This window comes from Pseudorasbora parva, chromosome 9, assembly GCF_024679245.1.
Source record: "Pseudorasbora parva isolate DD20220531a chromosome 9, ASM2467924v1, whole genome shotgun sequence".
In the NCBI taxonomy this organism is placed as follows: domain Eukaryota; kingdom Metazoa; phylum Chordata; class Actinopteri; order Cypriniformes; family Gobionidae; genus Pseudorasbora; species Pseudorasbora parva.
The window spans coordinates 42081763-42358313 of NC_090180.1; the positions used below are offsets into that span (position 1 = coordinate 42081763).

The 276551-nt window shown below is 37.6% G+C and overlaps 15 protein-coding genes and 1 long non-coding RNA gene across 31 annotated transcripts in view; 7 read left to right on the plus strand and 9 right to left on the minus strand.

The window, feature by feature from the left end:
- The first annotated feature begins 4665 nt into the window (after positions 1–4665).
- Positions 4666–7741, plus strand: scg2b (secretogranin II b). 2 transcript variants are annotated; one of them, XM_067452668.1, is made up of 2 exons: positions 4666–4826; positions 5396–7741. In XM_067452668.1, exon 2 carries the CDS (start codon positions 5401–5403, stop codon positions 7162–7164), a length of 1764 nt encoding a protein of 587 aa, XP_067308769.1. In that variant the 5' UTR covers positions 4666–4826; positions 5396–5400; the 3' UTR covers positions 7165–7741. The 2 variants fall into 2 exon arrangements, with proteins under 2 accessions (XP_067308769.1, XP_067308770.1); XM_067452669.1 differs by lacking the exon at positions 4666–4826 and adding an exon at positions 5176–5292.
- A 273-nt stretch (positions 7742–8014) lies between these two features.
- On the minus strand, positions 8015–19950 carry ap1s3b (adaptor related protein complex 1 subunit sigma 3b). The gene is made up of 5 exons (XM_067452670.1): positions 19750–19950; positions 13216–13394; positions 11303–11411; positions 9270–9407; positions 8015–8547 (listed from the first exon to the last, which is right to left on the minus strand). The coding sequence occupies exons 1-5, from the start codon at positions 19750–19752 to the stop codon at positions 8512–8514; spliced, it is 465 nt and encodes a 154-aa protein (XP_067308771.1). The 5' UTR covers positions 19753–19950; the 3' UTR covers positions 8015–8511.
- A 1097-nt stretch (positions 19951–21047) lies between these two features.
- Positions 21048–41278, plus strand: dhrs12lb (dehydrogenase/reductase (SDR family) member 12-like b). The gene is made up of 10 exons (XM_067452671.1): positions 21048–21284; positions 21867–22000; positions 31191–31273; positions 31634–31729; positions 31874–31955; positions 33193–33254; positions 33506–33610; positions 34799–34889; positions 37959–38096; positions 38194–41278. The coding sequence occupies exons 1-10, from the start codon at positions 21229–21231 to the stop codon at positions 38310–38312; spliced, it is 966 nt and encodes a 321-aa protein (XP_067308772.1). The 5' UTR covers positions 21048–21228; the 3' UTR covers positions 38313–41278.
- A 2974-nt stretch (positions 41279–44252) lies between these two features.
- On the minus strand, positions 44253–65250 carry cul3a (cullin 3a). The gene is made up of 16 exons (XM_067452685.1): positions 65035–65250; positions 55803–56000; positions 55194–55307; positions 54286–54446; positions 54051–54165; positions 52249–52477; positions 52007–52152; positions 51606–51782; positions 50947–51117; positions 50761–50868; positions 50425–50549; positions 50117–50213; positions 47848–47982; positions 47562–47748; positions 44958–45103; positions 44253–44868 (listed from the first exon to the last, which is right to left on the minus strand). The coding sequence occupies exons 1-16, from the start codon at positions 65116–65118 to the stop codon at positions 44737–44739; spliced, it is 2325 nt and encodes a 774-aa protein (XP_067308786.1). The 5' UTR covers positions 65119–65250; the 3' UTR covers positions 44253–44736.
- A 916-nt stretch (positions 65251–66166) lies between these two features.
- mbnl1 (muscleblind-like splicing regulator 1) lies at positions 66167–146283 on the plus strand. Of its 11 annotated transcripts, XM_067452692.1 has the most exons (13): positions 66167–66228; positions 82511–82655; positions 106293–106918; positions 130492–130662; positions 131798–132049; positions 133679–133918; positions 134854–134907; positions 135775–135925; positions 137363–137398; positions 140290–140381; positions 140839–140883; positions 141462–141533; positions 143005–146283. In XM_067452692.1, the coding sequence occupies exons 3-12, from the start codon at positions 106745–106747 to the stop codon at positions 141516–141518; spliced, it is 1272 nt and encodes a 423-aa protein (XP_067308793.1). In that variant the 5' UTR covers positions 66167–66228; positions 82511–82655; positions 106293–106744; the 3' UTR covers positions 141519–141533; positions 143005–146283. The 11 variants fall into 11 exon arrangements, with proteins under 11 accessions (XP_067308793.1, XP_067308792.1, XP_067308801.1 ...); XM_067452691.1 differs by lacking the exons at positions 66167–66228; positions 82511–82655 and adding an exon at positions 85594–85744; XM_067452690.1 differs by lacking the exons at positions 66167–66228; positions 82511–82655 and adding an exon at positions 96236–96466.
- Positions 146284–146713: 430 nt separating this feature from the next.
- On the minus strand, positions 146714–154440 carry LOC137089188 (delta-like protein C). Its single transcript, XM_067452706.1, has 6 exons — positions 154389–154440; positions 154213–154298; positions 153862–154110; positions 151143–151203; positions 150808–151065; positions 146714–150596 (listed from the first exon to the last, which is right to left on the minus strand). The coding sequence occupies exons 2-6, from the start codon at positions 154261–154263 to the stop codon at positions 150388–150390; spliced, it is 828 nt and encodes a 275-aa protein (XP_067308807.1). The 5' UTR covers positions 154264–154298; positions 154389–154440; the 3' UTR covers positions 146714–150387.
- Positions 154441–156662: 2222 nt separating this feature from the next.
- On the minus strand, positions 156663–161288 carry LOC137089181 (tripartite motif-containing protein 16-like). The gene is made up of 6 exons (XM_067452689.1): positions 160260–161288; positions 160024–160119; positions 159667–159900; positions 158808–158961; positions 158630–158689; positions 156663–157739 (listed from the first exon to the last, which is right to left on the minus strand). Exons 1-6 carry the CDS (start codon positions 160848–160850, stop codon positions 157291–157293), a joined length of 1584 nt encoding a protein of 527 aa, XP_067308790.1. The 5' UTR covers positions 160851–161288; the 3' UTR covers positions 156663–157290.
- A 3076-nt stretch (positions 161289–164364) lies between these two features.
- On the plus strand, positions 164365–170656 carry LOC137089178 (tripartite motif-containing protein 16-like). Its single transcript, XM_067452686.1, has 7 exons — positions 164365–164957; positions 165055–165669; positions 166403–166501; positions 166584–166817; positions 167174–167324; positions 167525–167581; positions 167966–170656. The coding sequence occupies exons 1-7, from the start codon at positions 164898–164900 to the stop codon at positions 168499–168501; spliced, it is 1752 nt and encodes a 583-aa protein (XP_067308787.1). The 5' UTR covers positions 164365–164897; the 3' UTR covers positions 168502–170656.
- LOC137089185 (E3 ubiquitin-protein ligase TRIM47-like) lies at positions 167151–177023 on the minus strand. 5 transcript variants are annotated; one of them, XR_010907644.1, is made up of 7 exons: positions 176132–177023; positions 175868–175963; positions 175529–175762; positions 174766–174925; positions 174476–174523; positions 171926–172068; positions 167157–167292 (listed from the first exon to the last, which is right to left on the minus strand). XR_010907644.1 is itself a non-coding variant. In XM_067452702.1 (7 exons), exons 2-7 carry the CDS (start codon positions 176714–176716, stop codon positions 172025–172027), a joined length of 1167 nt encoding a protein of 388 aa, XP_067308803.1. In that variant the 5' UTR covers positions 176717–176724; positions 176878–177023; the 3' UTR covers positions 171742–172024. The 5 variants fall into 5 exon arrangements, 3 of the variants coding, with proteins under 3 accessions (XP_067308804.1, XP_067308803.1, XP_067308802.1); XR_010907645.1 differs by lacking the exon at positions 167157–167292 and adding an exon at positions 171498–171634; XM_067452702.1 differs by lacking the exon at positions 167157–167292 and having other exon boundaries at positions 171742–172068; positions 176132–176724; positions 176878–177023.
- Positions 177024–177624: 601 nt separating this feature from the next.
- On the plus strand, positions 177625–183778 carry LOC137089180 (tripartite motif-containing protein 16-like). Its single transcript, XM_067452688.1, has 8 exons — positions 177625–177745; positions 178033–178129; positions 178227–178821; positions 179947–180042; positions 180125–180358; positions 180527–180677; positions 182770–182829; positions 182966–183778. Exons 3-8 carry the CDS (start codon positions 178231–178233, stop codon positions 183481–183483), a joined length of 1650 nt encoding a protein of 549 aa, XP_067308789.1. The 5' UTR covers positions 177625–177745; positions 178033–178129; positions 178227–178230; the 3' UTR covers positions 183484–183778.
- A 184-nt stretch (positions 183779–183962) lies between these two features.
- On the minus strand, positions 183963–186159 carry fzd8b (frizzled class receptor 8b). Its single transcript, XM_067452687.1, has one exon. The coding sequence runs from the start codon at positions 185984–185986 to the stop codon at positions 184271–184273; it is 1716 nt and encodes a 571-aa protein (XP_067308788.1). The 5' UTR covers positions 185987–186159; the 3' UTR covers positions 183963–184270.
- A 21504-nt stretch (positions 186160–207663) lies between these two features.
- Positions 207664–211707, minus strand: LOC137089871 (uncharacterized). The gene is made up of 2 exons (XM_067453436.1): positions 211614–211707; positions 207664–211478 (listed from the first exon to the last, which is right to left on the minus strand). The coding sequence occupies exons 1-2, from the start codon at positions 211705–211707 to the stop codon at positions 207664–207666; spliced, it is 3909 nt and encodes a 1302-aa protein (XP_067309537.1).
- Positions 211708–228275: 16568 nt separating this feature from the next.
- On the minus strand, positions 228276–240602 carry LOC137089173 (uncharacterized). The gene is made up of 4 exons (XM_067452679.1): positions 240579–240602; positions 240005–240039; positions 234508–234601; positions 228276–234405 (listed from the first exon to the last, which is right to left on the minus strand). The coding sequence occupies exons 3-4, from the start codon at positions 234599–234601 to the stop codon at positions 230591–230593; spliced, it is 3909 nt and encodes a 1302-aa protein (XP_067308780.1). The 5' UTR covers positions 240005–240039; positions 240579–240602; the 3' UTR covers positions 228276–230590.
- An 8459-nt stretch (positions 240603–249061) lies between these two features.
- On the minus strand, positions 249062–251527 carry LOC137089194 (uncharacterized). The gene is made up of 3 exons (XR_010907648.1): positions 251452–251527; positions 251099–251153; positions 249062–249769 (listed from the first exon to the last, which is right to left on the minus strand). It is a non-coding gene; the product is annotated as an uncharacterized lncRNA (long non-coding RNA).
- Positions 251528–262937: 11410 nt separating this feature from the next.
- klf6b (Kruppel like factor 6b) lies at positions 262938–268567 on the plus strand. Its single transcript, XM_067452707.1, has 4 exons — positions 262938–263245; positions 264044–264491; positions 267372–267495; positions 267578–268567. The coding sequence occupies exons 1-4, from the start codon at positions 263144–263146 to the stop codon at positions 267627–267629; spliced, it is 726 nt and encodes a 241-aa protein (XP_067308808.1). The 5' UTR covers positions 262938–263143; the 3' UTR covers positions 267630–268567.
- A 2948-nt stretch (positions 268568–271515) lies between these two features.
- The window catches only part of pitrm1 (pitrilysin metallopeptidase 1), a 20108-nt gene continuing 15072 nt past the window's right edge, over positions 271516–276551 (plus strand). The window contains exons 1-9 of the mRNA XM_067452680.1: positions 271516–271727; positions 271964–272060; positions 272632–272738; positions 272860–273011; positions 273983–274097; positions 274178–274274; positions 274741–274901; positions 274989–275115; positions 275213–275301. Of these exons, the coding sequence (XP_067308781.1) occupies positions 271681–271727; positions 271964–272060; positions 272632–272738; positions 272860–273011; positions 273983–274097; positions 274178–274274; positions 274741–274901; positions 274989–275115; positions 275213–275301 (992 nt within the window). The 5' untranslated portion in view covers positions 271516–271680. The remainder of the gene's footprint in view (positions 271728–271963; positions 272061–272631; positions 272739–272859; positions 273012–273982; positions 274098–274177; positions 274275–274740; positions 274902–274988; positions 275116–275212; positions 275302–276551) is intronic.

Sequence of the window (276551 nt, forward strand, 5' to 3'; positions counted from 1 at the left end):
TATTCAAGATACGTTCTCTTTTTGTTCTCAAGGTTTAAAGATGAACCACTAGCAGCAATTGGTTTGAGGACAAAACAACATTCTAAAACAATACTATGAGTTTAATGTTTGTATGAACAATGCAAGATGGTAAAGTGTTTTAAATGATCAATATTAAAGAAATATACCTTGCATGCATTTTTGTTTCTCAGAATAATATATCTTATTTTTTAGCATGGTTAGATATGTTTGTACTAGAAAAAAGACACCGATGCTGATTAAGAATATGATTTCTGAAGCCTATATCACACAACAGGTAAAGAACTACAGTAAACAAGCGGATTCATCTGAAAATAGGAAAGCATTCATTCTTGCATATCATTAGTTGTGATTAATGTGCAGAAACTTGCTTATACCAAGAGAATCCCTCGTCAACCCGCCTACACGTCTTTCAGCCTATCAGATCATCCGTCACAGTCCACGCACACATGACTGTAACCTCCTGCTCACACCTCCACAACGCCTATTTATAGCCAATTCCAGCAAGATGCGTTTCAGAGTCATCTCTTCAGCGTTATTTTCCCAATCCACTCTCTAGGTTTCTGCTAGAATGATCGTCACACCAACAGAAGAAAGCACTAATATGATTAAGGGGAGAAAATAAAGAAATTCAATGAGTTGTGGATTGATTTTCTTGTAATCTTAATGAGAAAGCAGGGAGGAGTTTAGACAGCTTTTCAGGAGAACAGCTCAGCTGAAATCCAGCACTCCTCCTAATGGAAGTCAGTAGATATGTATTTTTTATGAATCAAGAAGCAGAAATAGAATGGATTGTTTGGTGTTACAGCCATAGAAACATCCCCTAACTAACATGCACGCACACACACACAGGCTTATGACTCATCTGATCATGTGACTGCTCCATTAACGTCAGGAGGGCCCGTCTCAACCCTCTTTCCCCAGAGAGCAGTCAGCTGACTGTGGCTTACGAGCCCAGAATCAGTATGTGCTAAAAACAAACTGCGGAGTGCTTTAATGAAGAAATATATGCACCATTCTGATTCTGTGCTGTCAGGGACTAATATGACTTTTTATTGTATATCGTTCTCTGGAGATTAATAAAGATCTTGATGTTAAATTACAGGTTATTCAGGTCAGCACACTCTTAAAAATAAAGGTTCCAAAACATATAATATATGTCAGTCATGTGACATTATATTATTAACCGAATGGAGTTATGAGCAAGGTTTTTGACTGGCGAATGTCAGACATATACTGTAACGGCAGAAAGTGCATTGCATTATGTTTTAATCAACCTTTTAAATTATTACGTGTATTGTAGTGGACGCTCAGTGTTTTCTGTCATTTGATCAAAATCTCATGTTATTACAGGGTTAGTTCACTTAAAAATTGTAATGCTGTCACTAATTACCAACCGTCATGTCGTTCCAAACCAATAAGAGCTTCTTCAGAATACAAATGAAGAAATTTTAAATGAAACCTGAGAGCTCTCTGACCGCTCCATAGACATCTATTTACCACTTTCAAGGCCCAGAAAGGTAGTAAAGACATTGTTAAAACAGTCCATGTGACAGTGGTTCAACCTTCATTTTATAAAGTGACGAGAATTATTTTTTTGTAAGCAACAAACAAACTAAATAAGACTTTTATTCAATAATTTCTTCTAGCCTGTGTCAGATTCTTATGTAATGTAAACAGTGCAGCCAGAACTTACCACATGGTCAATACTGTTCACCTGAGCACCATGCCTTCCACAGAGAACCGCTGCACAGGCTAGAAGAAATGGTTGAATAAAGTCGTTATTTTGTTTATTTTTTGAGCACAAAAAGTAATATTGTCGCCTTTCATAAAATTAAGGTTGAACCAATGGAGTCAAATGGATTATTTGAATGACGTCTTTCCTACCTCTCTGGGACCTCTCAGATTTCATCAAACATTTCTTAATTTGTGCTTTCGAGGATGAACGAAGGTCTTACGGGTTTGAAACGACATGAGGGTGAGTAATTAATGACAAAAAATTCATTTTTAGTTGAAATAACCTTTCAAAGATGAAGTGCGTCACACAGGCTATGTAAGATCGACGACTCAACGAAATGCTAGACAGGCTTTTCCACTCCTCAAATACATAAAACATTAGCCTTTATTTATACGTGTGTCTTGAGTTAAGAAAACACAGTATTTATTCAAATAACATATTATTTATTATTTACCTTTTGCACTGCAAACAAGAAGAGACGCTCGAAACTGCACATGGCACTTCATGCACGAAAAAAGAGGGGCGGAGTTATGAGGTTTGACTGACAGTTTAAGGAGCCAATTGAGTTACGAGGTTTAGTCACAAGCTGTTTTTTAATACGTTTCATTGGTTAATTTTTTTTTTACAGTCTATGGGTTAAATGTTTCCAAAACCCACAGACAGACAAGTATGGCTAAAAGTAATGATTTATAATTTAAAAAAATACAAGAGGACAGCGTAAAAATATCTAAATTGTATTCATATATAAGGCAAGTGTCTTAGAATTTTAGCATTAGAATGAAATGATAAAATATATGATTTATTAAAAAATATTATTTCTCCTCGTTGTAATTGCGAATATAGGCGCGTGAGTAGAATTAAATGCAAGTTCTTATACTTGATTATATGAATAACTAAACAGCATTCATTAATTTAATAACTGAAATATTTTGACATTTAACAGAATATAGGGTGCAAATGTGTGTATAAACGCTTATGTTGTGCTATAACTGACTGGGCCGTATATTTAATTTTTATGTATAATGGTTTCTAGGCTCTTTAAAGCAGCATAAAATAGATGAATACAAAGTGGGAAAAATAGAATAAAAGTTCTTGTGAAGCTCTTTAAAGTTTCTCATGCAGCATTATCTTTTTGGTTCCAAATAGGGTATTTATTTTTAAGACTGCAGGACAATGCAAGGCTGTCTGAGCATGCCAAAAATAAACTCTTTTCTTTCCTTTTTGTACTTGGAAACTGCAGCTAAAAATACAAAACATAATGTGACTGGAAGGGAAAAAAGGACAAAGCTTTCTCTGCAGAGACTTCTGTCTGTGTTCCAGGAAAAGTGATCAAGTACAAATGAGTGTCATCTTGGCACTAATGTCACTGGGGCACCTAATTCAGCTGCTGACAGGCCCCACCGCAGGATCTAATAGATGCTCGGGACTGTAGGTGTCCAGGGACAGTGGGAGAGATCCACAACCGGCAGCTGTATATTTATCAGAGGCCTTCCTCTCCCCAATGAGTCCCACAGTGTGCGTTTGTGCGTGTGTGTGACTCATCGGCTGACGGTTTAACTCTGTGATGCCTGTTTGTAAAAAAGACAACGAAGAAACCATTTTTTACATTGCACGCCTATGCATATCCTCGTTCTCACTCAATACAACTAATAAGATGAAAATAAAAAGTCACTGATGTATAACAGAAATGTATAATTTTCTTGAGGTATTCGATGCACAGTGCATTCATAGCCAAAGACCCCTGTTAAAGCCACATGCAGTTATTAGCAATGGAGTATAATCTGTTTTCACATATCATTTATTTAATGCTAACGTTTGCCTAAAGTTTTATTAGACGACAATAGTCAGGATAATGAACTTTATATCTCTTTTTGTATTGTACACAATCATTGCTACAATTGTCATTCTTATGAGTCATAAGGGTAATACATATTTTATCTTAATATATATCCAGAGGATTAAGTGACTCTACAACATTTATGAATTTGTATCCTGTTTAACCATTACCTGTCCAGTCAAAGGATAATTTTTCTCTGCAAGCATTTGTGACCCTGGACCACAAAACCAGTCAATAAGTCACACGGGTATATTTGTGGCAATAGCCAACAATACATATGGATCCAAATGATCATTTTTTGCTTTTATGACAATAATCATTAGGGTATTAAATAAAGATCATGCTCCATGAAGATATTTTGTAAAACTGTAAATGTATCAAAAATGTATTAGTATTATTAGTATGTGTTGCTAATGACTTCATTTGCATAACTTTAAAGGTGACTTTCTCAATACTTAGATTTTTTTTGCACCCTCAGATTCCAGATTTTCAAATAGTTGTATCTCGAACGAATATTGTCCTATCCTTACAAACAAAACATCAATGGAAAGCTTTTTTATTCAGCTTGTATCAAACTAAACGTTAAAAAAATATTATAAAAAAATCAATCCTTATGACTGGTTCTTTTGTCCAGTGCACATTTGTTTCTGTAATGTTCTGTTGTTTTTCTATTTTATTTAATCTATATTTTCCCCTCATTGTTGTTGCTGTTGTGTTTGATCTGTGAAAAACAAAAACAATAAAATAAATATATTAAAAAAGAGAGAAATTAGATTTTTCAAATTCCTTTGCCATAGTTTCACTCAAATACCAATGTTATATTTAACAGCTGATAGCAGTTTTTTTTTTTTTTTTTTTGCATTACATTATTACTTAGTCTTAGTGTATTGTTTTTGGCAGAAACTATGGTAATCCTGTAAGGATGTTTGGTTTTCTTATTCGTTATTTTAAAAAAGGACTACCTTCTTTATTGACAAAAAACACACAGACCAAGCGGGTAATATAAGAGGTTAGTTCAGTTTCGCACTAGAGATAAACGGTGTGAATGGTTACCGTCGGTACGGATGCATGCACAGTCTCGGTATTGCGTGAGCACCGGTGACGCATTGGTCAGGTGCCGCCTCATATAGCGCGAGGAGCTGTCCGGTGCTGAAACACAACCGAAGCGCATTGAGACAACACGGAGGACATGCTGTTCACGCTCATTCACATTCTCTGAGCTCTACACAAAAGGTACGACGGATCGTTTTCATTTTTTCTAATCACGAAATGACGCTGTGTGAAGACACTTCACGTGTGCTTTAGTCTGCTTTGCGAGGGTTATTGAGTAGTAGAGCTTTTTTTTTCTTTATGGCTTTGCCTGATTAGATACTATCACTCATCATCAGCATCTCTCATCTCGAGCTTATCATCGCGGAAAGATCAGTGAAATATATTCCGTTTGTTTCTTTCTTTAAATCTAGATTTGTTCTTAGTATGTGCATATCAATAGATCTGTTCTTAAAGAATCATATAGCCACAAGTGAAAGGTTACCTTGACAACAGGCGGTGACTCATCCTGGGCTGTTGTGGTTTAAAAACATGTTGTGTTCTGACTGAGCTCATTGCCGCTCTGGCGCTCTGAGCCGCGCGTCTCTTCTGTTTGGTCTTGGAAACAATTTTGGGTGGTAAAACAACTCCAAGTAGTTTGCCCACATAGGTAGTTTAAACTTAAACAAGATTGTATCTACATTGCAGTAATTTTTGCAACATTAATAAAATGATTGCATGGGTTAATTAGTTTTATGCTTGTTTATCCCTAGGTGGTATGATGTTGTCACTACCGAAGCTGTCCGCCAGAGGGGTGGCGGTCCTGCTCGCTACCCTCCTCCACACACTAACTGTGCAGGGCGCCTCAGTGCGCCACCATCGCCTGCGAGGCGGAGACCAGGGTGGCTTCCTTGCTCCCAGCTCTGATATGATCAAAGCCCTGGAGTACATTGAAAGCTTGAAGCAGAGAGCCGATGGACCAGAGAGCCCGACCGGGGACTATGACGAGGTGGACAAATTCCGATTTCTAGTTCAGCTCGCCTCCCTTCAGGACGAGAACGCGCCCACGCGTGAGGATGCCACCCATTGGCCTGATAACAAGGTGCCACAGTGGGTTCGATCTTTGTTGCGGATGCTCGAACAGACCGGAGAGAGCCCGGAAAGCCAGCCGGCGCCTGGGAACGAGCGCCGTCTTCACAAGAGCAGACGCCCAGAAACAGAGAGCCCTGTTGGAGACTACGGGGGTTTTGTGAAGCCACACAAGAAGTACCCATTGATGTTTGAGGATGAGGAGAACCGCAGGGACAACAAGCGGGCTACTGAGGATTTGGATGAGCAGTACACTCCTCAGAGCCTCGCCAACATGCGCTCTATCTTCGAAGAGCTTGGTAAACTGTCGGCCGCACAGAACCAGAAGCGAGAGAACCAGGATGATGAAGACGGCGAAGACGATGATGACCTCTACAGGGTTAGGAGCCTGGCATACGAGGATGTGACTGGAGGGGAGGAATGGGTGCCATTAGAGGAGCAGCTCGAGACGGAGGAAGTAGTAAAAGGAAGCCATGAAGTATATGAACGAGGGCTGGGAGACAACGCAGAGCAGGGCGAGGCCATGGAAAGACGAGGTGGCCCCACAGAAGAGGACGATGAGAACCCAGAAGATGACACAAAACTCGTGGATTACTACCTGTTAAAGGTGTTGGAGATGACAGACCAAGCACAAAAACGGGACCTGATGGAAGGAAGGAGGCGGCTACTCTCCCGACCCTCTCTAATCGACCCTAAGGCAATTAAACAACTTCTGTCGGCCATTTCAATGAAGCTCCAGGTGCCTCCAGAGGACCTGGTTGGAATGCTCTTCATGGAGGAAACCAGAAAACAACAGCAACGCCTTCCTGAGAGCCAGCTGGTTAGGAAGCCCAGCCAACCTCGGTACAAGAGCCGGGTCATCAAGTATTACAACGGTCGTCAGCCTGAAGTCACAGTGAGCGATATCCATCCTGATGTCAAGACTGAGGATATCCTGAAAGTGCTCGGGTTAGGGAATCTGGCCAACAAGAATGCAAAATTTTCTTTGCTGAAGCAAAGACCCTACAAAACAGCAATGGCAAAGTACTTCAACCCAAGTGGAAGACGGGGAGGCTTGTTCCTGTCCGAGTTAAACAAAGCTCCGAGCAAAAGAAAAGACGATTACGATGATGATGCAGTAGATGAGGACGAAGAGTCAACCTTCCTCGCAGCCAAACTCCTGACTGAGTACCCCGATACCAGCTCGAGCGATCGCAAGAGAGCTATTGATTCCGCCGCAAATGGACAGTTGCCTTATGACATGTATGAGGAGGCCATGAAGGATTTCTTTGATCAGGTTGATAATGGGAAAAGCACGCTCACCAAAAGAGACACCCAAGGGAAAGAGGAGGCAGAGGTGCCCCAAAAGCCCCCCACTCAAGATTCAGTACAGGAGACCGTAGACCAAACCCCACCAGTGTCTGGAACAGAAGAGGGTAAAGAGTATCATGGGAAAATGGTTGCAGGAATGTGAAGACCCTGAGCGTGCATTATTTTCCCCCCTGCTCATATTCTGACAAGTCCCACCCCTTGACCTTTTGATATGGTTGCTATGGCTACCTGAACGACTCCTGAACTGTCCAAATTGCAAACTGCTAGTAAGAAGCTTCAACTAGCCAGTCGTGCCACAGAAGGGACTTGTATGAGTATGAACAGGGAGGGAAAAAACGGTTACCTTTGGGACATGCCTATATCTCCTCAAAAGATATTAAAAAAAAAAACTAAAAAAAAGGTAAACAGTTTAAAGTGCTTTAGTTTTCATGGAATTCTATATGATGTAAATATATATATGGTATATCAATGTGCGGGAGTTCAAGTGTATTTTATCTGTCGTTTATGAATTGGTGGTCCTTCGAAATGTTTTCTTGTTCCTTTTGTTGGCATCAAGAGAATGTTCCTGTAGTCGTAGGACTCCGCTTGCTGCAATCTTTACATGCTATTTCATTATCAAACCAATAAAGATGGATGTGATTCCCATTTATAAATCATTTTGTACGTGTTCCAAAGTGTGAGAAGAGAAACATGAATAAAGCATTACCGTATTATTTTTCCTCTCGCTGTATTGTGCTGCCTTATTACAGTAAGTTATGCATGATTCAACACAAAAACAACCCAATTATGGCTGGATTATGAAAAAGAAGAAAAATAAATTATGAAAAATCACATTAATATTTGCATTTCATGAAAAAGCCAAGGGTGTCCACTTGAAAACACAGGGGCGAGTTTACCTAAAATAGTGGGAAGTTTAGTTTCATATTAAGAGACATTGATAAAATGATACATTTCATTATAATAAATCAAGGCAAACACTTGATAAGACGGAATCATATCAAAAAGACAATTTTAATAAAGACAATATCAACAAAGTGTGCTCACAAAGCAGCGTTAATATTCCTTCAAAAGAGTTTTTTCTTCATGAGCTAAATGTCTCCTGAGACATGCAACATGTTCAATAACATGAAAAGGCACTTCAAATAAACCATGCTTTAAGGTTATTGCTAATATATGATTATTATATAAAATGATTTTTGTATAAAAGTTGAAATTTAGTGCATCATTATTGAAATCCTGCATTAAGTTGACAAAACATAATCCTACTCAAAAATACCACATGAACCTTGATTCAGTTATATTAAAATTGAGTGGAATGGATAAGGATGTTTATATCAGCATTGAAAACAATAAATAAGAAAATTCATATGCAGCCCTCATGAATAAAGTCTTCTCGCAATGAAAAATTGTTCTCTGAGTGGAGGACACAACCTACACTGCGGAGGCATTTTTCTTTCCCTTTTGTCACCTTGGATCACATCTGCTGCTGTCAGAAGGCTGGTTTGCTCATGTATTCTTCCATCGTCTGAAGAGAAGAAAACAGGCACATAACTGATTACCCTTTTGTGTAATGTGAAGTGACATTTTCAGCTTCCCTTGTCGTGCAGAGGTTAACTCTCCTTCAGATTTATGGACCATGCTTATCAGAATGACACATTGACAGCAAATGATTAGATGCTATATGGGTTTTAAAGGAACAGTTAATTCAAAAATTAATTCTAATATAAAAAAATGAAAATATAAATGTCATTATAACCACTAGGCTCTACTGTGCACAATTTGAGAGAGAGAGAGAGTAAATAATGATATAATTTTCATTTATGGGTGAACTATTCTTTTAATATGGTCTCATTTATTTGAGGCATGCTGGGAAAGCTGGCATTTGAGAGCTGAGATCTGCTCTGTAAAACCACTCTTACATTGGCCATCAGTTTATTTCTCACTCTCTCTCTTGTTGTCAAATCAATAATGTTTTATGAAGGTGATGGCTAAAGCAGAGCTCTATAACTGGGCATCACCTTTAAAACAGCTGTAGCTTATCTAATCTGAAATGTTGGGCTCAGAAACAACGAGTGAGATTGAATTACCTGATGTACTAACTAACATACCTTAAATAATGTTTTAAAAATATGAAACATTTTCAGGGAATTCAGCTATTTTTATCCCATTTCAATACCATTAAGCTTCTTTTTCGGCTTTATTTTTCAAATTAATTAAACTGAATGCAGATTAAATTTAGCATCTCACCTCCTGCAGCATATCTGATGCCTCTACAGACTTCGCAATAGACTGTTTTGACGTCTCCTGGATCTCTCCACCCATCAGAAACTCATCCAGGATGAAATAAGCCTTCTCAAAGTTAAAGATGATGTCCAGCTCACACACCTGCAAGTCAATATTACACAGACAGAAATCGGTAAAAAGAAATAAGAGAGTTAATATACATTTCTGTGGTCTAAGCAAAAATAAATGAATAAAAGAAGTCTCTTATGCTCACCAAGACTGCATTTATTTAAGCAAAAATACAGTAAAAACAGTAATATTGTGAAATATTACTATAAATTAAAATAACTTAGTAAACAAATAAAATTTTCAAACTCGTCCTAGACCGTAAATCCGATTTACACGAAAATTTAACCAGATTGAACCAAACAAAAATTCAATCAGAAAATTGAACCAAACAAAAAGTTATGGAATTCAAGTTTATTCGTCAAATCGTTTTTGATTAATGCGCGAACAAATTTTACGTAGAGCTTGCAAAAACACACTAAAGGCTATATCTCCGCAACGCTTTGTCGTATTCAAACCAAACTTGGTACGTGTCATCACAAGCATGACCTGAGGCAACATGCAGCATTTCGACGCAGCGCCACCTACTGGTCAGGAGATAGCAAAAATGGCTATTTTGGCTTATAACTTCTGAACCGTTTATCCAAAAACCATAAAATTGGTCTCATTAGATTCAGGGCATCATGTTGAGTCGAATGATATCAGATTTTACCATGTCGGCCATTTTGGGCGTCGGCCATTTTGAATTATGTGCTAAAATGCTGTATTTTACGAATGCATGAACGGATCGTTACGAAACTTAGTATGGGTCATCACCACGATGCCTTGAAGTAGCCTGAGAAGTTTCAAAACAGCGCCACCTAGTGGAGCATTTTTTTTTTAAACGCTTATAACTTTGGGTGTGGTTGACATATTTTGATAGGAGTAACTTTTTTGGACTCCTGAATCCTTGCTGAGTCCAACGATACCAAACGTGTCAGGTTTCGATGTACGGTTTGTGCAGCGTGGTAATTAAGTGCTTATAAAACATTAGCTGATATCTTCGAAACCGCTAGTGCGATCGAGACGAAACCAGCGTCAGAAAATCGGAAACATAGGTCGATAGCTATTTATTAAAGCCTTGTTTTTTCACATAAATGTCTATAACTCCAAAACACAATGAGATATTTCCACCAAAATTGACACTTCTATGGGCTCACTCCGAGGACACACAAAAAAATTGGTATGATTGTGCTACTTGGTGGTGCTATAAATAAACAAAACATGTAATTATCTCTTTTTTTGCTTATAAATTGTCTCCAAATGTCTTTACTTATTTTTGCAGTTGGTCTGCTGCTGGCTTCCTTGTTTGCTTTTCTTGCGCTTGGCCCCGATAATGGCTGCTTGCAGCTATATTTATTATTATTATTATTATTATCATCATCATTATCACTGAAAACAGTTGGAAATTGTGATACTTTTTTTTCAGGATTCTTTGATGAATAGAAAGTTCAATGAACAACATTTATTAAATATAAATTATCTGTAACATTAAAAATGTCTTCACTGTCCCTTTTGATAAATTTAATGCAGCGTTGATGAATAAAAGTATAATTTTTCTCTTCCTTTTTTTATCCTACCACAAATGTTTGAATGGTAATCTTTATTTCCACAAAAATGGTAAGCAGCAAAAACATTTTCAACATTGATAATAATAACAATCAGAAAGGTTTCTTGAACAGAAAAGTCAGCACATTAGTATGATTTCTGAAGGATCATGTGACTCTGAAGACTAAAGTAATGATGCTTTGCTATCACAAATAACATCTCACAAAATAATTGTTTTTATTGTATTTTTGGTCAAATAAATACAGCCTTGATGAGCATATAAAATACTTTTTTCAAAAAACATAAAAATGGTCATGTTCCCAAATGTATTATATAGTGTCTGTTATAAAATACATCAAATATTTGCTCTAAAGATGAGAAATAAGGAAACTGGATATATTTACATTTCCAAAATATTTGTCGAGTAGCTCCACATAACGGTGCAGAATCTCTAAAGCCAGAAGTTCATTGTCTTGGTTCTCCAAACCACAGCAGAAATACAGACTGGCGTACCTACAAACAAGTGAGGAAAAACATGGATGAACATTTATTAATATTTATACAAAGGGTAAACCCAACAAAACATGGACAGCAGCAGTTGCGTTTAGAGTTAATTTGAAAATAGTAAACACTATCCTCACAATTGCCATCTACAGTCCCTGTTATACAAGTGCAGGCATAGAAAATCTCTATATTTATAGAGGTCACACTGGGAAAACAACAGGAATGAACAGAGACAGGTTAAAAAAGATGTGAAAAACAGATCTGAAACAGGCGAGTGCGAGTAACAGGCTCTCAGGAACACAAGTGTAAAGACTCGCTCTCAGAAACGACAGTTTTAGTGCCTGACAGAAGGATTTGATGCAGCAGAAAAATCCAGGCTGTGACCAAGAATATAGCCAGGTTCTGGAGCATGCGAGTTTAGAAGCAAAATTAAACATTTTCTCAAAAATAGTTTCAAATACATCCTGAAAAAAGTTCTTCAATTTTTTTTCTTTTTTTTTCTTCAATCTTATATTCAGAAAATACTTTAAGACATTTTCTATAGGGTTGATAGTTCTTTATAGGTTCAACATGTTTTTATATTATAACTTTATTCAAGAACGTAACACTCACTTTTTATGATCAAAGCAACTCCCTGTCCTAAGTTTTACTTAGAATGTCACAGTAGCGAAATGGATTGTAAATTGAATTTTATATACACTTTAAGAGTTTATAATGTTCAGAAGTGGCATTCAAAAATGTATTACAGCTTCTAAGTCAAGTCATTTGTCTTTATAAAGAACTTTATACAATACAGATTGTTTCAATGCAGTTTTAAAGTTATAATAATTCAATGATGCAAACATTGTTTATTTCATACAGAGTTTATTTCAGCTCTACAGCAGCTCTAAAAGAAAATATTATTATATTATCTGACTAATTTATTATAATAAATTAAAGCAAAGTACTAAAATGTCCATGTTTGAGTATATTTGGTCCACTTTCAGACACCATTGTGTGGTAATAGTGGGCCATTGTGTAGGAAGCAGACACTAGTTTTCACTGGAAAACAAGGAGGACTTAGATAGTGGCATGTCATCAGTAAATGACATCAGTAATAGCTTGAGAACTGGACTAAACTGGTTTAAAAACTACAAGACAGGATGGGGTAACAAACCATACCAGCGTGATACAAAAATCTTCAAGCAAAAGGAAATGGATGAATATTTGAATGCTACCGATCCTGATCTGAATTCTGACTTGTGATGCAGTCTGAAATCATCAATCATACCGTGTTCGTACATTGGCCGGAGGAGAACTGACAGCCCGACTAAGCCTGGTTTCTCCCAAGGGTTTGTGTCTCAATTCTTTCACCTGATGGAGTTTGGGTTCCTTGCCCCGTCGCCTCTGGGTTGCTTAGTTAGGGAGACTTAATATTCAACATTATTATTGATCTGACTGTACTGACACTGTTATATGAGAACTGAACTGAGCTTGACAGCTACGTAATTTTTTGCAGAACTGCTTTATAGATGAAATTAACTAATTTAATAAGTGATTATCTTTACAATGGAACTGAATGAACACTGAACTGACATCCGCTGAATATAAATAAAGGTTACTTGACTTTAGTTCTCTGCTCACACCTAGTGATGACTGACCAAACATGAGAGCCTAGCAGCTGGCATTTTAATTAATGCTGAATCTAAAGCATTCATTTAATCATTAACTAAAGCATTGTGTTTGAAACTAGCATGTTCTTTTACAACACACATGCGAGGAACATGTGTTTCCCAGAATGTATTCAAACCTTTGGCCTGCATTGAATGCTCACCTCTTATAGACAATTTTCAGGTCCCTCCAGTGCATGAAGTTGCATGTGCGTGGTTTCCGTGCCAACACCATAGTAGTCATGTCCTTCACAATCTTCTTCCTCTCTCTCTCCGGAAGGGGAAGGAACCATTTTTGCAGACGTAACTTCCCCTGACGACTGAACAGCAACAGGAAATGCATCTGTTGGAAAACCAGCCAATTAAAATGCATATTCGGTTAATGGTGGTTTCATTCTTCCTTTATTTAGAATGGGTTTGGCTTAGTGGTTAATGATCCAGGTTGGTTATCTAAAGGTTGTAGGTTCAAACCCCAGAGGTTAATGAGTTACCAGCACTGTGCCTTTGCGCACACCCATGAGAATGTGCCTGCAGTGAAAATACCAAACCACTGTGGAAACATGTAATTGCTAAATTAAACATGAATAATCCTTTTAATGTTGCTTTTTTGTATTGGTCTGATTTGATTTGATTAAATATATGATTGAAACACCAATCAGGCATAATTGTATAACCACTGACAGGTGAAGGGAATAATTTACAATAGAGAATAGACAACTGGGTCAAAGCACCTTGTGGGGTGTTTCCAGTCTGGAGTGTGCAGTATCTAAGTGGTCCAAGGAAGGAATAGTGGTGAACCCGCGAAAGGGTCATGGGCGGCCAAGGCTCATTGACACACGTGGGGTCTAATGAATCACGTTTTCCTTTGCATTACGTGGATGCCCAGGTGGGTGTGCATCGTTTAACTGGGGAACACATGGCACCAGGATGCACTTTGGGAAAAAGGCAATCCGGCGAAGGCAGTGTGATGCTTTGGGCGATGTTCTGCTAGGAAATCATGGGTCCTGCCATCCATGTGGATGTTACTTTGACCTGTACCACTTACCTAAGCATTGTTGCAAACCATACACCCTTTCATGGAAACGTTATTCCCTGGTGGCTGTGGCCTCTCTCAGCAGGATAATGTGCCCTGCCACAAAGCAAACTGTTTCAGGAATGGTTTGAGGATCTTATTCAGGGGTTTTCTGCAGATGCTCCTTGGAAGCAGATGGTAGACAGAAATTCGGCAACACTGCAGTGAACTAAGGGCTTTTACACCAAAGTCAAATAAAAAAATAGTGAGTGGACTTCATTCCTTGCCTACTCTGTAAATTTATAGTGAATATTACAAAGTGTATCGGTTTCTTTAGTCTTTACATGCTATCAGCCAATTGTACCAGATCTACTATTTCACACATGTACCAAAACTCTGCTGGCAATTACATTTGAACAGCCGTGCAGTAAATACAGCAGAATCTTAAAAGAATCTTTTACAGCAATCTGTCGACTAATTTCATCATCGTCTGGGATTGAGAGAAGCTCTTTAATTTCAGCATCTGCATCAGCATCAATGACATAGATAGTCACAGGTTTTGACTGCCACATCTCAGGATTACAACTGCACGGAATAATTGCCACAGCTTCTTCAGAACTCGTGGCTGGACTTCATGCTTAAGACTCAAAGCTTATTAAACTTTTTTAAATCTTCAATCGCTGAATCAAAACCTGTCTGGCAAACTTTGAGTCAAGTTAAATGACAATTTTCATCGCTTGATTTCACTACTGCACTTGAAAGTTGAGAGTGTTGAAAGTTGTTATAATCCTACTCTGTGCATTTGCTCAGCGGCTACTATGAGACACTTATTGCACACTGCAGTGAGCTAGATCGATATTAGGCATGGTAAAACATGGTACTCACAGTAAATCAATAAAAGGAGATTTAAAAACACAAGACTATCTGTGTTGAGCTATATAACAATGATTAGTTTACTTTTCTGTCAAAGAATGTATCCAAAAAGTTACTCATCTGTCTAATAAAACACAATATGTATTAAGTGTCTTTGCTGTTTCCATGGTTTCTACAAAATAAAACGGAGAAATTGAGGGTAACGCGGGTATGATGTCATTAAAGGGGGGGTGAAACACTCAGTTTCAGTCAATCTCATGTCAGTCTTGAGTACCTATAGAGTAGTATTGCATCCTTCATATCTCCGAAAAGTCTTTAGTTTTATTATATTTATAAAAGAAATATGGGCTGTACCGAGTCTTTCCGGGAAAAACTGAGCGCCTGGAGGAGTATCGTGTGGGTGGAGCTAAAGAATGACGATCGCGAACAAAGCGATGACGTCCTCAAGCGTGGAGAAATCCATGGCTATCCATCTCAGCTAATAGATATATGATCCAGAATCATTCGGAGGCTGAAATAAATTGAACAGGAGAAACAGCAACAGCAGGACGTCCGTCTCTGTGGAATGTACTGTATTCAGTGGCCTGTCAACATTTGCGTTTGTTTACTCAGTTTATGAGGAGATGATTCGGTTTATGGACTATTGTATGCGACTAAACCTAGCAGTAGCAAGCAAAACGGTTTTGCACGTCAGATAGTTTAACATTATACATAGAACAACAATGGAGTCCGTTAGCGCATTTGAATGAACTTTTAACACAGAAATACTCCATCAAAAGTCCAACATTAGTTTTTGAAGGATGGGAATCCAAGTCTTTAACAGTGTAAAAAGCTCAGTATGCATGAAACAGCATTTCACCTCCTCTTTTAATGGATGATGTAGTGACCTGGTCGTGTCCTGGTTAAAACTGCTTATTATTTCTCTAGATTTATACATTCTTGGAAACATTTGGAATAATGTAGGTACACAAATCCACAAAATTATGTTCTAGTGGGTTTTGGATATTTTAATAAAAAAAATCTTACATATTGTGCCTTTAAAATATTTTAGCTAGTGTGTATGCATGTTGAGATGTGGTGCTCATGTGAGAGACGCAGGTTCACATCTGGCCTGCATTGTGTTCTGATCGCATTTCCACAATTTCCTGTCTCCTGTTTTGCTTTGTCAGAAATAACAGTTGCAAAAAGCCCACCGACACAATTGTAGGAACCATGAAATAGAAAGTAAGAGACAAACTACATTTCAGACAGAGAATTATGGCTATCCTCTCCCGTCACACAAACCAAATCGATGTGAGGCTCAATATCCGTGAGACAAAGAGCTACTGTCAACCACTGGATTGACTTTTACATCAATCTTTTCCACACAAGAACTAATCAGCTCAATCATGCAATGATACTGAGTACAAAATCTCAGGGAACACATCCTAATTTGAACTCCCTCCTCTCATTTTGCACACAAATCTGGCAAAGCTTGAAAAAGCCTTGTCTTCTCAAATAGACAAACGTCACAACTGGGCAGAGATTATGTGAGTCTCTCATTGTGAGTCACACAAAAATGCAATAAGCTGCTTTTTTCACTGACACCGAAAACTATTAAATGAAACTATTACACAGAAACCTGAGTCACACCTCTGAAACAAGACTTTTACTTTTATTGCTGGAAAATGATAATTCACAAGAGAAGCTTCACATAAATGAGCAATGCCATATAATAAAGCAGCATGCAACACACAGACCTTCAAAACAATTGGGTTAAATCTGAAATATTATTAGTTCTTTAGATGACAGCTGTGCAACAGCAATTAAATATACACCGATCAAGCATATCATTATGACTGATATAGTGTATAGTAATAAAACTGATTATCTTTTCATCACAGCACCTGTTAGTGGGTGTGATATATCAGGCAGCAAGTGAAAAAAAAAATCCTCAAAGTTGATGTGTTAGAAGCAGGAAAAATGGGCATAAGAATTTGAGCGAGTTTGACAAGGGCCAAATTGTGATGGCTAGACAACTGGGTCAAAGCATCTCCAAAACTGCAGCTCTTGTGGGGTGTTCCCGGTCTGCAGTGGTCATTATCGATCAGAAGTGGCCCAAGGAAGGAACAGTGGTGAACCGGCGACAGAGTCATTGATGCACGTGGGGAGCGAAGGCTGGCCCGTGTAGTCCGATCAAAAAGACGAGCTACTGTAGCTCAAATTGCTAAAGAAGTTAATGCTGCTTCTGATAGAATGCTGTCGGAATACACAAGGATATACAATTTGTTGTGTATGGGGCTGCAATGCCACAGACCAGTCAGGGTGCCCATGCTGACCCCTGTCCACTGCCGAAAGCGCCAACAGTGGTTACGTGAGCATCAAAACTGGACCACGGAGCAATGGAAGGTGGCCTGGTCTGATGAATCACGTTTTCTTTTACATCACGTGGATGGCCGGGTACGTATGCAGCGCTTACCTGGGGAACACATGGCACCAGGATGCATTAAGGAAAGAGGGCATGCCGGCTGAGGTAGTGTGATGCTTTGGGCAATGTTCTGCTGGGAAATCTTGGGTCCTGACATCCATGTGGATGTTATTTTGAAACATACCACCTACCATGTACATCCATTCATGGAAACGGTATTCCCTGCTGGCTGTGGCATCTTTTAAAAGGATAATGTGCCCTGCCACAAAGCAAAAGTGGTTCAGAAATGGTTTGAGGAGCACAACAATGAGTTCCCCAAATCTCAATCTAATCGAGCATCTGTGGGATGTGCTGAAAGGCCCAACCTCGCAACTTACAGGACTCAAAGGGGTCATGAATTGAAAACTTCAACTTCAATTGATCAACTTTCCCTTAAGCTTTTGATAAAAGGTCATGGTAATATAAAAATATCCTGTATTTTATTGACACCAGGCCCCGCAACAATCGATCTGCGAATGTGCTTGTCCTAGGGCAGAAAAACGCTTCCTTAACCGAAGAGGATGAACGCCTAATTCTGCCCTCATGTCAGTAAACATCATCAGATAAGAGATGTCGCTGCAAGAAGGAGGCAACGTTATTTAGATTAAAGATTGTTAGGACACACAAATTTTAAATAATAATGCTGTACACGGATAAATTATAACATAGTAATGGTCCATTTTGATCAGCTCGAACCTTCAAGAGCCAACCAGTCCTAAGATCTGGCCATAAAGTCGACCACAATGTTTAAAAAGAGAATTAATGAATCTGATGCTGCAAGCAACTCAAACACATATGCAAACAGATGCAGAAACACCAGGTGGGGAAATTGAACTGTCAGCTTCTTCATTGTTATGACCGAGGCATACTGGGAAAGAGTATGTTTACTTCCTCAGAAAATCCTTATGAGGGACGAAAGATGAAAACACAAGGAAAAAACAAGGAAACAGAAGTATGCACTTCATCATGTCTACTATTGTGCTCCAGAGGAAAACGATTCTCTGAAGCTTTTCTTCAGCGTGGCACACCCATCACACGACAACAGGAAAATAAATGAGAAAGGAAATAGTGCTACAGCTATTAAGTTACACACATCTTTATTACTACATTCCACACACACACCCGTCCCTATCTCTCCCACACACAAATTTACACAGGGGGAAGTTTTGAATGAAGCGCTGAGCTTCCTCTTGACATCCTGCTTTGATTTCAGTTCTCTGATGCTCTGATTTCATTTTCCTTCTATTGTTGGTGTCAATGTAGCTGCGAGCGGCTACAGTGCCAGGAAAACATGCTTAGAAACACACTCGCAAACTTTACTGCTGAGGTTTAAATTCTGCAGTGTTATCACTTTGAAATTAAAAGGGCCACTTCTGCATCACTTGTAATTACTCTGATGCATACAGACAGTATAAGACATTGTGCATTGTCAGAGGAGCTGTATAGTATTAATCCAAAGAGTCCAAAAGATCCAAACACTTCCCAGATTTAAACAAAAATAAACTAAAAGATAAAAAAGTGTAAATAAAAATCTTTTTTAAAATTTTAAATGTATATGAGAGAGAGAGAGAGAGAGAGAGAGAGAGAGAGAGAGAGAGAGAGTGAGGATACTTATTTTTTAAATGTTTATTAATATTAAAATGTATTATAATAATATTAAAAGTTATAAAACGTTGAATAATATTAATATATAGTGTATTATTGCTCAATTATTAAAAAAAAATACTTTAGGAATAACAAAAATACTATTACATATGTAGTACAACATTGTAATTGGTTTGTACAGCACTCTTTACTCATTCTTCTTCATTTTTGCACACATTAACCAGAAAGTTTACTTTACACTTACAGAGGAACAGTTCCTCGGTCACTCAGCAGAAGTCAAACGTCAAACAGACAGTGGCCCTATTTGAACAACTGATAAACGTTTTTATAACCACTTAAACCAGGACTTGGTATAGGCTACAAGTTTTCTACACACAAAAGGATTCTTCAGGGTGTCAAAATCCGACCGTTTGATATCAAGGAAAACAAACCAACCGGTTTATCCAGACAGATGAGATGACATCACAGAAAAGACACCATTATACCCCTCAGCATTTAAATGACATTCGAATCAATTGCTCAGACTTTGAATAAAACAACTTTAGGTGCATTACAGTAGCTTTAAATGACACCGTTTTAATTAGTCAGTAATAAACAAACAGCTCACGAAGGACGGAAGTTTTAAAGTCGGCAGGTGCACTCGCGTATACGTCCGGACAGGTGCACAAGCACAACCTGTGGAATAAATTACCTGTCACCCAACACATATGGGATCTAAAATAGTGCTTTTAGCGAGTCAAAGGAATGCACTGTCTAACTTACCATCTTGAAGTAAGAAATAAGGTAGGTGTGTCGAAATCCACTAAATTCCAACTCACTTCCCGGCTGGTCAAGGCCGGAATCATCGCTGCCCTTCCCAAACTGTGGGGAGAGGAAAGCTGCGCATGCGCGGATACGTAGACGAGCTCACGGCTCCGTTTTCGCCTCCTCTACCTGAGCTCTGATTGGTCGAAGGACTGCACCTGGCTTGAAAAGGGGCGGGACAACACCCTTACTTACATATTTTTCTCAACGCCCTGACTGAGTAAAATCGTAAAATGCGGACTTGACATTTATGAACAAAGACATTACTTGAATTACTATGTTGTTAGATAAACCACTTAAAAACACAAATAAGAACAAAATAATGAAATATTTATTAATATAAATAATAGCCTATATAAATAATATTAAATAATAAAGTAGCCTAGCCTACTTGTGTTATAAACAATACTATTAGCTATATTATATTATCCCTTAGAGCAGCCGTTTTTAAAAGAGTTTCAGGGACCCCGAGAGGGCCTCAAGAGAGTGACAGGGGGTTCGTGGAAAATTCTAGAAAAAAAAGTATAATAATAATAATAATAATAATAATAATAATAATAATAATAATAATAATAATAATAATAATAATAATAATCTAAATATTGTGAATAAATAAAAATATCAGTTCGTTATTAATATATTAAATTAATTAAATTAAAATAAAATAAAAACACTATTAATATAGGCCTACTAAATAAAAATGTGATTAAAATTAAATAAATAAGCAATAAATTAATAATACATAACCTATAACAAAACATTACTACACTGAATGCAACTATAATAATGTAACAAACTAATTTAGATTTATAATATTTTTTTCTGTGTATAAATAGTGTTTATAAAAGAAATATGCCTTATAGATTTTAGGATGGGGATCCCTCACACATGGGTGATCATATCCCTGGCATCTACAAGATTGAAAACCCCTACCTTAGAGACTGAAGAATTGGCATTAATGATACATCTTGCTTTTTTTTTTTTTTTTCATGAACGTGTTTTAAGGGTCAGACTTTTTTAAAATTTTCAAAAATTAAATTAAATAAAACCTCTGACTCAAAATGTATGTAGGTTGTCAGGTGACATTTGGGAGGGAATTAAAAACAAACTTACAGTATACATTTGTTCCAAAGTTTTTGCAAGCTACAGTGGGCCTTGGAGTTTTCTTTTCTTTTTCTTTTTTTTTTTTTTTTGGGGGGGGGGGGGGGGGGGTAAGGTCATTATGAAGGCACTTTTTGTGTGTGCATAAAAAGCTAAATAATAGAAAATGCAATCTATAGGCCTAGCAAAAACCTGATTTGCATGACCCTGTTGGTGTGTAATTGATTACCCATCACCTGACACTAGAGGGAGCCCTCTGGAACTACAGTAGTCACATGAAACTGTCAGCTGTCATATCACTTCAGTCCAGTTGAGAGGAAGCAACAGTGCAACAAAATGTCTCTCTACAGGAATATAGTGTGGTTTATCAAAGGAATGAGGGAGTATACAAGGTAAAGTTTTTTTTTTTCTGTATTCATTGCTGTATTCTTCAGTTTATTGCTGTGGTCACTGGGTTGCTTTGTTGCTGATAACTTTTGTGTCTCTGAAAATCTCTGCTTTTAATTAATGTGTTATTATTTTTCATATGAATAAGATGTGATTTCACCATTTGATTCAATGATTTTACACAAAATTATTCTGGCCTGTGCATTTAGTTATTGCTACCAAACACAGCCGTAAACTGTCCTGACAAGCCAAATGTTGTTAGATTGATGCACAAATGTTGTTTTTGTAGTTCCCCAAGTCATCTCCTCTGACATGCATTCATCCAATCTCTCAGTTTAAGGTCAGTCATCATTGCATCACAATGGGCCCTATTGAGCCCTTGCCGTTCTCTCTCAAGTGCCCTGTCATCACACACAGAAGCTCCTTTGGCCCCTGATCTTAGGAGCACTGTCTCAGATGACTAGAGGTCACATAACAATTCAAGAATTGTGTTGAAAACACACTTTTAGGGATAATGCCGCAGCTCCTGAGGTTTCATGTTGGTCATGTTTCTGATTTGCTTCGTTTGTTTGAACTGTCGTCAGCAGGTCTGGATTTGAGTATGCGTCTAAGAGCTTTGTAGAAAAGGATCTGGATGTGTCTATGGTGGGGCGTTCCTTCATGATCACTGGAGCCAACAGCGGAATAGGGAAGGCCTCAGCCATGGCCATTGCAAAAAAAGGTTCATTTCACAGTTACATAAACAATTTTTTTAGGTTTTAGTATTATTTTTCCAAACATTAATCTAATTGTGGGGTACAGCAGTACAACAGTGGAACAGTCATGTTGGAACAGGAAGGGGCTATCACTGAACTGTTCCCACAAAGTTGGGAGCATAAAATTGTCCAAAATTTTTCGGTATGTTAAAGCATTAAGAATTCCTTTCACTGGAACTAAGGAGCCAAGCCCAACCCCTGAAAAACAACCCCACACCATAATCTACCCTCCACCAAACATTACACTCTGCACAATGCAGTCAGGCAAGTACCGTTCGCCTAGCAACCGCCAAACCCAGACTCATCCATCGGATTGCTAGACTGGGAAATGTGATTGGCCACTCCAGAGAACACGTCTCCACTGCTCTAGAGTCCAGTGGCGGCGAGCTTTACACCACTGCAACTGGTGCTTTACATTGCACCTTGGTGATGTAAAGTTTGGATTCAGCTGCTCGGCCATGGAAACCCATTCCATGAAGCTCTCTACACACTGTTCTTGAGCCAATCTGAAGTTCACACTAAGTTTGGAGGTCTGTAGCTATTGACTCTGAAGAAAGTTCTGCGCACTGTGTGCCTCAGCATGCGCTGACACTGCTCTGTGATTTTACGTGGCCTACCAATTTGTGGCAGAGTTGCTTTTGTACTTATTGCACAGGGGGCAACCTATCACGGTATCATGCTTGAATTCACTGAGCTCCTGAAAGTGGCCCATTTTTTCACAAATGTTTGTAGAAGCGTCAGCATGTCTAGGTGCTTGATTATATACACTATGGAAGTGATTGGAACACCTGAATTCAATAATTTGGAGGGGTGTCTCAATACTTTTGGCAATATAGTGTGTATATTGTACCAATACTGTACACTACCGTTCAGCAAGGATGTGTTAAATTGATACAAAGTGATAGTAAAGATTTATACCATTAGAAATTATTTATATTTTGAATAAATGCTGTTATTTTTATCTTTTTATTCATCAATTAATCCTGAATAAAGTATCACAGTTTCCCTGTGATATTAAGCACCACAAACAATGTTTCCAACATTGCTAATAAATCAGCATATTAGAATGATTTCTGAAGGACCATGTGACACTAAAGACTGGAGGTTTAATGAACATGAGAGACTTCTTTCAAAAACATTAAAAATAGTTTTCCAAATGTTGTCAAACATTCTGAATAAATGTTTAAAAAATCATATGGACCCAAAACTTTTAAACAATATAATAAGCATTTTAGCCCACTTGGAGTACACTGTTAAGTAATCTTCTTTGCATAGTTTACCCATTGCCAAGTTGAGCAATTTGCATTCCTCTGTGGTGTTAGGGGTTAACAGCTTATGACCCAGGACCAGTAGTGAAGAAATGAAGACAGAGTCAGGATTGCAATTAAATAAAAGAAAAATTTACTTAAGAATAGTTTGCAGTTTCAAAAGCAGAAGCCAGCTTCAAGTCTCACAAGGAGTTCGTAGGCCGCGCTCCCTCTCTCACCGTCTCGTTGCCTCGCCCTATCGTACATACAATTGTCCCAACAGTTATACCGTTTTCAAGGTCTTATCCACGTCATTACTGCAATGTGGATGATTCTGATTGGCTCAGAGACAATGCACAGTCATGGTAAATTTCCACTCGAGTCAGTTAATCTGATGCACGTTTCCACTGACGTGTCACTTGTTGATGCTTTCACCCCAGAATTAGGCCCGTAGTGACCTTCCAGATCTGGAGCAGGCGCCAGCTTGCCCAGAACAACAAGTCCACCCATCTCTTAGGGTGCCCATTGTACACCATTCTGATCTGGAGCATAGAATATTGCGCACATACACAGATACACAGTCTCTCCAAGGTTGGAGCTGATTAAGCTCCAGTTCTTACCAAAACATACTGATAACATGTGCTTTCTTTCAGTGAGAGGAACACACAATAGTACAGGCAATATTCATCATGAGTCTTTAGTGTTTCAGTAAAAGGAAATATAAAAGGAATAAAACAATAAATTAAATGAAAGACAAATCTATATTTCATCTCTGGAAGCCGGGCTAAGTGAGTAAACCCTGTTACTGCACTCCTGACATGTTAGGGGTGTGTGATACCTCAAATCCAAACACACGACCTTGTTGCCAGTGTTTAGTGACACATCACACATCTCTAGGCCAGACCCTCAGTCACTCCTCAGAGACCAAATACACACTTTAGAAAACAAGGAACTAAAACAAAATCATAACTGGATAGAATCATTATAATAATATAGGATAAATATTGATTAAAGTTTTGATTATGAAGTTAATTAGGATATAAATATATACAGGTATATTGAAGCGGCAGTGGATTTCAAAATCCCCCCTTCACTCCCTCCTAAAGGCCAATTTTGGGGTCCCAATGACCCCCTAAAGTTGGTCTACCAATTTTAGGCCGCTTCATAATGTTCAATGCCCTCCCCTTTTTAGTTTATAATCTTTGAGAAAAAGAAAAAAAAGAAAATCTCTTCTCCCCTCGGGGATTTAACGTCAACCATTATTAATCTTATCCAATTTGTTTTTATCAATGGCTTGATTGATTACAATAAGCACATATTCATCCTCAAGAGGACATACTACATTAGCACCCCATGTTAAATACCACCCCATTATAAATACCAAGATATCTCATCTAAAAAGAGGGATTTTAAATACATTTCTTTCATCTTCAAAACAATAGTGGTCTGAAATAAAAATAAACAAAATAAATAGGCATCATAATCCATCCAAGTACATTCAGTCTCTGCATAAAACATCCTTCAGTTTACAGTCTACATACATGTACCATCTTAATTACACATCCTATTCATTTCTTTCCCAAACATGTTCATAACATCCATTTCAATCGCTTTTCCCTGATTTTACTCAAGAACCTTCTTGTTAAACCCATTTTCATAACTCATCTTTTTCTTTTCCACATAGATTTCCACATACTCAAACCTTTTTGTTACACTTGCTTTTTCCATCAAATCTAGTTTTCACTCATGATAGCCCACATCATTTTTTTAACTTAAAATGAACATAACCATAAAATTGTTAATGTTGAAAACTTCATCAAAGTGACATATTTATCCATTTGTATTACATTCATTCAGCTTGTTCACATCTTTATCTTGTGACATTGTGCTTAATCATACTCAATACAAATTATTTTTCAAAATATATTTCCAAACCCATGTTATTTAGTAAACCATTCAAAATCCATTCATTAGGGTTTCCTTTAAAGTAACATTTTTCTTTCAATGCCTTGTCCATTAAAACTCTTTAGGCGTAAGCTCCAAATGACCAACATCTTAACCCTGTTGATTTGTCATCTGGCAGTGATACTTCTCATCAAATCCTCACTAGCCTTCCTTTGCCTCTTACACCAAAATTGTTATAATTTTACCAAGAACTTACAAATTTTCATAATCTCCCATATTACTTTATAAAGTATTCAAATTTGTACTGTCATCATCAATTTATTTAAAACTGTTTTAAAACAATCTGTATTTTGAAAAGCATTCATAGTTCAATTTATATTAACTTAATTTGACTTAAAGTGTTCATAAATTCTGTCAGAAGTTTTATTTTCACAACATTAATCTTTAGGGCTATGTCTCTCTCGTTTTAACTTGTCAGATTATTCTTTATCAAAATAGTAAGTCTCCAGTGCAGATGCACCATGTGATCGTTATTGTTTCAGTCTCATCTCTACTGCTCTACAGAAACCAAAATATTATTTTATTCATCTTTCAATCCCAGTCACACCGAAAAACGTAAAGTCACTTGCTCCTTTAACATTAATTAGACATTATTACTAGACATCTAATGTCCTGCATCCATTTAAGGGATAAACAATAAAAATAAAAATCAAACTTTTTCTTTTAGAAATTATCTTTTTGGCCGCCCTTCTGCCTTCAGAAATATGAGGGAATCTCTGGATAATTTAGATAGTGACTTCAGCCAATTTGTCACTTTGTCTCTGCCGTCAAGTTTCTAACATTTATGTTTACCATTTCTAATCAATTGACATTATTTCAATTTAAACCCTCAGTTAAATTTGGAGATGGGTGTTTAACCCATTAAGAAACGGCAATCTTTAACTTTATAATTCCACTTCAACTAATCCAGAGATTAATTCAAATCAGCATCATAAATGACAAAATTAGTCATAATTACCAGTAACAGACAGAGCTGGATACCAGTCCATTTAAAGCTCGTCCCGTGTTCTGGATCAACTTTTCCAGATTCCTTCAGAATTAGCAGTTCCTTTAAAGGTTGTCGTTTGCCTTAACCCATCTGTAATGATAAACACTCATTCCAGAGGTTAATGACCTCACACACACTATCAGGACAGAACAGTTTCACAAACCAACACATACAAAACATAAAGTGCAGTCATCAACAAACATACGCACATTAAACATATAACTATGAATTGCTCATTCTCAAAATTTGCTTTTAGTGTTTAACCAAAAAATATCTAAACTCAGTTCTTACATGGTTTCTTAACCAATTTTCAAATCATGTCTGTTCATTATTCCTTCATTTTTAGTGAAGTCAGCTGGTTGTTTTGGTTCTGATATCATTGCTTTTGTTTAGTTTCAGCTTTAGCACGACGATAACAGACAGAGCACCATTCCTCCTTCTCAAGCAGTCTCTCTCTCTCTTACACGGATAGTCTCTTATATTCAATTCATTAACCTTTAACCTTCACAAAGTTTATCCTTAAAGAATAAATTTGTGTCAGAAATTTAAATGTTTAACTTTCCAATTAGAGATATATAATCATCTCAAAATAAGTTATGCTATGAATTATTTTCTTCAAGTTACTTAAGTTAAATACCTTTTGTTATCCAGACCTCCTCTTTAAACTTCAACAGCTGTCCTCATCTTTAGGCACCACCATGCCTTCAAATTCTCCGCTGCCATATCTAATGACCTGCAGGATTAAACTCATGATATGGAAATATTAGTTCAATATCACACAGTTTTACTGATCTAATTAATACATTTTTGTTCTGGTCTCCACAAAAGTTATTGACAATCACCTCATGGTCTCAGCTGGCTCTTGAATGACCTTTACCATCATAACTTTCACTCAGGGTCTTCCCTGGCATTCACAAACAATGCGGTACTTGAGTGAGCGGTATAGAGGAACCATTATTAGGGCAGGCTCTGCTGCGTCCTGTCTGGACTCTCGGCCCCTACAACCACAGCGTCCCCCCTTACTGATGCTGCTGGCCTCACAGTCATCGGTTCAACTCTCATACACACCTCACATAAAACACCTCCCTTCTTGGAAGTGCCCAATGGCGGTGACCCCCATGTCTTAGGTTGTCCCCCGCTGGCCAAAAGAGGATCTTACCCGTCTTCGGCGAATCACCCTCATTCACATTGGTCATCGCTTGAGATCTTTGACCCTTAAAATGGATCAGATGTTTTTCTGGAGCCTTGGGGAAAGTGCATTCAAGAGTCACCAGAGCCATTTAGTCTGCTTACTATAGGTAGAACATGGAGACAGGTTAATCATAACACTACTTAATCACTGATACCAATTACATCTTCCAAACCGCAACATAGTGCGTAGATTATACTCAGTGAATTTAGCCATAACCACTGTCCATTCAATTTAATGTCCTGCATGTCGACTCTGACCTGATCCATTGGTCCTGTGCATGGTGGCGGCTAAGATTAGACAAAGATGTCACTGGTCATGGGATAATTTATTTAAAAAAATTCAGTTCATTAAACTTCTGTATTTAAAAACATTTGATACCTTTATTATTGCCCTCCTAATGGCACTTTCACTCTTTTTAACAAATCACTGTCTCTATGATTTTCAACTGATGCACTGTGCTTTTACTAGAAATATCTTATCACCTATGACACAGGCTCAGATAACAGCATTGAGCTGGTTTTGAATGAGAGAGAGAGACTCTGAGTTATTCAGGATGGTACACTGTGTTTTCATAAACTTTATACTACTCACACTAGCTCAGCATAAGGTCTGGCTAGAAATTAAAATTGTTTTCAAATAAGACATCAAACATTTCCTTTAAACTCTATCCTTAGACAGAGATCACATTTTCCATTAATCATAAGTTTATATTTGTCTTTTTTTTCTCCATACAATTAATTTAGAAACTACAAATTTCTCAGATTAAGTCTCTGTTACTCTTGCAAGTTTGGCCATAGCACCAGAAATGGTGGGGCCAGATTCAGATAAGCGAATTGTTTTATTACAGCTCTGCACCAGCTTATCTTTTTGAAACCAAAACACCAGCATCTAGGGTTTTTAACATATTAACGCCAATTTATCTTACAAACAGTGTTTTTACCAACATTCAGACAAATTAACTTTATCAGAAAAGAGTTAGAGTAACAGGAACCACTTTTTTTTCATAAATTTGTCATTTAAACCTCTACATTACTATTTATACATTTTCTTGCCTCACGTTTTTCAGTCAATGTCTTTAATTTTACCTCATAATTTTAATTAATTTTCATAGATCTTTCCTTCAAAAATACTTAAGATGTTAAAATCATTAACATTATTATTTCTTATTTTCTTAGAGTGTAAATCTTTGTTTCTTTTTACTTTGTTTTATCTACAAAATTTAATCTGATGGGCTGATTTGCCACCATTTCTACACCTTATGGGTGGGTGGTTACAGTTACATACAAAATGGCCCTGCTGACCACAATTAAAACACTCTGTCATTTAGCAACTGGCATGTTTCAGTCTAGTTCCCAGTCTGTAAGGCGGTGCCTAAAGCGGCACTCGCTCGGACAGTCAGAGAAGAGCGCGCGAGAGAGGAGGGGGCAGATAAGACTGGCTGCTCACACATCTTGGTGTTTTCGCTTTTTCAAAAACAATCTCAAGCCCTTTTTTCAGACTACAACTCAATTCCAGTAATTTCAGACGATTTATTACGTTTGGCAATCAGACTATACCATCCCTCAGTAATCTTCTGGGATTTTTCGTTCAGGGGTTAAACCCCACCCATTCTACAAATTCATTAATACTCTTTGTTTGTAGCCAGTCAAGTTGCTATTTAACTTTTCAGTCTGAATTAAAACCTTGCTGCCATGTTTTAATTTTTTTTATATAAATATGCTCTGCAAATTTCTTTTAAGTGAGGGCTTCAGAGCAAAGCTAGTTACAGCGTTTTCTCTTTCGTTTCAACATATTATCAAGACTGATCAAGTTACTGATCGTCACAATTTATCAGTCATATGTTGGTCAAAGTTCATACTCACCGAGACAGCAAGAGATGGAGGCAGCGATCTTTACCCAACACAGCTGTGGCTTCTGCGTGATGAAACTGCAAAGGACACTTGTACAAAAACGTCACATACTGGTCCGTGCCAATTTGGGTCACAATTTTTTATTTTACTCGGGATCGTTCCAGATGCATCCCTGGCAAAAACAACCCTGTATCTTTTTTTATTTTGTTTAACTAATTACTAAATTTCTCACTACCTAATTCTCTAACCTCGGGGCGCCCCTGTCTGAATGGAAGAGTCAGAGAGCTTTGTTCGGAGACACACACTAGTAGCAACTTTAAGCCTGGCTTACTAGTGACCTCATACCCTTCCATAGGTATGAGTAGGAGTTATTCTGACACCTTCTGCCAGTGATGGCTTCCAGTGTCCCTCCGACCCTTCAATGGGTGGAGTCCTCCGACCCCTAATGGAGTGGAGTTATCACCCACCGTCTGCCTCTGAAGGCTTTCGGCGTTACACCAGCCTGCCAAGGATCTGGTGTTCCACACTCACGTCTGAGTGTGTACGTATACTCACAGTCTCACTTCCCAATTCTCCAAACTCTTCCAACCAGACAGCCCTAACCAAAAATAATTCAAATCTGCCTACCTTGTTTTTAGCCAGGGATGTCACCTAAGAATGATTGCTCGCGCATCCTCCACCAAAACTGTTAGGGGTTAACAGCTTATGACCCAGGACCAGTAGTGAAGAAATGAAGACAGAGTCAGGATTGCAATTAAATAAAAGAAAAATTTACTTAAGAATAGTTTGCAGTTTCAAAAGCAGAAGCCAGCTTCAAGTCTCACAAGGAGTTCGTAGGCCGCGCTCCCTCTCTCACCGTCTCGTTGCCTCGCCCTATCGTACATACAATTGTCCCAACAGTTATACCGTTTTCAAGGTCTTATCCACGTCATTACTGCAATGTGGATGATTCTGATTGGCTCAGAGACAATGCACAGTCATGGTAAATTTCCACTCGAGTCAGTTAATCTGATGCACGTTTCCACTGACGTGTCACTTGTTGATGCTTTCACCCCAGAATTAGGCCCGTAGTGACCTTCCAGATCTGGAGCAGGCGCCAGCTTGCCCAGAACAACAAGTCCACCCATCTCTTAGGGTGCCCATTGTACACCATTCTGATCTGGAGCATAGAATATTGCGCACATACACAGATACACAGTCTCTCCAAGGTTGGAGCTGATTAAGCTCCAGTTCTTACCAAAACATACTGATAACATGTGCTTTCTTTCAGTGAGAGGAACACACAATAGTACAGGCAATATTCATCATGAGTCTTTAGTGTTTCAGTAAAAGGAAATATAAAAGGAATAAAACAATAAATTAAATGAAAGACAAATCTATATTTCATCTCTGGAAGCCGGGCTAAGTGAGTAAACCCTGTTACTGCACTCCTGACATGTTAGGGGTGTGTGATACCTCAAATCCAAACACATGACCTTGTTGCCAGTGTTTAGTGACACATCACACATCTCTAGGCCAGACCCTCAGTCACTCCTCAGAGACCAAATACACACTTTAGAAAACAAGGAACTAAAACAAAATCATAACTGGATAGAATCATTATAATAATATAGGATAAATATTGATTAAAGTTTTGATTATGAAGTTAATTAGGATATAAATATATACAGGTATATTGAAGCGGCAGTGGATTTCAAAATCCCCCCTTCAGTGGTGTTTGCCATGTTTTAGAAAGAAGTGTTCAGATAGTTGCTATGGAACTGTTAACGGGGCCAAATCCTTATATAATTATTTATCAGAATGCATGTAAAAATACTGTAAAATCAGACCTCTCTTCAACAAGCCACGGCATTTAACATTGAAAAATATGTTATCTTCATTCATTAATTTTGTATTGTTTTCCTCCTACCCAAGGTGGCACTGTCCATATTGTCTGCAGAAACAAAGAGCGAGCAGAGAAAGCCAGAGAAGAAATCATCTCAGCGAGTGGAAATACCGTGAGTGTCATTAAAGTGATAAATCACCCACAAATGAAAGATTTTCCATCATTTACTCACCCTCAGGTTGTTCCAAACTGGTTTAAGCTTCTTTTTTCTGCTGAACACGAAAGAATATATTTTAAAGAATGTTGGTAACCAGACACTTGATGATAGCCATTGACTTACATAGTAAGAAAAAAAAATACCTCAGCTGTCTGGTTACCAAGATTCTTTAAAATATATTCTTTCGTGTTCAGCAAAAGAAAGAAACTGATGATGCATCAGTGTTTAACTTAAACCGAGATACTATTAATAATATTATATTGTTTTGAATGATTTGTATTGTTTCATGCACTGTGTGATGTGTATCTACCTTAGGAGGTTTATGTCCACGTGTTGGACCTCTCCGAGACGAGAAAGGTGTGGGAGTTTGCAGAGGCCTTTAAGAAGGAGCACTCGTCTCTCAATGTTTTGGTATGAGTGTCAGAGAGCTCCTTTTGGAGATTCCCATCATACCTCAGTATATTAAAGAAAATACCAGCATTCAGCTGAAGGTTACAGGTGCAGGAAAGATGAAGAAATATCCTCTTCTCTGTCTCCAACACTTATCCCTATCAGATCAATAATGCCGGATGTATGGTGAGCCAGAGGGAAGTTAACTCTGATGGACTGGAGAAAAACTTTGCAACCAATACTCTTGGTAAGACACAATACATTATTTTATGTTAAAATCTCTTGTGTATATATATATATTTACTAAACCGTTCTCCTAAATTTAGTAAACTGATGTTTACCGATTTATTAATTAATTTACATGTATGGCAAGCCGTTTTACTATTTAATCCTTAAAACATACTAGTAACGATTTTCATGCTACTACTTATTTTATAAAAGCTAGTCTCTATTCTATTAGGTACTAATACGTATTCATTGCTACTAGTGTTTTTAGGTACTAGTGCTTATTCTTTAGGTACTAGTACCTTTTTTAATATACTAGTACTTATTATTTAGATACCAGATTATTATTTATTAGAAACTAGTACTTTTTCCAATAGTGTCTAGTATTTAATTATACTTTAGAAAAAATAGAACTAGTTCTTATTTTAAGTTACTAGTTATTTAGACCAAAGATATCCTGAACATGAACATATAGCTTGAAAATAGATACTAATACTAGTACGTAGGATTCAATTAAAATTGCTTGCCATACACTTGTTTTAGTTAAATCGTGGCCATGATTTAAGAATTAATTTCCACTATTTCTTAATTTGTTGTCTTATTTTTGTAAATCGCAAAACACTTTGAACTTTAGTTTTGATATAACTAAAATAACATGGCCGTAATTTAGTAAATTGAGAAAACAAATTATTATATTGCGCACAATTTACTAAAAAGGAAGGAACAAATTAGTAAAACGTGCTGATGTGTTAAGAACTTGTGGGAACGAATTGTTAGTTCAGGGCCACGATAAACATATGTATTTATATATATCATGCAGGGCGCCGCAATAAACAGTAATATTTTGAAACATTATTACAATTTAAAATAACAGTTTTCTTAGATTTTAAAGATTTTAAAATGCAAAGCTGAAGTTTCAGCATCATAACTCAAGTCTACAGTGTCACATGATCCTTTAGAAATCATTCTAATATGCTCATTTGCTGCTCAAGAAACATTTATTATTATTATCAATTCTAAAAAATGTTGTGCTGCTTAACATATTTGCAGAAGCCATGATACTTTTCTTTCAGGATTCTTTGTATATAATACAAATTATTAAAAGAACAGCTTGTACACTTTTGATTAATTTATTGCTCAATTTAAATATTCTTAAAATAAATCCTAATGATATATATATATATATATATAGCAGAATATAATACGTTGCATGTAATATTAAAATATCTAATAAAATTGAATTTTGTTGTCCTCTGCAGGTGTTTATATTCTCACTAAATGTCTGATCCCATTGCTGGAGAAGAGCAGGGACCCCCGAGTTGTGAGTAAAAAACAACACTGATCTCAAAGTCTTGATTTATTAAAAACGAGTCTGTCTGAGACTGCATTCTTTCACAATGCAAATGTGAAGGCATAAACAGTTATTGTGATTTGACAAAGCCTATGATAAATGTGTTCATATTTTCATAACAGTAATGTGTGCAGATCCACAGAGGCTCCTGTTCCTCTCTCATAATGTGCCATATTTGTCAGTTCATTTTGTCATGATGATGATAATAATGTCTATGTTAGATCACAGTGTCATCGGGAGGAATGCTGGTACAGAAACTAAACACAGACGATCTGCAGACAGAGAGAGCTCAGTTTGATGCTACCATGGTATATGCACAGAACAAGGTATTTAGAGAATTTAGCCTTTACATTTTTTAATATTTCTTCATGATTGCTATTTTTATTGCTCATAATTTACATTTGCATTTATTAATTTTGCAGACCTTAGGGTTAACAACACCCACATATGTTTGTTGTCTGTGCTGACTCGCGCATATGATCCGCGCTGTGCTCTCGTGTCTGTAGTCTAAATTTAGACCAGAGCCGTTGGGGTGTGTGCGCTGCTGCGGTGCGTGAAACTAACATTAAAACAGACTGTATTCGCCTCAAATGAAAGCATATTTACACTGAATCAATCACATACATAGTGCACTATGTGCCTTTCAACATGTAGAAATTAGTAAATGTGGGTTAACAACTGACCGATTTTAGTCTGTGATGATGTCATCAAAATCTGAGATTCGTTTTAACGGAAGTGAGAGACGGAAAATTTTGAATGCTTATATCTCCTAAATGCAAATTTTGTCATAGTTTTGGAACATACCAGCTTATTCATAACTTTAAGGCTAACACAGTCATACTAAAATTTGATTTCAGTGGGTCTTTAAAATATTTTTTTTAAAATGTAAGCTTTTATTGTAAAATGTAAGCATTTGCTTTTTACAGTTTCCTGACTGAAATGTGCTAGTACCACAAAAGTACCATATTCAAAATGATGGTAATACCATGGTTTTGGCCACTACCAGGGTGGTAATAATGTTTTTGAAGTACCATAGCATATAAATACAGTAATCAGACAGTACAGTCAGTGTAATGTATCAAAGTATTACCATCTGAGACTGAACCATGAGAATTATTTCAGTCAAGTGTTGGCAGACGTTTCCTTATGAAATTAATTTACAAGGATAACATGTAGAAAGGATTATTGATTAAATCATTTTATTCATGAAAAGGGACTAAAAGTCATGAACAGTTTCTATTAAACTGAGACGAGCGGGGTTACCTTTCTCTCAGCTGTTGCCAAGCAACAGGTGACACAGAGTGCCAGCAGCGGCATCTCCATTAAACAATATCGGATGCAGTAATGATGATGACCTTTTACTAATCACTCATTATGTGCACCTTTGTGTGTGTGTGTGTGTGTGTGTGTGTGTGTGTGTGTGTGTGTGTGTGTGTGTGTGTGTGTGTGTGTGTGTGTGTGTGTGTGTGTGTGTGTGTGTGTGTGTGTGTGTGTGTGTGTGTGTGTGTCCACAGAGGCAGCAGGTAGTGATGACAGAGGTCTGGGCAAAATCAAATCCCAAAATTCATTTCTCTGTGATGCACCCTGGGTGGGCTGACACACCAGGTATTGTTCATTTTATAAGTCAACAAGCAAAATGTGCTTAAATGTCGTTTGGCACCATGGTTATGCTAGCTTGACATGTTGATCTTGCTTGCTTACACTTTTTAAGTTTAATTTTCTCCCCCAGAGTGTTGACTTTTAACCTCTCTCAACTGTAAAAGAGCAACATGTTTTCAGTGTACCCTTAAACTGACCCACACCACCACACCTGTCCTTAACACTACCCTTAAACTGACCCACACCACCACACCTGTCCCTAACTCTACCCTTAAACTGACCCACACCACCACACCTGACCCTATCTCTACCCTTAAACTAACCCACACCACCACACCTGTCCCTAACTCTACCCTTAAACTGACCCACACCACCACACCTGTCCCTAACTCTACCCTTAAACTGACCCACACCACCACACCTGACCCTAACTCTACCGTTAAACTGACCCACACCACCACACCTGTCCCTAACTCTACCCTTAAACTGACCCACACCACCACACCTGTCCCTAACTCTACCCTTAAACTGACCCACTCCACCACACCTGTCCCTAACTCTACCCTTAAACTGACCCACACCACCACACCTGTCCCTAACTCTACCCTTAAACTGACCCACACCACCACACCTGTCCTTAACACTACCCTTAAACTGACCCACACCACCACACCTGTCCCTAACTCTACCCTTAAACTGACCCACACCACACCTGACCCTAACTCTACCCTTAAACTGACCCACACCACCACACCTGTCCCTAACTCTACCCTTAAACTGACCCACACCACCACACCTGACCCTAACTCTACCCTTAAACTGACCCACACCACCACACCTGTCCCTAACACTACCCTTAAACTGACCCACACCACCACACCTGACCCTAACTCTACCCTTAAACTGACCCACACCACCACACCTGTCCCTAACTCTACCCTTAAACTGACCTACACCACCACACCTGTCCCTAACCCTACCCTTAAACTGACCTACACCACCACACCTGTCCCTAACCCTACCCTTAAACTGACCCACACCACCACACCTGTCCCTAACCCTACCCTTAAACTGACCCACACCACCACACCTGTCCCTAACTCTACCCTTAAACTGACCCACACCACCACACCTGACCCTAACTCTACCCTTAAACTGACCCACACCACCACACCTGTCCCTAACCCTACCCTTAAACTGACCCACACCACCACACCTGTCCCTAACTCTACCCTTAAACTGACCCACACCACCACACCTGTCCCTAACTCTACCCCTAAACTGACCCACACCACCACACCTGTCCCTAACTCTACCCTTAAACTGGCCCACACCACCACACCTGACCCTAACTCTACCCTTAAACTGACCCACCCCACCACACCTGTCCCTAACTCTACCCTTAAACTGACCCACACCACCACACCTGTCCCTAACTCTACCCTTATACTGACCCACACCACCACACCTGTCCCTAACTCTACCCTTAAACTGACCCACACCACCACACCTGTCCCTAACCCTACCCTTAAACTGACCCACACCACCACACCTGTCCCTAACTCTACCCTTAAACTGACCTACACCACCACACCTGTCCCTAACCCTACCCTTAAACTGACCTACACCACCACACCTGTCCCTAACCCTACCCTTAAACTGACCCACACCACCACACCTGTCCCTAACCCTACCCTTAAACTGACCCACACCACCACACCTGTCCCTAACTCTACCCTTAAACTGACCCACACCACCACACCTGACCCTAACTCTACCCTTAAACTGACCCACACCACCACACCTGTCCCTAACCCTACCCTTAAACTGACCCACACCACCACACCTGTCCCTAACTCTACCCTTAAACTGACCCACACCACCACACCTGTCCCTAACTCTACCCCTAAACTGACCCACACCACCACACCTGTCCCTAACTCTACCCTTAAACTGGCCCACACCACCACACCTGACCCTAACTCTACCCTTAAACTGACCCACCCCACCACACCTGTCCCTAACTCTACCCTTAAACTGACCCACACCACCACACCTGTCCCTAACTCTACCCTTATACTGACCCACACCACCACACCTGTCCCTAACTCTACCCTTAAACGGACCCACACCACCACACCTGTCCCTAACCCTACCCTTAAACTGACCCACACCACCACACCTGACCCTAACTCTACCCTTAAACTGACCCACACCACCACACCTGTCCCTAACTCTACCCTTAAACTGACCCACACCACCACACCTGTCCCTAACTCTACCCTTAAACTGACCCACACCACCACACCTGTCCCTAACTCTACCCTTAAACTGACCCACACCACCACACCTGACCCTAACTCTACCCTTAAACTGACCCACCCCACCACACCCGTCCCTAACTCTACCCGTATCCACCTCAATATCAGTGTTTTGCAATACAATTTGAACACAGTAAGTACATTGTACTTATTTTTTGATGTAAGTACATAGTAGTTAAGGTCACCTAATATAAAGATTTTTATTGGTGACGTCAAACCGTTATCCAGTATAGCAGTACAGCTGAAAGGTTTGTTTGAGCTGCGCACTGTAGCTGCGCATTTGCCCCAAAACAGAACTTTTTTGTTATAAAAACAAAAAATAAGCAAGCTCAGCCCAGGTGAGAAAAAAGTAACCCAAAAGTAACGTTATGCATTAGCCTACTTCTCTTAAAAAGTAGCTATGCCATTAGTTTCTTTTTGAGAGTAACTTTCCTCAACACTGACGGAATGCACTTTCTCTCTCTCTCAATCTCTCTCTCTCTCTCTCTCTCTCTCTCTCTCTCTCTCTCTCTCTCTCTCTCTCTCTCTCTCTCTCTCACACACACACACACACACTCGCACAGAAATGTGTTGTCAGCGCTTCTCTATTAGTCAATGGATGCATTAATTAACGCTAACTAATTGGTAACTATTCTAAAATAATGCATAGTGTATATATGCTTCATAACCATTTCAGTTTCCATTATAGCACTTTTTTTTACCAGCTCATCTGTCCAGCTCATTAATTGTAATCTCTGGCTCTGGTTGTGCTCAGCGGTTGCCAAGGCGATGCCTCAGTTCCATCAGATGATGCGCGATCGTCTGCGTACGGCGGAGCAGGGAGCCGACACGGTCATCTGGCTCGCTGTGTCACGCGCCTCCGCTGCATTTCCCAGCGGCCTTTTCTTCCAAGGTGCGCATGTTGGTTAAAAATGATCACATTTGCATTCATGAGTCTAGATTTGTTTAATAGCACTCAGAAAACCTCATAATAGGTTTGTTGTTTTTAGATCGACAGTCGGTTTCGGCCCACTTGCCCCTCGCGTGGACGCACAGCTCTCGACAGGAAGTCAAAGCATTCATGGGCCGTTTGGAGGCTTTGTCGATGGCTGTCAAACCCTCAGAGTGAGAATTTAAACAACTTGCTAGATATTATACACGTCAGATAACTGAGTTTTACAGTATAGAACTCAAGTGACACTCGTGCTATGTGGAACGGATAACCATGATATTAAGTTTTTTCTCTGTTACAACTAACTACAGAATGATCACAGAGACTAAAGAAAGTCTTAAATTAACATGAAACGTGATATATTTATGGGTAAAAATGTAATGCTGTAAAACATAACATATGCAATAATTTATTTGGTAAATGGAACAGTTTATTGAACCTTTAGACAAAATCTAAAATGAAAATCTAAAAGAAAGCTATGTTAAATACCATATTTGATACATCAGGGTTTTATGGCTAAAATAGTATGATATATGATGACAATATGGAGACTACCAGAATACCTGCACAAAATGTGTGTTGTCATTCTATATCTCCCAATAATATTTAAATTCTTGCAATGCAATGCGATATAATGATTGAGAGATGTACAAGTAAACATTCCTCTAAAGCCTGATTATATTTGATACATTTCAATATGAAATATATATCATAAGTTGCTTCAGTCTAGTAAGTGTTCATCTTGAAATATTACTAACAATATAAAGGTTTCTTACATTAACTTAATAATAATCGGTGGAGATTTCACAGCAAAAAGACACTTGTACTGTACAATGACCTAAATGGGGATGGAATCAAATTAAACTAAAAGGTCTTCAGACCACAGAAGGCATGTAGTAGATTATGTTCAACAGGTTTATCATTAAAGTTTTGTTTATGTTTATAATAGGCTTTATATGGTTAACATGAAACAAAAGTAGGTTGGGGTATGATTTTATCCACCCACAACTGATTGGAGGGTGATAAGCGGTCTCCATTAAAGGGACAGTTCACCTAAAAATGAAAATTGGCTGTTTATTTACTCACCCTCAGGGCTTACAAGATGTAGGTTTTTGTTTTTTCAGTTTTCATTTTTAGCTGAAGATGTGATCCTTGGTGATTCAGCCTAAAGCTACAGTCACTTTGAGAGTCAGCAAAACATACAATAGAGCTGTGGTGGAATGTAACGAAGTAGGCTACAAATACTTCGTTACTTTACTTAAGTACTTTTTTCACGTATCTTAACTTAAGTCTTAAGTAGAATCAATAGTGCTTACTTTTACTTTTACTTCGGTACATTTTGCAGCAAATATTTTTCTTTCTACTCCACTACATTTCTACAACGTTGCGTTACATTTTCTGATCAGTTTCAGGGCTCAAGATTATGGTTTGTTCTGATAATTAATAAATAAAAATAGGCTATGTGTAAACTGACGGTTGCACTGTTGACAATCGCGCAGCCTCTCGAGGAGAAATGGAAACAAACCAACGCCGCCTGTAGGCTACTAACATACTGCAGTAAATATTCAAAACGTGAAGGTTTTTATATTTTATAACGTATAATACAGTTAAAAAACATCACATGACACGACCAAGAGTGCTGTTTTCCTGAATACCATTACGACTGAAAATGTGACAGTGATTTCATGACAGTTCCATAAATAATTAATTAAAATTAGTCACTTACATTTTAGATGCAATATAAACTGCTTTTGTTCTATTACAGCAGCGAAAATATTTCCAAGATCAGATCATATTTCTACATCAGAACCACAGCGCATCTCACAGCATAGTGTGTTAAAATGAATGATTCAGCGTTTCAATGAATCGGTTGAATCAAAGATTCAATGACCTGTTCGTAAACGACTTCCTCATTCATGAACGAATCAGCCGTTTGAACGAACCGACTCAATGACTCACTCATTAAGACCTGCCGCCACCTACTGGTAGTTTAGTTTAATGTTTAAACATTTCCAACGTTTCTTATTGAATTAAAAATATAGTTAAAACAATCTCATAACATTATTTAATGCAGTTGTAATTTGTCAGTGTAAATTTTTTAATTTAACAACCATATAGCGTTATTCTAATATAATTTAAATTCTGTGTAAGGTACACAGAAGTCACGGTTCGGTACATATCTTGGTTTCTGGGTCACGGTTTGATACAAGTTCAGTAAACAGGAAAAAGGAACAAATCCCCATCGCTAGGTTTCATTGACTGTATACGTCACAAGCGACCTTTCCAATGTGATTATGTAATACGCGGCGCATTGCAGATAGAGCAAGAGCATTTGTGGTTAAAAAGTATATACATTTTTATATTTTTTTGAAAATGACAATCACTAGGTAAGACCCAATTCCTTGTGAAAAAGATGTACTATTAAATGTATTAAAAATGCATATTTTTCACTTGGAGAGCCCTTTGAAACTGCAGTTTGGACCTTCAAACCATTGATGACCACAGAGAAAAATCCTGGAACATTTTCCTCAAAAAACGTATTTTCTTTTCGACTGAAGAAAGAAAAACATGAAGATCTTGAATGACGTGGGGGTGAGTAAATTATCAGGAAATTTTAAATCTAAATGAAGCTAGTCCTTTAAGAACTCCATGGTCTCAGCATCAGCCATAAAGGAGTCATTTCCGAGAGGGAAGAAGTAATATTTTGATCAAAGATTCTGAAAACAAACATCTTTTTCTCGAGAATAACATACATCAGTGAAATATGCACAATTAAACCAGACATATTTAAAATAGGATCTGTTTTGATTTTATATTTAGCCTATGCTGATTTAAACCCATCTGGATGAGAAAACTCGAACACAAATGGTGCTTACAAAGTATGCAACCCGTGTCATTTCCTGTCTCTTTCCTTTGTCTACTCCAATACTTTCTACTAAAGGCAAAATACTCATAAATAATAAAACAAAAACAAGTGGGCTTTTGGCCTTGTCATGCTGAAAACATCCTGTGTGGTGATGCGATATGTGACATAACATTCAGATATACTTCAGTTATGTAAAAATGAAATTAGCACAACACTAACAAGCTGCACATACAACTGTGGTGTTGCCTGTTTGATTAATAATAAACCATATCCATGACCATGTGCATCATCATTTCTCCATGAGTATGTTTCTCCCAGCGGTCGCTGTGACAGGATGAAACGGATGTAAATCCTTAATTTCCCGTGCTGGTAAATGATTAATCATCATGCTCACTGTATGACGCATATGATGCTCTCACATTGCCAAACATCAAAATCATATTCAAAAAGCACTCCTGGGCCAAAAGAGCACTGAAAGGGACACACACCATTTTCTTCTCTCAGAACATCTGACTGCAACCGTAAGTGTTTTGGTAAACATCAGATGGTTGCTGTCTTGTGTGTCTCTGTTATAAATCCTAAGCAAACCCATGCAGAACAAAAAAACTGTGATTAAAGGTCTTCATAGGTTTTTATCTGCTCAAATATGAATCACAATCATGCATGCCCAAGTTTTACAGACAAGGCTTATGCATAGTTCCAGAATAAAATGCATGTCTGAGCAGTTTTAACTGAAAGCAACTTGCCTTGGCATCTCTTAAAATGCTAGTGCCATTGTTTTGTCTCAAGATACACACCAGTAATGTGTTTTTCTATCTGGCATATTTATAAAAGCTATTAAATGTCCTATTTGAACTAAAGCCTAATCCTTCCTGCATGGCTTAATCTAAGCCTGTGAAACCAGATTTAAGCCATTTTTTCAATTATTTTTAATCAGCTGCTCTGCTCGTAATGATTTTAAGCATATGTATGAAGCAGAGTAAGCACAGTTCAGCATATTATGAACAAACATGTTTGATAGATCTTCATCTTGAACAGTAGTTTTAAGACTTTAAAACCTAAGAAAATGCGGGAAAATCCTGTTTTTGAAAGAGATCGTGTATGCTTAACAAGACTGCTACAGCGCTTATGCATCAGAGAAACGAGCGCAGTCATCTTTAGAATTGTCTATGAACTTCCGTTTTTGCATGCGACAATTGTCGAAGAACAATTAGCTGGTGAAGTGGATTTACTTACTGCAGTTTACAAAAGTTATTATGAGCATTGTAATGTTAAAAGATGATGTCTTAAAGGGTTAGTTCACCCAAAAATAATATTGATGTCATTAATGACTCACCCTAATGTCGTTCAACACCCGTTAGACCTCAGTTCATCTTCAGAACACAGTTTAGATATTTTATAATTAGTCAGAGAGCGTATCTAAGTGTATGCACACTATACAGTCCAGAAAGGGAATAAAAACATCATCAAAGTAGTCCATATGTGACATCAGTTAGTTAATATGATTCGGATCGCCAATGTCACGTGATTTCAGCAGTTTGGCAGTTTGACACGCGATCCGAATCATTGATCAATTCAGATTGATAACCGTTTGAATCTATATTTGAGGTTTGAAAACAAACGCGGAAGAGAAGACAGTGCTGAATAAAGTCGTAGTTTTTGTTATTTTTGGACCAAAATGTATTTTCGATGCTTCAAGAGATTCTAATTAACTAACTGATGTCACATATGGACTACTGTGATGATGTTTTTATTCCCTTTCTGGACATGGAGAGCATAGTGTGCATACACTTAGATACGCTGTCGGACTAAATAAAAAATATCTTAAACTGTGTTCTGAAGATGATCGGAGGTCTTACGGGTGTGGAACGACATTAGGGTGAGCCATTAATGACATCAATTTCCTTTTCGGGTGAACAAACCCTTTAAGAAAAGTCACCGGGAAGATATTAAAACGAGAAGTTTGTCGAAACACGTAAGATCGCTGTGGAAATAAAAACCGAAAGTCAAAAGAGAACGAGCTCCACAAATTAAGAGGGGCTACATAAGAGCAACAGTAAAAACAGTAATGTCGTGCAATATTATTACAATTTAAAATGGAACATTCGTGTGATGCAAAGCTGCATTTTATCATCATTTCTCCAGTATACATTCTAATGTGACGATTTTGCTGCTCAAACGTTTCTTGTTAGATGACAACAGCTGTGCTGCACACATACAGTACTGGTCAAAAGTTTGAAAACATTACTATTATTAATGTTTTTGAAAAGTCTCTTCTGAAGAATATCCAAATATACGCAAGGCTGAATTGTCATCAGCTCCAGTATTCAGTGTTGAGAATTAAATATAATATGATGATTTATCATCAATGTTGGAAACAGTGCTGCTTAATTTTTTTTTTTAATTACATGTAATACTTTTTTTCCAGATTGTGTTAAATTGATAGTAAAGATTTCTGTTTCGAATAAATGCTGTTTTTGAACATCAGTGAATCCTGAAAAAAAAGTATCACAGGTTTCAAAAAATATTAAGCAACTCTTTTCAACATTGATAACTGTGACTGACTTAAAAAGTTAGTAATCAATTTGTTTTCTTTAAAATCTGTTCTTTACTTTTTAAAGTCAGTTACATAAACCAGATAGATACATAGATTGGCCTAATTTGATACGGAAAAGTAATCCAAATACCCGAACTAACTGCTAGTTGGTCATACCAGTTCTTTAGACACAGTCTGAACATAATGGCTATGTTTATGCAACTGGCCTCTAATTAGTTGGTCTATCGCTACATGTATGGTTAACAGAAGGAAATCAAAGCTGTGGATTTTGCTCCCTGCTGCTTTTATTTATTTATTTTTGGCAAACCTTTATTTCATCAGCGAGTCTCAGTGCCGTTGTAACTCTTTCTTCAAACCTGTTACCCGCTGTGCAGCACTCACATCTGCTTTGCCCATTTCTGAAAACAATTTGATTCAGTTTGGGCTACACATAACTCAAGCTCGGCAGTAATGGCATTTTAGAGGTTTAATAGCAGGAAATTGGAGATAGTGATGTACTGTCTAATTCTCTGAGTCATTTGGCTGCTTTTTATTTCACGTGTCTCATGAGGCAAGGCCACCTGGGACAGTGTGGAACGTTTGTATTAGTTTAATAAACCAATTAGAATGAAATTACATCGACACGATCAGCATCCGTTTCATCTTGATGTTACCATGGAAACCTCAATGGCATCTGCAAGAAAGTGGCAAGCGGTTCAATATCCACATTTTTATTGAACTTTGTTGAACTTATTTCCGTAGCCACATTTTGGCTGTTTTGTTAGGGTGTTTAATAATTCTGCCTTTTATACAGTATTGAAAAAAAAAAAAACATCAACATGTGCAGTGCATTCACATTTTCCCAAGGGATTCTTTTGATTTTGATCTCTACGAGGGTAAAACGGTGAAGAGACTGAAGCTGGATCCATTCATAGCTGAGATTCTCATAAGAGTGGGATTGATCTAATTAAAAATAACCTACAACACAATTATGGATTTCTTATTTTGCTTCCCGATTATTTTCCAGATTGTAAGGTTTATGATTTCTTGGTTTGCTTTTCTTTTAAATGAAGTCCGCTACCCAGAGGTCATCTTTTGTTTAAAAGAAACGTCCCAGTCCATGCGAAGAGCAGTCCAGAATCTTTAATTTTCCTGTCTTTGTGTTGCTCACTCGTCTCCTTGTGCAGACATGTGATCCACTACGCGACATACGTGTAGACTTTACGATCCTCCGGCGTCCGGGCCAAATATTCTCTTTCTATTAGTCCTTCAATGCGCTTTTTAATTACCACAGGGCTCGGCAGGAACCGTGCCCTAAGCTGCTGGGTCACCTGACAGGAGATAACCAATCAGATGTTTAGAAATTGGGAGTCATTTTTGAAATGATAAACAAAATAAACATACGCAATCACGCGCTCACCTCTGCTACCAGTACGTTGTGCTGCATCTTCTTCCTGGACTTCATGATGCGTACGATGGCAGCCTCGATTTCATGTTTCCTGTCATCGTCTACTTTCTGCCGCGTCTCCTTGCGCTCTGGGTCTGACTCGCCTTGCTTAGCAGCAACTGCAGCAGAGATTCAAAGCGTTTGTGAAGCAGACTTTGATATTAAAGACATCTAAATTCAGATCACTCGAGATGTCACAAGTAAAAAGGTACAATATTTCAATATCCAGCCTAATTTAAATGTTATCTACACCAAATATTTTATAAAATCAGAGTATGCCTCCTAATTAGAGATTTTAATATTAAAATGCCTTGACAAGAGCATTGTTGGTGTATTTCCTATTAAAAAAAAGAAGTTGGAGCAAGAAATGAAATGAACAGCTCATTCTAAAAAATAAAAAATGCCAAAAGTGTAAGTATTGGGTGTGTTCACAACTGGTAGTTTGGTTTGCTTGGTTTGTTATGGATCAAAAGGAAAAATGTTTTAGTCCCTGTCCGCTTAGGGTTCACATTGACATTTTTAACACCGAACCTAAAGTCATAGAGGGACTGGACTAAACGTGCTCGTTATATGTGTGTAGCCTTTATATGATGTTATTTTGACCAGCTGAGAACTCGTGAAAAGCTTCAAAACACCGTCAAGAATCCCTCTGTCACATCCACAAATGAAGACCTGCTGTGAGGAGGCGCAGTTCTGATGCCTGTACGAAACTGTGACGGGCAACATCGCAACTATGACAACAAAAAACAGGTATGCTTGAGCATTCTGTCCTTTTAAGGGTCGCATCTCGTGACATCATGTCCCTTTTTGGTTTGTTTACATGACTTTGGTCCGTGTTGCTTTCATATTTCAGTCGGACCGCACCAGAGTTTTTTTTTTTTGAAAGCGGATCAAAAGCCATCTTTTCAGCGGTTTGGTGCACACCAGGTTGAGATGGCAGCATTCACACTTATTCATATAAACCACACTGACAGATAAATCGCACCAGGGGTCATTTTAATCGTACCAAACATGCCAAGTGTGAAAACGCCCTAATTTTGTTAATTGAAGAAAAGCTGAAATAAATTTTTTTTAAGATTGCACAACAGCCTTGCTTTTTTTTACTTTGAAATGTGCTGCACTCACATTTAAACCACAGCCTTTTGAAATGTAATAATCACAGTAAGCCATATCGTGATTGCTGTTTTTCTGTCCCTATTTAAGAAATCTTGAAATGAGAATTAAGACTATTCTTATAACATTTGAGATATAGAAGACTTTTTATGGCCTTTAATTTGATCAAACTGAATTTAAGACTTTTTAATACTTTAAGGACCCACAGGGACCTTAGAAATATAGATGAAAAACTTAAACTACCTTAAAAATGAGATGTTGCCTCAGCTGAAATAAAATAAGTTAAAGTTGTACTACAATTACTAAATTAAAAAAGCTAAATAGAAATATAAAACACAAATATGAATAAATAACTAATTGTAAAGCGCATAAAATTCAAAATGGCAAAACACCAATGGGCAGGTGGTGTTTATAATTAAGAGGGAGGGGACATTCTAGAGAGCACTAAGGCTTACACTCACTAAAAGATTTTTAAAATCAAAATACGAGAGTCCACAACCATGATAAAATGCTGCGGTGTTAACAGGACAGCACAACATACACAAACAGATTCAAGTCACAAAGAACCTGAGTCCCGACTGTGAAGATGTTCACTCTAAATTCAAACGTGAATTTAGAGTGAACAAACATGGAGGACGATGGGCAAGAGGAAAGGCAATCGAGTTTGTATGGCTTTTTACAAAAAAAATTCAATAAAATTTTTGGGGTCCCACCTCAAACAATAGGACTTCAGATTTGTGACCCTGGACCACAAAACCATAAGAGGTATTTTTATTTATTTATTGAGATTTATACCTGAATAAATAAGCTGAATACATTTATATCTGAATAAAGATTTGATGTATGTTTTTTGGCCGAGATACAACTATTGGAATCTGAGGGTGCAAAAAAAAGTCTTTAGCTATGCATATTACTACTAATAATATTTTTTTATATATATTTACTGTAGGTAATATCTTCATGGAACATCTTTACTTAATTCCCTAATTATCTTTGGCATAAAAGAAAAATAAATAATTGATCCATACAATATATTATTTACTATATTCCTACAAATAGCCGTGCGACTTATGACTGGTTTCGTGGTCCAGGGTCACATTTGAGATCAGTGTGACCTGACGTTCTTCCGAGCAGATGTAATCACCGTTAACACACCTCACACCAATCAGAAAAAAATATCTGTAGAACCATCAAGATAATCTGGACTTTACCTAGGATTGTCAGAAGAATTGACTATCTTGTGTGGATGCGTTAAGATGAATCATTAATATATTTGGTCAATTTTTAACGCATGAACCTGTTCAAAATATACATTATTTTCTTTACTTTTAGGAGATCACTAGCATATAGATCACATACAAAAATGAACAGTCAAATTTAGAATTCTGATTTTTTTTTCAGATAAGAACTCTACATTGTCCCTTCTTTCTGAGTCAACAGCGCCCCCATGTGGCAGCACAATACCTGTTTGTATTTTGACTCTGTGCAGTTTGGAGGTGAACTGGTCGTTGACTGTAAACACGTGGCCGCTTTCGATCTCTTTACTCTTGGGCTCTTTCGTGAGAACTCTCTGGGTGGGTTTCCCGCAGGCTAGAGACTGCAGGGCCCGGACCAGTTCGCGCTCTGGGATGTCAGTCTCCTGTTGGATCTCCTGAGGGGGTTAAAGGTCAACAAGGGTGAAAGTTAAACCAATCATGCAGGCATGGCTTCATGGAGTTCAGATCTGGAACATGTGGATGGGAAGTTTTACCTCAAAGGTAAACTTGTCTCTGTTGTTGAAGAGCATGAGGATGGTCATCTGGAAGGTTGACACCTGCAGAATGTGCTTCCGTGTGTTTGAGCCTGTTAGCAAAGCCCCACCCACACCTACATCTGAGCCATCCTCCTAAAGAGAGGAAAAAGTCAATTAACATAGGCGTTTGAACATTTTATAAATATTACTTTAAATAGCACAAAAGCAACAAAATAACCAATCAGAATATATAAGAATATACTTGGGGGTATAGTTTAATATGGATTTTGGACCAGTGAGATTTCACTGTGTGTGGAGCTAATTAGCACAACATAATAGAAAGGGAAAAAAAAAAAACTGGTGAAAGTTTTTTGAAAAGTGACTGATAAAACATCACATCATCCGTCTTCTCATGGTCATGGCTGGTTAGGACAACAACACAGATTAGATGGAACACTTTTTCATTTTATTAAGCCATGCTTTCTGCTGTCATAGGGTACGCATCAAAGTTTACAATTAAATCACTAATAGGGCTGTCAATCTTCCTCCATATCCCATTCAAATTTCATTCATGAGTTTTTTTAATATTCACATTATATTTGAATATTAAATGCTCAAATTTGACTTATTAATATTTACTATGTATCTGTCTAGGTAGTCTAAGTGTAAACCTATTTGACAACATCATTACTTACACAAAAACAAGTAAATCAACTAACTAATGGCCAAGACCACAGACCTCACTCGCCCTCAGCTCACGCTCCCTGCGCATAACGGTTCAAATGAACAAACTTTGAGTGCTGATCAAGAGGTTTTTTTGCAAGCAATTTAAGGTCACGACTTAATATTTTCCTCGTATCGAATGCTCTGAGCGAGCTCTGCTGTGCTAAACATGGAACTTTTCCTTGACATGAAACGGTAAATAATCAAACCAGTGGAAGCATTGCATTTATCCTTTATTCATGCAATATCTCTTCAGTCAGTACAGTAGCCTACACTTTAGTAATGTTTCTGTTTAAAGTTAAATAAAATGAGGCATAGTATGCTAACTGTATCTCACATAGCTTGCATACAACTTTATCTTGCGGCTCAACAATTTTACCTCCTACTGACCAAAATCCAAAATCCTTCCAGACATGGCTTTTTAGATTTTGGAGGGTTAAAATCGCGGTCGAGTTGAGCTCTGCACTTTCTGCGATCTTCCGTGCAAGACACCTCAACAGAGACACTGAGCCTGACAGTGCGACTCCAGTGATCTGTCCCTGAACTCTCAGGCGCATGAGTGCGCTCACTCGCAAAGCAGACAGCCATGCCTCTACTACCGCGGGCGTTTTTTTCCCCTTTTTTCCCCCCGAATATTAATTTTCACCTACGAAATTCTGTTTTTTTTACTATTTAAATATATATTCGAACTTAGAATATTCGTTGACAGCCCTAATCACTATTAAGCTGGCTGAGAACACCAGCAAATTAACAAAACCTCTGATTAACCTCACCTCTGACTAAGTTATTTTGACAGCCCTGATGAGTGTATATATATATTTATGATATTTTACTTGGGTACTATATAGGACTTCCCCCTAAATGCTCAACTAATCACTAGTTGACTAGAATAGGCTTAGTCGACCAAAAATTGTATTAGTCAGTTAGTCGCAGAAAATAAAAACTCCACAGAGAGTGGTGAAGTCACGCAGTCCATGAGGGACAGATCATTAACAGCGGGTTGTTGTAGTAATTACAGTATTTCACGTAGGAAATCCAAATGTTCGCCTTTCATCCATCAACCTCAAACATGGCTTATTATTTGAAACGGGCAAATACATTTTTGGCTCTCTCAAACATCAACCTAGATAAATGTGCGTTTGTTTTAGACGGATATTTAAGTTTTAGGGGAAAGTGGAAGCTAAATTATAGCACGCTTACTGTAAGACATGGGGGTGTTGGCACGATCACTTGCATTTGTTCCTGATAATCGTGTAAACAACCTAAAATACCCTTATCTGTCATTTCATTTGAAACTAAAGGGTCTACTTTTATTTGTGTAAACTGATAATAACAAGATAACGTTGTGCTATTGTAAAATCAAGAAAACAAAATGGAATGCACTTTCTGCCGTATCGCCATGGCATGTGAGCGCTGATTAGGCTATCATATAGGAAAATTAAAGGCTAACTATTATGATTTATATGGTTTATTAATATACAAGTGCAATTAGAGAATGAATGACTAATAGTCGACTAGAAAAATCTTTAGTTGAGGGCAGCCCTAGTATTAAAGGTGTCTGTACCTTCTTAATGGCACCATAGAAGGTGGCGTTGAGGTCTGCAGAACCCATGTGGTGCTGGAGTGTGAGTTGCCTGCCGCTGTGCTTAGCCAAATAAAATCTGCACAGAGTTAAAAATCACATAAAACCAAGCTGCAAGTGGTGAAAAAAAGACATGACAGATTCCAGCCTTGACAGATTCAGTCATATACTTACAAAAACAATATTGTTTGATTATAGTCAACAGACCTAAAAATGCAGATAATTGTTCAACTTAAAAGAAAATGTACATATAATTACATAATTTATGAGGGTGTAGAGGGGAGTCATACCTTCTGAAGACCTCAAAGGCGTGGCGTGGGGAGGGCGGGATGTTGCATTTGGGTGTGGCTGACTGTGTGGGCCAGTAACCTGTAGTTAGTACTCTCACTGTAAGATCAACACCACAGAGAGACACCTGCGACACAAAGACGAACCACATATTTTTGCATTTAATGTGAAAGGACACAAAGGGTTCCATCTCTTCAATTAACAGTGTTCTTTTTCAGAAAATGTGGATGTGGTGTGAATAGGCCCTCAGGGCGCAGCAATTACAATTAGCTTATTTTAAGAACAACAGAATGTGTGTCTGTGTGTGTGTGTGTGTGTGTGTGTGTGTGCATATGCACCTGTGATGTCTGCAGATGGTGGCGAAATTCATCCATAGTGGTATTAGAGATGCTCATGTCTCTAAACATGCCCTCCAGTTTAGAGGTGAACTGACAACCGCACTCCGTCTGTGAGGGAAAGCATGAGTATCACATTAGTAACAGAGGAATACAGTGAAAGAGCGTAAAGGAGGATATGATGTGCACCTTTAGTTTGGAGATCATATTTTTCTCTGAGTCATCTGAAACGCTTTTATTGGTTAAGAGTCTTCTGGCCAGGTGCTGTTTGTAGTAACGCTCAAACACGTCCTTTTCCTGCATGAACCTGAACAACACCATGGCCTTATCCAGGATGGACTCCACTTCCTGTTCCGTCAGCTGAACACAAACACAATTATTAGGAATCAATTAGAGATCAGAAATAACTTTGCTTCTGTTATTTTAAAATGATTTAAAATACTATAATGGATGATTAAAGATGATTAAATACTATAATGCTATTATAGTATTTATTTATTAAATAGGCTAGTTTTTATATATAATTTTGTTAAGTGCTTGACATTTTATGATCATTTAACTTTTTAATATTAATACATTTCCATTTTTTGTAGTGTTTTTTAATAATTCGGGTTGTTATTTTACCTTTTTCTCTTTTTAGTTTTAGTAGTAATAAAAACAATTTTGTTTGTGTATGTAGGTGTACATTCATCCATCAGTCTATATTTATAATATGCAATATAACAACTCATTCATAATATTTTCACTTTCAATGGACAAAAGTGTGGAAATCTTGAAGAGAGAATTTAACCAATTTGTAGGACGTTTTCATCTTAAAAACTTAAGATGGCCTAAAGCTATTCTCTTACCCCCTTCACTCCTTTTTTGAGTTTGTCGTCGATGAAGAGCGAGAGGTACTCGGGCGATCTGGAGTTGAGGTTGAGGAAATACTCGAAATCTCCAGCGATAGTCTGTTTGAAGAGCCTGTCGTTGTTGAAGGACTCCTGCAGGAACCGGTCAAAGCGCGACTTCAAGTCCAACAAACCCTGAATGACCCACAAAAAAAACATTATTACTACTCATTACAAACTTAAAGTTTGTTGAGGTTGTTGTATTTACACATTCTCACTAGTCTGAACTCTTAAACCTTGGCAGATTTGTTCTTTGTTTATTCAGGATCTGACTCAGCCGGTCGGTTTTGAGTTAACTCAACAAGCCTCTATTGTCTGTGCAGTTCTTTTTTTGCTACTTCATGCTGGTGAATGTGTACCTGAATGTAGTCGACGGGGTTCTTGCCCTCTACTTCCTCTGACACCAGCGCTTTACCCTGTTCTCTGAGGTACCAGCTCATACACTCGCACATTGTTTTCAGTCCATTAGGAACCCGACCGAACAACTTATACATGCATGCCAGGTCTGAGAGAGAAAGAAAGAAAAGATGAAAGAAACTGAGTTAAATACAAAGAAAGAGGAAATAATAAAAGCCTAATTAATTCTTAATTCTTTTTTCACCTTCGGTCTTTCCATTCTTGAGCATGTGAACCAGTCCCGAGTTCTCCATCTCTACGATGGTCTTCATGTGTTTGGAGATGAGCTCTCTCTCCACCACCTTCACGATAGGCTCCTCTGTTGATTTATCCAGGCAGTGCATCACTCGCTCAATCTCTTCGTTTATCCGAGCCTCCACTTTCTTGATGTAGACGCTGGCACTGTTCTCCGCAAGGAACTTCTGACTTTCCATCTGCACAGATACACACAAAAATGGAGATGATATACTTAACAACAGTCACAGAAAGCCAGTCAAAAATTATTTATTTAATTATGCCATGTCAGCAACAAGGCTATTTTCATGACAAAAACAGAATAAACAAAAATTCATACAATTAACAAAAAACTACATAAGACTACAGCATGACCGATATGGGTTTGTGAGGGCGGATACCAATATTAGGGAATAAAAAAAAGTCTGATATTGATATATCGGCCGATATTCTTTGTGTATTATAATACAGTACCAGTCAAATGTTTAGACACTCTTTCCCAGTGGTGAGTCCAAACATAGAATGCAGTATATACATACATTATAAATAAATACAAATAGTTATTTTCATGTTTTACATGTTGGTCTAAACTAGATTTTCAGGTACAGAAATACTAATCAAATGTAAAATATCACTTGATAATCTTCAGTGTATAAATATAGATTCAAATGTATTAAAGTTATTCAGTTAAGTGATTTTTTTTCTGTCTTTTATCACATTTTTCTGTGTTTTCACTGTTATATGGTAGGGGGAGCTACTACACATCTTCTGAACGAGTACAGAATCTCCAGAACAAAACACAGGCGAAGAAGCCGCAGAAACAAGCGATTTCTTAAAAGCAGATCAATATGTAAAATAAGGTATATACGCCGATGCTGATATATATGTAACAAGCTCATATCGAACCATAAAAAAATCAGCAGACAGATTAAATCAGTCGGGCTCTACATAAGACATTTCAGGTTAAAGGTGCACTATGCAACTTTCCGTCCACTGGAGGGCGCCTATTCAAAACAAATGCGTAGTTTGATGACACAAAGTGTGAGCGCAGCATCTTGGGAGATGTGGTCTTCACATCACAGCCGGTGGAAAATAGGACTGGGGCAGAAATCACGTTCATGCATGCGGTTATTAACGTTACTGTAGTGTAAAGCAGAGCAGGACCGAGTGTTGTGGACCTGAGCAGAGCTGCTGGAGCGATTGTTAAACAAATACCCGCCTCGTGAATACCGGGTATATTCTGTACTGATCCGCTCTTCCGGTTATGATTTTGAGGTAATGCAGCTCTGTTTATCATATCAGATACATTTAAGTGTGTTTAAAATGATGTTATGACGTTACTCCGTGCGTTCACTTGTTCACACTGCTAAGAGTAAAGCGCTCCTGCCAAATAAAAGCCGAAAACCGAGGGTAGCGCAGATATGACGCAATTGACAGGCGACTCCCTCAGACGCCATGCTGAAACGTCCCTGTCCTTAGTTAAAATAGCAATTTTCTCACAATTTACAAATAGTCTGAAACATCTGGGATATTGTAGGTACTCAGCTGAACAATATATATAACACCGGCCTAGTGGTTTTTGGATATTTTACTGCAAAAATACTACATAGTGCACCTTTAATACAAGATAGAAATTCTAAAATACATTCAGGTGATAACTTTTTTTGCAAGTCAAGAATAAATGAGCAAATTTAGCAATTCAGGTTTTAACAATGATCAAAAATGGCAAGCAAGCAGAGTTAAGCAAGCAAGCAGTATTACAGCAGCACCCACCTGGAAAAACTCAGCAGACATGTCTAAGAAGGGGATTTCAAAATCCTCCTCATAGACGGACCGACCTTCTAACCCCAAAACCATAAGCATCTGACAGGCATTCCTGATGGCCCCCCTGCCACAAAACATGACACAACAAATGTCATAAAACTGCATTTCTCTACTACTCACAGCCAGAAGTTTTCACTCTTTTACTGAAACACTGTAAAGAGACAGAACAACAGAAGTCGCTCACCTGTCGACCACTTCTCCTCTGCGTTCTCGAGCGATCATGTCCAGCAGAGTTTGTCTGAGATGGTCTCTGATGCAGCCATACCGCACAACCTGATCTCTGAAGATGATCAAGCCGAGATTGTAGACATTTTCCACATTATTCTGTTGAACATACACACGGTCCTAGACACAGAGAGAAAGAAAAATGTTCCTACAGGTTTAAAACACAAGGTTCAAATATAGACTCTGTTGCATCCCAATCCCCCATTTTCTCCTTTTCATAAATAATGATGTGTCTTTTGTTACATTAACAACATTTTGAAAAAGAGTGTTGCAGGGATGACTAATTTCTGCCGGACAAAAGCCAGAAACAAGTTAGCATTTTAGCACGTCCTGTTCCATTATCCCGAAGTCAATGGGACATTGGTTAACTCCCTGATATAAGGTCTGTGGTGAACACAAGTTCAAGTTATTTGCACGTTTTATTCTACAATGTAAAATACATAAATTCTGCACACTGCGAACTTTGCAAAAATAGCGAGGAACAACTTGACAAATACCCTGAACACAGCGCACCAAACGTGTGTGTGTGTGTATCTTTCTGGGGACTCACTATAGATGTATTGGTTTTTATACTGTACAAACCCTATATTCTATCCCCCTACACTGCCCCTACCCATCACAGGAAACTTTCTGCATTTTCACATTTTCAAAAGAACTTTGAAAAACTTTTGCCTCAATTTAGGTCCCCACAGTGACACAAGTCCCCATGAGTCTGTGTGTATTCAGGTTGAAATCCCCCACCAGGCTAGAAAAACATGTACGCATGCACGCACGCACGCACGCACGCGCGCGCGCGCACACACACACACACACACACACACACACACACACACACACCAAAAGAAAAGTAAATCTGAAATAACTTACCATGTACATCAAGATATCTCTAATCATGACCATAGCAGTCTGGTGATCATTCCACGCCTGATTTAACGTCTGCAGGAAATTGTTATTTAACGAGTGAAGCACGTCTTCTCGCACCTAAAGACAGGAGAAAAAAAAAGAATCAAAGCTGTTATGAGACCAGCTCAAGCACATGGGTTTCATCCACCTGTGTGTACAGTGACATCATCCTATGAACCAACTCCACTGGGACGGGTAGGTTTCCACCATCTGCTTCATCTCCAGAACTGACAACATTAACCAGCACCAGAGATAAAACCCCAGAGTCTTCATTAAGCCACATAAATATATATATATATATATGTAGGGAAGATGTGAGACAGTGTCCTTCAGATCTGTTTAAATCAATCTGTTCAATTTAAATTCACATCACTCACACCATCAAATTAGTTAAGGCGTTCTTTTTAAAGCAATATCCCTGTAACACACCATCTCTTGTGACTAACTGCTTATTAAACCACATTTAACTTCTGCAACTCCTTGCTAAAGCCAGTGAGAACTTTACTCTCTAGAACCTTACAGGTTCTCTCTAACATATTTCAAGAAAGATCTCAGAGCAAGAGGAGCACATACTTTGTTGATGAGGTGTTCGGTGACCACCTCTCTGAGGCCCGTGTAGAGCTTCTCCCCATGTTTGTGAAGCACCATGGTGTAGGCGTTCCTGTAGAGCTCCTCAAAGCTCAGCCCACTGTTGTTCTTCCGCTGGATCTCCTGAATGGCGTTCTTCAGAAGATCCCAGATGTTATTCACATACTTCTCATCCATGGTCATCTGCAAAAACAAACAAATCAACAAATTAATAAAACCCTCATGATAAATTGATACAAAACGTTTTAGGAGGGATGCATCGTCTGGCTGGTATACTTTGTAAACAAAGAAAAGCTGGGCACCATACACTAAAGGATTGAGGATCATACACTAGCAGACTTTAAAGTCGTTCCGAACACAAACAGAAGCGTCGTTGCTAGGAGACGCATGACAGATTAAAAAAAATGCAGGAGATTACAGTGGAAGAGTTAGAATCTCTTGAAGTATCGAAAATACATTTTGGTATTTGATTCATGATTCGGACCACACGTCAAACTGCTGAAATCACGTGACATTGGTGATCCGAATCATGAATCGATACGCTGATTCATGACCGTTTGAATCTTTATTTCAGGTGCGCGGAAAAGAAAACACTGCTGAATAAAGTCGTAGTTTTTGTTATTTTAAGACCAAAATGTATTTTTGATGCTTGAAGAGATTCTAATTAACTAACTGATGTCACATATAGACTACTGTGATGATGTTTTGTATTCCCGTTCCCTTTGGAACAACATTAGGGTGAGTCATTAATAATCTGTGATCCGTGAACTAGATGGTATGTTTTTTCCTTCTTTTTTTGTTTTAACCTGATTGTCTCCATTGTTCCTGGATCTTTGCGACTTTGCACCCTTGATTTCCATTGTCTGGTCAGCATTTTTAAAGTCCTGTTAAAGCTACACTATGTAACTTTCCATTCGCTAGAGGGCGCCTTTTCAAAACAAAGACGTAGTTTGATGACGGCGGGTTTGAGCTCAGAATCTTGGGACATGTGGTCTTCACCTCACAGCCGGTGGAAAAGAATCGGGATAGGTCTCGGGCAGAAATCATGTTCATGAATGCAGTTATTAAAGGGATAGTTCGCCCAAAAATGCTTTTATAATGCATGTCAATGGGGTCTAATTCTAATTAGACCCTATTGACATGCATTATACGAGCAACGATTTGAGTTAAAAATCTTAATTTGTGTTCTACTGAAGAAACAAAAACACCTACATCTTGAATGCCCTGGGGGTAGGCAGATAAACATAATTTTTATTTTTGGGTGAACTATCCCTTTAACGTTACTGTAGTATGAAGCAGAGCAGGACCGAGTGTTGAGGGAGCCGAGCAGGGTTGCTGGAGCGATTGTTGAGTAACACATCGCTCGCGAGCAGTGGGACTTTTATTATGACGGGATACAGTAACTGGCGCCATTTCTGCTTTTCCAGTCATGAGTATGAGGTAACGCAGCTCTGTTTATCATATCAATTTTTATTTAAGTATATTTAAAATTATGTTATGACGTTACTCTGTGCATTCGCTCAGCGGCTGCTGTGACACTTGTTCACACTGCTAAGAGTAAAGCGTTTCTGCAGAATAAAACCAAGAAACCGGACAACCAAGGGTAACGGAGATATGACGCAATTCACACGTGACTCCCTCAGACTTCCTAGGTTAAAATAGCAATTTTATCACAATTTACAAATAGTTCAAAAAATGTGGGATATTATAAGAAAGAACTCAACTGAACAAAATATATAACACTGACCTGGTGGTTTTTGGATATTTTACTAAAAAAAATATGCTGCATAGTGCACCTTTAAATCATCGAGGAAACATCAAATGCTCCAAAACTGTTTACAACGCTTACAATTAAATTCCATATTTGAAATCACCTCATAAATGTTGTTTTTAAAAGCTTGAATCATGATTTTTTTTTTTTTTTTTTACCTGGAAAAAGCTAATGCGCATGTACAATCCTAAATATGTTTCTGAGAATACTGCCCGTTTCTACATCAATTGGAGGTGACGTGATGAATTTAGTAATCAACGATTGGCTCTTTCATTTAGAAAACTTATTGGGCATTACACTTTCTCAACATTCATAAGTAATCGGAGTGTACCATCTTCCTATATACAAGTATTTGGTGTATTATTACTGTATTATATACAGTATTTTGTTAGCGATACATGCGTTCTAAAATCAGCTCAAAATATCAAACATGTTTTAATATTCTCCAACTAGATGGAGTCATAGTCTGAAGTGTGTGTCCATCATATACTACGTGATTTTCTGTGAATTCAGTGAATGCCGAACATGCCTTTAGGTGTTGCTTTGAATTGATCCTTGCTGAATAAAACAAAATCATACTGACCCCAAACTTATGACTGGTAGTGTATATCGATCGACTGAGGCTTTTAGACTCTTTGATCTCTGCATACATAACCTTGGAATAACATGAGAGGAGACTTTATTGACCTTAACTGACTTAAACATTCTAATGTGCGGCTTAATGTGCCAACGGGATGTACTCATATGCTCAACCTTTGGCAGATACTGGACCAAGGAAATCAATTCCTTTTACAACCAAACCAACAGTCCAACAACTTTAGAGCTCTTGACAGCTCCAAATGACTCAGCAGAGCTAATCTCACAAAAGAACAGGTCTAATGGCTAATAATCATATGTGTGAATTACATTTTTAAACTGCTGTGACTAATTATGCATGTCAAAACAACACTTCACATAGCTCATGTTAATTATAATGCTTGTCAGGGTGTTAGTAACACAGCTCTTGCTGTGATAAATCAACAAACATTGTAAATTCAGACGCAGAGACCTTCTGCTCTCACCTGTCTGTCTCTCTCTGTCTACTTAGCCTACAGACAGACAGGTCGATACTCATGGACCTGTGCAGACTAGTCTGTGGATTAAAGTCATTTAGGTGAGTAAAATCTGACTTAAGCTCAAGCAGAAATGGGTGTGAGTGTGAACGTCCACTTCTCAAAACATTTCGCTAAAAGACTACTTGAATCACACCTGCTTTGGCGATCATTGGATCCTGCAGAAGGCGTTTCATTTTTGAAAAAGTTCAACTAACACGAAGAGGAACCAGTTTTTCCATGAACAGGAATCCCTGAAGCAAAACGTGCATGTGTGTCAAGCAAGTAGGTTTCCTAACTGGGTTTCTGTAGGCTTAGGTCATGTCGATGCAAAGAAAAAGATGAAGGACGAGAGCAGAGAGACATACATTTAACCCACAACAGTAAACCCTAAACATATTGGTATTGACACATTTAACATCTATGAATTGGCTAGATGCTTTTATCCAAAGCAACTAAGTACACATTCAAAGTACACATTTTATCAGCTTAGGGCTGGGCGATATGGAGCAAAAAAAGTTTTGGGAAAATAAATTCATGGAAAGTACGCATTTGAGCACCAGCAAATCTGAAGAGAATGTCCGTACACAAAAGAAGATATATTTATTGAAATTTGATGGCTCCAGAAAGGCCTCCATTGGCAGCAATGACATTTCCTCTCTCAAGACCCATAAAGGCTAATTTTCTCTAAAGTCCTTCGGATGAGACGTTAAACCGAGGTCCTGACTCTCTGTGGTCATTAAAAATCCTTCTTGTAAAGAGTAGGGGTGTAACCCCTGTGTCCTGGCCAAATTCCCTCGATTGGCCCTTACCAATCATGGCCTCCTAATAATCCCCATCCACTGAATTGACTCTCACCCTCTCTCCTCTCCACCTATCGCTGGTGTGTGGTGAGCACACTGGCGTCGTTGTACTGTGGCTGCTGTCGCATGTGTGTCAAGCTATGCTCGACTATGTGATACTTGACAAGACAGGTATTTTGACAATTTTGAGTGAATATTCGTGCACTGAGAGACGCGTGGCGTGTGTGTGTGTGTAAGCTAGAGTTACTGCGCGAGATCCAAACTGAGAAACACTTTGTCGTCTATGAATATTTAAACAGGCAAAGCTTACAAATGCACAAATTATCAACTTCAGTGAAGATGCATTACTGGCCTAAGCGGGCAAGTGACCGTTCCGTCAACTGGCCCGAGTGTCTTTCACACTGGCCCAGAGCCACTAGGCAGTCCTTATTGTAGAGCCCTGTAAGTCGTTATTTAGAAAAAAAAATTCTGCACAAAATTACTCATCGCTTCATAAAATTATTGTAGAACCACTGTAGTGAGATTTTTTAACAATGTCTTTAGTGCCTTTTATGGGTTTTGAGAGAGGAAATGGGTCTGGAAAGGCATGAGGGTGAGTAATTAATGACAGAATTTTCATTTTTGGGTGAACTAACCCTTTAAGTTAAAATACTCCCCAAAGAGGGTTTGTGTGCGCTGACTGCGCTCAAATCATTTTGAGGACAAAATGCCACAAACTTCATCCCGATAAGGGGCTGCATTTAGGATATTTGCGCTCAAAATATTTTCAGTGCAGGCAGCAGCTAACTTGTGTAATCTACGCACTTATTAAACTTTAATGAGTGAGGCACTGACAAAAGACATTGTGCTTTTTAAACCATTCTTATAGGTTTAACAATATGTGATCAGCTCGGAAAAATAAGCCAATTTTAGGGATGCATCGGCCGCCGATATTTATTGGCCAATATTTGATCAATTTACAACCATCAGCATATAGCATGAAAAAGGCAGATATAACAAACCGATGGTTTAGTAATGAACTGTGTAAAGGCACTGCATATATAAGGCTTACATATATATTTATATAAGTGCTGGCTAATGATTAAAATGTTTAATCGTGATTAATCGCATGATTTTCTGTGATTCATCGCGATTAATCACAGTATGCGCAAAATTCAAAAATGATTACAAAAGTGCTGCTAAAAGAAAAGTGCAATAACATATGGTTTGCAAACACTTTAAACAAATAAGGTGCTTTTTACAGCAGTTAAAAGTTAGTAACAGTGACAATATTTCTTGTAAATATCAACTTAAACATTAATTTAATCAAATTAAATTGGTGGTATACATATATTGATTCTGTAGTAATACTCATATCAGTGTTCTGTCAGCTTTTACATAGGCCTACTTAAATCTGCATATTTGTGATATTCACCCCAGGGCGTTATTTAATTTTATAAAGGCCATTACTTAAAATCTTATTAAATGTATGCATCATCTTCCCTGTTAAATTCTTACATTTGATTAATAAATTATAATAGTAAAGACACTATAGGCTGTTACCAATCAAATTAAATAATTTAAACTGCAAAAAATACAGCTGCAATAATTAATGTTATAAGATTGATGTTCTAAATAAAACATTCAATCATACTTTTAAACATAACCGCCAATAGGGGGCAGCAAGTGATCGTCTTCATGAGCGAGTCATTGAGTCGTTTATTCAAATGATTCATTCAAATCGCTGAATCATTTAGTTACAAAACACAGCGCTGAGTGTTGCTTTCCTCTGGAACTATTTTCGTCGGTGAAATCATGGGTGAAATGGAACAAAAAAAGGTTGTTTGGATCTAAAATGTAAGTAACTTAATATTAATTAGGCTCCTTGTTTATTGAACTAGGCTACACCATTCATGCTACACAATTCATGATTGCAAAGTCGACTTGTGTTATTAACAATATCATAAACCATAAATATCAACAACTACAAAAAACTCAGTTGTACCCCAGTATGTTTCTTCTGTGAGTTTATATTGCTGCTCAATTGTTTTGATTTCTCCACGAATGTCTCTCACAAAGAGACAGGCAGCGCGAGCCTCAACGCGGCTTGTTAACGTACCAGAGGCAGAGATACACTCATCAATCGCTGTTTACATTGAATATAATAAAAACAAAATCTGAATCACTCACGTTTCTGGTTATTTTTATATTTAGTTTGTCCCGTTTATCCCAGACAAAGAATGTCAAGCCCTTGGCTTACAGACAGCACTGTATTCTCCTGTGACCAATGGTTTGTCTGTATGTGTATTCAGAGGCAGTGAGCAACGGCCTTTCAACATAATAATAAATAACTACGTTAATAACGCGTTAACTTGCCCAGCCCTAATACATTTATATTTATATATATATATATATATATATATATATATATATATATATTTTTTTTTTCTCTCGAATATTTAGGATCATAAAAATCAAATATTCGTTTATTTAAATTAGGTATTTTGGAAAATGAGAGAGATGTTTTTGTTTTGTTTTATCAACATGTCGTCACCATTTCTGAACAAGCTTATGATTAGGCAATGTACACAACAGGCTTATGTTATATCTTAAGGTTTTAAAACATTAATTAATCAGTATGTGTAAAAAAATATATACGCCTAAAGAACAAAAGCATTATAAGCTCAAGCAGCTCGAGCAGAAAAAAACTAATAAATCAGAGCGCGCCATGTTATTGTGCAAAACGTAACGTTACATACACACACACACACACACAAATCGGTATACGGTTGTCGTGTTTGTATTGTTTCTCATTTTCATGTTGAGAGAAACGATAATATTATTGGATGATGATGACAAAGTAATTTGGGACAAATTCAGGTGTTCTAATTGCTTCCATTGCCACAGGTATATAAAATCAAGCACCTTAGCATGCAGACGCTTCTTCAAACATTTGTGAAAGAATGGGTCGCTCTCAAGAGCTCAGTGAATTCAAGCGTGGTACTGTGATAGGTTGCCACCTGTGCAAAGTCGATTTATGAAATGTCCTCACTAAATATTCCATAGTCTACTGTTAGTGGTATTATAACAGTAATACCACTGGTTTGGAAGCAATTGGGAACAACAGCAACTCATCCACGAAGTGGTAGGGCACATAAAAATCACAGAGAAGGCAAGCGCATGCTGAGGCATACAGCTACAGACCTCCAAACTTAGGCCTTCAGATTAGCTCAAGAACAGTGCGTAGAGAGCTTAATGGAATGGGTTTCCATGGCCGAAGCTGCATTGCAAAGCGTTGGATGCAGTGGTGTAAAGCATGCTGCCACTGGACTTGAGAGCAGCGGAGATGTGTTATCTGGAGTGTCCAATCAGGCTTCTCTGTCGGGCAATCTGATGGATGAGTCTGGGTTTGGCAGTTGCAAAGAGAAAGTTGCTTGCCTGACTGTATTTTGCGAGGTGTCAAGTTTGGTGGAGGGGGGATTATGGTGTGGGTTGTTTTTCAGGGGTTGAGCTTGGTCCCTTAGCTCCAGATAAAGGAACTCTTAATGCTTTTGTACAAGACATTTTGAACAAATTCATTCTCCCAACTTTGTGGGAACAGTTTGGGGATGACCCCTTCCTGTTCCAATATGACTGCCCACCAGTGCACAAAGCAAGAACCTTAAAGACATGGATGAGCCAGTTTGGTGTGGAGGAACTTGACTGGCCTGCACAGAGTCCTGACCTCAACCCAGTAGAACACCTTTGGGATGAAATAGAGCAGAGACTGTGAGCCAGGCCTTCTCGTCCAACATCAGTGCCTGACCTCACAAATGCGCTTCTAGAAGAATGGTCAAAAATTCCCATTAACACACTCCTGAACATTGTGGAAAGCCTAGCTGTTTTAGCTGCAAAGGGTGGGCCAACTTCATATTAAACCCTACGTATTAAGAATGGGATGTCAATAAAGTGCATGTGCATGTAAAGGCAGGCGTCCCAAAACTTTTGCTAATATAGTGCATGTCTGTGTCAGTCTGATCTTTAATAATGAAATGGAATGATTTTCAACAATAGCAAAACGGACACTATGAAAATCTGAAGAGAAACTTGTTGAGAGCATGTGGACTGTAACAGGTGAGAATATGGGCCACATACTGAGAAGGAAATACTATGATGAAAGAAGTAAAGGCAGCTGTGAAATTTCTGATGAACTCGTCTGACAGGGTGAAACATTTTAGATCGCAAAAGCAAACGCAGCTTCAGCACGAGAGCATTGCCTTATCTTATTGCCACTTATCTGAACCAAAACGACATTTGTTTAGTCCTGTGAACTTGCTGATAGGTGTCAGACTCTGAGAAGACTAAGGAGTATCCCAGGCCTTCAAGAGAGGAAAATAACCACATGCAAAACATTTTCACTTTACTGTATATTATCAAATTATTCAGATATAATTCATTCCATCAGAGCATCACCAACAATACTGTGATGCACATAATTTGATCTGAGTGGAGCTAATAAAAGAACAGAAAATTGCAGAAAATTGCAGAGATGCACGTCATGCTGCTGCAGTGACTGTGAAACAAAAGCAGAGCTGCCAAGGACATCTATCATCAGTGTGACAATATAGATAACGACACCTATAATATTTGATTATATATATATATATATATATATATATATAAATATATATATATATATAGCAGGGAGCGCTAGAGAAAACCAGTGTGAAAAATGTAAAATGAAAAAATTGACATGAAGAAGAAAAAAATCTAAATAACAATAAATACATTCACAGTATAAGTTGCCTTTACACATGAAAATATGTAGGCCAAATATGTAGGCATAGGTGCATTTGTAATTTTAGAATGGGATCCCTCAAACAAGGCTGATCATTACTGGGTCCCTGGCATCTAAAAGATTGAACCCCCCTTTTTTACACCGTGTGACAATAATATATCAGAGCCATTTGGTGTAACAGCACTAACCATCATTCCAACAAACTACACACACATCTACCAGTGTGTCAAAACACACAAAACCAAATCATGACAAGAAACTAAAATAACCAGGCAACACAGCCATAACAGTCAGTCTGGCAATATATCCCGCACCAATAACAACACCAGAGACAACAACCAGTTACAACAAAACACACACCATCAACGGCCAGTCTGACAACACACAAGACTCAAAATCTGATTAAAACACTAAAAGAAAACAAGCAATTCAGTAGGAAAGACTCCATGTTCTAAACCAAATCTACTCTTACTGTACATATTTACAGCTTTATGGTCAACAAATGGACTGGACGGGGGTGAAAAAAAATCACTGAGTTTTGATCACTTTCTACATGGGCTGTTTTAATAATTCAAATCGCTCATCTCTTTATTAACCAAGCCATATAAACATATTCAAAACGCTGGAGGTAACATTATCATGATTACAAGTGTTTTCTATTCCATAGTCACTGTTAATCTCTCAAACGCAGCCTCAAAACATCTAAACCCGATGTGGCCTACTGCTCTACACGATCCACGGCTCTTGAGTTCTCCTCGCGGCCGCATGAGCCGAGTGAAACCCGGCTTATACTCACGGGAAAGGCGCGGATCCGCATCTTGGTGTCCTTCTTGGTGCCGGGTTTAAGGTTGGACATGTTTGGGTTAGGGAGCGATGCCATCAATAGATGTTAGGGTGGGTGTTTTGAGGGGAAACACGGACAAATCTCGCCCTCTTTCCCCCCCAGGTTTCAGTCCCTGTAGCTTACTCTTTTTCCTCTGTCTCTACAGCGATGGCGGATGACTGTCTGAGATCTCGCGACACTGTGATTATGCTAACAGGAATGCATCCAATATCGCGAGAACGGGGGCCAGCTTGGGCTGACATGTGGTAAACAGCAGTTTGGCGCTGAGGAAAGAACAACCTTCATGGATTCACCGGTATCGTAGTTTAAAATGTCATGAAGTTTGGTCATGACACCTGATAGTATTGGAGTATTTCTGTAATATTGTTTCCTAATATTACTCTAATTTGTATTATTTGCATTTTATCTTTATGTTTATTCATTTATCAGACGCTTTTATCCAGCGTCTTACAAATGAGGAACATTACGAGCAATGTAACTTACTGGTCATTTACGGAAGATTCCTTGTTTTGAATCAGATATAGTTGAAAAGTAACATGTAAATAATAATTAAGTGGACCAAAACGTTTTGGACACTTATATATAATATATTAATACAGTAGCATTGTTTTAATTGAATAAAATATAGTGACCTTTATTATATATAGCAAAAACGCAAAACATTTTCAAGCAAAGCCTTGTACAAACAAAAGAAAAAGAAATAAAAAAATGACACCCTCACACATATATTATTTGTTAAATAACTAATTTGTTAGTACAATAAAGATAAGTGTTTATTAGAAGTTCAGTCATTAAATTGGCTAAGAATAGTGGTTAGTTTTGAGAAAAGTTACTGTATTCATGTTCACATATGTTCTTAGGTTTGATATTTGGATAATGCAATTTAAGTTATGTGCCAGAGCTTGAGAACACTTTTGACTTGAGACTTGACTTTTGACAACTTAATCATCATGTAACACAATTTAGGCATTGAAAACTGTATACAGTTACAGTATTCTTGAGAAATGTTATATAGAATATGATTAATATAAAACAAACTTCTAATGTATACTACTAAGTAAAATAAACACCCTTCACCCTGCAGGTTCTGCCCACACCATCTGCATCTGATGATTGGACATGGACACAGACGTAGGACGCTGGATTGTGAGTACTGAATCTAAACAATACCTGACAAAATACATTTGTTCTGGGTCCTTTTGGATTCAATAGTTCAGTCGATGTGTGGGAAACGATACGCTATTTCTTAAACCCTGTTGATTTACATTGATTGTAGCGATACCCTTGTTGTTTTTGTCTGGTTTCCCATTATAGCTACAAATGTTGTTTCTGGGTGAGGTGTTAGTGAGGCCAGCAGGGGGTGTTCAGCCTGTGATCTTCACAGGATTTCATGCCCTAGTATAGTAATAAGAACACTTTACTGTAAGAAAGCACCATCCTTTCGTCAGTAAAAATCCCAAGTACTCTCTTGATAAGAGTAGCCAAATTTGCCTGTCTGTTGGGCGTACTTGATTTGATTGTTGATGTTTTGGCATGGTCTTGAACTGTTTGGTTCTTGGATGCTCATCCAGTGGCCTGTTGCACAAAGCTGGTTTCACTTGCTACCCATGTAAGTTCGAGATTAGTTTGAGCAAATCAGATTTTTCAGGCTCAAGAAGGTGTATTGGTTTTTAGCAGTGTTCATCACCATGGTAACTTACACTACACGGCTAACCTGCTCTAGAGCAGGTTCTATTCTGGGTTAGCCATTGCAAACCCAAACTGGACCAATCAGCTGCAAGTAAAGATGTAATAAAACCACACTACCTGTTTATCTCATTATAAATTAAAGCAGTTTATAGTTTAAAAAAACTCTAGAGACAAAATTGCTTGTTATTAATCAGAACTATTTATTATATTTATATTATATAAATTATAATTACTTTTAATTCATATAATATATTCATATAATTGTTATATTTATTGACAAGCATCCTAATATTAATATAAATATAATACATGCATTCATAATTCTTTTAAACAACGTGTATTCATTTGAGCTCTTTGTGACCCTATAATTATTAGGCATATTTCTTTGTAATGAATTGATATAGTCAGATATTATTTCTGCTGCCTTCTCAAACCTTCGCTGCAGCAGCAGTGTTTATTCCTGCTTTGTAAACGCATTAAATTTCACGATAATTTTCTATACAATCTCTTCATCTTCAGAGGAGAAGTGAATTGTGCCGTCTCTCTTGCGAGAGCTGAATCAAACGTACACTGTGATTGGCTGTTTGCCACGTCACACTTTCAAGTGCATGCGCTGCAAACTCTGGATGGATTTATCTAGATTTAACTCTAAACCTACTCTGAAACTCTGAGCAACAGGCCTCTGGACTTGGTGTCATAGCAGCAGGTTCATAAATTCAAACCTGATCGGGAGCAGGCTTATTTAATGTAAACAGGATTAGATTGCATATTTTTAAGCGGTGTTGATACTCAGCCACTGCTACTTTATGACAAGAGTTCCTTACTGAACTACGTGGGCAATAATAATACAAATAATAATAACAATAATATAAAAATGTATGTAAAAATAATATTATAATGTTGTGTATAATACTAATACTATACACACAGGCAAGTGTTTGCCAGGTAGCTTTTTTAATTATATGATGTCATTACATTGCTGTCTCTCCCCAGCCAATCGCTGCATTGCTGATTGTGGTTCCGAGTATCCATGTATCGGCCCTCTTCAGCGAACACGAGAACGTGCAGTAATCTTAGACAATTTAATCCAGATTAGTCGTTTGAAGAACCAAATTAGCCAGAGATCAGTTATCACGATTTAAAATATCTGGGATCTGTCAAATCATCTTAGATGTATTAAGCAAGGGACGAAGAACCTACACCTGATCTTAGGTTACTTATGCTACACTGATGTTTAGGAAATAAAGATGACGTTTATCTTAGTGCCAGTTTGAGTGCTAAATCTGAAGACTTGCTTGTATTAAAGGTAGGGTAGGCAATTTGTTTCAACACTTTTTGTTATAGACTCTCTTCACATAGCAATAACTAATAGAAGTAGTCTAAATAATTAAAGGGATAGTTCACCCAAAAATGAAAACTTGATGTTTATCTCCTTACCTCCAGGGCTTTCAAGATGTAGGTGTGTTTGTTTCTTCGGTAGAACACAAATTAAGATTTTTTACTCATATAATTCATGTCAATGGGGTCTAATTTTAATTAGACCCCATTGATATTGATTATATGAGCAGCGGTTGGAGTTAAAAATCGTAATTTGTGTTCTACTGAAGAAACAAGCAGATAAACATCAAATTTTATCCTTTAAGTTATTTTGCTTGTTTATAATGATCTTTGTGCACGCACTAAGCAACAAATATTAGATGCATTTCTTTAGTATAGTAGTTAATAAAAACTTCTGTATTTCTGTGCCATGATTGCAAGTCTATAAATAATGCAATATGCAAATACAAATCATGTGAATAGTCAATGATGCAAGACATACCGGTATGCATAAATAGACTTGATAAGATACATAGAAAAGGCATGCTTCTAAAATGAAATGTGGTGTTCAACAAAAAAATTAATTTCTGTCATCATTTAGTCACTGTCATGCCATTCCAAACCTGTGTGACTTTCTCTCTTCTGTGAAATGTACAAGAAAATACTTTATTGTCCATACAATAGAAATCCATAACCAAAACTTGCTAGCAAGTTTCTCCGAATACCTTCTATGTGTTCAGCACATTTATTTTTGGGTGAAGTGTTGCTTTAAGGGTTTAAAAGATCATGTTTTAATATATAGCGGCACAAACCTGCAAAATGAAAATAAACGAAGGAATAAATGACTTGATAAAACAAATACATTCATTTCTAATTACTAAAATAATGTGGTCACACTTTACAATAAGGTCTCATTTGTTAACATTAGTTAATGTAATAACTAACATACATTTGTTACAATATTTATTAATCTTTGTTAATGTTAGTTAATAAAAATCCAGCTCTTCTTTGTTTGTTTATGTTAGTTCACACAATGCGTTAACTAATGTTAACAATACAACATTTGATTTTAATAATGTATTAGTAAATGTTGAAATTAATTAACTAAGATTAATAAATGCTGTGGAAGTATTGTTCATTCTTAGTTCATGTTAACTAAAGTAGTTTTGTAAAGTGTTACCAATACTTTTTGTATTACTTTATTAATTAACACCTTTATTTTCTGTATTTATTTTTTATTCTTTCATTTATTCTTATATTTATTTATTTATTTTTGCAGGGCCTTCATGATGATATTCAGTTCACTTATAATAGCTAATCTTGTGATTGCTAAATTATTTTTCAATGTAAAATAAAACTTTTAGCATTGACTACATGGATGTTACTTCCGAGTATAATGCTAAAGACAAAGGTGCATTTTAGGACAGAGAAACCGGTATCGTTTTGTGAATGCTGATCCCAACCAGCAGGTGGCAGTGTAGCAGTTTTATCATATGCTGACAAGTATGCAGTGTTGTTGCCAAATGGTTGGATACCTTAAATACTAGGTAGCTATTTGATATAATTAAATATATATATTACTTCTTTGGTATGTGTTGGCGCAAAAAGAGTTTCTCCACCAACACATGCACAAACAGTTGATTTTTTTCAGGTAAAACTGAGCATCTCTCTCGGCACTTCCTTGCACTCAGACAAGTTTTTTCTTACTGCAGCATTCGAAAATGAAACCGAGTTCAAATTAAACATCTTGTATCAGTATTAGTAACTTGTATCAGTTCAGTAGATCATTGTAGGCCTCCTTGCTGTGCTGCCATGCATTGAACCCAACAAACATTTCCAGGAAGCATTTTGGAGTGATGATGTTGGCAAACTCACACACCTAGGTGTAAAAACTGTGTGTTGCTCAAGAGTTAAGACGCAAATGAAACAGAGACAAGACAAGGCAGGAAAGTGATGGGGTGTGGCTGCATGGGCGTCTGTACTGTCTGATAAATGTGTCAGCAGAAGGGGATTTTTATGCGGTCATGTCTAGATATTCAAATGCACGTTGGTCAGCTACATATATTTTTGGAGTTGGTCGTGGTGCTTGGCTTGCTGCGTAACTCATGACACTGGAGTCTTACATTTCTGGATGGAAGATCACCTCAGTTTCCTTCATAAAATGCTCAAAAAGAAGAGGAAAACTGACTTGGGGGACGATTATGAACAGTTATGAGCAATTTGTCGGTTTAAAAACACAGTTTTGTCAGTTTTACCACCTCAGGCCAGATTAACACTGGTGGGACAAAAGATAAACCTGTCCAAAGGCTTAGACTACAACTTAAAGAAATATCATTTATTGCTTGACAGTCCATTCAGGCTGTCATTGTTCACAGCTCTGTTATTGTTTCACTTTAACATCATGGGAAAAAGTAAGCTGACGTAGTGTAGTGATCTTATTCACAATGCATTATTTATCACATCAGTTATGACTTTACATATAGTAATCCTGACAGTTTACATTGCTACTTGGGATGTCAGTATAAAGATAAAAACTTGCCTCTGAAAGTGCATTTATGCAAGAAATCATCAACAAAAGTAGAAAAGGTCTGTGCACATATATTCAGTTCACTGATTTATTCATTACGTCTTATTTATAATTCATATTTTATAATGATTTCTGAGTCATTTTAAATGACTTCGTCAATTACGGCCTGCCTTGGAGAAATCAGTTATTTATCTGTTTTATGCACATGACTGTGACACTAATAGTGTCTGTGAACTATTTCCAAACGTTGTCGTAAAAGCATCTGAGGTGGAATTTAATATTGCTAATAAAGTCTAAATATAGGACTTTTGAGTGCATCAGCGTTTCTGTGCAGGGGTCAGCAGCAAACAGCATGGGCCGCTAATGAAGGTATGAAGGCAATTTCTTTTCTTACGAATGCTCCTAAGTGCTATAATGTGATTTGTAATGTGTTTTTCATTTTAAATGTCACCAAATTTGCACTAGCATGGCAGATATGTTTGTAAGCAAGGTCTCAGATGTCCATGCAATGAAAGGACTTAATATTTATCCAATTTAATTTAATGTATTTTCACAAAATAAAATACAAATTTTATCTTAACTTCTTGGTATAAGTAAAAATTGTTGTTTTACATAATGTTGGCAGAAAGAAAAGAAAAAAACATTTTGATAAAACATTACTTGATTGATTGAGATATTTTGTCTTACAATCTGGTCAGCTTCTTTGAGTCAAGAACCAACAACAAAGAGAGATTTGATCATTCATGCCTGAAAGTGTTAAAATAGCCAAAAGCCCCTATTAGGGGCAGTTGTGGCCTAATGGTTGTAGAGTCAGACTGGCAATCAGATTGGTTGCGGGTTTGATTCTTATTGCTGGCAGGAAATGACTGAGGCCCCCTTTGAGCAAAGCACTTAACCCTTGATTGCTCCCTATAGGCACCACAGCAAAAATGGCTGCAATGTCCGCAGTTTGCAGTTTGTTTGTGCTTGTTGTTTGCTTGATACCCAACCCTAAATGGGGGGGGATCCCAATACTTTGCCAATATAGTGTACATGGCAGCATCTATTCGTTTATTAAAGAGTCTGAAAATGTTCAAACGTCCCTCTTAAAGCCCTTCTTTTCTGAGAGCCACTCTGATTGGTCTGCCGCTTACAGTGTGTGTCGGAAACACTCATTACCATGATCTGAATTTACCAGTTACAATAGTCTCGTTGGTTACACTTTATTTCGATAGTCCACTAAACCTTTTGCTAACTATAAGTAACTTTGCAACTACATGTCAATTAACTTTCATTAGACTATTAGTAGACTGTTTGTAGACTGGTAGGTTATGGTTAGGTGTTAGGGTTCGGGTTAGTAGAATAAGTTGAATTGTAGTTGCCAAGTTACTTATAGTCAGTAGAATGTCTGTTGGGGAACCGGCAAAATAAAGTTTTGTAAATATTAATCAGACAGTCTGCAAATACTCTAATGACAGTTAGTTGACATGTAGTTGCAACGTTACTTATAGTTAGTAGAATGTCTAAAGTGTACTATCAAAATAAAGTGTTACGTGTTGTTGTTTTCCCTATTAATTCCAGTGCAAGACCTTTTGAAGTGCATGTAAATTGGATTTGCAGGGCTGGAAACAGCATTCTTGTTGACAACATGACTCTTCCAGGCCTCAGCTACATCTAGGGCCAGTCAAAATTGACATTGTTCACAGCTAGGCAATAAAGACCATAGGCTGATGTTATGTGAATTTTTTACATTGTTATGTAGATTTGTAACAGAAAGTAAGAATCGTTTTGGTGTTTACTTTAGACAGTAACTTCTTTTTTGTGCACTTTGATCTTTAACTTTAGTTGTTGTGCATTCACATACAGCTATATATGCATGTAACAAATTCGAAAAAGCATAATAGAGGCACTTTCAAATGTAGTCACATTACCTAAAAAGAAAATGAGCTGTTGTTTAAAAGTACTACAAAGAGACTTGGATAAATAGGTTGAGAGAGAGAGAGAATGTTATTTGAATTTTACTTTATTTTGTCAGTAGCAGTCAAATTCATGGCTCTGGGAATAAGAAACAAAGGCAATTTGGGATCCAGGCAGCTATCCCAGTTTGCTTGAACTCAAAGACCATCTGTGAATTTCCACAGCACTTTCCACAAATAATCAATCATCCATCAGGCGAAATCAAAGAGAGAGCAGTCACGCACCGGACTGCATCTTTCCCCCACACCTCATTCTCACTCTCTCAAATCCCTCTTCTGCTGAGCCTGTGGCCTTCGATCCACGTGTAATGGTTCTCCTTGCAGAAACACAGAATCCTGATTTTATTTCTGTGAAGCTTGTTCATTTGTCTGCTTTATCAATAGTGAGGCTGTCCGTGTGACTGACGGGCCGTCCTGGTGCATCACTCGACTTGATTCTGCAAGTAAGCAATAATATCAGACAGAATACACAGCTAAAACCCAACCAAGCATTCATTTGAGCGTGGATTTGATTTGCACCAGAATTGCTAGAGATCTTTTATTTCTATAATAATTATATAACATTTAAACTTTTGCATAATTGTTTGCATACTAAACAAAAAGAACAGTAGTTGTTGGTCTACTAAAACAATGAGCATCAAGAATAATTAAAAAAGGAAAGATATATTCTTTGATATGCCAGATCAGCAAAGGTGCAGGGCCTGTTTGATAAGAGATCACAGAAAATATGTTACATGCTCTAAAAAGTATCTGGACAATAAAGCTACACTTAAAAAAAAAAAAAAAAAAAAAAAAAAAAAATGATAATCCAGTACATTCATTTTTCAAGCCAAACATTTCACAAAAATATGTTTTAAATGATAAAGCTACATAGAACATTGAAATATAAGCACTTAGGGCTTTTCTACTTGGTTTACCTTGGGTCGTTCTAAACCCGGGTAAACGTAATCCTGGGTCATTTTGCCTCACGTTTTACATTTCTCATAATTTACCTGGGTTAACAATCTATCCTGGGTATTTACACTGTACATTTCTAAAATCTGGGTTTAGGCATGTCATGATAACTACTTTTTGTTTTGCGATATATCGTCTGAGAAATAATTGCGCCAAATGATATTATTGTCATTTTAAAGGGGGGGTGAAATGCTGTTTCATGCATACTGAGCTTTTTACACTGTTAAAGACTTGGATTCCCATCCTAAACATAGACAAAGTTTCAAACACTAAATTGGACGTTTGATGGAGTATTTCTGTGTCAAAATACTCCTTCCGGTTTCTCAGAAGTTTCGGAGAGATTTTTTTTGAGTATGGGTCGGCTTGACGTCAACAGTGGGATAAATTTACTACCTCAACAGCGTAGGAGACTGATACAGATTAAAAGAAATTGTTGAATAAAGTCGTTATTTTGAGGAGGTTTTGTGCACAAAAAGTTTTCTAGTCGCAAAAGAGTAAGGTTGAACCACTGGAGTCACATTGACTATATTAACGATGTCTTTACTACCTTTGGGCCTTGAAAGCTTTGCAATGACGTTGCTGACGTTCCTATGGATGATTCAGAGAGCTCTATCCGATTTCATCAAATATATCTTAATTCGTGTTCCTTACGGTCTTACAGTTTTGTAAAGACATGATGTTGTGTAGTGACAATTTTCAGTTTTGGGTCAACTCAAAGGCTACTATCACAATTTATCCTATTTAAAATATAATACGTAGTGTATTTCAATTACTTTATTAAGAAGGTTTTCAACTGTTAATCATTTAATTTATCATTTAAACCAGGCAGGGTTAAGCTTACAGTAGTACTCAACACTGATTACTCTCAGACTTTCAAAATCCTTTAACACTTGAATTAAGATTCAAATTTAATTTTAAAGCATGGCCACTACAAAATCAGACTTTAGCACCTTTTTTACTTTGAGATCGTATAATATATCGTATATGAGATCGAGGTTAAATATATATTCAGAGGCAGAGAGTTGTGAAGTATTTGTAATTTATACTTAAGTAAATTTTGATGTATTTACTTTATCAGTGTTTTTCTTTAGAAAACCTTTACTTCACTGCATTCCAAAGCATAATATATAATGTCATACATTTTACTCCACTACATTTCATTAATAAAAGTTTTGTTTTCTTACCTTTAATACCTAATTACATAAAAAATGTAGTACTTCTTTCTTGTACTCAAGTAAAACTTTGAATACATTTACTTGAGTAAAAGTATACAGTACTGCATTTTTAATGTAATTAAGTATTAAATTATATTAAATTTGAAATGTATTGCTGTAAAAAGTACAATATTATGTTTTGGAATGTTGTGCAGTAAAAGTTTTCCAAAGAAGAACACTGATAAAGTACATATACTTGAAAAACAAAATGACTAGGAAAGTAAAAATACATAAATACTGTCCACCTCTGTACATATAAAAAAAGTAGTGTCTAGCACTGGAAGCCATATCGTTCACCATGGTGGCAATTCTCAGGCAGGTTGTAGCCTAAAGCTTTCAGTGGCAATGGGGATTGATTTAATTTGGCAGACATGGATGCTGCAAATTTAAACAAGAGAACCAATCAAAAGTATCAGAATAGCATCACTTATTTTTAGCACTGAACACTAGCTCAAAAACGCTCAATCTAGACCTGGGTTTCATAACCCCAGGTGAAATGCTATGCTAAACCCAAATTTTAAATTGCATGAAAAATGAACCCTGGTTTTAGAACTACCATATGATGATTTAGGGTGAAGTTATAAAACAAAGTGTTTTTTTATTTTTCTCGTGCAATGATATTCAGGCATTTTAAGTTTGACCTACAGTAAGTGTCCAAATACATTTAAGGGCTACAGTGCATGCTTGTCAAATTGTATTATATATATAAGCAATTCTAAATAAAAACATGACTTGAGGTAAGCATATTATTTAAGGAGGAACTGTAATTTGTCACCCACAGTTTACACATTAATTTGCCAAAAATAACTATTTCAGTATAAAAATACATTTTCTTCTCTGAGAGAACACAACAGCTAGGCCTATCTATTTTAATCAGTTTATTCTTTTAAAATTACACTTTATGATCAGCCCATCAGATCAGGACATGGCTGATCCTGCACTGTTTGCTGTATGATGTTGTTGAGTGATGGTTTGAATAGTATGTTGCAGATCATATAGGTTCACGAATATCTGGTATATCTGGGTTCTTTATATCAATCAAATATTTAGATATTCGATTTTTTTAGAAGTAGAGAAACATGTCTTAGTGAAACTGTAAAAGGTGTTACTATGATATCAGGCTGTCGGATTGTAGCATTAAATCTAGATGTAACTTTATCCTGGACTTTTGTAAAGATCTGTATAGACCTCATTTCCCTCGGGCATAGATGATAACAGCAGAAATTTCACACATTGCATCATCTGATCACACAGGTGATGTCACTGCATTATTAAACCCTCAGAGTGTTTGGACAGAGTGTGATGAAGGCCTCTGTGTCTCAGTGTGTGGGTTACGCAAATGACTGTCTTTAGCTCAGCTATTTTGTGGGCTGTTGTTTTCCTGTTGTTTTCACTTCTTTTCGTCTCTCATCCCCTCTACACAGAGAGCGAGTGATGTGATAAAACTGCTAGATCGCTCCAATTGTAATCAGCAAAGCTGTTTGTAGGTAACATCATTTGGATGTTTCAATAGTGTTTTGGAAAGACAATTAAATTATCTCATTCCATTTGCATTCATAAAGCTCAGGCATTCAACCCTTGTACCTTAGTATCTTAAGAAAATTTAAGCAAACAAATGCTTTTCTTTAATTAATGGGAAATATACATTTATCAATAACTATAACATTTGGTTTCAAACTACATTCTTATTGACAGATAATTTAGCTAAATGTACAACCATGTTATCTATTATTATATAATACAATTTTGTTCTATTTCATTTATTTAATGTTTATTGGTAGAAAATAAAATCACACTAATTAGGGTTTTGTAAAAAAAAGTATGAGAAAAAACTTAAATATAATAAAACTTTAGTAATTTATGCGAACCTATAAAATAAATGATATACACTGTATGTAAATGTGTTTCATATAAATGAGATAATTCAACACTATACCACAAAATATACCACATTAAAAATATTCATGAGTATAATAATACAATTGCATAATATTATTAATATTATGTCAGTTAATAATTTATATATATATATATATATATATATATATATATATATATATATATATATATATATATATATATATATATATATATATATATATAATATACGGTACATACAGTGTATACAATTTATTTTATAGGTTTGCATTTATTACTAAAGTTTTATTATACTTAAGTTTTGTCTTATAGATACAAAACATATAATATATATATTATAATATATTTAAATATATATATATATATATATTTTTTTTTTTTTTTTTTTAATCATGGTGTGGTCTGAGAAAATGAGGAGAATGATTCAATTGCAGCACTTTTATTAGGCAAAAACAGAAGAATTCATGACGAATATGATCAGAAGAATACATCTGGCTGCATAGACAACAAAAGATATACTATATATGTGCATATAATTCTAAAATTGTGATGGTCCACCTTTTACTGCCAAAACAGCCCTGACCTGTCGAGGCATGGACTCCATTGGACCCCTGCAGGTGTGTTGTGGTATCTGGCACCAAGATGTTAGCAGCAGATCCTTTAAGTCCTGTAAGCTGCAAGGTAGTGCCTCCATGAATCTTGTTACTTGTTTGTCCAGCACATCCCACAGATGATTGATTGGATTGAGATCTGGGGAATTTGGAGGCCAAGTCAACACCACAACTCGTGGTCCTTAAACCAATCCTGAACCTTTATTGCTTTGTGGCAGGGCACATTATCCTGCTGAAAGAAGCCACAGCCGCCAAGGTATACCGTTTCCATGAAAGGGTGTACATGTTCTGCAACAATGCTAAGGTAGGTGGTACGTGTCAAAGTGACATCCACACAGATGTCAGGACCCAAGGTTTCCCAGCAGAACATTGTCTAAAGCATCACACTGCCTCCGCCTATTTGCCTTATTCCCATAGTGCATCCTGGTGCCATGTGTTCCCCGGGTAGGCAACGCACGCGCACCTGGCTACTCACATTATGTAATAGAAAACATGATTCATCAGATCGGGCCACCTTCCATTGCTCTGTGGTCCAGTTCCACTGCTGGGAACCCTGACTGGTCTGCGGCTATGCAGCCCCATACCCAACAAACTGATGCTCTGTGTATTCTGACCCCTTTCTGTCAGAACCAGCATTAACTTCTTGAGCAATTTGAGCTACAGTAGTGACATCAAAATGATCACTTTCTGACCAATATATCCCACCCACTAACAGATGCCTGTCATAATGTCATACATGATTGGTGTATAACCATTTTAATTAAAAAAATCACTGATCAGGAAATTAGCAAGAATTGCACAAATACTGTAGATAACGTAGAACATAGCCTTCTCCAACTTGCAGACAGCTTTTTACAGGAAGAAGAGTCAGCGTTCTTCCACTCAGTGGTAATGGCTTCAAACAGTTCATGAGCAGTTGAAAAATATTTCCCAGTTTGTTTGAATTTAATGTGAGACCAAAATATTCACTATAGGGTTCAAATCTGGCTAAAACATGAGCTTGAAGCAATTCTTGGTTGTCTTTGAAATTTGGGCAGTAACATTGTCTTGTTGAAACATTATATCTGATCATTCTTTAGATAACAACTTTTCATTTGTGGGACGCAAGCTATTCTGCAGTAGTATTCTCCTACTGTACTCCAGAGCACCCCCAATACCAGCAGCTGAACAGGCCCCACACAAACACACTCTTCCTCAATGCTTCACTGTGTAGAGATGCATTTATTGTTATATTTCTCAGCACCGCTCTGTATCATCACCATGCAACTTCCCATATTATGCCAAAAACTTAATTCTGTCTTTAATGTTTTTCTGAGAGTAGTTCATCTGCTTAAATGTAGCTAATTTCCTAAGCAATAGTTCGCGCTTAAAGTGTTCAGCAATTTTGAGCGTGGCCCATTTTTTGTGTGTGTATAGTAAAGTATAGTAATTTTAAATGTTAAAATAAACAAGAGAAGTATTTTGCTCTCTCGTTGTCTTTCTTCATCCTTCCTTCCTTCTACTACTCCGTCTCCTCCTTCAGTGGATGACTCAGGTCTGTGGAGTTTGTTTTTCCCTTTTTCTTTCTCCTAACCCTCCCTTTTCTCTCCCTCGTATTTTAGCGCGTGAATCCTATAAGCAGATAATGACATCCCAATAGAAGGCGTTTGTTGCTCGGTCTGGGCGTGGTCCTCTGCTATTTTCAGGCGCTGTCATGTGATTGGCTCAATAAGGGTATAATTATGTCCAGTGCCTGAGAGAATGCACCCCCCCACACACACCCCCCCCCCTCCCCCCTCTCTGTCTCATTTTAGTCGGGTGATGTTGTATCGTTTGGTTGTTAGGCTACAAATCCAACTCCCCTGGTATATAATGAATAATGTAACCTTGTACCTTGTTTGTTTACTTTGATTGAAAAGGGTGATCTGCAGTTCGCAACACATGAGGGGAAATCTAAACATGCACGAGCAGGCTATTCCTCATGCTGGGGTTTTTGTAAGCAAAAAGTTATCTTCTGTAAACATGTAGCATGGCTGCCGTGTGTTGATTCGATTGGCACTCAGTGATGGCAGCCTTGTGCCAAGCATTTGGGGTAAAATGGAAGAAAGTCCCTTTTTCTATCCTTCCATTCGTCATTTTGTCTGTCTGTCCATTCATCCATTGTTCTATCTGTTGTTCTATCTATCTATCTATTAGAGGTGTAATGGTGCACAGAGAATTCACTGTGTTTTGGGGTCACAGTTTGATATGAGTTTGGTATGTTTACATTAAAACACTGAAAAAGACTGCATGTGTAACAGTACATTGGGTCCGTGCAGCTCTATCTATCTGTCTGTCTGTCTGTCCGTCCGTCCGTCCACCCACCCATCCTTTTGCCTTTTGTTCTATCGTTCTGTCTATCATTCTATCTATCGTTCTGTCATTCTGTATATATTAACTTTGGGTGGATTAACACTTACTTTCCTAGAATGCATCACTTGTGTTGAATTTCTTTGCGTGGCAGTCCAGTAAATTTCTCTTCCTGTCATTCCAACGCAACCTCCTTTGTGTGGCCAATTCAATTTACATTCTCACTTCCAAAAATCTCAAAAAATAAAATCAAACGCAATGTGTTTGTTATTAGTGTATGAATAGTTATGTATTTAAAGACCTCATTTATTTGAAGAACACTAAATTGTTCTGACCAGTCACCGGTCACAACAGCCCATCAGTGTATTTATCGTTCAGTGTGTTTGTCCTTAATCTTATTGGCCAAGCAAAAATGACATCATGGGCTGAGACCGTCAAGATTTTAAGAATGAAGCGAGCTCAGCTTTAACAGACGTGTAATACATACGACTGCACCATTCATTAACTTGCTAGGAGTGATCGTCTGGGAGCAAGAGAGCGCGAACAATACGATTATGTCAGAATGAAAAAATGTGTATCCTCGAGACAGCTTAGTCTTGTCTGGTATCTATCTTTCTCTCATTCTGCGTCTCACTCAGTTTCTCTCCCCCTCAGAGTCTAATCCTTTTTTCTATTTACACAGGATTAAATTCATAATCAAACGCATCCTATCAGCTGAGATGAGTCAGACAGCCATCTGGAGCTTTGAGGTTTTGTGTGTTATGATAATTAGCGCATTTCTCAAAACTATTTGGAAAGAAACATCCTTTTTATGCAATTGTTTTATTTATTGCCACTGGTAGGATTTCATTCATTCATTGTTGTTTATCAACATTGTATTGGATAGACCTACAACCAATCAGAGTAATGGAGAGACGCATAACGTTAGTTGTCAAATTTCAACAGAACTCAACTGCATTGTGTTGCCAAGTCTGCGGTTTTCCTGAGGGTTGTTTTCTATGTCCGCGGGTTGAAGTGAAGCAACGTCAATTATGTGATATGTAGACCCATGAATGCGAATTTTAGCAGGCAACCCTGTCAAAATAACACACATTTTATCCCCCAAATGCCTTTTTTTTTCTCAGAGTTGATGTATTAAATAATTTAAATTAGTCATTTTAATTATGACATTTTAATATGAAATTATGTAAAATGTTGAACTTTGGTTTATATAAATGTGAAGTGGGGTGAAGTAAATAACACTGATTATCTCTTCATCACGGCACCTGTTAGAGGGTGGGATATATTTGTCAGCAAGTGGGCGTTTGCCTCAACGTCCTCAAAGTTGATGTGCTAGTAGCAGGAAAAATGGGCAAATGTAAGGATTTGAGCGAGATCAACATCCATGTTGATGTATAGGTACCACCTAGCTAAGCATTTTTGCAGACCATGTACATGGTCTGAAATGGTTCAGGAATGGTTTGAGGAGCACAACGGGAGTTTGTGGTGTTGACTTGGCCTCCGAATTCCCCAGATCTCAATCCAATCAAGCATCTGTGGGATGTGCTGGACAAACAAGTCCGATCAATGGAGGCAAACCCCACCTCGCAAATTACAGGACTTAAAGGTTTTGCTGCTAACATATTGATGCCAAATACAGGCATATAATGTTATGCCTGATCGTTATATTGGTATATATATATATATATATATATATATATATATATATATATATATATATATATATATATATATATATTATTGGTTAATAGATTTAATAGATTGTTCCCCTTTTATTTCTATATAAAGAAATAAAAGGGGAAAAATCTATTAAATTATTGGACTGGAATATGTTTATTTCTTTTTTTACAGCTTTTCATTTGTCATTTACCATTGCTCCCAATTTTGTGACTGTTTTGTGAAGTTTTATCTTCAACTCTTTATGAATGTTAATACAGCTAAATGACCATAATTATCTCTACTCATAGGTACCTATTTTGGCATTGCTATAGAAAGTAATATTTTCTGGTTCAGACTTTTCATAGAAGAATCTGAGTTGTCATCCTATAATTATAATAATTCCAAATGTAATATCACAATGTGGGCAACCCTGATATGCTTCTTAGTTACAGTCACTAGTCTAGGTGGTAATTATAAATGGGAGGGTCAAGAAAGCAATTTATCATAGTCAAGACAAGAAAGTATTTGTCAAATTTTGCATACTTTGAGCAAAATGAGTCATCAATATATTGGGCCATTCTCCTAAAAGTGAAAGATGGTTCATTTTAAATGCACATATTATACTAAATGTTTACTCTATGTTGTTCAAAGATTTGTGATCACTACCTTTTTTAATGTTTTTGAAAGAAGCCTCTTATGCTCACCAAGGCTGCATTTACTTGATCATAAATACAGAAAAAAAGTTATATTGTCACATTTTAAAATATATTATTACAATTTAAAATAACAGATTTTTATATATTATTTATTCCTGTGTTGCAAACAGACAATGCATATCCATCATCCATACGCTAGCATATCCATGATCTCAAAAACTCACAGACATGGACTAAATGGACCATAAAACTCCAATTATGAAGTCATCTGGTCTTTAACTGCATTTTAATTGCATTTGACTGATGTCTAACCAACATGAGGACAAGAAAATGGCCTTGTTACTTGATAGTCGTCGCTCTAGGTATCATCAGCGAGACGTCAATAACTGCTGATGTCTCTGCTTCGAATCAGTGCTTCTGTTCATGCATTAAACGGATGAAATAATAAGAAATACATTACGCAGTTACCTCAAGTTGTTATAGATCAAGACTCTGATTGGCTGATCAGCATCTGCTGACCTCACATTCGCAGTAGATGATTTGTACAGCGTGTTCATACTGCGTTCTGACTCTCTCCTTTCCTTTCCCTCTTACCCTGCCTGCCGTGTCTGCTCTCCTCTATCTCTCCTCTCTCCATCAGCTGAGGCAGAGCGGAGCAGGAATGCACCAGCTGTGAGCCGTACTGCAGTGCCAGGGGACTGTAAATAGGGACGGACTGAATGTGCTTCCTGTCGGCAGACAGCAGAGAGGACATACGGGACTGGATCTGAGCGCCTCAGAGTCAGGTAAGACCGCAGACTGTGTCTGTGTGCCATTACTCAGAGGGCTAGACGAGGTCTTCCTGTCCACCGGTGGCTTGGGAAAGCTATTGGAATGGGTATTTCACAAGCTAAGGATACTTGGCGTCCTGATATTCAGCGACGTGCCAGGTTAGAAGTGAGCACGGAGAGGTTTGAAATGAGGCATTGTATGTTGAGCACGCTTTCTTACTCTCTGTGGTTCATTTCTTCATGTGTGCCTTTCCTTACCATGCTCTCGTTTTTCATTCCTCTTCTCCTGTCTTTCTCTGCATCACTTTATAGGTTCTTATAAGCACCTTTGGCTCAGCAAAGAAAACTCTTTTATCCACACAAATCATTTTTTGCTGTACATAATTTATATGGTTGGCTGTATGGTTATTTTGAGATTAATGCGTTTTTGATTTCACATCATTGGTTCAGAACAGTGTATTGGTTTGGTTTTAAGTACCATCCATCTGTTTTACCTGCAGACGAATGGTTCTTTGGGAAGCCATCTTTGTACTGCTGCCACAGATCGCTTCTCTTTGGAAGTTCATTGGAATCATTTGAACATAAAAAGTGAATATATTCCATAACAAGTACTTACAAAGAATCTCTTATGGGACTATAGGCACTCAACCAAAAAGTACAATTTCCCCATGATTTACTCATCCTCAAGCCATCCTAGGTGGATATGACATTCTGTCTAATTCAAGCTTTATAATGGGAGTGAATGGAAGCCCAAAAGTTGAAGCCCAAAAAATGTATCCAAATATATTCCACACAGCTCCGGAGGGGTTAATAAAGGCCTTCTGAAGCAAAATATATGTATTTTTGTAAGAAAAATTACATATTTAAAACTTTGTCGAATATCCAGCTTTCACAAGACCGCCTTCCGTATTCAAACGTTGTGTGTCATTTGCACTTTTTTGTAAATTGAATATGGGAGGTCTTCCGACGGAAGCTTGATATTTTTCTTTTAAAAACCCATCTCTTTGCTCTTCGCTTCAGAAGCCCTGTATTAACCCCCGGAGCCATGTGGAACACTTTTATAACGGATGGATGCACTTTTTGGGCTTCAAATTTTTGGCTGACATTTACTGCCATTATAAAGCTTGGTTTAGCCAGGACATTTTTAATATAACTCTGATTGTGTTTGTCTGAAAGGAGAATGTCATATACACCTAGGATGACTCGAGGGTGAGTAAATCATGGGGTAATTTTCATTTTTGGGTGAACTATCCTTTTAAGTTTCTCTTTCAGTAGGTTCTCCAATGTCAATAGTTCTCAACCACGGGGCCGGGGCCCATATTAACTAGTTGCTTATTAGCATGCATATTACTAGAATATTAGTGCTTTATTATCCTTATAAACCACATATTAATGCCTTATTCTGCATGACAATATATATATCCCTTAATCGTACCCAATACATAAACTTAACAACTATCTTACAAACTATTAATAAGCAGTGATTAGGAGTTTATTGAGGCAAAAGTCGTAGTTAATAGTAAGAATTTAACCCTAATCTGAAGTGTGACCACAAAAAAAAAAAATTTGTTTTAGTTAATATTAATAACAACACTTCACTGAAGAAATAAAATTCATGGCTATAACAGAAATACATTGATTAGCATAACCTTAACCATTGGATAACCATGTCCAAGTTTAAAATTAAGAAGTGAAGAAGCCCTCCTCAAACTATGGCAAACTCGCATTTAGCTCTGGTATGAAATGCCCTTTTTGGTTTTATGTGGTTTAAACTAAGTCCTGCCCTACAAATATTGTTTTCCTTATTGAATAATCTGTTTCACTTAGAATGTGTCAGATTATAGAAGAAAACTGGGTTGGGAATGCTGTTTCATACTGACCTGAAAACTTCTTTTTTTTGCTTTTTTTTTCTCTCTATGGCACAATAATAACAGCATTAGGATGTCGTTTCTATTTTGTATTAATATACTTGATTTGAATCTGTTTCTCTCTCTCTTTCTCACTGTCATTAGTGTAAATAACACCCGAGGGGTTGCATTAGTGAGACGTGTGAGTGTTTTTGGACCAGGTAAATGAGTTTAGAAGAGGAACTCTACCATTGGCTCAGTCATGTGGAACTTCTGAGATAACACACCTGGCATGAGTGAACTGCAGACCTCAAGTAACCTCACACACACACACACACACACACACACAGAGAGTGCATGCATGCACACCAATTCACATGCAAACACAAGTACATGCTCACACATACTAAAACAATGTAAGCATTTGTTTTGCATTTTAAAATAAAATCAAACCAAATGACATTTATTTTAAAGTTTGTCACAGTAGGTTTCAAATCATGTTCCACTTCGTTTAATGTTTTGTAATGAGATGATATGAAACTTTTAAGTGTGACTCTCGGTCAAATCGTTTTTCGTGGCTTCTGTATAAAGCGAACATAAGCCTCATCCTGTGCATGGCATAGTACTTTGCTATCTTTAGCAGTGTAGGAGAGTTGTTTCCTCTTTTTTGAAGCTTTAACTTTTAGGGCGTGTATATCAGTATGATATTCCGATCAGGTCCAGGATTATAGTTGGGTTTTCTCTACGCTCAGGGAAAGTGTTTAAGCGTGTGAAACAAGTGTGGATTTGATGGCAATCTTTTCAATTCTCTGAGGGCGGCAGTGGTGTTTTCTGGGTGAAAATGACACAGCTCTCTCTCTCTCTCTCTCTCTCTCTCTCTCTCTCTCTCTCTCTCTCTCTCTCTCTCTCTCTCTCTCTCTCTCTCTCTGCGGCTGGTACACCCAGATGCAAATAAGATAAAAGCAGGTTTCCATGGCGATAGAGAGAACGATCACTGAACACACACACACAGTTCCTTCAGTCTGTGCTTTATCATGTGATCACACATTGAAGCCATAAACACACACACACACACTTGAACATCTTAATGCTGCGTTTTGCATGCATGCTACTCTGCTTGGTCGTGCACTGTGACACACCAGGGCATACGTTAGTGTCTGGCCCAGAATGCATTGCGGTAAGCCACATTGGCTGGTGACCCATGTGTGAGTTCCTGTCTTGCTCTCAGTGGAGATACAGCTCTCGCACCACACACGGGTAAGAACTAACCAAATGCAAATTCGATCAAATATACAAGTTTACCGGATAAGCTTTGTTTGCATCTATTGCTGTAAAATTGCTTATGACTGAGAGGAAATATCTGGAAAAATGTGTTTGTTTCATAATTAATTTATATGTATTTTATATAAATATTTTAGAAATGGTAACAATTACACACTGCGATGTAGATATTCTACTTTTTTTATTGTGAGTCTGATGTAAACTTTTTAAATTATCTTACTTTGTTGAAATGTTTAATGTTGTTCCAGCAATATACTCTTTATAATATACTGTATACTGTAAAATATATAGTTTTAGTTTATAAAATGTTTAGTTTTTTGACCATAAAGTAAGATATTTTTTAGGGATTTTGGACACTTTATATTTTACAGGTCAAATAAACATAACCATAAAAATATTATAACAAATACTAAACATTTAATAGTTATTTAATAATGTTATGATGCATTTAGTGTAATTATTCATATTTTTAAATATATTAATACAGTATTTTTCACTGTGCATGGTGAGGTTACATATTGTGCACTTTTAAATGTACTTTTTTGGCCAAATTTTCTATCACTTATACAGTGTGTATTCTAACATGTTTGACCGCTTCCTGTTGTGTCTCTTTGTCTTGTGAAAGTGCATGTTCTGGTATGCAAACTATTTACATCGCCTTTTCGTACATTTCTTTGGCAATTTGTAAATTTCCATTTTATGGAAAAGTATAAGTTGTTGGACTTTGTTAAAGTAGCTACCAATGTTCTCTGATGTTGCTCCACAACTTATTTGATTATATTTAAAGTTCATTTGAAGAATAAGGGATGTGCATCAGCTGCCAAACGCCATTGGCTGTGTTAAACACTCTGGCGATTTTGCCTTTGAATGTATACAAGCTTCAAAAGACAGTTTCTTTCTGAACATCTTGCATTATAAGTGCATTCAGCTGTCTTTTCTTCTTCTTTGGGACACTCTTCAGAGGTGTTTATGTAAGGTGTGACGTGAGATGGAGCTTTTTGTTTAGTGCGATACATCTGTAGCTGCTGATAATAATTGGCGGGAGGAGATGAACAGCCGTTCTGTTTAGTCATTGAGAGCTGTTGTCATTTTTTCCTGTTTCTCTCAGTCTCAACACATCTCTCAAAGTAAATGAAATGCTTCTTTCTCAACACAATTTGGGACAAACAGTGTTAAGCTTTGTTAGGTTTTGTAAGAATGTTCCAAAAGAGGACGTTTGCAAACTGAGAACTTCTCTCACAGTTACTCATAAACTTCCTGTTTTCTCGCTGCTTTAACTGTTTGAGCGAGTGAAACTAGTTTAATTTCCTAATTTAGCAACTGTGAAGTTTCTTTGTAAGTATAGAGTCTCTGAACTAACTTATTTCAAACAGTTGAAGTACTGAGAATAATATATTTAATAAATTAAGTGTAACTTAATGAAGGCATGACATTTTATATATTTATTTCTTTATATATGACATTAACATATTTTTTGTAAACTTTTTATATAGTTTTTATAAGCACTGTATAAGTTTAAAGAATTATATATTTAAAAAAAGAAATGCAACTTGAAGGCATGCCATTTAAATTGTTGAAGAACCTTATTGCCTCAATTAGTGCTGGGGGATATGGGCAAAAGTATTATCACAATATTTGTTTCATATATGTATTACAATATTAATTTACCATTAATGGGGAAGGAAATTCTTTCCACTTATTTGTTAGACCCTGAGAATAAATACAAACATGTAAACTTGTTTGTTCACAATTAAACTCCACAAAGTAGCTACCTTTTAAGTTATGAAATCCTTTTTATTTTTCCCTAAATTCTGTGTTTTATGATTTAATACAAACTTATATAAACGTTAATAATTTTAACGTCACAGTAGGTAAGATTTTTGGAGGAAAATATCTAAAAACTACTAGATCAGTGTTATATATTTTGTTGACTTTATCCCAAATGTTTCCAAGAATGTTTAAATCCAGAGAAATAAACTAATTTAACCAAGGACACGGACCATGTCTGTACATCTATCAATGACATCATACCCGCGTTACCCTCGATTTCGGGTTTTATTTTTATTTGAATGAATGAATGAATGAATACATTGTGTTTTATTAGAAAGATCAACTGTTTGGATACATTCATCGACAGAAATCGAATCATTTTTATTCTCATTGTTCCAATCTTGTTTTCTTGTGAGTACCATGTTTTACCATGCCTGATATTGATCAAGCTTACTGCAGTGTGCAGCAAGTGTCTCATAGCAAACGAACATACAGTAGCATTATAACATAACTTTCAACACACTCAAATGTATCTAATATGATAAAACAGTGCAGCGTTACCCCACATATGCATGATCGTCTGCGGCATAATAAAAGATCCGCAAAAATCAAGGCATCGTCGAACTACACCTTTGTTTTTAATAAGGGACCCCTAGTCCCTTATTAAGTTTTTAAAATGTAATCAAATCAACTGTATACATTTTAAACATGAAATATCTTGGTTTTATGATATTCCTTAGAAATATTATTATCATTACTTTGAGAAGTACAGTTTAGTATACAGTAGTGAAATATTTCTGTCATAATTTCTTGAAGTTAAACCAAATTTTTGTGGTGTAGATCTTTCAGCGTTAGTTTCAGTGTGTATTTGACGGTAGCTTTTCTCAGATGAAATGGTGAAAAACTTGTGAAGTGTCTGTCAAAGCAGCTCTGGAGATAAAGTTCATGTGTTGATGTCCTCATACATTGAGACGGCAGATGCGCAGAAATCACTTATTTTCACTTATAATACACATGCACTGACTGGCTGCTGTAGCAGTCTGTTTGATAGACTGGTAGATTCATCTATATCGAGTAAAAAATTCTAGAGCTTGTCATTGTTATTGATATATGAATATGACATTGCCCAGCTACATAAATGAATGGCTTTATTTGGCGAGATTTGCTATTACTTTTCTAAAATAAATCAGTTGGCTGATACGTTAAAAATGTATAAATATAGTATTCCCAGAATGCCTCAGTGAATCACACAGCCACGAAAAAAAGTGTCAGTGCTGCTACAAATGATTAGATAGGCCCCCTGAGATCAGTAAACCTGGAAAACACCTTAAGTTTTGCTGTCTTAGCATTTCAGTTTGCCACAGCTTTAGATTATTTAGAGCTAACTAATGAACCGGCTGCTTGAGTAACAGTGTTTGCAAACCGATTATTGTATCATCAAAGGTAATTCTGCTAGAAAAGTGGTTCTAGCATTGTGATGTAGGGCACTGCTTTAGTTTGGGTGCTGTAGTAACTCTCAAGGCCTGAATGCCTTCGATAAATCAGTAAAGTAGGCCAGCACAATGCTGCTTTTATCAAGGGCATGTGAAACACCACCGGTGACTTTCAGCAATGCAGCTAGACGACGATGCCCAACTCTGAACCCTGAGTCACAGTTACGTTATTCAGATGTCTGTGAGCTTCATCTGGTGAAATGTGCTGAGAAACGGCATAATATTCCGAAAAGCAGGGATATTACTGAATAATTTAAAAGATCATTTAGCTTTGAGTAGCTCTGCGCAGATAATGTAATAAAATATAAAAGATGTGAGGGACCGTGCAAGAGAAAGGGTGTGGTTTGCAGGGTTTAAATGAGGTTATTCGATGGCGAGATGAGCTGTACAGAGGTGTCCAGACTTACTGAGTAACGAGAATATTCTCTAACCCAGCAAGAGTTCACATCCACCAGCCAGCACAATTTACAGTGTCCTGACACATACCAGTGCTGAGACGAGAGAAAGAGAGAAAGAGAGAAGAGAGAGAGAGAGAGAGAGAGAGAGAGAGAGAGAGAGAGAGAGAGAGAGAGAGAGAGAGAGAGAGAGAGAGAGAGAGAGGCATCACTTTAAAACACTGAGGTTTTTTGTTCACAGTACATTTCTGCCAGTGTGTACAGTCTTGTACAGTCTGTGTATCTGTACTTTGTTGGCACGTATTAGGGAGCTACAGTAGAAAATGAGGCAAACGGAGGCGTCATGCAATGATTTGCCTCATGAAGGTTGATAAAGATGGTGCTGAGAGTTGTCTTTGTCACCTCATGGTTTTCATTTCCTGTTCAGAAAGCGAACTTCCTGTCTCTGCACCATGCACAGGTGTGAATTTCATATTTTTTAAATAGCTGCATAAGTAACTGTGTGATTTCCAAAACAAAAAGTAACATTATGAGGGACTTTTTCTCCACACCATCATGCCTAATGTGGTGGCCTGAACGAAGCCAGACCCAGTGGATGTGGTGTAAAGGCCTTGATTTACTCCTTGAATAACAAAATAAACACAGAACAAAATGACAGTGGTGAGAAAACAGCAGTTAAGAAAGTATCTTGTCATGTTTATTTATATAGCACTGTAGCACAATATATTGCTTTAAAGCAAGCAGCTTTAAGGTTTTAACATAAAGCTTTTCCAAGCTTTATAATGGCAGTGAATGGCAATCCAAAATTTGAAGCCCAATAAAGTGTATACGTCCATTATGAAAGTAATCCACACTGCTCCGAGGAGATAATAAAGACTTTCTGAAGCGAATTGATGGGTTTTTGTTTGAAAAATTACCATATTATAAATCACACGTTATAAAGTAAAATGGTGGACCACCTTCCGAATTCAACTTCAGTCCAACAGAAGCTAGATATTTTACTTTATAAAGTTTTAAATATGGATATTTTTCTTCCACAAACACACCAATTCTCTTCAGAAGGCCTTTTTTAAGCCTCCAGAGCCGTGTGGATTACTTTTATAATGGATGGATGCACTTTTTGGGCTTCAAATTTTGGGCTCCCATTCACCGCCATTATAAAGATTTGAAGTGCCAGGACATTTTTTATATAACTCTGATTGTATTTGCCTGAAAGAAAAATGTCATATACACCTAGGATGACTTGAGGGTGAGTAAATTATGGGACAATTATGGGACTTATTTTTGGTAAGGCATAATAAGCCATGGCTTCAGCCTACACCTTTTCAGTAACCCTCTTTGTTTGTAATGAATTTGCTGAAAATAAAAAAATAACCTGAGATTGTCCAAGTCAAAGAAAGCAGAGCCTCAGAAGGCATGAAAAGTTCATGAAAATGATCAAAAATGCTGCCAGTGGTTGGCAATTTTTTTTTTTTTTAAAACACTGATGGGGGAAGAGTTAAATAGAAGACAATTTTAAATGTTCTAATATTTTACAATATTTAAGTTTTACTGTATTTTCATCAAATGAAAGCGGCTTTAGTGAGCATAAGAGACTTAAAATCTTACCACCCCTAAACTTTTAAACGTTAGTGAAGGTCAGCCAATCTCTTCTTGTCTTAAATTTGTGATTTTGCCAGAATGTACTGCGTTGAGTATCAGACTTTGTCAGTAGTTAGACATCTGACTAGGTGTGAGCCTACCTTATACTTCACACCAACATATTTTCTTTTGGTTAACTATAAACTACACTAAATTGCTGTGTAAACAGCCACGCCCAATCACTTTCGCTCCTTTCTTTTTTAACTTTTTCAACCAGACATGTTTAAGCTGTAAATCGTGACGTATTAAAGAGAAACCTCTGAGAGATGGTATAAGGGGTTGAGAAATCGGTGGGATCGCAGTGATAAGATTTCTTCTGGATGCTTGTTTGACGATCATGTGTGTGTCTAGATGTCTATTTGGTGAGTCAGTGTATTTGGCTCAACTGAATGTTCTGATTTCATGAAGCCAGACCATCATAAATCAGGTCACCCCAGTCAGCTCTTTTTTTTTTTACTCGCCTTTCTATCCATTAATATACATTGTTAAATACATAGCACATACAAACACACCATCCACATAAATATGCATTCATTGTGCACGTTACTAGCATCTTTACTTTGTTATTTTTCAACATTGGTGCTTCCCCATACACAGTCATTTAGAGAGATGCACAACTTGAGAGTGTTTGGCCATTTTAACAGTCTGCTAATAGAGTTACATTTGTCATACAAATTGAGAGTGAGCGAGAGTCATTTCAGTGGAAAGTATGACAATATTCTCTTACCGTTGACTATTTTTGCCACTATCGTCACTCCTAATACTTAAACAACCTTTTAGAAGAATGAGGACAAAGTATGACCGGAAAGGAAGAAGAAAGGAATTAGTGGATAAGACATATTTTCCCCTATGTGTAATATCTGAATGAATCGGTCGGTTGAGGGAAATGGGGAAAGAGGTAGGCAAAGAGAGAAGAGAGTTTATGTGAGTGTCTGGTTGTTAATTTGAACCAGAGTTGGACTGTTCCCTTGTTCTTGGCATCAACGGCATAAATTATCGTATATTTATCGCTAATGCCAGCCAAAGGGTACCTAAACATTTTGCCATCGGGCCTAGTGTAATTCACATGACTGTTTTAAATTAATAGGAAACTAGTAACATTGCTGTGGTTGGTAAGTGTGAATGACCAAAATTGCATTTATTAGGTGAACCACCCCATGTCTAGACATGTGGAAATCAACTTTACAATTTTATACTTTTTACAAGAATTTAAAAAAGTTATTTCCATTTATATTCAAGTAAGGATTTTTTTTTTTATTATCATTACTATTATTTATACATAAGGTTCAAGCACAAAGCTGAAACAACAGTAGGTTGTTTATGGTATAAATGTACATGACAAATGTTACAGAATATACATTTACAATTCAACCAGTGCAGGTTACAAGATTTAATATAAGTATTAGGTGTTCCAGAATGTGTCTGTGAATTCTCAGTTCAAAATATCACACAAATAATTTATTATACCATTTTGTAAATGCCTATTTTTGAGTGGAAGGAAAAGCATGCTGTTTTTCTCAAGCGGCAACCTCCTGCAGTTTCTCTTGAAGCCAGTACGGAAGTGACTTAAACTGTAATTCATCAACTGGCCACTAGGGACAGGCTCCAGAAGGGAGCAGAATCTCATTGAGCCCCATGTTAAAATGCCCAACTTTACAGCAGGAAAAAACATGTTTACAGCCTGATACAAATTGTGGTTTTGGTCTGTATGGCTAATTTTAACCTTCATGAAAACTGTGAGGTGAATTTTTTTATAACTCATTTGTTTACATTATATAAACCCTTAAAGTTCTGCATAATTAATGGAGTGGCAACTTTGATGGACAGGTGGATAGCCATTTATTAGCTGTCTGTTAGTCATCGCATCACCTTAGCTCCGTCCAGGTCCCACCTCTTTGCTCATCTTTTGCACCAAGATGGCAACGGCCAGCTCCTCTTTACTTTGTGCTTCAAAACTCACTTCAGAATCCTATGGGTGACATCACGGACACTACGTCCATATTTTTTTACAGTCTATGGCTTTTGTGCATGTATCTTTAAATGAAAATGAGCTGCTGTTCCCCACCCCTCTTTCCAGAAGAGGGCAGAGCCTGTACAGCTTGTCGTGCCTCTTGATATTCTGCAAAAAAATAACACATCTGTTTGGTTTTGATTATCATCTCTATTGCAGTGATGATCATGTGACATTGCAGGTCTTCATCATCATGAAAGATTATTATCTGCATGTGTTTTAAAGCCATATCAGTCTAAATTTCTGATATATGGTTTTCTGAGAGCACACATCCAAAGCATGCAGACAAAAGCTGGATGTCAGATGGCGTGTCCCTTGAGTATTGGATTAAGTTCTCTATTTTACGATTTACTGTACTTAATAAACTGTTAAATACACACAAGGTTATGTCAAAAAGACACAAAGTTCACTTAAACACTGTCATTTATGGCTGTGAACTTAAACAGTAAGTTAAGAAATTGCATGTGTATATTAGATCTGTGTATTAAAGTGAAAGAAGTGTAATGTACAGTAGTACCTACTGCTATATATGCAATTAATATGAATTAAACAAAAACAACAACAAAAACGCTGAAAATATCTCATTGCTTTGGATTGAATAACTTTAGTAACTTATAATCAAAATCTAGATACTTTATAAAGATTTAAATGACAAAACACACTCCCTTACATGTATTTGAGAATCGTAATTCAGAAAAGCAAGTTTGTAAATATTTGGAATAAAAAAGTTTGAAAAAGGTCATACAGTGTTGTGGCTGCAGTGTGTCACGTGACAAGCATGATGTGTCGCCATGGAAACAAGGGAAAGCGTTCTTAAGGGAAAAAAATCACTCTGGGGGGTCAGTTCGAATCTTTTAAACTCACGCATGAATGGGTTTAATAAGAATACATTTCTTACTTGAATGCCACTGTTAAATGCTCTAGTGAGGCGATAAACATGGCAGACTGTGTACAGCTAACTCAGGGCGGGGTCTTTGCTAATAGGGCGGAGTCAGTCAGCATTCATGGGCGGGGCCTGTGCAATGTGACGTCTTATTCTGAGACACTGCTAATGATTTATGGGGATTTAAAAAAAGGAGTGGGTGGATTTTTACCATTAGGGTGGTTGTGTTCACACACTGCCAACACCAAATAATGTTAACCACCATGTAAAAGTAAATTTGGCATAATAGGTTTTGGTAAAAGACCAAAATAGGTAATAGGTAATACCAAATAGGTATTTGGTAAAAGTTACCAAAGTTTTCTGGATTATTAATGTCAAATCTTTGCATGATACTTATGGATTTTTTTTAAGATACTATGTATCGGTATATTATACTTTGTTTTATCTGTAAAATAATTTCCTTCTAATCAGTTACTTGTATTATAAATATACATTTCTTTTGGAAATAAATACATTTTGACTGACACTTAGTTTTGACTTTATTGCTTCTTTGGCTAATGTTTTGGTTGTGTTTTGTTTCTCTGCAATTATTTGAGTTTTGTAACACTAGTATATAAGCTATCACAGATAAACAATCTGCTGCAAAATGCACCGGACTTGTTGACAGTCAATAATAATTTAAAAGGGGTACTCCACCACTGGCAAAATGGAATTTACATAAAACTTGGCTGCCTTTATAGTAGAAAAAAGTTTTTTGAAATGCACTGGCAATGTTGCTTTCCAAGGCCACTGCCAACAATCTGCAATGGATAGATAAACTTATCAGAGACAAATACCCTGCTTTAGTAGGAAATACTACTTAGCAAACTTGTACTTGTATTGTTCCCAGGTGCATGAATTCATAAAGTAAACAGTTAGAGGGAGTGAGTATATTTTGGTTTCCAATGAAGGATCCAGTTGTAAGCAGTAGCAAAAGTCTGCAAAAAAATAAATAAATATGGAGAGAATGTGGCAATGAAAAATCTGAAAATGCAATTTTTTTTACAAAATCACTGGACCTGTCAAAAGGACTCGCTTTAGTCCAGGTAACACGGCAAATTAATACAACTGTTCATTTCCTATTGATATTGTAGAAAGCTATAATCAGCAATGTTTAAGTAGAAGTACTAGAATTACTAAAAAGGAAATAAAAAAACACTAAAAACATAAACAAACAAAAAATACAAAAGCAAATAACATTACTAAAACTTTAATTAAATTTGAAATATTAATAAATGCTATAATACTATATAAATAATACTAAAGTAACAATGGCATATAGTTCTTTTTAGCAGTTTCCTGCTATGCACATGTCATTGACATTTTCGGCCCTCAAGCTGTAAACCTAAAAGATCCCAAGACACACTTGAAACTTTCACACATCCTTGAACCGATTGCGTAATGAATCTCTAATCACTTCTCATGAAGACAAAATTCCTTGTGTTTAGTGCGTGTGAACATCAGCCAGGTTTCCTTTTTCTATTAACTTTTGCTAAATAACCTGATTGTCTTTTATCTTTATGATTTTGCCATTGTGAGCTGAGTGTCATTTTTCCAGTAGTCGGATGGAGTCAGCCGCAGTCGTTGCTGGGCAAGGCTCAAGTATGCAAATAATGCAATAAAGCATTTTTTTCTCCAGAAGATAATGAATTAATGCCCCAGTTTCAACGCTTTATGGCCCTCCAGGAAAATATTGTTTAGCTTAAAGGGACTCTAAATTCCCGGCCATGTGGGAGTTTGTTAGTATTAACAGCAGTGAAATAAATTAAAGCAACCCAGTTCTCCTCTGTCATATAATAAATAGCTTATGGTGTGAATATATCATGCTTTTCAAAGGAGATTATAGGGGAAACGCATCATGCAGAGCAAGTGCGATGATCTGTTTCTCTCCTGAAATGGCCGTAACCCATATTCGCAGTCGAATTAAAACCCAATCCTGCCTTTCCTATCAGCAGATAACTTTGCCGCGCAATGCACCAGGTGTGCAGCTGTGTGTGTGTGTCCCACTGCAGCCTGGTGTCGAACGCAGACAGACTCCTGGGAAAGAGCGATGTAATCTCAAAAGCACACTCGTTTTCTTTTCTTTACCTCCCTTTCCTTCCTTTTGTCCCCTCCCCTTCTCATTTTCTTCTCTCTTCGGTGAGGAACTCAAAGCATTAGCAGCAGCAGCACTTCCTGGTTATGTGGGTGGGCGGTTCCTGTGAGCGTGATTGGCGCTCGAGTTCAGTGCTCTGCGCAGTGCTGCTGTTTCTCGCAGGCTCTCGGCTCTCACACACACACACAGTGGCGCAACCAGCAGCCACACGCGCTCCGTCTCTCTCTCTATCTGCCTCTCTCTCTCTCTCTCTTTCTCCTCCTCTCTGAGAATGGTCCACCCGGTGCCTGAGGCTCTGCTGTCGCGGCCTGCCGCCCGTGTCTGATCTCTCACACACATACGCGCACTCAGTAGTAATCATGATGTGAGAGGTAAGAACTGCTTTTTTGCATCGTCTCGCTCTCTCACGTTCCTCTCTGTCTTCTCTTTCGCAGCTCTAACAGCCGAGGCTTGAAGCATTGCACCACTTTAGCAGGCTTGCTGTGTGAGGACGGGGGTTGTTCAGCGTGTGTGGGCTGTCTTTGACTTTATAGGGCGCTTTTGTGGTGAACTGCAGTTTGTTATGTCTCAGGGACTGCAAACCAATCTCAGCAGTGTTTTTCCCGGTTCTAAAAAAGTTGCGGTTGCATCTGTGCGTGTGCGTTTGGCAGGAAACGTCCCTCTCGCAGGTACTCCCCCACCCCTCCGCGACCGGCTACTTGTTTAGACAGTGGCAACCGTGCGATTGGTTAACTGTTGAGCCCGAGAGCGCTTCTCCTTTTTTAAGCCCCCCTCTCGGGTCTCACTTCCCCTCTGTTTGTTTTATGCGCGTACCAGCGCGTGCATGGTTTTTTCTTTTCTTTTTCTTTTTTTGCATACGCTCTCGGCCTCTGTCGTAAGAGCCCGAGAGCTTCTTTCCACTCCCCCCACATGTAAATTACGTGTGACATGTTTAACTGCTGTTTCCTAATATGGCTCGTGCTAGATTTCAGAGCGGTAGGACCCAGTCAGGCACCCTGGGACTGCACAGGGGCGTGTGTGTGAGAGCGTTACTGTCTGCGAGAGGGAAAAGAGAGGGGAGAGAGATGTTGACGCAGGTTTTCACTACTGTCTGAGTGCGTCACTCTTCCATGCAGTCATGTAAGTAAACGCTGAACACGCTCTCACTGCAGAGAGAAACATATGGATTTGAGCACTCGCAAGTCTGCTCGCCTCGCGGTTTTCCTGTGCTAAAGGGAAACGTAAACATGTAAGAAAAGATTGCTTAAGAACAGGTTTTGCTGACTTTTAGGGCACTTCATAGGCGGGTTATCGCTTCACCGTGCTGCAGACTGTTAAACATCAGAAAATGAGAAAAGCATATCGTCGCTGAGAAGGTTGTGTGTGATTAAAGCAATTGTTTCAGTTGTTTGAAGATAGTGTTTTTTGGAGGGGGAGGAAGTAAAATAAACAATCTGCCTGGCGCCAAGTCTTCGGGTTTTGTCGACGGCACGCTGTAGTTGAGAAAGTGAAAGTGTCGAGAAAAAAGCACATGGAGACTTCATAGGGAAGCACACTTCGCTTCGATTCGATTCTGTTCAGACTAGCTCTAAATCTTTTTGGGCAGAATTTTGCATTAGCAATGTAAACAGTGAATTATCACAAATTTTAATGTTGATGCAAAAAGATTGGCAACACTTTATTTTAAGGTGACGTTGTTACACGTTACTACATGTAATTACTATAGTAATAACAATAAATGATGCATAATTACAAGTAACTAACCCTAATTCTAACCGTGTATCTATAGTACATGTATATTACTCTGTACTTATTTGAGTAGTGCAAAAGAGTAACTAAACATTCTTGTCTGTGGTTTAATCCCATATGCTAGTTATTATAAGAATGTTGCGATGATAAATGCGTTGCACCTGCGTTAGGTATCGTAGAACAGCTGGTTGTTCGCGCCATCTTGCATCTTATCCTAGGTTTTTCTCGCTTTTTTATCTCGGTGGCATTCTTGCCTTCCTGTCGTCTTCAGATGCTAGAGTTTCATTTGCCAAGTAATGTTTTGTGTTTTTGCATGCAAATGATGCCTTCTGTCTTTAATGGCACTAATGAAATATGTCTGATGACGACTGCATGTTCAAAGTGCCAAGATGTTTATGTGCTTAACATCTAGAGGGCGTTGTAGAAAAAAAATACTTGTTCTATTCAAATTCTAACTCTTATCATACTAAACTATTATCATTACTATGTTGAAAATCATTAACATTTGCTATGACCTTTTCGATTTGCTCACAGCTTTGCAGAACGTTTGTGGATTTATCAACTGTGCATGTTTCTGAGTTACTGGGTAGAAGGGCTTTGTGCTGTGTAACCATGGTGATGATACTATTTTCAACCCTTTCCAACATGGCAATCATCACCTACACACATCTGAGTCAAACGATGTAATGCTGTGGTTTAGATAACCATCTCCGCTGCCCGCACACCTTTCTGATCAAGATCTCGGGCCAGTTTCTTCATGCATGGAAAAAATGCTAATATGGGTTCTGCTGAAATAAAATCAGTATTTTAGAGCGTTCACATCTAGCCTGATTCCAAATCAGAAGCGTTTTGGTTTTGAATTGCAGAGCGACATCATAAAGACCCATTCAGTATCTCAGATTGTGGTTATAGGTTCTGAAAAATTAGCTGTAATTTAAGGTTGTAGATATGTGTTTTGGGAATTTTTTTCTTAAATAAACTTTCAGGTTTGTTCTTGTTCATGTTTATTTTGATGTTTTGGTCATAAAAATATAGATGTGCATCACATTAGGTTCAGCACTTTAGGCCCTGTTATACACCCGACGCAATGCGACGCCCAATGCCACGCAAGTGTTTTTTGCTAGTTTCAGCCCTGATGCAGTTATCATTTTCACGTCCAGCGCCACATTGTTTAAATAGCAAATGGACTCGTGCCCATCTGTTCGCCCACGGGTGTGTTCAGGCACATTGTTGGCGCGTTGCTATTTTGAGGCAAGTGAAAACGACTGCGCCATTGACCAACAAAAACCTGGTCTAAAGTCAATAGTGCAGTATTTTTGTGTTTAAAGGATGAGTTAGTAATATGCGCCTCAGGTTATTACACACACAGTGATACGTAGCAGCACACAAACATTTTTAAATATTACAAATAAAAGGATTCCTCTCTGGAGAAGCGTTCAGTCTTATTCTCGCAAATTCCACCATGAAAAATGGCGAACCTGCCATGGTGCAAGCACAACTGGCTTTTAATGGGATACTTTACCTCTTTTTCAGATTAAACTATGTTATTCCCTTAAAGCAGCACTAGGTAACTTTTCAACCTTCATAATATATTTTTTAAGACTCTTGTGATGATAAATCGACTTACAATAGGTTGAATGACACGTCTGCCATAGCCTGATGGTGTCTGTATCGTTTTTAATCGTACTTTTAAACTTCGGGTTTCGGGTAGTAACCCGAGAAAAAGAAAAGAACTACAAAATTCGACTGCTTTACGGCATATACGTCACTTCCACCAACACACACACTTCCTTACATTCGGACGTGCGAGCCCAACTTTGTTCGTCGGATAATATAGTCATGTCCGAAGCAGCAGAGACAAATAAGAAAGAAAAGGTTTTGTTGGAGGAAAGCAATAAGAGGAAATGAAAAAATGATGGGATTAAAGGCAGGACGAGGATCAAAATGTGACAGGGTTTGCTCGTCGGCGTGAGCTGAAGGAGGCGTGGCCGACCGATGCTGTCCTGCTTGTTACGGTGAGCTACCACTCAAACATTGAACTGAAGTATCATATAGATTCTGTAAAACGGTAACCAATAGACTACTATAATGACGCTGGCTTGTAAACGTGAGCATCGTGATTATTTGGCGTTTGAAAAAAATAAAACCCATGAAATTATATTCATATGACATGCTGAAGCATATGCCACTGACTGTAACGTTACCTGGGATGAAGACATTTCACACGCGCCGCCAGAAGAACTGTTCAGGGGAACTGTTAGTGCTGCACCGACCCGCGGGGACGCTTTTATGAAGTTATTTGGCCCGCACCGCATCACTGTATATATTTTTACAACACGCCGGGCACCCGCGACCATTAAATAGACATACGGGGTCCGCGGGTTACGAGACGACCCGCGCATCACTAGTTCAGGGCTATCAGGGTTGTCATGTCAACAAATGCACGCGCGATGGCATCCCCTGTTGTATGATGACTGAGCTTACGACAGTAGTTGAGGACATTATTTTTTCCAAACTGTAGGGGGACCCCGAGAGCAAAAGTAGCCAAGTGGGGCTTTAACTAAAACGATTTGATACATACCTCTCTCGTCTGAGTGCACTTAATCTCTCTGACGCGCGGTGACGATCTGATAGCATTTAGCTTAGCCTGCTAAGCCCAGTTCATTCACTATGGTACCAAACAGAGATCAAGTTTGAAGCGACCAAACACCTCCACGTTTTCCCTTTTTAAATACAGTAACACGAATAGCTGAACAATCAAGTATGGTGACATAAAATTAAACGTGACGCTTTTCTAGGTGGATTAAAAAGGAGAACTATAATGTATGGCGGTATAGCATTTCTGAGAGTACTTTGACTCGGCGCAGTAAAAAAGTCCCGGCTGAAACCTCCTCCTCCTCCCCTCTATTGACAGAAATGATGCGAGGTGAGGGAGGATTTTTAATGTGCAGAGTCGAAGTACTCTAACATTTCTCCTAAATGCTATCAGATCACCACCGTGCATCAGAGCAATTAAGTGCACGCACTGAGATGAGAGATTTATGTATCAATTCGTTTTAGTAAAGGCAATAACATAGTTTAATATGAAAAAGCGGTGAAGTATACATTTAAAGGGAATGGGAGATGAGACTTTGACTGTTTTTTGTTAGTTTTTTCACGTTACCCCTAAAACACATCCATGACTCATTAAAATAATAATTACAACCCTTTTGGACCATGCACCTGACACATGGTCGTTTAACTAACAAAAGTGGATTTGGACACGCCCTGGATGCACCTGGGCCATGTGCTCAGATCGTTAAAAGGGCCTTATACCTAATTTTCAGAAAAACACTAATTTGGGCTGAATATTTGGTGTATTAGTATTTTGGTTATATTTGGTTCTTTAAAGATTTGTTCTTGATGTTATATTAATAAAGTTCATTAGATTAGCTGATTGGTTTTTTTGTGGTTTCTTCAACTTTATATATGTTTTTTTTTTTTTGGTTATGGTTTATATATGGTTTATTTTTGGCATTTTTAGTTGTAAATGATTTGTAGAAGTTCTTGATGTTATAATCATCAAGTTCTTTAGATCAGCTGATTGGTTTTTCTGGGTTCTTCATGTTCATATAAGGTTTTCTAAAGACCTAGAGAATTTAAAGTCATTTGTGGAACTTTCAAGTTCTATGACATCATACTGTAAAAAACCCTTCTGGTTCCTACAGTATATGGTTCTGTTTATAAAAGTGTTGGTGCAGGACATCATACTTTTAGAGCCTTAAACGGTAACAGTTTCCCATATTCTTAGGTATTAGCTATTATGTTTACAAATGTGACTTAATATCTCCAGTCTCAAACTAAACATAGCTGTTTAAGTATTAATATACTGCATATTTGAAGAGAATAGTTTGTTTTTTGTTTCTTTAACAGACTAAACTCAGACCTTTAATTATAATTCCTCCATTTAAAATATTGCATTGCTGCCAAATAACAAACAGAACCACAGGAAATCAAATGTTCAATCAGGCATTTTCACCAGCAGGAGCATATTAGACATCAGTACAGACGTAAATAAAGCCAAAGTGCAAAAAGTATGAAACATTTAATATCTCATTCATGTAAATCATTGAAATAGTTTCCACTTCTTAAAAGAGAACATAACATCCAGTTCTCGTCCCAGTGGCAAAAATGTTTGACTTTTTAATGGGCTTTGATTGGCATACTTCCAGATCATTCTTTCTCTTTCTCTCTCTCTCTCTCTCTCTCTCTCTCTCTCTCTCTCTCTCTCTCTCTCTCTCTCTCTCTCTCTCTCTCTCTCTCTCTCTCTCTCTCTCTCTCTCTCTCCCTCGTTCTTCTTTTCTCTCCTTGTTTGACCTTGCAGCAACTTCTAAGAATTCTGTTATTTCACCGCAAGGGATTGTGGGAGATATACGGTGACTTAATAGCCAAATCATTTAACCAAAAAAAGAGGGACCAAAGAAACAGCATCTTTATGATCAAGTGAAGATGAGGATTTTAATGTAGGATCCAAGTCTGAGCATGAATTTTCTTTAATTGTCACAGCGATTATTCCTCTTCTCAGTAAACACAGATAACGCAGGCATGAGCCTGTTTAATGCAAGATCAAAATCACACTGCAAGACAATCCGCAATCACTTACTTTTTCATTTCACAAAATCATTTAGCCTGTTTTGAGTATTCAGTGTTCCCCAGATCCAGTTTGCTTCCACACTGAAAGTCTTATCGGATTAAAATATGTCACTCCATAAACAGGGCTGTGTATGTGTGTGTGTGTGCGTGTTTATAATGTACTTGGCCAAGGAAGCATACCAGTACTCTTACAAAAATGTACCATGGTAACCGTTTTTCTGCCAAAATCCCTAGTGAAAAAGTACACCAAAATGTATTTAAAATACATTTATTGTATGTTAAGCATGCTATAAATAAATGTGCGTATTTATGAACTTAATATAAATACCCTGCAATTGTGCTTTTGATATACTAAATTAGTGTACTTAACGTCTGCTAAATTGGAAGAACTAATTTAGTACTTAATTCACTTTAGTTATCTGGAAACAGTGGAAGGTCTAATTAAAGACACTAAAATATATTTGATTGTGCTAAAATGGAGCTATTGCAAGTATACTTTAGGTAAATATCTTGGATTGAAAGACTGATATTATACACAGATCATATTATCTGTACTAAGTGATATTATTAAGAAATGTGCAGTGTGCAATATCAGTCTCAAGTCTCAAGCGATATGTCAGTAGAAATGTTAATGGATCTATACTATTCTTAGTATGAAATAAATGTAGATAAATATGATTTGTGGAACCATGTTTGTTTGTTTATAATATATTGTTGAATTATAAATAGATTTAATTTATTTTTTATGTGTTTATTATAATATAGAATTACAGAATTAAATTCATTGTATTGTTTTTCATTTGTTTATAATACAGAATAAAAAATGATATATTGTATATATAAAATATTGGTTTACCTTTTGTATATAATAAATTATAGACTTATAAATATTTATTGTTTGGTTTTTATTTATTTATAATATAGAGTTATAAATATGGATTTATTTATTGGTTTGCTTTTTACTACAGAAAAAAAACTAATACTAATAAACGAATATATTTTTGCATTTTCTAAAGACTGTGGATGGTGCTTGCACATGCAGACCCTATTCAGAGAGGTTTTCAGCCCTTTGTTGTGGATGGTTGCTAAGGTATTCTGATTGGTTGCTAGGTGGTTACTTACTGGCCCAAGTTAAAAGAGGCCACTCTCAAGTCTGTTATTCTGCTCTCTACATATGACTCAGTGTGTAAAAAACTTTAGAGATTTAGTCATTTTCTTTTTTTGTTTTTCTGGAACTGGTAGCTAATAACAATATTACATACTGTAGTTTGTACCAAGCTTACATAGTACCAATTATTGCATTAACTGGAATAATAACTAATGTCATTCATGTTAAAATGATGGTAAATGTATGTAAAGGTGTTGTTTAAACTGCTGCTCTTAACTGGCATGTGGTCGGATTATTGCTACATCTCTGCCTATGATTGGCTCACTCCTAGTCGCGCAATACTTTAGAGAAACAGGAAATGACCTTGTTGTTCACTTACCACCTTCTCTGTCTCTGTTAAATGATATGTCATCATGGCTCTTAGCGGTAGCTGTGATATGCTATTTGGTTCAGTTTTCCTCAACCTGGAATGAAACTTAAAATTATGAAGGGTTGCTTTGTATATGTTCCGTGTGTGTGTGTGTGTGTGTTTGTATAAGACAGAGACCAGTGTGTGTATTTGTGTCAATGGGGTGTGTGTTAGTCCAGGAATGTGTGTGACAATGTTTTATTTGCTCTGACTGACAATATTCTGCAGACTTCAGTGCATTTCTGGCATTTTTAGGGATGTGAAGGATTTATGCAGCTGGTGAGATAATAGAGAACGAGTGAGAAACACAGAGAGGTAGTAGAATAAAGTAGAAGATGGGCCGCGTCCCAATTCTACTCATGCTGTCTGTCCTAATTAGCACAATTCCATGCAGTGACTTTTCAGGATGTGCGTTTTATGTGTGCATGCATGGAATATAATCTACTACATCTGCGAAAATATGCAGTAATATAATGCACCCAATTTGACATTCCATGAATTCTTGATCTATTTTTTCATGAAACTGGATCAAAAAAGCAAAATAAGTTTATTTTCTGAGAGGATAAAGAGACAGAGGAAATAAAGGTCATGTGAAGGCCTCATGATGTTGAGCTCATGTGATGATAATGTAGCATGCTATAGTTTGAAATGGTTATTGTTGCATAATGGATTCCATATCACATGCTGTTTTGAAAAGTAGTAAGTATTATACAAGATACGGTGATTCTTCAGTAAGAGGAACTTTTTGTAGGATTAGCCCCAGATAATACAAAAATCTTTCTAGTTTTAAAGGATAAATTATATTAGCCTTCATTTTTATTCGCTATATATTTTATATATATGTGTGTGGGGTGGGGGGGCATGTTTTTGTGAAATATGGCAGGGGCTGAGTGTGTGTTGTGGGGGGTGCTGGCAATCCCTATGTTATGGGGACAAAATGTCCCCACAAAGATGGCAATATTCGAAATCCTTGTCCTTGTGGGGAAATGTTTTGGTCCCCATGAGGAAAACATCTTATGAAGGAGTTTTTTTGAGAAAGTAAAAATGCAGAATGTTTCCTGTGATGGGTAGGTTTAGGGGCAGGGGCAGTGTAAGGGGATAGAAACACGGTTTGTACAGTATAAAATCCATTACGCCTATGGAAAGTCCCCATAAAACATGGAAACACTATTTGCGTGTGTGTGTGTGTGTGTGTAAAAAAAAAAGAAGAAAAGTTGATGCCTTAATTTTTAAGTACAATCAACTTGGATGTTTAAGTCATTTAAGTCAAAAATTTTTGTTGAATCTTATAACTTATTTAAAAAAATGATAATTGTTATTGTTACTTATAAGCGCGAACCGCATGCAAACACACGCACGCATGCACACGCCTCCCTTCGGATGTCAACTTGAGAGACAGAATAGCAGAACAAGAAAGGAATATAATGAGATTCATCGGCCTGCCAGGCTTTGCGAGCCCATGCCTATGCGTGCCTATGCGAGTCCATGACAATGACCCGAAGCACAGCCAGGATAACCAAGGAGTGGCTCTGCAAGAATCATATCAAGGTCCTGGTGTGGCCTAGCCAGTCTCCAGACCTAAACCCAATAGAGAACTTTTGAAGGGAGCTCAAACTCGACAGGCCAGAAACCTGACTGATCTAGAGAAGATCTGTGTGGAGGAGTGGGCCAAAATCCCTCCTGCAGTGTGTGCAAACCTGGTGAAAAACTACAGGAAACGTTTGACCTCTGTAATTGCAAACAAAGGCTACTGTACCAAATATTAACATTGATTTTCTCAGGTGTTCAAATACTTATTTTCAGCTGCATCATTCAAATAAATAGTAAAAAAAAAGCATAAATTGTGATTTCTGGATTTTTTTTTTTTTTAGATTATGTCTCTCACAGTGGACATGCACCTACGATGACAATTTCAGACCCCTCCATGATTTCTAAGTGGAAGAACTTGCAAAATAGCAGGGTGTTCAAATACTTATTTTCCTCACTGTATATATATAAATATATAAAAATAACTTCCCGTAGTTTGAGTATTTACCTCCATTCTAAAAAAAGTGCACCTTTATTTGTTGCACCTTTTCCTGAGAATGTAAAATTCGTTAGATATGTATTTGTATGCATGAGTTCAATTTGTAACTTTATTAGATTTTTCAAGGTTTCAGGTAGTCAAACGTGCCTATTCGGATCATTTAAGTTTCGTGCACATCTTTTTCCACAGTGAAATGACCTAATCACAGACAGAAATGATTGTTGATGATGTTTGCTGATGAGCGCTTGAGGAAGGTCCTATAAAGCTGTTTTCCCCTCTTTTTCTCTGTTGCAGGTGGGTACTGAGTATCGTGCCCTCTCTTGCGTCTGCCGCTGCTTGGAGCTGCTTGTAGTACCAGCCTCAGCTTTCCTGCCTGCTTGCTGCCCACATCAGTGAAAGGACTGCCCGCACAACCTCACAATCTCTGTGACCACGAACGACCCCTACGTTTTTTGCTTTTACTCAAACAGACAGAGCTGAAGTGGGCACTATTGAATCAGCCAATCAGAATCAAGGATTTTTGCTTTGGGATCCATTACTGCAGTTTAGTTTTTCCTTGCAGCAACATTTTTTTTTTGGTGTTGTTCTTTTCGCTTTGGCCTGGTGTGTATCCACGAGGAAAGAGGAGCTTAATGATCTAAGAAAGAAACGTTTTTAAAAGGCTAAACTTCCTTTGGACAAACACAAGCACACCCAAAGCACTTTGGGATTTTAAGGAATCGAAGTTTGCTTGCCGCTATAGCGAGATGGCGATGAATATGGCTCACATGCGGGACACGAAATGGCTGACGCTGGAGGTGTGTCGAGAGTTTCAGCGGGGAACGTGCTCACGCTCCGATGCTGAGTGCAAGTTTGCGCATCCTGCCAAGAGCTGCCAGGTGGAGAACGGGCGAGTCATTGCGTGCTTTGATTCACTGAAGGTAAGAAAGTTACCTTTTTTTTATTTATATATATATATATATATATATATATATATATATATATATATATATATATATATATATATATATATATATATATATATATATATATATATATATATATACATACACACACACACTTATTATTACAATTTTTTTTTTTTTATACCTTTGGATGCATCTTTTTTGACCATTATAGAGTAATGACAGGAAAAGAAGAGCAGGAAGAGAAAATGTTGCAAACTGGACTAGAACTCTCACCATTAGTAAATTAGAATTGCTAGTTTAGCTGTTTTTAAAGATTCAAATATTAAACGTTATGCATTCATTGATTATAAACTATTACTAGTTTATTCATGTTACAAGTCAAATAGCCCTTTTATGAGCATGAAAATAAGCTAGATTAGTTTCCATATTATCTAGCTGCATAAATGGGCCAGTGTTTTAGCTTAGAATGACACGGCTGAGGCTTTAGTCATAAATTCCTTCTTCCTACTTACTTTGGATGCTAACATGAGCATTCCACACAGTATATAAAAATGCAAATCAGCTGCACTGTAAAGCACAGGGAATTTTATATAGGAATTATTTTACAGGTGTAGTAGTCTAGACGAGTGTTTTTCCAACTGGTGCTGGCGACCGAAGACCACTTTGAGTGGGTCACGGAGTGTGTAGTCTCAAAAAAACAACATGCAATTATTTCAGATTTTTTTGTGTGTATTTTCGCTGTGGGTGTGAATTATTTATGCTGTAGAGCTAAAGAATAGTTCAGTTCTGTTTACCACAGGATCTATTGTACACATCATTTAAAAAAATAATAATATTTATAAAACCCCATTGGAAAATCGGGAAGGGACCAGCGGTGATGACTTACAGGTTCGGACGTCACACCTGCACCACTCAATAGTTTTTCTATGTAAACGCACTTATGTTAAGTAAAGTTAGACAGTACTCTTTTGAAAAATAAATTACCTTGGTTCAAATTCCTAGTTGAGAACCACTGGTCTAGACCACAAGACTTATGGGAGGAGTTACTTGTGTGATTGAAACTGTGATGATCATTGTCACATGAACACAAGTGTAGAGTAAGAGCCTTTTCTTGACTGGAATCCTCAGCATTTTGCGTAGAGATGTTCCTGCAAACTCTCAAAGTTACAAAACATTTCTACAAATGTCCAAATCCAGATCTCTGCGAGGAGAAGACTGAACATAAACTGATTAATCTGTGGTTTGCTGCCTAGTAATGACACACTGAATGTCTTATGTTTGCACAAGACTAAGGCTGAGGTCTGATGGTGAGATGGTGTGTGAGCGTTTCTGTCCGCTGAGAGTCCATCACTGCTCTTTTCTGCAGTTGTTCAGTTCAATTCCTCATTTGGTCAGAGTCAAAGAGATACTCACTCACATAAGCACAGCTTATGTACTCTAAAACCACCAGAACCCGAGCCTGGATGAGCAAGACAACATTAAGCTCCCAAAACTGGAGGTTTTGGAGATCTGGTGTTCACGATAATGGTTTTCATTTAATTTTAATAATTATATGGCTATATTGTATTTTTAAACCCTTTGACTATTCAGCAAAAAGCCACTGGTATTAGGACAAATCCCAAAAATATGAGAAATATATAGAGAGAGGCTGCTCACAGAAGCTGATGCATGGGTTTCCGTCATTCCCATTTCCTGTCCTGTCCCAAGTTCTGAACGCAGTACTTGCTCTATCCAGATCAAAATCCTCTATGATGAACAGGCTGATGCCAACCGCTAACTCCACGGGGATCTGATCCTCATCCATGAGCCCTCTGCTTTTCCCTCTAATAACAGCAAAAATCACATCCATCAGTGCGGACCCAAAGATTGGCCCTCTCCGAAAGTCAACAGAGACAGAAAAGTCTATAATGCCTAGCAGAGGAAACTTGAGTTCTCACAACTTTCTGCCTTTTAGATTGTTTGGTGTTTAAAGATGAAAGACATAATTGCGTTATGATGACAAGATGTTTGTTTGAAGTGGTGGACAAGTGATATTTTACAGAAGTTACAAAATTTGGGCAAAAAAACGAAACATATACTTAAGTTTTATTTTAAGTAACTGAAAAAAAAAGAATTAATTTTAAATTAATCTTAATTAGTTAAGTGTTTTTTATGCATACATAAATAATCAATATACATATTTTTAAATATATATATATATATATATTTAATCACACACACACACTAAATTGATTTCTTTTAAATACCATTTTTACTTTTTCCTTGATGCTACAGTATTGTGGATGGTTTCCAGGGCATTCCTATTGTTGCTAAGCTACTCAATGTTTTTAGATCATTGCCATAGGGCTGTTAGGGTGTGCTGGGTGGTTGCTAAGGAATATGGTAGTTGGTTTCTAAGGTGTAATGGGTGGTTCTTTATGATGGTGATTGTGATATGATTTGACCCAGGCCTGTATCTCAAATTAAATCTTTTTTATATTTTAGTTTTGAAAAGTAAATGAATTTCATTCTCAACATATTAGCAGTAAAACATCCTATAAAATATATCTAAAAGTTGTTTCCAGTAATGTTTAGACCTTAAGCTTTGATATATTAATTATGTCCTATGTTACAGCTGTCCAGAATGCACTTCTGTGAAGTTCCACCAATCCGTTACTCTGGTTCATGTCGTCCAGTGTTTGGCATAGTGTGGAGATACTGAATTATTGATGTAACTAAATATATTTAAATATTAAAAAGACCACATGTGCTAAATTATTAAAATGTCTAAATATGCTGAAATATTAAAAACATAAGTTATGAGTTTATTAGCTGTTCATTTGTATCGCCTGGACCTTTCTAACAACTCCACGTACTGTGTGTGTGTGTGTGTGTGTGTGTGTGTGTGTGTGTGTGTGTGTGTGTGTGTGTGTGTGTGTGTGTGTGTGTGTGTGTGTGTGTGTGTGTGTGTGTGTGTGTGTGTGTGTGTGTGTGTGTGTGTGTGTGTGTGTGTGTGTGTGTGTGTGTGTGTGTGTGTGTGTGTGTGTGTGTGTGTAACCACTTCCTTCCAGAGCAGTAGGGAATGCCACTTTGTAATTTTCCATCTATTTTTACACGGCAGGAGAAAAGCTAATACACACACAGACACACACTGGCAGGGGGGGTTCAAGCTAAATCTCAGGTCTGCTGGGAAACCTTGGCAATGTTTCAGGTGTTCTCCTCCACAGACACACACACAAACACACACACACATGCGCGCAAAGACAGTTGTTTATATTAGACACAGTCAGTAGTATAGACACTTTCAATAAATATACAGCATTTGCAAAAAAGTACTAGGGTATTACTATAGCTTTTTTGAACATTACTATGAAAGTAATACTATTTATTTTATGTTGTTTTTTAAAGACCTGTTTTAATACATTTTTTAATTGAATTATAAAATAATTTATTCCTGTGATGGCAAAGCTGAATTTTCAGCATCATAAATATAAGCATAATAGTCTTGATCCTCAAGAATTTATTCTGATTTACTGCTCAAGAAACATTTCTTATTATAATCAATGTTAAAAACAGATTTTTTTTTTTTTTTTTATTAATCGCTGATCCCAAACTTTGGGGCGTTACTTTTTTAATATAGATCTCATACAGAATTATTATTATATTCTTATACAGTAGTTATAGTATTTAGTGATATATGTATTATTACTGTAAATATTTAATATCACAGTAATTGTGTACATAATGATTTTTCTGGATGAAGTAAAAATGGTTTATATATTAAAAACATTTACATTTGCCAGTGTTTGTTTTTAGTAATTCATTAAATCAATCTCAAATGAAAACTTAAGAACCAGATAATGTGTTAGAATTAAAAACATATATCGTCATACCTCACAGCTCTGGTAGAGCTGTACCGCAGTACTGTTTTCTAAAGGAGGTAGAGTAAAAACAGATGAGAAGATCTACTGTGAATAAAGGTCAGTGAGAGTCGTGAATCTAGCGCTGGCCTTGTGTGTTTGAGAGAGAAAGAGAGGTAAAGATCTAAAGAAATTGTTTCAGTGCAGATGTGGACAGAAGAACATTGTCTAGTGTGTGTGTGTGTGTGTGTGTGTGTGTGTGTGTGTGTGTGTGTGTGTGTGTGTGTGTGTGTGTGTGTGTGTGTGTGTGTGTGTGTGTTACAGCTCTGTTGGCCATGTTGGATCATGCTGGCTGGATGAAAAGCACACTGTGATGCTGCTGACGCTGACTGCCATGGGCCAAAGTCCAGGCACACACACACACACACACTGCTCAGCTTTATCTATCATCTTTCTATCTGACAGAATGATAAATCTGTTATCTCAGCCTGTATAAATATCTCCAGACTGACAGAGAGATAGAATGTGACGCAAATTAAGTAAATAAAACTGACAGAAAAGGAGATCTTTAATACGAAGAAGAAGTAACAAAATAACGAGTTTTCAGAGAGAAAGCGAGAGAGGAACCGCTTTGAATTTGGTGTTGTTTTACACTTTTGCTTCAAGCGAAATGGAAGGTCGTAGAGTGGAAAAGTGGCTTTTGAGGGAAGCTGACGTGGGTGAGAGATGTTTGAGCCGACTGGCCAGTTTCCTCCTCACTAACACGAAACAGGCAGCCATATGGTCCACAGAGCCAAGATGGCCACTGAACTACTTTTGGCGGGAACAGAGAAACAGGAAGATCTAAGCGTGTCAAAACAGACCAAATATGTGCAAACTCATCCATGAAAAACTTATCCTTCATGAGACCAAAGAGCATTTATCCCAATGTAAATATCCCTGGCTTGGTTACAACTTATCAGTGTTTGTAACGTATGATATATTTAATGTCATAATTATCACTGAGAGCTCTTTTTTAGACCTACTTTTCAACTTTCCAAGTCCCAGGATTCTCGGCTAAATTAGCTGTTTAAACCCCTAATGCAAATTTTTGCTTTGCATTTTGCTGAACTATACTGCTTAAAATCATCATGTTTTTGAAATTGAAAAGAATAGAGAAATCAAATCTGAAATTGCCAAACACATACGGTACTACGGGGCCAAAAGTTTGGGAACATTACTAGTTTTAATGTTTTTGAAAGAAGTCTCTTCTGCTCATCAAGCTTGCATTTATTTGATGAAAAATGCAGAAACATTTTTAATATTGTGAAATATTTTTACAATTTAAAATAATGGATGTCTATTTTAATATATTTTAAAGGCCCACTGAAGTGCCTTGAAAGGCGCCGCATTATTCAATGTGTTGATGTGATTTCCCCAGAAACGGCTCCAGCTGTTAGCAGCTCCTCCCCTTTTTTGAAACAGCCAATAGCGATTTGTTAATAATATCAGTTTGACTAGAGCCTTTCTGTTTGGTAAAGCCAGTTTCCTCTAACACTGTTTATCATCATAATCTCCTCCGTATCGCTTTGAATCAACCTTTTCAAATTGGTCCGATACTGGGACACTGTACGTTTTGTATGCTTATATCTCCTAAATGCGAATTTTGTCATTGTTTTCTGAATATTCTGATTTTATATATATATTGAATCGTGTAAGCACAACTGTTTCCAACATTGATAATAAATCAGCATATTTCTGAAGGATCATGTGACATTGAAGACTGGAGTAATGGCTAATGATAATTCAGCTTTGCATCACAGAAATAAATTATATTTTAAAGTATATTCAAATAAAAAGCCATTATTTTAAATTGTAATTATATTTTACTGTTTATTCTATATTTTTTGATCAAGTAAATGCATGCTTGATGAGCAAAAGAGACTTCTTTAAAAAAACATTAAAAATAGTAATGTTTCCAAACTTTTGACCGCCCGATATCACAATATTACTGGGTTGTTGTTGTTGTTGTTTTATTTGTAATAAATAAATGCAGCCTTGGTCAGTATAAGAGATTTCTTTCAGAAACATTAAAACATCTTACACACCCCAAACTTTTTAACGGTAGTGTATGTTGCATTATGGAAGTTAAAACGTTTTGTGTAAGGAGTGTTTTTATGCATGTCACTGCATTATGAGGGCAGCTCGCAGCTTAATGATTATAGCAGACTGTGGATGGCCTTCTTTCAGATGATAAAATTAGAACAGGTATCACATGACCAGGCATCTAAAACACACTTATGCGGGGACACACACGTACTCATCCAGAAACACAACACAAACAAGTATCTATGCTCTCAACAAGGTGTATTTGCATATCATGCAAATCACTTGCCTGAATATAGTCAAATATGCTTTCCCTTCCCAGCAGCCCTCACAAGCTCCAATCCGACAAGTCGGAGGTGAAGTTGAGATCAACCAGTAGTAGAGAAGACCAGCACTCCCCCTTAACGCTTATCTCTCCATTTTGGCTCGAGTTGTGCAATTACGTGATGTACCAGAGGGCTCTTCCCATTTTAATGACGCTGTTTGCTGGTAACGAACAATCCTCTCACCTTGTTCAGCCAAACAGAACAAATCTGAATGATAAACAGGATGTTCAAAGCCGATGTTAAATATTTGTACACCTGCTGAATTCTGTTTTATACATTTTGTTTGTACACTCTACATTCAGTCTAATGAACTGAATTACACAGTAGCATGTTTATTTATTGTTATAATAATTTTTAATAATTAGAAACTTGGGGCTAGTAGATTAAACAAGGCAAATTAGCTTGAGCACAATTCCAAAAAAGCGTCCATGGGAGTGGAAAGTTATTTGCTTAATCTACTGAGGGCACACGCACGTGAAAGAACATTTGTATAATGACCAACGTAATCTACCAAGTGTGGGGTCTGGTTTATGCTTTTTTGGGTGTTATATAATGGCATAAAACCATCAAACTGACTAGCGCAAACCTTAGTAAATCACCTTGTTCCATACATTTAGCATCTGAAAGGGAAACTCCTACAAATGCATATGCAAATAAGCCACAAAAAATAACCCTGTCCATGCCTTCTTAGCGCACATTTTTCACTGCTTTTCTTTAGACAACAGTTTATTAACGCCAAAAGAGGGTTTGTTCTGGAGCAAACTGTTAGTAAATCTGGCTCTTAGATCGTGGATTCTGGTCTGCAGAAGACATTTTCTTACATTTTAATTATAATTTCAGCTATTTGAATAAACATTAACCCTTATATATCAACATGTAATATTATTGATTTAAGTTCAAATTACTCGGCCAGATTTAGTAAAAAATACTATCTAGTCTATGGTTTTAGAGTTATTTTGTGTACCAGAAGTCATCGTGTAACTACTGTGAATTTTAAGGATGAAGTGTGCTAGCATCACAAAACTTGCTAAGATATTGATTGTTTTCAAACAGGTTTCTAGTGCACTCCCTCCATCTGCTAGCCTAGTAATCTAGACGCACCCTAGCGGCAGCAAATCTAATCTGCCCGTGAGTGTCGTCTAGCAACTCTCAATACCCTTCTGAGCTGTAAACGCCAAACTCTTGTCATACCAATCACATCGTGTATATAAAACCATAGACTAATTTGGGCGGGGGCCATAATGACGACGGCCGAGTTGTGTTTGCGTGCTTCTAGTAAACACAGAAACTGGCGAACGGCGGCGGTCTTTCGAATCGAAGCTTTGACCGCGACTCTGGAAGACTTGGAGTGAAGCTTCTCTCTGAGAAAAGAACAAAGAACGGCACTGAAGTCATTCTTAAAAAGGGAAGATGTGTTTGGATTTTAGCCGACCGGATACGGCGAATGTTTAATCTATCAACAAGCTCTGTTTCACCTTCGTTGCTCTGGTTGGTGTAGCACTATCCTATCGCATGCAGAGGGAGTTTGAAAGACAGCCGTTTATCCCGCCCCTCGGATTGAGCCCTGTCTATGGTGAGTTTCCAGACCAAACATCTTGATGTGGGTCTGGCTTGTCAGGCTACCCATCTGCCATTGTTCAGACAAACATATAGCCCCGCCCCAAACTCACAGCATTGGTTGAGCTCATGTTGCTCTGTGGTTCTGCAAAAAATGACACACTTCAGTTTTAAAACTGACCTGATTTAGCTGTAAGGACCTTTCAGATTTACCTCAGAATTCATCCATCCATCAACCACGAACCTGCCCTGCCCTTACATACTGATCCATGTCCAAAGAAAAATCGAATAGATCAAGACATAGCATGAGGGCAACATAAGAATGCATTGGCAAACTTTGGGGCACCCGCGTGGGCCAGTGATTGGCCATTCAACTAGCCCGACATACTCTTTTACTGGCCCCGGGCCATCGGGCCATTGCTTATGTCGAGCCCTGGGCAAAGGCTAGATGCTGAGAAGAGATGTTGTTAATGGGATTTGTTTTCAATAGCGAGGTGTGGAAGCCTAAATCTCCAACAAATGCTACTTTAGTGATGTTGCATAACAGTACCAAGGATTCTTGATCAATGTGACTTAATGTGATTACATATATTTTTTGACATTATCCTGATGTTAATTGCCTTTTAAGAGCTTTGCATTGTTATGTATGACTTTACCAGCTTCAAGACTGACGTCGGCAAATCCATTAGCAAAGTCTTCTTACAACTAATGGACTCTGCCTTGGCAGCAAATGATTTAATCTGGATTTTCTTGACTAGGGATGCCAAATGGCAACTAATTCAGAGAGGGTTTTTTCTCTTAGATGACTTTACACTATTTATATATATATATGTTCTCTCCCACATGCTTGATACTCTTAGGCAAGAAAAATGCAAACAGCATGCCTTTAATATCGTGATTTTTTTCCCTAGACAACAATGGGGACCTTTTTTCCTGAAGAAAATGTGACATTTTGCAAAAATGGTTGCTATATACACTGTAAAACAATTGATAAACATGTTTCTCCATTGCTATAACTCATCAAAATAAGTTAAGGAATTTTCTACTTTTTTATGTTATTCAAGATTCAAGTTGATTGTACTTAAAACAAAAAAGTTAAAAAAGTTAAAAAAAAAAATGTTTGTTGATTTAAGGTATAATCGGTTTGGTTATTGTAAAACTAAAAACAAACTATTTGAAAAAGATTCGTTTGAAATAACGCAGACATTTATTTGTATAGTGCTTTTCACAATACATTTCAAATAAAATAAAATCTAAATATTAGATATAAAATTATAAATGCCTTTGCAACTAACTGAAATAAGTTGAAGTACTAATACAAAAATTGAAATACAAATAAAGGAAATATTTTAAAAAATAAACCTGACAAAAGCACATCAAATTACTTAAACAATTGAGTGCTATTGTATTCTATAAATAATATTAAAATAACACTATATATCATTTATATACTTCCTTGACCAAATTATCTGAGCTATGTTTTTGACATTTTCTTCATTCATTTTTAAATCCTTGTGCTAAATTATTTGTTAGCCGTAGGAACTTTGGGGAAAATATCTGAGGTGTTGATGCTGAAACATATTTCAGATATCATGATCATCTGAGCTAAGAACAAGCAACCTCTGGGCTTTTCTTGCAGAACAACATTCAATATAGATTGTTGTCCTTGTCTTATTTTGGACTGTTTAGTTAAGCTTGCAAGTTTCTTAAGGGAGTTTGTAGCCTGGGATCTGAATACCATCAGCCTCCTGTTTATAGGAGCTGATCTTCTACGCCTGAAGACCTCAGCGCTTTGGAATACGGCCCCAGCGCTCGGCCAAACTACAGAAGCCATCATGGCGATCGAGTCAATCTCATGTTGCACACACTCACGGATTTTAAAGCTCACGTCATCTCTGACCCCGTATCAACTCTAGTGTGTGTGTCTGTGTGTGTGTGTGTGTGTGTGTGTGCACTCACTCTCTCTGTATATGGCTATTTTTGACACCAAGCTTACATTCCAAAGTCTGAGTCTGAAGTGTGAGAGTCTTTTAAGTTGTGTGTGACTTGCTCTGTTTACATTTCGTTAAGTAATGGCAAACACAGCACACTTGTCAGGATTTTTACTTCACTAAACACTGATTAAAAATCACTTTATTCAGCTACTGAACTCTAAAGTCAGTTTAGTGCTCTGAGACACTTGTCTGGCTATCACAGATATTGGTCTGGGGAGTCTGCTCTGTATTTTCTACTGCACAAGAGGCGTGATAAACGAGCATTATTCAAATGACTGTACACAATTGGTACTTCAACCAATCAGACCACGAGAGGTGTGATCAACTGGCAATGACCCATCACTTCTCTATCTGTCATCATGTTAAACCCACTAATAGCACACCAGGTGGATAAGCCAGTCTGTGATTGGTTCCCGCAAAAGTGTAACAGAAGCAATAGAAATTAATTTATAGGGTGAAATTGAATCTATCTATCGATCTGTCTGTCTGTCCGTCCGTCCGTCCATTCGTCTGTCATTCTATGGTTCTAGCTATCGTTCTATAGTTCTATAATTCTATCTGTCTGTCTATTTAACTATCATTCTATAGTTTTGTCATTCTATCTGTCTGTCTGTCTGTCTGTCTGATCTTTTGCTCAGTGGTCTTGTGTGAGTAATGTGTGATTACAGTAACGTTCAGCAAATGCAATCCACCTCAGCACATTGAGCAGCCGCTAGAGAAGGGGACTGTATTAGTCTCACCATGTATGGAGACAGAACACCGAATGCCCTACCGCGGCCGGACCACTGTTAGTCGCACGCTCATGGAATGTACACTCACAGAAAACACAGACACACTGGGCATTCATCAGAGAATAAATGACTGTTTGAAAGCATAAACATGAGCGCAGTAAATCCACAGAGGACGTTTTCATTCCTGGATCACGCCATAGTAACAACCAGCACTGAGATCTAACACACACACACACACACACACACACACACACAGCGAGAACCCAACCAGTAGACAGAGAAAATTGTTTATCTGACATACTGTCCTAATGTGTCATAACAAATCATCTTAATTCCTGTCTCCCCCTACAATCTTTTGCTCTTTTCATTTTTTTTGTATATTTAAATATTTATAAAAGTTTTAGACATGTACTATGGTAGTATTGTTTGAATCACCCAGATTATAATGTAAATAACATGCTACATGAATGTGTTAATCATTCAGTACTATGGTAGATATCAAAGGAAGCATGGTATTACGCAGTATAAAATGATAAAGGCCTAAATAGTGGGCCCCCCTTTGTCATAGGGTTGTCCAATATCAGTGACTGCATCCTTTGCTATTCATAGCTTTCAGTCACTTGTGGAGACCTGGAGGACACAGGCCTGTCAATTTTAAAAGTTTCAACCCAGGAATATTTAGATCACTTCTGAAACAAAGATATGTGAACAAACTGCAATAGGCATATACAGCTACGATATTTTAATCACTAAAACATCAGGAAATTCTAAAACGATTAATGTGAAAAATAGGCTAAAAATCTAATTAAAAGATCAAATTAAATATAAATCTTATTGATGATGCATACTAAATATATAGAGGAAAGCAGATACGCCCAGAATATAAACTCAGAATATAAACTAACAAAAAAGTTTTTTTCTAGGGAAATTCTGAACATGAAACTTTGCATGTTGTGTTCTTATACTGGGCGCATCTGTTGGCTTGCGCTGAAAGAATATATATATATATATATATATATATATATATATATATATATATATATATATATATATATATATATATATATATATATATATATATATATATATATATATATATGCATTCTGAATTTGGTATATTAGTACAAACTTACTGTTGGGAAATATAGAAAGTCATGTTTATCCCTCCTAATTACGAATTACCATCTGATACTACACAGAGAGAAAAAGGGTGTCGAAATCAGGGGTACAACAGCTTGTAACTGAGGCAGTACCCTTAAAATGACATATTTGTACCCTTTTTTTACAACAAAAAGGTTCATAATTCATAGTAGTACCTTAAGGTATGTATTTGTACATTTAAAACAGTACAAAGACTGTCCGTGCCAAGCTGTTTGTATCCCTAAAGGAACCATTTTGACACCCTTTTTCTCTGTATAGTACTTTTTGTAAGGGAAATACTGTTAACAATTGACTTTCGAAAGAAATCAACACCAAAATTTCCTGCCCCACTGAAAAAAAAGAGTTTGCTCAAGTGCAAAACACTCTGGAACTGGAGGACATGCTTATTTGTTTTTAAAAAAAAACTGAATTGGCTCCTGAAAGCATTAGATAGACAGCTTATCAGGAACACCCTGACCCTGACCTACTTCTGTGTGTGTGTGTGTGTGTGTGTGTGTGTGTGTGTGTGTGTGTGTGTGTGTGTGTGTGTGTGTGTGTGTGTGTGTGTGTGTGTGTGTGTGCGTGCGTGTGCGCGTGCGCGTGTGCGTGTGTGTGCGCACGTTTTTTCTATCCCAGTGGGGACTTCATGTTGAAAGCTCACCCACTCATGGGGAAGCTAATAAATCATTCAGAATTCGTTATTTTGAAAATGCTGAAAGTTGTTTGTGATGGGAAGGTTTAGGGGTATGGTTAGTGTACGGGTAGAGAATATACAGTTTGTACAGAATAAAAACCATTACGTCTATGGAGAATCCCCACAAATATAGTGAACCAGACGTGTGTGTTTGTGTTGCTGTGAAAGAGAGATTTCATTGCTGCGTGACTCAGCTTCTAGTGAACTCTGGGAGTGGACACTGCACTTCCTGTAGAGCTAAACTGGCTGAGTCATCAAAGCTCTGACCGACAGGAAATGCATCATCAACCCCGATGCATCAAATTAAGAGGGAGGGGTCACCGAAATGCATTATTCATTAGCGCGGTGACTGTAACACACAGACAGTACACAGAATGCCCTCCTTTTTTGGGGGGATAAAATTCTTCATATCACATAAGCAAACAGAATTATCTTTGTAGTGCCATAATAAGCAAATCATGTGCAGTTTGTGTTTGTGAACCAGCATATTTTAAGTGAAATGCATATAATTACAGACATTTTTGAGGTTGTGCGTGTGGGTTTCTTTAAAATACACACACAAGCAGTGGTACAGATGTGACCAGCCCTCCACAGACTGTTTGCTCAAACCTTGTGTCTGTCGTGGTCATGGTATCCTAGCAACAGAGCCCTCCATCTAAGCCCAGCTCATTCTGATGTGTATTTATGAAAAAGGATTGAAAACACACTGAATTCAATTATCAAAGCCCTTGAATAATGAAGAAAGAGAGGAAAGGTTCTGTTTTTAATGCTTTTATCTTTGTAAATGAATCTGCTGTTTATTTATGTTCACAAATTCTGATAATGTATGTATATTACAGAGTATATAGTTATTGATTATTATACATGCTTGATTTAATTGGTCATTCACTACATTCTGCAGTAAATAATTTTTTATAATATCTGTAAAACTTTACGTCTGAGGGTTTTTATTAATAACTGTGCTAGTTTTATGTCACTTGTATCACGTGACTGTACGAAATAATTTCAAAATGCTAGTTAATCCATTCAGTTCTTTATTTGCTAAGAAGACACCAGTTAATTTACAGTCAGCTGGACATTATCCCAAAGTAAACTCCTTCAGGATGAAACAAGATCCCTCGGCTCTCTGATCATCCTGTGGATGTTTATTTTGTGGTAATGACCGGCGGTCTGTACATTGTCTAATAAGAGCTATGTTTGAAATGCAATATTAGCAGTGTTTACTTTATTCTTAGCAATTTATACAGCATACAATTTTTTTAAATAGCATGTGGAATTGTATGCAGTTTGGAACAGTAAACATTACACTCATTAATATGATTCTAACATGACCTAAATAGCATTATTCCAGCATTAAATAGCATCAAATTATACGTTTTTTTTTGTCCTGTTTTGTTTAAAAATGATCTTTTGTCAGTCTGGTAACATGAGTCAAGTTTAAATTTCTATTCATATAAGTAAGGGATAATTGACAACGGACAGTTGAATTAGCTATTAGAAAAGTGAAGTGGAATTACACTTTGGGTGTGGACCAGAGTCAATTATTCCATTTATACTACGGTTACCACACCTTAAAACATTCTTCAGATTATGAATTCAAAACATTTGTCAGGTTTTTGTCTTTAAAATGCTCTTGTATGTAGGACTAATTTCTTATGCATCTCATCCAGGTGATCCCACGGTGTGTGTGTGTGTGTGTGTGTGTGTGTGTGTGTTTGTGTGTGTGTGTGTGTGTGTGTGTGTGTGTGTGTGTGTGTGTGTGTGTGTGTGTGTGTGTGTGTGTGTGTGTGTGTGTGTGTGTGTGTGTGTGTGTGTGTGTGTGTGTGTGGCCTGGTATACCCTACAATATGAAGACAAAATGTCCTCACAAAGATGGCAATATCTGAAATCCTTGTCCTTGTGGGAAAATGTTTTGGTCCCCATGAGGAAAACATCTTATAAATCATACTAAGTGATGTTTTTTGAAAATGTAAAAATGCAAAATGTTTCCTGTGATGTTAGGGGCAGCTCTACTAATAGCCGAACTGTAAGTTTATCTGCTTCAAGAACAGCGGCGTTATTACCTTGCTAGTGAGAAATGTCAGAGCAGCGCTGACAACACTTTTCTGTGCGAGAGTGTGTATTGTCAGTATTGTTGTGGGTTTTGGTTCTTTTGCTGTTCTATGCTGGAAAGACATTTAAAATAACTGAAATAATTTGGTGAAGTGTTATACATTTGTAATGCGGTTAAGACCTGCCTGGAACTACTTTAGCCGTGCATTTCCCTAAAAATAATTGCACACCTTAGTGCATTCATCAACCAATCAGATTCAAGCATTCAACAGCCCTGTAGTATAAATATAAATATATGATGCAGTACATATACACAAACCACTGATCAAACATACAGTAAAAAACAACTGGAAATATTATTACAATTTAAAATAACAGTTTTCTGTGTGAATATATTTTCAAAATGCAACATTCAAAAAGCTGAATTTTCAGCATCATTACTTCAGTCTTCAGTATGACATGATCCTTCAGAAATCTTTCTAATTGTCTGATTTGACTGTATACACACAGACACACACACATACCCATTTTATGAACCATATCCAACAATTATAACTAGAAAGCATTTAGAATAGACTAAAGCTGCATTCAAGAAGCCCTACACAGGACCTGAAAGAGATCACCCCGACTTTGAGGGTAAAGGGGGGGAACAGATAATCCGGTGGAGACTATACGGATAATCCTGGGGTTATAATCCTAATCCTATGTCACACTGGACAGCTCACATTGCTGCTAATCGGCTGTAGCGCCCTAAAGCCACTGTGAACACTGATAATCCTGTTACTGAGATCCACGTAATCTCACGCTGATAAGGTAATCATACAGAGAGTTAAATGTGTACGCGCATGCCAGTTATTGCCTTCATGAGGGACCAGCCATTGATCTTCAAGTCTTGACATGTACACATACTTTTGTGTGAAGCCCATGGTATTAGCTTTATGGGATAGAAAATATAATTATCGCAATAGAAAAGTTACCAAACAAACATCTGTGTGTGGAAGGACACTTATCTGAATGACATTAACTACTGCAGACAGCTCCGTGGCCTTTGACCCCACCCTTTCGCTCCAGATGAGCCAGGCGTGTGGTCGCGTGAGAAATGTGTAAGTAAATCTTGACAGGCGCGAGACAACGACAACAAGCGCGCACCGTGAGAGCTCTTGGCAGTGTCGGAAGGGGGTGTGAAGCGAGGAAAAAATAAAGAGGCAAAGAAACTGTTAACGAGAAAAGAGTTGGCAAGGACAACATCACAGCTGAGTAAGATCTGACTCTCTCTCTCTCGCTCTCTTTAACTTTAGTCAGAGATGGAGAGAGAGGTGGACCGTGCATGTATACAGTTTTCTAAGCAATAAGGTGTAAAACAAATTTGCTACCATGATGCCACAACACTGTTGTGGGTGGTTGCCAAGGCAAAAAAAACTTCCACAGAGCTGAACCTGCCGAATGCTTATAAAAGTAATAGCACTTTTCTCTTCAAAAGCTGCACGATTTGAGGTATCATTCATACGCTTGGCACAAATTTTGTTCATTTAGTTCTGCCACATAAGAAAAAAACATGCTTTGGTAAATTATAACATAAAAACTAATTTTTAAGATGTTAAGATATTTTTGTCAATTTCAACTATATATCATTGACTTATGTTGAAATGATCCCTTAGTACCTCATAATTTTGACTTTTTAATGTCATATTTATATCTCATTATTTTGATTTGTCTGTTTTTTGTCCAATTGACTATATATGATTATGACATTTTAATTGTGACTTAGTATTTTATAATTTTGACTTTCTGTCATATTTGTATAATAATTATACAAAAACTTTTTGTTGATGTTGATTTTGATAGTTTTTGTCAATTTCGACTTCATTATGACTTGTGATTTTGACTTAATATCTAATCATTATAACTTTTAAGCTCATAATTTTGATTTGTGCCAATTTCAGTTTTACATCATCGTATGACTTATATCACAATTAGTACTTAGTGTCTCATAATTCTGACTTTTTCCACCATCATATTTATGATTAACCAACGAATGTTTATTTCTTGTGTGTTGGAAAACAGTTTCCATAAGAATGATTTCCCTTAAGAATGATTTCCCTTCATTAGTGAAAATAAAGAGCAGGACTTATTTCAGTAATATACATGCACAAAATGAGGGGGAAATAAATCGCTATTGAGTTCTGACACGCATTGTAAAACACGTCCGACAGAAAACTGTAAGTCAGCGCAAGTACAAAGGGACTCTGTTGCTGAGGGACAGCAGCGGCTGACACTATACACAAGGATGAAACCTTCCTCTATCCCCTTAAAATCACACATACACACACACACACACACAAGTGTAACCTGCAAGTGAGCAATGCAACATAACTATTTATTTCTGTCAACTTTAAGCTAAATTCATTTTATATCATGGTACAGACTATGGGCAGATAATTTAAGTCAGTAAAAAAACACCCTTAGGACTTCTAGATTTCTATCTTCTCCTTGTACAGTCAGCTAAACTTTCTGAAACTTGAGATGGGCTGAGTTGTTTTTTTCTGGAATTTCAGTCCAGCTGTAAAAGGGAAAATCAGCAATTTAACAAGGAAGAGAGGACACTTGTTATTCGTTTAATTTAAAGGGTTAGAGGAAATGGTCACATAAAACTAAATCGCTACGAACTAAATCATTTTTTGATGCAAGAACCCTTTAATGACACAGACACCTTTAAAACATTATATACAGTGAAATACAAAAAAGAACTCATTTCTTCAAAATTTCTAAATGATTATTTACTCACCATCAAGTTGTTCCAAACCTGTATGTTTTTTTCTTCTTCTGCTGAACACAAAAGAAGATATTTTGAAAAATGTCTGTAACAAAACAGCTGTTGGGCCTCATTGACTTATGTAGTATAAAAAAATGGAAGTCAGTGGGTGCCATCAACTGTCTGATTACCAACATTCTTAAAAGGAAACTCATACAGATTTGGAACAACTTAGTTGTAAATGTAAATGATAAGTAAATAAAAAGTTTTAAAAAAAGTAAATGATGACTGAATTTTCATTTTTGGGTGAAATATCCCTTTATTAGTTTTTTTTCTTCTTGTTTTTACAGTAAAATTACCTTAATTAAAACATGAACATACAAAATTAATATTAAATTAATAGGTCACCCAAAAATTGCACCCTCATACCGTTCCAAAAATTTCTGAAGAGACTCGATCACTTAATATGATCAACAGAATGAAGCTCATTGGTTCTCACACATCAAGCAAGCATGCTTGAGATTCTGTTTACCACAACTGATGAATGAGTTGATGAATGTTCATATGTGGAAAAAAAGCCTAAATTCAATCTGTTCATCAAATAAAGCAACCGTGTTTTTTCAGAAAACTTGGACTAAACTGCTCAATTCAAATGAATTAGATTTACGATCTCTTTATTCTCAGCTGAGGTGATATCCGCACCACCCAGTGCTTATATGTTGCCATATGCAAGCAGTGACCTAAACGACCTGCCATACCAGTGCTGGACAAAGTCTCTCTCTCTCTCTCTCTCTCTCTCTCTCTCTCTCTCTCTCTCTCTCTCTCTCTCTCTCTCTCTCTCTCTCTCTCTCTCTCTCTCTCTCTCTCTCTCTCTCTCTCTCTCTCTCTCTCTCTCTCTCTCTTTCTCTCTCTCTCTCTCAGCTGTTGGGAGGCCGAGTGATGGTCAGGAATGACTTTCTCTGTAGCCTCTCTGATTTCACTGACAGAGCGGTCTATAATGCACTCTGTCTGAGGATCCTGTTTCAAATGCATTTCCTGCCGTGCACAACTGAAGGTTTTTCGTCCCTGTCAAAAAACAACAAAAAAATAGCAACAACACATGCAAAAAAAAAACTAAATGTTATATTAGCACTTATGATAGATGCTTAATGAACTTGCCAGATAGAAATATATTCACTAAAATGTAATTCTAGTTTTCACTTTACAATAAAGTTATCATTAGCTAATGCATCATTTAACATGAAACTATATCTATGAGCAAATATATTTTTTTTTACAGATTTTATCCTTTGTTATATAAAAATACAGTTTGTCATTTTTCATTAGATCATAATGCATTAACTAATGTGAACAGATACAACATTAGATTTTTAATAATGTACCGGTATTATTAAAAGGAGAAATTAACATTTATTAAGAGTAAATGCTGTTAATTCATGTTAACTGATGTAGTTAACAATGTTAAAAAATAAAACGTATTATAAAGTGTTTTGGATTTTTGCCATGTGTGTGTGTGTGTGTGTGTGTGTGTGTGTGTGTGTGTGTGTGTGTGTGTGTGTGTGTGTGTGTGTGTGTGTGTGTGTGTGTGTGTGTGTGTGTGTGTGTGTGTGTGTGTGTGTGTGTGTGTGTGTGTGTGTGTGTGTGTGTGTGTGTGTGTGTGTGTGTATTATCTTTTTTTAATGCAAACAAGATCAGAATAATTGTACTTTTTTAATATAAATTAATGTCAATGTAAATTTTAAATTTATTTGTTTACATATATATATATATATATATATATATATATATATATATATATTTATATATATATATATATATATATATATATATATATATATATATATATATGCATTTGCAATATATAACTAAATGTTGCATTATATATTCATATTTAGTGTCCATTGTATGTTTTATTTCTAGCACTTTTAATGCACTCAACATCCTTCACAGAGTATTGTGAACATAACAAAAATAACATTTTCTATTGATTCAGTGTTTGCAACTATAAGAGTTATTTGGGACAGAAAAGCTACAATTGTAGGTTAATTAAAGGTTTGGTTAGGAACTCCTTAACTCCAGATCCAGAACTCATTTTCTCCCACCGAATGACTTTTCAGTTATATGAATCGTTTAAAAAAACACATGTCAAAAATTACTGAATGCGCAGCATGTCCTTGCATGTGTCGGTCATGTGACCTGAGCCCCTGTGCTGCAGTACTGTAGAAAGTTACAGGTAGAGGTGAATGGGGTTAGCTGGGGTGAGTGCAACTCATCTCTGTCAGCCCTGACACGCACGCCTCGCCCCATTTCACCCACCTCCCATAAACACTTCTTCCTTTTATTCTTCTTCAACTTCATTCTCTCCCCATTCTTTCCCTTCCACCATGCTGTCTCCTTTTTCCTCTTCCTCTCGGCAGGCCGGTGAGAGTACAGTACATTTCTCGCACAGGCTCAATAGGGCCGTGTCACACCTTTCACAGAATGTTCTCACCCCACACCCTTTTACATGCACTAACCCGCTTAAAACACACAGACACATTGTGATCCAATAATCACTTTCATTGCTTAAATTCACAACTGAATCTGACTTTAATCCAGTTTTTGATTAGGCTGACAAATATTAAGTGTCAGTGACTCCACGTTTGGGAATAATAATGCCAATGCATGCAGTCCATGCAATTTTCCTTTAAAAAGTGTAAAATGCAGTACATTTAATTCAAAACTGTGTTTTTAAAAAATATATATTTTCTGTAAAATTCTGTTTTAAATTATTCAGAGACATAGGAGACTTAAATTGGGAAAGGAATTAAATAATATTAATAATAATAATAATATGGCAGACAGCAAAAATTGCTAATGTAGGATTGGTCAGTATGGTTGCAAACCTCACCGCACACCCCTCCCTTTCGAAGCACACAGAGAAGCTACGGTGGCCAACACAGGACAAAGATGTCGCCTGAGAGAGCAGAGCGTGACTAGCGCTCTGTAAAGCATTTGTCCATTTAGGGCTACCATAGAAATATGACAGCACTAAATGACGTCTTCACTGTAAGGAGACTCGCGGTGTATGAAGATAAAAATGGCTCATTCTAAGGTAATAAAAAGATAACGGCTTATTATGTAAGGTCTTTATAAACCACTGAAAACAGTTATGTATATTATATTGCATTTCTGTCAATAGATCCTGGTAAATATTACACTCTGGACCTTTAAATGATCCAAAAACATACAAAAGTAAAACAAGACTTACATTGGAAAATGTATTTAATAATAATAAATATGGCAAATAGCAACAGTTGCTGTTGTGGAATTGGTCAGTAATATTTGAAGTCAGGGTTTTGAGTATTATGCACTTTGTCACTCTAATTTGAGTTGCATCAAATCTGCAGAAATGCAGAAGGAAATAAAGTCAGAGATATATTTGAGTGTTCAGCCACTCATCGCAGAGGCCAGCTTCCCTAATGTCTTAAACAGATGGTAGAAACTTCAGCTCACAGAATACCAGCCAGACACTCTTTGATTGGCCAGCTCACAGCCGCGGACGTGCATGTTTTATTTATTTATTACATACTGCATAGATAGGAGAACAAACTTACTTCACAGTTCTAGAATGTTCTGCTATCCCAGGTGTATTGCTGACCGCTTCTAGGAAGTGAATTCAATATGAGAGATTTCCAATAAGACATAAAAGGCCTATTCTTAATCCTCTAACATGTTTGTTTTTTTGTGGAGTTTGTATGTTACCAAACTGCTAATGTGTTGTGTAAATGTGATTATTGTACAGGTTTTTAGCCAAATCGATACTTGTTATAAAAAAGGGAAATCCTCATTTACAGTATTTGCAGCCTTGTACAGTATTTGTGGCGATCTTCACTAGTGACATCATCAGTGACCAGGATCAGTCGGTCATGCCTGTCAGCGTATGACAGCGGAGGAACACAAACCCAGAGAGGGCTTAACATTTAGACGGGTGTTTGTGTGTGTGATACTGTGGAGGACATCTGACTCTCTGCTATTTTCCCCTCAAATTAACTGACCTGACCTTTCGTTTACAATGTTTGTCTAACATGTCTCCCACATACTATGGACTTGATCTTGCTCAGGGCTGTCCAGTCCTGCTCCTGATGGGCCAGCGTCCCAGTTTAGCTCCAACACTCTTGCATGGAAGTTCCTACTTAGTGGCTGTGTCCGATTCCTTAAATAGGGCACTGCAGTGGTGTCCAAAACCGTAGTGGACGTTAGCGAGTGCACTCATTCAATCCCACAATGGCCCTGTCCCAAATGGCATCCTAAACCCTCACGGTCTTCCTCTGAGTCCGCACTTTCACGGCGTGATGCCGCTTTGACTGCCGGGTAGAAGTCCTCTGTGTAGCTCGCAAACTTGCGGGCTCAGCTGAAGTGCGCATCGAGGGCACATAGCAGCCGCAAAGGGGGCTCTCACAAGCACCCTTCTTTAAGCTTAAATGACGAATGGGACACCCTACAGTCTTGTGGACTTAAAGGACACGCGCAAGCAATGTCCATTGTAAGTCCACAAGACTGAAAGTGCACATGAAGTGTGGCATTTGGGACAGGGCCAATGACAAGTGTACAACGGATGTGTGCTCAACGGCTAGAGAATACCCATAATGCAGTGTGAGAGTCGCATGCTGAATGCAGCATATCACACAGGTTTTCAAATAAATAAAGCCTTGGTGAGCATATTTTCAAAAGCATGATCAAATATTACTGACCCCAAACTATTGAATGGTGATGCTTTTTTTATTGTTTGTCCAAGGCTTTACAACAGTTAACAATATTTTTTAAATGAACAACTAAACTGTATTTTATAGTAATTTGACAAGAATTAACCGTATTTTATAATAAAATACTGCTTTCAGAACTTTAGTGCAAAATTTAAAGCAGGCTAGGTTATTATCTGCTTTATAAAATCTATAAACAAGGTTGTGCAGCATAATGAGATGCCACAAATACACTTGTGTGTATTTGAATAAATACACACCTGTATTTCAATAATTAAAAAAATGTTTATAATGTAATTTTACATTATGAAATGTATTAGTAAAGTTATAAATGTTTTTTTTTTGTTTTTTTTGGTTTATGTAAATCTAGTTTCAGTTTACTGCTTTCTCTTTTAGTGATTGAAGAGGAAGAGAGAAAAAATTATTGATTTTAAATGCTTTCATCAAAGGGTTTTTTTTGGGGGGGGGGGTGCTTTGTGAGTTTAGGGGAGAAGTAAATTCCATTTCCAGAAACGTGTGTGGTCATCCAGATAGGATACATCCACTGGTCCGCACAGTGCACTACTGTTCCTAAATTGCTGGTTTCTGAGATAATTGAATATTTAACCACAGAAATTGGCAAAGGACTTTATTTTGGTCACAGCAGACTGACATGATGACAGCGTCAGATAAGAGCAGGTTAATGACCGTCTGCACTGGACATACTCTCGCCAACGCAGCCCACATACAGACACTCATCATCATCTCAGGTCACACGGGGTTACTGTAGATCCATAAACTCATCAGATGAATTTCTCTCGCACTGATGTGGCTAGTTAATCAATAGTTCGCTAATCAATTGAATGACATTTTGTCAGGGCCGAGTCCACATGGGCTGAAAGCAGCTGCAAAGTTGCATTAGAGCAGAGGGCTTTCCCATGCACTCAATACTGTCAGCTAGAATGGGCACAGGGTGTTCCTTTTATCCACTAACCCTAACAGAGTGAATGAACCAGAACAGGAGATGCCAGATGCATGCCATTAGTGTTAATGCAGTTCCTTTTCAGATGCAAACATAGTCTGATTGGTACACACCCTTGATTACTCACAGGCAGTTTCTAAACATTTATATAAATTGCAATTAATTATATTGTATTCATTTATTTTTACCCTTAATAGTTGCTTATTTTGATTTGTGTTACTGTACTTCTTACTGTACTTCTCTGCAGTGTGTTTTATTGGATACTGTTTAAAAAGCTGGACTTTTCACATGTGTCTACTTTGCTGTAAAGAGAGATAAAGATTCAATAATATCTGCTCAGTGGGTCAGAACAACATTTGGAAGTTTGGGGAAAATAAGATGCTAAAACGTTAGTTTACCCACAACATGTATATAATGTCATCGTTTACCCGTTCACCCTCATTTTATTCTGCATAATAACTCCTTAAAAAATGAAATGAAATAATAATAAACAAATTTTAATATTAAAGTCATATGGATTTGGAAAAACTTGAAGGTGATTAAATGATGACAGAATATTGATTATGCATTTTTATGTTGTTATATTTTAATTCAGATGTTAATTTTAGTTTTTATGTTGTTATTTTTTTTATTTGTATAAGTACAGTTTAAATCAGGCTCAATAAAACAAGAGGTCTAATATATCTCATTTTATGTTCTTCCTCTGTCTCAGGGTCGTTGTTCCAGAGAGAACTGTAAGTACCTGCACCCTCCTCCTCACCTGAAGACACAGCTGGAGATAAATGGCCGTAACAATCTGATCCAGCAGAAGAACATGGCAATGCTTGCCCAGCAGATGCAGCTAGCCAATGCCATCATGCCTGGAAGTCAGCTTCAGCCAATGGTGAGGCTCAATTCTTCTAACCTGCCCCCTTTAGAGAGAGATTACCCACAGGCCATTTCTGTAGATAAGTATTTTTTTTGTAAATAAGCGTAAGCATGATTTGTATTATGATATATATATATATATATATATATATATATATATATATATATATATATATATATATATATAATGGCCCCAAAAGGTAGAGACCTTTGGCTTTTGGAGTATAAAGGCCCGTTGACACCAAGACCGATAACTATAATGATAACTGTATTAGCATCCACACCAACTGACGATATCATTCTGGTTATTCTAAGCACGTGCTACAGTTTTGTTGTCTGCCACGTTAAGTGCGTGATCTATTTATGGATCGATTCTGATTGGCTGTCAGTGTTTTTATCATTCATCAGCTGAAAAAAAAAGTATTCTGAAAGTGATTCTAACTATATTGTTTCTCTCTGCCGTTATTGTTACAGTTGTGGTGTGTCTATTCTTTCATAAAACATTTTTTTTTACTATACCTTTATCGTCATTGTTATAGTTATTGTGCTTGGTGTAAACGCCCTTAAAAAAATCTGTTTCAATGAATTATATTGTATTAATTAAGTTCATTTATCATGTGATGTGTTTTTTCAATATTCTTAATATCATTTATTATATTAATATAATAAATGATAATTACATATATATTATTTGTCACATGTATAGTGTGCTTTGGTTCTGTTTTCCCTGTTCCCATCTGCCTAAGTTTGCCTGAACAACAGGCTTTATTACAGACTGTTTTTTTTCTCTACTCCTTTCGTCGTGCGTGTTACTACAACAACCATTCCTGAAAATATTGTAGTATAATATATGGGTAATATGTTTTTTTAATATTATTATTAATATAATGTGTTATTATTTATTCATGTAATAAGCTATAATCATTTATGTTATATTATATCAATGTATTATATATATATTTACTGATGTCATAAATGATTAATAAAAAAAGACAATGTCATGATGATAATGTTATATCTTAACTCTGTACTGCCACAGTACTTTTTTTGTAAGCAAGGATAATAGTCATAATCATAATTTTTTTCACTCTTAATTGTATTTACATAAGTCACATAAATTTGAATTTGTTGTTATTTATTGTCTTTTTCAGCCTATGTTTTCGGTTACGCCAAGCCTTGCAACCAATGCCAGTGCAGCTGCTGCAGCGGCTGCTGCGGCTGCGTTTAATCCGTACCTGGGCCCAGTGTCACCTGGGCTGATGTCCGCAGAGATCCTGCCCAGCGCACCTGTGCTGATGGCGGGCAACCCTGGAGTGGCATCAATGCCGTCCGCTGCAAACGCCGCAGCCGCTGCTGCTTCAGCAGTGGCAGCCCAGAAACTCCTCAGAACAGACCGCCTGGAGGTATGAGGGCATCAGAGGGCCATGAGGTCATAACACACTGCCATACTGAGACACCAAATCAGTATCTTTTTCTTTCACACGTATACAACAGTGTCCAGTTGCATAAACTCCTAAGACTAGTCTTACAAGTTAGTCTTACATTTTTTTCTGTTCAAATCTTTTTTAAGTCAGTTACATAAAAACTTAGATTTATGCCAAAAAGTAGAACTGATTACTCCTAACTAACTGCTAGTTGGTCACAGTTGGGTGTGTCCCAATTCATACACTATCATATTCATACACATCCTAAATAGTATTTGAAAAAATAATTAGTATGTCCCAAATCATAGTATTCCAAAGATACCTGGATGGTCTACTATTTCCGACTAGAATCCGAAGTGCAGATCCGTACGCATTTTAACGGCTGAAATTACCCACAATCCATTGCAAATTGGACGAGAAATCAAATAAAACTACAAACATGGATAAAATTGTTAAAAAACTACAAACAAGACGGATGTGCGAGTCGACGGTTGAGTAGAAAAGTTTAGATAAAGGGGTTTGAGTTAATAATTATCAGCATTTAAATTGACGAAAAGATAGTTATTCAATGTTATCCTCATTATATTTAATCTGCAACAGTTTTGTGAACTTTTGTAATGATACGCTTGGCTGTTAACTTTTAAATGCATCATTACATTTCAAACACGAGGAGAGTATCCACATGAAAACCCCACGAATGGCAGATCATTGCTACTACTACATTTCTCTCCAAAACAGTTTGGAGAATTATGAAAATAAATGACATTGAATGTGGATGATTTTAACTGTGACATGATGATTGACAGGACAGGATGCACATAACTAAGTGACAGAGCATCCGTTAAAGATGAAGTAGTACATCCCAAAGTTTGCATAGTCTTCTGCTACACACTCAAAAGTATGTTCTTTTTCCTCACAAAAATAGTGCATACTTTTATGGCATAGAATAAGTAGGCTAATTGGGACACAGCAACAGTCTTAACATAATGGCTATGTTTATGTAACTGGCCCCAGGGGTGTCCAATCCTGCTCCTGGAAGGTTATTTCTAGCCCTATTTAACACCACCTGATCCAGCTAATCAAGCTCTTCGGGATCACTGAAAACTTCCATGCAGGTGTGTTTGAGATAAACTCCTCAGGAAAGTGGCCCTCCAGGAGCAGGATTGGACACCCCTGGTATGCACGTTAAAGATCTGAATGCATGCAGGTAGGTTACGGTGACAAAATGGGTCGTTTTTAAGAAATAAAGGGGCTGCTGCCCCCTGCTGACCACTGGATAATAAAACACATTTCCCCATCTGAGAGAGTGCTATATTGGCTATGTTCTGAATTAATGACATACTGCCCACCTCATACTATTCAGTGTCTGCTATATACTGTCTACTTGTTTTTTTTTTTTTTAAGATATATATGTGTAGCAGTATGAAGTATGCACCAGTAAATGTTTTAAAAGTAGGGTCTGCAATTTTCGGAGAGGCTAGCAATAGGGTTTTCTTCATTAATGAAACTATATTAGTGCACATTTTATCAAAACACAAACCCAAAACTTTGCGATCTCTCAATATGCAGACGGTGAATGTGATGCGTCATGCTTGTGTGTATTCTCAGGTGTGTCGCGAATACCAGCGTGGCAACTGCTCTCGCGGGGAGACGGACTGCAGGTTCGCCCACCCCGCCGACAGCACAATGATCGACCCCAGTGACAACACAGTGACGGTGTGTATGGACTACATAAAGGGCCGCTGCTCCAGAGACAAGTGCAAATACTTCCACCCTCCTGCACATCTGCAGGCCAAGATCAAAGCAGCCCAGCACCAGGTCAATCAGGCCACGGCCGCCGCTGCCATGGTGAGCACATCCTCTACTGTACATCACACACATGCACACACAGAGTTATATAGTACTGTAGAATGAATCGCTTATTTATTAAAAGGACAGTTCACCCAAAAATGAAAATTAGCCCGTGATTTACTCACCATCAAGCCATCCAAGGTGGATATGACATTCTTCTTTCAGACGATCAGAGTTATATTAAAAAATGTTCTGGCTTCAAACTGACCTCAAATGTTGGGCTGCCATTCACTGGCATTATAAAGCTTGGATTAGCCAGGACATTTTTTTAATATAACTCTGATTGTGTTCGTCTGAAAGAAGAAAATCATACACACCTAGGGTGGCTTGAGGGTGAGTAAATTTACATTTTTAGGTGAACTATCCCTTTAACATTGACATTTCTGTGGCATTTGAAAAAGTATGCATTTAAAAGAAAAATCAGGAGTCTTTAAATAAGGATTTATGAGCATTTTGTGAATGTTTCTTATGCATTATATTTCTATACCTTAAATTATTGCCATTCCCATTTGAACTGCATAAATACGTAATATCATCATCCTGTCGAGCAGAGAGCAGTGTCATAATTATTTGTATGTAACATTTGATCATTTCTGCACATTAAATGTATGTTTGCAATCCAGCGCAATGTTGACATATTACACAACTGTTTATTGTCAATGAAACCCTGTAAATGTTACGATAATTGATGTACTTGTTAATCTTAATCTCAGTACAGAGTTTCCTAAAACAGAATGGACTGTATTTCTGCATGCCTTAGTCCTGATATCCCCCTGTATACTGCATTCCAATGATTTGTTTTTATTTGTTTTTTTCTCACCTACCCAAAATGCACTGCTGCCCCCATGATGCACCTCTGCTTGCTGTTTATGTTAATGCGCTTGAACCCCATTGGCCCATTGCCATCATGTGCTCGCTGCCTGCTAATTAAGACTCAGTCGGCTGTCAAATCACTGAAGCGACCCCTCGAAGCCACCTTTGACCTGGTACTATGACCTTTCACCTTTTTGCTTGGCATGTTGCTTTATTGTAGTGTCTTAATTAACAAAAAAAGAAAGATAATTTGCAAGCATAGTCCTTTTGTTATGTGTTTATTTAATGCCTCTGTTGTGTTCTATGTTACCATGTCGTGTGATCAACTGACTGTGGCGAGCATATACTCGGCCTTAACCGGGGACAAGATATGCGAGTGTGCCGCAATCAGATCATCACACGTGTGTTATTCCAGGGCGTGAGGACAGGGCCAGATGTTCTAAACTCTAGTCACATGGCTTCTATATGTCTGTAGCATTTGATAGGGTGCATGTTTAGTATCTCTGTATAGTGCATGTGTCTTTGGGAGGGGTAGCAGCAGAAGAACACTAAAGCTCCACCACCAAAGCAACAGAAAAGATCTAGTCTCTTTCTCACACTTATCATGGAGTGAGCAGTGCAGTTTATTTTCCTTTTTTGTTCTCTTTTTTCGTTTTTTTTCTTTTTCTCGTCACTTTTGTCTGCAAAACATTTGAGTAGTGCTACGCTTGCTTCATTTGCATTGAGTTAGCAGTATGGATGTTGTAGTGTTAATGAATTAATATTCTCCTGATGTTAAACTAATAATGTATATCACAGATGCTCAGTGCTAATTTAAGTAATAGCGAGAGAAACTGGCTCTTTGGCTTTTGCTTGTGCCGTAGAAATGTATTAGCTGCCGCTTGCTTGCTTGTTTGTCAGAATCAAGCCCTGTGATGTGTTTGCCCTCTGATGATAATTCTGTCTCTTTCTTGTTCCTTTCCTGTTTTTACTCTCTTCTACACGTCCCAACCTGTTCCCCATTTCCTCCACCCCCCTTCCCTGTGGTCTTATCGGAGCAGGGAATTCCTCACAGTGTCATGCCACCTTTACCAAAGCGGCCTGCGCTTGAGAAAGCCAACGGTGCCACGGGCATGTTCAGTACTGGCATGCTCCAGTACCAGCAGGCTTTGGCCAACATGCAGTTTCAGCAGCAGGCCTTTATTCCATCAGGTAGGACTTCTGTCACCCCTGACCACCCCTTGATCTCACCTTTGACCTTACTACACCGTGAGGGATGCACAAAGACATGGGAATGCCTTTTTTGTAGTTGTTTTTTTACAGAGACAGGGTTCCCACAGCCATAAAAAAATAAAAAAATAACAAAGGAATATCAGGAAAATGTATTGCACCCTGCCTTAAATAACTTAAATAATGACATAAAGTATTTCCATTTTATATAGTAACATGCTACTGTAAAATATAATCAATATTTGGTTATTAATAATATAAATGTATAATAAACACTTTTTTGTCATATATTTATATATATTTGTAAATATTTCTTTACTATGTATGTACTTTTTGCTGTATTATATATATATATATATATATATATATATATATATATATATATATATATATATATATATATATATATTTATTAAAAATGTAATAATTTATATAACAATATTTTAGTAATAATAAAATATATTATAATTATATAAAGGTTATAATATATGTAGTATACTTATGTTATACATTTATAAATATAGTATAACATTATAGTATGGTATAATTTATTGTAATGATACAAATATAACTATAATATAAAATAACTATATATAGTTATTTAATTATATTTTATACATGTATATAATTATATAAATAAAATAAAAATTATATATATATATGAGATAATAATGTATATATTATATAGTATATTTATAGTACATTTTTAAAAATATAATACAGCGTTACAGTATGCTATAATTTATTGTAACATACAAACATTATAATATAAATATAATAATTACAATTATTACTTTAAAGCATTATCTGTTTGTATTTTGTATATATTGTTATTGTATACATTCTTTTTTTGTTGTTATTTTATATATTCAAAATAAAATAACTATATTTATGCTTTTTACACTGGGTGCAAGTAGTCTCTCCTTTAAAATGAATTGTAAAAAATAATAATAATCTCAAACTCCTGGAAAGATTATTGAAAACCATTTGGTCAGAAGGTGTGGGAGCCCTGCATTATGCACACAGTAAACTGAGCAATAAGAAATGGGGCAGTCTGTCAGTTTCTCTGTATCACCTCATCATTGTATCACATTACTACTCTGACAGTTGGGCTCATGGCTTTCACTGCAAAATACAGTTGCCAATAACCCTGGGATGCCCCTCAGTCATACTAATGTCTGCTATGATGACTATGATAATCATATATACATGTTTCTGTGAGCTCACAAATACACATTTTCCCTTCCTGAGTTCATGGTTTGTCAACTAATTGGTCTCTTATGGACATCATGCTGTATCACTGTAATGATTATTGTCTTCCTTTAATTATGATTTCTTCACTCTAACCAACCTTGTGATGGGCTGTTGTGATTCTTCTCCCTTTCCAATCCACTTCCTGTTGCAATGCATGATGGGCAGGCTCAATATTGTGCATGACCCCTGCAGCAAGCGTGGGTAGGTTTCTAGACTTCGTCCTCTTAGTTGTTGTAACACCCTCAAAATCCACATGGCCGACAACCTGCCATTGATAACTGGGCATCTTTGTTAGCGCTTCACATGTGAAGCATTTATATACCTGTGATTTTAAAGTCAACATGAAACAGCATTTTTAATACATTTTACTTCCTTAATATGACATATTTCCAAGTGAAGCGGAATATTCAAGAAGATAAATAGGGGCAGAACTTGATTTTATCCATCACGACTTATCCAGCATGCGATTATGAAAAGCGGCTTTGAGATACTTGAATAATGAATTGGATGGGGTGGCAGAAAAATTATCTTAACAAATGAATGTGCATCATTGCATCATGCATATTAAGAAAGTAAATAGGAAGCATTTTGATTTCATGTTGAGTTTAAATATACACAAATACTTTTCTTTACTGTGAGTTGCAATTCTAGTATTTTGTGTGACGTTTTTGTGGGTTTTGGTGGCTTTTTAAAAAGATAACTCACCTAAAACTTACATTTCTGTCATTATTCATTCACCCTCATGGATGACAAAAGGAGAAATTTTGATTAATTGTATCAATGCATGATCAAATGTGCGGAATGAGGAATGAAATTTGAGTGATATTGAAAGTGCCTCTATTATGCTTTTTCGAATATTACCTTTCGATCGTAATATTCAGTGTGACCGTAATCAGACGGTCACACTGCCCAATTTTAGGCTGATTTTTTGACTCGCTGACAGGTTTTATGAAATCGCAGACACATGCTCTAAATCAGGCAAATCTGTGATCGCACACACGAGTGACAATCACGGGGTGTGAATGAACAAAGACGCGATCTGAAAGAATCGCCAACGATTCAAACTCCTGCTGTGTGAAATGTCTTCTTACTGAAAAACACATCGGCAAAGATGATCTACAGCCCATGAGAGAGCAAGATACAGGGCAGCGGGAGGTTCAGGAAGGAGATCGGAATATCACTATTTTAATAGATATATTGACAATTCTATCAAACAGAAACAAATCTCAAACATTTGCTTGATCAGCCGCAACAGCAGCACATTGCAAAATGATTTATTTACCTTCAACTGACTTTACAGAACACAATCCTTGCTCCCCGTCTCCCTAAGCATTTCCTCCACCGTAATCTTTTTTTCTTTTTCTCCTTTTCGCTGCGAATCAACGCACAGACAATTAGAAGCGCAAACTTTCTGCAGTTTATCATTTTTACAGTCTCACACGAGGATCCGGTCTGAAGGACACGTGATCTCACTGTGTACTTGAGAAATCTCATGTGTGTTTGGTTGTGAAACGTAGATTGCGCACTGGAGAGAGTTGTCTGTGATTAAGTCACGCAGTGTGAAACCTCCTGTCGCCATCCCATCGTGAACACAGCAGTGACTGAATGCTACTCCAGATAGTCATGCAGTGTGTCCGACCGGTTTGAAAATCGTATATTGTGAACTTGGCATAACACTAGCCTAGAAATCTAGACGCACCCTAGCGGCAGCAAATTTAATTTGCCTGCAAGTGTCGTCTAGGAACTCTCAATTCCTATCTGAGCTGTATTCCTCAGAATCTGGACGGCCCAATCACATCGTGTATAGAGTCGGCAGGCGGGGCCATAATGACGACGGCCGAGTTGCGTTTGCGTGCTTCTAGTAAACACAGAAACTGGCGAACGGCGGCGGTCTTTCGAATCAGCTCTGCCCGCGCCTCCGGAAGATTTGGAGTTAAGCTTTCCTCTGAGTAAAGAACAAAGAGCGGCACTGAAGTCATTCTTAAAAAGGGAAGATGTGTTCGGAGTTTAGCCGACTGGATACGGCGAATGTTTCATCACAATCAGTCAGCGAGCTCCCCTTCACCGTCGTTGCTCTGGTTGGTGTAGCGCTATCCTATCGCGTGCAGAGGGAGTTTGAAAGACAACCGTTTATCCCGCCCCTCGGATTGAGCCCTGTCTATGGTGAGTTTCCAGACCAAACATCTTGATGTGGGTCTGGCTTGTCAGGCTAGCATAACACTGTAAAAAATATAATGAAAGACATACATCTGAACAAGCTGTGTTTCACATATTAGCTTGATATCTCAAACAATGAGCTTTCAGTAAGATTTTATTTGGGAGCAGTACCAAAGATTTCCACTAGATTACATTTTTCTTCTATTCATTTCCAGTGCATTTCTTTTTGACCACGAGGAGTATAAGCGTGACTTTTTTCAGGTTTCAAGTTTTTGTTTTCACTTACCAAGTGCCAAAACCATTACCATGTCCCATACCATTCAGATGAAGTAAAAAATTATATTAAAAAAAAAAAATCAGTCAAAAATGAGGTTTAAATGGCATAATACAGGCACTTTAAAGAATAACAACCACAAAATTTCTCTTTATAAATTCCACAGAATACAACATATGTGTTTGAAATGAACTGGGGGTGAATAAATAATGCCAGAAGTTTCATTTTTGGGTGAACTATCCTTTTATCTCCTCATATTTAATTTAACACTTTGTAGTTGATACTATTTCTCACTGCATTTGTGTGTAGCTCAGATAATCAGTGTTGAGCATGATGTTCAAGTAACAGAAATCATGACAGGGGTTAAACGTAAATGTACTATACTAGATGGAAGCTGAAACCTAAATGCAAAGTTTATTATGCCATGCCTTTGTTTCCTTCTTCTTGTAGCTCTTGATGTGTTGGCTCATAAGACACTTTACCTGCCCTTATGTCTTCTTTAGAACAATCTTGCCACCACTTTTGGTTTGCCGTTTGCTGATATCACCTTCAATGCTCACTTTTCTTTCCATACCCCTCTGTGTCCACTCACTCATCATGTTTGTGCACCTGTTGGCCACACTCCCTGTATGTGTGCTTATACCATTTTCCCTCTGAAAAGTTCCCATGATGCACGGCGCTTCCCCGGCCGCTGTGTCCGCAGCAACCACATCTGCCACAAGTGTTCCCTTCGCATCTGCATCAGCCAATCAGGTTTGCTCTTTTATGGCTTTTTCTCTCTTTACCTCTCTCACACACATATACACACACTCTCTATCTTTCTCTTTCTGTCTGAGGGATGGGGGTCCTTCCAATGTGATCTCTCCCTCTTGTTGGCCTACACAGGTTTTTGATAAGGCGTAAACTTTTTATGGTGCTTCAAACAACAGAATCGCAATGAAAAATGTTTATTTGACCTGTAATTTTCTCACTACAGACACTGGCTGAGGGAAAACCAAGTAAATTGAGTTGTTTGAAGTACCTTCTATACAGGGTTTACACAAACTTCAGTAAAATTAGTCCTGAGCGCTGTGAAAGTGGCGTTAAATGTAATTGAAGCTTAAATAAGAATTGAAATTTCTATTAAAGCACCAATATAGTATTTCATGTTATATTTGACGGTTATAAATAGCATTTTAATATTGTTTTTCTTGTCCTTTTTTATTTTGAGGACTCTTCTCTATCAAAGCTGACTACCAACGAATACATGCAATTGGTATGTATGAGGTAGTTTTTCCTAGTGTTTTGCTTCGGGTACATCTTTGCCGGCTTCATTGTTTCCTGCTTCATTTTGTTGCTGATTAAGATACGGAAAAGAGTTTCCACCAGCTTAAATTCTGCTCGTATGATCAATACAAAGCAGCGTTGCATTGCAGGCCGCCATGACATAATAGTCTGTTCTAAGTGATACGATTTACAGATATGGCAAGGTTCTTCATAGATTGAATCATGAGTAGAGACTATTTAAAATACCTTCAATTATTGAGATAAACGTAAAGGTCAACAAGTTGGAAAAAAAACGGAATGTGCATGGGAAATCACTGACTTCTCCCTGCCTCACGTGAGACAAGATTTATACTAATAATAAGCAATGGTTCGTCGTTTTCTTTAATGGCATTTCTTAATTTGTGTTGTGTTTGATTTATTCTCTTCTTAACGGTCATGGGGAGGGTGTGAGGGTGAGGGAGCATATTTTAGTCTTTGAAATGATTTTTTTGTATAAACAAAATAATAATAATAATAATAAAAGGTCACACTGAATCGTTTCATGCATTTCTCTCTGTTCATCCTCAGATTCCAATAATATCTGCAGAGCATCTGACTAGTCACAAGTACTTGACGCAGATGTAGTTCCAGTCCACAACAGTGAGTGGTAACACATTTCTCTTCTATTTCTCATTGTTTCAAGAAACTGCTGGATTTGTTCCCTGCCTGCCTGAGAAATTGAAATGTTTCATTTGAAGCAAAAGCTCACGCAATTTTGATGATTGTTTGCTCTCATTCAGCCTCAAGTCATTTCAAACCCACATGTGGTTGTTTTTTTCCATAGAACTTTTATGCGGGTATGAAATGACTTGCTGGAAAAAAATCTGAAGAAGTTATTTTCCGTACAACTACAGTTCCTATTAATCGCATATGTCCAAATATAACAAAAATGGCACATGATGCAGTTGAAGATGACATATTACTGTCATTGAATGGAAAATAACTTTTTAACTTTCCAAAAAATTCTAAAAAAATTAAGTAATGTCATATTTGGTTAGAACACAAATAGACGATTCTGAAGAAGTTCCTTTCTATACAACTACAGTTTATAATGACCTCATGTGCCAAGCTCCAAAATGAAAACATATGGCACCTATTGTTCAAGTTTCAGGCTGTTCATCACACAAGGCTTCAGAACACTTAGAATACAATGATCAAGTCACATTAATTACTTTAATGGTGTTTTTTAAGAGGACCTATAATGTTTTTCAACTTGTAATGTTGCTGTTTGAGCATGAAAAAGATCTGCTAATTTACAAAGCCACAGCAGAGGGAGTTTGGGCCCTATTTTAACGCTCATGGTCTAAAGTGCATGGCGCAGGTACACTTAGGGCTTGTCAGAATCCACGTTTGATAGTTTAACGACGGGAAATACGATCTGCGTGCCAGGCGCATGATCTAAAATGTTTTTTTCTATTCTCTTAATGAGTCATGGGTGTGTTTTGGGCGTAATGTGCAATAGACCAGTCAGATTATGTCTCTCACAGTGGACATGCACCAGTTGCAATTTCAGACCCCTCCATGATTTCCAAGTGGGAGAACTTGCAAAATAGCAGGGTGTTCAAATAGTTATTTTCCTCATTGTATAGTATGCGAAAAACAGTATGCCAACAGAGTAGTATGTCTGAATACATAGTATTCCAGTCCCCGGATGACCTACTGCTTCCGGCGAGATTCTGAAGTGTGCATTCGATGGACACTTTTACTATCTCATGAGGCCACAGGACAGAATTTATAAATAGAGGTGAAGGAACGTAACTGATGCTGGTAGGACACATGATAATTACAACATGGCATGTCATTCATATGATATACACTCATACTATATAGAACATACTTTTTTACATACTTTTAACGGTTGTTCAAATTAAGTTCAAATTCAAATGGAATACCTACTCAGACAGTACCCAAGTGCAGATGTCTCTTTAAGGCCTCTTTAACTGTCATTGTATGGAAAAGACCTTCAAAATAATTTAAATATTGACAAAATTGTTATATATGGCTGTTAAATAATTCCTTTAATGCTCATTCACATGTGTTTTAAACGTATAATTTTTCTACTTTTCCTCAGATCAAAGGAATGTGCTGTTGTCCTGGACACAAGGCAAACCAACAAAATTCAAAATTTTAACATCAAGATCACCGGCGGATAGAATATACAGTGAAGATTAGAATTTGGTCATACGTGATGGTAGAGTTTTGCTGGGGTGAAACTGAGTGTCCTTCCACATGATGTGTAGAATTTGAGTGAACTACATCATTATGCCTGACAGGACAGCATTTTTACTCTCAAGCCAGGATTAGTAGAAAAAGTTATTTTCACGTCTGACGTAACACCGTTTTGGCACGTTAGTAGACCAAGAGATATTTTTTGTGATTCACACCTTGATTATCTTTCCTCGAAATTTGTCTGATGGTTTACAAAGGTGCACCTTGAATTGAAAAGCGAATCAGAAGTCGATACGGCACAAAAACATCCAGCGAAATAATTAAATGTTTGTAGTTTTCTGTATCTTTAGTTCTGGCTTCTAGTCAAACTAGATTGTAAGCGCAGAGTCGAGATTGACAGATGAATGTTTTGGGTAGAAACTGATCACCTGAGACCTTTCAAAAGCACATTCTTGCAAGCTTTATGTACCATAACCACCGGCTGAATACCAGACACAGATCTAGAGTGTTATATCAACAGTGTTATTATGTTTACCAGAGATTAATGTTTTTTACAGCGCTTGTTTTTATACATAATTTCACAAGTGTGTGGGTTTTTTATGAAACGTGCCATTTTTATTTGTCGATCATCCATTAGGCCTTGTAGAACTATGAAGCCTTTTTGACTCCTACGAGAACAGGGTTGCCTTGTTCCTAATGCCCTGTTTCTTTAAATTGCCTTGATCGAGAGAATGTCGCGGCGGAACGGAGAAGGTATGGAGAGTCAGTCGCCGGTCGCGCTTGCGTTCCAGTCTTTGTGAGGACTCTAAAATTCATGCTGGAAAAGCACTGCTTGAGTATTTCGTTACAGATTCAAGTCTGAGACTAGGTACACGGAGAGATGAGGTTAGTGTTGGGTCAGGGTTTGTCTTCAGTTCTCATTTGTGTTGATTTTGGAATATTTCATGACTTTTAAACACCGTAGTTTTGCCGCTGTACGGCGGAAAAGAGGAACGGAGAATATAATGAGACGTTTTTAACATTAAGTTGTGCCAAAGTCTTTGTTTTCTTCCTCTGTTTATTTTTTATTTAAACGCGTTTTGACTGGGTATACTGATTACGAAAGGGGAATAGTTTGTATAGATTCATTTTACACACAAGGCTGCTTGTAAACCAGGAAACCAAGGGTTTTTTGCGCCACAACCAGACTCAAGATTATACTAATGAACGCGAGTTTCTGGGCTCATCAGGCTGGAAATCCGCGTTGGCTTGAGTCTGGATTTCAGCCTGGTTTAGGTGCACAGACTTGAAAGGATGCACGCCATTGCCGTTTCCTCACTAAAGCCTTATATTTCAGTGTTTGAACCCACACAAACATTCTCTCAATCACAGATGAAAAATGACTTGGATGAGATTTTATTCTTCACTCTTATTTTACGTGTTTATTAATCATGTTACACTTAATGTTCACTCTGTTTCAAAGCCTTTGTTAGAAATATATTGTGTTATTGTTGGCATAGCCTACTATAAAGATTTTTTTTTTTTTTTTTGTATTTGACAATATTGTCATAGAACTGTTTTAGAATGTAGGAAATGAAATGTTGTTTTTCTTACTGTCACTTTCTTTTACATCATGTTAAGTTCATAATGTTTAGCTATAGTAGTGTTGTATTCTTAATTCTTCATGTTAGTTTTCATGGTAGAATTTTTGAAATTTCAGCTCTAAGGATTTTGGTTTTTGAATTTGTTGAACAAAATGTTTTATCTTGTCTTAAAAGAGAGTGAAAGCGACAAAGAAAGAGTTTATTTGTAGCTTTGGTAAGGTTGATATTTTAACCCTTTATTTTGTGTCAAATCAAGACCACGTCTACAATTAGCTGGTTGAAGTATCAATTGTACGTGCTAGAGTAAAAGAAGTTATTTTCTACTGTATGCATTTCAGAATTGAAAAATCGTCTTGTAATATTTCAACAAAAAAAAAGAAAAGAAAATCCCTCAATGTCAGGCCAAAACGAGCAGCATCGGAGATTTCTGAATATATTTAAAGATGAAAAACAAAGGAGGGAGGTCACAGGGTCGGGCCTCGAGCTGCAAACGAGAGAGAGCCATAACTTAAGGGACGAAGGTTGACTTTTTGCACTTCTGTACATAGTCAATATAAAGAAAAGAAAAGGAACATGTATAATATTGAGATCTTATTTTGAATAATAAAAGATTCTATAACTATGAGAAATTTTCTTAGGATAATTTAAGAACTAGAATAATAGTCCAGCTAACAAATGATGCTTGCAGAAATACGGCACAGCTCTTTTATTATCATTTCCGGCCATCACGTTCAGAAAAAAGTCTAATAAAAATAAAGCTCCGCGTTGCCTGCACAGCTACAGAGAGTCCGAATTGGCAGTACACTCCGCCTCGTCATGATTTCAACTGTGGGAAATTGTTTTTTGGGGTTTTTTTACAAATAGATACACCTTCAAAAACAGTATTTGTCATATGATGGACATTTAAATAACTGCATGAAGAATAAAAATTAACAGTAAAATTCTCATAATAGATAAGTACGTAGATAAGTTAATTTCTCACAGTACCGTAACGATCATCGCCACAGCATAGTGTAAATCAAGTATCTCGATCGATATCTGAGCCTGATTTGCGGCGCGTTCACCGGTAATCCATCTGAGTATAACCGTAAGAACAGTACAATTATATAAAAAAGGCCTTCGAACCGACTCTAGACGCTAGCAAAAGACGTCCACTTAACACACGACAACACAAGAGTTGCTTTGTTATTTGTAACGTGCCTTCAGCAGGGAAAGGACACCGACCACACACACGGAAAAAACAAACAAAATGAATGTAACTGTCAAATCCTCCGCTGAGGTCAGCGTTTTACTCATTCGAGGTTGCTGCACAAGAGCTATTAAACCAAAGCATCACTTTCCTTCACTAAACGCAATGCCTAAAAGCTGGTCGGCCGTTCTGAACGGTCAAACCACAGGTGGTCCTGCCTGCTGAAAGCACTTGCTTGGATGCTTAACGCCCTCCATGGAATCTTACACCTGCCCTTTGCTTATAGTTGCTGTAAGATATTGTGCTGCATTCTAAAAGACTTGTTTTATGCACATTTATTATTGTTAGAATTGACTCTTACTGTTATGAATTTAAAAAAAACCTTAATAAACAAAATGGATTTGCTCAAGAGGTGTCTGTGTGGTGATGGTTATTCATTCTCCTTCTTAAACCTTAAATGTTATGCTACATATTGTAAAGGTCATTTTCATCTATAATGTAATGTGCCTGAAAACTATAGTCAAAAAGTTGATTTTAATGTCTTTCTTTTTCTACACTGTCTTTTTGTTGTTTAAAATTAAATTTCTCGTCTTAAGTTTAGTATGGTCCTTGATACTTGATCAAAGGTGTCTTGTTCATTGATCACACTAACCCCATTGTCTTGTGTGTGTATACTCCTCTTGTTTGCTAAAAGTTTGTTTCTTATATTTAATTTCCTTTGAAAGACATAAATTGGAGCAGTATATAAGGAAAAGCATTCAAACACCCTTCCACAATTGTCAGTTTTTTAGCAAGGGAAAAGTTTCATGGGTGGTAAAGGTTTTTCACTGAATCATCAATGCCAATAAAGAACCTTTATTTTCAAGAGTATAAGGCAAAACATGCATAAAGTACTCCTAAAAAATGCTCAACATTTTACTTTCTTAAATGAGGAGTAAACAGACTTAATGTAGGCTTTTGTTCACACAAACATTTTTCTTTTTCTTTTGGCTGTTCCCTTCAGGGGTCGCCACAGCGAATCATCTGCCTCCATCTAGTCCTATCCTCTGTATCGTCTTCTCTCAGACCGACTACCTTCATGTTCTCCTTCACTGCATCCATACATTCACACATAAACATTGATCATTGAAAATAACAGAAGCTCAATCGTGCTTGACGCATGAGAATGAACCTCATTGGTTCTTGGGAAGCTCAAACGTGCGGCGTAACACGAAAATTAACCTGCTTGAGATCTGTTTACCACTGGGGTGTTCAAGATGGCGCCTTAAGAGGAAGTTTCCAGAGCTTGTGACCAAACTTTATGTTTTAGAAAATCAAGCTGTATCCACATTGTATTTTATGTTTGTTAGAGTAAGTGTCAGTACGTCATACTGCAAACATGCCAAAGTTTGAAAAATGCACTGAGCGCCTAGATGCTGTCGACATTATTATGTTTCTCCTGCTGATAACGAGACAGATCTTTGCGCGACTTCGCTCCCTGTCACGCCAAGCAAGCCACCGGTTAATAAAAAAGGTAAACCTTCAAATCCAGGTGAGCAGACTGATTCTGCAATCATTTACACACTGTCCTCGATGATCAATTCTCGATCTGACGCGCTTGAAGGAATGATTAGCCATAACGCTTTTAAAGGTGCCTTAGAATGAAAAATGTAATTAACCCTGCCATAGTGAAATAATAAGAGTTCAGTACATGGACATCACATACTGGGAGTCTCAAACACCATTGCCTCCTACTGTGAATCAAAAACACCACGGAAAAAAAAAAGTGCTTCTCAACATAAACCCAACCGTGACGCAAGCGTTGGGGATCATTTATATGCACGCCCCCAACATTTGCATCTGTCCAAACATGTTCATTGTCAAGCGGAACTGATGTAGCCGGATCATCGGGACTGCTGGTAAACAAGACACCTGAGGATAGAGAAAATGGCAGATCATGGACACATATGTCACGATCCAGGCTGTGCAGGGGACGTGAGGACTTTTCATACGCTTCCCACAGAAAAATAATGTCAACAGTCTTGGCTGATGTGTATGATCGGATACCACGACAATTTAATTCAAGATAGTTTGTTTGTTAGGCCCATTTCAAGCAAGTTTCGCTCAGCGTCTTAAACTGAAGAAAGTGGCAATTACAACTGTATTCCTGCAAACAGTAAGTAGCGATTTTATCCACTTATTGACTGTTTAAAAACAATTTCTGATTTAATTGAAAGTTTCTTAAGCCCCGTTTCCACCAAAATTACCCGGAACAATTTGTACCAGGAACTTTTTTACAGGAACTTTTCTCCCCCCCCCAGACCTGCAGCTGTCTGCGTTTCGATCGCGATAAAGTTCCGAGAAGATTAGGCAAAGAGAGACAGCATTGTCTAGATAACGCAAGATGCTAGTACAGTAACAATAGGAAACTCCATGTACCATACAAAGCTAAATATTGTGTCTAATGACAAAGGGTAATATTATTTTGTATTACAAAATACAACCCTAGATATGTTGCTTACAGATTGTTCACTCGATCCTTCTAGCAAACGTCACCTTTCCCATCAAATACAGTAAGTTAAAACGATCATTTGACAAGGCTAATCATTTTGTAAAAATAAATACATATTTATATTTTTGAGAACTGAAGTATGATGTTTTGGCATGCTTGTATTTTAGAGTACATCACAGTCACTGCGTAGCCTACATTGTGACTAACGTTATATAAACCTACAATATCTTTGACAGAAAAAGACAAGTCTAAAATCACTGGTTTTGGTTTTGTCTGAGGGAAGGAAGAGCAGTCTTGCTTGCGGTTGCCAGATTTCAGTCATTTGTTATACCTAAACATGTATAATCTGGCAACCATATGCACGCGAGGTCTCATTCAGCCTGAAAAATCCTCCCTAGTTCTAAAAATTACTCAATATTTTACTTTCTTAATTGAGGATTAATAAAAATAACAATAAACGTTGTATATGAAGAACAATTTAGGCTTTTATTCACATGAAAACATTGATAATTAAACAAAAACAGAAGCTCAATCGCGCATGACACGTGAGAATGAACCTCATTGGTTCTCGAGGAAGCTCAAACTGTGTAATAGGCTACACCAGAATTAAACTCATTGGTTCTCGCAGGTCAAGCCAACTTACTTGAGCTTTCGTTTGTCATAAATAATATGTGAGTTGATACCTATACATGTTTACCTAAATTCAATCTGTTTCATCAAATAAAGCAACTGTGTCTCTTCAGAAAATGTTGGACCAAACCGCTCAGATCATATAGATTAGTTTTACAATCTCTTTATGTACTTTTTGAAACATCTGGGTCCTGCACACTGTGCGATTTTTCAAAATCCTTTGCGAATGTCCCTTGTCAGACTGTACGAACATGATCGCCATGTCACACTGTAAGATCTCAGTTGACATTAATGTCAGACTGCACGATAGTGAAGGCGCGCTAAAAACGGACGCGCGCAAGAAAACTCACCCGGAGTTTATATCATCAATGAATGACGCGTTCGGTGACGGTGAGCTGCATTACACGCTGGACTGAAATGCTGGCTACAAACAAATCTCTAGCTCTCGTTTTGGTCATAGTTTGTCTTGAAAAACTGAGATATTTGACTGTCGTCGTAGGAGAAGTCACACTGCAGGATTGTGTGCCAAATCTTCTGACACTGCCAGAATTTCGTCTAAGGTAAAATTTGATCGCAGCGCTCATTATTCGGCTGCCGGTGAACATGTCAAACTAACGACCAAAGACGTCAGATTTTAGCCTAGGATCTGAGGAATCTTTTAGGATCTGCTAAATTTGTCCCAGACGGCCAAATCGTGGCAAAAATCGCACAGTGTGCACCCGGCTGAAGTGGAAGTTTAGTGGCTGTCAATTGAGGGACAGAAAGCTCCCAGATTTCATCAAAAAGATCTTCATTTGTGATTTGAAAATCAATGAAAATCTTGCGGGTTTGGAACGACATTACGATGAGTAACTTAGCTATATTACAGACTTCTCATTTTTGTATGAACTGAACCTTTAAAAAAGGTAAATGGCAAAGCATCTTGTATTTGGAAGTGAATATATAGGCTAGGCCTACTATAAGATTAAATATTTACTGTCCATTTGTTGCCTGCAAAAAAAAAAAAAACCAAAAAAAAATTGGATAAATAGCCTATATATTTTTTGTCTGGAAAAAGTATTAGTTGTCTGCTTTTAAGATGTACTTCCAACATTTACCAGAAGGGGTCATTATAGCATAATCGTGGCTGATGGGTATACGTACATGTAACTCCTTTATGTATTCAGAGCAGAACACGTTTGTTGTTTTAATGAAACAGCAAACGTGTCACGCTGGCCCTAAAAATAGCCTAAAACGGTGCTCATCATTTTAACAAGTTTAATAATAAAAATGATAATTTTGCCATAAACACTGTTTATTGTTAAAAGACATTATCATCTTCCCCACAGTAGCCTGTTATAAATGAAAACACTTAACCAGGAAAACACAGAATTTCTGAATTCTGACATTTCATTACTCATCTTTGTAATTTTTGTCACAAAGAAGGCCAAACCACCCCTCATCACACGTGCACTGCTGTGGTTTTCTGCAGGTGCCATGCCTGCACCCTGGATAAGGAAGACACTCATCACAGCGGGGGCCCTGCCACCCGTAACGGCACCTGCACTCACCAGGGGCCTCACAATAACCTTGTATCTCATTACAGCCGGGTAAGCAGACAGCTGTTTAAAACGAGAGAGAGAGAGGAATGAGATATCATATTCAGCAATATTTACTGTAGGCTATATTTGATATTTAGTCCTGTTCTTCCTTATTATTGCATAATTATAATTATGTACATCATAAGTAACTGAAATGCAACATACAATGAATAAACATTGATATACAGTATTACATACTGATGTTAATTGACAACAAACAAAAAGCACTAACGTTCTGCACAATAGTGGCCTTTCCATTTAGGCAAGCAAATTCTATTGCCAGCGGCGTCACAGTTAAAGTGACCGAACGGGTCATCCCGTGGACGGCAGAAATCAGTGCAGTCATCCCCATAGTAGAACTCATCGCACACTGCACGGTAGGAAAAGTGTAGTTTACTTTGCTCTCCGAGATGCACATCCTGGGACCATTTCTCACCAATAGTAAGATTAATTTGGGTGGCGAAGTGGTTAATCATACTGTTTAGGTTCTCTGAAAAATAATAAATGCATTATTAAAAACTTGTCTGTAAATGAAATATGAAATAAATAAAAAAGTTAGGGGCATACCCATTGACGGATCATTGGAGGACTCTGTGCTCCATGCTTCAACTATCACTGAGAAAGTTCCCTGTAATGACAGTTGTAGTTTTAACACTGTTACACTGGGCACTACAGTTGTCCCGTCGCACTCAAAGAAAATGTTCCAAATTCATTTATTATCAGATGTTGTGTGAGTGCATGGAGTTCATCAGAAATAGGATGGAGCATCAGTTTAGGGTGTCAGTGTTGTCATGTTGGGTGACAGGTGTGCAAATACGCATCATCTAAGTGTCACGGGTAAGAAAAAAAGGAATTATGTTGGCACACATGGCCAGTGAACTTAACTTACATTAGTTGTGTTACATATACCAAGGCTCCAATGCATATATCAAAAACCTTTACTTAATTGTTGGACATTGTTTGTTTATTTATTGTTTATTCATGATGTAATATTTGTGTTCAAAGGTATATAGGGCCTAGAAAAGGGCAAGAAGTATCACATAGCACATTAAAGGTAGGGTAGGTGATTTTTCGGAGAGGTTAGCAAAAGCAAGCTAGCTTTGTAAGCATGAGATCCCGCCATCCCTTCAGAGCGTTTCCAAAGCCACGCCTCCTTCAAAACACAGAAACGTGTACAGCAGAGAGCAGACAATTCAGGAGAGGAGACGATGTTATACTAACTCATGTATCAAAGCACATAACATTACATTAATGATGAACAAAAACAACTTAAAGAGCACATGGACCTGTACAACCTTAGCTTCATTCAATCATTAATTCATTCAACTGCTGCAGATTAATTTTGGCGCTGATAATGTTGCCATTGAAACACATAAATTCGAGTCACAAACCACTCAGAGTATAATGTCACAAGTTCGTTCTATTCCAAATGAGAGTAGTTATAGTGTGAACACAGCGAACACAGCTGCTTGTTTTGATTCAGGAGGAACTGTAAAAGTTAGCAGCTGTTTTGGTTGCAGTGCATTCAGACCAAAGGCAATTATTGGACAAACCTTTTATGGTCCTACGCCTTCCACAGACGATATATATACACCGATCAGGCATATGACCACTGACAGGTGAAGAGAATAACACTGATTATCTCTTCATTACACCGCTTGTTAGTGGGTGTGATATATTAGGCAGCAAGTGAACGTTTTGTCCTCAAAGTTGATGTGTTAGAAGCAGAAAAAATGGGCAAGTGTAAGGATTTGAGCGAGTTTGACAAGGGCCAAATTGTGATGGCTAGACGACTGGGTCAGAGCATCTCCAAAACTGCAGCTCTTGTGGGGTGTTCCCGGTCTGCAGTGTTCAGTATCTATCAAAAGTGGGCCAAGGAAGGATCAGTGGTGAACTGGTGACAGGGTCATGGGTGGCCAAGGCTCATTGATGCACATGGGGAGTGAAGGCTGGCCGGTGTGGTCTGATTAAACAGACGAGCTACTGTAGCTCAAATTGCTCAAGAAGTTCATTCTGCTTCTGATTGAAAGGTGTCAGAATACACAGTACATCACAGTTTGTTGTGTATGGGGCTGCATAGCCGCAGACGAGTCAGGGTGTCCATGCTGACCCCTGTCCATCGCTGAAAGCACAAACAGTGGGCAAGTGAGCATCAGAACTGGACCACGAAGCAATGGTAGAAGGTGGCCTGGTCTGAAGAATCATGTTTTCTTTTACATCACATGGATGGCCGGGTGTGTGTGTATCACTTACCTGGAGAACACATGGCACCAGGATGCACTATATGGTTAGAAGGCAAGCTGGCGGAGGCAGTGTGATGCTTTGGGCAATGTTCTGCTGGGAAACCTTGGGTCCTGACATCCATGTGGATGTTACTTTGACATGCACGTACCTTTCATTGGAACCAGTATTCCCTGGTGGCTGTGGTCTCCTTTAGCAGGATAATACGCCAAAAAATGGCTCAGGAATGGTTTGAGGAGCACACCAACGGGTTTGAGGTGTTAACTTGACCTCCAAAGTCCCCAGATCTCAATCCATTTGAGCATCTGTGGGATATGCTGAACAAACTAGTCTGATCCATTGAGGCCGCACGTCACAATTTACTGCTGCTAACATCTTGCTGCCAGATACCACAGCACACCTTTAGGGATATAGTGGAGTCTGTGCCTCGATGGGTCAGGACTGTTTTGGCAGCAAAAAGGGGACCAACACAATATTAGGAAGGAAGACTTGTGACCAGCAGGTGAAGAGGTGTGAAGCATGGAAAGAGTTGTGAAGAAACCAGCATGATAAAAAATGTTTCTTTAACAAATAACCAACCCACCCAATTCTCGGCTTTATGGCTACTGTAAATGTTAGGAATCAGCAGATCACACTGTTGTCAATGCTCAGAGGCTTTGAATCGTTTCCCTGCATGATCAAAGAAAAGTTTCTTTATTTCAAATCTACTTTGGTATTTTGATGTTAGTGGTCAAAATTAATGCAATGGTAGCATAGCATTCTCACATGACAAGCTGATAACTGTCTTTCTCAGCTTCCTGATTGCCATATATGGGCTCCCTTGAGAACCGAGAAATGATTTACCGTCTCAAAGTCTTCTGATTGGATAAACAAAGACTCTGACGGTGGCCACGTTTATTTTTTGTGATTATTTCAGGATATCTTTTGGTTAATAATGACATTTGTTGTGTATGGCATATGCAAAGTTTATGCAATATGTAGCATGCTATATACATGATCATTTATATTAGTATTTGTCAGTGTTTACTCATTTTGAGCTACTCACCAGCCCCTTTAATTTAAAGGGCACAGTTATTGGTGCACTGGTGGATATGGAGCTCTGGTCTGTGCTGAATGTTCCTGTCAGTCCAGTGCCATTTGAACATGCCAGCCTATATGACATGACATCCTGTGTGTAGTTCAGGCAAACACGGAAAAAAACCTGACAGTCTCTGGACTCCTTACACACGCTGCTGCTGCTGCTGGTGGTTGTGAAAGAGTGAACCTTCAGCTCAAACACACCAGATGATTTGACCTATAAAAAAATAATATGATGTGTATATGAGCAACACACAGTATCGTTACAACATTTGCTAAAAAAATATTACTCATAAATTCAAGTATGAGAAATGCTCACCAGTTGCGCTGATATCAAAACTAACATGTGGGTTAATAAAAATGGAGCCATTGTGCGTCTTCTTGTCTGCCTGTAAGGCCTAAGGCCTGATATGGAAATAAATGTGTCAATCAATGAAATCGACTGAAAATGAATACAGAAGTTAAAAGGTGAATAAGCAATGTAAAATTTCTTAATTTTAGACTGGTGCTCTCAAAGGAAAACAAGTCCTATCTCCAGAGTGTACAGAGCGCTTGTAGTTTAAATAGGGACTTCAGAGTGGGAGTATATGCAAATAAAGCTGACAAACATCTCTGAACATTGAACACCAAACATCATGGTGTATGTGGTGCACATAGGCTACATATGTTGTAATGTATAGCTAACAGATTTTTCTGTGAAGGTCTGAGAACAGATGGCCTAAATTAATCAGTGAATCTTATTTTGAAACTTAGCAAACTGTTCACATTAAAGGGTTAGTTCACCCAAAAATGAAATTGGTGTCCTTAATGACTCACCCTAATGTCGTTCCTCACCCGTAAGACCTCCGTTCATCTTCAGAACACAGTTTAAGATATTTTAAATTTAGTCCGACAGTGTATCTAAGTATCTATGCACACTATACTGTCCATGTCCAGAAAGGGAATAAAAACATCATCAAAGTAGTCCATATGTCACATCAGGTAGTTCATTAGAATCTCTTGAAGCATCGAAAATACATTTTAGTCCAAAAATAACAAAAACTACCACTTTATTCAGCACTGTCTTTGCTTCCTTGTCTGTGTTTAAACCTCAAATAAAGATTCAAACGGTTGTGAATCAGTAAATCGATAAATGATTCGGATCGCGTGCCAAACTGCTGAAATCACGCGACACTGGTGATCCGAATCATTGATCGATTCACTGATTCACAACCGTTTGAATCTTTATTTGAGGTTTGAACATAAACGTGGAAGAGAAGACAATGCTGAATAAAGTGGTAATTTTTGTTATTTTTGGACCAAAATGTATTTTCGATGCTTCAAGAGATAATATCAATTAGAGATTCTAATATATATATATATATATATATATATATATATATATATATATATATATATATATATATATATATATATATATATATATATATATATATATATATATATATATATATATATATATTAGAATCTCTAATTGAAATTATCTCTTGAAGCATCAAAAATACATTTTGGTCCAAAATATTGAAAAAAACTGAATTTGTTGTGAGAATATTTTCTGTGAATATTTTAAAAGAAGTAGCCTGGCGTGGTCATACTCAGTTCTAGTCAGAATATGAGTCTGAAACCGCTCCATTGGGCTGTGATTATGAGGCGTGTTTCAACCGAACCAGGAAAGAAGTCAATTGGATAGACCAACAACCAATCAGAGCAATGAAGCGAGTTAGTTGTCAAATGTCAACAGAGTTCAACTGCACTGTGTTGCCAAGTCCGTGTTTTTTCCCCCGCGGGTTGTTTTCTATGTCCGCGAGTTGAAGCGACTATTGTGTGATATATAGACCCATGAGTGCAAATTTTAGCAAGCAACCTTGCCACACATTTTACCCCCCAAAGGCCATTTTTCCCCCGGAGAACCCCCAGAGAAGCTATTGTTTAAGGCTAGTAGTTGGTGGGTTTTGTTGTAAAAACTTGGCAACCCTGTCTGCACGCACGCTGGAATAAACGATCTTAGCCGGTGTTGAAAAAAAATAAAAGAATTTAATGATACACAGAGTACTTACCCAACATGATCATCATTTCTGAGAGAAATTGTGAATCCAAGCTCTCCGTTTAGGATTCAAACAAATATAATCCAAGCCCCTTTGATGACGTGCATGATTACGTTACTGTTGATCATCTGTCCGTCATCGTCTAAAGCCCGCCCTGATGATTTCATTGGTCCGAACAGTTTCTGTTCGGAGATTCGGAGATAATTACTCCTCTATGGATTGAGGTCAGACCGAACTGCCCGACCTAAAAAATTTGTGGGCGGGGCTCAGTTCGGCTGGCATCCTGGCTATAAAAGAAGTGTATGTAAAATTGTGGCCAAAACTGGTACTGCAATCACTTTTAAATGACTGTAGAGCGGTGTATCCCCTCTCCCTCTCCCCCCTGACGCGAGGTTGTCAGATTGGCTGCAGGATCCAGCAGGACCGTTTGTAGCTGCAGCTGTGGTAACTAGAGCAGATCTGGCAACCCGGATGCACAATGACAATATCCTGGCCGGACTACTATTGTCAGTGATATAAATATTTGAAATGAACATGATTTCTTAATGTCTAGTGACATATCAGGGCCATTTTATGATAAATTGATAGACATTTCTTACAGACAGTTCCTTTAATATTATATATTTTGTGTAGATACTGTACAGAGTCAGACATAATATTGTTATTTAATATTGAAATAACAATATTAATTGTATTAATATGATTTTAAATTGTGGACTATACATAGAATTCACAACACAGTGTATATGTGTCACAATGTAAAGGCTTGGCAAATGAATATGAAGATGAATAAACAAGAACTGACTTTACTAATAAACTCAATAAGAACAACACCTTAAATGTGCAAATGTAAAGAGAACCGACAACAGCATATAGATAATGGAATATTTATTCATAGGAATAAATGAGGAAATAAATCACGAACACCTGAATATGAAGAATAACAAATGAGTTACCATAGAAATAAATGAGAACTAATACAGACATGACAGAAACTGAACTGAACATAACCATGACCATATTTAATATGTTGGCCAACAATAATTTTCCACTGTCATTGTTCTCTCATTCTTGCATTTCATACATTTTAGGTGATGTGAATATTGTAATTGTGAAGCCCGTAATGATTCATAATAAAATGACATGTTATTTCCGGAGTTTAAGTACAGAATTAAATAACTGATTGGCAAATAATAATAAAAAACGCATTTACTTATTTTGCAGGTCAGACTTGTAATGTGAGAATATAATTTATAAAATATGTTCATCATTTATTTTGCCAAATTATCAAGTTTTACTGATGAGCCTGTATCTAACCAAAACCCAGGATAGAGCGGCTGAGTGAATGCGGTCTAGACTCTGTGGATGAGGGTCATTGTGTCAGAGACGCTGTAGAAGGACAGAACTCCTGCACTGTGATCCACATACACTCCTATTCTAGAGGAGCTGGAGACTACGGGGAGTTCAGTTTCTGTGTTATTCTGGTTGAATGAGCATTTGGAGGCAGAGCAAAACAATCGCCAGGACTGATCATTACATCCAAATCCACACTCATTTATGTTTCCCCTCCTCTTGATGCTCTTATATGACACTGATATTCCCACCCCACCGCTCCACTCCACCTCCCAGTAATAGCGTCCACACACACTCTCTCTACACAACACCTCATGAAAATAATCAAATCTGTCAGGATGATCAGGATAAGACTGGACCTTTTCACTGCAAGTAGCCACTCTGTCCCCCTCCGACAACTGAAGATTTTTATTCACTGTATTTGCATCCAGAGTGAGTTGACAGGAATCTGATATAGAGAAAAACATTTTTATAGAAGTTAATTATATTAAGTAGGCTAGTAATAGTTTTAAAAAATGCTTTTGTGTGCAAGCATGTTCAGTGTAAATCTAAAGGAGGGACAGCTGCAGCAGTAAGAATACATAATGTATATTATATAGTTATAGTAAATCTTTACAATAAGGTTTCATTAGTTAACTACATTAGTTAGCTTCCCTTGAACTAATAATGAACTGGACTTCTACAGCATTTATTCATCTTTAATTTCAACATTTACTAATACATTATTAAAATCAAATTCACTTAATTTTTAACTAACAATGTTTCACGTTTAATTTACTTCATTCCCCTGGGGTTTGGAAAACTGCCACAAATATTGTGGGCTGCTACATTTATCAAAAACAGTACTGCACTCAGGTATACATCTATTTATCAGGTGATGCATTTCCTGCGAATCAAACCCATGACCTTGCTCTATCATATTTCAGCTACAGGAATGCAAGTCACATTCCATCCAGTGATGAATTCACAATCATAGTCTTTTGTTTTCCATAAAGACATAAGGTTGAGTAATAATAGAATTTAATTTTTTGTGTGAACTAGCCCTATAGCTATTTAGGTTGTGTTAACACTAAGCAATACAGGTTTTTCCATTGACCAAATATTTTAAAACCTGAAGTTTGCTACGCTACTTTGCTACGGTTTGCTAATACAATAACATATGTTGTACACATATTGTAAATTGTTAAATAATTAGAAAACGTTAAATGAGTTAAATTGCTGTATTTTCTTGCACTCCTAGTTTGTAGCACTGTCTCACAATCAGTGTAAAGTATAATTGTTTTTCATTTATCAGAGATTGATATCACAATGTGAGCATGTGTTTTCTTAATGACTTACATTGTAGGAACTCCTCCCAAGTCTTGGGTTCTTTGACGGGGATAATGGTGATGAGTTTAACTAAAAATATAAACACACATAATGACAATAATTCTCACAAAACATATCACATGCATATTCTTAAAATGTAAAAGTTTCGCATTGCGTGATAAGATGCACTTCTCAAAGATAATTTTACCTCTGCTAGATATTTTTTCAGTCTCTTCTTTGCAGAAACCCTCCAGTTTTTCTTTCAGATGAGAGACGGACTTTCTCACATCACCAAAAGACAGGAGAGAACTGATAGTGATGTTCTCTGTAGATCCAGGTGAGGCAGAGAGAGACTGAAAATTCTTAGAGAAAAAAAAACAGGAACAATCACACACAAAAATCATGGCTAAGCATGCATCTTTGGTTTTTTAGAGTCATGTGTCTTATGCATGAATGCAGAATTTGGAACCCTGAAAACACAAAATATGTGTAAAATATGCCATTCAATGTAGTGTAGCTATTAGGCTGAAATGTATCTGAACCTTTCCAGAGGATAATAAATAACTGCAAAAAAAAAAATTATAATAAATTACAAAAATAAATAAATGAGCTAGTTGGTTGCTGACTAGTTTTGATTGATTTCTTCACTTTTGATATGCAGACTGGCGAGGAGTGTCCTAAATAACTTTACATTTTAAATTAAATTCAATAACAGTTGACCGCAATTATGTTTTTGCAAGTAGAATCTTCACCTTATACTTTACTAGATTTAGAAATCTTGGAATTAACACACTTTCAGGTACGATTCCATCCATTCCACTGTGGTTCAGTATGTCAGCATGAACGCTGACCATTGGTGTGCCTTGTCATAGTTTTAAATGACACTACATGAGTAAATATTTATCACAGGACTGGACATACCTAAGCACAATGTAGGGCTTAGACCCAACTTTTTTAAACGAACTTGTGGAACACCAACCCCTAAGGTTGACTCTCAGTTCTCAATTTGCTCCTCAGACAGGGCCATTTTCTATGACACGCTTCTTTGTTTAAAAGATCTCAGTTACCTGTAAGAACTGAATGTGATCGTCTGTGTGTGAAAGCTTCTTCATCTCAGCTTCTCTTCTCTTCAGATCATCAATCTCCTGCTCCAGTCGCTTCAAGAGTTCTTCAGCTCGACTCACTTCAGTCCTTTCCTGATCTCTGATCTTCTGTGTCACCTCAGATTGACTTCTCCTTATAGAGCGGATCAGTTCAGTAAAGAGCCTCTCACTGCCCTCCAGTGCCGCCTGTGCAGAGAGCTGTTAGGACACACACACACACACACACACACAATCAGACTGTCACAACAAAAACAGCATACTTTAGTGATTCTAAATCTATCTGAAACTGCTCTTCTCAATATGAGTCTTAAGAAAACTCACCTTGTGTGTCTTCACAGCCTCTTTCAGCTCCTGAAGCTTCTTCTCTCTCTCCTGGATTCTCTGCTGGTACTTTCTCTGTGTTTCTTCCAACTGTTTCTGTTGAACAAATGATCACTACAGTCTACAGCCAAAGCTGCCCTACATATTCTTCACATTAATTATACTGTTAAAATACAATTTATAAGTAAGTTTTCTTACGTATTAATATTTGTGTTATATTGTTGTTCCTTTCCTACCTGTTTCTCTGTCCTCTCGACCACAGCTGCAACAGTGTCATGATTTTTATGATCATCCATCGTACACAGATAACAGATACATCGCTGGTCAGTATAGCAGAATATTTCTAGTTGTTTATCGTGTTTAGAGCAGATCATCTCCTGCAGTCGTCCAGTTGCATCAGTTATCTTGTGTCGTCTACCTGAGTGAAATTCCTCGTGTCGTTCAAAGTGACTTTGACAGTAAGACTCCAGACACACCAGACAGGATTTAACAGCTTTATATTTTCTCCCAGTACAGACGTCACACTCCACATCATCAGGTCCAGCATAACTGAGAGAAGGACGAGCTCTTCGTAATTTTGTCTCCTTCAGTTTCTCCACCATTTCCGCAAACACCACATTCTTGTTTAAAGCAGGTCTTGAAGTGAAGGTCTGTCTGCACTGAGGGCAGCTGTAAACTCTCTTCTGGTCCTCTTTATTCCAGCAGTCTGTAATGCAGCTCATACAGTAACTGTGTCCACAAGGGATGGTCACTGGATCCTTCAGTAGATCCAGACAGATCGGACAGCTGAACTGATCCCGATTCACTGAAATATTGGCTTCTGCCATTGTACTGCCCAGAAATACAGATAGAGAGAAATCTAAAGTGGTTTAACAACTTTTAGGTTTCGTTTGAGCTGAACGTTTCCTGGTTTTTAAGAGACGTGTGCAAAACGTCTGGTATGACCTGTCATATCTTAGTGCTGATAATAAAGAACATCCACTAGGTGTCGGTCTGATGCTGGATCCCGCAATGGTTGATGTTCCTGGTTTGTTTTCTTTAGATTTTTATGGTTTTGTTCCTGTATATGTGGTTTGGTTTGTTTATAATTGTGGGTTCTCTACATTTTCACTTTTGGATATGCCTCCGTTTTATGGTTTGCATTTTAATCATCCTTAACCTTGTGAAAGTTATTTTAATGCAAGCTAACTCTAAATGGGAAAAAATCAAAAGTAACCTAACTTTAACCTGCAAACGGTTTTATGGAAACCATAATTGTTGATAAGTGACAGTCACATGGTTTAACTATAACAAACCATAATTGAAAAGGATATTATAATATAATATTTAAAATGGTGTAAATCAACTTTTATTGCGGCTGACCCTGTTCCCGGACAGATTTCATACTTTTTCAAGTGTGTGTGTGTGTGTGTGTGTGTGTGTGTGTGTGTGTGTGTGTGTGTGTGTGTGTGTGTGTGTGTGTGTGTGTGTGTGTGTGTGTGTGTGTGTGTGTGTGTGTGTGTGTGTGTGTGTGAGCCTGTTTATGTGGTTTATGAGGACACAAATTTGTATAACTACATGGGTATTACACTGGTATTACACTATAAATGTGGTTTATGAGGACATATCAAATGTCCTCATAATTCAAATGGCCTTAAAAACATACTAAATCATGTTTTTTTGAGAAAGTAAAAATGCAGAATGTTTCCTGTGATGGGTAGGTTTAGGGGCAGGGGCAGTGTAAGGGGATAGAAAATACGGTTTGTACAGTATAAAATCCATTACGCCTATGGAGAGTCCCTGTAAACCACATAGACCAACGTGTGTGTGTGTGTGTGTGTGTGTGTGTGTGTGTGTGTGTGTGTGTGTGTGTGTGTGTGTGTGTGTGTGTGTGTGTATACCATGATTAGAAGATGGGCTATTACAATATTTTACAAATGACTTTAATGAGATAAAATAGACTTTTGTAAAATTACTTTGACATAAGGAAAAAAAATGTTTTAAAGTAAAAAGTAATCTCCTATATGCTATCGCCTGGGTTGTTGCATTGACCAATCAGTAGCCTAACCAACACCGAAATTGATATAGACCACAATAAAAAGGTCTAGTACACATAATAAATAACGAAAAATAAGAATAAACTTATTTATTGAAATATCAACATATGTGATAGGCCTTCTTAGAACGTCATTGTATTTGTATGTAAGGGAAAAAAATACCACAACTTTTTTTTTTAGTGTTACATTTTTTATTTTTACTTGTAGCATTTTTTAAATATTTTTTTATTTATTATTTTTTATGTTTTACCAAAATACTGACAGTCATTGGACAACGGGGTGTGAGGGCCATCTGCTAGCAGATGCTTGAATGTCTATTTACACAAACTGACTTTCGCTTTCTCAACCCAGAACAAGGAAACGCTCTGATGAAATGCAATTTAAAGCTACACTGTGCGATATTTTCCCCCATTTAGCGGTGTAAAGGTATATGACCATCCAGTGAATAATAGTTTCTGTTCCTCTCAATTCTGATTTCGTTTTAACTCCTTCGGTGGCCGATTTAGTCCAAGATTAACATGGCAATCCCCCTCTTCACATTCAACACGGTGCCATCGAGTGTTAAAACGCGAAAGGCGAAGCTTGAATTTACGGGTATGTCCCTCTTTGGCTAATGTACTTTCAAGATGGAGGGGCAACATGGCGACCAGCATTCGAACCCCTCACCCGTATGTATTTTCAATGGCATATTATAAACTTACAAGAATACTTTATTACTTGAAAGAAGTAAATATACATTAATAAGCACATACATTTTTGAAAGAACTAAGGGTTTATAGCTAAGAATAAACTAAAAAAGTTACACAGTGTAGCTTTAAGGACGTGTTGTCCCGTTGCGTAACTGCAGTGTAAAGTTGAAATTAAAGATAAAGCTTTTTTTGTTATGCTTTGTCATGTTGTAGGCTAATAGTTGTTATGGTTATTGTTTTGCTTCTTATCAAAGGGTGAGTCACACCTTACAAACACACCTGCTGTTTCGAACATTTCTCAAGAGTGAAAACACCCCTCAGTTGAGAGAAATTGAAACTTTAGTTCTGTTCACCCATTGTCTATCTTTGCGTACAGAACTGTGTATGCAAAACCTGGTTTAAACAAGAATGTGGTGTTTGCGGAAATGGTGGATAAACTGAAGGAGACCAACATCTCCAAACAGAAGCCAACGGCGGTCTGAAAGTCCAAACAGCTCGTCCAGCTCTCAGTTACGCTGGACCTGGAGATGTGGAGTGTGATGTCGGTATGGAAAAGAAACACAAAGCCATCAAGTCCTGTCTGGTGTGTTTGAACTCATACTGTCAAAGTCACCTTGAACAACATAACTCTTAAAGATAAGAGACATAATTTGATTAATGCCACTGGACAAATTCTGGAAATGATCTGCTCTCAACATGACAGACTGCTGGAGGTTTACTGCCACACTGACCAGAAGTGTGTTTGTTAGATGTGTATGATGGATGAACACAAAAATCATCTCACTCAGCTAAAGCAGAGAGGACAGAGAAACAGGTAGGAGACACACATATTGGTGTATAAACGAATATTCATGATGCAGTACAGTAAGAGCTTACAGGAAAAATGCACGTCATATGAAGAGGAACTTTCAAGAGAAGGCAGTTATTATTTTCACGTCCTGTACCACGTTGTTTAAATAGCATATGCATTTACGCCCATTTGTGCACCCAAGGCCATGCTGGTCTGAAAATGAGGAGTGTTCAACTGCGTTGCTATTTTGAGGCATCTGAAAACGACTGTGCCATTGACCAACTGAAACCTGGTCAATTTGAAATGGGCCTTATTTTAATGATCTAAGCGCATAGTCTGAAGCGCACAGCGCAAGTGCACTTAGTCCGAATCTACTTTTGCTAGTTTAACGACAGGAAAACTGGTTGATGTACCCGCTGCATGGTGTAAAAAAAAAAGTTGTCCTAGTCTCTTAATGAGTCATGGCTGTGTTTTGGCTATAGTAGGTTTAGTTTGATGGGAAAGAGATCACAAAACAGACTGAGACTTTTTGAGATGAAATATAGCAGATTTAGATGATCAGTGAAAGTAATGAAAAACTAATCTTGGCTTTCAGTAATATTTACGATGAAGCTTCTGATAAAAATTCATTTGAAAATGTATTTCAAAGTCAAAATATCTGTTATTCCTTCTTAGAGAGCCTGTTTGATTTAGTTTACTTATACATTAATGCAATGTTAATTAATGCATTAATTACCAAACATGTACTAACATGTATTAATGCTGCTGTATTCATGCATGAATCATTATGACTCATGTCTTAATTAAGGATAGCAACTCTTTTGTTCATGATTAGTTCATATCTTAACTGATCATGAGTTTATGCTGAATTAACTATTAATTCATGTATTAATAGCCTACATGATTATAAATGTCCTCCTATTGTAAAGTGTTACCCTTAGATCTAATTAAAAATGGCAACGCATTTGATTAATGTTGTTACTATTGTTTTTCAAAGATAACATCATGAGGTTTTTTACTATACAATAGTTGAATGGGTCACAATTAACAATTTACTTGTTTTAGTGTAGATATAGTTGTATATTCTATTACAATACTGCATTTTCTTACCTATGTGAATACTGGCTTATCTACAGGCATTGAAAAACACTGCGTTTGAGCGCCATCTATCGTTCCATTTTCACAAACTGGTGATACTTTCAATTTCTCAAACGCAGAGGGAACGCTTCCATATTAGATAGATAAAAACATCCGGGTTTATTGTAGGCTATGTATAATTTTGTACACATGCAGTGGAAAACTGGAAGTCAATATTAAAGTGGTTCGGTTCAAGCTGTTTGTGGATCAGCATAGATAATTATGTCCCGTAATGGTTATACTATGCTAACTGCAACGCAAGTGAATAATTATGATCTAAAGGTGAGCCACCTAAACACACCTCATTTGCACACGTCTCGATAAACACTTCTCAGCTGAGAGAAATCGAAACTCATGTTGTTCAGCTGTTGTTGTCTAGCTGTATCCTGTGTGTTCGTGCAGTACAATGGCAGAAGCCAATATTTCAGTGGCAGAAGATCAGTTCAGCTGCCCGATTTGTCTGGAACTACTGAAGGATCCAGTGACCATCCCCTGTGGACACAGTTACTGTATGAGCTGCATTACAGACTGCTGGAATAAAGAGGATCAGAAGAGAGTTTACAGCTGCCCTCAGTGCAGACAGACCTTCACTTCAAGACCTGCTTTAAACAAGAATGTGGTGTTTGCTGAAATGGTGGAAAAACTAAAGGAGACAAAAGTACAAAGAGCTCGTCCTGGTCTCAGTTACGCTGGACCTGGAGATGTGGAGTGTGACTTCTGCACTGGAAAGAAACGCAAAGCTGTTAAGTCCTGCCGGACGTGTCTGGAGTCTTACTGTCAAAATCACTTAAAGTGTCATGAAGAATCTCCTTTAAGGAAACGACACAAAGTGACTGATGCCACTGGCCGAATCCAGGAGATGATCTGCCCTCAACATGACAGACCGCTGGAGGTTTACTGTCGCACTGACCAGCGATGTATTTGTTTGATGTGTGTGATGGACGAACACAAAAATCACGATACTGTTCCAGCTGAGGCAGAGAGGACAGAGAAACAGATTTATATGCTGTTATTGCTTGTTCATTCATAACTGAATGAATGAATGAATGAATGAATGAATGAAGTTTCATGTTGTCTGGCACAAACTGCTCTGAAACACGGGTTGGGGATCTAAACGCCGCTTTTAAAAAAATCATGATACAGGAAACCAGAAAGAGTGCTCAGAAATGCAGTGAGACACATTATGAAGACTTTGCAAAGAATGCGAGATGTTTTTCAGGAGTCTCTCAAAAGTAATTGTTTCATAAAACTACTTAATGTAATTCCAGTATTAAAATATGTAGTGTCTGAAATATTAAATCCTATTGAGAGATTGTATGTAAAGTTGTGGCCAAAACGGGTGCTGCAGGTATCCTCTCTCCCCCTCCCCCTGACTCGAGGTTGTCAGATAGGCTGCAGAGCAGAGCTGGCAAACCGGATGCAGAAACACTAATGACTTTGTGATTGGTAGATGGGTGGAGGGCGGAGCTTCAGGCCAAAACACAACATGACAACATCAACATCAGTTGAGGGCTGCAGCAACAACTTAAATATCCTGGCCGGACTACTGTTGTCAGTTATATGTTGTCAGAAGTATTTGAAATTAACATGATTTCTTAATGTCTAGTGACACATCAGGGCCATTTTATGATTAAGGGAAATACATTTCTTACATACAGTTCCTTTAAGTGAATTCCTTGAGGAAATTGAAGTCTTCTCTAACGTTTACAATTGTTTGTTCATCCTCTCAGAAAAGGGTTGGAGAGACAGTAATAATATTACAGACGAGAATTCAAGAGAGACAAACAAAGCTCCAGGAGCTCAGAGAATCTGTGCAGAATCACAAGGTGAGTTTTAAAAAGAGGAGAAAAATATCTTTCAGACTGAATGGACTGATTCTAGTAATTCTCCATCTGTGTGTCCTAACAGCTCTCTGCACAGACGGCAGTGAAGGACAGTGAGAGGCTCTTTACTGAACTGATCCGCTCTATACGGAGAAGTCGATCTGAGGTGACACAGAAGATCAGAGATCAGGAAAAGGCTGAAGTGAGTCGAGCTGAAGAATTCTTGAAGCGACTGGAGCAGGAGATTGATGATCTGAAGAGGAGAGAAGCTGAACTGGAGCAGCTTTCACACACAGACGATCACATACATTACCTGCAGGTTTAGAATGATTTTATTATGATGGCTAATTAACTGTCATTTGATTTGAGACACAAATGAAGTTGACTGTTTAATGAATCGGTGAACAACTGCCAGTTGTTCTGATCAGTGTGAATGATGTCAAGATTGTATTATAAGGTATTGCCAAACTTTTCTGTCTGCTGAACCATGTAACCTAAAATATTGGCTTGAATATTGAAGTTAGTACTTCAATAATTTAACATCATAATCACACGTTCATAGTTCTCTGTGTCAGATGATGGTCACATGACATGCAGGTATGCAAAAAAAAAAAAGTTTCATATTTACACTGTGATTCATATTTACCATATGTCTGTTGTTTTTTGTATATGTAGAGTTTCCAGTCGGTTTCTGTCCCTCCTGCATCTACAGACAGCACCACTGTCCATTCTGTCTTGACTTATGATGATGTGAGAAGATCTGTATCTGAGTTAAGAAGTACATTTGGGAATTTCTGCAAAGAGATGGAACAGTTATCTAGTAGAGGTAAAGTACCAGCTCATCTTATTAAAACACAGTACAACAAAATGTAACAATAAATATTGTGTCTGTCTATAAAATATAATTATTACTAATAACAATAAATAATTGTTAATAATAACGAATACATTATTGTTATTAAAATAAATACATATTACGGATACTTTTATCAGCATAAATCACAGTTTATATCTTTGTTTCTGTAGAGAAATGCATTGAAATCGGCTTCACTGAACCCAGAACAAGGGAGGACTTCCTACACTGTAAGTGTTATAAATAATAATACAAATAAAGCAAACACAGACCAATGTACATACTTAGAGGTGAATTTCTGTGTACCTATCCGCATCAAACAGAATTGCAGTGATTTGACATAGCCGTTTGAGATTGGGATTTGAATTATAGCTACTCCAAAGAACGGCAGAAACTTTTTATGAAAACCAGTGGCCAAAAAATACAATGTACATATTGGCTTATAACTAAACTTCTAATCAAATAATTTCACTTGAAAACTTGCAGAATACATCAGTGATATTGTTGGTATTTATATTTTTTCTTGTTGCCTCATTTAATGCTTTGGGGGTATTTTGACAAATGCAGATTTTATATATAAAATTTTATATATGCGGTATTTTTTCCTCCATCAGATTTCCAACAGTTTACTCTGGATTCAGAGTCAGCCCATAAAAAACTCCGTCTGTCTGAGGGGAACAGAGTGGGAACTTGCACCGCCACTATCCAAATGTATCCTGATCATCCGGACAGATTTGATGTTTGGCCTCAGGTGTTGTGTAGAGAGAGTGTGTGTGGACGCTGTTACTGGGAGGTGGAGTGGAGCGGGACTCATGGTGTGGGAATAGCAGTGTCATATAAGACTATCAGCAAGAATGGCAAGGGGAATGAGTGTAAATTTGGATGTAACGATCAGTCGTGGAGATTGTTTTGCACTCCCTCTGTATACTTATTTAGTCACAATAACAAAAAATCTGATGAACTCCCTGTAGTCTCCAGCTTTCGAATAGGAGTGTATGTGGATCACAGTGCAGGAGTTCTGTCCTTCTACAACGTCTCTGACACAATGACCCTCATCCACAGAGTTCAGACCGCATTCACTCAGCCGCTCTATCCTGGGTTTGGCATAAATCAGGACTCATCAGTGAAACTGTGTTATCTAGAAATATAGATGATACAGAGCTTCTAAAAATCCTTACAATCATATCAGTGTCAGGGCCCTATTTAAACGATCTGATCACATGGCCTAAAGCGCACTGCCACTGAAGTCGTGTACTGTCCGAATCCATTTTTGCTAGTTTAAGGATGGGGAAATTGGTCAGGCCTGACGCATGGTCTAAAAGGTTCGTCCCTCGTCTTTTAATTAGTAATGGGGCATTTTGGGAGTAAAATGCAATAAACCAGAGTCTCATCTCCCATTCTCTTTAATAGCCAGTTGTGCTTGCACCATGGCAGATTCGTTATTTACATGGTGGAGCGGAATTTGCAATCGTAAAGACTGAGCGCTTCTCCAGAGAGTAATCCTTTTATTTGTAATATTTATAAAAAAAATTGTGTGCCGCTACGCGTCCCTGTGTGCGTAATAAGCCGATTGTACGCACATTGTGCAACCGCCTACAGGCACATATTACCAAAGTGCCCTTTAAATAAATAAAAAAAATACTTGATTGACTTTAGAGCAGGTTTTTGTTGGTCAATGGCACAGTCGCTTTCAGTTGACTCAAAATAGCAACGCGCCAACAATGCGCCTTAACACAGCTCATTTTTTAAAATCTTGTTTGGCACAGCCGGGCGTTGTTAGGCGGAGCTAATAGCACTTGCTAACAAGGCACGCTATTTGCACTTGGTGTGAATAGATTTGCACTAAATAGAATCTAGCTGCTATTTACACCCAATGTTACTTAATACCAACTAGATTCTATTTACACGCAGTGAAAATAGCATATTTTCTTAATGATAATTGCTATTTACACTAAGTGCAAATAACAATAGATGCTATTTTACACCAAGTGTTAATAGCAACTAGATTCTATTTATACTCTAGTTAAATCTATTAAATCTGTGAAAATAACAGATTTACACTGTGCAAATAGCTGTACATTGAGTAAAAGTACAGATACCCCTTGCTAAATTTGATTCAAGTACACGTAAAAGTGCTACAGTCAGATGTCTACTAAAGAATAAGTACTAAAGTACCTGTTTTTTAAAAGTACTTGAGTATCAAGAGTACAAGAGTACATTTTCTAAATATTGCATTACTACTGCCACAGTGCTTACATTTATGTACAGAAACGTCCTACATGGAGTTATGAAAAATAATACCTTGGGCAATGTAAAAGGAATTGAAAGTAAAATCATTTTCATCTTTTTACCATGTTGCTTTATTTAACATTATTTAACACTTGCCCACAAGGCAATAGCACAGTGGCAACGGTCTGACAAACCTCTGCTAGAGTTTTAATGGATTTTTTGCACCCACATTTGAACCTGACTGTGTTAAACACACCGCATACTCAAGAACATCACGGGTTGGCACATTCCCGGGATGGACCTGCTGCGTCTTCATCCATTGTTTCGTCTATGGGTTCGTCTTTTATCTAAATCTGACCATGGAGTTGACTTTGGCGGAAAGCTGAAGGTGATTGCTGATAGGCCGTCCCAATCAGTGGCGCCTGCACAATCCAATCACGTTTGAGAGGGAAACAACAAATTGAGGGTGTCCAAGAATTTTCTTTTTTCCTTAATTTTTTTTATTTGTTAGAAGTAGCGGGTACTTATGGTTATGGATAGAAATGTAGCACAGTAAAGAGTACAATATTTGCCTCTCTAATGTACTTGAGTAAAGTCTTGAGTACTCCCCAAAAATGATACTCGAGTAAAGTACAGATCCCTCAAAATTGTACTAAAGAACTGTACTCAAGTAAATGAACTCTGTTACTGTCAGGCGACGTAACTGGACTGGACTTTAGGATCAGAGATATATGAAGCACATTAGGATTAGATCTGGCACAGGACTAGGGATGGGCAGACACAAGTCTCGAGTTTTCGCCACAGTGTTCCGGAGCATTGCTCGAAATGACCTGTCACATGACCTGTGGAAATGATGTGGCTTTGTTGACTGGCACAAACACCTTAAATACAAAGCTCATTGATTGTGCTGTCCCACCTACTATCCATTTAGTGCAATATTATAATAATATCAGTCACGCCTATATGTACAGTATGTAGCATTTTTAACTTGGTGTATTTTTGTTAATTAAAGTACTACTATTAAAAACAATGACGTGAATGTATGTTGTCTGAATGTAAATTAAAACACCTTACAAGCTCAACCACTGTTCCCTCAGTTGTCAACAGCTCACACTCTGTGTTTTTTTTTTCAAATGGAGAAAGCACACAAGAGACTACTTTCTCAAGTGTGGGAACACTTCAGTCTCAACAGTCCTAACAAAGTATCATGCATGATATGTGACCAAAACTGAAAAAGGTCAAATTCATATGGAAGAAAAAAACATTTGGGACAAAAAAAGATTATGTACTCCCCACAAAAAATGAGTGATAAAGTAATTAAAAGAAAAGAAAGTCACCCTTTTGAAATTCAAGTTTTCATTTCTTCATGTGGCGGAATATAAGAACACTGACTATCACAAAATATATTCACAAATTACTAATAGCATAGCCTCATATTCATGTCTTTCACAATGACCTTTATATGCATAATTGTTACTTTTTAAATCCAACTTTTTTGTCTCAAATAGCCTGTGTTTAAGAAATTCGGGTCATTTGCCCTCCTCCGTATTTTAGTTGGGTGGGCTTTTATATTATATTTATGGTATACATGGGCTATGTTGGATTTCAGACCAACTCCAAACAAACACTTTTGAATTGTGTCTACATCTACACTATATTGTAACCATCTGAACGCCAAGGGGTGTACAGATTTTTTTATTGCCAATGCACATTTATTGCTACTGGGTTAAACACTGCATGGGCTTACTTTGAATTACTCTGCCAATATTAATGAATGGTACTTGTACAATGTATTATTAGGAATGAAGAAGGAGCTTGATGCAGTACTCTTTCTGCCAATCTCAGGGAACCAAGGTTTTGTTAAGCAACCAAGTATGTTTAACTATCCGTAAATATACTTTAGCTCAAATTGCTCAAGAAGTTAATGCTGCTTCTGATTGAAAGGTGTCAGAATACACAGTGCATCACAGTTTGTTGCGTATGGGGCTGCATTGGCACAGATCAGTCAGGATGCCCATGCTGACCCCTGTCCACTGCCGAAAGTGCCAACTAGTCTAAAGGGATAGAATATACAGTTTGTACAGAATAAAAATCATTGCATCTACGAAGAGTTGTGTTACGACTGACAAATGAGTGAAGTGCATAGTAAGATTTGTAAGGTTGCAACAGAAATGTTTATTTACATAATTAGAAAAACATATTAAACAGGAAATCAATACAAATTTCTGCCTGACCACTGATGTCAAATTGTCAGACAGAACCAACTTCAAAGTAATAGCAAAGGTGAAATAAACAAGAACAAAAACCCAAAGACAAGAGGGCCGACGCTCTCATGATGACCCTACCAAGCCTCGAAGATCTCTGTAGCTATCACCTCGACTCTCTGCTGCACAGAAACAGGTGCACATCATTCTCCTGATGAGTCATCCAGCCCCGACAAATGGTCAGGGGCTAAAATCAGGACTAACAGGAGACCAGTCACTGCCAGCTAAAAATAACAGAGCACAAAGTCTTAACAATAAATAACTACCACATTAAAACATTTCATGTGAAAATAGTTTGCCCAGCTTGCAATTCTCTAGCCTGGATGCCAGCCGAACTGAGCCCCGCCCACAACATTTTTAGGTCAAGCAATTCGGTCTGGCCTCGCTCCATAGAGGAGTGATTATCTCCGAACAGAAACTATTCGGACCAATGAAATCATCAGGGCGGGCTTTAGACGATGACGGACAGATGATAAACAATAACATAATCATGCACGTCATCAAAGGGGCTTGGATTATATTTGTTCAAATCCTAAACGGAGAGCTTGTTTGTATATGCATTCACCTTCACAATTTCTCTCAGAAATGATGATCATGTTGGGTAAGTACTCTGTGTATCATTAAATTATTTTATTTTTTTACAACACCGGCAAAGATCGTTTATTCCAGCGTGCAGACAGGGTTGCCAAGTTTTTGCAACAAAATCCACAAACTACTAGCCCTAAACAATAGCTTCTCTGGGGCTTCTCCGGAAAAAATGTTTGGGGGGTGAAATGTGTGTTATTTTGGCAAGGTTGCCTGCTAAAATTCACACTCATGGGTCTATATATCACATAATAGCCACTTCAACCCGCGGACATAGAAAACAACTGCGGGGGAAAAAACACGGACTTGGCAACACAGTGCAGTTGAACTCTGTTGACATTTGACAATGCGTCGCTTCGTTGCTCTGATTGGTTGTTGGTCTATCCAATAGAGGTCTTTCCTGGTTTGGTTAAAACACTCCCCATAATCACAGCCCAATGGAGCAGTTTCAGACTTTTTCATTGAATATTCGACCTGGATTAGTAACACACTGATTCTGCCATAGTCATTGCCTGGGTTTACGTATGTGTGGGGCGAAGCGATCAAAACAGGGCCGAGACCCTTTTGGGGGTAGGGACGTGTTTGTTTTGGTGATTTGAAATATCAACAACGCTTACCAGATAGCACTTACCCCATCTTTAATTCATTATTTATATTTCTCTCCGCTTGAAATATGTGAGTCTACGCACTGATATGAGCAAATATCCAATCATATGCACTAAAATTAGGGGGTGTTTAGCCACACTTGAAATTAGTTATACTCACGGAACACTATAGTTATTCACAATCACGAAACTTCATTATTTGCATGCGTTTTAAAGCCGGGTTAAATATTTTATCCACGTGCTTATGCACTGTTTTACATGCGCTGGGCACGCACACTAAAAGCCTGTCAAACACATGTGATTACTGGACTTAGTAGTCTTACTGCACTAATACTGTCAAATACACACAAGGTTAGCATATATAAGTCGGTAATGTCTAAAGTAAAAGTAAAATCGCGTGTCTGTATATGAGATGCGAGCAGGTCCTAGCAGCAGCCTAGTGATTGTGAACACGTCCTTAAAGAGACAGATCACCTCTAAAATTATGTTAATAAAACAACAAAAGACAAGGAGAAAATCACTCACTGCTCTTGAATAATAATTTAAAAAAACTTGAATAGCTTTTAATCAATTTATATTGAAGACTATGTAGTTTTAATTTTAGCCTACATTTATTCATTCAATTTCATACTTAAATGCTACTGTACATCTCTGAGCTGCCACTGTAAATCGTTATATATATATATATATATATAACGATTTACAGTTTACACATTTATTTTATACAGTACACTAGGAATGTATATAAGTTTTTTTTTTTTTTTAGAAAAGTCTTTTAAGTAAAATAAAGAAAGAGTATTGTAATAAAAACATTTCTCCTTAACCTCTTTCTGTTCCTGTCGCCTAAGAATAGAACAGCAAAAAAACGATCCGAACCGAACCGAAAACCGTGGTTAAAAACTGAGGTACGTATTAAACCGTGGAGTAATTGTTGCATCTCTAATAGGCCTATTAATTTTTTTTTATATTGCCTTGACAGCATGCAAAGAGCCCTCCCTTAATAATCACTGAAAGCTGTCACTCATTCAATGAACACGATCTCACAAAGTTGAATTATATAAATCAGTAAAGCTGACGACACAAATAATCTCTTATTTACATAATGTCTACACTTAGAGAGGATTAGTGCACTTGCAGAACTGGACAAAAACTCAAGCGGTGAGTGGATTCTAACTTCCACAGCTGTGATGAGGATTACAGATCTAAGACCAACAGTGTTGGGCAGCTTTTCCCTCTCAAAGCAATCAGTAGCAGAAGCAGCAGACTGCAGTAGTCTGAGTAAGAAAATTATACACTATTATCAATTCCGTCTTCCTCGGTCAGGAAGGGGGCACAGGGATGTCTGGGGTCCATGGACAAGCCTGTCAGGACTAACGAGAGACCCCGCAAGGATAGTAAACCAGATGTGTGTATGTGTGTGTGTGTTTTATTAGTGACTTACATGATAGGACCACCGGTGCAATACAGGAAATGATGTTGATGTTTTTAACTAAGAAAATAAACACATATATGAAATTAGAATAATTATAAAACTCATTACTTCAAACTTGTGTGCCATCCAGACGAGACACAAAATCACTAGACTAACTGGGTCTTGTCACAACACTCACATATTGGATGAAATCGTCTACTAAATGAATAAAGGTACTTTTTTTCTTTTTACATGCTCAAGCTTCTTGTCCCTTGATAGATTGTTACTTATTTCTAAAGTACCTGTTACTGTCACTTTACCTTGACCAGATATTTCTTTGATCTGTTTTTTACAGATTTTCTCCAGTTTTCCTTTCAGTTGAGAGACAGGTTGCCTAATATCTTTATAAGAGAGGACAGAGCTGACAGTAGCTCTGGATACATCTGTGGATTCCAGAGGTTCAGAGAGAGACTGGAAGCTCTAGAGGGAATACATAAACAGAAATATTAAACATACAAACACACAACTTCATTAGCAACATCCTCCCCAATATAATTATTGGACTTAACTTTTTTCAAATAAATCTAAATACATTTTGTAACACATACAGCATCAGGGTTGTCGACCAGGGGTCTATGAAAGACTTTTTAATTAATAAAATAACTAATTTCTAACTGTTCTGGTCTCCACTAATGATCCATTAAAGCTGCCCTTGAATGAAAAATTTAATTAACCTTTCCATAGTTAAATAATAAGACTTCAGTACATGGACATCACATACTGTGTGTCTCAAACATTGCCTCCTCCTTCATATGTAAATCTTGTTTGTGAAAAAAAACACGGAAAAACAAGCGATTCTCAACATAACGCCACATGTGACGCAATTGCTGGGATTATTAATATGTACGCCCCCAACATTTGCATGTCAGCCAATGTTCATTGTCAGGCGGAACTGCGCAGTGCGCAGCCGTCGGGAGTTCAGCAGATAAACAAGCGTCACGTGAAGATAGCGAAAACGGCAGATCATGGAAATAAATGTTATGATCCAGGTTGTGCAGGGTATGTGAGTGAAATGTCAGTTACCTGCAGGTAATGTATGTGATCGTCTGTGTGTGAAAGCTGCTCCAGCTCAGCGTCTCTCCTCTTCAGATCATCAATCTTCTGATCCAGTCTCGTCAAGAGTTCTTCAGCTCGACTCACTTCAGTCTTTTCCTGATCTCCGATCATCTGTGTCACCTCAGATCGATTTCTCTCAAAGGAGCGGATCAGTTTACTAAAAATCTTCTCAATGTCCTTCACTGCCATCTGTGCAGAGCGCTGTTTTGACACACAGACACACACACAAACACACTCACAATCATTTGGTTCAGTGGAAGGGGAAAGTGACCCAGCACTGTTCTCCTTAGTGAAAAAACATCTCACCTTGTGAGTCTCCACAGCCTCTCTGAACTCTTGAACCTCCTTCTCTATCTCTTGGACTCTCTGCTGGAATTGTCCTTGTATCTCTCCAACCTGTTTCTAAAGGGGGAAAAAATCAGTTTGTTTTAATTGTTTTTGGATATTCCAACTGTCTTAATATTAATATCAAAAACACTAATATTACTGTGTGATAATGTCATCATTAACTGCATAATAACTGGCATAATGAATCAGGAATCAGCATAGTTTATTTATATTTGATTATACCTGTTTCTCTGTCCTCTCAGCCTCAGCTGGAACAGTATCGTGATTTTTGTGTCCATCCATCACACACATCAAACAAATACATCGCTGGTCAGTGCGACAGTAAACCTCCAGCGGTCTGTCATGTTGAGGGCAGATCATCTCCTGGATTCGGCCCGTGGCATCAGTCACTTTGTGTCGTTTCCTTAAAGGAGATTCTTCATGACACTTTAAGTGATTTTGACAGTAAGACTCCAGACACATCAGACAGGACTTCACAGCTTTGCGTTTCTTTCCAATGCAGAAGTCACACTCCACATCATCAGGTCCAGCATAACTGAGACCAGGAGCAATTTCGCATTTTGTCTTCACTTTCTCAACAATTTCAGCAAACATCACATTCTTATATAAAGCAGGTCTTGAAGTGAAGGTCTGTCTGCACTGAGGGCAGCTGTAAACTCTCTTCTGATCCTCTTTATTCCAGCAGTCAGTAATGCAGCTCATACAGTAACTGTGTCCACAGGGGATGGTCACTGGATCCTTCAGTAGATGCAGACAGACTGAACAGCTGAACTGATCCAGAGTCCATGAAGTACTGGCATCTGCCATTTCACTGCCTGTATTCACAGACAGAAAGAACTATACAGCCGCTTATATACACTATGAGAAGAAAACCAGGAAACAAGGTTTCGTTTTCTCTGTAATGAATTGACACCAAACAATGTCTGGTGTTTAAGCAACGTATGTAAAACGTTTCCGGTGTTACTCACGTGTAGGCTATTTTACAGCAGATGAAAAAGAACATCCACTATGTGTCAAGCGCACAATAGAACCAGTGCATTTTGATGGACTGTCACTGATGTTACATATGACACTGAAACTTCAAAGCTCTTATCGCGTAGGCTACGCAGCGCAATTTCTCATGAATACGTAATGCCTTAGAGAAACACGTGATCAACGAAACTTCACTTTCGGTATGACGTGAATGCTTCACTTGCCTGTATGAATGTTTGAATCATGGTTTGAATCCAGACCACTACTCTACGGATTTAAGGAAGCTCAGGTCCATGTATTAACATTTTTATATTACGTGATTATCATGCCATTTAAACAGTAAAAATATATAAAATAATTAGAGCACAATTTACTTGCCTCAAACAATTATGTTGGTATTACTAGGCTATTACATTGAATTTATTATCACAATTTAATATCTGAATTAGCATATAGGCTATTATCAGGAAACGTAACACGTTGCCAGGCGGTTTTTGTGCTCAATGGATAAAATAGGATGCAATATTATGGTGTCGTTTCATTTAATGTTTTCAATATAAATGTACACACAGTAACGATTTTGCGAATATATATATGGCCCCTGCTTAATGCATGTGTCAAAATATCTCGTTGTGTTCTCTGACTAACAAATTACCAGTATATATATATATATTTTCATAGACTGTAAAAGTACATGTGTGCATGCGTGTTTAATCTTTCATGACGTAATCGAACCTACCACGGCGCATGCGTGTTCAAGCGTCAACTACGTCACGTGTTATGATTTATCAAGTACGTTCGCGCTACCTCTGCGTTGAGGTCATACTCCCTCTAATTTATTGAATGTCCAATAAAATAAGAGAGGTAACGTTACACTTTAAGATTTTACGTAATGTCTATTCAACCATCTCTCACATTCCTTTTTTGCTCTTGATGTCTCTAGCTTAACTGAGGTCTTAGCTTACCGTATTTGTGTTTGCAAAGTTGAGGAAGAAACGTTGCTTTATTTATTCTAAAATTGAAACTAACGTTAGGTTCTCCTTTGGGAGATCTTAAGTTGTTGGAGTGTATAAACTTTAACCGAAGGAGTGGCTAATATGTTATTGATCTTGTTGTGTACATTTTTTATTCACAAAAACAAATTTCTCCAGGCTTTGCCTAGATTTTATGATCAGGGTTGGAGCTAAACTGCAGGACAGTGGTCCTCCAGTACCGAGTTTTAGGAACCCTGGTCTAGTTAGTCTGCAGGTGAGTACAGCTTAAAACACACCTGTTTTGTACCACACCATTAAGCTCCATATTTGAGGGACACTGAAACTTTCTCTTTCTGTCTGTGTACGTCCAGTAAAATGGCAGACGCCAGTATTTCATGGACTCGAGATCAGTTCAGCTGTCCGATCTGTCTAGATCTACTTAAGGATCCAGTGACCATCCCCTGTGGACACAGTTACTGTTTGAACTGCATTACACGCTGCTGGAATGAAGATGATCTGGAGAGAGTTTGCAGCTGCCCTCAGTGCAGACAGACCTTCACCCCAAGACCTGCTTTAAACAAGAATGTGGTGTTTGCTGAAATGGTGGAGAAACTGAAGGAGACAAAAGTCCAAACAGCTCGTCCTTCTCTCAGTTACGCTGGACCTGATGATGTGGAGTGTGACGTCTGTACAGGAAGGAAATGCAAAGCTGTCAAGTCCTGTCTGACGTGTCTGGAGTCTTACTGTCAAAGTCATTTTGAGTGTCATGAAGAATCTCCTTTAAGGAAACGACACAAAGTGACTGATGCCACTGGCCGAATTCAGGAGATGATCTGCCCTCAACATGACAGACTGCTGGAGGTTTACTGTCGCACTGACCAGCGATGTATTTGTTTGATGTGTGTGATGGATGGACACAAAAATCACGATACTGTTCCAGCTGAGGCAGAGAGGACCAAGAAACAGGTATGAACGGAAAGCACATTTGCAGTTATTGTACCCAAGTAATTATTGTAGTTAAAGGTAGTGTAGGTAATTTTGGAGAGGCTAGCAATAGAAAGCTAGCTTTAGAAGCATGAGATCCCTTTCCTTCAGAATGTCCCCAAAGCCACGCCTCCTTCAAAACATGAACACGCACACCCAAAGCTAAGTCTACAAATCGTCATGACAGAAAACAACAGACTACTTCAATTCTCAAAGGACATAACATTACAATAATGATGCACGTAAACAACTTAAAGAGCTCTGACTTGGACCACCTTTCTGCCGCTTATTCATTTTGGCATTGAGTACGTGAACCGCTCGAATCAAATGTCACAGGTTGCCATCTCTTAAATATGGATAATTACGTCTTGGCGTGAACGCAGCATAAGCTCGCTGTTTTGGTTCAGAAAGACTGTAAAATGCATCTACTGTTTGTTTGTGTCATTCTGTGACTGACGTCTGTCTACAACTCTGCATAGCCTTATGGAACGTGCTGATGATGTATGTTTAAGCGAGCAGGTGCGCAGAGGTGTATATTGACAGGCATATTGATTATTTTAATATTTTAGACCATTTTATTATTGATTGCTATCAAAATGTGATAAGACTTTCAACCAGTATAACAACAAATGTAAAACATTGTCTATCCTAGATTTAGTTACGAGTTTTCACGCAACAGTCTAAATATTAAAGGGATAGTTCACCCAAAAATGAAAATTTTATTTTTATCTGCCTACCCCCAGGGTTTACAAGATTAGGTGTGTTTGTTTCTTCAGTAGAACACAAAGAACACAAATTAAGATTTTTAACTCCAATCGTTGCTCGTATAATGCATGTCAGTGGGGTCTTGACATGTATTATACAAGCAACGGTTGAGGTTAAAAATCATAATTTGAGTTCTACTGAAGAAACAAACACACCTAATCTTGTAAGCCCTGGGGGTAGGCAGATAAACATCACATTTTCATTTTTGGGTGAACTATCCCTTTAATATAATATTTGCATTATCCAGAAACCATATAAACAAGTGGGTGATAATTTATCTTTAAAAGTTTCCTCACTGAGACATTTGATGTTAAATGTTTATTTTTTTATCCATTTTTTCAGAAAAAGGTTGGAGAGATACAAGGAACTTTCCAGCAGGAAATCCAAGAGAGAGGGAAGAAGCTTCAGGAACTGAAACGGGCTATAAAGATTCACAAGGTAAGACTAACCAAAGACCCTACTGACCAATCCTTTAGGAGCTCAGTGAGTGAACTGTCTGATTGTGTGTGTGTCCTAACAGAACTTTGCACAGGCGGCAGTGGAGGACAATGAGAGTATCTTTACTGAACTGATTTGCTCCATTGAGAAAAAACGATCTGAGGTGACACAGATGATCAGAGACCAGGAAAAGGCTGAAGTGAGTCGAGCCGAAGGACTCTCGAAGCAACTGGAGCAGGAGATTGAAGATCTGAAGAGGAGAGACACTGAACTAAAGCAGCTTTCACACACCGATGATCACATACATTACCTGCAGGTAACTGAGATCTTAATGATATGATCGATTCAAATTTGATTTGAGCCACCAAAACATCTCAAAGCTTTAATGAAAGTATAATTGGCAGTTCTGCTGTGTTGAAATGAATAACAGTTACACAGAATATTTTATCTTTATTGATGATCTTTATTTTATGTCTTTATGTAGAGTTTCCAGTCTCTCTCTGTCCCTCATGGATCTACAGACAACATCAGTATTAGTTTTCTCTCTTATGCTGATGTGGAAACATCTGTCTCACGGCTGAGAGGGAATCTGGAGGATGTTTGTGATGAGGAGATAGAATTTATATATGATAAAGGTAAAGTACTGGAGATTATTTTTGCAAATGAGTCCTATATCCAAACAAAAGAAATTAAAAAGAAATGTCATGTCATTGCATAACGTTATACGGTTCATTATAGAATGGTGTACTTGCAAAGTTACTGAAATACTTTATGCCTTTAATGAATCTATATTTAACTTATAATTTCTAATTAGTCTGATAACTGTTAGGTGCGATTTAATCACAATTAATGTTTATTGGTTGCCAAACAAAAGTGATTTTGTACCATATAACACTAGTGGTACAAATACAAAACCACATGAAAAATGTTCATGCTGTTCATACTAATAAATAGAAGGCGCAAAGTGTCATGCACACATACAAAACACCAACATGGTATTCATTTAACACAAACAAGATGTCACATAAAGCCCTAGTGCACAGCATTTTACTGTAAAATTACACAAAATGTTAGGTTATATCTATTACAGTTTTTCTCAGTATAGAATCGGAAGCATCCCGCCCCCGAATAGACACTTGTTCACACATTTACTATTTTCAACGTGGTGAAAGGCACAGTACACTATGTAGGGGATAGGGAATGATTCAGACAGTGTAAATATGCTTTCTGTTGGGGCAAATTAAGTGTGGTTTCATGTTAGTGTCACGTAGTGTTACATAACTGTGTTAGTGTCAGTTCACGTGACACTAACGTGAAACCACACTTAATTTGCCCCAACAGAAAGCATATTTACACTGTCTGAATCATTCCCTAATTAAAGCTCTGTTTACTAGGTTACATGTGTCAAAAACTAGGAAAACAATAACTTTGTTGTGTGTAAAAATCAGAAACGGTCTGACAGAGCCAATAGAAAACATCTTTAGCGTTGATTACAGAAAAAAAGTGTGATTAATGTGCGTTTACTCTGCTAAGACTGGGGGAAAAATGTCTGGCATTATATGTTTACATATGCAAGAGTCGGGTTTTTGGCCTTTACATTCCACTGAGACTTGTATATTATATATGACTGACAAAATCACGAAAGCTGTGGTCAGTGGCCATTTTTGTGGAATGGTTATGTTGGACCTTCAGAAGTTTTATTGTACAAGTTAAAGGAAATGGGGTTTGATCAGAAATCTCTTGGATGGGTTCAATAATGTCTTGATGACAGAAGCCAGAGGGTCAACATTAAGAGTACATTGTCTACTCCTTTATCTATTAATTGTTGAGTTCCTCAAGGGAGTATTTTAGGTCCCTTATTTTTTATTTTATGTATGAATGACCTAAAAGCAACATACTCAGAAAACCTTTTTCTTTCTGCTGATGATCGAGCAGTTTTAGTGTTTCATCAGGATAAAGGGTTCCTAGAGAAAATAATGACTTTATGTCCAAATGGTTTTCAGATAATACATTTTCTTTATATAGTTAAAACTGAAGCTATTCTCATTGCATCTAGAATTAAATAAGGATGACACTTGCTTGGTTAAGATTAATGATATAGCAAAAGAGTCAAAAAATGTTATACATTATTTGGGTTGTTTAATAGATAATAAATTGTCTGGTGATTTTATGGCTAGAAAGATATTTACAAAAATATGTGGCAAAATTAGTTTTTTTTTTTTTTTTTTTTTTTTGCGTGGCAAGCCGATTTATTGGATGTTTATTCCTTAAAATTGCTGCCAGGTGTCCTGATTCAACCCCATTTTGATTATGAACAATAAATAGCAAAAAGCTCAAAACAAATTAGTTTGAATTTTTTTTATATAAATTGTAAATCTGGGTTGTATTGTTTAAATGGGAATTGTGTTTAATGTTTTAAAATTAGTATTTGGTTAGGAGTTACTGTTTTTCTGTCACTACTGTATAAAGCCTATATCCTTTATTAACATTAAGGGCTGCAATGGAAATAAACCAATAGCATTATTGTTTTTATCCTTGACAAACATTTTTTTAAAGTGTATGGGATACTTGTTATTTTGTAAAGTTTTGTAAACTTGTCAAATTAATTTCAATTCAGTTCAACATAATGAATTAAAACATATATAGTGAGGCTTAAAATAGAAAATAGATGCAGTAAAATAGAGGTTGTGTATATTAATCACATTTTCAACGCCTCTTGGTTTCTAGTGAGTTGCATCAAAATCATTTCCACCACTCAGCCCAAAACCAGGGAGGAATTCTTACACTGTAAGTGCCAATAATTATTCACTATAATTACTATTACAAATAAAGCAATCAATTATTTATACAGATACACACTTGATATGAGTATCCTATAGCTTGCGTCCTCTTTTAACATGACATTTACATTTTTAATTTCCAGATTACCATCAGCTGACTCTGGATCCAAACACAGCGAATAAAAAACTCAGTCTTTCTAAGAAAAACAGAGTGGCTACTCGCAAGCACACAGTCCGGCCGTATGCTGATCATCCGGACAGATTTGATGTTTGGCCTCAGGTGTTGTGCAGAGAGAGTGTGTGTGGACGCTGTTACTGGGAGGTGGAGTGGAGCGGGGGTGCGGTGGGTATATCGGTGTCATATAAGAGCATCGGCAGGAAGGGACGGAGCGATAAATTTGGATGTAATGATCAGTCCTGGAGATTGTTCTGTTCTCGCTCCAAATACCTGTTCTGTAGCAATTACAAGAAGACTAAACTCAATGTAAGCTCTAGGTCTTCTACAGTAGGAGTGTATGTGGATCACTGTGCAGGGATTCTGTCATTGTACAGCGTCTCTGACACAATGACCCTCATCCACAGGGTCCAGACCGCATTCACTCAGCCGCTCTATCCGTGCTTTTTGTTATATCAGGGATCATCAGTGAAACTGTTAAAATAAGTGACAAAATAAGTGTTAGAGCTTTAAGAAGTAATGCTGACTTTGTCATATTTTGAAGCTGCATTAGAAACGTTAAAGTCTGTTACTTTTTATTCAATAAATCTGTACTATAGTCCAAGGTTTGAAGCTAGACAAGATTTCTCTTACCCCATTGGCAAAAACTAATGCCAAATCCTATTATTTTGAACTAAGACAAATATTCACCAGCTGTTATTTCTTATGACCAATAAATGTCAGTGTCCTTCTTGCTGTGGGCTTACACCGCACAATGGTGACGCTCACAGGTAGGCTACAGTGCAGGTCATCATGACCTTTGAGGTGTTTGTGAGTGTGACAGAGCTCTGTAAACATGAAATACACATAGGATATAATAAAAATGCTTTGGTAATATTTCAGTGTTTTATTGCCAAAATAGTTTTCTGTCAAAGCAAATGATAAATACACACAATCTCGTAATAAATGTTAAACATTCTATGTGGTCGTTTTAACAATAACATATTAATAATATAAATACATCAGAAAAAAATATTAAAAACCCGTATAACACTTTTAAAGGCACGTTCGTAATAACCTGATACACGTTTAATAACTTGTAGGCGATTTAGTTTAGTTGAAGAGATCGGGAAAAGTCGTCACACTGTTTACTCCAGTCCAGTGATTTATTTATGTCTCAGAATATAGTGTTAAATAGTGACAACTTGCCCCGGTCTCACCTAACGCTGGTATTATGCATCTCTCATCTGTCAGGAAAGCAGCAGTCATTCAGTCACAGACTTCTGCCTCTTCATCACACTCTCGACAGTGGCATTTGTTTTGGAGGGCACAAAACCGAACTTGCTGTTCCGGACCTCCACGTCAGTCCCGTGCTCGCGTCGCTGTAAACTGACCCGCTCGTGCCTTTACTACCCCAACTGCAGCAGCGGCAGCGCGTGCACAAGACTCGCCAAGAGTCCAGAGTTTTACCGGACCACGTCCACGCGCCTGACGTGATCCCGACCACAAGGCACATGAAATATTTGAGCATAAACACCGCGTAGTCGGGTTTCGGGGCTTTTTTCTCCGAGCAGTTACACGCGTGCGCTATTTCCCACGCTTCGCGGTTGTGCTGTTCGTAGACGTAGCAGGCCACAATCACCATGGCAACGACCGTATACATCACTGTAAACACCCCGATACGGACCATCAGTCTCTCGAGTTTGTCCGTTTTCGTTCCTCCCTGTTTAATGACGCTCCGTATCCGAAACATTGACACGAAGCCGGCGAATAAAAATATCGTCCCGATAAAAAGATAAATCACCAGTGGCGCGAGCACGAAGCCCCGCAGGTTATCCAGGTTCTGGTTGCCCACGTAGCAGATTCCCGCGACCGAGTCCCCGTCCACCGAACTCAGTGCGAGCACGGCGATGGATTTCACGCTCGGAATGAGCCAAGCGGCTAAGTGAAAATACTGCGAGTATCGCGCGATCGCTTCGTTTCCCCACTTCATCCCTGCCGCGAGGAACCACGTAAACGTCAGAATCACCCACCAGATGGCGCTCGCCATCCCAAAAAAATAAATGAGTAGAAACACAAGTGTGCAGAGCGCGGGACCCCTAGTTTCATAGTGGATGTGGTCCATCTCGTGATCCTGGTTGCAAGCGACCCTTTCGTGTCCCGCGATGAGTCTGATGATGTATCCCACAGACACGAACATATAGCAGGCAGACAGGAAAATAATCGGGCGCTCGGGGTATTTAAACCTCTCAATGTCAATGAGGAAAGTGGCAACGGTGGCGAACGTTGACAGGAAACACAAAACCGACCAAATCCCGATCCAAAATGTGGCAAATGTCCTTTCCTCCTGAGAAAGATAGGGGTTGTGGCACGGCATGGCGCAATTGGGGATCTGCCCCGTCTTGACCCGGTTATACAAGAGATGACGGTCACTGCTCACGGTCACCAAAGGCGCGCGGCAGTGACACTCCGGTTCACATGAAGAAGATCCATGACTGCTTTTATTTTTCCGGTTGTATGGCTTGGTTGGTTTTGCAGCAGTCGGTGATGCTGTTGCATCAGTTCTGTTGTAGTCCATACACAGAGTGTTTGAATCCCCCTGCACTGGTAGAACATCGCACCTCATTCTGTCCGGCCACGGGAAACCGTATTGCCTCATCAGCGGAGCGCAACCCGCTCTCGCCCGTTCGCACACACTCCTGCACGGCGGCAACGGCTTCTTATAGTCCTCAAGGCAAATGGGCGTGTACAGGCTGCAAAGAAAGAAGCGCAGGTCTGGGGAACACTGGATCTCCACGAGGGGCCAGAACTGGTGCACCTCAAGTCCGGCTTCATCCTGGGTGTCGTGGTTGAATTGGTTGGGCATGTACGTGTAGTTATAGCCGATCCCTCTACACAATGGCACAGATATCTCCTGACAAACCGGCTCACGAGCACACACGGAGCTCCACAATAGCAGGGCACAGAGCGCGAGAGGAAGCCAGTAGGACTCCTGCATAGGCGAGTCCATCCTCGGTCAGTTGCACGCACCCGCTCCCTGTCCTCTGGGATGCGCTTGCATGTGCGCAATAGTCGTCTGGTTACTTAATTCTAATAATAAAACGAAATAGCACTATAGAATAACCTGCTGTGTCTACACGCTGACATCAAGTGAAATCCAACAGGCTACAACGTCTAGTTTGTTTTGACTGTCAAATAGTGGAGCGCTTGTCGATTTATACAAAGGATAGCCGTGGCACGCCCCCTTATCTCAACGCCCAATCATAGGACTGCAGGGGCTGTACCTAATGGTAATTTAATCAAGCGTCCCCCTGAGAGTTTTGAGTAAATGTTTGTGCAGGGGACGGTTTGCATGTCTTAAATTATTCCACCTATGTTTACATCCCACCCTGTCCAAACACGGGGTTTGTGGCTGTAAACCTCTCGTGGCATGTTTGGGTCGTTCCTAATCTCTCTAGAATGTGTATGCTCTGGAAAAATGCCATTATTGCAGATGGGCTCACATTTAGTCTACATCATTACGATTTAAAAGGAGACTAAAAAGCAATAGCTGTACCTACGAGACAAAAGAAACGATAAAATGTAATTTTCGTGCCAGTACAATAACAATGCCCGAATTCCTACTTGTAATTCATTATTTAATTTATGCCCCCCAATGTATTTGGACGCTTTTTCCACTTTTTTAAATTATTAATTAAAATCAAAATCAAAATATTAGTTTCAGAATTTATGCATTACATTTGAATCAAATAATCCTATTGTTGAGGGAAAGGATTTTCTGAAAATTCAGTAGCCTACATGAAATAAAAATTATTTTGACGAAAAAAAGACTCAACTCACTCATTCAAAATGTTGACCAAATACACAGCATTGCACCCAAACACTTATTAACACGCTGAACATATCAGTCCCAAGTAGCCTAATTGTTGAAATCTGTTAGAACTTGAGGTTGAGGACATATTTAGTCTAGCCATAAAAAAATAACCACCTTCAAAAGTCATTGAAAAGTCATGCTCTATAAGAATTTGTTTGCACTTGCAATTGAATCCTACGTTTTTAGGCTTTTGACTTGAGTTACAAAACACTTTTTGGGGCCACCGTGACCGGACGCATTCAGACACGCGCGACTCCTCCAGCTCGAGAAGTTGAATGCGCTCTTGTTGACAGCGCGCGGGGGGAGCGGGGGCTGTCGCGCGCTGCGAGGTCTTGTTCGCTCTAATTGCGTCGCTAATGTTCCGTTTAGTGCCCCAGCGGGGGGCGCGCAGCGGGGGGCAATTACTGTACATCCCGGGGAAAGCTGGGTGGTGAATAATCGGATGCCCTGGTTTCCTGCGTGTGACAGACTGCGGATACAGTGCATACAAACACAACTCGTTCATTCAAGTTTGCTTATTAGTTTATAAAGTCCAAAACACATGTCATTATTTATGGATACAAGTAGGGACGAGGGCTGGTTTACTAAATTGCAGTTTTTTGCTTCATGCAGTGAATATTTCTCAGGGTAAGTTTATTATGAAACCCCTTTTTTGCATAGAAACTTAAAACATTTGGCTACCAAATATTGAACATTTTCACCATAGAGTGCGGTATAATTTTGTAGGCCAACGCTGAAGTTAGCATCACCCTGGTTCCCTCAATAAAAAAAAGCCAATAGAAAGTAAAAATAAGCTCTGTGACCAACAAATACATCAAATAATCTACACAAATCAACAACATTTTTGAAGTTTTATACTATCAGTAAAAAGCTAGGAAAAATATTTAAACTTTATTTAAAATCTACGAGATGAGTTCCAGAATATTAAGAATATTTTGCAACAGTGTGATTATATATCTAGACACAACAAGAAAGCAGATGAGTAGTTGAGTTTGCATGGTGTGACTTATGACATTTAAAGGGATAGTTCACCCAAAAATGAAAAATTGATGTTTATCTGCTTACCCCCAGGCATACAAGATGTAGGCGTGTTTTTTTCTTCAGTAGAACACAAATGAAGATGTTTAACTCCAAACGTTGCTCGTATAATGCATGTATTTCTATGAGAGTAAAAAACACATATACAAATCCATATTAAACCCTGTGGCTCATGGCGACACATTGATGTCTTAAGACACGAAACGATCGGTTTCTGCGAGAAACCCTATGTTCTTTTTTTATACCTCAGATCTCATCTAGTATTCCCAACCTCATTACTTCTGTAAGATCAAAAATTCCTCATTGGTGCCTGCGCGGATCAGTCGAATGAGGAATCTATGTAAAGATATCTATGATCCCACCAGGTTTTTGACCTTCTTCGATGGAAGTCATCTTTATTATATATATTATTACTGTAACCAGTGTGGTTTAATTGTGTTTATTTTTAGTGCACTTGTTGCCCCAGAATCTTTAGCTCTAATTGTTTTATTGGTGTTTGTGTGTGTGTTCATGTTTTTCTATCCAGGGGGGACTTTAACCTGAATGCACATGGGTACTCGTGTCCCCGAGTGGCCCTAAATTTAGGTTCCCATGAGGAAAAAGCTTATGAATCATACAGAATGAGTTTTTATAAAAATGTAAAAATGCAGAAAGTCTTCTGTGATGGGTGAATGTAGGCAGGGGGATAGAATATACATTTTGTACAGTATAAAAACCATTACATCTATGGAGAGTCTCCACCAAGATAGTGAACCAGATGTGTGTCTTATTCACATAGCTGACCCTGTATTGGTTAGGCTCACAAGTCTACCCACCATCTTTATAATGATATTACCTTAAATCTGAATACACACTGCTCTAATTTTAAATTGTGTCTGTGACAATTGATGGTTTAAGGAATGATTTTATTAATTTATCCATCTGATGTGCACATAATGTTATTTATGATGTGTGCAAAAGCTGTGCATCATGTAAACATGCAGCTTTTGATTAGCTGAGCAAAGTGACAATATGTATCCATTTACGTGGCAGATGCTTTTTAAAGAATACTAAAGTGGTTCATCCTAGTGATACAGAACATGATATGCAATACAAATTTTAAAATTTCCCACACAATCTCATGATAGTTCATAACTATTTTATGTTTGGCTGAATTGGTGTCTAGAATTCCTATGAGGTGAATATGATTTTCAGTCATAGACTTTAATATGATCTGCTCATGCCAACGAGGTGGTTAGGGGAGGACATGCTTACTTTTTTCTAAAATTTGTACATTTTCTTATGATTCACATCATACAAATTCATATGAAATCGCCACCTCATAAAACAGTGCAGTATCCCGTTGAATTGGGTTGGAATTGCTCAGAAAAATACAAGCTAGGGATACTTGCTTCAACTTTATATTTAAAATGTGTTCCTGGAAACACCAGAAAGACAGGGCTAAATGACACCTACACAACACAACTATTTTAGACCACGAGATGTCCATAAATTTCACACACACACAAACTTTGGCTCGGTTCCACATTGAACAGCAGTGATCCACTGTTATGTTTGCTCCTGTCAGAGTCTTCCTACATCTCTGTCCTTTTCCCCTTTTCCACCTTTCTTAGATGCATTCACCAGATTTCTCACCATGGCAACAAGCCCACCAGAAGGCACCTGGCAGTCTAGTCTGAGACACACTGTTATGGGTTTTCCAAACAGAAAATGCAATGCACTGATATCTCCATCATATGAGTGATTTGACTAGACAATGTACATAACTTGAATATATATACCACTTTTTACCCAATTAGACTGTATAAAAAAAAAGAAAAATAGTTCCTTGGAGAGCTGAATTTTTTTTAGCCTATATAAATATATATATATATATATATATATATATATATATATATATATATATATATATATATATATATATATATATATATATATATATATATAATGTTTTTTTTTATTTTTTTTTATTTTTTTTTTACTTTTATACAACAGGCAAGAGTATTTCTCTGTATATGCTCAAAAAAAGTCTACGTTTGCGTCTCACTGAAGAAAGTTATACCTGTTTGGAATGACATGAGGGTGAGTAAATAATGGCAGTAAAAAAAAATGTTTCCACTTTAACCACAGTATTTGTGCTGTGTTGTGTGTGTGAGAGTTTGTCTCATTTGGGACAGTTATTTTACACCTGCAGAACTGGCACTGTGACTCCAGACTACTGAACCTGGTGAACCATGTAATCCATCCTCGACCTACGAAAACATGACATGGGCCACTCATAAAGGATTGAGGAGAGACACCTGATCAGCGATAAACAATGCAGTTGTTGCCCTTTATCCTAAGAGAGAAAATGAGAGGCTGTATTTAATGGAATACTTGAACCTGAATCCACACTGAATCATGGGGACTCGTCTCACACCATCTTTGTCGGGACATTTTGTCCCCATAAGGGTTTACCTAAACCACACACAAGTATTAATTTCTTTTCTATTAATGAGAGCATTGATTCATTGAGGACTTCCAATGCTATTTTCTAAGGCCTATACCCATCACAGAAACGTGCAAAACACAGATTTAAATAAAGTTTTTTTAGAGATCTATAATATTTTACTTTATTATAAGTTAGGACATTTGGCCCACACAATTCATTACATTTATAATTCATTACATTTATAATTCACTACATTTATATATAGCACTTTTCTAGACACTCAAAGCATTTTACATATAGGGGGAATCTCCTCAACCACTACCAATTTGCAGCATCCACCTGGATGATGCGACGGCAGCCATATTGCGCCAGAACGCTCACCACACACCAGCTGATTGGTGGAGAGGAGAGTATAGTACAAGTATAGCCAAACCTGTACACACACACATACACAAACATTGGGGTCCAAAAAAACTTTGGAGGAGACAACATTTTGGATCCCATTGACTTTCATTGTATCCCAAAAAAAAAAAAAAAAAAAAAAATCCTGTTCTTTTTTAATATTCACAATATCATAATATCAACTGATTTTTATCACATCCCTATTAATTTTTCTGAACAATGTGAATTTTAGCCTATTTTAATTTGAATTGTGAATTGTAAATCTGTGATGAATTTCCAGGTATTCATCACACATCGCCATCGGGCAGAAATGTGAATGTGTGTGTGTGTGTGTGTGTGTGTGTGTGTGTCTTTGCCATTAAGTCTCTTGTATACAGTCCTCCATATCATAAAAGAAAGACTGACTGAAAGTATTGCTCTTGTTTTTCTTTTGTGTATCTAGTGTTCTTTCCTTCCTCTCAATGGCTTTTCTTATTCTATTTGTCTGTCCGGCCCTCCCCCAACTCTCTCTCCCTCTCTCTGTCTGTCATTCTTACGTCTGTTTAGTTTGTCTTCTTCCATTCATCTGTGGCTTAAGACCTCTGCTCTCAGACTCCTCCAGGCACTCACGTCTCTCCTCCCCCTCTATTCTCTCTCTCCCTCTTCCTGCTTTCCCCCTTCTTCATTCTCTCATTCCTCTCTCCTCTTGTCCTAGTCTCAAAGGACATAATTAGGCAGCATATTCAGGCACATTTATATCTCCACAATAGCCTTCTCTCCATCCCTCGCTCTCTTTCTAAAGCCTGTTAAATGGCATAGAATAAGAATTTGTGAATGCGTCTGCTTAATTAGAGCAATAAACATCTTCCCAAGAGAACTGAGAGAGACATACAAAAATCTGTTGGTCTGTCTGTCAATCTATCTATCTAACTTCTATCTATCTAAATCTTAAAATAATGTTTTTTTTTTTTGTCATATGGTTCCATTAAAACCTTTACATCCACCATTATATTGCACAAAATGGCCCTAAAAATATATATATTTTGAGATGATAAAAAAAATCTGAGCTGATGTTTGATGTTTGGATCAATCTCGTTCTTCATTCAGCTTAGTGGTCGATCAATACAGTTTTGTTTTGTTTTTTGACTGATTTTTATAGTTTTACATTGTAGTATTTTGTTACCTTTGTTATCCCTTATGTAAATGGAAAGTGTAGGCTACATTGTGGGTTACAATACCTAATACAGTTTGCATTTCAGCAAATGTAGAACATCGACCTTGACCTGAAAGAGTGTTATCGATTACTCTGGATGTGGACTCATGAGAAATCCTTTGGATTTGACTGATTGATCTTTTTTCACATTTTTATTGATGCCAGTATATAATTTAGACATGCAGTTCCTTAATAATTACATAAAATATTTGTGTAAACTGGCTGGTAGAACATGCAGAGGGAATGTTGATGATAAAATATAGGCTTATGTTGATGCTGTTAATCTCTTTGGCTAAAAGCATCTGTCAAATGCAAATGTAGGCAACATTTAAAGTAAATTCTATGTCTTGGGCCTTATTGATTAAACACAAACAGTCATTTGAAGGTTTAACAAGCATTGGGTTGGTTTTGGCCCACAGGTCTAGCTTCTCACTGGCACTCTGCCCAGACACACACATCGAGACTGTCTGTTTTATTTTAGTGCTATGTTTAACATATAGCTTTGAATATATGCAGTTTATGTGTCATTTCTGTATTTAAGGCGATGTATGTGTCAAATTTGTTACCTAATGGTATAGCCTAATCAAACACATCTTAGTCTGAGAATGTGCTTTTGTTTTCAAACACTGCATGCCAACACAAATTCATTGTGTGATGAAAGTGTCTAATGAGATTGGGAATGGGAATTACCAGCAAAAAATAAATATTTTGACTACATCAGGGTGCATGTGTTCTCAGCTTAAGTGGAACAAGGAAATGCTATACTGTTTTGAGAAACTTTAAACATCAAAAGGTCAACCAAAACAACCATACCACACACATATGCACTCCTTTACTCATACACACACATTTGCAAATAAAAAACAACTTTTTTCTATATTATTGTTCAGCAACAGAGTTAATTCTTAAAATAATTATAGTAAGGCTATTCAAGAAGTCTAAATATAATATAAAAAAATAATAATTAAATATAGCCTACATGAATTGTCATAAAACAAATGTAAACAAAAATGTAATGTTAAATATCAACAAAAGTAGCTAATGTCACCAACAAGCCAGCCGCATCACTATAGACCTTTATTTAGGCTACTGCTAGGAAGTAAAATATTTGTAAATATTACCTGAGACATTTTTCGCCTAACGATATTTTAAGAATTTTGTCGTATGTAGTATTTCTTTCTCTATTCCTGCACAACCGGAGGCTGCAGTTTCAGGACCCCAGTTTCAGGACCGCAATTCTAGGACCCTCGTTTTTTGTGACAGCACCACCTACAGAACTGGATGATATAGCGGTGTGCTGCAGTTTCAGGACCTCAGTTCTATGACCCATGTGGTTTAGTTAGTAGCCTACATAGTATAAAGATATTTAATCTCAGGAGTATATTTTATGTGATTTTTTTTTATTCAAAATGCATCAGAGGTTAATTACAAAGTGTGTAATACCTGCTTTGAGTCACAATTTTAAATTTAAACACATTAATTTACACAAAATAAAATTTTAAAATGTATATCAATCTTTAAAAAAAAGTTGAGTACCTTAAAAATCTTAGTTTCTTGAATTATACTGTATATTGATTAACCTCCTTAACTTTAACTAATTAGTTCATTATCAGGTAAAATAAAGATGGAATCAGTATATGCAGTCACTAAATTACAGTCAGATATTTTAAAGATTGTAGAGAGGCAAGACAAGACTCAAGAATGATTGAAGAATATATATTTATGTCATTTTTGCAATAACAACAGCACCAAAAAAGGCCCCTTTTTTCATCAGTTGCCTCACAGACGGAATGGCTGTATATATATATATATATATATATATATATATATATATATATATATATATATATATATATATATATATATATATATATATATATATATATATATAACACTCATATATATATGATTTAACACTTGTGCACTGTTGGAGTTGTAGAGAGAGAAAGCCAAACAGAATATTAATGTTACTCATGTCTAATTCCAAACTCCAAATTTGTAAGTATATAAGAGCAATACCCACCAATTGAGACCATGGTACTATACAGTTGAAGCTGCATACAGTGTGAGGCAACTATTGTAAACATTTCCCATACACCTTACTTAGCTAAATGGATGACGACTGACAGTCATTATACTAATCTGGTGAACATGGCAGTTTTGATAAATAAGCCATGACACAAAATGAACTGTAGATGATAACATACATTCAATAAAATACTGCACAATTTATAAAAACCAGCAAGTGTTGAAAATACAAATATATATTGTTATAATACCCTTCTATTTGGAAGCGCTCCATCAAAAGAAGACACCACCACTTTCTAATGAAAGCCATGTCCATCTGAAAGATGTGTGACATTGACAAATACTATATAAGCATATACTTATATAAAATAAAAAAATAAAAATAAAAAACAACAACAAAAAAACACTGAGACTCTAAAATTAACATGACAATCCTGCAGTCATTTCCACAGTGATGGCGTGGCAATTCCTAAAAGCAAAAAAAAAAAAAGGTAACATAGGCTACATGTCAAAAGCCATTGCTATCTCGGTTACATTATGAAATCTACATGATATGCAGAATGGAATATAATAGTATTTGTTTGAAGTAGCTAAATATGCATTTATTAATCACTGCAATATTATGCCCAGTCTTTTCAGTCCAGCTCCAAGGATAATAAAAATTTTTTTTTTGCAAGATTCAGAATTTATTCAGGAAGTTTCCCCACTAATACAGTAAGCTACATGTAAATCACACACCCTTACACCAATATGCATTTGTCATCTTTTTAAGTTTAATAATGTGCTGGCTAGATGTATTATAGTCATTAAAAATCAAAAAGGATTTAATAAATCATGGCCAAGCCACGATCAAGAACATCATAGTAACTAATAAAACTAGCACACAAATTATTAATTCGTGTGAATTTATTCTTAATTCATAGTTAGCAGCTCACTTTAGTACATTTTGTTTTTCGTTTAAACGTTATAAAATAAAACTTGACTGAATATCGGTACTTACAGTCTGATCAGTGTCCATCGTCCATCTTAAATTAGTGTTTTGGTGATTCAATTCGGTAGGTGGTGCTGTCACAAAAAACGAGGGTCCTAGAACTGCGGTCTTAGAACTGGGGTCCTGAAACTGCAGCCTCCGGTTGTGCAGGAATACCCTTCTCGTTTCAGGACCTCAGTTCTACGACCCAGGTGGTTTAGTTAGTAGCCTACATAGTATCAAGATATTTAATCTCAGGAGTATATTTTATGTGATTTTTTAAATTCAAAATGCATCAGAGGTTAATTACAAAGTGTGTAATACCTGCTTTGATGCACAATTTTAAATTTAAACAAATGAATTTACGCAAAATATAAATAAAAAATGTATATCAATCTTTAAAAAAAGTTGAGTACCTTAAAAATCTTAATTTCTTGAATTATACTGTATATTTATTAACCTCCTTAAGTTTAACTAATTAGTTCATTATCAGGGAAAATAAAGATGGAATCAGTATATGCAGTCACTAAATTACAGTCAGATATTTTAAAGATTGTAGAGAGGCAAGGCAAGACTCAAGAATGATTGAAGAATATATATTTAAGTCATTTTTGCAATAACAACAGCACCAAAAAGACCCCTTTTTCATCAGTTGCTGCACAGACAGAATGATATATATATATATTATTTAATATATATTAAAGTTAAGTTAACACTTTTGCACTGCACTGTTGGAGTTGTAGAGAGAGAAAGCCAAACAGAATATCAATGTTACTCATGTCTAATTCCAAACTCCAAATGTGTAAGTGTATAAGCTATATCCACCAATTGAGACCATGGTGCTATACAGTTGAAGCTGCATACAATGTGAGGCAACTATTGTAAATATTTCCTATACATTTTACTAAGCTGGATGATGACTGACAGTCCTTATACTAATCTGGTGAACATGGTAATTTTGATAAATGAGCCAAGGCACAAAATGAACTGTAGATAAAATTAATAAAAAACTGCACAAGTTATAAAAACCAGCAAGTGTTACAGAGATGAATATACAAATATATATTGTTATAACCATCCTATTTTGAAGCGCTCCATCAGAAGAAGACACCACCAGTTTCTAATGAAAGGCATGTCCATCTGAAAGATGTGTGACATTGACAGATACTATATTAGCATATGCTTGGCAAAATAAAAACAACAAAAAAACACTGAGACTTTATCCCGCAGTCATTTCTACAGTGATGGCGTGGCAATCCCTAAAAGCAAAAAAAAAAAAAAAGGTAACACGTCAAAAGCCATTGCCATCTCGGTTACATTATGAAATTTACATGATATGAAGAATGGAATATAATAATATTTATTTGGAGAGGCTAAATATGCATTTATTAATCACTGCAACGTTATGCCCAGTCTTTTCAGTCTAGCTCCAAGGATAACAAAAAAACATTTGTGCAAGATTCATACAGAAAAATTATTTTAAAAAAATTAAAGGATTAATTTTCAACTTTTTAATCCTTCACAGCAAAAATATATCAGTACAGGCTATAAGAATGTAGCCAAAGTATAAATGGCTGAACTTGTCAAACATTATGCATCATTTAGACAGGCTAATATTGTAGTGCAACCAGGCAGTCAGCGCAGTTATGTAAGAATATTTTATTCTTAACTATGGTAAAACAATGAGTATTCAGCAAGTCTGCCCTCTAATACAGTAAGCTACAGGTAATCGTACACACCCTTAACAACATGCTTTTGTCATCTTTTTAAGTTTAATTAATGTGCTGGCAGCTGGCTAGATGCATTATAGTCATTAAAAATCAAAAAGGATTTAATAAATCTCAGCCACACCACGATCAAGAACATCCTAGCCTAATTAATAAAACTAGCACACAAATTCTTAATTCGAGTGAATTAATTCTTAATTCATAGCAGCTCACTTACGTACATTTTGTTTCATGTAAAAGTTATAAAATAAAACTTGATTGAATATCAGTACTCACAGTCTGATCGGTGTCCATAGTCCATCTTAAATTAGTGTTTTGGTGATTCAATTCGGTAGGTGGTGCTGTCACAAAAAACGAGGGTCCTAGAACTGCGGTCTTAGAACTGGGGTCCTGAAACTGCAGCCTCCGGTTGTGCAGGAATACCCTTCTCCTTTCTCTCGATTGTTTATAATCAGGTGTCCGATTAGCGAATGAATCACTTTTGAATCGGTTCTTCTCATTGAATCTGAAAAACGTGCTAAAACGGTTAATGAATCAGTTCTGAATTCCTTGGTTAACGTTACTCGGTCTCATAAACAGAAATTGGATGCTTCAAAACACGTAAAACAATGATGAAGATGAATGAAGTGGAATTACCTAAAGTCACCTGAAACAAAGCCTACAAATGCCTGTTATCAACTTTGTCAGGGTTGAAGAAAGTCTTTATTGAGGTTGAACACCTGCACGTGCGCGGCGTCTGAACGACTCTGTAGCTACTGAAGGTAAATAACTTCTTAACGTCGAAAAAACACTACAAACATTAGACAAAACCAAGTACGCTACCAAAACAACCATTGAACCATAATATTACAATTCGACACCATCACCATAAGTTACCTGTGTAGCCTACTTTTTGGAAAGGTTATTTTGAGAAACTTCAATTAGGCTAACATCACATGCCTTTAGGAGGACAAATGTTGCTAAATGTGTGAATAATGAATGTAAGTTACTGGGTTATGTGACCCTTCTGCTAAAGTGTAAAAAATCAAACAAATTTATTTTTAATGAAGAGTTGTCTATAAGGTAAATGAAAAACAGAAATTGAACTTGTGTGATACAATATGTCAAATATATGACATCCATACTGATGACACCTTTGTATCTACCTTCTTTATATGTTTATCCACCACATATGAGATGAGCAACAATACTAAAATTACATTTTCAACAAACCATATTTCATGCTTTCAAAAGAGGGATCAAAGACCCCCCTTATTAAACTTTATTTTAACAGTAAGCATTTTGCAGAAAGATGGAGGCATATCTGAGAAATAAATAAACTGATTTTGTCATAACAGCACTTCCTGTTGAATTTATAAGGGCTATAAATTAGAGTTCACGGCACTTCAATGCTCTGTTACGTCCACAACATTTTAATGGTTATGTTTATATAATATAACAATTACAAATACAAATAGCTTGAACCTTTATATACAAAGCTAAATTATGTCTATGCTTATTAGGATCAACAATTCATCTCACTACTTTGGTCTGAACAACCGTAAAAATATGTTATGGATGTGACCGTTACGGACATTTCATATTAAATCATCTGCATATGACTATTAGCCTACTGTGATCGGTTTCAGGCGTAGCCTACCGTATATCCGTGCATATCCAAGAATTGCAATAATCTTTGTGCTTTGTTAGTTTTAATACGAAAAAAAGCTTCAGCTTTCAAGTTCGGTTTAATTTGTTCATCTGTGTGCAGCAAGATGTTTCAAAAAGTGGTGGGGACATGTCCCCGCAAATTACGTCTATGCCCATTTGAAATACAGTGATTAAGTGTAATAAAGTTGGTTATTTGTGCAATCTTACCATAGTGGTGTTGCAGATGTCAATATTTGGTTGTTTAAATGCCCACTCGAGGTCTCTGCGAAAGTTTTAAAGCAGTCTTTTAGTGCCGCTTTTAGACCGGTCACATCCGTAACGAAGATCTGTCATGTCCGTAACAATTTTTTTTCCTCATTAATGCAAACATAACATAAACACAAAATAAAATGAAATGAATATTTTATATTCTGTGGAGAGCCAACCCTTCTTCATTCAATGGGTAGTATTACTTTTGGTTTACGCAGCGTAATTCACAGAATTCCTAAAAAATATGACTTTTTTTGTCACGTCCATAACACATGTATATTTCCCTAATCTAAAATATAAAACACGTGTGTAGACCGACTTTTTTTTTTATGTCTGGACTCCTTTAAATAAGGGATTATGAATACATGAAAAACTGTTCAATATATTGGTATTAAATAGCCTGACAAGCCAGACCCACATCAAGAGGTTTGGTCTGGAAACTCACCATTGACAGGGCTCAATCCGAGGGGCGGATAAATGGTTGTCTTTCAAACTCCCTCTGCATGCGATAGGATAGCGCTACACCAATCAGAGCAGCGAAGGTGAAGCGGAGCTTGTTGATAGATTAAACATTCGCTGTATCCGGTCGGCTAAACTCAGAACACATCTTCCCTTTTTAAGAATGACTTCAGTGCAGTTCTTTGTTCTTTTCTCAGAGAAAAGCTTAACTCCAAGTCTTCCAGAATCGCGGTCAAAGCTGATTCGAAAGACCGCCGCCGCTCGCCAGATTCTGTGTTTACTAGAAGCACGCAAACGCAACTCGGCCGTCGACATTATGGCCCCGCTCGCCGACTCTATACACGATGTGATTGGCCCGTCCAGATTGTGAGGAAGACAGCTCAGAAGGGTATTGAGAGTTCCTAGACGACACTTGCGGGCAGATTAAATTTGCTGCCGCTAGGGTGCGTCTAGATTTCTAGGCTAGGTATTATATGCATTCTCTAAGAATTTATATTTTTGGACAACTGTCAAGTCATCAGTCAAAAGTTTTTACTGTAAATGTCACGTCCATAACGCTGGAATTGCCCACTTGAGATAGGAAATCTCAAGTAATTGATTAGTTAAAATTACATGAATTTGTAAACTTAAAGGAACACTCCGCTGTTTTTAGAAATGGGGCTTATTCAACTTTTCCCCCACATTTAGATATGTGGGCAATTGCATTTTTGTCTCAGTGCATGCATTGTTTTAGTTTGGCAGGGTCGCCGCTAGCTTAGCATAATGAATGGAATCCTATGTTGCCAGCTAGCATGTCCCAAGTAAAAGTGACATCCCTCCCCCCCCCCACACACACACACACACCTAATTACTTTTTGTGGCCTGCGCATTCACAACAAGTACAAAAAGCAATGTAGATTAAAACTAGGTGATTTCCTAGGCAGATATTTACTTGTGACGATATTATGGGGAAGCACAGGCGACCCTGCCAAACTAAAACAATGCGAGTACTGGGACAAAAATGCATTTGCCCACATATCTAAATGTAGGAAAGAAGTTGAATAAGCCCTATTCTAAAAACGGTGGAGTGTTCCTTTAAAGGTGCAACGTGTAGTATTTTTGAGGATCTATTGACAGAAATGCAATATAATATACATAACTATGTTTTCAGTGGCGTCCAAAGACGTTACATAATGAACAGTTATGATTTATTACCTTAGAATAAGCCATTTCTATCTGCATACACCACGGGTCCCCTTACAGTGAAGTGGCCATTTTGCGCCGTCATGTTTTTACGTTGGCCCTAAACGGACAAGCTAATCTGCACGACAACATTTTTGTCCTGTGTCGGCCCCGTAGCTTCTCTGAGGGGTGTGTGATTGCAATTCACAACCTCACTGCTAGATGCCGCTAAAATTTACACACTAAACCTTTAAGTCTTGCAGCACACTGTTAAACTTAAAATGTTTTGAACCGTTTTGCTAAGTCTTCTATAGTTTTTATGTACATGCAGATTTGATAAGCTCAATTTAATTGACACACTACAGGGAAAATGAAAATTTCTTACAAATTCAAATGTTACACTTTAGGACTGTTAAAAATAGTTAAGTGGAAAAAATTTAGAAGAATTTATATTCATATATTTATATTTTATATTTTTATAGTTATAAGACAATACCCAATATATATCTTACTAAAATGTTAAACTATCTTTGCATTGATCGTTTCACATGTCCACTACCCAATTACACAAACTGAAATACCATTTAAAAAGTCATTAGAATAATTAAATTAGCCTATCGTGTCATTGGCAGGGTATTGATGTTTGTTTAAACGTTTGAATGAAACTTTCAAGAGATGGACTCTTTGGATGATGTATTGGTCAAGTGAGTTGTGTATTCAAGACCCATTACCCCTCTGTGTGGTCTGTGTTTGAGGGGCAAGGGTTGATTCAAACTGCCCGACACTAATCTATGTCGTCAGGACTCTAAACACACATAATGAGATTCGCCTCCCCCTTAATGAGGCTGATAATCACTGTTTGACAACCACCTCACACTAACTGTCAGCAGATGTTTGCGTATTTGTAAAGCTGTATTGTTGTGGTAATTAGGACTAATGTTAACTAAAGAGACAGACAAGCTTTATCTATCCCTTGTCTAACACAAACACTCATAAAAGCCACCAGCTTCTTATGTTTGACAGAGCTAAAGAAACAATCAGATTTTCTGATTAAGTTTACTAAATGCCACTTATTTGGTTGAGAGAGAATTTCACTTTTAAGTAATTTAACCTATTCCCTGTCATGTGTTTCGCGATTTTACTGTTGTGACCATTTTAAGATGATTCTATTGAATTTTGCATGGAAGAAAACAAGGCTATGAGAGATACGCTTCCAGTTGTAGGTCGCATGTAATCTTCAAAATTCACAACATTTTATGGAGTTTTGTCTGTTGCAAGTTAAGCCAGCTGAAGAATTGGCATACAACAGTTCAATCCATTGAACATGGTACATTTTTGTACATTTGACCTCACCCAGCGGGAGTGATGGTGCGCTCTCGGCTGTTGTACATAGTTACATGCACACCAGTAAGCTGATAACTCACAAATATAAAAAATAATAACCAGTTTTCCCCATTTACATGCAAACCAGTAAACTGACAACGCAAGTAAACCGCGTTTACATGACTTTATTAAAGGGGTACTTCAGCGCTGGGAAGATGAATCTGTATTTAAACTGGGTCATTAATGTAGTAGAAATGTGAAATTATTTTTGAATTTGGTGCTTTCTAGACTGAGATAAGATAGAAAATGTATTTTTGTCTCATGGGGATGAAAGACAACAATTCCCAGAATGCTTCGCTGCCCTGTGAAGCCACTCCCAAAGCCACCGGTACTGGATGACTGTGACTGGATCACGTTACGTCAGTTGTGATGTTAAAAGAAACTTGCACCGTGTCAGATTTACGGCTCATATTATCTCTCATGCAGTTATGCAACGTTTGACTAAACCTCTTCTACTTCTGACTAATGAGATTAGTACTGTACACATCTTTACAATTTTCTGGGTCTTAAAAGAGTCTGCGTTTGTGATGTCCTTATTTCATGCAAAACGCTAGCTTGCTCTGTCTGGATGCATTTAAATCTGCTCCGTTTGTGTTTTTTTCACCTATCTCACATAACCTATCTCTTAAAAAGCTGACAGAAAGCAGGTTAATGCGTTTACATGCAGCGTGAAATCGGGGTAAGATTACTACAGACAAAAAACTATCTGTGTCGACCAGTTTATGCTTATGCCGTTTATGACCGTATTCCGATAAAAGAAAACAGGTTACCGCGTTTACATGACAATGTTCATTGTCGGCTTATTAGGCATAATCGGCTTAAGAACGTGCATGTAAATGTTAAATAGTTGGATTCCCATGCTAAACAGCCAAAGTTAAAAAATAAAAAAAAATAGGTGGACGTATGACTAAATATTTCTGAGAGAGAGAGAGATTTATTTTATTTGTATTATTATTTATTTCATATAGTGTTATGAATGCTTTGGCAATGTAAAGATTTCCTTCTCCATGCCAATAAAGCTATTTGAATCTGAATCTGAGAGAGAGAGAGAGAGAGAGAGAGAGAGAGAGAGAGAGAGAGAGAGAGAGAGAGAGAGATGTAACCGTTGTTTAACATATCAGCATTTCATCATAATAGCACCGATTTCTTTTCATTTTACAGTGCAAATCTACATTTTATCTACATCTCGCATAGGCAGCCAATATTATAACGGTAAACATTCAAGCACACTACTATAGTATAAGGTCAATAAAATGATTACCTCCATTTCTCGCTGAAGAACTGACAATCTATGTTGAGCCTGTCTACCCATCAATTTTCTAATCCACACTGGTTTATTCTTACGTTCTTTTTTTCTTACAACAAATGATCATTATTGATACAGCAAGTTTTCGCGTGTTACAGTAGGTCTCCATTTCGTTTTCCCGCTTCCAATCTGCTGCGTAGATACCATGACGCGCTTCCTCTGGCACGATAATCTTAATAACATTTTGTGGTGAGTGATGCTCCTCGATTTTCAAATCTTGTAGTGTGAGCATATTTAAGATTTGAGTGAAGAAAATCTGCAAAGATTCTCCTGAAGTGTGTGCTGCAACCAAATTTTACAATTGGATAGGATTTTAAAACTCTTAAAACCTGTAGTGTGAGCCAGGCATAAGAAAAAAAATCCTGTAAATGACTGACTGGTGGCTCTGTCCGGTCACTGGCAGGTGTTTTGTAAGTAACCCTTCTGACTATTTATGTATTTTAAAGGTGCCCTAGAATGAAAAATTGAATTAACCTTGCCATAGTGAAATAATAAGAGTTCAGTACATGGACATCACATACTGTGAGTCTCAAACACCATTGCCTCCTACTTCTTATGTAAATCTCGTGAATCAAAAACACCACGGAAAAAAAAAGTGCTTCTCAACATAAACCCAACCGTGACGCAAGCGTTGGAGATCATTTATTTGCACGCCCCCAACATTTGCATCAGTCCAAACATGTGCATTGTCAGGCTCTCATGACACACATCATGTTTAGCTTGTGCAGGGGACTGTTCTTTATATGTCAACAGTCATGGTTGAGATTTATTATAATCGGATACCACAACAATTTATTTCAAAATTGTTCGTTTGTTCGGCCCATTACAAGCAAGCTTTGCTCAGCGTCTTAAACTGAAGAAAAGGGGCGACTATATTCCTGCAAGCAGTAAGTAACTTAGCCTAGTGATTTATCCACTTATTGACTAGCTGTTTAAACAATTTCTGATTTTATTGAAAGTTTCTTAGAGAGACCACATTGTCTAGATGACGCAAGATGCTAATACAGTAACTATAGGAAACTCCAAGTACAATACAAAACTAAATAGTGTGTCTAATGACAAAGGGTAATATTATTTTGTATTACAAAATACAACCGTAGATACTTCGCTTAGATCGTTCACTCGATCCTTCTAGCAAACGTCACCTTTTCCACCATATAAGTTAAAATGACATTTGACAAGGCTATACATTTTGTAAAAATATAAGTTATTTATATTTTTGAGAACTAAAGTAGGCCTATAATGTTTTTGCATGCTTTCAGAGTACATCACAGTCACTGCGTAGCCTACATTGTGACTAAAGTTATATAAACATGCAGTATTGTTGACGTAAAAAGACAAGTCTAAAATGTAGACTGAATGACACTTTAAGCAGATTCTAGCAGAACATCTTAAATGGAGATTACTGAAATGCAGCTTACTTGTTTATTGGTGTTTTCAGATCATCCGTGCGCGAGAGAGAGCTCGCGTGCATATGGTTGGCAAATCTGGCAACCACAAACACGCAAGCTCTTTCTCGCATGCAGATGATCTGAAAACACCAATAAACAAGTAAGCTGCATTTTATCAATCTCCTTTTGAGATGTTTTGCTTAAAGTGTCATTCAGTCGGTCTGTGTCTGTCAGGACGGTCAGGACTCACGAGCCGCTTCACTGAACTGCTGTGAGCTGCTGAAATAAACCAAACAGAGCAGAGCTCAACATTAATATTCATGACTCTTCCAAATAAGGCAAAAACAGAGCATTACATCCTAGGGACAATTTATAGGGTTGTAAATGGACCTGTAAAACTGTATCTGGACAATTTTTGACCTTAAATAAGCCAAATACCCTCTATGTAGATATCAGAGAACAATTTAACATATTGTTTCAAATCATTCTAGGGCACCTTTAATGAATGCTTTCCAAAATTAATATGTTGATATGTTATATTTTTGAACAAACTGTTAGAGCCTCATGCCATCCCGAGGTATATGTCTTTTTCTTCAGATTAACACAAACAAAGAGTTGTCCATATAATATTTATTATAAGAAAACTACAAATTATTCTAAAAAAGGTATTAGATGTATTTTTTCTTTTCTTCTTTTCATTATTATGCATTTAAAGGGATATTTCACCCAGTAATGAAAATTGTCATCAGGTGCTGGTCATATAATTAAAATATTATCACAAATTTGATTTCACTAATTACAATTAAAAAGTGAAACTTGTGTACACAATCATGGGGAAGACTGATGACTTGACAGTTGTCCAAAAGATGACCATTGACACCTTGCTCAAGGAGGACAAGACACAAAAGATTGCATTTTTCTCATTGCAAAAGAGGCTGGCTGTTCACAGAGCTCTGTGTCCAAGCACATTAATAGAGACTGAGAGGCGAAGGGAAGTAAAATATGTGGTAGAAAAAAATTGTACAAGCAATAGGGATAACTGGACCCTGGAGAGGATTGTTAAACAAAACCCATTCAAAAATGTGGGGGAGATTCACTAAGAGTGGACTGCAGCTGGAGTCAGTGCTTCAAGAACCACTACGCACACTATGCACTCATTTATCAGTAAGCAAGACATGGGTTTTAGCTGTAGCATTCCTTGTGTCAAGCCACTCTTGAACAACAGACAGTGTCAGAAGCGTCTCGCCTGGGCTAAAGACAAAAAGGTCTGGACTGCTGCTGAGTGGTTGTCACATGCCTGTCCTGTCTTGTGTGCACATGTGGGTTTTGTCATTCTGAGCATGAGCTCATGTAATTGTCTGATTCCTCCCCCCTTGTTATCTAATTAGTGTTGATTTCTCCCACCTGTTCCCTCTTGATTTCTTCCCTTTATAAGCTCCTTGTGTTTGTCAGTCTGGGTCGTATCCTTGTACTGTCTACGTCTTCCGTTCCCCTGTGACTTCTATGTGGTATCTGTTCAGTTTCAGTTTATGTATTTTCTAGTTATGTTTTCCCCCTCGTGGGTTTTGTTTTGCATTTATGTTTTATTTGTTGTAAATAAATGTTATTCTTCTTGCACTTGAGTCCTCACACCATTTCCTTTGTGTGTACGTGACAGTGGTACACATACTTTGTGTTTTTAACACTTAAATGCATGACTGTTTCACCAAACATTCTTACATATTCGGGTCGTTAGCGACCCGGATATATATTTAACATGGATAGACCTCTACCTGTCGTGATAATATATAAAACTCCTATATATTAAAAACCTTTGAGCAGATGTTTAATCCCATCACCATTTGTCCTCGTCAGAGCTCGTTTACCAGGACATTCAGCATCTGACTCATATTCGCGATCTAATGCATATTCTGCAACTCATTTTCAACGTCTTCAAAATCAATATTTTGATCACTGACACCTTCTTGACCACATCCATCTTCAAGAGACAGTGACACTAATCTTGATTGTTTAGTTCTTGCTCTCTGCAGTAAATCACTAAGCCATTTCAAGTTTTGTAGATTATTAGTAATATTGTTTTGTTTTCTGTCTGAGGTAACTATGAGTGAAACGTCACTTCATCACTGCATATCAGACATTGCCACCTTGTGGAGTAAAGGTGAATTGCGCCTTATTTTGTGATTTATAGACTCATTTATCATTTTGCGAAAAAAATTAAATTAATCATACACACCTCGGGTCGTTAGCGACCGTATACAATTTTGACAAAAAACAAATGAAAAAACAGGCATTTAATTAAAATTGTAATCTTTTTTTCTTGTTATATTGTTTAAAATGGATTGATTGAGGAATACTAAGAAGGTTGATGTCTAACTTTAAAAAATGAATGAGGAGGAGGGTAGTGAATGACGTCTCGGGTCGCTAACAACCCGAGGTATGCATTTAAGGGTTAAAGTATTTCATATTATTTTACAGTATCTAAATGTTTGCATGATTTCGGAAAACTAAACACAAAGATGAAAAACAAATAAAAAAAAGCTTTTTTTCAAATGCTTTTATCCAAAGAAGCTTAAAAAGCATTAAAGCTATTAAAGCAGCCATAACTGTGTTGCTAGCACTATGCTCTACCAGTTGATAGGGGTGTCGAAATTAATAGTTTCTTCGATGCATCCCGATGCAGACGAGGACGATTCAGCATTGGTTTAGTAATAGACCATAACTGGTTATAATGTACTGATTCTTTTCTGACATTATCACGTATGTGCTTTGTCGCGGTAGTAAACAATGGCACAGAGAGGCATTAAAAATGCTCCAATTACTTTAAGAAACGACATCTGGGCACATTTCGGCTTTTATGAACAACCTGGTAAGCTGGAGAACACGCACGCTGTGTGTAAATCAAAGCTATGATTTATCAAAACGGTTTCATTTACACTTGGGCACATAAATGTGTCTCCACAAAACAGATATAAATCCGATCTTCAATTCCCGAACTATATGCAGATTTAATGGAGTTCACGTCACATCAAATCAACAGAAATTAGCTGTATTTTATTAATCATTAGCTAATTTTACAATCAAAGACTGCAATATAAGTGAGTGCTGCCACGGCACTGGTAAGATAATTCAGTTTCTTTACTTTTAATGAAGATGATTGTATGTTAAGCAAGCACTTATGACTGTACTTTCGGTTTGACTTTAATTTGTGGTATTTTGTACTTTGGCTTGATGAATGAGTGCTGTGGTAGTGCTGTCATATCGGGCTATAACACGACATGGCATATAACACACTCTCACACTTTTTTTTTGCATTGTTGCGAGGGGTAAAATTTACAACAATGAGGATTGATCCATATGTGAATGTTGCATATTTAAGTAATATCATGGTAAGTAATTTTTTTTTTAACTAATCAGCCCTTATTTTATTTAGGACATCTCCTGGCCCTCAAAGCAAGCACTTCCATCCTTTTGATCAGATGTTTCTTGATTGCTCTGTGACTGGAAGGCACTAACAGCTTTCTTCATTTTCATAATTTTCAGGGCAACACTTTTCATTCGCTTTGTTCTCTCCTCCATAATGCGGCGCTCTGTTTCGAGCAGATTTTCTCCTTTAGCTATCTTTTCCAGGACAAGAGTTTCTTGTTTCATTTTCTCGAGTCCAACAATCCGGTCCTCAAAGCCAGGACTTTTTTCTTCTTTCTCAGTTTTGATCAGGATTTCGAGATATTCAGCTGTGGAAAGAGATTTTGGCTTCAGTGCAATTTCATCCAGTCTTCTTAGGCAATCAGATGAAAGTTTGATCAGTTTCTCTAGTTTGTACTGAATTCCATTGAGTTGCTTCTCAAGTTCATCAAGCATTTGCTTAGAGTCCATAAACTTTCCTTTTGCCTTCATGAAGTTGTCTTTCAGCTCTTTAATAGTTTTTTTCTCTATTTTTGTTTCATAGGTCCACATGAAATTTTCCTTTGAATGAGCAGAGTAATGGCAGTTTTCAGGGCAGATAATGCAGTAGCCATTCTCCATCACAGCACAAGTTTGCACAGAATCTTCTTCAGGGAGGAAGCAGTTGGAGTGACATGTGAAGAAGCAGTTGTTGCAATTCATGGTAAAACAGTTTACAGGGGATCTGTTTGCTTTCATCACCTCTACATCTTGCTCAAAATCCTCATTTTGTGCCATGTTCTCACTCTCATTTTCCAAAAATTGCTTGAATTTTTTTATCTCACTCATTTTAGAGAGACCAGCAGTTATTTGAGGGGTAAGGCTTGTCATGGCTTTCTCAAGGCGCTCTCGTTCCTCCAAGACCTTTATTGTCATCGTCAGATCTTTGCTTTCAATGGATCCCAATGCCTTGAAAAAAGCCTTCATCTGTTTAAAGGTTTTGTCCCAGACGAGCTGTGTCAGTTTATCATCTTCATCATCATCATCATCTGAATCATTGTCAGAGGTTGTAGGCTCTTCTACTTTTTTGTCTGCATACACAGCTGAGTTGTTGAAACTGAAATGGGTGGGTTCTCCCTTTTTATTTTTTTGACAGGGCAGCTCTGCTGCTTTGATGGCTTCTAGAACCGGGATGTTTTTACCATCTGCAAATGTCACCATAATCATGATATTCTCTGCAATGTCTTTGCTAAAAATGGACAGTATTGAGTCAAAGATGTACTTCTGATTGGCACTCAGGCGGGCAAGAGAGGCCTGGACAACAAAGCAGACCGCATCAATGTGATCGATTCCCAAAGGGCTACAAAGAAAGCTTTTGACCTGCTCTGTAATCAGTTTATCATGAGCGATTCCTCTTGTATCCCCAAATCCGGGTGTATCTACGATTGTGAGGGAATAGGGAATTTGAAACCCAGGCTGATTGTACAGCTCATAAGAGGAGACGTTATATGTCTGACTCTCAGCTTGTGTGCGATTGGTTACTTCATTGATTAGTTTGAAGCGATAAGCATCCTGCCACTTTACGCCCAGTATGTAATTGAGCATCACATTGACCAGCGTGGTTTTTCCTGCACCTGTTGATCCCAAAAGAAGAACTACTTTGTTTTTCACATCCTCAACCTTTCGTCCGAAGACATACTGATTAAAACTTATAGTCTCTGCCAATTTTTTATGTAGTTTTAGTGCATACATTTGTGGATTGCCCTTTTTTATTCGTGAAGATTGATTTAAGAACAACCCACTCCCATCCTTTTTTGATTGTTTTCCCTTAAAACTGGCTGAAAACAAAGTTTCAGGGCTGGAGAGACTCACTCCATCATTTCCACAGTTTGCAAAAACTCTGATTGTGTAAATTGTGTCTTCTTCCAGTCCCTGAAGTGTGCACTCCCTGTTTGTAGATTTCACAGATTTCCACGGCTTTTCAATTTCCTGATCTTTGGTGCTGACTCTGTATTCCAACTCATATCCAGTGACCAGCACATCCTCACCCACAGATGTAGGAACATCCCAGACTATAGTTGCAGACTCAGATTCTAATCGTTTCACTATAGGCGCTCCAGGAGGAGCACATGGATAAGTCTTGAAGAATGATGTTGTGTCACTTGTCAGACTTACTCCTGGACGACACACTGCCTTACAGGTGAAACAATATTCCTTATGTGGTTGTAACTGTTTGACAGTGACCTGATCAGAAACGCCGTCAGTAAACACCTCTGTCCATTCAGAGCTCTGTGCAGACTGATATGAAATACAGTACGACTGAACAAAACTAAACCCGTGGTCCGGAGGTTTGATTTGCAGATGTATGCAGTCATGCTCAGCACTCAAGAAGACTGGTTTCGGGGGTTTTGAGGGGAGCTCGTACTGCGAGTTTATGAGTCTCCCCCTTTCATAAACATGAATTGAAGAGGCATTGATGAGTTCATCCGGGATTGAAGCAATGCAGAATTCAATGTTCTTTCTTCCTTTATTAGCTTCTTTGAAATCCAGGAAGGCCTGTATGTTTTCCCTGGTAAGTGTAGTTACATTTCCAGAGGAAAACCATTTCTCTGTCTTTTTTGAGAAGTCTTGATCATAACTTATTTGCTCTGTATTTTTACATGATTGTTTTTTCAGGTAATTCTCCAAGTCTGAAATGTACAGTTCCTTTTCATTTAAGGAGGAAAGTGCAAAAGCTATCACATAGTTATTGGATGCTTTCAAGACAACCTTGTCCAAGTCATTGCTGGATGAAAGAACAGGGACATCTTTCATGATTTCAAGGTAAGATCTAATGACATTCATCTCTCGCTCTCGCTCATTTAGATACTTGTGTACCAGAGCACCCTGAAATGGGGATCTTTCTTTGTCACTGAGAGCATCAGCAAGCTCTTGTTCTTCTTTTCCTCCACCCCTTATAGATGGAAGAAGCCTGCAGAGATGTTTTTGAAAAACTATTTTGTACTCAGAGCAGAGGTCCTTAAATTTTCTGATTTTAGTTTTGATTTCAGGGAATTGAATGGCGACATTGTCCCTCATCAGGTCTTGACATTGAATGTCACAATTATCCAGTTCATCCATGATCCGTTGGGCACGTCGTACTAGGCTTACACTGATCTCTCTGACTAACTGAGCAGCTGCTGAATCTAGTTTTTTCAGAGGGTAAAGCCACACGGTCATGGGCACAGCATTCTCTCCATGTTCTCCCAGCAGTTTTGGCAGCTCTGAGTACACCTTGATGGCATCTACATATGAAACCGGATTGTTTTCCAGAGCAAAATCTCCATGAAAAGTGCAACTGAATTTGTTCATTTTCTCTTTTTCCGATTCACTCATTTTCAAAGATGCTTGACCTTCAACTGATATTAAAGGTATCTTTTTGATTGATGCTTGGAGAGTTCCTTTTATTTCTTGATGATTTTCATTGGATGAAACTTCTTGGTCAAAAATAAAGAACGCTTGAGCTCCATACAATAGAGCTGTAACAACATGTGTGGCCGAGCCCTCCTGAAATACATTGCAGTGCTTTACGTTCCCTGCTCCAAGATGTTCCATAGTTAACTGCTCAAAACGTGTCGTTGTCCGATACTGTAAGGTGACTCGAGATTGATGTTTGGACTTCTTTTTATTATTTAAAAATTCAGCTGACCCTTTCACACTAACTAATCCACCCAGAAAGCTGGCTTCAAGAGATGCAGAAACATTCAAAGCTTGTACTTTGTCTTCACTTGAATCTGAGGCAATGATTTTGAAGTCAGTGTTTGGCTGTGGCCGTACATTGATATTCTTCTGCAGCATCTCAGCATCCCAAAGAGTTATTCCTTGGTAAAAATTGTATATTAATCATTAGTTACCCAAAAGGTAAAGCATAATATCGAACAAATTAATAAAATTGACAATTTTGATTGTTTCCACGCCAGTGTCATCTGTTAGTGTGTCCGTGTGGTTTTTATTACCTGGAATGAGGACGTCTCTTCGGCAGTCATAAAGCATTCCCAACTGAAAAGGTCGGCCAAGACCAGCCAGTTCAATGGTTTCAGAGTCGGACATCTTTCTAGAGAAAAAGTCCTGGATTATAACTTTTTTTTGTAAATGTTACAAAAATATAGCAAAACAAAACATGTTTTAAAGAAGTTCTAAGCATTCATTGGGCCATCCTTAAATACGGGTAAAATAATGTTGAGACACTGCTGGTGAAAAGTTACTGTCAGCTTAAATATGAGTGCTGGAACTAAGGATTTTTTCAATCGATTAATCTATTAATCCATATAATATATATTTTTTGTTGCATTTTCTGAATAGTTGATTTAATCCTTTGGACAATTTACCAATAAATAATAACCATAGCTAAATCTATATATGAACCTGAGGGTATCTGAGCAGTTTGGGAACTGCTGCTTTCTGAATGAGGGAAAAAAGCTTATTTCATTATAACCATTTAAAAATGTGCTCTAAAACATAACTTTTGGATTCCTTAATACAGAGGTTCTCAACCTTTTGGAACTAAAGCCCATAACTAACTGGTCCTCAATGTCAACTGAAAGGTATTTTCCTGGGCAACGGTTGTCCCGATTGCTGTCGTACTGATGAGTAGCGCATACAAGAGTAGCAGCTGTACTACATGTGTACCGCCCCTTACTAAAATCGATCTATCGACTAACAAAACCATTTTCGACCCTGTTCCCTCACGTAATGTCACATTACAAATATCCCATTCATTTTTGAGTCAGTTTGACAGTAAATAACTTTACATCAGAGGCGTTTAAAGACTCCATTTGTCCATTATTTATTTATAAAGAAACATGACAATGCATAAAAGGCTCCATTACCTTGAATCTTACACTATTGCCCCGTAGAAGCTGTTTTTGTAAAAAATAAATTTGTAAAACGTTGCGTCATAACCAACGCGACTCTGTCGCACAGTTGAGAAATTACCATATAGACAGGAGGAGACGCTCAGAAACAATCCTTTACTGTCTATGAGGCAGTCGGGGGGACGGGGAAACATAAAGTCCGATAAAGTCAAGGGAGAAGAATGGGGAGAAGCCGATAGTGAGCCAAAAGCAACGGGACACAATATTTAAACAACGTGATTCAGATTTTACTTTCCACAACTACTAGAAGACCTACAACTGTCAGACAGGAGGCTCACGTCACATCTACGTCGTCAAGCTCAGCCATCAGGAAGTGAGTGCCTCTGATTGGTCTCCTTTTCTGCAGTTGAAGTCAATGGGATCGCTCTGTCCATTTCTTTTACTGTCTATGGTTATTACAAGGAGGGACAGAGCGGTGTAGAATAAAGGCAAAATAAAAATAACGCAATTGTTTAAAAACGAAGCATGAACACGTTACAGTGCACCCCACAAACACAATAAGGCCTTCGAAAGAATGTGTTTTACCACCCCTTTAAATTGGCTATACTTAATGTTGGATGTATAAACCTGAAGAAGAATCTTTTCAATAAAAAATTCTTTGTATTAGCAACTTTCACAATAAATGTAAGTAGCTTATGTACTGCATTAATACTGCCTCACAACCTTAGTGAGCAAGATAAAGGGGACTATAGTGACGTACTAGAAAGATTCAAAGCAAACATACAATTCTGGAAAGTATGCATATGACAAGCAACGGTTAAAATGTTCAGTAGACTTTATCCATTTTTGATTCCTGGGGACCCCAGTTAAAAAAAAACCGTGCTAGAGCACAGTGTTAGCTTATGGGGTAAGTTGTCACTGTTGGAAACGGCAGTTAATTGACAATGATTTGAGAACTAGTTTCTTTGAAATATTAAATAGTTTATATAAAAAGCTCTGGGAAAAAAATTAGGAGACCTCTTAACATTGAGAAATGAATGTGTAGTCTCAATATTTTTCAGAGATAATCTGTAATAGAGTTATGAAGTGCAAAGCCTATACAATATTAAGCCTTTGTTTGGGTTGATAGATATTGTAATTAATTTCATTGTATAATATTCCAGCATTCAAAACGCACAGCTTAGCCTGACCTGACATTTATGGAAAATACTACACTCTACAAAATGCTGTGCTAAATTACATTTTTAAACCCAACTGTTGGGTTTGTCCATATTTGACCCAAACAAGGGTTGAAACAACCCTGATTTTTTTAGAGTGTGCTGTCCTGGGAACACAGTTCAATATATATTTTACTTTTGTTGGTTTTATAGTGTTCACTTGTTAGCAGCACTTTAAAAGATGCTGGGTTGTTTCAGCCCATGTTTGGGTCAAATATGCACAAACCCAGCCACTGGGTTACATTTTTCAATTACATTTTTAAACTAATGTTTGGATTTGTGAATATTTGACCCAAACATGGGCTGAAACAACCCAGCATTTTTTAGAGTGAGCTCTTACAAATATTTATGATATCTGAATTTTGGTTTGGAGGACAGAATTGACAAAATTTATTTTAATTTAAGCAACATACCTTTTTCCCCTCTATATTACTCCAGAATGATTTGTCCCCTTCAGGTTTCATTTACATCTAAACCCTGTGGTTTTATACTGTCAGAATCAGGGCCACTCCTTACAACACTGTGATTGGGCAGCCAACGATTCTCTGTCAATCTACCTACTTGCAGAGTTTAGATCTGTAAATATGCTTTAGAAGCCCAGCATTGGTACACAAATATATTTCATAAAATGCTTTCATAAAAACTGAAAAAGGTTGTAGTTTCAGCAAAGTGCCAAGTTCTGTTGGAAAAATGTCTGTTCAGGGCATATCTGGCTAAATGAGCAGGTGCCTATGCAGTAGTGACCTTTGGTAACATTTTGTATGAACTCGCATCCCAAAAGGCCATGATCAGCAGTTTTTCTTTCATTCTCAAATACCACAATAAACTGGTATCTTATCAGAAGAACCTCATTAGGATATATGGTGTTTCAAAGTCCTTTGTAAACTAGGGATCTCACGATACCAAAATGATAACTTCGACATGATACCTGACTAAAATATGATACCATGGCAATAAATAAATAAATAAATAAAATAAAACAGTGAAAGTAATTGAATAATATGATGAAACTTCAACTTTTTTTTCCACCAAAAACATGTCCCTGTCCTGCTTTTGAACAATTCCTTCCTCTTTATTTAAAAAACAAAACAAAAACAAAAACAAATGCATGAGTGATATTTGCAACAAATACAATATTTTCAAACATGTCAACGTTCACTAACCTTTCACAATTCAGGTTGGAATAGAGGTTGGATGACCAAAATCTAATTTCATGATAAGTCATTTTAATATTTTTTAAGTGTAATTTTATAATTACAATATATTTTATTTGATATTTATTATTAAAAATAAGCAAAATGCAAATGACAAATAATATGACAATAATAATATGAATCAAATCAGCATAGAATGATTTCTAAAGGATCATGTGACACTGAAAATGGCGGAATGATATTAAAAATTCAGCTTTTACCACAGGAATAAATTGTTTTACTATTCACATAGAAAACGTTTTAACTTGTAATACTATTTCACATTGTTACTGTTTTTACTATTTTTAATCAACTAAATGCAGTCTTGATGAGCACAAGACTTAATTCAAAAACAGAAAAAAATCTTTATCATTCCAAACTTGATGTTTGTGAACATGGTTACATTTTTTCATGTTTCAGTGGTTTTCTTATTTATTTATTTATTTTATTTTTATTTTTTCTCGTTGTCTGCAAAATGAGCACAATGGCACAACTGGGGGCAATTCATATTCTTCCATGATAGATGCGTTTCTTTCAACACGTAATCTTGCTTGTTGGAGGGTAAACATTGATTGGATGCGTGACATTTGTTGGATTTTCCTGCTTGTCTTGCACATTTTGCAATCATAAAAATAAAAAATAATTGATACAACAATTCTTAATTGATAAGAAATGTTTTTAAGAGGGGACTTTCAGACTTTGAGTGACAACACTTCCTCAACTGTGAAAACATACTTCAACTGAAAAAAGGATAAGGCTCTTTTTTTTTATAGCAAGAACAAAGTAGGCATGAACTCATACCTGTAAACAGCAACTTAGTCTATAAATTTCTACTTTTGATAGAATTACAATGTAGAGCATTTACAATATAATAATACAAATATGCAGATTTCAATATGCCATAGCTGATAGAACATTGGTGAGAATATTGTTTAAAAATCAATTATACTTACAACAGTACACATACTAAACTGACTAAAATATCTACAATTAATTTCTAGAGTATTGTCTTGGTTGCTGAAATGTGAGGGCTGTACTCACTTTTGAGAGATATTGAAGAAAAGAAGAAAAGGTCTCTTAGAAGAAAAGGTTCTATCGGCGCTACGTATTTGGAACCCTTAAAAGGTTATATATAGAAATATAGTTGAGTATACTCCAAAGGCCTTTTTATGCTAAAAGGGTTTTATAAGGACAAGTAAGAACCCTTTTAGTTCCAACTACGTATAGCACCGATAGAACCTTTTAAGGTTCTATATAGATCCTTTTCTTCTAAGAGTATATATACATATATGTATGTGTGTATCATGTTTTTGTTGGTTTATCTTAAAGTAAACTGGTTGACTTCAAATTTCGACTTTTTACAAAGGCATCATGATAATTGTTAGGCCTAATTGAATCTGAATGTAGACTATCAATCGCTGATTAATGTGCAGTTTTTCAAACCGGAGGAGAGGCATGACTCCACAACAGAGAATGTCTGTTTGTGATTTGTACAGACCATCCATCCATCCATCCATCCATCCATCCATGCACCCATCCACCCACCAGGAAGATATTATTGAGATATCACATGCAATCTCTTCTTCCAGAGAGACCAGGTCAAGAAGACTGCAGCGCGTAGTTTTACACTTGAGACTTTGTGACTTCATACTTTTCTCCATATATTAGGGAGTGGAAATGGCTAATAAACCAATAAGTGCTCTTCTGCTTGTTGGGACATGTCATATCTTTTTTTTTTTTAAATAAAAAGGCTTGTTTGCCACAAAATGGATTACACATAAAAAAAAACTTTAAAAAAAAAACGATTTTTTTTTTTGACTATTTCTTTCACAAGACCCCTTTAAACAAACCATCACATTAAAAATAACATTAGAATTGGATATTTACTAGAGCTTTGAAGTGCTGGAAATAAGTGTGAAGCTCTTGAAAATCATTGGAAAGCTTGAATTTCAATCTCAAAATCCTGAGATAAATAATGACAACAACAACAATGTGGTTTTACTACAGTAAATCACGGTGAATGTTGGTGATTTGTGACTGAAACTCTGACCTTCACTCATGTTGTCTCCACGTTAGCTCTGTTTGATCTGATATTCTGCGCTGAAAGCTTCCACTAGGTTTCCTGTGCGTGTGGACTCGTGCTTCAGGTCTGACCACGTCATGCGCTTTATTTTCTCATGCATGCATGTTTCTTTTTTGCTTGCTTTGTCATGTGCTGCAAGGATATATTTTACTCCCTTTTGACTCCTGCTGTCACACATTGACACAGATTAAGAAATACGGCTCTTCTTAGAGTACTGTCATTCTTAAAGTACCGGGGGGTACTTATAAAATGTCATATCTTATCAATTATAATAGCAGGGTATCGCGATGCCTTTCTATTACCGGGATGCCGTGCAACACTTGTTAACCAATATACTTTTATATCCAGTAACCCACCGTCCATGAATGATAAATAACAGATTTAATAGTTCTGAGAAGACTTTTAATATAAAATTTGACACCACATTCAAATGTTTATTTGAATCTTAATATATTGTGGCAACAGAGAATTTAAATCTGTATGTTTGTTTTATTTGATTTATTTTATAAGACTTATTTTGTACACAGTCACAGTCATACACAGTCATTAGCCATGCGTAATGTACTTTAAATCCTCTCAAGTAATGACAACAGATGTTGATTCAGTTGATCTTTTTCACAGAGTATATTCATAAAATTAATGATTTACTGCAAGCGAACAGTACGTTGTGTAACTGCATTTTTTTATTTAAAAAAAAAAGGGTATTATTTTTTTACTTCAGCACTGAAAAAAAAAACTTTTTTGGATGCAATACAATATATAATATGAGTCTTCAATGATTTTATATGATTGAAGATCTGACTTTAGGATGTCACAGTTCTCTTATTATTGCTCATTTGATGATGTTTATTAAGTATTTTATGTACGGTAGTTGAACATCAAATTTCTCCCATCAATATTTTTTTTAACGTACTGTTAAGAACTGTTGGTTGAAATTTGAGTTGGTTGTTCTTTTTGGGAATTTTCCTTTTCTATGTGAATTCTTTTCTTTTCTTCCTGTTCTCTGTTTCTGTTTTCCATGACAATTGTCTTCTTTTCTTCTTCTCTCATTCTCTGGAACTCTTTTTCTTGTTTTAGTTGATTAAGTTCTCTATCGGCTGCTTCTTTTTGCGCTTGAGCTAGATTGCGCTGTTGCTCTGCTTCATAGCACTGTCGCTCCGCTTTTTCTCGTTCCTCTCTATCCTTTCCTGAATTGTTGTTCCCCATTTTCAGCAAGTCCTTTGATTTGAAATACTGTCACAAAGTAAAAATTATGCTTTTTACAAAATGTATTCTGGAATGTGAAATAGCATTTATTATTAACTGTAAAACAGTTATACCAAAGTAAAACTAAAGTCTCAAAAGTTTTTTTTTTTTTTTTTTTTTTTTTTTTACACTGCTTAAAAAATTATTATATGGTAACAAGAATATTATTATATTTTACTGCCAAATATGGTACATGGAGCTTGCAATTCAATTGCAAAATAACAACAGACATAAAGGTATTAGAACCTTTAATTTTTAACAAAGAGAATAAATTGACATTTGTATTAACACTGTAATCAACATACCCAGTTCTCCTTGGCACGGTAGTTTTACAGTGTCTTTGCCCCTTCAGAACGCAGCTGGAGTTTATAGACTGCTAGAACAGTCACCTTTATAGAGTGGTGTGGTGTTGCAATGCTGTGATTTGATAGATCAGAGGTCTGTCACTGACTAGCCAATAGAACTTCTATGTTAAAAGATTTGCCTTTTTTGCCTATACTGTTATATCTCTAAGACTCAAAAAACTATTTTTGGATATCATACAATCAAACATTTTGTTATTTTAGATTGCCAGTACTATTATTTTTTTTTATTATTATGTCTGGTCGATAAAAGATTACTACATATTTATTGGTTCCATTTACTGTATGTGTTTTTATTGGCACACTAATTTTAACATGAACTTTAACATTAACTTATTTTAACGTAAAATGAACTGTGCAGGTTTATCCTTAATCATGATACGAGAGCACTTTGACACAAAAGAGCCTTGTCAGAACAAAACACATTGTGTCAAAGTCCTCATGTATCATGATTTTAATGGCCAGTGTTGTATTTCCGCAAGTTTGTGGCAGGTAGTTTATATACCAAAATTAAACTTTTTATGGTTCTTTAGTGTGTGTGTGTGTGTGTGTGGCCTTGTTTATATTACATTGTGGGGACCAAATGTATGCATGTCACCACAATGTAATATAAACCTGAGATCAATTACGAGTCACACCTACAGCTACTTGAGTGTCGTTATTGAGTTCCCAAATGCTTAATTGTGTTCTAACACAAATTAGTACCCTACAATACTAATAATTTTATAATATTTAATAATTAGCAATGTTGAATAGGGGTTACAAATTATGACAAATATAGCATAATATATTAAAGGTGGGGTAAGTGTTATTTAAAAAACGTTTTACAAAACGGACTCGGACCGAGTCCAGTAACAAACTTGTAGCCAATCAGCAGTAAGGGGCGTGTCTAATAATGATGGTGAGAAGAGAGGCTCAGTGCATGTCATTATTCAAAACACATAACACACATGAGGGACATTAGCAGAGAACTAATATATGCTGATTTTTGCTTGACTATGCTCGTGTGTCATGTTCGCTTGTTTGTCCATTTGCGATCGTATTATGGCTCACTTCAGCGATGATAAACACATCTAATGATGATAAACACATCTAACACATCAGAATGTTTGCAGCGGTGATAACATCTAAATCTCCTCACTGTTTCAAGCGTCAGCTCACAAAATGTGTCCGACAAAGATACTATACTCCTATATTTGTTTCCACTTTTTCCGCACACACACACACACACACCACGCCACATGCACTCGCATGCACGTGATGTTTGGTTCAATTCTTTGGCTCCTGGATATGTGAATCTATTTCACAGCCGGTCATCTTTAAAAATTGCAATTAAATGTATAATTCAATAATTTGCATACATGGCCATCATATAACTTTTACTCTACACACTACTCAATGCTGAGCTGTGAAAGTAATTTGGATAGTTTAGCTCAGATCATCTGGTCTTGGGATAATTCAGTGAGAAACGTCTGAGTTTGTTATAAATGGATTTTGATTGCAGACATTGGTGTCTTGGCAAATTTGAGCACATTTTCTCAGGAGAAATACCTGAAAAGCAGGAGACTTATTTAACATATCAAATTACATGTGAATTAAAATATATTTTTTTATACCTTCATATAGATATTTTTCTTCACATTTTGTAAATACTGCAAGCATTAACATTTACTCCAAGAGTCTAAAGCAAAGCATTTTGTCAACTGCTGTAACTAATTTTGCTTAATAAAATCTATTTATCTTAACTAGGGTTTTCTGAGTAACCAAGGTATAGTGCACAAACAGTTTTACAGCTGGAATGAACAGCTGTTGTGCAAAATAAAAAATGTAAGTTAAGACATTTGTTAGGTTAGGTTTTACAGGATGGTAAATGTTCACAGTCTACTGCTGCATCCTTAACTGAAATAAATTTGTTGCACCTGTTTGCTCCACCAAACCTGAGACATGACGTTCTACAAATCTCCATGGCACATCTGCAGCAGATAATCATATTTTTAAAAACTGCCACCTAAGAGCCGCTTCCCAGCAGACTGCATATCGTCCTCCTCCTGCTGGATTCAAAATGCTCTGAGATTCCCAATGCAATTTGAAAGATAGTGAGAGAAAGATTGAAATATGTGACAGAAGATGAATTTGGATGGTGAAGGGACAGATAACAGCAGTCATGCAGCATACACACAAAAATAGTTTAAGGCATATTTCACTCCAAAAAGTAAAATTTGGAAAATGAAATAATTGTAGAAGATGAAACCATTCAATCTAATTTAGTTTTTATTTTATTTTGTTGTGACATTATTTTAAGCATTTTTCACTCATATTCAGCATATTTCTGTAATTCCCATTACTTTCAACAGTATAAAAATAAATGTATACAATTTTTTTTTTTGACATCTTGATCCACCCTTTTGTATTCTTATAATACTTAAACTATGCTGATTCTTTCTCTTCTTCCCTTATTTTACCCTCACTCCTAATTTGTCTTTGTCTCCCCTCATTTACAAGATATTAAATATTATATTTCATGCACTTCAGCAGTGGAAAAGATGGATATTTGTAAATTCATGCATGCATGCAGACACAAATCCTCTAAAGAATATGACAAGAGCGAACATCATGACTGCACAAGGCATCTTTCTCTTCTCTGGACATTTTCTATACCAATTCTCTGTTTGGACTGGAAATAAGTTTTTGACTCAATGAACACCCCAGGAAACACAGCTAACAGGAAGACAGACAACATGTGACCTGAACAAACCAAAATAAATAATCCCTCAAATTTCAAAACAAATGTACAAATCAAAATAGACCATTTAGTCTCTCTCTCCATTTGGGTTTTTCAATTCACTGAGTTTTACATCCGTTTGTTTTCTTTACTTTTGAATTCCATCTATATTTTGATATCCGGTGGAATTGTTCTTCTGCTCTGAAAAAGTATTGAGCAGCCACTGGCCTGTCACGTGCATTCCTGAAAAACTCAAAATAGTTGCTCAAATAGTTTCACTTTGTGCTAATTGTTATAATGATTAATGATCATTTGACAAAATCAGACCCAAATGTCCATTAGCTTTAACATATCTTTACATCAATAAGCCAGTTCAACCAGATATATCCCAACTGACTGCATGCGAATGAGCTTCATGACACATTTCCTGCCTGGTTTTCCTGTTGGTATAGTAATGAGTGAGTTTATATTGCATGTTTCCTGTGTTTGGTGGTTGTGTTTATTAAACTGAAGTGATTGAGTGGCTTCACGTGTAGCCGCACTTAAGCTAGAGCTTGAAAATCTTAGATTAAACTTAGAACGTCAGTGGAGAAAGGCAGTTAGTTCAGAAAGCAAATAGCACCCGATTTCTCATATCAACAGAAAATTATACTGGGATAACCTGCCTTCTTTTGAGACTACCAAAGAATAGTTAATTATATGCTAAAGCCCATCACGTGATTGGTTACAAGGTACACTGTAAAAAAAAAAGAAGGCAAATTTTGAACTTTTCGAGTACAATCGACTTGTTTAAAGGGGGGGGTGAAATGCTGTTTCATGCATACTGATCTTTTTACACTGTTAAAGACTTAGAATCCCATCCTAAACATAGACAAAGTTTCAAAAGTTAAGGTGGACGTTTGATGGGAGTATTTCTTTGTCAAAAATACTACTTCCGGTTAGTCATAAGTTTCGGCAAGTTTTTTGAGATCATGCGTCCCCATTGACGTTAATGGGGGCGGAATTTCCTTGTATGGGCCGTACGGACAATTCTACCGGAAGCGCGTGAGAGAGAGAGAGGGAGAGAGCGAAAGTAACAGGCTACGCCCATCAAAGCGCTGGCTTGTAGGATGCTGGACAGGTGATGTGCACATAACAATGTCACCAAAAAAGTGCGTTTTTGGTTGCCAGACCAAGACAGTCCTGCACAGATTCGCCAAAAACCCTGCGCTAAGGCAACAGTGGATGTAATTTGCTTTTCCGGATCAGAAACTGAGTTGCGCGAATGTTTATATCTGTTCGCTGCATTTCGGTGCCGACTGTTTCATAAACAAGGCCCAGCTCGACGCCGGATTTTCCCGATCGCCTAATGCTGAAGGATGGAGCAGTCCCAACGATAAAGGTCCCAACGTTAGAACCGCAGGTGGTGAGTAAGACTGCTTCAAATGTCTGTGTTTTTTGCCTATGCTCATCGAGTAGCCCAAACATGATCACGTATAGTTAATTGATCAATGGAGCATGCGATGTGTAGTGCGTGTACATTTGTTTAGCTGGCCACTATATGTGTAACTTTATGTTTGTGTATTGTAAAAGCACTCCAAACAACAATACACAAAGAGTGGGGAAATATGTTGAACTAAATAAGCACGCTTCTTCATTCAAATGCGCTACTATTCCGTGTCTTTCTATGTAAACACTAACTTAGCCTGCCGTGCAAAACCAGTCCGCTTACTGTCTACACAAACCACGCGTAAACACACAAACACACGTGCACAACTGCACTTCCCACATGTACACCTTCAAAGACAAAAATACGACGATATAATTCAAGTATAAATATGTAAATAACACAAGCCGCTAAGCATATTATATAGTTAGTGTATAACTTGTACCACATAGAGACGTCCTGCTCTAGTCGTTTTTGCTGCTGCTCCTGTTCAACTGCAGCCTCTGGGTCTGATTCCGGATCATAGATGTATGGCTGTATCTGATTAAAAGCCATATTTTTATTTTGAATAAAGTTTTTTTCCCGCTGTTAGGGATGACACAGCTTTACGGCGCACTCGACTCAACACAATAGCAGCAGCGCGCACACGTCATTATTTAGCTCCGCTCACACGACACGCCCCCACCCGCTCGGCTTTTTTCGGAAAGACTCGGAACAGCGCATCTTTCTTATATAATTATAAAAAAAATAAAGACTTTTCGGAGATATGCAGGATGCAATGCTACTCTATAGGTACTCAAGATTGACATGACACTGACTGAAACTGAGTGTTTCACCCCCCCTTTAAGTTATTTCAACTTAAATTACTGACTTAATAAAAATTAGTTACATGTTGTATAACTAATAAAAAAAAGTTTAACATTTCTTAACTTATTTTCATGAGTTAAAACAATGTAAAAGCATATGTTGTCATAACTTATTGAACATATACTTTTTTACAGTGTAGTTTGTGACATCAGAAACACCAGCAATCTCAAACTGTTTTTTGAGACTTTGGTTCACTACAGTTTTAAAGAGAAAATACTCAACAATGTTGATGTTGACTTATGAATTTGCACGTTTTATTTTAAAGCATATTAATACAGCACATAGACAAACAACATTAAAATCTTGATTTTCACCAGGGGGACTTTAAAATAGCATAGATCAGTGGTTCTCAAACCTGTCCAGGAGTACCACCAGTCATGCTCATTTTGTATGACTCCCTATATCTGACACACCCATTTCAGGTCTGCCAGTCTCTATTAATGAGCTCATGAGATGAATCAGGTGTGATGGATGAGGGAGACATACCAAATGTGGTACTCCACTGAGAACCAGTGGCCTAGATGCACCCCATCATGTTAATAGTTTGTCGCCATCTGCCAGTGTGCGTGAGGTATTACATTGCATTGAGGGAAAAAGGGTCTGACTAAATCTCTGTTCACGAGTTCACTCTTACATCAAATGAAATAGAGTAAAGATTATGCGTATGTAAGGTCCATCCGTTAGCCCAAGAACGGAATCTAACAGCCTGGTCGAAGGACTTCTGCGTGTAAGACTTTTCAGCATTTCTGTTAAATGCACTTAATTTATTCATATCAAATTTTAAATCTGACTCCATTAATAATTTTGATCTGGCTTCAAATATGTGACTTTTTTAAATTTGTTACGTTTGTAACTGAACAGCTGATCATAATTTTAGTTGTGATTTAATTTAGATGGTTGATTTCTCTTAGTAACTCTTATCTTCAAATATTCGTTCCTCCATGGGACCAGGAGTCGCTCAGAGATAGTGCTTGCGATTAATTACATTACCTCACAGACGCAACTTAGTCAGTTCTGTTATAGGGGATTGTAGAGTGAACTATTTCACCTTTGAGTCGCACAGGCTTACTCATAACAAAAAGTGAAGGGTTAATAACAGCGACAGTCAGAATTCAGATTGACCCTCATGCTGTGCTCCCAGGGCCGTTTCCAGCCTTTCTGGCACCCTAGGCAAGATTCATATCTTGCACCCCCCTCTTTTTTTTAAACTATAACTTATAAAGCAAATATGACTTCTTTATTTCATGGCCATGTTATACATGCATTAATCCAATAATGTAGCCAGGTTTATTATCACTGAGATCACAAATGTTAGGGGGGTTCGGGGGCATGGTCCCCCAAGAAATTTTTGATTTCTATGATCTACATATGTGTATTTTAAGATGTTCTGAAGGCCAAAAAATTAGATAACAATAGCTTGAAAACCACGTCACTTGGCGGCGCTGCTGATTGAAGAACACAGTGACACAAAGACTAAAAGACGGGATGAAGCCGAAGCCTCGCGCCAGTTTCATATGTTTTAATGGTTAATCACATATTTTTGTAGGGAGGGCTGAGGCATAAGTTCATAAAAAAGGGCCTAGTGACGCCCTTGGTTATGACAGTATTACTTGATCAATTTACAAACAGCTATCTGTGATGTAATGTTTCTTTTATTCAAATTAACTATTCTATAATGTTCTGCACCTGAAATAAATGAGCAAGACGTGTGGTCCGTCTAGTAGCCTACTAATATTCAGTGTAATGTTTTGCTCAAAGTTATGATAGAGCGACCAGCTTAGTAGAGAACAAGTAACCAATAAGTAGGCTAACATACCTGTATATTTCGCTTTCTTTTTTATATATTTCCTCTTTTTTCTTTTTACGATACTGAGCCCCTGATGGCTTTTACCTTTTCATGATGATGAAATTAAAGCACCGATGACGACGTTCTTGCCGCCCTCTACATGATCTCATTTAATTTCAGCAGCGCCACTATCACCATGGCGACTTCACTCCAATAATCACAACTAATCATAATGCCTCGAAATAGCAAAAGTATGAAATATTAATAATAAAATATATATGAAATAACTAAAAAATCTTGTTGGGGCAGGGCACTGGCGCCCCCCAGCTGTTGGCACCCAAGGCGACAGGCCACTGTGTGCTCCAGTTCATGGGGTCTTCCGTATCCTGTCCTGACAGAAAGATTTGCGGACCCCCTACAAACTCCTCATGCGACACTAGTAAAATTAATGATTTCGGACTGATACAAGATGACTCCAGATTGACATTTATTTGTGCCTGACAGAACTTATTAAACACACATCCATGGTATATAACTGTCAGCATAAAAATATAAAACACAATTACAAATTAATATGAAAATAGTTTCAAAGAGTCATGATATCTGGTACAATACATACCATGTGTGTGAGTGTCACTATAGGACACGAATACAACATGGCATGGGGTTCTGGCTACAGAATGTTCGCAAATGGCAGCTCTGCTACCCTTCCTTAAATACTCAGCAGACCAGAACAAAGGATTGTAAATATTTGCAACAAAACACCTGGTTTCAGGGGAGAGGTTTTAGATATCTTTGAAAGAAAGAGAAGCCCAGAATTCTCAAACTTTCAATCTTTCTCATCCTACTAGTGACTACACTACAGTGAAATTGAGACAAATTTACCCATCGTACTGAGACCTTTAAAAAGACATCAAACATGAAAGGAATAAAACAATAGATTCACAAAATACATCATCTGTACACTGTAAAAAAGTTTTGTTGGTTTAACTTAAAAAAGTAATCAACCTGGTTGCCTCAAAATTTTGAGTTTATTGAAGTTAAAAATTTTAGTTGATGCAATGAGGGAAATTGGTTTAATAAATAGAAACTCAAAATATTATTATATCTGAACCACATAAAATTGTGATTAAATCATGAAAAGCACAGTTTGGCATGTTTCACTGCATCATCACAAATAAAACACACAATTACCCAATATGCTTACAAAATCTTTTAATATTATTTGAATAAACGCAGTCGTTTTTTAAAAAATGTTCATTGTATTAATTCATATTTTTCATTTTAATGAACTCAAAAGTTTAAGGCAACCAGGTAACTTATTTTTAAAATATTTTTTACAGTGTAGTATATCTGCATTCTTTGACTTGAATCAGTGGGAGAGGAGGAGGTAAAGGGGAGAGGGGAGAATTTTAGGCATGGCAATGTCCTCAGTCTTTCTGTGAGATCTTCTCTCCAGCAGTAAAACCCATTCTTACAAGTAATTGGCATGCTGTCTGGGGGAGGAATTTTGGCCCAAACCCAGAGTATCCGAACTAGACTTTATTTATGGATTGTGTTTGACCTCTAATAAGAGTTTATTACATTGAAGGGAGGAGAAGGGGTGGTAGAGAGATGCTTAAAACCTGTCAACGACAGGAGATAAATCTGCTGTATATATATAATTTTTGCAAAGCTCAGAAAGCATGTATGGTTCCTCTTCTACTGAAGTAAAAAATACCCTCATTCATTATTGTTCATGCAGTTTTTTTAAAAAAAAATATTTCAGGTAATATTTCCCTAAATATTTTTCCAGGGCTGCATTACAGTACACCTAGTAGTACACCTAGGATTAGTTGTGTTTTTGAGAATACAGCCCTCATGTTGTTGGACACCCGTAACACCTTCGTTCATCTTCAGAACACAAATGAAGATATTTTTGTTGAAAGCTGATGGCTTCAGAAAGGCTTCAGAAAGGCCTCCATTGGCATTCAGTACATTTCCACTGACCCACTCACAAGACCCATAAACGGCACTAAAGACGTCGTTACAAAGTCCATCTCACTACAGTGGCTGTACAATAATTTTACGAAGCAACGAGAATAGTTTTTGTGCGCAAAAAAAATCAAAATAATGACTTTATCTGCCAAGATATTGTCTTCCATGTAGGTCTCTGACGTGAACTCACCTTGAACTCGCGCGATTGTGGCGCTCCTCCTCTTCCGGGTCATGTATTGAACGGTGGAGCTGCGTCATATTCTCGCGCATGCGTCGAGTTCAGAACTTAGTGGATAAAGTCGTTATTTTGATTTTTTTTTGCGCACAATAACTATTTCCGTCGCATTGTAAAATTATTGTACAGCCACTGTAGGGAGAGTCTTTAGTCTTTAGTGCCTTTTATGGGTCTTGTGAGTGGGTCAGTGGAAATGTACTGAATGCCAATGGAGGCCTTTCTGAAGCCTTTCTCAGCCATCAGCTTTCAACAAAAATATCTTCATTTGTGTTCTGAAGATGAACGAAGGTGTTACAGGTGTCCAACGACATGAGGGTGAGTAATTAATGAAATAATTTTCATTTTTGGGTGAACTAACCCTTTAATGTCAGAACGTCTTATGTCCCCTTTTGATTAAATTGCTTGACAATGAGAAGAATCCATGTTTCAGAAAGCTTTATGCCATGCTACGAGCCCTTGCTCATACATATTGGTAAAAAATATTTCAAACAGGCCATCTAAACTATAAAAACAGTGGTTTATATGATAGCAAATGAGTATTATTCGCTATTATATTATATTATATTATATTATATTATATTATATTATATTATATTAATCAGAAATAATAATTCTAAGAAAAATTATTAGTGTATTATTGTGTATTACATCATATTTAATAAAAGAAAAAGTATTTCCAAAGACAAAAACATTAATTTAAAGTAAAAAGCTTTATTATAAAGACCATATACTGGGAGAAATGTGTTGGATTTACATGATTTAATTACATCAGTTCCACATGAACACAAACATCATTTGTTCATGTAACAACATTATTTTGAAGTCACCAAATCAAGTAGACTCAAACAGATTTTATATCATCACATGACAGGATTCAGTTCACTGAGTTAAAATAGCATTAACTGTTAGTGAGAAATAGAAAATATTATGTTAAATGCTAAATCTTCTCCTTAAAGGGATAGTTCAACGAAAAATGAAAAATACTCTCATCATTTACACATCCTTGTGCCATCCCAGATGTAAATGATAAACAAAAACAAAGACTTGTGAAGTCCATTGGACTGTTGCACCAAGCTGGTTTCAGTTGTTACCCAGGTAAGTTCGAGATTAGTTTGAGCAAACTCTGTTTTTTTGGGCTCAAGAAGGTGGATAGGCTTTTATCAGTGTTCATCACCATGGTAACTTACACTACACAGCCACACCCCTGTATCTCTCGTTCCAAATTAAAGCAGTTTATAATGAGAGAGCTTTAGAAATAAAATTGTGCATCTTTTATAAATAATATATTAATTGACGTGTAGCCAAATAGTAATATAAATACTAAATATATCATATACATTGGGGATGACGTGAGTGTAAGTACATTTTTGCGTGAAGTATTCCTTTAAGTATCCAAAATCATAGCCTAAGCAAAAGCTATACTGTACTGTAGTAACTGTCACCACAATAGTAACTGAAATAGTTCTAAATCCCAACATAACTGCATTATCAAGTCCCCTGCTTTTCTCATATTGCTCAAAAACAGAAAAAAAAACAATACTTTATTTCAAAATTTCTACTCTCCCCATTAAGTCTCACGCAAAGCATGCTGGGAACTACACTTGTCAACACGCTGTCAACATCCAAAATCATTTTAAAGTACTTGATGGGTTACCATTCGGCCTACAAAATTTAACAGTTGATTACACATTTTAGAGAATTCTATTAATAATAATAATAAAAAAAACAGGATTTTCAATTAGACCAATATAAAAAATTATAAAATCAAATAAATAAATGACAATATTTTCTTTTTTTATACACATATCAATGTAATTTGAATAACTTGTTAAATATTGCTTATACCTTTCTAAATATTAGTGAAATTTCATGCATGCATGCAACATTAATTTAATAAATGTATTGAGGCCTGTGCACTGTATTGTTTATGAGAGTGCTGCTGCCTGGCTCTTTAGCATGTGTTTTGGCATTATGCTTTGTTGTGTGTTCTTTTCTTCAAGTTTTAGTGTAAAGAGTTGTTATGTGGCACTGTGCTATAATTCCTAAAACAGTTTTTGCCAGCTGAACCCCTATAACAAATATTATTAACTTGTAGTACCATAATATTATCCTTTTTTATATAATGTATTTTAGGTCTTTGCATATTTTTCTAATTTGTATATGTCAGTGTAGCTTTTTATTCATTTATTTATTCTATTAAAGGTTTTCTTATTAGGTTTAAAAAAGTAAATCATGAATCAAGTAAAACTGTTAAGTTCTGTTTTAAAACAATATTACTAATAATAATAGGTACACTGTAAAAAAAGGCAAATTTTGAACTTTTGCAGTACAATCGACTTGGATGTTTAAGTTATTTCAACTTAAATTATGTTAAACTGACTTTAAAAAATGAGTTGCATGTTGTATAACTAATAAAAACAAGTTTAACATTGCTTAACTTATTTTGATGAGTTAAAACAATGTAAAAACATATGTTGTCATAACTTATTGAACGTATAATTTTTTACAGTGTAGAATCAATCATAATACAGTTGCTGATTACTTTTAAACAGTAGTAAATTGTCAGGGAAGAATTTCACATTTTCACAGTATAAGCTGTAAGAAAGATGCTCATAACTTTTTTTTAAATTAAAGGAAGCGCTTGAAATCATACATTGTGTGTTTATAGTATTTCATAGTATTTTACAGTATCCAAATCTTTGCATGATTTCGGAGGACTAAACACCGATGAAAAAAACAACAACAATTACATTTATAGTTTTTTTTTCAGATACTTTATCCAAAGTAGCTTAAAAAGCATTTAAGCTTAAACAAAAATCTTGATAATTTCATGGAGCCATAACTGTTGCTAGCACTATGCTCTACCAGTTGAGCTTCTGTTCAAATACAAGCATAAATGAATTATGTTAAATGAGGATTGATCAATACGTAAAGTAAGCATTATTGTTTAAGTTATTGTTAAGCAAATTTCCTAATTCATTTTGAACTAATCAGCCCTTATTTTATTTAGGACATCTCCTGGCCCTCAAAGCAAGCACTTCCATCCTTTTGATCAGATGTTTCTTGATTGCTCTGTGACTGGAAGGCACTAACCGCTTTCTTCATTTTTATAGTTTTCAGGGCAACACTTTTCATTCGCTTTGTTCTCTCCTCCATAATGCGGCGCTCTGTTTCGAGCAGATTTTCTCCTTTAGCAATCTTTTCCAGGACAAGAGTTTCTTGTTTCATTTTCTCGAGTCCAACAATCCGGTCCTCAAAGCCAGGACTTTTTTCTTCTTTCTCAGTTTTGATCAGGATTTCGAGATATTCAGCTGTGGAAAGAGATTTTGGCTTCAGTGCAATTTCATCCAGTCTTCTTAGGCAATCAGATGAAAGTTTGATGAGTTTCTCTAATTTGTACTGAATTCCATTGAGTTGCTTCTCAAGTTCATCAAGCATTTGCTTAGAGTCCATAAACTTTCCTTTTGCCTTCATGAAGTTGTCTTTCAGCTCTTTAATAGTTTTTTTCTCTATTTTTGTTTCATAGGTCCACATGAAATTTTCCTTTGAATGAGCAGAGTAATGACAGTTTTCAGGGCAGATAATGCAGTAGCCATTCTCCATCACAGCACAAGTTTGCACAGAATCTTCTTCAGGGAGGAAGCAGTTGGAGTGACATGTGAAGAAGCAGTTGTTGCAATTCATGGTAAAACAGTTTACAGGGGATCTGTTTGCATTCATCACCTCTACATCTTGCTCAAAATCCTCATTTTGTACCATGTTCTCACTCTCATTTTCCAAAAATTGCTTGAATTTTTTTATCTCACTCATTTTAGAGAGACCAGCAGTTATTTGAGGGGTAAGGCTTGTCATGGCTTTCTCAAGGCGCTCTCGTTCCTCCAAGACCTTTATTGTCATCGTCAGATCTTTGCTTTCAATGGATCCCAATGCCTTGAAAAAAGCCTTCATCTGTTTAAAGGTTTTGTCCCAGACGAGCTGTGTCAGTTTATCATCTTCATCATCATCATCATCTGAATCATTGTCAGAGGTTGTAGGCTCTTCTACTTTTTTGTCTGCATACACAGCTGAGTTGTTGAAACTGAAATGGGTGGGTTCTCCCTTTTTATTTTTTTGACAGGGCAGCTCTGCTGCTTTGATGGCTTCTAGAACCGGGATGTTTTTACCATCTGCAAATGTCACCATAATCATGATATTCTCTGCAATGTCTTTTCCAAAAATGGACAGTATTGAGTCAAAGATGTACTTCTGATTGGCACTCAGGCGGGCAAGAGAGGCCTGGACAACAAAGCAGACCGCATCAATGTGATCGATTCCCAAAGGGCTACAAAGAAAGCTTTTGACCTGCTCTGTAATCAGTTTATCATGAGCGATTCCTCTTGTATCCCCAAATCCGGGTGTATCTACGATTGTGAGGGAATAGGGAATTTGAAAGCCAGGCTGATTGTACAGCTCATAAGAGGAGACGTTATATGTCTGACTTTCAGCTTGTGTGCGATTGGTTACTTCATTGATTAGTTTGAAGCGATAAGCATCCTGCCACTTTACGCCCAGTATGGAATTGAGCATCACATTGACCAGCGTGGTTTTTCCTGCACCTGTTGATCCCAAAAGAAGAACTACTTTGTTTTTCACATCCTCAACCTTTCGTCCGAAGACATACTGATTAAAACTTACAGTCTCTGCCATTTTTTTGTGCAGTATCAATGTATGTATTGATGGATTGCCCTTTTTTATTCGTGAAGATTGATTTAAGAACAACCCACTCCCATCCTTTTTTGATTGTTTTCCCTTAAAACTGGCTGAAAACAAAGTTTCAGGGCTGGAGAGACTCACTCCATCATTTCCACAGTTTGCAAAAACTCTGATTGTGTAAATTGTGTCTTCTTCCAGTCCCTGAAGTGTGCACTCCCTGTTTGTAGATTTCACAGATTTCCACGGCTTTTCAATTTCCTGATCTTTGGTGCTGACTCTGTATTCCAACTCGTATCCAGTGACCAGCACATCCTCACCCACAGATGTAGGAACATCCCAGACTATAGTTGCAGACTCCGATTCTAATCGTTTCACTATAGGCGCTCCAGGAGGAGCACATGGATAAGTCTTGAAGAATGATGTTGTGTCACTTGTCAGACTTACTCCTGGACGACACACTGCCTTACAGGTGAAACAATATTCCTTATGTGGTTGTAACTGTTTGACAGTGACCTGATCAGAAACCCCGTCAGTAAACACCTCTGTCCATTCAGAGCTTTGTGCAGACTGATATGAAATACAGTACGACTGAACAAAACTAACCCCGTGGTCCGGAGGTTTGATTTGCAGATGTATGCAGTCATGCTCAGCACTCAAGAAGACTGGTTTCGGGGGTTTTGAGGGGAGCTCGTACTGCGAGTTTATGAGTCTCCCCCTTTCATAAACATGAATTGAAGAGGCAGTGATGAGTTCATCCGGGATTGAAGCAATGCAGAATTCAATGTTCTTTCTTCCTTTATTAGCTTCTTTGAAATCCAGGAAGGCCTGTATGTTTTCCCTGGTAAGTGTAGTTACATTTCCAGAGGAAAACCATTTCTCTGTCTTTTTTGAGAAGTCTTGATCATAACTTATTTGCTCTGCATTTTTACATGATTGTTTTTTCAGGTAATTCTCCAAGTCTGAAATGTATAGTTCCTTTTCATTTAAGGAGGAAAGTGCAAAAGCTATCACATAGTTATTGGATGCTTTCAAGACAACCTTGTCCAAGTCATTGCTGGATGAAAGAACAGGGACATCTTTCATGATTTCAAGGTAAGATCTAATGACATTCATCTCTCGCTCTCGCTCATTTAGATACTTGTGTACCAGAGCACCCTGAAATGGGGATCTTTCTTTGTCACTGAGAGCATCAGCAAGCTCTTGTTCTTCTTTTCCTCCACCCCTTATAGATGGAAGAAGCCTGCAGAGATGTTTTTGAAAAACTATTTTGTACTCAGAGCAGAGGTCCTTAAATTTTCTGATTTTAGTTTTGATTTCAGGGAATTGAATGGTGACATTGTCCCTCATCAGGTCTTGACATTGAACATCACAATTATCCAGTTCATCCATGATCCGTTGGGCACGTCGTACTAGGCTTACACTGATCTCTCTGACTAACTGAGCAGCTGCTGAATCTAGTTTTTTCAGAGGGTAAAGCCACACGGTCATGGGCACAGCATTCTCTCCATCTTCTCCCAGCAGTTTTGGCAGCTCTGAGTACACCTTGATGGCATCTACATATGAAACCGGATTGTTTTCCAGAGCAAAATCTCCATGAAAAGTGCAACTGAATTTGTTCATTTTCTCTTTTTCCGATTCACTCATTTTCAAAGATGCTTGACCTTCAACTGATATTAAAGGTATCTTTTTGATTGATGCTTGGAGAGTTCCTTTTATTTCTTGATGATTTTCATTGGATGAAACTTCTTGGTCAAAAATAAAGAACGCTTGAGCTCCATACAATAGAGCTGTAACAACATGTGTGGCCGAGCCCTCCTGAAATACATTGCAGTGCTTTACGTTCCCTGCTCCAAGATGTTCCATAGTTAACTGCTCAAAACGTGTCGTTGTCCGATACTGTAAGGTGACTCGAGATTGATTTTTGGACTTCTTTTTATTATTTAAAAATTCAGCTGACCCTTTCACACTAACTAATCCACTCATAAAGCTGGCTTCAAGAGATGCAGAAACATTCAAAGCTTGTATTTTGTCTTCACTTGAATCTGAGGCAATGATTTTGAAGTCAGTGTTTGGCTGTGGCCGTACATTGATATTCTTCTGCAGCATCTCAGCATCCCAAAGAGTTATTCCTTGGGAAAATGTTTATATTAATCATTAGTTACCCAAAAGGTAAAATAGTGTGTCTGTTAGTGTTAGTGTGGCTGTTAGTGTGTCCGTGTGGTTTTTATTACCTGGAATGAGGACATCTCTTCGGCAGTCATAAAGCATTCCCAATTGAAAAGGTCGGCCAAGACAAGCCAGTTCAATGGTTTCAGAGTCGGACATCTTTCTAAAGAAAAAGCCTTGGATTATATATTTTTTGTAAATTTTAAACACAAGTATACAACATTAGAAAATAAACTTTTCCCTGAAGGAAGGAATGGAGATATGGCAAAAGTGAACGGACAGATTGGGATCTTGCCTGAGAGCCCAATCCCCTTTGATTATAAACATGCCAGTGGACATCTTCCATATCATGGTCTCTTCAATATCTTTCATTGGAGAAAAATGTCCAAATATGGTCGAGACAAATTGAGCTAATTTAGGACATGCATCTGTGCTGTTGTGACCTCGGAACCTGAGTCTGCACTGTAGAGAGCAGCAAGTGAAGCCATGATTTCAAAACTCGCCCACTCTCCCGCAGTTTCTGTTAGTACAATTTACTACAGAACAACTCATTATGTCCGTGTGAAATTAACAACCTCCTCCTGATAATCCACAAAAAAGTATGTTTGTGCCTTAGTGGCTACTTCACTCTGAGAAGCTGTCAAGTATTCCATCACGCCCCTGTTCTTGTAGCATCAAATAACTAACTACAACCAAATTTATTTTAAAAATACGAGCATTTGAACTTACATCAGTGTAAATAAAGCTACCTAAAATGACAGAAACCATCTTTGGAAAAAAATAATACTTTGAAGTGTTATTTTGATTGTTTAGTTTGTCTCGTGTCCCATTAGAATTCTAGGAGGGGGCTGGATTTATTAGCTACACTGGGACCAACCACCTGGGGGCGATTGAGACACTTTGGGTTCACTTTTCAGTATTTGTGCCGGTTTTCGTTGAGGAGGTGAACTGGAGACCCAGGCATTCAACGGTGATGAGTTAAAATAGTAACCTAGACATTCCCTTTCAGTCAGTCACTTTCAATGTTATGTCAGAAGTAAACTGATTAATTTCTACCAAAACTCCATAATTGCTGCCCCTTCCAGTGCCCTGCATAAGCTCCACCTGCACCTACTGGGGATGGAAGATGGGACTTAATGCAGAGAAGGTCAATCACTGCTGTTCCTTCTGACCCACACAGATCTATTGGATAACATTGGGGAGGTGTGCTATTTCCAAGTGTCTTTCTACGGAGGCAACTGTCAGGTGAAAATTACACACATGGACTGACCATTAGGAAGGTGTCTGTGGTAGATTCAGCCTGGTTAGGGTGAAGTTGATACTGAGCAGAGAGGCAGAGCTGAGAGCTGTCTGCTGAGACAAAGACATAAGACAAGGCAGCCACACCGTGGAAGAGTAAACATATGGGATCATTGTAGGGATCACAACATATGGGCACCTAACTTAGCACAGGGCTTAAACACTTGTGTACAAATGAGTGTTAGGCCTGGTGTGAGATGTCTCCACCAAGTTTGATTTCCACAGGATGTTTGTAGGAACAGGGTTCGCTAGCTGGGGAACTCATGTGAGCAGCAAGCTGTATCCTGTCTAAAGAGGGGAATGGCCTGGCAAGCGAGATACAAGCAGGTCTCTGTTTTTACTGGCTACTGGATTACATGGGAGTTCTACACTGGCTCTACAGATAAAAAAAATCTGGCAAACTTGTTGGGTGTCGCCCAGCTCTACAGAGGTCAGTGAGGCACCATGTACCAAAGGCCAACAGGAAGCAGCACTCCTTGTAGAGTGAGCTTTCACCCCAAGTGGGCATGGCTCGCCTTGGGTCTAGTATGCCAAGACGATGGCATCCACTATCCAGTGGCCCAACCTCTGCTTAGAGACAGCATTTCTCTTCTGCTGGTCAGACCTCCATAACAGACAAAGAGTTGGTCTAAGGTACTAAAGCTCTGCGTTCGGTCCACGTACAGGCGCAACGTGCAAACAGGACAGAGCACGGTCTGCCTCCTCCAGTGGCAGCACTTGCAGGTTCACCACCTGGTCCCTGAAATGAATGCGGTGAACCCTAGGCACGTATCCAGGTGACGTGTAGAGTCAGCTGGCCTGAATTACATTTCATTGACCAAAAATGCCTGTAGGTCTCCTACCCTCTTGTTTGATGCCAACGCAGTTTGGAGCACCATTTATTAAGACAGGTTTTTCAGCTCAGCTGACTGCAGTGGTTCAAAGGGTGCAATGCCATTAGCATTATGGAGAGTTCCCAAGAGGGTACAAGGTGAGGATTTAGCTAGAACGATCTATACCTGCAGGAGAGCCATGACAAGCTTTGGATCAGAACGGATGAGAACGTACAGGCAATGAATGGGAGACACAGATTTCCTCACCAGATGGCAGTGCTCTGTGGATACAACTGCATTGCTACTGCATGCTCCACATACCCCTTGGTCACACTCAGGTAGTGAGGTGGGGGGAAGATGCACCAGCTTGGTTTCGGGCAGAAAACGGTACCACAATCTGGTAACCTCTTCATAAAGAATGGTAAATACCTCTGGGAAGAATGGTACTGGGATGGGGCAGTGATGGTCAGCATGCGCCTTCTCAAGATACCAATCATCCAGCTTCGAGCATTCGAGACATGGTGGCCACTTGAGCCCGATGCTCACAGTGGCCCGGGAAAGCATAGCCATCAGCTCTGGATTGGACTTGATTAAAGCTACTCTCCCTGAAGGGTCTTCTTCTCCAGAGAACTCTAGCCCACCCTCCGATGCAGCAAGGGTCCCCGAACAAAATAAAGACAAAACAAAACAGAGATTCTGACACGGAACGCACATTTCAAAGTAAAATAACTGGCTGTGGCATTGTTTTTTTTTGAGAAATATGTAGGGGAATTTTGCATGCTAACTACATATCTGCAAGCATTATGATATGTTATGCTTTAGTAAAGTGGAAAACTTACATACAGCAACTTGGTTGATGTGAGGCAGAGATTGTGACTGTCAGACAGGGCCAGGTAACGACCGCATTCAGGGCTTGCTCTTTTAGGGAAATAAGCTATTTTTGGGTGCTGAAGTGCACAGAGGAAAATGGCCACGCACAGCTTGCAGGGAACAGTGCAGTGTGCAATGCTCTCTGGTGACTGTTTTTACAAACAGCAGCAAATGCTTTTTCAGATTGTGGCCATCACTGCAGTGCCATCACATCACCACTCAAACAGAGCTTCTTCCTGACTCTGAGAATATAACTCGATGATGGTAGAGCTGAACAATACAAACACTTGGCTCTGAAGTGAAAAGCTGAATGTGCGATTGCATTCACTCTTCTTTATGTACCTGCTTTATGGGGTGGAGTTTGCAATGCAAATCTTGCACGCCAGTGTCCATTGGCTCGTTTAGTTTACATTTAAAGGTAATTGGGCTCCCAGACGAGATCCCAATTCGTCAGTTCACTTCTGACGCAATGTCGAATGTAATGACTGAAAGGGAACATAAGTTTTAAAGAAGTTCTAGAGCATTCATTGGGCCATCCTCAAATATGAGTACAATAATCTTGAGACAGTGCTGGTATATTTAGTGCTGGAAATAATTATATAGCCTTATTACACTGCTCTGTGAAATGCTTGATTCTGATTGGTCAATCGCGCATTCCAGTGTTATTTTATTCCCAGATAACAATGCAAAAACTGAATAACACACCACTCCTCCAGTTATCTTGACTGGTACTACTTCTATGCTTAACGCTGGCACCATCTTGTGGCTGTTAAAAACCTAACCACCATGGGTTACAATGGAAGACTTGAGTCTGGGTTTCCTTTATAAAGTTTTAAATATGGATATTTTTCTTACACAATTGATTCGAATCAGAAGGCCTTTTAACCAATCAGAGCCGTGTGGAGCACGTTATTTGACGGACAGCTGCATTTTTATGGACTTCAAAAACAGCTACAACTACTGCTTGGATTAACTTTAGCCTGGAGTTTTTAAATACAACTCTGATTATATTAGTCTGAAAGAAGAATGCCATATACACCTATAATGACTTGAGGGTGAGTACAATTATAGGCTTGGTTTCATTTTTGGGTGAACTAACCCTTTCAGCATTCATTTTCAACATTTAGCATATGGTAAAAACAAATCTTCAGCAATAGATAAAGGCTTAAAGGGTTACTTCAGGGATTAGCATATGGCTTTGTATCAGAAGAAACCCTGGAGTATATTCAAATGATTGTGCTCCTCCCCCCTTATATCCCCCTGAGACAAGAGATTTATGAATTTTATTTTAGCCAGAGGCTAAAGACTACAGCCAGCCGAGGGCGCTATTTCCACATGTTTTCAATCCTCGCATGGGGATGGGATCGCACTCACAGCTCAGCTCACAGCTGCAGGCATTCATGTAAACGGATCGGTGCGGAGCAAAGTGAGTGTTTCAACTTCTCAAATTAATTCCTATGAAAGTTAAGCTTCCAAAGGCATGAACTGAAAACGCGCCAGACTGAACACACGCTGTAAATGTATGCCGTGAGCGCGGTCGCATTTAACTCAGCTCTCATCACGAGCTCATTCATGACGGTGTAATCTGACTCCTGCAGCTTGTGCCATGAAACTCCCTCAGCGGCTAAATCACATTAGATTAAACAGACACGTTCAGTTTTTAATTGTAGTGTATGTTCTCTAACTGAACTGATTTTGAAAATGAGGGCGGTCACGATGGGAAAGTGAAAGTGATCCAGTAATCTAGTAGGTGGGTTTGGGAGTGGCCTCACAGGGCAGCGAGGCATTCTGGGAATTGTTGTCTTTCATCCCCATGAGATAGAAATATATTTTCTGTCTTTTCTTAGTCTAGAAAGCACCAAATAAACAAATTATTTCACATTTCTACTACATTAATGACCCAGTTTAAATACAGATTAATCTTTCCAGCACTGAAGTACCACTTTAAAGCAGTTTGGAACTGTTTTTCTTGGCGGAAGCTTTGCGTAAGTGCTAATCAAATATTGAATCTCAAGACAATATTTTGTGTCCAATTTATTTGAGACTAGTAGCCATGTAATATGCGGGATATAGCTTATTATTGCTTCGCGTCGGGGTCCTGATCACTCGGTCTGGGTTTATTCTGCGATAACAACCGGCTGGGTGTACACTATCCCTTACATATTTTGCTTTTTGTCTGTCTGCCATTTTAAATTATTTGGTTACATTTTCAAACCCCTCCGACAACATTAATGGGATTCTTACCAAATATGTGTTAGATCGTCTTTAAACCATGCTGTTGAAAATGTATTGTTTAGTGATAATGTTTTTGATTAACCATCTGATGCATGCATAATTCACGGTAAGGACAAAGAGAAGCTGCTGCAACAACAATAATAATCTGCTATGAATCGGCAAAGTGATATGTTGAATGTTCACATCATAGCTGTGTTGATCAATCAGTATCACGACCAGAACTATCTGTTATGAAAACGTTTTGATAAAAATTGTTATTAAAATTTATGAACTGCCAGTCAAGAAAAAAAGCAATCAGACAGAACTACACAAATATTGACATCTTTATAAAAGACAACATAGTTACCGTAATGCAGCTTCTCAGGTCATTCACTAAAATACCTGCAAAAAAACAAAAACAATAATCTGTAGAAATGTTCAGTTACAGAATTTTTTGTGAAGATCAAGTGCCTGTTATGAGTTAGAACAGTGTTTCAAAAAGTTTAATTTCCACAATTGAATATAGACTCTATATATTATATTTATACACAGTTAGAAAACAAAGGTACAATAGCTGTCTCTGAAAGTGCCCTTTCCAAAGGTAATAATCTTCCACATCATATCTGTATTAACTTCTGTTAATCTTTTGTACAGTTAGCATAAAGCCTATATTAATACAATTAAATATCAAGGTTTTGTTTTGGTCAACAAATTTATATTAATTTAATTGTATAATATTACAGCATTTAAAGTACATGGCCTGACCTGACATTTATGAAAAATACTGGTGTATTTTACATTTTGTACTATATATTTTACTTTGTTGTTTTTATTGTATTCACTTGTTTACCTAGCAGCCATTACAAATAATTATTATATATATCTGAATTTTGGTTTGGAGGAAATAATTGACTAAATGTATTTTAATTTAAGCAACATACCTTTTGACTCTCTATATAACTCCAGAATGATTTGTCCCCTTCAGGTTTCATTTACATCTAAACCCTGTGGTTTTATACTGTCAGAATCAGGGCCACTCCTAGCAACGCTGTGATTGGGCAGCCAACGATTCTCTGACAATCTACTTTTTCATCTAGATCTGAATAATAGTAAAACTAGATTGGAAAGAAAATGCTTTAATAATAATAACAATTTAAACATCTGCAAAAAGTTTCAACAAAGTTACTTACAACACTAGTTTACAAAGGACTTTGACACACCATATATCCTAATGACCGACCAGTCAGCCTGACAATATGATGATTGATGCCAGATAACTAAACAATAGCTAATGCAACTCGCATCCCAAAAATGTTACTTCATTCTCAAATGCCATTTGGATATATGGTGTTTCAAAGTCTTCTGTAAACTAGTGTTGTCACAATACTAAAGTTATGACTTCATACCGATCTAAAATACCATATTTACTACTTGGCTTTCCATACCTTTTAGACAGCATGTGACCGACGTTTTAACCGCCTCAATGTAAAAAAAAAAAAAATCATGATTTATCACAGTTTTTTATCTTTTGTCAAATGAATTTAGGTAATAATGTGGTTCAGATAACATATGTTGACTTTCTATTGGGCTTGCTGTGATAGTCTGTGTTCCCGGTGTACAGGTGCAACACTGGTTATCACTTGCCCACTGTGGCACCGTCCCTCAATGTCATATAGATTTTTTTTTAATAATGTAGTTCAGTTAGAGAAGTGACACTACAAATAAAAACGGAACATGTCTGCTTAATACAGCTAGAGCTGCGCATTTTCTTACTGTCCCATCCCTAGTTTCTATTTATCGAACCACTTTCCTTCATTGTATTACTTTTTTTTAAAATTAATTTAAGGCAAACCAGCGATATTTTTTTTACAGTGCTGCTGTACCTTGCGTTTTTGTAGGAGTGCTCTGAGCACCTGAAGTTGAAAAAAATAAAAATCAACTCTGAGGAGAAGAGCACCTGATGTCATTTGTGTTTGTTCCCCCATTGTCCAATCGAATAAATGGAGAGGCAGGCCTTTCATTGTGGTGGAGGTTACCTTGATTAGACTTACAGCTGATTCGGGGGTTGCCTATAGCAACATTAAAAAGCAGCACATTTCTCTTTTTTGCATTGAAAAACACCAATCATACAAATTCTGTGAAGTGCACCTCACAGAATTCTTTCCGCTCGCCATTCTCAAGTAAAGGATTTGGGCCTTGACTGGTCCTATTATATGCTAATGACATTACAGTTTTTCTCAATTGTTAAATCCCATTGGCTGAATGAAAGTTCTCAAGTTGCCTGAACTCATTTAGCTAATTGTGCAGTCTGTTGTCAATACCTTAAACCATTTCACATGGTAAAACACAATTTTCAGATCTCACTTTGACTTTTCAGCAAACACATTCTCATTCTCAAAACACATTCTGCACTCTAATGCACACATCATCCATACGGTTAAACACAAGTGACAACAATCAAATACAAATAGACAATGTCATTGATTGAACACAACCAGAAACATAATTTTTTTTTCAGAAACTGAGAACACAGCTGCACATCTTGAAACTATCTTTTGCATAAGCTAGATTTACATGTTAGGAACAGAAGTGAAACATTAAAAATTTTGATTACTTATGCAATCTTAATATAATAATGCATGTGCGTCTATAGTCACACTAATATAGGCTATAGATTGAAGTCTGATTGACAAGACATGACTGCAGAGGGCAAGGGGAAGCGGGATCAGCATAGAAGCAAAAGTTCAAACTTTCACTTTTCCTTCTCTTAATCAGTTCTCTCCATGCTGACATTTGGTTAGCAGTTCCCCATTCCCCATTCAAGATAGGTTGAAATCAGTTTTACAAGACATGACTGCAGAGGGGAAGGGGAAGCGGGATCAGCATGGAAGCAAAAGTTCAAACTTTCACTTTTCCTTTTCTGAATCAGTTCTCTCCATGCTGACATCTGGTTAGCAGTTCCCCATTCAATTAAACACCTAATTCTTCTTTCTTGACCCATTCCTAGCCATTTTTTAAGATAGGTTGAAATCTGTTGTACAAGACATCACGGCAGAGACAAGAATGGGAAGTGGCTGACCCGTTCTGAGGGGTCAGCATGGAGAGGATTGATTCAGTGAAGGAAAACTTAAACATGCTGACATCTGGTTAACCGAAGCAGTTCCCCATTCTATCAAATAGCTACTATGCAGGGATAAAAAAAGCAAACCTATTCTTGTTTAGGAAATAGCTGTAAACGACTCTAATTTATATAGAGTATAGTGTATAATAAAATGGTACACAATTTTGTCTTTTACTAGAAACTAAAATGACTGTAAGATGTCTGTTATGTGCTTGTTGAAATCCTCAAAAACTATTCCAGCCTCAGGAGTCCTGAGCTCATTCAACAATTGTAAACTAGTCTATTAAATTGACATACCTCAAAAAGAGGCATGCAAACCATTTTGTTAATTTTCTGTTGAATCTAAACATTATTTTCCAAGTTTAATATCTGACTAATATTGCTCCCAGTTTTTAGGAATTTATCAGTCTGCAATGAAGATTCACACTAACTTTGAGGAGGTTAGCAGTCTCTGCACATGCTACATCTTTTGCAGACATCTGTCACATGCCTGTCCTGTCTTGTGTGCACATGTGGGTTTTGTCATGTCTTGCATGTGCTCCTGTCATTGTCTGATCCCTCCCCCTTGTTATCTGATTAGTGTTGATTTCTCCCACCTGTTCCCTCTTGATTTCTTCCCTTTATAAGCTCCTTGTGTTTGTCAGTCTGGGTTGGATCCTTGTGTAATGTCTGCGTCTTCCGTCCTCCCCGTGATTCTGTTGGTTTGTTTAAGTTTGTATTTATATTATTCTATTATGTGTTTTTCCCCCTTGTGGGTTTTGTTTTGAGTTTATGTTTTATTTTATAATAAATTATCATTTTCTGCACTTGAGTCCTCGCACCCTTTTCCCTTGTCTGTGACGTGACAGAAGGATCCAACCATACAATGAGGACTCAGCAGAGAAGTTCTCCCTCGGTACCAGTCCCGGGGGTCCCGAGTCCGGGAATCCCGAGTCCAGACATGGCCTGGAGGGCTGTTATGGGAGGCTTTGTGGTGGCAGTCCTGCATGCTTGGGAGAAGCACAGGGTGTCATCCACAACTCCGGTGGTCCCAGTTCCGGTGGATCGTGTTCCGGTGGTCCCAGTTCCGGTGGTCCCTGTGCCGGTGGATCGTGTTCCGGTGGTCCCTGTGCCGGTGGATCGTGTTCCGGTGGTCCCTGTGCCGGTGGATCGTGCTCCGGTGGTCCCTGTGCCGGTGGATCGTGCTTCGATGGTCCCTGTGCCGGTGGATCGTGCTCCGGTGGTCCCTGTGCCGGTGGATCGTGCTCCGGTGGTCCCTGTGCCGGTGGATCGTGTTCCGGTGGTCCCTGTGCCGGTGGATCGTTTTCCGGTGGTCCCTGTGCCGGTGGACTCCGTTCCGGTGGTCCCGAGTCCCGAAACGGCCTGGAGGGCTGTGATGGGATGCTTTGTGGTGGCAGTCCTGCATGCGTGGAAGGAGCACAGGGCTTTATCCGAAGCCCCGGAGGCAGTTCCGGTGGTCCCAGTTCCGGTTGATCGTGTGCCGGTGGTCCCAGTTCCGGCGGATCGTGTTCCGGTGGTCCCTGTGCCGGTGGATCGTGTTCCGGTGGTCCCTGTGCTGGTGGATCGTGTTCCGGTGGTCCCAGTTCCGGCAGATCATGTTCCGGTGGTCCCAATGCCAGCAGATCGTATTCCGGTGGTCCCAGTGCTGGTGGATACTGCTGGACTGGAGAAGTTTCCCCAACGCCCTGCCTGCGCCGCTGAGGCGTCCTGCTCTCCGTGCGCCGCTGAGGCGTCCTGCTCTCCGTGCGCCGCTGAGGCGTCCTGCTCTCCGTGCGCCGCTGAGGCGTCCTGCTCTCCGTGCGCCGCTGAGGCGCCCTGCTCTCCGTGCGCCGCTGAGGCGCCCTGCTCTCCGTGCGCCGCTGAGGCGCCCTGCTCTCCGTGCGCCGCTGAGGCGCCCTGCTCTCCGTGCGCCGCTGAGGCGCCCTGCTCTCCGTGCGCCGCTGAGGCGCCCTGCTCTCCGTGCGCCGCTGAGGCGCCCTGCTCTCCGTGCGCCGCTGAGGCGCCCTGCTCTCCGTGCGCCGCTGAGGCGCCCTGCTCTCCGTGCGCCGCTGAGGCGCCCTGCTCTCCGTGCGCCGCTGAGGCGCCCTGCTCTCCGTGCGCCGCTGAGGCGCCCTGCTCTCCGTGCGCCGCTGAGGCGTCCTGCTCTCGCCGCACCTCCCTGGCGCTCCCTGCACTGGCCGCACCACCCAGGAGTTCTGCTCTGCCCGCGCCTCCCCGCCCTGCTCTACCCGCGCCACCATGGCCTCCTGAACTTTTTGTTTTCCTTGTCCCTCCCTTGTTTACCCCTCCCTTGTCTGTTCCTTCCTGGTCTGTCCCTCCCGTCCCACCCTGGTCTGTCCCTCCCGTCCCACCCTGGTCTGTCCCTCCCGTCCCACCCTGGTCTGTCCCTCCCGTCCCACCCTGGTCTGTCCCTCCCGTCCTGCCTTGGTCTGTCCCTCCCGTCCTGCCTTGGTCTGTCCCTCCCGTGCCCCCCTGGTCTGTCCCTCCCGTGCCCCCCTGGTCTGTCCCTCCCGTGCCCCCCTGGTCTGTCCCTCCCGTGCCCCCCTGGTCTGTCCCTCCCGTGCCCCCCTGGTCTGTCCCTCCCGTCCCGCCCTGGTCTGTCCCTCCCGTCCCGCCCTGGTGTGTCCCTCCCGTCCCCCCTGGTCTGTCCCGCCCGTCCCTAGTGGAGCGTCTGTTAGCCGCTCCTTAAGGAGGGGGTAATGTCACATGCCTGTCCTGTCTTGTGTGCACATGTGGGTTTTGTCATGTCTTGCATGTGCTCCTGTCATTGTCTGATCCCTCCCCCTTGTTATCTGATTAGTGTTGATTTCTCCCACCTGTTCCCTCTTGATTTCTTCCCTTTATAAGCTCCTTGTGTTTGTCAGTCTGGGTTGGATCCTTGTGTAATGTCTGCGTCTTCCGTCCTCCCCGTGATTCTGTTGGTTTGTTTAAGTTTGTATTTATATTATTCTATTATGTGTTTTTCCCCCTCGTGGGTTTTGTTTTGAGTTTGTTTTATTTTATAATAAATTATCATTTTCTGCACTTTAGTCCTCGCACCCTTTTCCCTTGTCTGTGACGTGACAACATCTTTGTAACTCATAGGTGAGATTAGTGTCTCTTATAGCATCTAAATCCTTTTTAATGTTTCATTAAAACATTATTTTAGTTGTTTATGCTACAGTTTGTGATGTGACACAAGAAAGAAAAAACTAGAAGGAACAGCCACCAGAAGGAAACTAAGGGTATTTAAACATTGGATCTGTTTCTCAATATGCATTCTTGTCTATATGTTCAGAAATAGAAGTTTTGGCAATAATTCGAGCAGCTGCATTTTGTACCATCTATAATTTATGGTATATGCAGCAAAGCATTTGTGAAGCCACAACACGCACAACCTTAAGGCGGATGGGCTACAAAAGCAGAAGACCCCACTGGGTACCACTCATCTACACTACAAATAGGAAAAAGAGACTCGAATTTGCACGAGCTCACCAAAATCGGACAGTTGAAGACTGGAAAAATGTTGCCTGGTCTGATGAGTCTCGATTTCTGTTGAGACATTCAGATGGTAGAGTCAGAATTTGACGTTAACAGAATGAGAACATGGATCCATTATGCCTTGTTACCACTGTGCAGACTGATGGTGGTGGTGTAATGGTGTGGGGGATGTTTTATTGGCACACTTTTAGGCCCCTTAGTGCCAATTGGGCATCGTTTAAACGCCATGACCTAGCATTGTTTCTGACCATGTCCATCCCTTTATGACCACCATGTACCCATCCTCTGATGGCTACTTCTAGCAGAGTAATGCACAAAGCTTGAATCATTTCAAATTAGTTTCTTGAACATGTCAATGAGTTCACTGTACTAAAATGGCCCCCACAGTCACCAGATCTCAACCCAATAGAGCATCTTTGGGATGTGGTGGAACGGGAGTTTTGTGCCCTGAATGTGCATCCCACAAATCTCCATCAACTGCATGATGCTATCCTATCAATATGGACCAACATTTCTAAAGAATGCTTTCAGCACCTTGTTGAATCAATGCCACATAGAATTAAGGAAGTTCTGAAGGCGAAACGGGGTCAAACGCAGTATTAGTATGGTGTTCATAATAATCCTTTAGGGGAGTGTATATAGATAGATAAGGGTTTTGATCATGCAACCATTATCAAAAAGAGAGCAGATCTCTATTTAAAAACCAACACGTGTCTATGTGATTTAAACTAGTTTAAAGCCAGATGAAAAACTGAAACAGCATAGACACTCAAGAACACTTGTGTGGGAAACTGGAGAAAAACTGTCATGAACAAACCAATTAGAAGCCTTTTCACTCTTTTCAGTAACTTGCCTTTTTGTGACATTTGGAGTTTACTTTTTTTTACTCTAAATTCATTCTCAAAAACAGTCTATCGAATGTTATCATCATTATGTATTGTGTACCAGGTCTCTGTGTTCAGGTGGCGCATTACTTCTGTATTGTAGATATGGTGTCTAATGTACAATATGTATTGTTTAAGATGTTTCAGAATACACTTTTAAAAGTCTGGTTTAATTCACTGTTATATTGTTTGAATAAAAAGTATTGCAAAGAAAACTTCAACTAAGTAGAAATTTCTCAAACTAACTACTGAGTTAGAGTAACTTATTTTCTTTGTTCATTTTTCCACCCACCATCGATTTACTATACTAACTATTTTGGCAGAAATTTGGTATATTATTATTTAGTGTTATGTTAATTTTGTCATGTATTAAAAGTGTTACAGGAGTAATGGAATTTAATTACAGTATTTTTTATGACGCTATAGCTGTTTTTTTTTCTTCATTTATATTTATACTAAATATATTTAGTATATTCTGCCTTTAGAACAAATGGTGCAACCTAATAAAGTACATTTTAAAGTTAGTTACAAACTATCTAGTAGTTACTAAGCTTTAAATGTGGACTTTACTAGCTTAAACACAACAATCATTTTCAAAGCTAAAGACTCAGTTTAGTATTTACTAAAGTGCAGAAGTGCATACTAAGCTTCTAGTGTTCTCCAGTGTAATAATGTGTGGAAAAGAGAATCTGAAATGGATTGTATTGTCATTCGGCCATTAAATAGGAGCAAATAAATTTCATGAACCAAATTTATAATAAAACGTAACTACTGTCTTTTATGATTTATTGAGTGTGTGTATTAGGATTAATTCCTAAGTCTGTGGAAAAACAAACCTGAAACTGTATTATGCATGTCATGCACAATTCAAAAGCTAAGAAGGATAAGCATCGTTTTTTAAATCTATGCAAACTTATTATACCTTCTTTTAAAACACAGTGTTTACAAATATGGAAGAAGAAAAGTAAATGTTTTTGGTGACGTGCATAGATGATTGTTCTGTATGATGAATAGACATTTTAAAAAATCCCATTGCAGTTTTTTTTGTTGTTGCTGACATCCTTTCATCCAATCTGTAGTCACACTTTCAAAACTTCACACGATATATAGTCAGTTAACACATTTCTAAAATGCTTAAATGTTTCTTTTTAATACCAAATACCCAATACCAAAATATTGTGGTCTTTTTCTTTTCTTGTCTTTTTTTTTTTACAAATGCCTAAACACAGCAAGACAGAAATTAAGGCCTAATGTTCTAAACCAGTATAAAACCTCAACTTTTGCAACAGCATCAGCTCAAAACTGCATTTTTAGGTAACAGATCACTGACATGTTGAGAAATCGCTGATTCAATCTCAGTCTGTGCATGGTTGAAGTTATTTCCATTACACAGAAAAAAGGGATCTTCTTGATTTGTTTTTCTTCAGTGTGGATGCCAAACAACTCAGAGGAGCAGAGAGAGATAAATAATGTCGGGTAAGGGAGAGGAATAGTTTTAGGAGGAAGAGCAGTTGGATCAGGACATGGGAGAAGAAGAGATAGAGGAGAGGAGAGGAGGAGGTTTCATCACCATTATGGTGTTCAGTGTTTCCTTTAGTTCAGTTTGACTCTTGGCTTTTCATTTCAGTTTGTGGTTTTTGTGACAGTGTTTGCTAAAACACATCATTTGTTGCAAAGGAAATATAAAAACTAAACTAATTAAAGGGGCCACCCTCCACAGGGACCATCGACTCTACTCACCCACCCCCTGAAAGCTGGTGTAGGGGAAAGTTCTGTGTAGAGGCTGACCACTGACCAGTGGCTGCCCTGAGCAATTCTGTTACTTTGTATTTTACTGTACACTCTATAAACATATTAATACGACTTTTAGATAGGCAGAATGCACTCATTCAACACTCAACCAAAAATGTAGAAGGGCTTAGAGTAAAAGGAAACGGAATTATAAAAAAACAATGGGTTTTATTGTCTGCAGATAGAATTGAAACATGACAAGTAATGCTGTTTTCATAATGCCACCAACTGTTAGTATTTTGACTTCCATTGTCCAATGATTGACAACAAGTTCATGTTGATTGTGTTTGGACAGAATGATTCCATTTTGAATGTGTTGGGGTTTTTTTAGAAGAAAAAAAATGAGTTTGTATTTATTTAACAAAATGTGGTTTTGGCCATAAAATTATTTTGGCCAGTTGTGTGATGTAGGTGTGTTGCTGTGTATATAGTTTAAAAAAATATTGGTTAATGCTTGTTAGAAATAATAAAAAATCTAAATCTGTTTTTCTGCATTTTGCTTCTCTATGTGTATTCTTTTCCTTTCTTCTTCCTCTTTACATCTGTTCTCCTTGTCGATTTTCTTCTTCTCTTCTTCTTTCATTCTTTGTATGTTTCTCTCATTTTCTATTCTATTAAGTTGTTCCTGAAGTGCTCGTTTTTCTGCTTCATTTTTGTTGCGCTCCTCCGCTATTCTACTCTCCTCTCTCAATCTCGCTAAATCACTTTCTAGTTTTAGTTTGACAAGCTCGTCCGCCATTTTCATTTTTTCCATTTCAGCTATGTTCTTTTGCTGCTCCGCTGCTTGAGCTCTTCGACGTTGTCTATCTTCACCAGATTGATCATTTCCCATTTTCAAAGTTTTGAAGATGTGAATCTGTTATGCAAGGAGAGAGAGAAAGAGATTATATTACATAATTAGAAATCTACAAAGTGCATTCATCACAAACGTCCGGTTAATATGCTATATGGGGTCTAAATATTTACTGTGATGACAATTTAGTAATGATTATGAAATTTGGTCAAGATTCGCAGAAACTTGGTCATTGAAACTATGATAACTGCATTTCTTACTTTAAAAAATATCTGGAAATGAAAATAGCATTCGTTTTTTTAAAGAAATATTAAATGCATTTAATTTTCAGTCTATATCTTGCACTCATAGGCCTACATTTTATTGTTGTCAGTAGAATTTTTATATGTCAAAACTGCATTTAAGATATTTAATGTGTGGACGTTTTCTACTGTTCTAAATCTACATCAGGAAAGTGAGCATATCTGAGATTGCCTCTGCATCACATTAAGTATTATAGTAATTATAATAGATTTTTAATTTCTTTAACTTGGGTTTTCATTGTCAGATTGATGCAGTGGAATATTTTTTACACCCCTAAGTTTTTCTTATTTTCAGACAGTCTATAAAACAGCATGTTGGGCTTCTTTGTACTGTAAGATTGCATAATAATTAGACAACTTTTTAAAAACATTTTAATTACAAACTAGAAACTGGCAGGTTTGACCACTGAACAAAATGATTCTGTGGTAAAGTAAAAAATGTAATTTCTACATAAAAAAGGTTCAGGCAAGAATTCATGAAACAAAGTAAATTCTAAATTAGAACTTAATTCAAGCTTTAATGAACGTGTAAATATCAATGTTATAAAATTAAGTAAAACTACTTAACTACTTAAACTTTTCTGATACTGGTGTTCCCATCATGCACTGAGGGTGGATTTTGCTGTTTCCCAGCTGTATTCACACTGTTTTATCTTTGCTTTTGTTTAGTACCTTGGTTCAGTAACTTGCCTTTTTGTGACATTTGGAGTTTACTTTTTTTACTCTAAATTCATTCTCAAAAACAGTCTATCGAATGTTATCATCATTATGTATTGTGTACCAGGTCTCTGTGTTCAGGTGGCGCATTACTTCTGTATTGTAGATATGGTGTCTGTCTAATGTACAATATGTATTGTTTAAGATGTTTCAGAATACACTTTTAAAAGTCTGGTTTAATTCACTGTTATATTGTCTGAATAAAAAGGATTGCAAAGGAAATCTGTGCAAAAATTAAGAACCCATAAACTTGTTGTTGTTGTTGTTTGCAGTGTAGAATTGTTTTAAAAATCTGTTCATTTTTTTCTGTAATCATACAATAATCAAAGCACTAAAAGCTAAGCATTTATCTTAACAGAAAATTAAAGCGTACCGTTTACTGACGACCGTTTCTTTGCTCAGGTTTTTCTGTTTCTGTCTTCTGTATCCTGGAGGAAACATTGATAAGTGTTTTATGCAAAATAAACTGGTATGCTTAATATTCCTTAGTTATAAACAGAGGATGCATCATTAGACACATACACACACATTTTCATGACATGTAATATATTTTCATATTTTAACAACTGACCTGTAATGCATTGTTGTTGATAACTTACTGATTATAATTATTACACTGTTACCACATTCTATTGAAGTTAGAATAGAATTTTAGAATTTTTTTTACATCAATTAGAGTGCAAGTTCTAAATATTTTTGTTGTTGCATAAATTGTGAACAACATACCTATTTCTTGTAGATTCTTTAGTAGTTTTTGTGTCTGAGACCGTCCAGTTCTCAGGTACAGCTGCTGTGTGTGAACTAGACTAGAGTGTGACACTTTAGTAGTAGGCTGAGGTGGGTGTGGCAATGCTGTGATTTGACAGATCTGTCACAGATCAGCCAATGAGACTGTAGTGTAGTGAAGCACAAGACCTGTGTGTTATTTTAGCATTTCTTTTAAAATAAATAAGATAATAATTGTACTAGTTGACTGCCAATTTTAGTATTTTGCTAAAAAAAAAATTGCCTCAAACTTTCACTTAAACTTTATGCCAAGTACTCAGCACAGATTCACAATAACAACTATAGCCTAATCAAGGCAAGTCCCCTTTTTTATTTAGCGCTTTATACAATGCCGATTTTTGTCAAAGCAGCTTTACAGGAATAAACAGAAAAATAATGACCAATGATGCAAAAATAGATCTAAAAAATAATAATTGTGTCATTGGCCAATAGTGTCATTAAAGTGTCAGTTAAAATCAACTTTTTCAAATAGGAAAGCGGTCCCGGACACTGAGTGACTTTTCATATTCAGATAAAAGTAGGCTACTCCAGTCATTGTTAAGGTAGTTCAGCGCTGGGAAGATGAATCTGTATTTAAACTGGGTCATTTATGTAGTAGAAAAATGAAATTATTTTTTAATTTGGTGCTTTCTAGACTGAGAAAAGACAGAACATTTATTTTTGTCTCATGGGGATGAAAGACAACAATACCCAGAATGCTTCGCTGCCCTGTGAGGCCACTCCCAAAGCTACCGGATCACTTTCCCACCGCGACCGCGCTCATTTTCATAAAATCAGTTCAGTTAGAGAACAGACACTACAATTAAAAACTGAATGTGTCTGTTTAATCTAATGTGATTTAGCCGCTGAGGGAGTTTCATGGCACAAGCTGCAGGAGTCAGATTACACCGTCATGAATGAGCTTGTGATGAGAGCTGAGGTAAACCCGACCGTGCTCGCGGCATAGATTCACAGCGCATGTTCAGTCTGGCGCGTTTTCAGTTCATGCCTTTGGAAGCTTAACTTTCATAGGAATTAATTTGAGAAGTTGAAACACTCACTACTTTGCTCCACACCGATCCGTTTACATGAATGCCTGCAGCTGTGAGCTGAGCTGTGAGTACGATCTCCCAACTACGGAAGCCCTGAACGGCCATGGATACATTTTTTTTTCTGTCTTTTTTTTCACGAGTTAATTTTCTCGTGATCTCGAGAAAACAAAAGTTTTGTCGTGATCACAAGTTCATATTTTCAAGTTACACAACTGCGCCAACAGGTGGCAGTATAGAACCAACTAACTGATGCGGTGTGGTATAGCCTATCCACCTTACTGTGTTATATTGGTCCAGATTGAATGCGTTGAAGAACTTTCATGATCGATATAGTTTGTGCAGTACTGTGTGCATTAAGTAATAAATTTAGCTCATGTTAAATGGTTTAAAGGTGCACTATGTAGTATTTTTGCAGTAAAATATCCAAAAACCACTAGGCCAGTGTTATATCTTTTTTTCAGTTGAGTACTTACAATATCCCAAATGTTTCCAACTATTTGTAAATTGTGAGAGAATTGCTATTTTAACTAAGGACCGGGACGTTTCAGCATAGCGTTTGAGCGAGTCGCCTGTCAGTCGCATCATATCTGCGCTACCTTCGGTTTTATTCTGCAGAAGCGCTTTTCTCTTAGCAGTGTGAACATTTCACAGCAGCGCTGAGCGAATGCACAGAGTAACGTCATAACATCATTTTAAACACACTTAAATCTATCTAATATGATAAACAGAGCTGCGTTACCTTATAATCATGACCGGAAAAAACAGAAGTGCGCGCGCTCGGCAACTGTGTCCCGTCCCATCATAATAAAAGTCCCGCTACTCGCGAGCCGTGTGTTTGTGTAACAATCGCTCCAGTGGCCTTGCTCAGCTCCACATCACTCTGTCCTGCTCTGCTTTACACTACAGTAACGTTAATAACCGCATCCATTAACATGATTTCTGCCCGAGTCCTATTTTCCACCGGCTGTGATATGAAGACCACAAGTCCCAAGATACTGCGCTCACACTAGGCGTCATCAAACTACACCTTTGTTTAGAATAGGCGCCCTCCAGTGGACGGAAAGTTGCATAGTGCACCTTTAATGTGATTAGTTTGCTATAGCGTTTGGTGTGATACTAAACTTACTGTTTAACTCATTTTGATGTCACTGTATTCTGTTTGCACCTTTGTGCGTCTTTAAGATGCCATTTTTCATCAGCCTATCTGTTAGTTTGCTACATTGTGTCACTCAAGCCCATTGCTAAGAAATGTGAGCCTAAGTAAAGATGTGTGGCAGCCTATAATTTAATTCAGTGATGTAAGTATCTATTGTCCACACACATACATAACGCTTCTCAAACAGCATCCCGAGATTGTATTATCCACTGGATTAAACGTTTGTTTTGTAGAAATATGAAGTAGGCTACTGCACCTCTTTTTAATTGGAATAAAGGCTAGAAGGAACGCACATGATACCAGTCACAGCCTATCCTACAGGATACTATAATAAAAAAAAACAAATGATGTAACGTTAATGTAATCTCAAACGAATGAGGAAAATAAAATGGGCTGAATCGAAACTAAACGATTTTTAGATCGCTAGAGAATAGTTACAGAATAATCTGCCATCCTTCTGAAGGCACTAGTTCTGGGAGCTCCCCCTGCTCTTTTCATATTTTAAACATGTTAATTACACAAATAAAAATAAAATGTTTATTAAGCGAAGCAAAGATTTTGCTGAAAGATCCAGCGCACGGTTTATTATCCGTTGATCAGATGCAAGTGAAAGTTGTGTTCGTTGCTACAGCAACAGCAGACTCCTCCGGGTGCAGTGCAGTATTTCAGAATGAAACTCGTGGTCACGAGAAAACTACTTTTGTTATCTCAAGATAATAAGAAAATTAACTTGTGATCACGACATAAGTCAGAAAAAAAATTATCCATGGCCTTTCGGGGCTTCCCTAACCGTCATCTGCGGGTTGAAAACATGTGGAAACAGCGCCCTCTGCTGGCTGTAGTCTTGACGATATTTGCATCATAAGAGGAATTTTTCCAGAAATAAAATGCATAAATCTCTTGTCTCAGGGGAATATGAGGGGGGAGAGCACAATTATTCAAATATACTCCAGGGTTCTGCTACAAAACCATATGCTAATCGCTGAAGTAGCCCTTCAAAAAAAAAAAAAAAGCTAACAAACCTTGCTAGCTAGAGTCATGGGACTCCTTCTGCCTTCACCTAAGCTACTTCATTTCTGCTATAATCAGCAGAAAAGTAACAGTGAAAGCAGAACACAAAACAGTTCCGTTCTCATCAAATACTACAGGATAATATTACAGGATCATGCTTAAAAGAAATTGTCCCACTAGAGGGCGCCAGTTCCTTTGAAAACTCCATTGATTTCTATTAAATGCATGCAATTCAACAATCATAAAACATTGAGACCCCAAAACAAGAAACCCTTATACCTAACAAAAAAACAACAACAACAAAAGTTAATGAATACAATTTCACAAACAACACTATGACATTATCATTAGTGGTATTATTAGTGATTTCTAGGCTAAGTGGTAGTAGGAAAGCCCCCAGTCAGGACAGTTGGGTTCAAAGAAAATAAAAATAGGCTAAACAAAATTATTTTATTTATTTAAAGTCTTGTGGTTTTGCTAGAGCTTTAGTATCTCATTTTGTTGATAACTCATGTACTGACAAAAATTTGGTGTAGAAACTATTTTCACTCAGAAATTGTTAGATCGAACAATTAGAAAGAAATGGCAAGTAACATTGAATTAACGATGAACTTTTGAAGTAAAAGGAAATATTTAGTATTTTAGTAGTGTGTGTGAGAGAGAGAGAGAGAGAGAGAGAGAGAGAGAGAGAGAGAGAGAGAGAGAGAGAGAGAGAGAGAGAGAGAGAGAGAGAGAGAGAGAGAGATACAGTATGAGATATTGCATACAGTATGTTTACAGGGTGGGTCTCCGTACTGTCAGTAGCAGATTTACAAATATAAATATTACATATATCTCTGGCAGGAGGATAGCCGAGAGTGTGTGTCTTGTGGATTATAGTGAGGATACACCCTCATGATTCATTGCCTCTCTCCCTGTCTCTCTCACACACATGCACATTCTGCATTATAGCCCATCTTGCTTCCATTAGGGCCATGTGTGATGTGTCTGAGCTTGAACATGCTGTCCTCTCTCTGTTACTGAGCTTTCTGATTACTCTACAGATCATTCTAGAGAACCACTTCGGACGGACGGACAGACAGACAGACAGATAGATAGATATTAAACTGACACAGAGGGTGTGGGACAATGAGTCCTGTCATATCTGCTGTGGTGTAGTTTTCAGCGCACCCATCAGCACTTTCATGTGTATCTGTGCCTGTGAACGAGTCAGCGCAGGTTAATTGTATAGTGATGCAGATCTGGCACGAATTCTAGGAATTTCAGGGCATTCACAGAGAACATTATTATTGTCATGTGGGTCGAGGGGGTTCTTGGTAACGGTTTAGCTTTCCTGAGAAAATAAAACAAGTCTCGTTTATAATGGCAAAATGTTTGAATCGGATGACAGAACATCAAAGCACACATATCATGAAAGATCTTATAAAAAACGTAATGAAGCAATGATGTGTTATATTATGGCGAGCCCAGACTGGAACCACATTTATTGGATGTTCTAAAGAAGGCTAGAATAAAAACAGAACCAGAGAATGTCTCAAGCTTTAGGTATGTACAGTATGCTTGAGTAACTCTACTTCTAGGAACAGCCAAATACCAACAAAACAAAGTAGTTTGCTACAAAAAAAGGAATCTGTTTCTAAGTACAAAAACGCCCCTTTAAACAAGTCTGATCAAGTGTGTGTGTGTGGCTGTATGTGTGTGTTTAATGGACTGGTTGGATTCAAAGATGTATCCAAACACTCAAGAAGGTTATTGCTTGAACACAATTCTTTGAAGATTGTGCAGAATTGTGCTCAATGTCCCTGATGGATGTACTTACCTGGTTATATTCTCACACTTCTGTTAGACTCATTGAAAAGAGCTTGTGGTAGACCTTCGGCTTGTGGTAGACCAGGGCTATATATATAAACAGCTCTGAAAAAAATTAAGAGATCTCTTAACATTGAGAAATGAAATCGGACAGCTGTTAAGTATACATTGTCTGGAAATTCACTATTGCGGTGCATTGTGGGATTGAATGAGTACACTTAAACATGTTCACTATGGTAGTGCCCTATTTGAGGGTATAAGGGCAATTTCAGATTCAGCCCTCATGTATCTTGCAATCATGCCTTGTGTCGTGTCATGTTCTGATTTGGTCATGTGTTACAGTTGCTCAAAATCGGCTGCTACACACTTTATTGTCATTGGTCAATCGTCAAATTCTGTGAAGACAAGGACGTGTGTTGTGTGTATATATATATATATATATATATATATATATATATATACACACACATACACACACATACACATACATACAGTAGGCCAAAAGTTTGGACACATTGCTATTTGTAATGTTTTTGAAAGAAGTTTCTTCTGCTCATCAAACCTGCATTTATTTGATCAAATATACAGAAAAAATATAATATATATATATATAATATTGTGATATTTTATTACAATTGAAAATAATTGGTTTTCAATTTATTATACTTTAAATTATCATTTATTTCTGTAATGCAAAGCTGAATTTTCAGGATCATTCCTCCAGTTTTCAGTGATCATGATCCTTCAGAAATCATTCTAATATGAGGATTCATTGTCAAAGTTGGAAACAGTTCTGCTGCTTGATATTTTTTCATAACCTGATACTTTTTTATAATACTTTGATGAATAAAAAGTTTTTAAAAAGTAAAAAAAAAAGAAGCAAATGTTTTAAAAATAGAAATCTTTTGTAACAACAATATACAGTATACTGTTCAGAAATTTGGGGTCAGTCATTTTTTTTTAAATAAATCAATAGTTTTTATTCAGCAAGGATGTGTTAAATTGATAAAAAAAAAAATTGATAGTAAAGGAGATTAATATTATTTGAAAATATGTTTTAATTTGAATAAATGCAGTTCTTTTGAACCTTTTATTCATCAAATATATTAGGCAGCAGAACTGTTTCCAACACTCATAATAAATCAGAATCTTAGAATGATTTCTGAAGGATCATGATCACTGAAGACCGGAGGAATGATCCTGAAAATTCAGCTTTGCATCACAGAAATAAATGATAATTTAAAGTATAATAAATTAAAAACCAAATATTTTAAATTGTAATAATATATCACACTATCTGTATTTTTGATCAAATAAATGCAGGCTTTATGAGCAGAAGAATCTTCTTTCAAAAACATTACAAATAGTAGTGTCCAAACTTTTGTGAAAAAATGTCTCACTCTGGAGTCCATTAAATTGGTGTGGTGATATGTTGCCATCTGTGCAATAACTCCGTTCCTGTCCTCACTACTAAATATTCCACGGTTAGCTAATAGTGGTATTATAACAAAGTGGAAGCAATTGGGAACAACATCAACTCAGCTACGAAGTGATAGGCCACGTAAAATGACCACAGAGTGGGGTCAGCTCATGCTGAGGCGCACAGTGCGCAGAAATCAATAACTTTCTGTCAATAGCTACAGACCTTCAAACTATGTCGGTTCTTAAGATTAGCTCAAGGACAGCTTGTAGAGATCTTCATGGAATGGGTGTCCAGCAAAGCAGCTGCATCCAAGCTAGTGCAATGTAGTGGTGTAAAGAGCAGTGGAGACGTGTTCTCTGGAGTGACCAATCACGTTTCTCTGTCTGGCAATCCGATGGACGAGTCTGGGTTTAGCGGTTGGCAGGAGAACGGTACTCGCCTGACTGCATTGTGCCAAATGTAAAATTTGGTGGAGAATGGATTATGGTGTGGGGTTGTTTTTCAGGGGGTGGGATTGGCCCTTTAGTTCCAGTAAACTCTTAATGCTTCAGCATACCAAGACATTTTGGACAGTTTCGTGCTCCCAACTTTGTTGGAACAGTTTGGGGATGGCCCCTTCCTGTTCCAACATGACGCCACACCAATGCACAAAGCAAGATCCATAAAGACATGGATGAGCGAGTTTGGTGTGGAGGAACTTGACTAGCCTGCTCAGAGTCCTGACCTTAACCCGATAGAACACCTTTGGGATGAAATAGAGCGGAGACTGTGAGCCAGGCCTTCTCGTCCAACATCAGTGCCTGACCTCACAAATGTGCTTCTATAGAAGAATGGTAAAAAAAATTCCCATAAACACACTCCTAAACCTTGTGGAAAGCCTTCCAAGAAGAGTTGAAGCTATTATAGCTGCAAAGGGTGAGCCAACTCTATATTAAACCCTACAGATTAAGAATGGGATGTCATTAAAGTTTGTGTGCTGCCCACAATTTAAAAAGCACCAGTGTGTCCCATTTCAATCAGTAGGTCATTGCATGTTTAATTTAGTGACTGTCATCCAGGTATGACACACTCACAGGCATGTAGGCACAAGGAACCTGTAAAGATCAGTGATGCGGTAACTTTTCAAACATTTGCTTTGGCTCTCTCACTGTTTCTACCTTTGATTGAGTATTTACTTGTCTGAAAGGAAAATAAAACTTACAATAAGAAATGTCATTGAATCTTGAATAACCTCCCAGGCATATGTGTGCACTGTGCAAGTGTCCTAGTAAATACATGTTGAAATAGTATTACATAATAACCTTACCAAGCTGAAACAGAACACACACACATACTTCACAAGTCTGCAAAAACCCCACCTTATAGGAACAGACTCACAAAAGTACAGAACAAATACAATACCAGCTCAATACATCAAGATACAATAATATTGCAAAATTCATAAGTCTGAAACTTCCCAAACACGTGTGAAAGGTTTGCTAGCTTTCCATATGAGTAACAGAATAATGTGCTTTCTCACACACACCCTGACTGAGCATTCAAACCTGTGCAGTCTTGTACATTTTTTTTTATACTTCCATTAAATCTCATCTCATTAGCAATGTGTTTTGTCAGGCTTGGTTTGATGGATCATGGGAAATAGCACAATTACACAATAGAACTACATTTCCCAACGTTTCTGAGAGGAGTCTTCTTGTTTAAAGCACAATATGTACGATTTTTGGATTGAAACATCGAAAAAATAATAGAACCGCATTGTATATTTTGTTGACTTATGTACTTACATTATCCCAAATGTTTAACCAGAACACAGACCATGTCCGCGCATCCCCTGTCATGACATCATACCCTCGGTTTCTGCAGAATCCATGGAAACACGAAAGATGTGTTTTGTTAGACAACTAAGCAACTGTTTGTTGACCTTTTTCAATAGAAAACAAATCATTGAGATATATATATATATATATATATATATATATATATATATATATATATATATATATATATATATATATATATATATATATATATATATAAATGTAACTTAACATAACATAATATAACATAAGTTTCAACATTTTTATCTCAAATGTATTTTTAGTATGATTGATCTGACCAAGTAAACAGTACTGCGTTACCCCACAGTTTTAAATATGTCAAATAAAGTGACTTGTATATTCAGCACTATTATAATTATATAAAATCTTTAAATTTAAGTGATCAAACTTGAACAAAGTAACTTGAATTATAAAATAAACAAACAACAAAACAAAATTAGGCGACGGCTGTCTAAAATCGCCCCTTATATCATTAAAGCTGATGTCCATAACTTTTTTTGTGTTCAAGATTTACAAAAATTATATGAGAATGTACAACATGAATCCATTTTCCAAACCGTGTTTTTGTCTTGCCCTGAATCATTATGGTACACTTATAATAAGTATTTATATTGGGCCTATTTCAGGCCAGACTGGTAGGTACCGCTGCGGAGGAGCACAGTCCCTGCGTGACTCGCCATAGACATAAACAGAGAGAAGTAGCTCCGGTTGCAGTGTTCTTCCGCAAGACGCATGCAGTTCTGTTTATTAACCACTAGAGTGTAAAAAGTGACGGACTGCAGCTTTAAATCGGGCACTATTTGATGGGATAGCCTTTTGTAATTGTGTCCAAAACCATCGTTTTTTGGACCAATTGTAGGCTACAACCGTTGTACGCTCAACGGCTAGAAAATACCCATAATGCACTGAGAGTTCCATCCTGAATGAATTCCCGCGCCTGACCAGTAGATGGTGCCCGCAGTTGCACCATCCATGCATTTTCCAAACCGCTGGTCCAATGTGGTACTGCAATCTCATATATGTATACATTCCTTTTTAATTAATTATTAAATTAAGGTTTATACATAGTTTGCATGACAGAGTTCAAGATAAATCTTTTCATCATGCTATTGGAGCTGGAGTTAGCTATGTTTCACAAAATTATTAAAAAACAAGCACAAACTACATGCAAAAGCAGCAACCCTTCCGTCACACTGTTGTTTTGTATGTCATTTGTGTGAATAACTTATCGATTTGTTTTTAACTTTTATATCAAGCTTACCAGTTAGATGGTTTAAATAAAATAAATATATATATATATTTTTTAATATATAGTGCATTTATTGTGTAGTTGTTGGTATTGTCTACTTATTTGTGATTGTGGATATCTTCCAGTTACATAGTCTTAATTTACCATGACAACAAAACAATCTCTGTGATTTTGAGTATGTTGTAAAATACTTTTTCTGTGTGTGTGTGTGTGTGTGTGTGTGTGTGTGTGTGTGTGTGTGTGTGTGTGTGTGTGTGTGTGTGTGTGTGTGCGTGTGTGTGTGTGCACAAACAGTGTGAGTGTAATCACAGAAAATATGAGTCACCACCACCACTGTACACACTGTCTTTGCTGTATGTGCATGTTGGTGCATGTGTGTGTGTAAATGTGCATTATCCATTCAAAGAGAAGATGAGAGAAAATTACGATTGTAAACAGGCTGACATGCCACAGTGGTTTTATGAGGTAAAAATGCATGGGTTTAGGTTTGTGTACATGGTTCCAGGTATTTACTCTCAGTAGCGCTCACAGCAGTTTCTCTAATCCAAGGCTTTTATAGATGTTCCAAGCACAGTAACAGACATCACAAACTGATTCTGATCTCACCTCAGATGACCTCCATACACCTTTTTTCTCAGATTGTCTTTCCCTACTGTATCTCTGATGATGAACATTATCCGAATGTTACACTGCTAAGATTACTACAAAGAAAACTAATGATATTAGCGTCCACAGTATGTTGTCTGCCACTTTAAATGCTTGAGCTCTTTAAAGCTATGGATTCTGATTGGCTGTCAATGTTTTTAATTTTCATTAGCAGGAAAAATCGTTCTAAATTTGTGATTCCAATGATGACACTGTGATGTTATAGTTGTAGTTGTGGTGGGAAACGTTCTATTCTCAGTATCAGAATGATTTTTAAAACTTCATAGTTATTGTTTTTGGAGCGAACAGATCTTTAGTTTGAGCTTTAAAGTGTTTTTTGAATGTATAGACTGTAAAAAAGATGGACGACGTACATTCACTCTCTTCCATTGTAGCAAGTGAAGCCGCCAGTGTCCTAATATGGCACTGACATCTTGAGTCTGGAGTCATTTGGTGAGCACGAAGTGAGCTGCGATATCAAGGCCCCGCCCACACTCCCCACACGATCTGTTAGTACAGTTTACTGCAGAAAAACTCATTATGTCAGTGTGAAATAAACAGTTATGGAAATGTAGAAATTAAAGTTAAAACTCCAATCTCCATCCTAAGATCCAGAAAAAAGTCAGTTGGCACCTCAGTGACTACTTCGCTCAAAGCGGTGACTCATATCATATATACTTTGATTTCATAGCAATTTTAGAGAATATTTTTAAAAATATATTTTGTATCAAATAAAATAAAAATTTACAGGTAAACTTCAACTTATATAATTTTTTCACACTTTCATTTTTTTTTTTTTTTTACTGTATTCTGTATTCCAAACTAAAGCATTCTAATAACAACCGCACGTGTGTGTGTGTGTGTGTGTGTGTGTGTGTGTCCTTATTCATATTACATTGTGTGGGACCAAATGTCCCCATAAGGATAGTAAAACCTGAGATCAGCTATATTCTGGGGACCAGCCAGCTGTCCCCACTTTTCAAAAGGCTTATAAATCATACAGGATGAGTTTTTTTGAGAAGTAAAAACACAGAATGGTTGCTATGATGGGCTACCATTACGACAAATATTAAAATATTACTTCCTCAATGGCAATGAAAGAGGGGTATGTTTATATAACTCCCCAGAAATAGCGCCAACTACAACCCACCAATCATCTCCCAGAGTGGCACAGCGATAACCAATGACCAACCAGATCTGCTGATTGACACGCCCAGTGGGCGGAGTTAAAGCGGTGGGTGAGGCACTAGCAGCACCCCTCTGATTTGTCCGCTCAGCGCTGGTGACGACGCACGCTGTTTCGCTTGTTTTGAAATGGGAAGTTTGCAACTTTGCAGCCCTTCTGTGCAGCCGAGCGTCCGCTAAAGAGAAGCAAACCTGTTGCCTTGCGTCCGCGCATGAAGACACGGCGGGAAATAACCTTTTCCAGGATTTCCAGCTGGGTTTGACAGATCTGCGCGTGGGAGGGAGATGGATGTTATTCCCATGTGCAGTATATTCCAGGAGCTGCAGAGTGTCCTTGACACGGGATACCTGTCCGCACTACCATCTTTGGAGGAGTACTGGCAACAGGTACTATAAAGTTTAGACCACCTGTTTTACTTATTAAATACTTTGATCAAACATATAAGTAATAAAAGCAAAGATGCAATATCGGATTTATTCGTAGCCTTTATAATATTTCCTAAGCTTATGTTTTACCTTTATTATTAAACGTATGCTCTACGGCTGCTTTTTTATATATTTTTTGGATCGAACGTACAATAAAATATAAAAAAAGCAATATTATGGCAAAGCTGAATTTTAGTCATCATTACATGTCCATGCACATGAACCTTCAGAAATCACTTGAATATGCTAATTTGCTGCTCATGAAACATTTCTTTTTACTATCAATGTTGAAAACGCTTTCATATTTTCTGTAAACTGCGAAACATTTTTTAAGACACTTTTATGAATAGTAATATATTGTTTGTAACATTATGAATGTCTTTACTGCCACTTTTATAGCCTGATAAATTGACCAATTAACCAATATTAAATATTACCGACCCCAAACTTTTGAACAGTAGTGTATAACTGTGTTGACCAGGGCTTGTCGTCATACTTTTTACTTTAGTGAATATTTCTTTTTTTTTCTCTCACAAAGAATGTGGCATGCAAAAATTAAAATTCTGTCATCATTTACTCGTGTTTGTGTCATCTTATACCAGGTATTTAGTTTTGGTGTCCTTTTCCAAAATGTTGTAGAGCTCCAAAAATAACCATAAAGTATAACGTGAGGAATTGTTATGCTCTTTGTATTTACATGCGTACAGTGCATGTTTCCTGGTTGTGTTTGTGTCCTGATTGCCCTTGTCTCTCTTACAGACTTGTCTTGAGCTTGAGCGCTATCTGCAGAACGAGCCCTACGTCTCTGCAGCTGATCTGAGATCAGTGTGCGAGTGTGACGACCTGTGGAATCAGTTTCTGCGGTGCTGTGGTACTGGAGCGAGCTTGTCTCCTCCAGAAGCTTCCGTCCCCGGTCAGGACGGGATGTGTACGGCTTCCAAAGTGTCAGTCGGCATCTGTGAGAAGGTCACTGCCTCTCCTGATGTGGTCGCACATCCACTGGGTCAGCAGTATGTCCCCACACACACGCCCCCGACGCGCCCCTCCCTGGCTCTTATGGAGGTTAAAGAAGAGGCGAGAGAGGAAGAGGTCAAAGGTGAGGGGTCATCCGAAGGACGAAGGAGAGCTCATCGATGTTACTTCAACGGTTGCAGGAAGGTGTACACCAAGAGTTCTCACCTGAAAGCACATCAACGCACGCATACTGGTAAGCAGTTTCTATGTGATGGTCTATAATCCTACCAGTATTTTGAATTAATGTTGCCACAACAGTTTTTTCAGCTTTGGGAAACACAACTTCTCTCATTTGGATCGTGCTGAAAGTCACACTGATAAATCTGCCATGCAAAGCATTTTTTAAAAAAATGATTCCTAACCCTATAAAGCTAACTGTATTCATACGCAAATTTGTAAAACCTCTAAATTATAACATGATCAAAACCTTGCTTTTCTATGCCTTCGTTCATTTGGTCAGTAATTTCTACTTTTCAGCAAGTTAAAGGACTTTTAGTATACACGGCTGTCTGACAAATATAGCATAATAGCTAAGAAGAAGATAATTAAACCTACCTATCATATTTGATGCATGAATTTCTAAGACCTGAATATTTTTGGTAAGATCAAAACTTTGCTGATAAACCTGTTGCCCACAACAATCTACTACCCACCTTTGTCCATATTATTGATATTTCATCGTTTCTTTTTAGCAGTTAAAATGCCTTTAAGTATAATTTAGACAAACTTATGGACTTTCATATTGTTATTAATATTTCAATATTAACAACACTTACTGGACTGAAGCACCTTAGGTTTACTTGATTATCCATACAAATCATGTTAAAATACGAGTATCAATAATGATACATTTTGAGGAGCATTTATTTGTCCATCTCTCAATCATCATTGTATTGCATTATGTTTGCCCAAGCTTCGATCATAAAAATATATATTTACGCATTTTATGCAAATAGTCTGCTGTACTGTTATAAAGATCTCATTTTTTTCATTACATGTTAACTTAATCTTACTTTTTGGCCTTATAAATATCACTAACTGGCTAATTGCACAAAATTGCATATATGGACCTCAAATTGAGGTGTTTTTCCTCCTCCTCCTCCTCTTCCTCATACATCATACTTTTATGAGCCATACAATTCTGATGTATGAAATGTGATGTGCAACAAAAACACACATGCAAACGTTTTTAATATTTTGTCTGAAGCTTCAGTAAACTCTAAACTCTTCCAATTAAAAAAAAGATTAATATGTCATTCTTTACAGAGTTAAAACTTGATATTTTTATATCAAAATTGAACTACAGCGATTCCCAGGGCTTGAACTGAAAAAAATTATACTTTGTGCAATGTAAGTCCCTTTGACTAAAAGCGCCCGGCAAATGCATAAATGTGAATAAATGTCTCCTCTTCACGGTTTCAGTTCATGCACTATATGCGCGCATTACCATGTGGCTCTGCGGTTGCATCATGCTCATTGTTTGAATATTAAGTATGCAGAGGCGGCTGTGAGTGTGACCTCCTCCTCTGGAGGCAAATGTTTAAAGAGTGTGGTTTGGTGACTCCCTGCATTCTTGAAATGCTCATTCTTCATGATGCTGTCATATACTCTAGGAACATAGATTACAACACTGTGTGCATTAACCCTTTACCCACACTGTGCATCTCACATGCAATCTCTAAAATGTTTGCAAACTTTACTGACGTTACTAAGAACTAAAGATCATAAGGAAACTTAGAGCACATCAAAGAACACCATGTAGGTGTGGGTTTGCGGTTATGTATGTGCTCCGACATGTTGCACGTGGTGATTACATAAAAGGTGAAACAAGATTTGCTTTTCTTACTATCCTTTGTTGGTTTTCTAAAGTCCTTTATACACTAATTGACAGAAGCCTAACTATAATACCCTTAAAGAATTGGTGACACCATAACGACGTGTTCTACACCTTTAAAAATGACAAAAAGATGGTTTTCTATGGAAGAACAATGCCATGGAAGAGCAATGTTTTGGTTCCTCAAAGAACCTTTCAGTGGACAGTTCTTAAAATATGCATTTTTGTGTGTGAATAACTAAAAGAACCACTATAACACTATAACGAACATTTTGTGCAATGGAAAGGTTCCACGGATTTTTAGGTTGCTTCATAAAATTTGCTTTATTTTTATGAACGTCAGGTGCAAGGAACAATCAGGTGCAAGGATTTTTCTTATGAAACTTGATGATCTGTCATAAAAATATCCAGTGTTTCTTAAAGGTACACTGTGTGAATTTTGTTGGCACCTCGTGGTGAGGTTATGAATTGCAACTGCCCACTGCTCACCCCTCCCTCTCGAAGGACACAGAGAAGCTACGGTGGCTGACACAGGACAAAGATGTTGTCTGAGACATTGGAGAGTAACTAGTGCTCTGGAGAGAAGTTTGTCCATTTAGGGCTACTATAGAAACATGGCCGTGCAAAATGGGTTGTAGATAGAAATGGCTCATTCTAAGGTAATAAAAACTTAAAAAACGTAACAGTTAAAAAAAGGTGGGAATCTTTACGCACCTCTCAGAGTCGATCCGAGACCCAATCTGGGTGTCATGATTTAAAAAAAAAATCTTATTATAAACTAATTTGTATAACTACTTCAAATATTTAATTAATAAAAAATTTGTAAAATTATTAAATTATAAGTACTTTTTAAAATGATAAAAAATGGACAATAAATTAAAACAATTACATAAGTCATTTTCAATTAACTAGATAAAGCTTCAAAACTGTTTAAACACATTACAAGCAATAAACAGAGTGCTTTCAGTATATATAACACTTGACATGCCAGTTAACAAATAAAATATTATAAACGGCAAGTTTCAATTATTAGCTTATCATCAACTCATGGATCCCATTTTGGGAGTCCCTGAATAGCCTGTGTGTGATATGTTAAAAATAAGACCTTCAGTACTAATAGTGAGTAGTAATGGGAAGTTCGATCAATTCGACAGCTTTTGTTCAAGAGTCATATTAAAGATTCATTCTAAATAAATCACTAATATTGAGTATTGCCGTGTGTTTGCTCGTCCCCTGCAGGTGAGAAGCCGTACAGGTGTTCGTGGGATGGCTGCGAGTGGCGCTTCGCTCGAAGTGATGAACTGACAAGGCACTTCAGAAAACACACTGGAGCAAAACCCTTTAAATGCAGCCACTGTGACAGGTGACCAGAAATCTGACTGTGATCAGACACAATGTGTTACATATACGCTTATGAGCTATACATAACCATCGTCTTCTTTCAGGTGTTTCTCTCGTTCTGATCATCTGGCCCTTCACATGAAGCGACACATCTGAAGGAGGAGTGAGGGTTGGACACACAGCACAAGAACGAACAGAATGTGTGTGTGTAAGAATCCCTGAGACCAGCACAGCTGGTTTTTTATGTATTCTTTGAATGTCAGTGTTGCACCTTCTTGCCAATTATATGCTTTCAACAAAAGGATTATAGATTTGGTTCTCATGCTGGTGACATTTGACTTGTTGACTCAAGTTATCTATGAATGCATTTACAATGCAAAAGAAGTCTGGTGCTGAATACAAGTTAACATATTTGCAGACTTTGCAAATTGCAGTATATTCATTTCACTCTGCTTTAGGAAAATAAAACCATGGTCCACACAGAACATACACCAGCAAAAATTTCAGTTTGACATGTTTTACCATATTAAAATCTGCATGCTTTTCCATTCTGCACTCAAAAGGATCCACACCACAATAAAAATACAGCTTGTATTTTGTAGAAATTATATAAAAAATATATACATGTATAAAGAAACGGCACCAAAGGCATTAGAGTATGTGTATACACCTCTGGAAAAAATGAAGAGACCACTTAACATTAAGAAATCAATTTTAAAGAGTTAGTTCACCCAAAATTGATGTCATTAATGACTCACCCTAATGTTGTTCCACACCCGTAAGAATGTAAGTTTAAGATATTTTATATTTAGTCCGAGAGCTTATCTAAGTGTATGCACACTATACTGTCCATGTCCAGAAAGGGAATAAAAACATCATCACAGTAGTCCATATGTGACATCAGTTGGTTAATTAGAATCTCTTGAAGCATCGAAAATACATTTTGGTCCAAAAATAACAAAAACTATGACTTTATTCAGCATTGTCTTCTCTTCTGCGTTTGTGATCAATCCTCAAATAAAGATTCAAACGGTTATCAATCAGTGAATCGATCAATGATTCGGATCACCAGTGTCATGTGATTTCAGCAGTTTGGCACGCAATCTGAATCATGAATCAATACGCTGATTCACAACCGTTTGAATCTTTATTTGAGGATTGAACACAAACGCGGAAGAGAAGACAATGCTGAATAAAGTCGTAGTTTTCGTTATTTTTGGACCGAAATGTTTTTTCAATGCTTCGAGATTCTAATTAACTAACTGATGTCAAATATGGACTACTTTGGATAACTTACTACTTACACATATGGATGTTTTTATTCCCTTTCTGGACATGGACAGTATAGTGTGCATACACTTGGATACATATATGCTCTCGGACTAAATATAAAATATCTTAAACTGTGTTCTGAAGATGAACGGAGGTCTTACGGGTGTGGACCAACATTAGGGAGAGTCATTAATGACATCAATTTAATTTTTGGGTTAACTAACCCTTTAAAGTGGTCTCTTTTTTCCCCCAGAGCTATATATATATATATATATATATATAATGATAAAGCTTTATTTTGTATGACTTTTAAGTTAAGTAACACTCTGCATTAACACACTGAAAACCATCTGCTTTATTGTGCAGATAACATGTTTTTTATTCAGAGCAGCTATGTGTCCATGCAGTTTATAAGAATACATATTTGAGATGAATAAAAGTATTTCATTGCTGTGTATTACATCTATCAACAATAATTTGCATTTGACCGGCTTCATCCAGCAGTTACAGGTTCATTAATTGTGCTGATATTACTGGTTATAAAACCCTTTTAACCACTAAAGCAACAAAATTGCTAAGGACTAAGAATTTCGAATTAGTGCTTTAAAATCATGCCCTTGAGCTGAAATATGAGTCTTTTATCAATAATTATTTTGGCTGGTTAAAGTTCAGTTTTGGCCTTGAAACGTTGGATGAAAACGGGGGGAAAACAATAACTGTTGGATACTGTATATTTTGTGTCACAACAACAGGAGTGTCTAAAATGTGTTATTGAATGATTGTTACCTAAAGAGAGGAACTGGATTTGCTACTGTGTAGTATACTGTCATTTTGTGGTTTTAAAAAAAGCATCAGGAACTTTCACTGGCGGTTTTCTGGTTTCTGTGAGCACAGCTTGACATGATGTTGGCGGGCAGCTCAGATGGAGCTCTAGCATTTGTTGTCCAGATGTTTAAAGCCCTGCAGGTGTTACAGAGATGAGGGTGTTCACTCAGGGAATGATAATACGAAAGCTGTTAATGTGTAACTGGAATTTTTAATATCTTTAGGGGAATTTAATATGCGCTCCAATATTATCCCTTAAAATACTTTTGCATGTTAAAACTTTTAAAGTATGTTTGCATGTTAAAACTTTTTTTTATGAGCTAAACAATGCAACAAACATTTTACTTTTGTTTCACACTATTTGAACAATAGTTTGAAATTTGAGTTTTTCCTCAATTTCCTGTATATACCGTGATAGGTAACATGACTTTTGAAACCTTTAAAATATCTCTGCCTAGAGGGCCTCATGTAATGGTATTGTTTTTAATTATTATTTTTATTATTAAAAAAAATATTAATTTTGTTTGTCTGCTCTCTTGTTGTTTTCTTTGTTAAAAGCAGATCTATATATAAAGCAGCACTATAGTAAAAATTTTATCATATTGTTGTAAATTCATTTTATACTTCAACAATAATAAATGATTTTTATAAACCTCTGTTTTGTATTTTGTTTATTACAATTAGATTAGATTATACATTATATTCACATTACAGGCCTGGGCTGCTGTACTTTCTTGCATTAAAGATTAAAGAGGGGTTCTGTATCAAGACAACAATAAAGATCCACAGGAGGACTGTGTGGAAACAGTAAACAAAGACTCTTCTGGAACATTGTGCACACCAAAGTATGATGCACTTTGTTCAATGTTACAATAAATGTTCAGTACTGCAAGTTCATGGGAGTGTTTTACAGACTCCTCTACATGAACTTAAAACAGGCTCTCTACAGACCCACCCTCAAACATGAAAACACTGGGAAATAATCGTTCCTTCAAATTCTGACTTAAATAGGACTAACAGTAGATTTCAGATCTTAAAAGAAAAACGTTTTTACAACATTAACATATTCAAATTCATCAATATGTACATCACACATGGACTTTGTCTTCCATATGCAATAGGCTATGTAATTTGTTATAAAATTACAAACATTATTTATCAGTTTGCAGAAAATGCTAAATTCAATGCAAATCTGCAGTAATTAAATAAGCATTACGGGACTTAATCTTCTAACATGTAATATAGATAGGCTACACACACACACACACACACACAAATAAACCCTGATGTCTATGGTAGCTATTCAAATAGAGTAAATAAACGTCTGAAACTAATTTGAAGCTTCAAATAGCCTAGGTTGTATACTTTAGGCTATACTGTAGACTTCGTGGCGACGTTAAAATATGTCACCGAATCATTAATTAAAGAGATTTGTTCAAAAACGACTAGGCCTCACAGGCGACCTGCTCATCCAGTAATGAAACAAGTTCAGCCATTCATTCAAAAACGAATGAATTAAATATTTTAAATAGACTGCATTGTCAGAGAGCCTCTAGCCTCTATGCAATTTGGGAAGAAACCACGGCAAATTTTGTAAGGAAACTTCCCTATAGAAACAACGTTATCGACCTTATTGGTTTAAAACTTTTTAAAATATTTACTCTAATGGTAAAAACATTATTTTGTAGCTCCCTCCTTTTCTGAGTACTTGATCCCTGTTTCCATGTTTCTACTGACATCTGCTGGTCATTTTACGAAGTGTTAAATGGTCAAATATTTAAAAACCACGCAATCTGCATTCCATCTCCTTTATCGTAAAATTCATCCCAAACCGTATTTTATAGGTAATTTTTTACATTTAATGTCGTTTTTGTTTATTTAATTAGTGTTATTGGCCATACCTTTATTTTGTAGCATCAACGTTCTTTGCGGTTGAGAGGTCGCGTCTAGTGCGCATGCGTTGTGTACAGCATGCCATGGGACATGGAAGGACAGAGCTTATATCGTAACGGAAACATGACTGTATGAACTCACATATAATGAGTTTTAAATTATAAATCGGCAAGAAAATCACAGTAGTTATTAAAGACGGCGAATTGAAACATCTAAAATGTTTCGTCAAAGTAAGACAATCATTACGAAACTCACAAATTTGAGGTGAGTAAAACTAACTTACACATCTCAGTTGAGTTAAACTTCAGTCCTTCGTCTTCAGACACGTTGTCTGTTTTAGACCGTTATTAATATTTTAACCGTCATTAATTTATCAGTTCAGGCCATTGTTATTAATTGTCATCATGTTTGTGTGTCTAACTTCCACGTGTGTGATGTAATCCACTGAGAAAAGCTCAGTCATGCTGATTCGTGTAGTCTGATCAATGAGGGGTTTGTAGTTTGCAGGGATCATGGAGGTCGAGAGGCAGCTCTGCTGTAGAGAGAGCACTGCAGTACACAGTGGGACAGAAGATCCAAGGATTCACTGTTCAAGAGGTAAAAAAAGAGAGCAAACAAATCATGAAAATACATGGATGCCTGTTTCTGTTTCAGTGTGTCAAACCTTCTCAGTCTGATGGTTTCTCTAAAACTAAGACGACCAAGATCCATTGCGTTTTGCAAACTAAAATCCCTGTAATGTGCATCTCTAGTGGCATGCTTTAGTTAGTAAAGCCTTGCTTATGAATTAATAGTCAGAAAATCCTTTTTTCCCTTCTTTTTTTTAAATGAACAAAATATTTAGATGTTTAGACAAAATATGAAAGAGACATTTTAAAGTTTTCATGTATTTTTTAATGTTTTTAGTCATATTTGATACATAAGGCTCTTGCAGCTCACGTAGTATGATATATGACAATATGGAGCATTGGCTTAACCTGAGCAAATATATGCAATTTTCAGTGGACGGAAAGTTGCATAGTGCACCTTTAAATGTTATGCTATAACTGTCAGACTGGGAGGAATTTCAAATCTCATTAGTGATAGTCCTCCAGACGGTCACAGCCCTTCTGGACGTATTGTAAGGATGTCAAGGTGACCTTTTGCTAACATCAACTGTGATTTCTAGGTTACAGCAGTGCCGGATTTGTTCCTAACGGCTGTTAAACTCTCCCATGATGCCACCGGAGCTCAGTATCTGCATGCAGCCCGAGATGACTCCAACAACCTCTTCAGGTACAGTCTGTTTGCATCTGATGAAGATAGATATGCGTTGAAACATCTGAGGATTTTCATTTGAACCCCATTAAATGTCCCATTGATGTGCATATCCCTTTGTGTGTGTTTTGCATTGTAGTGTGCAGTTTCGTACCACACCAATGGACAGTACCGGTGTTCCTCACATTCTCGAGCACACGGTTCTGTGTGGCTCTCAGCGCTTCCCCTGTAGAGACCCCTTCTTTAAGATGCTCAATCGCTCTCTTTCCACCTTTATGAACGCCTTCACAGGTATTTCCCAGTGTGTGTTTGTGTTTAAGGCTCTGTTCACACTTGTAGTTTGGTCCAGACCAAAAAAAAGTAGTTTTGCTTGGCGTTCATATTGCCATTTTAACACTGAACCTAAAGGCATAGGGATACGTTCACAACCTGATTGGTCTGATTTTATGACGTATATATTTCGTGAGGGAACTTGCCGGACATCCAAAATAAAGCTGTGTGCTGGGATAAATGCTTCCATGCATGTGCACAGCCTAAATATGATGGTATTGTGACCAGCTTAGAACACGTGAAGAGCTTGTAAAATGTATAAAGGAGTCAAAACATCAGCAGGACGAAGATCTGCTGTGAGGAGACGCGATTCTGATGCCTTTTCGTGAACTGTGATGGGCAACATCATAACTATGACGACAAAAAACAAGCATTCTTGAGTCACATCTTGTCATCATGGTTCGTTTACATGTCTTTGGTCCGTGTTGCGTTCATATTTCAGTCGAACCGCACCAGAGTTCGCTTGAAAGCCATCTTTTCAGCATTCTTGGTCCACTTGTTTGGTGCGCACCAGGGCTCGGATGGCAGTTTTCACACGTTCATGGGCGGCAGTGGCTCAGTGGTTCATGTAGGTTGTCTACAAACCAGAAGGTTGGTGGTTCAATCCCCGGTTCCACCTGACCAAGTGTCGAAGTGTCCATGAGCAAGACACCTAACCCCAGCTGCTCCCGACGAGCTGGATGGCGCCTTACAAGGCTGACATCGCCGTCGGTGTGTGAATGAGGGAGTGAATGGGTGAATGTGAGGCAAAAATGTAAAGCGCTTTGGATAAAAGCACTATATAAATGCAGTCCATTTACCATCCATTTACGTTCAAATGAACCACACTAAAAAAGCAATGGCACAATAGTTCATTTTAATTGTACCGAGCATGCCAAGATGAGTGTATGTGTGTGTGATTTGTCTCTGATTATCTCAATCTCTCTCCCCAGCGAGTGATTACACAATGTATCCGTTCTCAACTCAGAATGCCAAAGACTTCCAGAACCTTCTGTCGGTCTACATTGACGCTGTTTTCTTCCCCTGTCTAAGAGAACTGGACTTCTGGTAAAGGCCATAGCTCAGATAATGTAATTAATGGCAGATAAATGGGCTTTGAAAAGGATTTCATGTTTTTTGTTTCTCAGGCAGGAGGGCTGGAGGCTGGAGCACGAGACCCCCACGGACCCCTCGAGTCGTGTGGTGTTCAAGGGTGTGGTGTTCAATGAAATGAAGGGAGTGTTTGTAAGGAAACTCCTCTGTTTTTCTGATTTTAAAAAGATATCAGTAATATATATAGAGATGCATGCATGATATATCTGTGCCCTCATACACTACCAATCGAAAGTTTGGGGTCAGTAAGATTTAATTTTTTTATTTCATTAAAGATGCAAACAATGAATCAAAAGTGACAGTAAAGACATTTTATGATGTTACAAAAGATTTCTATTTCAAATAAATATAGTTCTTTTCATTGGAGAAAACAATGTATCGTTGTCTCCACAAAAATATGAAGCAGCACAACTGCTTTCAACAATGACAATAATAAGAAATGTTTCTTGAGCAGCAAATCAGCATATTAGAATTAATTCTGAAAGACTGGAATAATGATGCTGAAAATTCAGCTTTGCCATCACAGAAATAAATGAAATATATTCAAATAATTATTTTAGACTAACAAATGCTTTTCTGTTGTATGTTGTGTGTGTAGTCAGATAATGAGCGTCTATACGCTCAGCACCTGCAGAATAAACTCCTGCCGGATCACACATACTCTGTTGTGTCCGGAGGGGAACCGCTAGCCATCCCTGACCTGACCTGGGAACAGTTGAGACACTTCCACGCCACACACTACCACCCCAGCAATGCACGGTACACGCATTAAACGCTCTGACTCACTGAATGAATGTGTGCAAAAAGCAGACAATCCTCATTGACTGTTCTACGTGTTTATTGCAGGTTCTTCACATACGGGGACTTGCCGTTGGAGCAGCACCTACAGCAGATAGAGGAAGAGGCTCTGTCTAAATTTGAGAGAACAGAACCCAACACTGCAGTTCCTCCCCAAATGCTCTGGGACAAACCCGTACGTTACACAACACACACAAGAAGGACCTGTGAAATAAACACAGTAGTGCGGTTTAGTCCAACCGCACTAAAACAAATTTTGTGTTTTTGCTCAGAGAGCGGATCATGTGACTTGCTTGCCTGACGCACTGGCTCCTGACCCCATGAAACAAAACACACTCTGCATGAGCTATCTGCTGGGAGAGTAAGTGGACAAATATTTAGTGTCTTTTTTTTAATCCTTAAAGACCTAGAACATTTTTTAGGTGTCTGACATGCCTCTACTTTTCTTTGTTTTTCTCACCCATTCTAGCAGTTAGCATCAAGTGCTATATATCATTTTAAACAGGAGAACCTGGCCTTTCCATCTAGCTCATTTGATGTCCCAATTTTACATTTATTTATTGTGAGAATAGATTAAATTAATATAATTTCAAGAAAAACGGCAGCAAAAATGTGGTATTTTTTATTGGGAACTCAAACTTAATAAAGTTTGGATTTTTTTCCTTTAGAAAGTTAGACTTGGTTGTTTTACACTTCCAGATAAAATTTTGTCTAAATGTAACAATCCCTCAGCAAGTTATAGCATTTATTATAACATTATTCTAGGCGTTTCTAGGTTGTTGAGTGAAAGCAGGTGTTTTTTATTTTACTGACAATGGCCCTCATTTATCAATCTTGCGTAGAAACTGGTGTATATGTTGGCGTAAGATTATGCTTACACTCCTCTCACCGCCTGATTTATGAAGCTGTGCGCACCTCTGCAATCCAGGTGTACGCAATACTTGCCCTTGATAAATGCGGCGGCTGAAAACGTTCGTCATTAGAATAACACGCCCCTATATATTCAAGTATCCGCCTCTCCCACGCCCTCATTTTACGCCATGGACAAACAGAAGACGGCAAAGAAGCCAAACTTCTCCGACGTGGAGATCGGGCGCGCTCAATCATCTCACTAGTCCACTAGTCAGGGCACTGATTAGGACATAAGTCAATGGGCTGACTCCCTGATCAGTGCCCTGACTACTGAACTATTGAGATGATTGAGACGCGTCCATCCGGACCATCACCAGGGAAGTGAAAAAAACGAAATAGTTTTATTTGGGAGTTTAAAGAGTGGGATTAAAGGCACCTACAAAAACAAAATATGGACCCAAATTACGAGTACTGTTAATAGTGTGGGGGTTGAGAAGCGCACTCCAGCAGTTTAAATAGCTGTTTGGATGATAAATTACCATCACAATGCATTATTTTACAGCACGTTTTGAAACAAATAGCATTTAATTTCGTATCACGGCACATGTATTGGGGTGTACAATAGTGATGATGATGTGATGTGGAGTAAGATTCATTCACATTAATAATTACATGACGATTTGTAAGATTCTTATTATTAATATAATTATTATTCTTAATGACGCTTGTTATTCAGAAGAAGAGTTTCGTTTTTATTGA

What these genes read in the sequence shown, in the direction of transcription:
- LOC137089173 (XM_067452679.1), bottom strand. Translation starts at nt 234,601, where the DNA reads ATGTCCGACTCTGAAACCATTGAACTGGCTTGTCTTGGCCGACCTTTT. An exon ending in AAGAGATGTCCTCATTCCAG is followed by an intron (nt 234,406 to 234,507) that starts GTAATAAAAACC and finishes CATTTTCCCAAG; the next exon opens with GAATAACTCTTTGGGATGCT.
- mbnl1 (XM_067452692.1), top strand. Translation starts at nt 106,745, where the DNA reads ATGGCGATGAATATGGCTCACATGCGGGACACGAAATGGCTGACGCTG. An exon ending in CGTGCTTTGATTCACTGAAG is followed by an intron (nt 106,919 to 130,491) that starts GTAAGAAAGTTA and finishes CCTCTGTCTCAG; the next exon opens with GGTCGTTGTTCCAGAGAGAA. An exon ending in CCAACGAATACATGCAATTG is followed by an intron (nt 140,884 to 141,461) that starts GTATGTATGAGG and finishes GTTCATCCTCAG; the next exon opens with ATTCCAATAATATCTGCAGA.
- LOC137089871 (XM_067453436.1), bottom strand. Translation starts at nt 211,707, where the DNA reads ATGTCCGACTCTGAAACCATTGAACTGGCTGGTCTTGGCCGACCTTTT. An exon ending in AAGAGACGTCCTCATTCCAG is followed by an intron (nt 211,479 to 211,613) that starts GTAATAAAAACC and finishes ATTTTTACCAAG; the next exon opens with GAATAACTCTTTGGGATGCT.
- LOC137089188 (XM_067452706.1), bottom strand. Translation starts at nt 154,263, where the DNA reads ATGGCTCCATTTTTATTAACCCACATGTTAGTTTTGATATCAGCGCAA. An exon ending in TTTTGATATCAGCGCAACTG is followed by an intron (nt 154,111 to 154,212) that starts GTGAGCATTTCT and finishes ATTTTTTTATAG; the next exon opens with GTCAAATCATCTGGTGTGTT. An exon ending in AGGCCACTATTGTGCAGAAC is followed by an intron (nt 150,597 to 150,807) that starts GTTAGTGCTTTT and finishes CGTTTTAAACAG; the next exon opens with CTGTCTGCTTACCCGGCTGT.
- ap1s3b (XM_067452670.1), bottom strand. An exon ending in CTGAAAATTGTCTATAAGAG is followed by an intron (nt 11,412 to 13,215) that starts GTGAGCATTCAA and finishes ACTTGTTTGTAG; the next exon opens with GTACGCCAGTCTGTATTTCT. An exon ending in CATCAGATATGCTGCAGGAG is followed by an intron (nt 8,548 to 9,269) that starts GTGAGATGCTAA and finishes TCTTCTCTTCAG; the next exon opens with ACGATGGAAGAATACATGAG.
- LOC137089178 (XM_067452686.1), top strand. Translation starts at nt 164,898, where the DNA reads ATGTCCCGTAATGGTTATACTATGCTAACTGCAACGCAAGTGAATAAT. An exon ending in AATCTGTGCAGAATCACAAG is followed by an intron (nt 166,502 to 166,583) that starts GTGAGTTTTAAA and finishes GTGTCCTAACAG; the next exon opens with CTCTCTGCACAGACGGCAGT. An exon ending in ATCACATACATTACCTGCAG is followed by an intron (nt 166,818 to 167,173) that starts GTTTAGAATGAT and finishes TTGTATATGTAG; the next exon opens with AGTTTCCAGTCGGTTTCTGT.
- LOC137089180 (XM_067452688.1), top strand. Translation starts at nt 178,231, where the DNA reads ATGGCAGACGCCAGTATTTCATGGACTCGAGATCAGTTCAGCTGTCCG. An exon ending in GGGCTATAAAGATTCACAAG is followed by an intron (nt 180,043 to 180,124) that starts GTAAGACTAACC and finishes GTGTCCTAACAG; the next exon opens with AACTTTGCACAGGCGGCAGT. An exon ending in ATCACATACATTACCTGCAG is followed by an intron (nt 180,359 to 180,526) that starts GTAACTGAGATC and finishes GTCTTTATGTAG; the next exon opens with AGTTTCCAGTCTCTCTCTGT.
- dhrs12lb (XM_067452671.1), top strand. Translation starts at nt 21,229, where the DNA reads ATGTCTCTCTACAGGAATATAGTGTGGTTTATCAAAGGAATGAGGGAG. An exon ending in GGAATGAGGGAGTATACAAG is followed by an intron (nt 21,285 to 21,866) that starts GTAAAGTTTTTT and finishes TGTCGTCAGCAG; the next exon opens with GTCTGGATTTGAGTATGCGT. An exon ending in ACTCGTCTCTCAATGTTTTG is followed by an intron (nt 31,730 to 31,873) that starts GTATGAGTGTCA and finishes TATCCCTATCAG; the next exon opens with ATCAATAATGCCGGATGTAT.
- LOC137089185 (XM_067452702.1), bottom strand. Translation starts at nt 176,716, where the DNA reads ATGGCAGATGCCAGTACTTCATGGACTCTGGATCAGTTCAGCTGTTCA. An exon ending in CTGAGAGGACAGAGAAACAG is followed by an intron (nt 175,964 to 176,131) that starts GTATAATCAAAT and finishes TTCCCCCTTTAG; the next exon opens with AAACAGGTTGGAGAGATACA. An exon ending in CAAAGAAATATCTGGTCAAG is followed by an intron (nt 174,524 to 174,765) that starts GTAAAGTGACAG and finishes TTATTTTCTTAG; the next exon opens with TTAAAAACATCAACATCATT.
- fzd8b (XM_067452687.1), bottom strand. Translation starts at nt 185,986, where the DNA reads ATGGACTCGCCTATGCAGGAGTCCTACTGGCTTCCTCTCGCGCTCTGT.
- scg2b (XM_067452668.1), top strand. Translation starts at nt 5,401, where the DNA reads ATGATGTTGTCACTACCGAAGCTGTCCGCCAGAGGGGTGGCGGTCCTG.
- LOC137089181 (XM_067452689.1), bottom strand. Translation starts at nt 160,850, where the DNA reads ATGGCAGAAGCCAATATTTCAGTGAATCGGGATCAGTTCAGCTGTCCG. An exon ending in AGGCTGTGAAGACACACAAG is followed by an intron (nt 159,901 to 160,023) that starts GTGAGTTTTCTT and finishes GTGTCCTAACAG; the next exon opens with CTCTCTGCACAGGCGGCACT. An exon ending in TGAAAAAATATCTAGCAGAG is followed by an intron (nt 158,690 to 158,807) that starts GTAAAATTATCT and finishes TTATATTTTTAG; the next exon opens with TTAAACTCATCACCATTATC.
- cul3a (XM_067452685.1), bottom strand. Translation starts at nt 65,118, where the DNA reads ATGGCATCGCTCCCTAACCCAAACATGTCCAACCTTAAACCCGGCACC. An exon ending in CCGAACACCTCATCAACAAA is followed by an intron (nt 55,308 to 55,802) that starts GTATGTGCTCCT and finishes TCCTGTCTTTAG; the next exon opens with GTGCGAGAAGACGTGCTTCA. An exon ending in ACCATCTGCAGACATCACAG is followed by an intron (nt 50,550 to 50,760) that starts GTGCATATGCAC and finishes TTTGTGTCGCAG; the next exon opens with GTGTCTCTCTGTGGTGTTGA.
- klf6b (XM_067452707.1), top strand. Translation starts at nt 263,144, where the DNA reads ATGGATGTTATTCCCATGTGCAGTATATTCCAGGAGCTGCAGAGTGTC. An exon ending in ACATCAACGCACGCATACTG is followed by an intron (nt 264,492 to 267,371) that starts GTAAGCAGTTTC and finishes CGTCCCCTGCAG; the next exon opens with GTGAGAAGCCGTACAGGTGT. An exon ending in AAATGCAGCCACTGTGACAG is followed by an intron (nt 267,496 to 267,577) that starts GTGACCAGAAAT and finishes GTCTTCTTTCAG; the next exon opens with GTGTTTCTCTCGTTCTGATC.